Source organism: Lagopus muta, chromosome 9, assembly GCF_023343835.1.
Source record: "Lagopus muta isolate bLagMut1 chromosome 9, bLagMut1 primary, whole genome shotgun sequence".
NCBI classification, from domain to species: Eukaryota; Metazoa; Chordata; class Aves; order Galliformes; family Phasianidae; genus Lagopus; species Lagopus muta.
In genome coordinates, this window is record NC_064441.1 from 13,923,773 (window position 1) to 14,212,130 (window position 288,358).

Consider the following 288,358-nt stretch of genomic DNA (forward strand, 5'->3'; position numbering starts at 1 on the left):
CAAGTTTTCTTTTATCTAGCTGAAGAACTTGTACTTTCAGAATATGTATCTCAACCCATGTAATGGACATTCTTACAGTGAACATTCACAGAATTACATGTGGTTGCTCATACCAGTGCAACTGAAGTGTAATGCAGACCTGTCATGAGCATGAGTAGAATGTGAAATCCTTGCACAAAGAACCTGATAACTGAACAGTTTCTTCTATGGTATTAAAGCTGAAAGAAGGCGCTTCACGCTGTACATACAATGGTAGTGCAGAGTGCGGCAGAGTTTTCATAAAACTTCAAGGCAGTGTTTAAACTATGGACTGGTGTTTAAATTGTTCTGATAACTTGATCAAACTGAGCACAAAGAAGTGTTTATAGTGTGTGGATAGCAATTTGTTCATTTTTTTTAAGGTTCTATATTTTAAAAAAACTGACTTTTGTGTAAAAAAAAAAAAAGCTAATATTTTGTATTAAAATATCATGTGTATTTGATATTTTTTTTACCCCTGTTGTCTCCCTCTAGAATTTGGCTTTCATCGACTTTGAGGTGTTTTCAAATTTGATACAAAGCCATTTGTGTAACTCTGTTTCACTGGGAAAATAAGTTGTTGGTTGCCTGTTTTAAAAGGAAGGAAAAAAAAATAGTGCTTCCAATGGCAATGATTGATGCTGTCATTTGCAGTACAGGCCAAGGATGTAGCTGGCCTGAAAATAAATTGAAACCCTTTTAGGTGACACTTCCTTCCCACTGCTAGGGCAGCTTTTAGTGCACTGGCAGAGTGGTCTGTCTTTAAAGGTACAAGTCATAAGAATGAATTGAAGGGAGTTAGGTTGCGTGGCTGCACTACTTCCTGAGCGGAGGTGTTGTAACTGCAAGTGGAGAACCAGCAGCGGGGTGGGGCAGGATGTTGCATGTTGCCTCTTTTCAGGAACTTCTAAGAGAGAATTTTGCTCAAATCAGCTCTGGATGTGCTCTGATGCCTGCTATGGACTGTAGTCTCGGAAGAACATGTCGTCGGTTTAGGCATGAACTGGTTTCTGTATCTCTGTCTTAGAGCTGAGACTTTTTCTTAATGTGGTAAAATTCAACTCGTTTTGATGAACAATGTATCAGTTACAGAGTTGGATGAGTTTCACACCCTTCAGAATGATTTTACTGCGGCTGTCATCAGTTCATGAGGAAAGTGCCACATGAGCACTGCTTGAGCAGTGGTGTTCTCTTTTTGTAAGGAACATTTCATTAGTGCTGTGTCTGAAATAAAATCAGTAAAATAGTATAGTAAAAAAAAAAAAAAGCCATAGAAAACAGTACAAGAATTAGCTCAAAGCATTACTAAAATTCCCATGCCTGGTGCCAAACTTGATCAGGTGCTACAACTTCACATGCAGACTGCTTGCATAACGTAATTGGTGAGGATCTCCCTTTGAAAGAAACCCTCCACCACATGTCTCTCACTGTTAAGAGCTTTCTTCAGCTACAAACATGGGTGCCTTGGTTGTGATTGTTGACATTCCAAGTGCTTGGGTCACTTGTGGCCAGTTCTCCAGCAGTGACAGGAGGTAGGTATGTCACCTGCAGAGTTCCTGGGCCCTGTCCCACCTTTTCTCAGCAACCTGTCTTCAAATATGTAGTAACAGTTCCCATCCTGTAGGAAAGAAAAAGGTCGTCTAAAGTTGAATTAGCACAGGAAAAGTCAGACTTGCTGATGCACTACAATTAAAAGTTAGGAAGAGGAAAAAGGTCTTAGTGCTAATTGGGCCTTTTCTTTGTAAGGCTTGCCTTTTTTTTTTTTTTTAAATTCTTTTCTAGTTTCTTGAAGGCTTGAGCTACACAACCTCTGTGCTATGCTTACTGAGCTGTAGAGAAAGTTCTTTGTGCGGTGTCATAAGGAACGTGCCTCCAACTTGCTGTTTCTCTCCTAACTCACTTGTAACAGATCTGCTCACCTTAGTGGTTGGCTGTCCCAAGGGTAGAAGTAGTCACCTCCATGCAGTGCTCCACCTGCAGAATGGTAAACTGCACACGTGTTTCAACGCTGTGTATTTATCAACTGGGAAATTAATTTCACAGCTCTACTGTTTGAGCTCAAAGACTTTCAGTGGGCTGATGTAGAATATTCCTTTACAGAAGTGCCATGTCTGTGTCTTCTGATACTGAAATGTGCATGTACTGAGCAGAAATCTTTTGTGGGTGGGTGGTGGAGGAAGAACTGGTTTGGGGTCTTTTCCTTTGCTCTGTGCACTTGGGAGTTCTGAAATCTTGAACTGTAAGTGGAAGAACTAAGCAGTGTGTGTGCATGTATGTGTGAAGCAATGAAGATGGGTCCAGTATTTTCAAAACACTAGGACTAAAAAAAAAGTCCAGATAAGTCCAGTTAGGTCTTGTGGTCGTAGTGTTATAGCAACTTCTGCAAAAAAACTGAAAACATAAAAAAAAAACAACCTGGGGAGAGTTAAAAAGGTGAGAAGGGGAATTCCAACTCCTGTGACGTCTTAATCATCTTACACTTAGAAGGAAATGTCCGTTTTAATTGTAAGTAGCAGGGAAGGCAGGAGGAGGCGACAAGGCGGGATTTCTTATCCCCCCCTTACTTTTTCCCTGCTTTTAATCCTAGCCTGTGGCTTTTGTTGAGTCCTCATTAGAGAGAGCAGATAGGTGGGACTGCGAGTACTCTTTTTTTTTTTTTTTTTTTGAGAATACAAACAGGGAAGGAAGAAGTTCCTATTTCTCCAGGTAAACTTAAACACCATCATCTCATATACTGAAAACTAATAATGAAGCTATTTAAGTAGTTATTTCCCAAAGAGGCACATGAAAGAAAGTTAGATAAGATCGTAAGATTTCATTAGTTGTTGGATGGCACTCCAGGCAGCTATCTGCTTTTAACTGTCCTGAGTGGGATTCCACTGAAATTGGTGAGCTTTTAGGTTCCTGTCCTCATATGTAAAATTACTGCAGTAAGTTAGCAACAAAATTTTTGGCAAATATGTTCCTGTAAATGACACTTAAATTTAGAGGCATTAAATTGGGGAGCTAGGTATTATGGAATCATACTTTGCTATTTTGCAGAAGTCTGTCCTCTAGTTCTGTAGTTCCATTGCTGCTGCTTTATCTCCCACTTCTCCCGTGGCTGTTTCAGCTGGTGGATGAGCTTAAATATCAAAAGGACCCGATGTACCTGGCAGCGAGGATCACCATCGTAGATGCTTAGTGAAGTGAGGCCTGTGTCGTCAGGGAAGACAGGGACCTCAGTGTGCTTTGTGGTCAGTCAGGAAATAAGTTGTAAAAGGAAAAAAAAAAAAAAAGAACACAGATGTTGTTTGGTTCAGGAGGGCCTTGAACATGCTAGATTGAGATATTAGGGTAAATATCTTGTGTTGCTTTACTCTTCCTTTAACCACCATCCATATATTCTATGCTAACTGTAGGCTTGGTCTGACTGCAGCTCCTTTCTCTTTTTTTCCACTCCTTAGGACATATATGCAGAAGGCTCTTAGGCAGGCAGGTAGTGCAAAGCATGGTCTGGGAATAGATCAGGTCACCTATGGGGGAGCACTTTCATTTCCCCACCTCTCCTACCAACCTGGTATTGCAGATCCTTACTTTTTTAAGAGACTTGGTTAAAAAATAAAATTCCAATTGATGGCTTCCTTCCTGAAGTCAGCATTTCCCACAGTCCTATTCTCTGCAGCGTATTTCTCATATAGCAGTATTTAATTTTTGTCTTCATTGGGTGTCTCAGTATGCTTAATTTACTGATGAGTGCTGATGTTACTAATGACTCAGGTGTCACGTGTTTGTTATCTCTTTGGCATACAAAGGAGCAATCATTATTTAGCAATGCTAAAAGCACAAATGCTACTCAGAAAGGGATGGAAGAAGGATGGGAGCAAAGTTATTCAACAGCAAAATTATTCCAGCTTTAGTAACACTGAATTCGGAGACCAAACTTCCAATTTAAGGCCAGCAACATCACCTTCTAATAGAATTGAAATGAGAGCTAAAGGGATTGGCTAGCTGGAGAGCAGCTCTACTGAAAAGGGTTGAATTTAGGTCAGCAGCACGAGCTGGCAGCAAAGAAAGGCAATAGCATCCTGTGCTGCACTCACAGGAGTGCAGCTGCTGGACTGAGAGAAGGGATTATCCCCCTCTGCTCCTGGGACCGGAGGTACTGTGCAGCCTCCATCCCTGGGCTTTTAAAGACCCAACTGGACAAACCTGTTTTACTAAAACATGTTGCGGTTTCAAAATTAGCGGACTGTATTTAGAGCTTAAAATCAAAACTGCATGCGTGCGTTTAACCAAAAATCAGAAAGAAGTTGGTACTCATCAGAAATAGTCTCCCTCTGTTTCATGCTGCAACAAAATCCTATCAATTTACGTTCAATAGAATGAATGTACGTGCAGAGAGAAGCTTTCTAATTTTTCCAACAGAATGAAGGGAAGTGACTAAGGTCTCTGCAGCTGCAAACTGTGAGTCATTTTCAGCTTTATAAGACTCTGCTTCAACAAACAGTAAATTACAGGTCTTAATTGATTGTAAGAGTAGTAAAAGGAAGTTAAAAGGATTTAACTTCCAGAAGTTTATTCTGGCATCTTAGTTGTCTTCAGTATTTAGCCGTACACTCCTGAACACACCAGTGTTTTGGTGTCATTTTGGCTCAGAGTTTCTCTGTAACAGCAGGTAGTTGTCACCTCCAACTCCTTCCAGAATAAGTAGTTAAGATGATTTCACAGCAATTATGGAGATTCCATACACAGGGTTTTCTAGAAAGAACAGACTTCATAGGCATTGACTGAAAATAATGTTTGGAACTTCACTGAAAACCAAAAGATTAGGTAAAATTAGGAATGTGCAATGCAAAAGACTAGAAAAGTTCTGTTCCTTGTATGTAATTCGAATAGGTCAACGTTAACAGTAATGCTTTATGCCCATGGTGGTGTTCCAAGTATCTCTTACCATGTTATATAATTAATCTCCTGCTTTATTGTGTTACTAACTTTAGCAATATCCACCTGTAAAATACATCTAGTGAAAGTTCATCATGCAGTTAATAGAGTTTTAGCTGTGATCCTGTGGGAAAAGAGATTCAGATCACGTTTGAAATCAGATGCACGTTTTTCTGAAGGCATTACATTACTGTTAGCAGCTGGAGCTGAGAAGAACATGTAAGATTTCCCTCTGTATTGATAGATGGTTGCATCTTCATTAATGCTTGTTCATAGAAGAATATTTGTAATGAGAATGACAGTGGGGGGAAAAAACTCCAAAAACAATTAATGGTAGAACAACGGCTTTTTACAGTAAGAACACGTATGCTTCATGACATAACAAAAGTGGCCCTTCAGATAGCTCCTGCCTTAGGTACAGTCACTGACAGCACTGATCTCTTAACATACAACGTTTACTTTCGAGAACATGACTGGGTAACGTACAATAGAAATTACTAAGCAGAACAGACAGCGTTGCAATCAATCCTTCAACTTGAATGTGGAAGCACCACTACTAGAATAAACATAATAAAAACACTACCAATTTCATATAGCTATGTTTCTTGTCTTCTGTTAGCATTGCTATCATTGCAACATTCATTTTGTTACGGCTACTGTCCAATTTTTGGTTTTCAATTCACGTTCTTTCACAGCTTTTTATTTTTGTAAGCAATCTTGCACACAAACACATTCAATTGCAGCCTTCGTTCCACTGGTTTACTTGTTTTATTTTTCTGCACTGGAGAAGACTATTCCTGACCAAATGTCAGTCTGTGTGTAACACCACTTATGTCCAGATGTTTAATACCCCTAAGTCCAAAGTAATGCTTTTAATCATGCTTCTGGACACTTTATTTATTCTAATACGACAATCCTACAATCCTTCCTGGCCTCAAAAACAAATTCTCTCATTCATAATGGATCTAAATACGCTGATGTTTTCTGCTTAGCAGGCTTCTCTGATCTGCATACATTTTTCAATGGACATACAGCCTTTATGTAATTGGTATTTTTGTTTAGCTTCATTTTCCTAACTGGCAAAGACAATTTATTCACAATTGTTTTTTCACAATTAGAGGATTGATATGCAACTCATTTTTAGCCAATGGCTTTGCTTGTGTCAACCATCTCTTTTTTGCATGTATATTTCTTATCTCTTTTCTCCATACACAAGGTTCTTATCTTTCTATATTCCAAAAAAGGAACTTCTGCTCTTCATCTTGCAGCTGTACATATCCTCAAGTTACCTCAGCCACCTTCAAATTTAACTTTAAAAACCTGTATCACACCCAAAAAAAGGTGATGGTCAATGACAACTGCTGTCTATGCTAACGGTTTGTTATGGTGATTCATACTGTCTGTGTGCTTTGCTGTCCTGTATATCTGTAATGCCTGGCTTTGCCCTTTCCTGTGTGATGCAAAGCAAATAACATTATTATTGATTACAACAAATTATTGATTTCTTTTTATCTTGTAAGACTTTATGAACATACTATGAAGTGTAGAAAACAGCACTGTCCAATGGCACACAGTACTGTGTAGTATTCTGATTTTCACTGATAAAGGTGTGAAAAGGTCCATTCTTGTGTTTAAGAGTCAAACAGGTGGGCCTCCCAGAAATAACAGCAGGAAGAGCCAAAGTATCTTTAGTAAGAATATTTATACTGGCAACAATTAAGTAACTGAAATTGCCTTATTCCATCTGAGTTCTTGAAAAGCTAAAATTATTAGATAACGAACAATATTTAATGGATTTAAGAAAATCTTTTCTCACAAAAAGTTAAAAATTCCCAGCAGATGATAAATCTTTGGCTTCTGAGATGCTGTCCACAGAAAGGACAAAAATCTCCCCACTAGAAAACAGGTGCAAGCTGAGGAGAGGTGAGGAAAATGTCAGCTGCAGCTTGCCCAAAACACCAGGCAGAGAATCATTAAGGTTGGAAAAGATCATCCAGTCCTACCAGGCACTGCTGGGAAAGCGTTAATGCTGTAACTCTCATCAGAATAGCTCCTATACTGGTAAGGAGCAACCTAACTAAACCAGGAGGTTTTAAAAGAAGGCATCAGCATTTGAAGAAAAGATCACTGTAATGGGGGACACTTAAAGCACGTAACTTCCCCTTGGGAAATCAGAGATTCTTGTTCTTCACTAAATATTTAAACAGAACAGACAGATGAGGGGGGAAAAAACACCCTGCAAAATCTCCTTCAAGCCACCAGAGGATGAGTACTCCTACATCAAAATAAGTCGTTAAGCTGGAATGTAGCTTAGCTTATTAGTGTCTTAGATGCTAGAATTTGAATTGTATTATGTCTAATAAGTGTAAATGAAGCAGACAGCTTGAATCCTTGCTGAATATTTCAATTAGCAATTTGTTTGTGGAGGGCTGACTAATATTATTTAAACTATGTGCATTGGAACATTAAAATGCATAAAAAGGCACAGCATCTTAGAAAAATCATTAGATAATTAGCTAAGCATAATATTTTCTGTTGTATAGTTAAATATTTATTTATGAAAGCGACATTCATAATGCAAACATTGGTTGTATATTCTGTAAAAAGAGGGCCACGCAGGTGATACAGATACACCACGATTTGTCAGATGTGTCGACTAGTTTAGCTTTTCAGTTGTTCTCTTCTGCAAATACTGTACTCCTGTATCAACAAAACTCAGTAGTCCGGTCTTGCTGTCAGTCTTGAAACTATTTTTTCCAACGCTTACTTAATATATGGCCTTATACTTAATATGCTTAAGACATAGGTTGGAGCTCCATCAGAATTAGTGAACCCTTTGAGGGTACAAAGAAGAGAGGCTCAGATGTCCTGCCCTTCACAAAGGTCATCCAGAGGAAGAGCTTGAGCCAAGAGAAAGAGATGAGGTTAGAGAGTAGAACACCTTTCCAGCTTGCGCTGCTGGTTTGCTCTATGAGATGCTCAGAGAACACTATGAAAGTTGCTGTTAACAACTATTTTTGAAAGGCTGTGTGGGAGGGTGAAGTCCTGGGAGACTGAGAAAGGGCCAACGTTTTTTGACTGAACAGGAGGACACAGAATTACAGTGCAGCTGCTTTAAAATCCAATGCTACAGAATTACAGGCTGCGTGTAGCAGCCATTTCAGAGCACTGAGAAGGTGATGAGGAGCAGCCTCTGCAGACTTCTCAGGAATAAATCATGTCAAACCATGTTATTTTCATGTAGAACAAGGCAGTCGATTTTGTGGATGGAATGGAACAAACAATTGCTATAACTTGGCACGGCTGTGGCCTTTGGCATCGATTACCATCACACTGCTGGAACAAGCTTAGCAGATCAGGATTTCCTTTTTCTTACTGTGCAAGATGATAGCAAAAATTGTTTGGAAAAAATACTTAAAAACAATCAGTAGTGGTTCAGTTCCAAATTGGAAGAATGTCTTCCAGTTCCTTTTTTTCCCTTTTGTTTCTGGGGTATGACAGTGATCACTAAGGAAGATGAGTTGTGCTGGTAAGTACAGCAGTTTTCCTGGGCCAACAAACAAGGAGCTCCAATAAACATTGTTAGAAAAAAGTAACCTTAAGGAGGAGATAGCCGTAATATAAAGAAGCAACTTAATTCGAGTTCACCTATTGCCTCGCTTTATTTATTTGTATCACCGCAGTGCCTGCAGGTGAACACAGCACCGACCCGCCGTCATCTGGGACCGACGGGAGCCCGATGGGCTCCATCTGAACGGCCCAGTGAGTTCGGAGCGAGGCGAGCGGAGCCAGCAGGGGGAGCCGGCGTGGCACAGATCTGCGGCTGAAAGGTACCCGGAGTAACCCAGGCAGCAAGGCGGCTCCTCAGGTAACCGAGCAGCAACGAGAGTTCACCTCTGCCTGGCTGCAGGCATTCAGGCGGCGCCGGCTCCATCGGCGCTGCCCGTCATTTCTGGCACTGATGCGCCTTCAGCCGTTACTTGTGCGAGAGGTGCTGAGCTTTATACAGGCTGTGCCCCAGTGCTGCCGCCAACGTTAGCTGCTACGGGTTTTCATACTTCTGCCGAAGCAGCTGCCCGGAAGGTCGGGAAATGCAGCTAACCTTCACGCTGCCCGTTATCTGCTTCATGGAGAAAAAGTAGAAGTTCACTTTCTAAAGCTTTTTATTTCCCCGTTCTTAATTTTTAAACCCCGTGGATTAATGCTATCTTCCTCTCCTTCGGCCTTTACCTAGCTCTAGTAGCGGCAGATGACACGTGTGAGCGAAGCAACAACCAAAAAGCGAACGCGAAGTTCTGCACCAGGATTTGATTTACAAGGACGTGCGCTGAACCCAGGGCCGCTCTCCCCCCCACTCCGTGCCGCCGCCGCCGCAGCAGCAGCAGGAGGACCGGACGCGCGCTCGGCTCCCGCTGCCCCGCGTCCGCGCGCCCCGCCCCGCGCCGTTGCAGTCCGGGTCCGGGCGGCGCTGAGGGCGGGCGGCTGCCCCCTGCCGGGCGCGGCGGCCGGCTCCTCCCCGCCCAGTCCCCGCCCGCACGTTGCCCGGGGAACGGGGGGTAGGGAGCAGCCGGGCGGCCGCCGCCTCCATCCATCCATCCCTTCGTCCGTCCCCTCCTTTTCTGCCCGCCGGTGCCCGCAGCGGAGCGGCACCCACCCCGGCCGCCATGCCCCGAGCCGCCTCGCCGCCGCTGCTGCTACTGCTGCTGCTCGCCCTGGCCCAGCGCCGCGCCTGCCTCCCCGCGCCTGCCACGGCCGCGCCCCCCGGGTCGGACCCGTGTCTCAGCCGGCCTTGCCGCAACAACGGCACCTGCTTCCCCGCCGCGCCCCGCCGCCTCTCGTCCGCGGCCGCCTACCGCTGCGCCTGCCCGCCGGGGGTCAGCGGCGCCTCCTGCCAGGTAAGGGCGGCCTCCGCGCCGCGTCCTCGCTCCCGCTCCTGCCCTTGGGCGTCCCCGCGCCGGCTGCGGACGGCTCCGTCCCGTCCTCGGGCCGCCGCGCCCTGGCCGGGGGCGCCTCCCTGTCCGCGCCGGCCTTGCTGGGGGCGTGCTGCCGGCGGGGGTCGGCTGGGGGGGGCCCTGGAGCGCCGTCCGAGGGCGGTCACCCCGGCACGGCCGGCTCTCTCCCTCGGTTCGGTATCGGTCGTTTCACGGTGAGAAGAACCGTCCTCGAAAGCTGCGACGAACGCTGACGCTTCGCCACGTCTCGGTGCATTGGGTGGCGCGGCCCGGGCTGCTGGCGGGTCCGAGAGCCCGGGGCAGTGCTGATGGCGTCAAACTGCCGGCGGTGCCTTCCCGCCACGCGCGGTCACAGCGGCGTGCAGGATAATCTAAAATCGCACTGTCACGTGAAGGCATCTTTTTTGTCTCTAGCGCTAAGGATGAAATGCTTTTGTTATCGCGTTCAGCAGTTTAGAATAACTTATTTTTCTGGGGAGAAGCGGGCGCGGGCACAGTGAGCTTCAGGCCCTGAGCGTGTGAGGGGCTGCGCTGTGTGTGACGGCAGCGCCGGACGGAGCGCGCGGGGCGGCTGCAGTGCATGGGGGAACGCTGCGTGCCCCGAGCGGCTCCAGTGTGGGAGCCCATAATTCAAGGAAACAGTCTTTTTTTTAATTTTTTTTTTTTTTTTTTTTGGGGGGGGGGGGGTATGGGGGGAAGTTGTTCCTTGGTTACGGCGTACCTAAATCGTACAGTTGATATATGGGAGAACACGCTTAGCGAAGGCTCGCCGTGCAGGTGAATTCGAAGTCAGAGAGCAGGAGGAGCGCTGCGCTCCCGGTGCGGCACCTGTCTGGAGGCGGCTCGGTTGGGTCCGTGTAGCAACGAAAGTGAAAATATTAACGTTAATGAGATTCTGTAAAATCAGAGATTACCGTGGATTAAGTAGAGTTCTCTTCGGCTAATTTTAGCTGCCGGTCTCCTAAGAGTTTAGCGTGCTTCTGTCACTACAAAGAGACAGAGAGCGCTGCGCGTTTGCTCTGCTCGCCGCTGTTAGGCTCCGGCGTCCACATCCATGACTAAAAGATTAATGACCTTTCTAAAGACTTTGTAAAATGGAACTCTTGCTGGCATCCCACCTCCTGCGAAGCGTCGCGTCTGGGGAGCCGGCTTTAATTGTTTCTTCAATACAGAGCGAGGCAATATTTTCACAGCGGCTTTATTAACTGATGAGGGGAGGCTCACAGCGCCGTGCGTTTTGTTTCTTTTTATGAAGTACTGAGCAGTGACTCTTGTAAAAGAAACCGATAAACAAATGGATGCCACTGCTGGCTATTGTGTCAGCAGCTGAAGCGTGGGCATCAACTCTGAGCAGTTGATAGGGTTTTGAAATGTTACCTCAATTAACTAGAGAGCGGGCAGGTTGTTATTTAATATGTAAAGGGATAATGTAAGCATGCTGCTGTTATCCACAGTTGAGGTTTTGCTCATTTTATCAAAATTGAAAATGAATAAATACTGCACGGATGCATTAATTCTTGTGTTTTGCTGTTGTTCAGACGGAAACAGTCACGTTCACCGATTCAACACTAACAAATAAAAGAATTTTTAACTCTTAAGTGATATGAAGAAAGCTGTGGGTTAGACCAAGTGGGTCAGTGGGATATATTTAGAGAGGTTACTTCTGAGGTGGTTGTTGGACAGTTGGACTTGAAGAAGGCAAAAAGAACAGTAATGGTTACCTGGATCAAATACCTGGATCATAGGAGGTAAGTTTGTTGAAAGTGGAGTTCTTTGGAGCCACAACTGCCAAAAGACATAATTACTTTTGTGTACTTCTTGTAGGGAAGGCAACATCTCTCTCCTCCTTCCCACATGCATTAAGGCATAGAATGGAAGAAAAATGTTCTAAATGTGCCTACAAATCAACTGGGTGCAATGAAATTATTAAGATAGAGAGACTGATAACAAAGTTTGAGGTTGCCAAAAGATTTTGTCATTGAAGATTTTCCTGTGACTGATGGTGATGCACTTGATGATGCTGATGCTGGCATTGGGAGAGAGGCAAAGAACAAAAGTGTCATCAGGTGCGTGAGATACTTCTAAAGGTCGAGATAGAGCTTCCCTATTGCCAAGTGAAGTATTTAACTTGGCCTTCATCCAATCCTATGACCTTATGTTACAGTTGCTTTGTTACTCATAATTTATATAACAAAAGTGATCTTAGTATATCCACGCCATGCATTATTCATGTCTGTATGTATCAAGTTACTTAGGGTTTGAATATACTTTGTTTGGCGAACTTCAAGATTGTTTTGTTATGGATTGTTTGGCTTCAAATCAATGGTGACAGGTGGATGGTTGGACTGGATGATCTCGGAGGTCTTTTCCCACCTTGGTGATTCTATGATGCTGTGTTGTGGGACCTTGCTGTATTTTAACTGCGCTTCTTTTCATGGATGTGATTTTTTCCCCCACTCCTCTGTGCTGTATGTCTCGTCTGTGTGAAGAATAAATAGAATCAGTGTGTTGAGGAATCTTAATCTTTGGGCTGAGCAGAGAAATCACACGTGTTCCCTATGAAACTGAACAAAAATTGCACCGAATTCAGGTTCCTTTCTACAGGAGTTGTGCAATTCTCAGTTTAAACTGAGAAAATTTGATTAAATAAAATGAAATAACTTTAATAGCTGTCAAGTGGTTTGTGCTGACATAGCCCCTAAACCTTTACATGTGTTTTTCTTTGAGAATTGATCTTTAACCTTCATTTCTAGCCACTAGTCTAATGACTTTTGCTGTTTCTAATCACATGTGTAATCCAGTACAATTATTTTTTTTCTCAATCAGGAGAGTTCTAGGTAAAAACTGATTTGTGTTAGTAGCTTTTGGAGTAATTTTAGAGGCATGAGGTGCAATCTAAATAGAAAATGGTAGACTTGGTTATGTGCTTGAAAATGAAAAATCTGAACATAGTTAATTGCATTACATTGCATTATGGTTATTTGGTTCAATACTAGTTTCACTAAAAGATTTGTGAAAGGAAACATTAGTTCACCAATTTTTAAATACTATCATGCATGCTTGTTACTTCTTCCCCCACCCTTCTCTCCTCTGATTGACAATTTTCCTGCCTCTTTTTCTTCAATGCTTCATAATTTCACAGTTTGTGGCAGTAAGAGGAGCTAGGACAGGAGCAGTGTCTGAGCTGTGCACAGCCTGCCCTGTGCTCTGCCTGCAGCTCTGTGCTCTGCACTCCAAAGGCTGCGGAGGACCCTTCTCTACTTCTGAGAGCAGCTCAGTACAGGCTGCTGCTGTAACTGCTGTAACTGTTTAGTGTTGAAATAAGTACTGTAGTAGCAAAAAGAGAAGGATTGTTATTTCTTGACTCAGTGGTCTTCTGAAAAAATAGCATGAAATTTCATTGGCTGGGTTATTTCAGGTTTCACTAGGCAGTGCTATGCAAAGGGACATCCTTTAATCTAACTGCTCAGTCACCTTTGTGTCACTATCCTGATTAATTCTTCATGAGCTCCTGTTTTCTATTAAGTGCTGACATCGCTAATGAAAGGTCTCTAAATCCTTCACAATGAGTTCTCTAACATATTTAAGAAGCTATTATTTTCTGTTCTCATTAATGAAGGGCATATTCTTAGATGATGTGTCTATTGTGATGCAAGTGTTTTTGCTATGTGGCCACTCTGTTCTCTCTTCTGTCTTTAGCAAGAGTAAATTATGCAGTTAGTGTAAGCCCTGGAGCCTTGCTTTATCTGAGCACAGTTGGACTTGAGTTCTGAGCTACCTGGTCACCTCCTGCTGACTGACTGTGAACTCTCACAGTGCTTTAGAGTTGAAGAATTTAAATATTTGCACTGGTGCGTGTACCGTGCATGAAAAGTGGCTGCATGAGCTCAGTTTGCTTTTCATGGAGAGCAGGAAGCCAGGTGCCATCTTCAGCTTCATAATGGGTGGCCACAGAGGAGGATGGAACAAGTCTGTTCTGAGGTGCAGTCAGTACAAGGACGAGAAGTGGCAGACACGCACATTGGAGCAGGGGAAGTTCTGGTTAAATTGGAGAAAACATTTCTTGCAATGGTGGAGGCCAAGCGCTGGAACAGGTGCTTGGAATGGTTGTAGGATCTTCTTCCTTGGAGATTCATGGCCTTGATGGACCAATGCCCCAGCTGCCTGAGTGTTTGATTCTCAGTTGAGTTAGAGAATCCCTCGTGCCCCTTTCTGCCTACAGCCTTTCCTGTGAGTTTTTGTGCTATCCAGATACCTCATAAACTGTGATGTCTGCTGCCAGGCAAACTAAGGAATTTCTAGAACCTGGCTATTGAGTGTCAGATATGGGGAATGGTAACACAAAAAACTGAACATGAAAAATAATTTATCCCACATTTTATTTAAGCTATTATAATAGCTTTTTTTTCTTTTTTTTTCTTTTTTTTTTCCCCTACAACAGTAGTAAAAATGTGTTTTCAGTCAAATTCTAGCTTTTCAGGTCAGCATATTGTTTGAAAATTTGTGAGTAAGTGAAGTATAATTCAGCAATTTCCAAAGCAGTTGTTCAGGAATTGTGCTGTAATTCTTGTCATGGGATCTAAACAAATTATTCTGAATGTCTGTAGAATAAAACTGGAGTGATTTAATAACCTCAGTTATGCCAGTGGTTGTTGTTTGGGTATTTTTACCCGTAGTTACTGTTGTGAATCTACGGTTTGTTTCAGTCTGCTGAAATGCTCTCAAAATTAAATATCTGTTCAAAATAGTTCTTTATAAGTGTTAGTCAAGCCAGTTAAGAACCAAATGAACAGTGCTCTGTAAAACTCCATCCTACAAGAAAAACATTCAAGTGTTGGTTTTACTTTCTTTTTTTTTTTTTTTTAATTTTGGTGGTAATTAAAGATTTTAAAGAAATGGATCAAATGTGAAGTAGTCAAATAACAGTAGAAGATATGCTGAATAAACTTTTTCATATGTTGTTTTTCATCATATTTTTTATTTGCTTTGATCTGAGAGAATTACTTTGCAATGTTATCTGCTTAAAACCTACAATTATTTTACTTTCCTTTGAAATACTTAACTTGATATTGCTATTTGTTTGTCTGTAACTTTGAAAATGCTTTTTAATGGAGCAGACTCACGATATGCTAGGAAAATAACAGGAGAATGCCTTATCTTGAATACAAGGTAAGAAACAGAATATAGGTGGTGAAACAAAGAAAGGAGAAATATTGGTCAAACAGTGGACCTGTATGACTTGATTCAGTATTGCAGGAGGCACTTCCCCTCTCTTTGAGGACTCTCATAGGATTTTTTACATATTGCCCTTAGTGGAAATACTACTTTGAGATTATTAAATCCAGAGGTGGCATTTAGCAGGATTTCAGCTTCGTTATGTGATCAGGCCGGGTGTTTTCATAGAATCATAGAATCATAGAATCACTAAGGTTGGAAAAGACCTAAAAGATCACCCAGTCCAACCGTTCACCTATTCCCAATAGCTCCTACTATACCATGTCCCTCAACGCAACATCCAGTCTTTCCTTGAACACCCCCAGGCTCGGTGATTCCACCACCTCCCTGGGCAGTCCATTCCAGTGCCTGACCACCCTTTCTGAAAAGTAATACTTCCTCATGTCCAGCCTGAATTTCCCCTGGCGTAGCTTGAAACCATTCCCCCTGGTCCTATCCCTAATGACACGAGAGAAGAGGCCGACCCCCAGCTCACTACAACCTCCCTTCAGGAAGTTATAGAGAGCAATAAGGTCTCCCCTGAGCCTCCTCTTCTCCAGGCTGAACATTCCCAGCTCCTTCAGCCTCTCCTCATATGGCCTGTGTTCCAGACCCCTCACCAGCTTCGTTGCCCTTCTTTGAACACGTTCCAGGGCCTCAATATCTTTCTTGCAGTGAGGGGCCCAAAACTGGACACAGTACTCGAGGTGCGGCCTCACGAGTGCTGAATATAGGGGAACAATCACCTCTCTGCTCCTGCTTGCAACACTGTTTCTGATGCAAGCCAGGATGCCATTGGCCTTCTTGGCCACCTGGGCACACTGTCGGCTCATGTTCAGCCGAGCATCAATCAATACCCCCAGGTCCATTTCCTCTACGAGGAAGTTTTAGAAGATGATGTGACAAATTTCATTTAAATAGGCAAACATGGGCCTGTGGAAAACAGTGTCCACACAGCCCTAAAGAGAGCTGAAGAATTAATTGGCATGGAAGGTTCTCTCATATGTTGTGCACTTACTAAACATCAAGTCTTCCATTTATTCCTGCTACTGTTTTTGGCTGTCATACTTTCATGTTCCAATGCATCCCACAGATTAATTGCATGGAAAAAATCATTTTATTAGCTTTTACTTTCTGTCTTTCAATTTAATTGAATTCCCTTGTGTGTGTTTTTTTTTTGTTTGTTTGTTTGTTGGTTTGGTTTTTTTTAATGTTAAAAGTGAGTTATTCCATTCTTCTCTCTCTCTGCCTGAATATTGTTTTTCTTTCCTACAGTGTCCTTCCTGAGCTGAATGGATTGAGCTGATAACAAATTTCTGTTGATTGCCACTTAATCTAAATATAGTCTGTTGCATCCAATAATGCTGAACCCCATTCTTTATGTATGCTGAGAGGTTACCTGTTTTCTGACTACTGTATTTGAGAGCAGTCTTCAGTAGTATTCCCCTTCCTTTTCTGTTGTTGTTAATGGAGGTGAACTGAGCTCAAGTTCAGTTCACCTCACGTGGGTGTGATTGTGGAGTGATGTTTCCAAAATGAAGACATCCATATTTGAAGTGCATCCATACCAACTGAGAGCACTCTGTTTGTCATGAGTAGGAAGAACTTCATTAAAAATGTCCTAGTGGCATTTAGATCAAAATCTGGAGGTAAAAGCACTTCAGTATGGGCATTGCACAGCATCATTTATTGTTTTAAATTAACTCTCGACTTTATAACAAGTTTTGTCCAACTTTCTGATATATTTTTACTATTTATAACATACAGAAATAACGTCAATACTAAAATAAATACCTCCTGCTCAGAACTTTCTAACTCATCAATATGAGCTGCACAAAACATAATTTCTAATTGGATTGTTGGGGAAAAAAAATTCTTCAACAGCAATACAATTGTTGCAGCTTTCCAGCAGTTTTGAACAGTGGAAATGCACTTGGAGATAGAAATTAAGAAAAGTAATGCTTGCTGGATAGGAAAATTAATTAAGTTGTTTTGTTGGTAAAGTGTAATCTTTTACAGGGAAGCACTCTGGCTTTCAAAGCTGGTTTGTAGCCCGCATGTAAGCAGTTATGCATGTTACTGCCCCATATTGTTTTTCAACTTTGCATTGCTTTGTTTTACGTTTTGCAGCCTGTACTAAGTGCAGCCATTGCACTGCATTACTCAGCATTCCGTTCTGCTGTAACCCTGACTAAAGTGTACAGCTATGGAAGTGGTGTGACTGGGACTTGGAGTACCAGGGCTTGTGCTTGGGCTTCTCACTGCAAAACTTCTGCATTCTGAACTGGGGGTCTAAAAGGTTGATTTATGCATCGTATTTAAATGCTAACCTGAATTACGTGTCAGTGGCCTATCAGAATATATTTAAGTTGCATGGAAGCAAAACCTTACTGAAAACAAACTTTCAACCCTTTCGAGTACTTTGTTCCACAAAGCATTGGAGCTGGCACTCTACTGATTGATTTCCCTTTGTAATGTTCCATTGCTCTGGAAACAGACGTGTTAGATCAGTGATCAGTATTACAGAGACTTCTGTAGCAAAGGTCATTGAGAAAAAGAAGTTCTTGAAGGGGTAAGAATGGGATTCTATTTGAGCATGGAAATAGGGCTGCTGTGCTGAGGTGAGGTTACTGAATATTAATGATTTGGGGAGCTTTGTTGCACTTGATTACATTGCATTAGTTACAACAGCAGCCACATTGTCACTTAGAGAGCACTCTGAGCACATCCAGAAGTGGGAGCTGTAAAGAGTAACAAGAAACGGTTCCTTTTATTTACAACAAGCCTCACTTTCAGTCCAGGTTGCCCTTATGTGATCCTTCATACTGGACCTACTAAAACTGAAAGTTGACAAACGCATGAGAGAGAGAATGGTCCCTACAGAAGCTGTGATTACCAGCTGGGAAACCCGTGTGCTGAGGTGGAGGAATGCTGTCTAATCCTCACTGAGCATTAGTGCTCAACATGCAAATCATTTAAAGCTGTGCAGATAATGCCAAAATGGAGCAGAAGCTTTTAGAACGCTGTGCTCTTCTATAAATGAGTGGTACTTAATCCCTTGGAATCAGCTTCTGGTAGCTTCATGTACAAGGTAATCGGGGCAGAAATAGATAGGAGTCCAGCAGAGAGGGGCAGCAGTAGTGATTAGAAGATGTGGAAGGATTAGGATAACCTGGAAGAAACAACTGGTTGACTTTTTTGTATACAGAAAGCCAAGAAGAGTCTGAATAAAAAATAATCTTGTAGCAAGGCCAGTGCTTTAAAAATCGGACAAGGCAAATGAGAAGTTCTGAAGGGCTGCAGGTGGGCATCATGTAACGTGGCTAAAGAGAGTAGGTGGACAATTTTCTGTAATTTTCCAGACCTGTCATGTTACTATGATCTCCTTTTCAAGTACTTGGTAGTGACTTTTGTCACTAAATACAGTAACTGTAATTGTGAATCACTGTGGCAATTTTCATGCTGCTTATTCTGTCCTAATGCTTAAAATTCAACAAATCTATAAAACTTAATGCAAATTCTGTTTGTATTTCTGTTGCTAAACCTCCAGCCTTTGTAATAGTTATGATATGTGGCTTCTTCCATAGAAAACTTAGGCAAATTATTAAACACTTTTAATCAAAATTAAATTTAAGAATCAATTACAGTACTGCCAAACCAAAATTATGGCTGATGTCTCATGGAGACTAAGCAGCTTGTTAATAGCTTCTGATTCTCTATAATGCACACCTGCTTCTATTGTTATCTATTTTTCAGGCAAGTTTAAATTAACATAATTCAAAAAAACAGAGGTGAAGTCTAATAATTAGTGAGCTAAGTACCTCCTGTGTTGAGAGTCCTAACTCCATTGTCTGTGATGAGAGAGATGTTTTCTGGCATCTACTGTCATTATGGAGCATTAAAATTGTGTTCTTGTGTGTGGGTCTGAGAAACATTCTCATCTGAGTATGGATGGCTTGGAACTTCTGTGAGCAGTTACATGAGGATTCCTGATGTAGGTACTTGTGTTCATCTTTAAGGCTACAGAACACTTCATGATGATGTCATGTGTAATAAATGAAGAAAATGGTGTTGAGTCCTCTGGGAAATTAACATGTTTAATTGAGGGAGGGACAAATTAAGATTTAATTTATATAACTGTAATAGGACCCTAACATTAAAATTTGGCTGGTTATTGCGTCTTAAAAGTAGTGGAAGGGTACTGGGTTAAAGTGATGGATGTGCTTGATGATTTTCTGAGGATGCAGGAGAACGTGGCTGGTGAAGAATATGCTGAAGCATGGAGTGTCTTGTTTAAAGGGCTGCTTGAGGCTCCATGATGATGGCTCTTAAAGGTGACGTAAACTCAAAGTCATTACGTTTACTTCTTTAAAGATTAAGATAGAGCTAGTTATCTCAGTAACCAGTTGTGCTTGGTTTTCTCAGTGCTCCTGCAATGAGCCTACAAACTTCTGTAAGGCGAATGAATTCTAGAGCTGTGCTGTTTGCTTCCAAAATCCCTTCTACTCCAGCAACACATCATTCTTTGGAACAATTGTAAAGTTTTTGCAGGCAAATGAGAAATCATAGATCAGTAGTTATTTTGCCTTTTCACAAGCCTTTTGGATGGGTGATGGATTTATCAGATGTGGGTAAACACTGTGATTATGAAGTTCTGCTATCAGCGAGATGGAGCAGACCTCTGTAGGGGCCAAAAATCTCTCTATATTTAATTTAGGAATATAGAAAGTTTTCTGTTAGTGAAATGTAGTAGGTAGTGATTTGGCCCTACTTAATATTTATATGAGGAAGAATCCATTGAAATACACTCTGAAATGACACCTATGCTAGTAGGTCTTACTGTGGAAATGACATACAGTGTATGTAAGTGCAGCATCTTTGTTGCTTTCTGCACTATGTAAATGCTTTTCACTTTGTAATCAGTACTGCAGCAAGTTCCAGCCAGGGCTTTCTTGGTCTGAGGATACTTTTCTTTTCCAGAGTACACTTACATCCAGTTCCATTTTGTATTCTCAGATGCTCTAAGCTCCTTGCCTAGAGTATGAAAGTAATCCCTGTTTGGGCCCTTTACTGCAAGCAGCTGCTGGCTGGTAGAAGCTCTTCCAAGCTCCTTATAGGGTACTGTGTAACAGGTCTTTGAGCAGAATGTGAGCGAGGGAGGCTTCACCGGAAAGCTTCCAGCTTGAGCAGGTCTGTGACTTGGCCTCCTCAAATCAGAGGTGTCAGCACAAAACTCTTTCTACTCAACAAACTGGTGTTTTCTGATAAACAGCATGTTCAGTCAGAAGCTTCTAACTCTAAGAAGCACAGTTCAGTGATGACAAGGGAGAAAATTTTCTCTAATATTTCACTGTGTACTTACAGATTGCATCATCTAATCTAATTTTGGAGATGATCGTAAAACTAGAGTATCGCTTGCTGATCTTCAGAGCTTATTTTTCTCTAACACTTTGAAGTAGATGTTTTCTTTGTGTTTTTTGAGGGAACTGCAAAGGTTTTATGGTGATTTTTGGAAAAAAAGGAATAAATGCATTCACAAAAGCAAGACAGAAAAAAACTGGGTGTTAAATTATTACTCATATTATTGTGTTCACATTATTAATTCTATTAACGCTCATGCTAAAAGCTGGACATGCACCCCAAGAAGGCTAGCTTCATCCTGGGATGCATCACAAGGGGTGGCAGCAGGACATGGGAGGTGATTGCCCCCCTCTGCTCTGCCCCTGTGAGGCCCCATCTGCAGCACTGTGCCCAGGTCCAGGCCCTCCCACACAAGAAGGATGTGGATGTGTTGGAGCAGGTCCAGAGGAGGGCCGTGAAGATGAGCAGAGGGCAGGAGCACCTCTTGTATGAAGAGAGCTCGATGATCTTTGATGTCCTTTCCAACCAAAGTTATTCTGCAATTCTGTGTTGCTCTAAGCAAGTTCATTTGAGAAGGCTTATGTTTGCTTGTTGCATAGTACCACTACGCATATACGCACAGACAGATGTCTTAAAGTGGCTTACACTCTGCAAGTTTATCTGCTGCTTTATCCTGCAGTAACTTGCTTGTGTGCCTGTACATTTATGGAAATACATGTCAATGAAACTAATTCTTAAAATCTAAAAATGCTGCCAGTTGGAAGTGGGATGAACAACAAATCATCTTTTTGACAGAGCTGAGATGATGTAGGTGTTGTGTATTCTGAAGTTAAAAATCTGTGGTTTGCTTTCTTTAATAAAACATTTAGTTATCTTTTCTGTACTTGCTTTTTCATTGCTCCAAATTCTGTTCTGTCCTATAAATCTCAAGCTATCTCAGTCTAGCTGGTTTTCAGTTACTGACCTTCATCTGTCTCTAGCTCTCTCTGTTTTCCCAGGATTCTAACAAAAAAAAAAAAAAAAAAAAAAATCCCACATGGGAAAATTGCTGATGGGGCTTGTATCTCTTATTTTGAGATAATCTGCTTTCTTTCGTTCTAAAAGCAATAGTGTCAATACCAAAGGAATTAAAAGTGAGATAGGGATGTTTCAGTGCAGAAACTGATCTGGTTTCCATCGCTGAATTGTGGGATGAGTAGAATATCAAGTCATTCATAGTCTCTTTAGAGCTCATGAAGTAAATGTGATCAAGGGAAATATGGAGTATGACTCTGTGTGCTTGCATTTATTTTTTTAATATGGGCAACCTCAGGAAGAAAGGACGAAGTTTAAACATCATTGGGTGAATCTGGAGCTTGCATAACAGAAAAGCTGAAGCATTTGGTATAGACAGTCAGAATAGAATGAGGAAATCAATAAATTCAGGCTTAATCACACAGCACTTGTGGCTGTGTTCTGAAATGTGGCAGTTAAAGAGGCTTTGATTTAATGTACTAAATATACTCTGAGCAATGGAAGAGTGCACTGCTCTGTTTGCTAATGTGCAAGCGAAGAACAAGGTCCTGCTCTGTCATCCTCATGTACAGCAGAGCTCCAGAACCACCAGGCTGCCCTTGCTTTGACCTCCTCAATGTTTGGAATGATGTAGAAGATACTATAGCTAGACGAGTCAGTAGTTACTTGTGACTATGAAAAGGCGGCGTATTTGAAATTATTTCTACACACGGTTTTTCTGGTTTGATTCTACATTTATAAGAATGACAACTGTTCAGTGCCTGGTTCTTGCAAGGCTCCTGAAGCTGAAGAAACCTGATGGCTTCTTTTCATGCTCAAATTGCATTTCGGTGGCATTGTGGGATTTTTGATTTCAGTACTGACAATTCTTTGGCTAAAAGCAAAAGTGATAGTGAATTCACATACTGCATCTGAGAGAATTTGACTGCGACCTTATCTTCTGCACCTGCTTGTATTCCACGTCTGAAAAAAATGCATTAATGATGCTGCACAGTGTTCCAGGTGTTCCTTTATCTTTCTCAGAACTGTGGGTATAAAAGCACTGTGAATTTCTGTGTTCCTATTATATGTTATGTACCACTGTTCAAGTGCATTCAGCAACCCAAATTATTTTTACAGCTGTCTGTATGGATTTCTAAATTTTACACCTTCTTAAAACAGCCTGGGGCTATAATGCAGATATTTAGACATCTGCCATAGGATGACACAAGAATAGTAATAATATAGATAAAACAGTAAACGTATATTAAATGTTGCCTGGAACATGAACTGGAATATGCAAGGATTAGATTTGTGACCAGGATGATGTCACTTATTAATTTGTAGCATAAGATATGAGCTGAGCGTATTCATTTGGTGGGCTATTTGAATTTTCTCTAATTACATGAGTTAAAGGCAGAATCAGTCTCTAGAACTGTTTTTGAGGTTGTAAAGTTAGATGCAAAATATATTATTTAAATTTTGCTCTTATTTTAGAGAAAAAAGTGATTTTTTCATTGCTGATGGCTTTCCAAGTGAAACAATACTTTATTCTCTCTTTTCTGTAACAGATGTGATTTGCATTTCTGTAGTGAATGGTAGAGAACTCACTGGAATGATCCAGTTAGTTTTCATTGAGTTTTGTTGTACAAATCATGCTCCTTCCATAGGTAAAATGTTATCACTCAGCATTAGTAATTACAGCAGAGAGTTAACAATATTAGAAATATTTTCCAGCTTTACAGAACTGAATAATTTAGTGAAACTTGGGAAGCATTTGACAAATTTATAAAATTTCCTGAAGATTGTCTAACATCATAACCATGTTTAGTTTTAAGTAGTGCTATTGTTTATTTTTACTTGGAGAAACAGAACCTAGACCTTATTTCCACTTTAGGCAATAGTGAACATGGAAGTTGCATGCTAAGGACATAACGCAGAGTTGTCTGCAACAATCTGGAGGTGGATTGCATCTTTTCTTACTCCAGATCAAAGGAGATGACTCTTCAGGAAGGGAAGTTTCTCTAGAGTACAGTTTTGTGAAATTTGCCAGGTTCATTTTGTATCATTTTTCACCACCACTAAGTTTTGCTTTTATTGATCAGATTGAGTTTTAGGGACTAATGTCTGAAATGAGTTTTTCCAGATGCAGTTGTAGCTTGATTGTTATTTTACAGTTTCAATTTTCCTCTGGAAAAGTGCTTCTGGAGGAGGCAGATGGCTCCACTTGCTAATTTAGCTGAGGAGGATGGCCTGCAGAGGAGAGAGTGAATGGTGTCTGCAACTCCTGTGAACCACTGAGGTAGCACTGAGAATACATTTTTTTTCCCCAATATTTTACCATTAAGGGGAAAATTCTTTGAGGAAAATTAAATGACCAAAATACTATTGGTTCTCTTACCATGCAGTGATTCAGCTTCTTGCTGTCTTCTAGCTAAATACACAGCACAGTATCTTAACTCAATGCACCTTTGTATACTTTCTGGAAAAGATTTTGAGTGACCTGCTGTTGAAGCTGTGCAGCAGTAACTTCTGTCAAGCAATATTTTAAATAACTATCTATAATGATGCATTTGAGATTAACAGTTATACAAGACTCCCACCGATAATGTATGTGTATATATATAAATACACTAAAAATGATGGGCCAGGTGTATTTAATATTTTGATAGTGGGTACTGGTACTGTTGACCTTCTTAAAGAAAATTCTTTTATCAGTTATCAATCAACCAAGCATAGATTGCTCAGTTTCTCTGAAACAACTTCATTTTTTTTCCCCAGCAATCATGGGTTTTGGCCCTAAGTTTAGTTGCAGCAAGGTCTTCGCTTAGTCCTCCTTTGTGAATCGTTCATTTGGTTTGTCTTAATTTCTGTGGGTTAGTTCTGTGTCACTGGAAACGTTTCCCTGTGTAGTCAATAAACTTCTGAAATGCCCAATAAACTCTCCTCATTATCACAAAACATTTTCCTCTGCAGTTGCAGGCACATCAAAGACGCACTTCACTTTTGCTTATATCACTGGTTTTATTTACACAACTGTGACAATGCAGAGAGTCTTCTATCTTCTACAGGTTAATTTGCTCAACCTCCTAATCTGCTTCTGTGTGTTTTCAGAAGTGTATTTCAGAAGGGTATGGTAAAACTGTAGGGACAGCTTTGGCAAAAATCTTTTTTTCTGCTTGTATTCTACTTTCCGTTCCCTTTGTTATTGGGGAAATAGCACTCCGTGTGGAAAAAGATCTCAGGGTACTGTTGAGGGTCAGGTGGAGTCACCGACATTTGTCTATGTAGAGCCGAGCTTTATTTAGAATGGCTAATGCTGATCAGGAGCTAACAGAGCTCCTGACTCCCTGCCAATTCCATGCACAATTACTCTGGTCCCTGGAGTGTGGTGCTGAGGCACTGCAGCTGACTGGTAATGCAGCATCATGCCAGAATTAACCCTGCTGAGCCAGCTCCAATGTTTTCCCTTTCCACAATCTGGTTAATTTCCACCCTGAAAAATCTGCTAGCAAGCAAAAATCAAACAGAGTCATAAAACTGTCCACATGAAATTCCTCTCATTATGTATTGGATATGGTCTAGTTCTAATTTTGTGTCCTAGGAGCATGCTCCTTACTAATTACAGTAACTTGCAGCTGCAGAAATCTTCTTCTGTTTGTTGCTGCCTGGCTGCCCAGTCCTTTCACTGCCGAGTTTGATGCACATCCAGCTTTCTCCCAGCTGAATGCCTACAGATTACAAAAGTCAGTATATTAACGTCAGCAAATCTCCTCCTTGGGATGTGTTTGAAGTCAATAAACCTGCCTTGGCTGCTGGGTTTTGCAAATAATTTTTTGAAGGAGGAACAATTTTTGAGGAATGTAGATTTGTCTGTTTCTCTTTGCCCTGGATCTCACACCAATACACCAACTGTAAATCAGTTGCTGCATAGAATGACCTTTCTCTGGGTGAATGTCCTTACAGTTTGCATGTGCATTCCCTGAGAAGAGGCCAGTCTTGGTATGCAGTTGCTCAAACAGCCTCGCTGTGGGTAGACGAGAGCCACAGTGAAGGTGGACAAAGTAGATTTTGTTCAATCCACTGTTAGGTACAATAAGTTTAGTTGCCAACCCAGAGAATCTAGGTTGGCTGACGTGTCACAGAACACAAGTGCTTATAATGAACTTTGAAAGCTCTCGTGCACATTTGTTTATTAATAACAAATTTGTTTATTAATAAATAGCATTTGTTTATTAATTAGCAAATTAGAAATACCTCACCATTTTTAAACAAATTATGCAACTTTTAGGAATGAGAACATAATATATGTGTATGATGCAGTTAATTAGACAAGCAGCTTTGTATAGGTACATCTTGATAGAGTCTCTGTTGATATCAAACAGTTTTGAACTTGAGGTAAGAACTAAAAAATTATTCTTAATGGTCAACTCTTTCTGAAAGTTCTCTATTCTGTAGGAAAACAGATTCAAACTGGAAGTAGATTAAAGCTAAAAAAAAATCAGTTTCTTAATTTTGGGTTCAGCAACTGATGTGTTTTGATTTAGAATGTCTGTGCATCAGTCAGTGTCCTGGCAATACATCTGGGACATCTTTGACAGGACTTCCTACTTCTGTGTCAGTTCAGCCCTTTGTCCAGCTGGTAAGACCAATAAAAGTGTCCATTAGTATCAGGTTTGAAGATGGTACCCCAACAGACTTCTGGTGTCTATCCAGGGGAGTCACAAAATAACCTTTTCATTTCCATAACTGTAGGTATCTCTGAGACTGTGCTAAAGTACATTCTACTCATTGAAGTAGTCTTTGGCTCTTTAAAATTGCCCTAAGCAATTCAAGATTCATTCTGAATATGAGTGGCTAATTATTTACAAGTGCTTCTGTTTTTCTGGCTTCTAAAATTTTAAGTAAGAGTATAAAAATTGTTCTGTGCTATAGTGAAAAACACCAAATGAAAAGCATTTGTAGTTTATCTTGAACTGTAATTAAACTCTCTTTCTTTGAAATTCAAAATCTTATTCCTGTAATAAATGCACTGTTTTATCCATCTATTTTTCCATTTAGTCTGTACATATAATTCTGAAAAACAAAGCTTCTCTTTTGCTGTTAGAAATAGATCCCTGAGGTAATGATAAGTGTCAAAAACAATTAGATTCCTCCAGAGAAAGATTATACAACATTAAAAAATGGACACTGTTTATTCTTGTCTCAAACCAATTTTCTTTGGGGGAACTACTGGTGTTGGCTTAACTGAATGGTTGAAAGCTTAGTTAATTTATTTTATTTTAGGAATGAAATAAACTTTCTCAGAAGTAATTCATCACTTGGGAGAATTACTTACAAACACCAATTATATTGGTGTCCCTGAAGTAACTTTTCTTGTAGACTTAAAGAAGAACTGAAAGCATTCATTTCATTTCAATAGTCCAAAAGTATTAATGTAATGCCTTTCTTATAGGTGTATTTTAAATCCTTTGAGCAAATCAATGTTGAAAACTAAGTTTTACATGTTCTCTTTATTTCAGAAGACAAACTGAATGGTCTTAAATTGCATGAGTCTCATTAAGAATCCTTGTTTTATTTCACTGTTTCCTTAGCTTCTAAAGGAGTGGAAAGTAACAGCACCTCTGGGTCTTAATTGCTCAAGATGTGTATTACTCTATGCACATGCAAAGCAATTAAATGATGGTGTATAGTCTGCACTGCTTGGTTGTAAGTTCCTGAGAAGAAACTAAAATAATAAAATCCGATAATAGAGAACCTGCAATAGGAAGATCTAATAATGTGGAACTATTCTTTGCAAAGCTTTTGTTTCCCAAGCTACACACAGTTCTTTAGATATTCCATAACATAGCTGCTAAATACTTGTTATATATTGTGAGTCTTGTTGTAGACTCACCTTTATTACAAAATTTAGTTAGCTATTTGTCTGGTGTAGCAGAGCACCAGTCCTGCCTGAGCTCTCTGAAACAAAGCTGTTACCAGCTTGCTCAGAGGCACACTTAGTTGAGTCAAGATCAAATTAATTCCCACGTTGGTCAAAGATGATCTATGACAAGAATCCCACCCGTAAGGTTTGGCAAATTGGCTGGCTCTTCCCATGATCAAGAGAAAGTTCTAGAGGAGAGCAATCATCAAGATTGCTGCCCTATTGCATGTGCTGTGCCTGTGGGCTACCTGGCCTGGTCTGTGTCCTTCAGTCTGAGAGAGGCTGCAGGCAAGGCTGCTCGCAGCTCTGCAACTGTGCTGAGCTTCCGCAGGCTCAGCTGCTGCTGCATGGCCACCAGCCTGGGAGTGGGAGGTGGCAGGGCTGAGAGCACCTCACTGCTTGTAAGGATGCAGACATCAGCAAAATGTTTCAGTCTCGGGCATGCTGTCACCTCCTGACACAAATTTTCGTTGTACTGCAATGCTGTCTGCAACCTTTCTTTCCAGTCTCCTGAAATACCTTTGTTACATTATTTGTAGTTCGAGATGTGCTCTGCTAGTAAAACAAATGTAGTGACCTTTTATGTTAAAATAAATAGAAAAAGATTTTAAAAATTAGGGAAGTGAAAGGTAAAGTCTGAAGGTTCTCTAACTTGTTTGTGAGCAGGAGAAAACGTGTTTTTTGCCAAGTTTCTTTGATCATCATTGTAAAAACTACGTAAAAATGGCAATGATAGGTCATTCTGATATTGCTGCATGCAAGAACAGAAAACAAATCATTTCCTTTTATAAATTAACAGATGATTGAGATTTCAAACATTTAATCATTTAATCTACGATGTGCTGATTTCAGTGAGTTTTTGACACGTGCTTGATTGTGCACATGAAGGGCTTGCTTTACATGCTGGGAAGTCAAGTTGGGGAGAAGGGAAGTTTTGTTACTTTTATATAGGTCATTCTGAATGTAATTCTTCCTATTTGTTTCCAGATACAAAGAGCACAATAACATTGTTGAATAGAACAAATTCTCAGCTACACAGCACTGTTTTTCAACAGTCACCACTTTAGCTGTGCATTTTCACTAGGGATGAACAAGAGCCTGCATGGTGTGCTTGTAACATTCTGTGTGTCCATCTGGGTCATGGCCTGTCTTTCACATTGCTGTTGCCATTGCTGTAACACACCACCCACCATGTCACTGCACTAACGCCCACTGTTTGGCCTCCATCAATGTTTGGCAAATGTTGATGAATGTCTTTTGGTGCAATTTTTTCCTCACAGAGGAATTCAGTGGCAGTCCTTTGCTTCAAATGCTTTTCTGTGTCAGACACCATTCTGTCAGACTGCCCCTCTGCTGCCATCTCTCACATGGTGACAAAATGTAATGGGATATTGATGGGAAGGTTCAACTTTTGCTGCCATCCCACCACGCTGATGTTGTCAGCCAAGGCCATAAAATAGGAGGCATTACTTTCAGAGCAGCCCTCATACTTAACAGCTTTCAGATGCTATAATCAAAGTGTATTGTAAATGCCTCTCGATTAATGGAATGGATGCTGGCAGTCGAGCTAAACTATGAAGACACTGTGATTATGAAGTTATGTTGATGGTTAAAACTCAAATCATTGATTTGTTTCTGAAAAAGCAGCGTGTATCTACATGTATGTTCAAAAACTGTTTATGATTTATATTCAAATTTACATTTATTAAATGAAACAAACAGCTCTGGCAAATGGTCACTGGATTCTGCTTTGGGCTAGAATGCTAACTTAGCTGTCCTTGTGTTATACGACTTCTTTGTTGCCACTAGGAATGTGAGATATTGGGTTGGACTGCACAATTTGAGATAGTGCTAGTCAATGAGTGCCATTGACCATGCCAGATTCTAATGTCCTTTATCAGTAAAATAACTGTTTTAGCTTGCACATCTTTCACTTGGATTGCTTTTGACCCAACACCTGCAGTATATTTCCTATGCATACATATATATATGTACACATATATATGAAAAGATTTTTCTGAGTGAAAACTGGTCTTTCTGATTTCAAAACCCAGTGTTAATGTTTTCTGAGCTCTTAAGTGTGCTTTTCTGTCTTGATGTCTAATTAAAGACTAAACTTTTGCATAATTAGCAAAATATTTGCTAATATTATGCTAATATTTGCTAATTATTACATTATTAATATGCAAATATTTGCAAATATTTGCATAATTGGCAAACTATTGCTTACTTCTTGACCCCCACCAAAAGCACACGTATTACTGCACTCTTTACACGTTATCTTCATTAAATCTTTAAGCAATTTACATCTTGCATGTCTTCTGATGCTGCCACATTGAGGTAGTAAAGCTCTCAGTTTTATTGCAGTTCTGGCTGACTCTCGCAATCTTAATTGCTTCAGGTTTCTGGTAACAATGTGCTGTTCTTCTGTTTATCTATTTTCTTTCTGCTTTTGAGTGGGTATGCACAGTGCTCAATTTTAACATTCTCTAATAGTGCATCAAGTTTGACAGGCACAGTAGGTAATTAGATTGTAGCAAATGTTTTTCATAACTTCATAACAGTATATTTGCATATGAGTTGAGATCTTGCCAGCTATGTTAGACCCAATTGTTATACCATATTTCTAATTAAAAATTATAAAAAAAGAAATTCAATGAAGGTGTCTTTGTATATTGAGGAACATTTTCGGCTGTTTTGTTTTGGTTTCATTAAAAAATAAATGGACCTACACAGAATATTCAGTAGACAATGAATTCTCAATTATGCAGAGTAAGATGAATAGACACAGGGAAATCTGGCATTATATTTATGTAGAAACTGAATCCAAATGTATGTCTGTCACCACTAGCATGTACTTTGCTTATTAAATTCTATATAGTTACCCTTAATTATTTGTAGTTAAAGAAAAAAATAAATCTCTCTACTTCTTGCCAATGTGCTGGACAGCTTGATATTGAAAAGAAACTGTTTTAACTGAATAATGCTCTGTAGGTGATTTCTGCTTCTTGTGCAGTACTTTAGTAGAGGGGAGTGTTGTTTCACATTGATCTCTGGATAGTTTCAATGGCACACAGTTTTTTCGTACTGTTAAAAAAGAATGACCGTTATTTTGCATGTTATAACAGCAGCTGAAATGAAAAAGTTGTGAGAATCTGTAGAGAAAAAGTCTTTTATTGGTGTAATGCAAATGAGAGAATTTTGATTCACGAAATTAAAAGTGGAGTTGATGTGGGATAGGACTGAAAACACCGCCAGAATTTACCTGTAAGATAAAATCTGCACAGGAAAATAACTATCAGTTTTCCAAAATCTTGACGTATCTTAATGTATTTATTTTCATTTTTACTGGTTCCGAAGGTGCATGCACATGTTAATATTTTTGAAATTGAATATAATTGCATCTTGTATAACATAGAGTGTTTTCTGAAACACTAAGTTCTTCTGTCTGGGAGGAGTTAACAGGCAATTTTGGAAGCAGCTAAGCTCGTGGCCAGAGGCAGTTAAGTGCAGTGTTGCCTTGTTCTTGCTCACGGAGCATGCAGATTCTATTAGGAAAAGTGGGTCTTCAGTTACCTCTTCTATCATAGTATCAGGATTTGATTTCTCCCAGAAGTATTGGTTCATATATCAGGATCAACTAATTAATTGAATGCTGGAAAGGCAAACTCAGAGTGATATTTACCAACCTTGGGTAATGGTGAGTATAGTTGTGGTTCTTATTGCAAATAGTTGAAGAGCAGTAAGGGAGAAGTTATTTTTCAGCCCTAGGAACGCTGAAATATAGGCCTTTTTATAGAAAGAACTAAATGTGACAGCAAAACCTTTCAACTTTTTTCCCCAACTTGCATTAGTATTCGTCTCTGTTGTGCTTTCCATCAGCTAGCTGTCCATTCTGGACTGAATAGTTAAACACTTCTAAATGCAAATACAGAATTTATTTTAATCAGGTAAATTATATTGGCTGTGTAGAAAAAGGTGTTTTTAACGTTTAGTTACTTTTCCACTTCATGTAGGCCGTATGAATGTCGTGCTTCAGACAATGCCCTTTTTTCCCTGCAGATATTTCATAGGTTATCTGAGGTAATTCTTTAGACATTCAGGCTCCAAATATAGAATGGCCACAATAGAATTCCAAATGAATGCTCTGAGTCTGTTCCTCCATGTTTTATTTAACAGCTTCTCAATTTAGCATCACGTTTTGGATTCCAGCTAGTTAAATTTTTATCAGACTTTAAGAACAATATCACGTACTAAGCTCTTACGTTTAGACTTTCTTATGAAAGATATTCTCCTGCACAATTGCTGAAAAGTGAAGTGTAATTTTTCTGAAGGTACCTCAGAAAAAACTTCTGAGCTATTGAACTGCTTCTCTTGGATGCAAATTCCCATCTAGGTAATGATAATAAGCTAAGGAAAGTTCATCGTTCTTGGGGCATGTAATATGAAGCAGACTGTGTAAAGGATTCTCTGAAACACTTGTACTTGTGTTAAGAGCCGTTCAAGCTGGTTTATCTTGCGGAGAGGTGGAGTTTGCTTATCAGACTTGAGTCATTTAAGCTCACTGCAATAATCTGCCAAACAATCATCTGAATTTACAATGCTGGCATCAACCAAAACCATCATTTTGCTAATACTTCTCCAGCTTATAGAAATTCATGTGTTATAGCATCTAGAAAATAGGCCACAAATGAGGATCCTGCCGTGCTTGTAGAAAGAACGATTCCTGTGTGAGAACTATTCCAGTCTGTCAAAGAGAAAATGGGTGGTTTGACATGGAGATCTATCAGAGCTTGCTCCATCACTAGTTTATCGTCAGAATGTAAAAAAAAAAAACAGTTAAAAGCTTGGTTCATATGACATGGGCACAAGATATTTTGGACTGTGTGCGGAATGTATTGGGAAGCTGCCTGTCTCAGGGCCAACAGCTTCGTTGCCCTACACGCCCACTCTCTTGGCTTCGCCCAGCAATACCAGCAGAGGATTTTGAAGGTGAAAGCCGTCTGTTCTAGGTTTGTACAAAATTCCCATACAATAAGAATGACACATCTTTACAGTCATAATTTAACTTGAAATAACTATTTGAAAAACTGTTATAGAAGAATCCTTGGACACAGAATGTAGCAAAACCAATTTCTGCAACTTGGCATGACTTCTGAGTGTGGCCATTAACCAGACTCCATGGGAACTGCACGTGTTCTGGTAAGCTGATGCCAATGGCTCATGGTTTCTGTAGAAGTGCTGTTTTCTGGTTCCTGTACTCTTACTTCTCAAATTCTCAGGGCTGAAGTTACTATTTTTGCTGTTGCCAGAACACCAAGAGAATCGTACCTTTATTCCTCTCTGTCTGACATGTTCTTACATGGCCAGATGGAGTAGCCTTTTGCAGGTGCTTTCTCTGTGCTTTTTACCTCCCTACTTAAGAAAAACAAGACCTGGTTCCTAGATTTGTCACACACATTAATTCAAGAAATACATTGATACATTTCAGGCTTGCTAAGTAATTTTTTTCCTGACAAAGAATTAAAAGATGCAGGGTTCCAATCTACCTGCTTACTCTGCACTTTTCCTAAGCATAGCAGTCTGGTTGGTGGCTTATTACTAACATGCAAGGGTAAAAGTGAGGGTGTGTGTTAGAAGGAGGGTGTAACAGAGGCTTTCCACTGTCAGTCAGCATTATTTCCTGCTTGTTTTCTTTGTTGGAGAGGTTTGTCAAGAGATATTTTTTTAATAGACCAGCTCGTTAATATTTTATAAAGAAAAAAAAAGAAAAAGAAAAAAAAAGAGAGAGAGAAGTAAAATCTAATTTGATATATTTTTTGTGAGGCACAAAAGCTTTGTTTTCAATATTCTGTGATGGCATGTAGGTAGATGACATTCATATTATGATATAAAGCTACGAAGCAAAATACATGTCATGTTCTGGCTGAAGTTTGATGTTTTTAGGTTGTTGCTGTCACTGCTGTTTTGTTCTGAAACAGTGAACATATTCACCTATCCTGAAGTTATTTTTACTTTTAACTCCAATTATTGTCTTAGATATATTATTTAGAAGAAGTGGAAAAAGTATTAAATAAGGAACGGATTTCATATGCTTCTAAAAGCTGGAGATGTGATTCTTTATTACAGGTTAAAAAAAGGTCAGCAATTATAAGTAAGTCAATGTTAGCTAACAACACCACTTGTTTTACCTTTTGACTTACTGATGACCCCAGCTGTTTTGACATGGATGAGCTTTGTGATGGCTTCTGGATGGAAATGCGCGCATACTTGCAGGCTTTGGTGTCAGATGTAGTCAGTTTGTATTGATGCCTGGGTAAGACAGCTTATATATGTAGGCACTTAAAATACTGGTAGGTAAACTGAGAAATTCTAGCAAATTCCTCACTGCTGTAGCTGGTCTGCTGTAGCTACAGTTTGTAATATAAGTAGGTATGGTAACCTACAAAGGGATGTGCAACTCCGTCCTTCCTGTAGGGACATCTGTAGTGCAGTAAAAATTAAATATTCTGCTTCAACAAACTAACACTGAAGGTCCATCCCTCAGTAGGAAAGCCACTCAACTGGATTTTGGTAAACTTAGTTTAAGTGTCTTCTTGATTAGTTTATAATTAGCAATCTAAAAAAAATGTTAACGGTGGAGTGATGGAGACCTATTCCAGAATAACTGTCATGCTCACAGTCAGGACGTTTATGTAGAATACACGAGCTGGATTCCATCTTCAGTCTCAGGCTTTTCCAAGACAGTACATAATGAGATTCTGAGATTTTAAAGCTGCCTAGTTATTCTGCCTCATCCTTCAGAAGCTTGCTGCATCTTCATGGCACGAAGAGAAAAGTGTAAATCCACTTTTTTGCTGTAAATAAACAAATATTTATTCTATTCTTCAGTGTGTCTCAAAACTTGTGGACTGTGAGATTTACTTTTTGTTATTATTTAAACAAAAAAAGTAAGTTGAATATATTTTAAAATGAAATAAATTTTGGGAGCAAATAGACTTATCACTAAGAAAGTGCTGAGCAACTTAAGGCTGCATTTCCTTTAAATGAAAATTAAGGAATGTAAGGTTTATGTTTCAAGAACTGATATGATGAAGTAAAACTGTGCATTTTTTAGTTGTGTACAATGCGACCATTGCATATGGTATAAATTTGTCAGTATTAAGTTGTATGATGAGCTGCAATTGGAGCTGTCTGGTAGGAACATTTCTGAACTTGTTCTTGAGTTACAGAAGCCTTTGCGTGAGAATGACACATCCCCAAATTAATAATAATTACCAAAACACACTCTAAGGTATTCTGTTGATATCAAAGGATTGTGAATGAAGTAAATTCCTGCTTAGTCGAACAAACGCTTTCGTGAAATGTGATGTTTTCCCATTTGATCAAAGTTGGAAGGCAGGTGGAATGCAATAACAGGGCAAAAGATGCTGGAACAAAGAATGGAGCAGGTACAGCAGGAGTCCCACTTGAAACAGTCATCTTTAAGGCACGTCTCAACTTGAGACTTGACCCTCTTGTATGAAGATAAAGCCACACTTCTCGAATGTTCACTGTGTGAATATGAGAGCATTTTACAATGGGGTCTTAAATCACAGAAACTTGGTCCATGCATTATAATCTTAGGCTGGAGTGGTCTTTTTTGAATGCCATCTATAAAGAGAAGATTTCTCTGTGTTGTGTCTAAGTAAAGTTAGTCTTGCCCAAGATTATTTATATATGTAGCTTGTATTTTGAATAGTTCTTTGAATTTTGCTTTTTCTCTTTTTTGAAAATGACCATAATTGTTCTTTTTCAATTTGCTTACTCTTAACACTTTCATTTCTCATGCGCTTTTGTGATGGCTATGCATGCTGGTGCCTGGCTTTTAATCTGTGGTGTAAATACTGATTATAAGAAAAAAATGAAGGGCGATGTTCTGTTCAGCTCAGTATTGCACTTGTTGGGGCAAAGGTTAATGGTTTTAAATTGAAAAAAGTCAGATTTAGATTAGACATTAAGCAGAAGCTCTTTCCTAAGAGTGTGGTGAGGCACAAAGCTGTGGGTGCCCCATTTCTGGAGGCACTCAAGGCCAGGTTGGATGGGGCCCTGGGCAGCCTGAGCTGGTGGGGGCAGCCTGCCCAGGGCAGGGGTTGGGACTGGATGGGCTTTAAGGTTCCTTCCAGCCCAAGCCATTCTGTGGCTGTGAGTCTGTGCTCATTCTGTAATTAATGCAGCAATCAGATAATCTGTACCATTAGCAAAGTAGTATGCGAACTGATAAACTTCAAATGAACACTTCTGTGGTTCTGGGATTTAATAGATGCTTTGACTTTTTTTTTTTTTTTTTTTAACAATTTTGGTGAGTATGTCATTGTAATTATAGAATGTGAAATTTCCTATATCTGGGAGGAGTTTCTTGCACTGTGAGATTATTTATATACTGCTACCTGCTATGGGATGTAACTTATTCTTGGTGCTGTTGCTGTAAGCTTCTATGTGTGTACCAGTTATCTGCCTCTGTTCACAGAGGCAGAGAAGCATTTAGAGTACCATATTAAAAAAAATAAACTAGACAATCTGATAAAATCTGCTGTTTGAACACCATGCTTGTGTATGTATGAATTAATACAATGAATTTAAACAAAATTATAATCCAGAATTTATTATTCTATGATACAGATTCATGGAAGAAAGGCTTTTGTTGCTAAATTGACAGAACTTCTGCTACTTAGTTATGCAGATGCTTGTATGTTAAGAGTGTGTATGTCACGTATTGGCTCTGCTGAAATGGGTCAATCTTTATTTCTTGAAGACTATAGACTCTGCTATCTTATCATATCATTAGTTATCTTACTACTTGCTTAACAAATGGCTTATTCTGTTTTAGTGCTTGGTTGCTTTTTTGTTTGCTTGTTTCTTGTTTATTTTTAAACAAGTACTTAATTAGCAAGCTTAGTTCATTTTTTCATTAATATAAATGCACTTGTTACTACTTGGAATGGAATTTTTAAGCAAAAGTAAAGCATTTGTTAGGTAGACTAATCTAGTTTGAAAATCCAGACAAGCTCATAGGGACATCTAATAGTAATCACTGACATAAGAAATTGCATACTTCTCCTCCAAATAACCTGATGAGCAATATGATAAAGAAAAATATGTGAAGAAAAGGTTGCAGTCTTAATAATAAACAGAACGGGGACTTACAACATCAGGGTAAAAAAAACATTCAGTGCACTGGATTTGCTGACGTGTGGTAACATAGCTTGGCTGTAGGAAGACTGATGAGGATGTAGAATGTGTTACTGGAATGGAAATATAAAAAGGTAATTTTGTTTTGGAAATATTTCTAAAATAAGCAGTACGGCTAAATAGATGGAACAGATTTAACAATATGGTGGACTAATAAGAAAATGAAAAGGGAAGGGGAATAAACCCAACTCCAGTTCTGCAAGGTCATTGCAGTTTGTAATCTAATAAGAATTGATGATGAAGAATAGTAATAAATCAGCAGGCAGAATTTCCTATATTAATGTAAAAGGACAAGAACAGTAGCTGTTGGGTATATCCTAAATTGTGAATATATTCTAATTTCTGCACTCCAGCATGTCTTTAGTTCCAAAGTAATTGTATTATGTGACAAGAAAATATAAGTGGTTTCCAGCATATGGAAAGTTATTTTAAAAGAAACAGGAATTGTTTTAGCAGATGGCTTGTCAAAAACTGCTTTGCTTTGCTTTTATTTTTCTGACTTTTGTCTGGGTGGACAAGAGAAAGGGATCCTGAAGAAATTTAAGATGGGTCACTGCTGTGCTTCAGTCTGCTTGAAATACCAATTTCCAGCCTTTGGACATTTATAGTGAAGTATGCCTTTGTTTTCCATCCTGGGAGATGCCACACTAAGGCATTTTGCAGACACCTGCAGCACTTCTTGCTGTAAGACAACTGGGTTCAGGATAGAGAAGGTTTTGGTGCACAGCTGTGCAGTTAAGATACACAGAATTTCTTTAGCTGCATTTCTGACATAAATAATACTGTCCAACTTCCCCAGATGACTAAAATAATCAGTTTGTGTTGTGGTGTTTTTTCTGTGCAATGAGGGACTATGTAAATAGTTCAGTACATGTTTTTATTAAACAAATCTCACTGTGAGGAAGTCATAAATCAGGCAGTCTGAATTTTTTTTTCCTTTTAAGGTTTTCAGGGGCAACATTCCATGTCTTATCAAGATTCAAATCCTCTTTTAGATCATAAATTAAAATGAAATCACTAATTATTTCTTCCTTACTTGGCATTTTTGTGTGCAAGAAATTATTCCTGAATGTCCTTGTAAAATATGCAGTCTGTTCTAATAAAGGCTAATAAAAAAATAACAGGACTGTGACAAATCAAGCTGGCAGTACGCTGGCAAAGCTGTGTGACAAAGCTTATGCAAGAGCCACCTGCTTTTTTCTTACCTTTCAGTCTCTCACTTTTTCTAAATTCAAATCTGATCTACTAACCTAAAAAGACAAAGATCCCAGATTTTTTTTTCTGCCTTGTAGGCTTCTCTTTACCTTATTCTTTTCAGGGCCAGCATGGCTGGCCAGATCTGAGCTAACATGTAAGCTGACTTACATAGCCACTAAATTCCAGTAAACTGTCTTGGGCACTAGTTCATTCCTGTGAGGCTGTTCCTGAAATCAAACTAGTTTGATGTTCTGGCTAATTGTTATTTATCTTAGCTGATTGAAGCTGCCTTCCTCCTTGTGTTAGGTTTTCCAGTGATCCGTCCCTTTGTTCCATTTGGTATGGCAAAAACTGATAGCGAGCGCAATTTGATCTTGCTGAAAGCAATAATGAACAAAAAGGTTTATCTGATTTCAGTGGAACGTAATGTTTCATTTACCCGTTTTGTTGTTGCTGTCACGTGAAGTCAGTGATGGCAGAGGAGCCCATCTGTAGTCTTGTCTGTCTCCAGCCCTGAACCATTTGACAAATTCAGGCCTATTTCTTCTAAGGATGAATACCATGAAGGTTTAGTATGTGTCTGGGCGTCATAATCTCATAGTATTTTTCTTTTGATTTTATTTTAAAGACCATTAAACATATTTTCTTCCTGTTTTTTTTTAATTTTTCATCTTTTTTTTTTTTCTGTTTACTCCTCTCCCATATGTGGTCCTGGGATTTCAGGAAGTACTGATAGAGCACGTATGTGAATAACAGAAATTGACTTGAATTTCTCATAATCAAATGCAGGAAACTTACGATAATGAATTGGTTACTGCCAAGAAGTACTGATCTTTCCAGATGAGCTCGTAATTAAGCAGCAGATCATTTGAGAAAGAAAATATTACATGAATCTGCTAAACTATCAAAAGCTGTAAAGGGGCTGCTTTTTCTTCAGCCATTTTTGGAGAGGAACATAGGTTTTACAAGCCTAAATAGAATAAGAAGGCTTCAGGACTGTCTGTAACTCAATACACCTCATGTAGTCTATGCAATAAAACAGGAATTTTGCTCACATGCTGCTGTTTCTCAATAAACTGTACTAATTTTCTGTTACATTCATCTTGTGAAAAGAGTGTATGAATTCTTAGTGCCTGAGTGTTAATTGACTTCATTATTGGAGACAAACGATGATTGAAGTTTTGATTGGGTAACAAAAATAAAAGAAAAAAATAGGAGGGCCTAAAAATCTGTAGTCTTCAAGGATATCGTTAGAGTAAGTGTTCCATGATGGCTCTGCAACCGTCACATACTTCAGCTTTTGTAGAGACTGTGTAGACACTGGAACAAGTAGTGATAGCGGAGTGCTGGAGAGTTCCATAAAAAAGCCTTTTGGAAGCCCAGGGACAGGGACTCAATTATTGTAAGGGCATTTCTGTTGTAAACAGGAGATCTCAATAGCTCTAAAAATTCATTCTGCTCTGTGCCCAGCAATAGATGGATTTTTGTATTTCTCCTGCATGTTAACCTTGTAAGTAGAAGCAATAATATATATGCTTTACATGCATAAGTAGCATTTTTGGCTTCAGCTGGTTTAAAATTGAACATTTTCCTCTGCATTAGTGAAGTGTCCATCTTTATTTCTTCAATCTAATGTTTCAGAAAGCAATATTTTTGATATAATTTCTTTCTAGCTTTTTGTTGTTAATGCTAACAGTTCACATTCTGCGAGTATCTTGCAGCTGAATGCTTCAAGGACATGGCTTAAGGTGGAGATTTCTGGTTGAAGATATGGAAAACATTATTTAGTGCCGACTCATTTTTTAATGCTTTCATATTCCTAGGTAAAATCACACAATAACAATTGAATTATTCAATACTAAGAATATTAGCACAAAAATAAAATAAAATAGACATAAAATATTTGTATTTATATTAAAAAAAATTCTTCTGTCATTGCAATTCAAATCTATTTCTTTGCACTAAAAGCTCTAGCACAAGCCATGTTTCTCCTTCTTTATCATCTCTAAGTCTGTCTTGTTGCAATAAAGAACCCTGAACCCATGATTCATCTTTAATGTTAGAAAATCAGACTGATTCTATGACTAGATATTTTGATTAATGTAATACTTCTTTCTTCTGTGTTGTCAAAAAATATCTCTCCTGATCAACTACTCTTTTGTTCTTCTCCTGCAATCATTATTTCTTTCCTGTTTCAGAGTTGTCCCACTTCCACCCTCTGAAATGTCTTTTGAGAAATAAGGAATTACCAGATGAAAGAACTTTTTTTTATCAACATAGTATTTTTAAAAATCTTATATCTCATAAAAATATTTTCAGTGTCTTTAATTCAAAGAGATTTTCTGCAAGGCAAAAGGCAAGTATATTAAAAACAGGAGAAGAGTTTTGCTACGATTATCAGTTAATCACATCATGATTTTCAAATTTTATGACTTTAGTGGAATTCTTGAAAGAACAAGAGCAAATCCAAAACTATTCCTGGGCATAAGGAAACAAAACAGGAGGAAAGAAAAAACTACATTCGTGACTTTTTGGTGGTTTTTTTTTGGCCATGTTTTTATCATCCTTTAAATTACTCATTAAGACTACTTAAAACTATTTTTGAAACAACTAATATTCCCAGATCAGGGGCAAGTGAAAAAGAGCAACCAACAGCCATAATGAGGTTATGCTGTTGTTTGCCATTTTGCAGATACAGCAGTAAGAATCTTTTCCTACCCCAATGTACTTTCTGTCCTCAGAAGGAATAGCTGTTGTGTCTTAAAATATCATGTAACCTGACACAATAAGATACGTAGGATATGGCACAGCAGGGATTTAATGAACCTTTTTTTTTGTCCATTGTCTGAAACCTCTTACATGGCACACCTGTAAGAGAGGTTTAAAATTGCTACATTTCTTTTCCTGTTTTCTCTTTCTTTTTTAAATGTATTTGGTCTTAGTATGCATGTATTTACTGAAGGTCATGGACACAGTACTGTGGCAAGATGTTCATCTGTAGTTTTCAGTATTTTTCAAGAATATTTAGCTTTTTCAAAAGATTCTATCTCATGCTGTGATGTAAATTCACACATTTACAAATGGAATTTTGTTGAGTTTGGTGGGCCTTTGGAGATGCACTATTGTGCAAAATGCCCTATAGTGCTTTGCTATTTGTAGACTCCTTGTTTCCTCTTCACTTGTTTCCTAAATCACCAGCTTTCAATTTGATTACAGTTGGTAATGCAGCATTTTTAATACTGTCACGAAGACATCAGAGCAGAGCCATGGGAGTGACAGTATGCTAGTGCTTCAGTGCATGTGACTGGGAGGCAATAGGCTGGCTGATAACTGCAGGGACAAACTAATTCTTTCATGGCAGCAGGGAACATTCACTTTAATCCTTGTAGCTATTGTCTAAGGAGGCAAAGGCTTCAACCCCTAAGTGCCTGATAATTTGAATAGCCACAAAAGTTTCTCCTTATGTCTGAAATGATATCAAGAGCTGCTGTACATGACTTGCTGTCCATCATCACAAATTGCTTTAGAAGACTATGTTTGGTTTGCCACCAAAACTGAGCATTTTTGCTACAAGTATTAATGAAATCTTGCTAAAAGTACAAGAATAAAACAAAAATCATGGAAAACCTTATTAAAAATGCAAGCAAGCATGCAGGACTGTAATAAAAGACTGTTCAAGCTATCTGCAGGAAATCGAATTCTGGTGCTATTGTCTTTGTAGTAAATATCAAGCTTCCTAGCATGATCACGATAAGATTGTAAATCCTTACTCTCTTAAGCAAAGGAAGATGCGACTATAGTACTTAATATTCTAACGGGGAAGAGCCCTTTCATTTGTGCCCCTTCATCCAGAGGGGGCACAAATCCTTTCCAGCGTTCATTAATATTGTAATGTGTTTGGTAACAGTGACAATCTTTGAGGGCAGATTTAGAATGATAGATGATGAGGTTGTTTGCTGGGCAGTACTTTACTGAAATTCATCCCACCTTTTCTACACGCATTTTTCAGCATGCTGAACAATGAGTATAAACGGCATCCTGGAGACGCCAGTCGGAAGATCTTATGACAAACAACTTTCTGCTTGTTATCTCTGATGCGGCTGAGAGAAAAAAAATCAGTAAGCACACAGAGGAATAATTCTGCTCTTTGTAATGACAGGTTCCCTGCGACTGCGGGAGACGAGATTGGATCTGCTGTTCTAGAAGGGTGGGCTAAATACAAAATTTTAATTCCTTCCACCAGAGATTTTTGAGGTAGTTTCAGTCTCTGTGATAAGAAGATTCAAACTGGAGTCATCTGTGCTAAAGAAATGGAAAGTCCGTATTTATAAAGTAGACACATGAGACTGATCTAGAGGATGAAATTACAAGAATATAATCAAAACTTCTCATTAGAAAGATTGTGTTAGTATTAACTAGAAAGATAAAGCCCTTAACAACAGTAACTCTGTGTGTTACGTAAGTCATCATCAAGTTTACTTCTAATAATAATTTTAGAAGGACTTTGGGATCACAAGATAATTTGATTTTTAAAAATATCCCCAAAAGGATGTTCTACTGGCTTCAGTAGTGACAAAAGGAAAGAGTTTGGGCAAAAGAGCTATTTCAACTGGGGTTAAAGGAAGCACTGCCCCTAGCCACTGTATACAGAGACCTATTTTATGCATCTGAAGATTGTCTTACTCAGAAGGTGCAGGCATATGCTGCTGCTGTCATCTCTTAACAAGTTACTGTGTGTTAGCTGCCAGGAAGCAACTGAGTTCACTCAGCCTGTCACAGAATGTGAGATAAAATGTTGTAGTTCAAACTGCTTTCACAGAGCAAGAATCACAGGGCCAAGAGCGAGTGAGGATGGGGATGGGTGCCAATGTGACTGAGTGATGGTAAGCAAGCACAGAGAGGTGGAAAAATTTTGTGCTCTTACCCCTGCTCCCACTGTCATTCGTATATTGAATCCCATTACTTTTGCAGTAAAATGATACATTTTTCAGGAATCAGGAACTGAATGTTGTCTTGAAACTCTTTGGACATTGTTCTTTATGTGCTGACAGGTGCTTTGGTTATGAGATACAGACACTGACTTTTGTACATTGTCTCTGACCCTATTTAAAAAAACAAAACAGGAGACTACATACCTGTGCTTTACATTTCTGCCAGCATTACCTAACTGAGAGCAGTAACATTGGTTGTAATGCTGTTATTTGAAATGCTCCTCAGGTATATAAACATTTTCTGTTGCCAAATGTCTCAGGTGGTAAAATGTCTTCTTTTTGATGTATTGCAGCTTCAAATTATTATTACTTTTCACACTCCCCAGATTTTGTTTGTTCGTACTCGCTTTGGAAAGTATGGCATCAATGAAATGCTGATCATGTCACACCTCCTTAATTACTCTGCCTACTTATTATCTTTTCTTCTTTCCACAGCCTCTTGTGGGCAAAAGCTAGCAGAGTAGCCCATTGTCACATCCATTGAGTTTTTCAGGATTCTATGTGCTGTGCATTAACTTCACAGCTTTAGTGCATGACTGTTATTGGCTCTTGTTGCTTTTGTGAGAACTGTGTGCCTATTTTTTGCCTTAACTTATCTGTAAATATCTGAAGCCTCAGGTGTCTAAATCAAGAAATGCCTTTAGCATTTGAACTAATGAACTAATACTTAATATGTGTTTGTGTCTTGAGATTGGCTGATGTGTTCTCATTTTTCTGTGGCTTCAACTATAGTTGTTACTGTTGTTCTTTGTAAGGGCACTTTGTCTTGTAGCTCTCTTGCTGTATATTTAAGTGTGAGCATATGCTGCGATCTTTGCAGCAGTTAGGGCACTTAAAAAGACCCGATTTTCCATCTGGTTACTAGTTTATACAATGCCTGTAAATGAAGCTTCGTTATTTTTGAGGTCATAGAATGGCTTTGGTTGGAAGGCTCCTCAGAGATCACCTAGTTCCTACTCCCTTGTTGCAGGCAGGATTGCTGACCTCTAGATCCAGGCACCAGCTCTGGCTGCCCAAGGCTCCATCCGTCCTTGCCCTGAGCACCTCCAGGGATGGGGCACCCACAGCTCTCTGTACGGCCTGTGCCAGTACCTCACCACTCTCTCAGTGAAAAAACTTTCTCCTGATATCTAACCTACTTCTCCCTTCCTTTAGTAAAAAGCCATTCCCCCTTGTCCTATCACTATCTACTATTGTAAACCAAATCTGGCTTGAACTTCTTGCTGGGGTCAGAGCTCTTAGGGAGAGACAAACTGTAGGTTCTGTAAAAGGTTGTGTACCTGTCTGTAAAAGGTTGTAGTATGCTCTTGTTTTTAAAACAGAAAAATATTTAGGATTTCAAGTTCTTTCAGCAGATTGCTCGTGAATTTCTCTTTCATAAAAATATTGGAAGTTTATTACTCCTATGATAGCACCAATCTCATCATAACTGTATTTGTTGCAGAACCTTAAGATATTGAAGTAACATTATTAACCTTGAATTAGGCAATGACCCATATGTTTAACCTCAAAGTTAAGTTAATTTGAATTGGTAAGTATTTTGTATATTTTTTTTTTTAAATCTTTGCATATAGATTGGAATATTAGCTATTTTTTAAATAAAATAGTACATGTGATTTTTCAAGATCAATTAATAAATTCTCCAATCATATAAGGAGTTCATATTTTAGGAATGGCATATAATGAATTTCAGTTACTCATGAGTGAATAACGTATTTGAAACTAACAGAAGGTTCATTTGAGAAGTAAAAATGTTACGAATTTTCTTATCATTGCTTATCATAATTTCTCATCATATTTTGTGCACCCCACTGTTGTTCAAGAAAAAATACTTCTAAAAAGGGAAAACAGTATTATGAATGAAGACACTATTGACAATTCTTTCACTGTGTGATGTTTTCATAATGAAATAACAGCATAAACAGACTAATGTGATGTGTTTCTGTAACGCAGTTAATGCATTCTGTTCAGAACTACCCATCAGTTTTACCACCGGTAATGTGAGAGCCACTGACATCCTGTTTAACAATTATCCTGTAGGTTGCCAACTCCTACTGAGGGTAAAATGAGATGATGCTGAGGCAAAAAACCTCACTGCTAATCTCCACAGATCTATATTTATTTATATAATTTCTGATAGATAGTTGACCTATCTTATTTTCAGGGTGAATATTTTGACTTCATTTTGTTTATAAAAAACGTCTCTGCCAAGTATGGAAATCGAAGAAAAACTGTAAGTTGGTTTAGCTTGTGTGCTGGAAATGTAATATTCAATCTATTCTATCGACACAAATAGCAAACAATTTGAATGGCCTTTCCCAGCAGGATAGAGGAGTATATATATATATACATATACATACATACACATATGTGTATATGTATGTATATGTATACACATATATATATGTATACTTTATATGTATATAAATATTAAAAATAATCTGCTGAGAAGAGCTGAGGAAGAACTACAAGGTGCTTCTCAATAATTATTTATGTGCATGCTCACATCTGGCAATACTCTGTGCTTAGTGGGAAGTAGATATTTTCCTTTTGTTGAGGCAGAGGGAAAGTGATCTCAATTTATTCTGTGGTTATTTGAATATGCCTGAGGACAGGTAAAGCAAAGCAGCTGATGTATGCTAACTTACCATGCAAGGGTAAGTTACCCATTTGCTGGTTCTGTTTTTAAAATCTATCTTGCTGGTTAAAATTTGCCTTGTTATGTTTGCTAGTTTTTCAAATAGATTTAGGCAGCCATGCTTTTGGTGTCAATTAAACAGGCAATCTCTATAGGCATCTTTGCTGCTTCACTGAAGAAAATGTTTTCTACCCATTTATTACATTCTCTGGCAGTTTCATTACTCTGGATATTCAAAACTCATGGAATGAGAATGGCGGCTTGGAAGCAATCCAAAGTGCTTGCAGTTAACAGAGGTTCAAAGAATCATGTTCTAAATTATCCGATAAAGGTTTCTCTTCTTACTGCACTTACTGATGCCTTTCCTGGTGGGTTGGGGCATTGAGTGGAACCACTAAAGGAAAACAGTAAATGTTTACTTCTCGAAAGACGTGACCTGTGTTGTCATTTTGGTGGGGTACAGTTCTTGGCATGAGCCTTCTAGAGCTTGACTCATTTGCCCTCTACGTTGCAGCTTGTTGTTTCTAACGTAGTTGCAATATCTGTGCTTTATGCAATACATAAGTGTTTTTTCTTGCTCAAATTATGTGCAGGATAGGGAATAAAGCCCTGATGGTTGTGGCTTCCAAGGACAGCACTGTCTGTATCTTTGTGGCCTCCCTATTCTCTAAAGGGGAGGATACCCAGGGCTCACCCAGGTGCAATTCATAGCCAATAGCCATTTTCTAGTTAGAAATAACACTGTGTAGACACTTTTTTTTTCTCTAATTTGGCAAACTGTGACATTCTGATTCCTATGTGGACTTGGTGTGTATGATCAGGTGCAAGTGATCACCACACCCTGTGAGGCAGTTTCACCATATCATGGCACTTCAGTTTTCCATGTGTGGCAGAACAGTTACTACATTTTAAGTATCAGTAGTATCCTTAAACATATGTAAAAGGGATTGGAGGTAGATTTTTGGGAATGCTTAAGGTTGAGAAGCCTGTGTACACCAAGATACTGACATTGTTTAGTGTTTACATTCAGAAGAGACAGTCTCATTCATTTTAATTCTCATAATCCTAGTACATCAGTGATTCTTTTATTGCTTTATTTTATTTTTTTTAATTACTGTATTTATTTTTTATTATTTTTTAATTTATTTCTGTTTGGTCACAGTTGGAAAATTAAACTGCTGTTCAACTTGTTTTTCTGGACACTTTGTTTAGATGACATGTAGTATTTATGCATGCAATACCAATAGGATTTTGCAGTCTTTTAAGGATTAGAAAAGAACAGGTAAGTTAGAAATGTTTGCTAACTTTGGAGACTTATAGTTGGGTAATCTTCTGAATGCTGCTATTTGTCTGAGCACAGAAGTGTTCAGAAGAAACCAAACAGAAGAGAAAGAAAGAAAAACAAAGAAACTAACATGAAGTCCATAGGTGACAGGCTTAGCCTTGCTGTACTGAGATTTATTGCATTCTTTTATTTACTTGTATTCATTCCTGCTTGAGAGTTCCTATCTGTGGAGTGTTCCTATCCTTCTGTGCTTCACATTCTGAAAAAAATTGTTCTATCCAGGTAACACAAGTGATGAGAGGAAAGAAATATTATCTCAATTTTACAGTTAGAAAAGAGACAGGGAGCTTTTTTTTATTTAATAAGACAGAGAAAAGGAAAAGAAATCTGACTGTTCTCAGGTTGCGTTGGATGTTTCTGAGAACCAGAAATTGAACCAAAATTTTTACTTGAGTCATATCACAAAAAATATTTCCTTAAAATAAAATACATTTATTTGCTTAATACACTCATTCCAATGCTTCTTCCTTGGACACTCTTCTCTTTGGAGGAGCTGATTTATTTTTTTCCGTTGTCTCAGTTTTCTTATTTTTGTCTTTCATTTCCTAATTCACGTAAATGTTGAATGTGTGATAGAATGGAATTTAAAACTTCAGTGGATTGAAGGTCTGAATCAGTCTACATTTAAATCACAGGGTGAAGATAACTAAGCCATTCTTCTGAAGAGATTACATTGCTAGATAATCTTTATTTTCGTTGCTATGTAGAAGATCTAAATCTGTTTCCATTTCCTTTTCATAAATGGATATGTATGCAAACATTTTATATTTCAGTTGTGCTTTAAAAAAAAACTGTTTCAAAATTTTTCATTTTTATTGTATCTCAAACAAACAGATAATATCTTAAGGCTGTAGATTTTAATTTTTTTCTTTCTATTGTATTCAAAAGTTTGTAACTTTTAATGTACAGTGCGTGGCTTGAACTTGAGGCATCTGATCATTTTTCAGTGCTGGTGATGTAGGATGGAGGTTATACAGGGTGGATCTTCCCATGATCTCTACCTGGTGTTCTGCTTCTGTATTAGGGCATTTCTTCAGCAACAGAGATGCCAGTTTATTCTACTGATATAAATCTCTCCTAAGATGTTTTTTACCTGAATGCGTGCAAACTGAAGCATTTAGTCTAAATCCCAACCAGCTGAATTCAATTTACGTATTTGAAAACTGCAGCTTTCATCCTGTAACTGGAAACTGTCTCAGGAAGTCAAAGCCGGAGGCTTTTGGACTCTGCTGACTTTTAAAATCCTACCATTGTTTTGAAGGCATGAGGTGCTACTGACAAGTGTGAAATGGCAGCCTGTGACATTGCTGTGGCAGCTTGGCTTTGTTAACAGATTAGCAGTCAGTGCATAGAACAGATTTGAACAATTAGCTGAATCCCTAATTAATGGCTGGACTTTGTTTTTTCCATATTTATTGAAGCCAAGCGGGAAGATTGTATAGTGTTGTCTGTGATGGCAGGAAGTGAAATTAAAAAGAGAGTCAAGAATTTTTGTGAAGTTTTGTGCTAACACATCTAAGAGGAGAGTTGCAGGTGGGAGAAAGACTTTGCATAGTGTTCAGCAGCTCATTTTGGCCTTCTTTACCTTGAAACAATTTTTTCTTCAGCAGTCTTAATAGGAAACTGTTGTGAAAATTTCTGCTGCTTGGAAGCGAGAGCAAGCTTAAAATATAGCTGCTGAACTGTACAACAGAACTGGGTTTCATTCCTTCCTGAAATCCTTTTCCCCTTCTTTTCTGTCATATATAGCTATGATTTTGCTGATCGAGAAGGTGTTCTCTAAGAATTTACTTATTCTGTTGATTTGAAGGAGAAAGAAGCTTTAAGGAGATAAGCCAACCTGGTCATAAAAATCCACACTTTGATTCTTGATCTTGTGGCAGCTTGGCCTTGTTAACAGATTAGCAGTCAGTGTGTAAAACAGGTTTGAACAATTAGCTGAATCCCTAATTAATGGCTGGACTTTGCTCTTTCCATATTTTATTGAAGCCAAGCAGGAAGATGGTATTGGTTCTTGATAGGTGAAGTATATATAAATTCAATATACACTTTGTTTTTAAAAGTGAAGAAGAGTCAGAGCTTGTGCCTGATGTCTAGTGTATCACCTAATATGTATGAGATGTGTCCCCATACAAAGTAAATAACATCCATAGCTACAACTGAATGGCAAGATAAATGAGCATACTGTATATTTTAAACAGTATTTAGATATATTAGATATATTTAGATTTTCTTGTGTGGCCTCTAACTCTTCTGCGTCAGTCAGCAAAAAATCTGACATAATTAACTGTTTCCAAAATTGACCAAAATTCCAAAATATCCATAATAATGCTTCCTCTGCTGTTCAAAAGATATTACAGAGGCTAGAATACACAAAAATTCCATTAAAAGGAAAAGTTCCAGCCAAGGTCATGAATAGCACAGTGTTAGAAAAGGAAGAGTTAATATTAGGATTTGGTGCCCCTGGTACCAAGGCTTTGAACAGATGGGAAGGGAAAATTCCAAGTGTAGACCCAGTAATTACTTTGTCCCCAAAGATTCTGAAATTATGGACTTTAAGTGCCTGATATGTTTTGCTAATAGTGAAGTTACTCCTGGTTATTTCTAGAGGGACGGCAATTATAGCATTAAAGATATATACAGCTTATGTAATTCTTATTTATTTAAACATTTGTTAAAACTATCGTTAACTGTGATGCTGTAGTGAGAAATAACATAAGAAGCAGCATTGCTTAATCAGGGAAAGAGTGGAATATTGTGCAGGATATTGGCTAGCTTTGGGAGCTGGGACACTTGGTTGAAATTTGCATGTTGAGACAAATGATGTCCGTTTGCAGTGGTGGATTGATTATCACTGTGAGGACAAATCAAGGGAACTGCCTGTCTGTATTAGTTGCTTAAGTGATGACAGTGAGTCAGCAGTGTGATGTAGCTGTGACTAAGGCAGAAATTTCATAGGTGCTATCGGGAGGCTATTTCCAGGGTAAACAAAAACACTGATGTGTTGGCAAAAAGCAGTGCTAAATGTCAGTGTGCGCTGTGAGGGTGACCACAAATGGAGGGTCTGTCCTGCCCCAATAGGCTGGGCTCATCAGGTGGAACTTGGGAGTGGTCTGTAGATGTGCTCTGTGAGTTGTAGAGGCAAGAACCAGCATGGAGGAGTGAAGAGGCATATAGCCTTCAAGTCAATGATGACCTAAGAAATGGAGTACAAGCTAGCTGTGGATATATCTAAGGCTGGAGTCAGAGCAGAGCAGGCGAGTGTAGAGCAGGATTTTTCTCACATCGCTGAGCTCTGTCTTGTTCTAATCTATTACAAATGCTGCCTTAAAAAGAAGCTTCCCCCCAGTAGTTCCTGTTACAAAGCTTTCAGCACCAGAATGAGTTAGATTCTGAAACTGCTACCCACTAAATGAAGTACAGGCAAAAGGCCCCGCTGTTGTAAAATTGAATTTATGTCCACAAATAGGATTACATGATGTACTTTGCTCTGACAATGCACAGCTACTTCCTGACACGGTGACCTGTGTGAGCTCTGTGTCCTATTCCCACTGCTGTTACTGCTTCACATTTGTAGGTTTTGGTGTTTTCCCTGGTCAGATTACTCCAAAGATTGTTTTGAAAATTACAGATTGTGAGTGGTAGCCATGCTTCTACTTCATGTTTGTCACGTTGCTTGGATGTGTTAACAGTGAGTTTTGCAGGAGTATTCTGAGAGCAGCGATGAATATAGATCAGTTAATATTCTTCTTTAATCCTTTGAATTTGCTTCCTTGAAGTTGTATCAAAGATGAGCTTGGTTCTTATATATGCTTGGAAGGTAAATACAGAAGGGGGAAAGAATCTTGTTTTACAGCGTTTCTAAAGCTCATAAATAAATCCTTTATATGCAGTGATTGACCTACATGATGGTTTTTTTCCTCAGTTCATTTCAGACCCTTGTGCCAGCAACCCCTGTCACCATGGTAACTGCAGCAGCAGTGGGGATGGCTACCTCTGTGCCTGCAGTGATGGCTATGAAGGAGCAAACTGCGAGCACTCCCGTCACAGCCCTCCACTCCCCGAGCAGGCAGAGGCATCATCTCCTCGACAAAGCAGGCCTGTCACCTCCACGCTGGAGCCTGACGTCATTCTGCCTCACTCACGAGCAACGGTGACGCTACCTACGTGGCAGCCAAGGGCGGGACAGAAAGTTGTGGACCTGAAATGGGATGAAATCAAGGTGAGAATATTCTGTTTAAATAAAAGCACAGAGAAAATTGCCTCTAAGTGTTGTCATGGTTGGATTGTCACTTGTGCATGATGTCAGGGCTCTCTGCATTAGTGAGCTGAAGATACGGTTTCTGCCCTGAGTTAATTTGATGGTAAAATTAAGCACACACAAAAAAAGTATTTATTAAAGGTAATGAGATTAAGGGTGGCCTTTCACAAACACTGCATTGGGTATTTCTTCAAAATGAGAATGTTTCATTCCAGTCATATATAAAGTAAATTTAGGGAAATCTATATATAAGTAGTTACAGGGCTGTACCCTGTTTCAGTGAGAGTTCTGGTAGGCAATATCTGGAGAAACAAGCTTTATTTTTTGAAATACCTTTACCCATATCTATTTTACAGTAGAGTATATCTCAGGCACTGATGGTGAAGACTGGAGAGAAAGCACTGAAGCAGGAACAAACAACAATCTGTTTTTATTAGTTTAAATGCAATGTAATCTCTGCTTGGGTGCTTTCAATGCCCTGATCAATTAAGGGCACGTCCTTCCTGGTGCGCCTGCCTTGCCTCGTGTGTGTTCCTCAATCTGTGATCTGGTATTGTATAAACATTTCTGCCTGGTTTGTGTTTCAGGTAGATTCTGTAAGCTTTTCAAACAGATTCTTCACAGTCTGTGAGAACTGGGTGTTTTAATAATTGAAATTCACTTGTCTATGTCTTCTCTTACCTGAGAAATACATACAGCTTATCAATCGCAAATGCATTAGTAATGCTAATAGCCGTTACACAGAAAATTACTTGTGTTTGTATGTTTTTAATTTGTTATAATGGGTCTTGTGTTTTTCACAGTATTTCTCACATAGTATGGTGATCTGTTCTTTGAAAGGGAGAGATACTTCTTCAGAAGAAACATTCCAGTTGCTAATTCAAGACGTTGTCTCTGCTCTTATATTAAACCAAAGGGAGAGCTGGTATGCCCAAGGGCCTGTATTTCAAAGCCTCTTTGGTGGAAGTCTTAAGAGTAAAAAGTTCAGTGTTAAGCAGGAAAATACTACATTTCCTCGTAGCTTTAGAGGCTTTGCCAAGCTCATTCCTTACTTACACTCTCTTATAAGCAAAAATAAAATAAAATGAAATAACTTTAGTTTTTTATTGCAAAAATCTACTCTTTTGATCTTGAGATTAGGAGATGCTATTGCTTTTTGGTGTTTGGTTTTTTTGTTTGTTTGTTTGATTGTCAGCTTTTCAGGTTGGCCTGGTTTTCACTTTTATCTGATACCACAAGTGAACCAGAGCTTGCCAGACTCTTTTGTCTGTCTACTTAGAGAGAAATTTTGCCAGAATCTCATCATATGAATGCTCTCTCGGTCTTCCAAGGATGAATTTTCCATGGAAGCTCTTTCAGGAAGTTTTGGGAACTCCTGAGAGAAATTAATCTAAGAGAGGCATGACGTATATTGGCAGTTGGACATTTTTATTGCTAGGGACATACTTGGCAGTGTATATTTGACCAGATGTTCCCAGTAAGACTTGCACCAGAAGACAACATGCAGATGTCTTTGGATACTGTAACGTTTCTCTCACTGATCTTACTATAACAAATTAGTCTTTTTCTGATAAACAGGCTAAGGTCTATAAACACAGACCATTAAGAGAAAAATATTAGACTGATGATTTCTGAAAAATAACAAGGATTTATCTTTGTGCTCAGGTGTCAAAAGAGAGATCTTTTTTCCTGCTTTGGGCAACTAAATTAATTGTTCCACTTGCAAGGCAGATAAAACTAGCAATCGAAACTTCCCCAGTCCAATGATCTTTTGTATTAAAGTGTAAAAAAGATAGAATAATAGGAAAAAAAAGAATGATCTCATTAATTCTAATCAAATAATAGATTCAACAAAGGTTTCTGCATAAAAATCAACTGTTACAATAGCAGTGCCTTACTCCTATATATTACTTTCTCTTAATAGCTCTCAAATTGTTTTACAAAGGAAATCAGTAGTGTTATTCACATTTTGTACATGGAGATACTGAAGCACAGAGCAGTAGAGTGATTTGCCAGATACATGGCCAGGAATTAGAATGCTAACCACAGGAGTCCTACACTAACCTTTTATTTATACTTTAATGCTATTGCTATGATTCTGGGCTTTGGAACTAGTGATTAGAGCTACAATAAACTTGTAATTCTCTTTGCAATGTGGACAAACCTTGTTTTATATGGGTTTTTAGTCAGTACACTATATGTCTTTTAAATTAGTGTGGCTGGTCCAGGTGGAAGCTTCTAAGAGAGGGTGCTCATGTACTGCAACAGATGGATATGCTTAAGGAATAATTCTCCTTGAAAGGGAGACCTTTGAATCTTGAGTGCATTCCCTGTTGCTAAAAGATCATCCATTTTTTTTGTTGCTGTTGAAATAGCCTATGGGTGCATCATTGTTTTGATGCAAAAATACATGGAGAAGTTCCTCTGACTGACCTGACAGACTATGGCTCAGTTTACATCGTAGCATCCTCTCCAATGACCTGAGCTTGTAATCTTCACTTCAAGATCTGTTGATGTGGATTTTTTTGCTTGATGAGCTTGTTTCCATGATGCTTATCTGTATTATTCAGAACAGCTTCACACACTACGGTGTAAAAATGACCATTCAAGGAAATAATATTGATTGAATGATTTATTGGAAGATTTTATGAATGTGGCCCCTCATTTTGGTGGTCAGCTTGAGACAAGAAGGCATCTGGTTAACATGATTAGCCTGGTCATTTTTCTGAGAGTGTAAGATAACCTACTAAGCTAGATAAGCATCTACCACTTGATGTAATATTAATAGTAGTAACCTGTGGCATGAATAAAAAAATTTATTGGTGTTACTGGAGGATTGCCGTATCAGAATCTTTGGTTAGTAGATCCTGCTGGCAGTGTGACTGCTGACTACTCAAACCACTTTAGGTCGGATGAGCTGAGCTATACTCAAAAAATGCCTCTGATGGAATTTTTTGGATAGATATGCAGACTTCCCTGTGTTAAATTTCAGTGCTACAATAGCTGGCAAGGCTTCTTCATTTGATACTGTTTTTGGGCTCAGTCTGTCAGCCTTCCCTTGGTGCTCTTTAGAGAGGCACTCCTACTTAAACACTTCTGCTTTCCTCTCCCACTGCTGAGATATGTTAGATGTAAGCCTTCATTTTCTTTCTGTTCTGGTTTCCTTTCAAGCATCGTCCCATATGAAACTCTCGAGGGTAGAGGCAAATATACTTGTGGGGTTTAAACTAAATGATACCAGCTTTTTAGAAGCAGTAGTTTTCCATGCAGCTGGATAAGGGGACTGCTTTTCTTTTACAAATCTGTCCTGAATGGGATTTCTGTGCCAGAATGATCATGGCTTATTGATTGGCATTTTGACTAAAAGAAGATAGTAACTGATCTCCCATTTCACATGCTATTGCATTGGGTTTTCTTTTCCTGTGACTTCTCTTTGTAATTCTCTGCAGACAGCAGTTCTGGATCATTTCACAGTCAACATCATACCTGTTTTAAATTCTCTGTAGTATTTTTCTCTTGCATAAAGAAAGCTGACAAATGTTTTATATTTTTCAGAAAATAAAAGATACTTCTCATCACCATTAAAGAAATTAAAGAATCAAAGAAAAGAAGAAATTGTGCAGGCCTTATCTTGATAGAAATTTCATTATATGTTTAGAAAGGGCAAAACTGTAATTTCTGAAACTTACTTTATTGAATTTAAAGTTAATATGCAATCATTTGGAAGAAGATTTCAAAAAGCATTTGCGAGAGCATTCTTCATACCTCATTCATCTCCTCTGTTTCTGTGCTACTGAAGAGGAAAGGCCATCTTTCTTAATGACCATGTGAACTTTCATGGGAGGCCACCCGAGTGCAGTCTTATTTTTCTCAAAGGACCAGTTTTCTTACTCTTTCTTTTAACCTAATGTCTTTTCAAATCTGTTTAAAATGTTAAGCACAGACCTTACCTTTTTTTTCTTTCCTTTTAAGTGCTACTTCTTAGAATGACTTAGGTTGGAAGGGTCCTTAAAGATAATCTAGTTCCAGCCCCCAAAGAGCCTTGACTTTTCTGTAAGATTATATTCATCTCTTTTATTTAGTTTCAGACAAATGGGGGAATAATGTGTGCATTCGTGTATTCTGTTTAATTCCTGACCAATCTTCCCAACTTTGCTTTGGCTTCATGGCTATGCAGATTTCCTTGTTCACGCATTAGGGGAGAAAACTGGAGAAAGGTTTCAGAGACAGAAAAACAGAGAACCATCAGAGATCACAGAGGAGGAAAGTGTAACTTAAAAATATACTAGTGTGTGCATGAGTTTGCTTATTTGAGTAACGTTTGGGTATGTTTCTATTAAAAACAAAATCACTCCTAGTATGTTGGAATGGAGTTCTGTATGTGCTGTGGTGTCACTGAAATGGCAGTGGCAATTACAAGAAAGAGATAGCAACCAACTGCCTTATGAGGTGATTTTTTTTTCTCACAGAATCACAGCCTAGAAGACCTTGCAAGAGAACTCTGGAGATTGTCCAGTCCATCTCTCTTGCTCAAAGCAAGGCAGCTAGAACAGGTTGCTGAGAAGTGTTCAGTCAAGGCTTGAATATCTCCACGGTTAAAGAGTCCTCAGTGTACCAGGCCAAAATGTTCCAGTGTTTGGAAGTGTTTGTTAGTATTCAGAAACATTCATTAATATCTTGTTAGTAGAGTAGTGAAGAATTGCTGAGGCTAATGGGAATTTGGTGATTCCGCTTCCAGACTATTATATCGGAGGAAGGTATGGAGTGTTTTGTAAGAAGTAAAATGTTTTTGCAATCCTTTAAACTTGAAGGGTTATGATATCAAACAAATGGACACATAATGCTGTAGCATTGTGACTGTATTTTGCACTGTTGAGGATTAGCCTGTCAGTGTGCTTAAGGCTTTGTAGAAATACAACTGTCTGTGTGGTCAGCCATCCAAGAAATGTGCAAGGAAACTTCATTTCAACAAATATCTTCAGAGAACTACTTTCAGTAGTGCTAGACAGCATATATGTATTCTAGCATAAATGTAGACTTAGAGTCTCTGTGTTTCTTAGCCTCATCAAGCTGAAGGCTAATATGCTTAATCTACCAAGGTAATAAAAGCACACATGCAAAAATACTTCCCTGGGATCTGTCTGTGTTGCAGGACTTGTAGAATGGTGTGTGTATTTCTTTCTATATATTGGTGTATGTGGCAGAAGAATATCTGCACAATTCACACTGTATAATATTTTCAGAAAAGATCTAATATGGAAAAGCAGAGTCTGTTTAACTCTTCCTAGGTACTGCAGCTGATATTCTTTTCAATCTCATCAACACTGATGTTCTGGCTTGGTTAAGTAATCTTCCAGCCAAGTCACTGTTTTTTTTTCAAATTCCAGCTGGAAGTTGTGGGGACAGATCCTCTTCAGGAGATTTCACTCTTGTTTTCTCAAATGATTCTCTTCTTTTTGTCATAGAAAGACTCAAGATGTTAATGCTGTTAGTATCTTTGAAACAAAAATATTTTATGTATTAAGTTCTCTGTTTAAAAGAAATCCACCAGTAATGTAATTTAGATACAAATTTACAGAATATAATACAAAAAGAGGAATGCTATATTTCATGTCAACAGTTCAAAAATTCCCAAACTCCAAGTAATATGTTGAGGAGCATAAAATCTTCAGAATAGTCTGTGCTGATGTGTGAGATTATCTTTGTAAGCAGCTGCTAAGCATGCCTCAGGCTCTGGCAGGTGCATCAAAATTTTGTTTTCTTTAGCAACTATTTTTAAAATAGCTGCATCATTTGTATTGTATCTGTGGTTTGTTCCCTGAGGAACTTCCTTGCTGGCTTAAAGGTTCTGTGCTACTGAGTGCAGCAGGGGAATTTTGGAAGACTTTGATCTCATTGCCAACATATGATTTTATTTTTTTTCCACAGATTATTTTTAAATGACTTTAAGTGTTTGACACTGTTTGTGTTTTTGACTTTAGCCATTTCACTTTTAAATTTAAAGAGCAATTGGAATAGTAAGGCAGGGTTTATCTTGGACTCTTTGTTTTACATTTTGAAAATAATTTCATTATGTTTTCCTGAGTTCTGTTTTAAATTTCCTACTGGTTTTTTTTTTTTTTTTTCTTAGAGTGAGACCCACAGGTTGTTTTCATCTTCTGACTGCCCTGCATTATTGTAATGTACTTGTCTTCTTTGTCCTCATTTTTCAGTCTTTCAGTTCTTAGGGAGTTCTCTTCAGAAAGGAGAGACACATGCTTAAAAATCTTTATACAAGCTTCCCAGAGCTATGGAAAAGCTATGTGATTTATTTGCTAAATTAGATGTCAGAGCTGTCATTTTTGTCTCTGTAGTATTTGTCTCAAATAGGGTAGTGCTGGCACTGTTTCTGTTCCTCATGGATGCTGCTGTTTCTTCTTGTATGTTTTGTCTGATCCAAGTACCATTTTTTGTAATAGAAAAAAAGTGAAGTTTCAGCTGCTGTGAAATTCTGTTATTTCACATCCTACTGGTTTAGATAAATATTTTAGGAGGTTCTTAGTCCATGAAATCAAGGCCAGTTATAAATGGTGTTCCTTCTTGGAGAAGGAAATCAAACATTACAAATCATCCTATCAGAGGAGTCAAACATGCATTTTGTTTTTCACTTTTCTTGGTTACCAAAGAATATTTCCTACTTGTGTTTTTTATGCTGAACAGTCCTTACTTCTGAATGCTTTGAAAATTTTTTTGAACTATTGCGGATTTTCACAGGGTTAATTGCTCGTTATGCAGCCACTCTTGCTTCATGAGCTTTTTTGTCCTTAAGTTTCCAAGAGTTGTATACTGTTTACTTCCAAGCTTCTAATATAGAATAGTAAGGTAAAGGAGATGCTTAAATTATTTTTGTTTTCCTGCTTGTGATCTAAGGTAGTAGATACAAGACATTCTGAAAATATATTCTAACACTGAATATGTTGTTACATGCACTTGTAAGAGTATGAGAATAAAGACTTTGATACACTGAGACATACAGATTCTCAAAGAAAAAAATATTACGAATGTGGGAAAGTATATAAAAAGAGTGTTAGCCAAACTCATTTTAATTTCATCAAGTTTTGAACATTAGCTTAATAATTTTGACTTCCAGTTTTAATAGATATATTATCTTTTTTCTTTTGATGAGTTTCTTAAAAAAAAAATTGCATTTATTTTTATTTTCATAAGTTACATGTTTATTTTCATAAACTGCATACATATTATATGTGCAAGATAATTCAGCAATGAAGAAATGAGTTGAGTAATCATGCACATTTTTGGGGAGATGTGAATACAGAGAATTTTTCTTGTCTGAGTCAAAGTCAACTCTGAGTCCCTTAACAGTTATTTTTTGTATCATATTCTGGACTTTTGTTTTTTGTATTTTCACAGATATTCCATGGTAGCATTTAACATGTGAATTATAAATAAAATTAGAAGTTCGATTCTGATTTTTCAGTAAAGAATGATTAATTCATGGCAGTGTGTCAGGCATCTGTTTTCACTTTGTCAGTATGGCTAACATGAAAAGGTTGCACACACATTCCAGATGATTGAAGTAATAATGTTGCAAAATCTGCTTAACCTTAATCTTAAGGTGACATTTTTTTTTTTCCACTAGGGTGATATTTCATAGGTAAGCTGTTGGTGAACTACTTAATAAAAACTACAGATAATGTAAGCGATAGGAAAAAAAAATTATGCCATATAAATTATTACTTATATGAAATGAAGAGGTCATTGAAAATAGTAATGGTTTTCAAACTACCTTAATAAATTATTATTCTACAATGATGTGGATCTGTTGGAGAGGGTCCAGAGGAAGCCACCTCTGCTATGAAGACAGACTGAGGGAGCTCGTGTTGTTCAGCCAGGAGATGAGAAAGCTGTGGGGAGACCTCATTGCAGCCTTCAGTACTGAAGGGAGCTTATCAACTGGAGAGACTGACTTCTTATATGACCTGGTATTGATAGGACAAGGGGGAATGGTTTTAAATTAAAGGAGGGGAGACAAGGTTAGATATTACGAAGAAATTCTTTATTCGGAGTGTATGAGGCCATGGTGCAGGCTGCGCAGAGAGGTTATGAAGGCCCCATGCCTGGGGGTGTTCAAGGCCAGGTTGGGTGGGCCCTGGGCAGTCTGATCTGAAGGGAAGCAACCAGCCAACGATGGTGAGGTTGGAACTAGATGATTGCTAAGGTCCCATCCATCCCAAGCCATTCTATGATTCTTTGTTGTATGGCATTCTGTATTGTTTCTTGCTCTAGTTCACAATTTCCATACCAGCTGATTATCAGAGACGAGGCAAATCAGTTCATAGCTCTCAGCTGTGTTTGTCATTTTTCTCCATTGGAAAACATTTCATTAGTTGAAACAACTTGTGCTTGGAAAGAGTAGTTTTAGGCCTTGTTTGAGCAATGCAGAGAATATGTTGAAAAGTAATCTGAGTTTGAAAAAAAAAAAAAAAACACCCAACAGATTTCCATATAGTAAAAAACAATAACAGTGACTGCTGTTATAAATCCTCAAAAATCTCTTGCTAGTGATGCAGCATTTATGGAAGTGGCAAATCTTAGAGCTTTAGTTAGTAACTCACAAGACTAGAAGCCCATCCATCTTTTCAAATTATATGGTCACTTTTAAAGGAAGATACCTTTAGAAGTCCATGCATGACCATGTGCAGGAAAGTTTTGTTAAAATGGAAAGGATGTTTATATGAATTTTCATATTGTTTAATGACAGCATAAACACTTCAGTAAGTGTTTTGATCCATTATTAAAAGATGATTACTGTATTATTAGTGCTATTAAAAAAAATCATCTTTTGTTGTATTTTGTGCTTCAGTATTAAATAAAACTAATTTTATTTTCAGATACTTCCAGATGTGGCTTGTGGAAATGCCAGTTCCAATACCTCTGCTGGAGGCCGTCTTGTCTCCTTTGAAGTTCCACAGAATACATCAATAAAGTAAAAATATTTCTTATGGAATATAAAAGCATTTTTCTTTTAATTTGCCTGGGTATTTTAGAAAACTGCTTTTCAGATACACAGGTTTGTCAAATGGTTAAAAGTACATGAAATAACTTCAGAAAGCCTTCATGTATCTAGCACTGCTGTGACAGCTCTTTGCTTGGTGTAACTTCTCCCACATACTTAATGTTTCAGAAGATGTAAGCATGTAAGCTGACTCTGAATGCACTAGGAATCAGGGCAAATATTCTGAAGATGTCAGTTTTGAAAAGATGTGATGCTTCCTTTCTCCTTCTTGCAGCGAACACTTTTTTTTCCCTTTAGTATAAGATTCACTTGTTGGTGGAAAGTAGTTATTGATTAAATAATTACACTTATTTTATCCTTTATATTTATATTTAATTTCTGGAATATTGCTTTGGGTGTTGTCAGTCAGCTGAAATCTTTGATGTGAATATCTTGCAAACCAATTCCAATTTTAAAAAATTGGAATTTACTCTGTTAAACACATTCAAACTGATAGTTTTTCAATAAAAGGGTTGCTTTGTAACTTTTAATTAACAGAACCTGGCTTCCTAGAAAGATCTGATTCTGTCAGCTGGTATGAGGCATTTCCTATTGAAAACTCGTTTTCACATAAAAATCTGCCAACACAGTTCTCTGGCTCACAGCTTTACTGCAATTTTAGGCTCACATTTTCCCAAAATAGCCTACTTTTCTCATACTGTCATCTTATCTTTCAGAATGCCAGCTTTCAGTTAAAAAAGGCCTTGCTCACTGGAAAAAAACAAACTGCTGCAAGCAGACAAGCTGCAGACAGTTTGAAGCTGTAACTGTTAAACGTGGGAGCTGTCCTATGCTTCCCACGGGACTTTGAATCGATCTCATTCATGAGAAGCTTAAGTAGGGAGCAGATCTGTGAATGTGTGTGTTTTGTTTTTTTAAATCAAGAATAAGCTGACATTTGTAGATTCTATGGCTGTATTTAAGACCTGTGATGGAATGTCCTCATTATAGATGAGCTTGTGGAGTGCACAGTGTTGCTTTTTGTCATTTTCATACTATCTACCTTTAGTAGCTTTTTATTTTGGCTGATTAATGCAAGCTGATATCTATCTTCATTCCATTGTATTTCCTTTGTTGAAGACCTGAATAACATTTCTGGTTCAATGACTGAATACATAAACAACAAAAAAAATTCCGTTCAGTGATTTTCTTTTCTTCTGATATGGGTGACCTAAATGGTTGCTGTCATATTAACAGAAGTTGTTACTGAAAATGAGACATTGAGCTCTGGGAGTAGTGATGGGGTTTTATGTTAAAGTTGACCCAGAATACTGACAAAAATTTACTTATCTGATATGGTCACAGTATTTTATCAACTCATGTCAAATACAATGAGAAAACTTTACATTTCTTGTAAAATAAATAAATAAATGGATGTGTATGTATATAAAATATTTTTATATACATTTATAAAAAAGGGAGACACCACACTGCTTTTGTAGAATTGAGACACTTTTAGCAGAAGAAATTGTGCAACAGAGTGTCTACCCCTTGTATGTGGGGCTTCTTTTCAGTAAGACAGAATTAGCAGTGTTTCAGCAGTAGGATGGTTACGAGTTATGATTGAACTTTGGGAGGATTGGACATACTCAATGGTGATCCGTTTAGGTGAAATTGATGCAAATTTTTTGGGATCTTGCCAGAAACACTATAGATAGGTTTTTATTTTTTCTTTATTGAAATTAGTGGAAAAAAGTATCCTAAGAGGAAAGCAACACCAATATAGATATAGTGCTCCCTAGTGGATCTGACAGTGCATAAGCAGTTGTGTATGCTTATTCAACCCGTCAATATTCAGGAAGGCACCATGAACTCAGTGACCTTGAGAGCATTACACAACTCATTTGATTTACAAGAATAAACAGTTCCAAACCTTCGATCTGGTGTAGCAAATGAAAGAGGATTTCTACCAGCATCCCCTGTATTGAATGGATGTTGAACGTTCTTCAGTAGGTAGGAGGGTTGGATGTGTTTCGGTTGCAGAAAATGATAGCATTCTAGCTGTAGAGCTACTATTTAAAAAGACATAAATACAAATAGTGAACAAGGCTACTGTTGGGTAGCGTTTTACATAAAACTGTTACTGGACTCTAAGTTGCTGTCCTTCAGTATGAGAAATTGAGACTCTGTATGATTAAATCTGCTTAGGTATACCATTATACAGATGTTACTGTTAAAAATATTTTAAATTTGGTGGAAGTGATGAAAATCTTCAGACCTTTTCATGATTCCATGTTCACCAGATTTAAGTATTCCTTCTCTGATAATAAGCTTTTTGTTCTGATGTACTTTAAGACCAATTTCCCCCACTGTATGTAAATATTCTTGTCGTTTATTTTCTTAGAATAAGACAAGATGCTACTGCTTCGCTTATCCTACTATGGAAGGTGACAACTGCTGGATTTAAGCAGTGTTCGCTCATTGATGGCAGAAGTGTCACTCTTCTCCAGGCACTGGGTGGACTTGTACTTTCTGAAGAAATGCTTGCATTAGGAAACAACTACTTTATTGGTGAGTAACAAGATGACTCTGTTTATCACCTTTAGGTGACACTTGGTACCTTACCCAACATTCAGAGAAACAAAGAGGTAATTCTCTTGATTTATGTACTGCTGAAAAATTCAGACTTGATAGACTGATAGACTAGACAGACAAGATAGACTTGACCATGTTTTAGATGTTAATTCATTCTCAGTAGATGTGAGTCGCACTAAATTCCTACACAGGTGGCATGGTTCAGTTTAAATTGAGATGGTGATTTTTGCCTGCCAGTTTCAAATGACGGAAGGTATTTTTGGTGTTCTATTTTAATCATCTATGAAGTTTTAGTAAAAGCTCAAGTAAGTCCAAATGTTCAAGTTAAGTTTCTGTCAAATACTATGTCATGAGGTATGTTGTGAGGAAGCTTAAGCCTATATATACATATAAGCCTATATATACACATATATACATACAATAAGAAATGCAATAGATCTGGTCTTCTGACAGCATTTATTTGCACCACTTTTAGTCTTCAAATTTTGTCTTTGTAAATATGACACCTTAAATATGCTGTATGTTTTCTTGGGCAGTTAAATGTTAAGTATCTTTGTGGAAGTCACAGAATGAAAATAGGCTGGCATGTTGTTTTTTAGTGCATGGCAAACAATACTGATTTAAATGCATTCTTTATGCTAGACGTAATAGATTTAATTAAAGTGAGCTTTCTGGGTTTATAGTTTATTGTACCAATGACATGAAGCCAAAATGATTGCAGTACCAGCCTTCATTGTGATCCTGAACTTCTTTACATCTTAAAATGAACTTATCATGCTGATAAATGTAAAATAAAAAGCATCCTGATGCAGAAATATTGGGCTGAATTTATATCCAATGCAGAGAGAAAACCAAATGTAGAAGTAATGCTATGATTTCTATCTTTTGAGTTGTCTCTTCGCAAAGGTATTACATGAGGGTTGTTAATGTAATCATTTAATTACCATCAGGAGTGGTTTCTTTTAGTGATAGTTATTCCTTCAAATAATTTTCTAGTTCTTTATATTTTTATTGTTACTTCCTTCCTTACAATGTGTTTAATTTTAGTTTTTATGGTTTAGTTTTGAGTTAATTTATATTAAAAATCTCCTTGTTTGTTTTTCTTAGGAAAAAAAATTGCTTTTGCTTTGTAGTAGTTAATATATGGTGAAAATAAGTAAAAGCTTGCTGAAGACAGGATACATCATGAGTTTCCTACACTGGTCATGAAGGTTAATGTCTATCTTGGTCAATAAGCTGGCAGATAGAGGGCCCAAGTTGCTCAGTGAAAGTTCAGCTGGGCTATACACAGTACTTTATTGATGTAAACACCTACACTGAATATTGTCTTATTCTTCCATACAGTTTGCCTTGTCCTACTTTCCCTTGTGTAGGTGTCCTTCTGTCACAAGGGTTTTTACTTTGAGTTGTTAACTGTACGCAAGTTAAAAAGACACCTTTTCCTTGATGGGTATAAAACCAAATTCAGTTCATAAGCAAGAACATCAGTACGTTTTTACCTCAGGCAGTACAAGTTTTCTCAGGCCTCTTATTTTACTTCTACCCACTTTTTGTTATTTCTTAACCTTTGCTTCTGATATTCGTGTAGATTTTTCTAGTCATTGTGATGTTGTTTAACTTACATAAAGAAGATTAATCACGGATGCGTATGCAGAACAGCAGGGAGTCTCTACTGACAGTGATTCGTTCATGAATGGGCACATCTGAGTGTTTAGTAAAGGGCAGATAAACTGCATTTGAATTTTTATAAATCTTATTTAAATTTTTTGCAAATGGATGAATTGCCTATAGTGCTCATGATAGAAAATGAAAATAAAACATTTCATGTGCATGTCTATCTTCTAGTTCTGAAGTGTCTTGACTCTCCTCCATGATACAATCTCACAGTGAGATACGTTGTCAGTTTTCTGGGCTAGATTATTTTATGTGGCCTTAGCCTAGTTATAACTTTCCCCAGAATAATTTCCTTTTATTAAAACACTTCAGCAGAAAAAAAATGGAATACGAAAATGGACCTGAAATCAGATTTTTTAAATTTTCAAAGTATTTGTGACCCATCAGTATTTATTGTAGAAAAGAGAAAATACTATCCTATGGATTTTCTTCATAACTGTATTGAAATATTCGGCTTACGTTCCATCACTAATTCTCATCCAATAAAGTTCTCTTCTTGGATGTAAATCGTACAAAATGGTGATTTTATAAAACAAACATCAGTAATTTAGCATGCACTTAAGTCGATGATACTTAGGAAAGAAAATCAGAAGGGCCTCAAGGTACTGTAGGGTGCTGCAAGCACAGCAGTGCTTCCATGTATTTCCTTTACATACCTTTTTTTCAATCTTTTTTTGTCCAAACAATTTTATTTTTTTTTAGGGACTCATCTGTTAATTGGTAAATTCCGTTCAATTCTCTATGACCTTTTTAAAAAAAAAAGTTAATTAGAACTGTAAGAGAAAAAAGGGCACCGTCTGAGAGAGTAATGTAACATTTTCATCTTCTGCCTACAACTCACCTGAGTCACTTCCTCGTGGGTTGTCTCCAACTTTGTTACCCAGTTTGACACTGCAGATATCTCTTCCAAATCTTCCTGGATATGATGTTTATGTCAAAGATTAAGCATTTTTGGAAATTTTATTTGTTGAGTGTTACTTAAGGTAACTAATTATAAAAACAGTATTAAAGTAGTGTAGACAAGATTGAAAAGAACTTAATGTTGGAAATAATGTACTGATTTTTTGATCTATTTTTTTTTCTTTTTTTTTTAAATTAAAAAATGCTTTGATCAACTAATGTAAAAAACAAAAACCCAACAAACAGTGCAATCTACCGTGACAAAAGTAACCAGTAGTAAAGATCAGGTGGACTGTTGGTCTCTGCCCAACTGTTTGCAAGAAAAATGCTTCATTTGATGATGTGAGAACTAAAAAGTTTTTTTCTCCCAAATTCAGGAACTTAAAGAAAAAAAACAACAACAAAAGCATGTCATTAAAGGCGTTCTATATTCTCTGGATAGCAGGTTTTTTTAATATCTGCAACCCAAATATCTGTTCTGTAAAGTGGAATGCTAGGAATGAGGTTGAAATTTGCAAAAGAAATAGGAAGTGGAAGAAGTGGAAATTGATCATCTTTTTAAATAAGAGGTGTTGACAAAGGGATCAGAGTGTAAGCGTGGTAATTCATGGAAAGTCTGCCTTTCACATCAGTGTAGTTACAACTTCACACTATTTGTCCCAGTGTTCTTTGAGGTTAACGAGCTATTCCTGATAAACTATTATCATATTTACAAAACATCTCATCATTATTGCTTTTAATTCATTCTCTTTGTACTAGAGTATAAGAAAACAGCTAGTTGCAAAACTTCGTCTCATTACAACTGCACACCTATTATTTCTGGTGAATTATTGCAAAAAATAACTTGAAATCAGATTGAATGCATTTTTATGAGTCTGAAAAAGAGAGACGAGTGCTGTGATGCACTGTCAGTCTGCGTATGGGTGTTTCAGACCGAAGTTCTGCTGGTTATGAGTAGGTTACAGTGAACTGTAAGTGCTGCTTGCTGTATATTTGGAAGGAATCTGATACACCCAACATAGTGCTATTTTCTCTTACAGGAAACAATGCCCTACATCTGGGAACACCTACAGGAGCATGTATAATTTCTTTTATTCAAGTTTGTTGCAAGTCCGTAAGATTTACTAATCTGCCAGTATTGTATCTCTCTTGAGAAAATAATGCACTGAAAAAATAGAAAAGCCCTTTTTAAAGGGTATTGAAGGACGTTTTCAGCTTCTACAGCAACTCTGTCACAAATATTCTATAATTTGTTACTTGCATCTTATTTATCCAAACTCACAATCATCCTCCAATTGGAAACATTTATTCTGGAAATGCAATCTGCTATTCAGACTGGGCAAAAGCAAAACCAACATAATAAAAGTATTAACATCTTTGTTCTTTCAATGCTGAGATATTTAGATTTTTTTCAGTCACCATACACATCTGTTTCTTACATACTCTGTTAGTTTACTCTGGCACTGGATTCATTTACCTGCTCATTAAGGGAGTGCTTCTACACTTCATGACCAAAGGCACTGTGAGCCTCACATCCACAGGTGCCTGCTGCAGTTTTGCACAGCTTCCAGTTTATCTTGTAGGCTGCTATAGGTATACTTGCAGTGGCATGCAGTAAGCAAATGTCTGTGTGTTCGTGATTATTACGATATTGCTTTGTCAGTGCTGACTAAGAGTCAGCTTCTCATCAACTTCTGTGATAAAATGTTGAACGGACTGCTTTTCTGCCTAGACATGCCTGGTGCTGAACTGCAGTGATGGGACATGCTTCAGAAAAATAGCAAAGCAAAGTCAGACAGATGGTGTTTGTATTTAGTCTCTGTGTCCCCATAAGTAAAATACCAGAATAGTTTGTGAAACTGTATTGTTTAAATCATTTTTTAAAAAAGCTTGTGAATAACTTGATTTGCTGTGTGACTTCTGTTTTGCTTAGCACTTTAATGATGCAGCATAAAAGCAACTCTCTTTCGCAGGATATTGCTAGGTTAGCTTTTCATTTAATTGTTTATAAAAGGAGGAAGAAGTTTATTAACAAAACTGCTATTTCTCCAATAAAATGTTATGGACAATAAAGCAGAAGATTTAGCTTTTAATATGAACGGAAAGAACATATTTTTATCTGAATTAAAAATAAATTCTCCAGCAAAATCTTTAAATTATAATGCTTATTTTAATCTCTTATTTTCATTGCAGAGAAGAAAATTGGTGTGTAATCTTCTGCAGGGTGCCAAGCCTTTTGGATCAATACAATTTAACCACCTGGCTTGAGCTATTACTATAAAGTGTTTTAAAAATTTGTCCTTGCACAAACACACTTGGAAATGGATCCTTTAGCATCTTTATGTTGTGGTGAAGAACACTGATAGGTTTCAAATAATAGCACCTATCAGACTGCTTGCTTAAATTCAACAGCACTTTTTAAAACCTTTCTTTGAGAGGAAAATTAATGCCTGTATCCTCAAGCAGAAGCGATCTGGCGCATTTTAAAAAGTGTGGGATCCACACATACATATGTGCAGAGGTGACAGTGTTTTGCAATCCAAAAGGCTGTTCTTCCTCTCTTATACAGTAGAGTCCTATCTCTAATACTTCTGCCCTAGCGAAAAGTGAGCCCATTTTACATGGCCATTATGTGCTCTCTTGATGCTCTGTAGTTCATTTTGTCGATCTCCTTGCAACATCTCATCATACATAACAAATGGTCACCACTAAAATAACTGCAGGTATGCCAGATGGCCAGAATGAAATTTAATGTATGAAATAATTTATTAAAATAAATAACCTAAAGGCATATTCTGAAAAAAAGTCTTAAGATTTTCAGGTTTCTGTCTTGCTCTGGAGTTTCGATTTAGGAAGCAAATTTTAATTCTGACCTTATGGATGGAGTGTTTCGTGCTATAGTGCTTAAAACAAGCAGCTCTTTCCATCGAGAGAAAACAGTTTGCTGCATTTATTTACTATGGCAAATTGAAATAGGGCAGATTTATTTCATATTAGGAAATGTGTGAATTGAATGCACAGAAGGCTATGCAGTGACGTGACTTACCTTTTAAAAAGTCACCATGTGTCAGCTGAGCATCTCTGTGAGCTCCTTGCCCAGGGTGTACATGTGCAGTCATTTGACTTAACCCTCCTTCACTCTGAACTAAATTAAATCACTTTGCATTGCCCTGCACATACCTCTGCTGCCTTGTTGACGTCTCTGTGCCACTCAGCACTGTGCAGCAACCTGTGCTGGTTACTTGCGTGCAAGTCAGCCTTTCCAGTGGGGGAATTTGGAGACAACTGCTCCAGTTAATGGGATTTTCATTTTCATGCTTGCTATTTGCCTGGAATGGCCCTATTGCAGGCAGTATTGAGCACTGTGCATAGCTGTGAACGTTTCCCTGAGGGCCTGGGCATAAGAGCTAACCTGACAGAGAATGGCCTTTTGATAAACAAGGGCAGTAGAAGTAATGGGAACAGCGCAAATGGATTGATGATGGCTAATTTCAAAGACTTTTTCAAAGGATGGCCTAATAAGGGAAAATGCTAAGCATCCAGCTGTAATAAAAAAAACCTTCTGGAAAATGCTATTATGCTGTATAAAAAGGATGTTTTTTATAAATGTAACGAAGATCAATATCCTGCCCTGCTCTTCATGATCAAGTTATATGTGCCTTGTCTTGAACTTATGTAGGTACAAACATTTGATTATTCCCCTTTTTTTTTTTTTGATACATTGTTATGTTTTAAATTAACAACTAAATAACTTTTGCTCTTTAGCTCACACCTGCTGTGACCAGTTCACTGTGGAGATATTTACCTTCAGCTGATCACGTGGTTCTTGGCACTGTGAGATCTCAGATGAATTACTTAACCTGATCTGTAAAATGAGGATACTAATGAGTAATTTAAAAGAGAAAGTGAGGCACATTTTAATAAAGCTTGTGACATGCTTTGAGATCTTCAGCTAGTAGTGTAGCATATTGCACAGTGTATTTAAGTATAGAGTAGCTGCTCTACTATTTTTGAGTCAGTCACTACAGATGTTTCCTAGCTAACTTTGCCACCCACATGTTCTACCTCAGCTGCTCTTCCCACAGTCCCAGTGATGCCATTTGCATTCTATTGCTCTTATTGCTTCTGCAAGGTGTGGTGTCAGAAATTCTGGTGGTCTGTGTTTGTGCCCAGAATAGTCCATTGCCAGCTTAGCAGCACTTCAGAGATACTGATAAATAAGCACAGTGGGGAAAATGTGATATAGGAAATCTATGAGTAGATCAGCCTTGTCACCCTTATGCTGTTCTTTCACGATTGTCTTGGACAGTAAACAGCAGAGTCCTTGAAGCTGTGGTAGGTCATACTCTAAGCTACTGTCACATCTCTTTAGTAAGCTGTATGCAAACACTTTCCTAAGTACGCTCTTGCTAGCTAACTATTTCATAATCCCATCATAGGTTTTAGTCCAGTCAGATTATCAATTGTTAACTAATTGTTTAGCAACAGTGACATTTTGAAATTGTTCTTTGTTATAGAGAAGAATCAATCTGCCTAGGGATTTTTGTATGCTAACTATACACAACTAATTTGCTCAGTTAATAAATCTGTTTTGACTGTCAATCCTGCAAACCTCATTTCCAACTTGAAAGTCAGGTTGTGTGTTCCCAAAGTTTTGATAGCAATTTTCTTATACCCCAGTTTTGCTTTGTGTTGTACCTATGTATGCCTATTATGGTAAATCTGCTTCCTATGGCTGTGCAGAAGTGTTACTGAGAATATAACCTGACCAGCACAATGCTTATCTCTGTCACTGTAATGGTTATTGTCTGAGAACAGAGTATATGTTTGATTTTCAGAATCTAGGATGACTTTTCAGTGTTTGTGGTGAAGGAAGAAAGCATTTTCAAACAGAGTGTGACTGTGATATTAATGGGTGTAAAGGGCTGAGGGGGAGCAGTGAGTTTTGCAATCCCTTATTTAAAATTAAAACAAACAAACAAACAAACAAAAACCCCAAAACTTTTAAAATCACTGTTTCATGTGACATTTGCAAAAAAAAAAAAAAAAAAAATCTGAAATGGATCTTTGATTCTTGCTAAAGATTATTTATCACAATAGGAATGAAATATGGTGATATATTCCATTCAAAAGCAGTAGCTGACCGAGGCATTTGTGACAAAACACAGTAAGTGTACTGATTTGTATAGAGGTTGGGAGCTTAGATTAATTGTATCACTTATAAATACCTGTATTTGTGGGCAAAGTGGCAGTTCTGTTATCACAGCTGTATATTTGAGTCTCTTGGTGCTACGTTACCTAGCAGTATTCTTAGAGAATGATCTCAGATGTTCTGTCCAAGCATCCTATGGTACTGATGTCCCAGAAGTACTGCATCAAAGATTATGCACGTCACTATCTACCTGTTTTGCACTTGTTTTCTCCTTCTGCATGAAAACGATCCTAATACAAACCAGGAAAAGACTCCTGACCCATTTTTTTTCAGATTCAGTAGAACAGTTTTAGTGTCAGGCCTCTGAGGGTAATAGTAGGCCTTAATGACCTGACCATGAAAAGATGGAGAAGATGATGAGTGACTGGCTATTTGCAAATCAGAAGCATGCTTCCGTTATTTCAGTGTATAATGGTAAATTTTCACAAATTGTGCTTTGATTATATGCTTGATATACTTCATTTTTGGGGTCTTTGAATGTTGGACACATATTTGAAAGATTGAGCTCTCTGATATTTACTAGATAAATAACTACTATTTGAGTTAGTGATACATGCTATTGTAAGAAAGGGAAATTGGTTTGTATAGTTAAATTATGTTTACTACTGTATGTTTAGATCACAAAAGCACGATGATAAGTAGAGTAGGCGCTTGTGGTTGTCTTCACAGTGTAGAGATAGCACAAGTATAAAGATCACACAAGCCAAGTAGTCACTTCTTACTTTGTTGCTAACTCAATAGTCTGGACTAAATACAGGTGTAAAGAAATCATATGTTGTGACTCGGATAAAGGTTAAAATGGTAATTTGAATGGCACAATGTGATAGTTCTAAAAGCACCTGAATGTAAATATTGTCATCTTTTTTTTTTTTTTAAGCTGTATTCTTTATTTTTAGTTCTCACCTTTTTGATACAAGAGAAGTAGTAGCACATGTGCTTTGCTCTGCTAGGATTAAGTTGGTGAACTAGCAGGATGGAGTGAGTGTAGTATTTTACCCAGCATACTGCCGATGAAATCATTCAGGCATTTCTCAGACTCTCAACTGTGTGTGCACAAAGCTTGAAAATGCCTCCTCTGCAATATAAATGACTTGTCACATCATATCCTGATTTATTAGGTTTTAAAATTGTTTCAGTGTTACTGCTGTAATTAGCTCAACCGCAAATTGTTCAATGCAAAGTACTCTGATGTCATTATGTTTTAACCAGCTTTAGAAAACCGGTAAGATTAAAATGAACAAAATTACCTTTTGCTATAAACAACTTCAATCTTTTTCTTCAGACGTCAGATGAAAGGAGCTGTAAGCATTCTTCTGAAAATATTCTCATACCTAGAAGTTAAAAATAGAAGTTATGCTACTTCAGTCACTGTTACAGGAATTGGAGAAGGAATTAATTAACCTGTGTTACGCAGGGAGTCATATTTAGATGATTAGGCAACTCTCTTCTAGTCTTGGAACTTTAAGATTTCAGAAAGTTTATGCAACTTCTATAGAAGGAAAAATGTATAGCTGTATTTTTACCTTCCTAGTCTTTGGAAGTTAGGTGAGATAATTAGAAATTACAGGAAAACGTGTGGCATTCCAGTGAGAATAATGGCTTCTTCAGTGGTTTGCCTAAGGGATTTAGATACCAAAATAGAACAGCACTCAAAGTAGAAAGAAGGTTGATTTGATATTCCTTTAGGGAACTGTCCTGAAGAATATGTAACAATCTGCTTCAGACAAGAAAATGTGAACCCAAAGACATTTTCTAAATACCTCATTCTTCCAAGCATTCACATATAATTGCATGACTGCCTGTGACAATCACGTTCAATTGTTAAAGGAAATAATTCTGGCTGCATTTTAGAGCAGATGGGCAAAAAGGAGGTATGTATTGAGGCCAGAATAAACTGGCTTTCTTAGAAGAGGTCAGCAGATTACAGTAATTTCCATTGGGTAAAACAGACCATTAGGCATTTATAACTGTCTCTTGGACAGTTTTAATCTGGTCTTGTAGAGTATTTAACTGACTCATGCAAGTTGTATTCAAGTTGATAACAATTGTATTGGGTATGAGATTTTGCTGCTTTGAAGACATGGTTTAGTGTTTCTAGTATAGACAATTTATTGTTCAAAGGAAGCACCATTTTAAAAAGTGAGATCTAAAAATGAAGGACAGTGGAATTTTTCCATATCATTTGCTTTGCAATTTGTATAATTAGTCACACTTGAGACTTTCATATGCAGAATGTAAGTAATGTTCAGCAGCTGTTCTGGAAAGAGAATTTACTTGAATTTCAAGCAGTTTCCTGAGAAACTGGTGTATTACTGTTCCTTATAAGTGCTTACTGATATATATAAATATATATATGTAAAATACTAATACTGTATTATTTTTTGTAGTTGAGAAAATATTGTTCAATTTCCAGTCTGTAGTGCAAGGAGCTTTATTGCATCTTGAAAGTTCCTTTGAAACCTATGCCATAAATGAATTTTAGAATTTAGAACAAAAAATATTAGGAAAAAAGACCATTGTGTCATATGCTTCCTGCATCCATTTGCAGTCATATTTTTTTAAAAATTAAGGATATTTTATTTTACAAATATTTATATTAGAAATATGGGTGATAAGGATGTTGTTGTGCTCCAGTGTGTTTTAGTAGCTTCCAACCAACAATTTCTTTTCTCAGTTCCATAAAATTATAGTACCTAGTATCATCTCATAGAGTGATAGGACATTCAGATATAACTTGTATTGCAAGTACTGAAAGGAATACTGTCAAATGGAGTGCATCATTGCAGAGTCCATCAAAGAGGCAGCGCTGAGATTGTCCATCTTTTACCACTGTAATTCTGCTTAAGATCTGTGTGCTTTCTAGTTCTACTTTAAGTAACTGCTGAAATTTATATAAATGTTTTCCTCCACTGAGATTGATTTTAATACTCCTTGCCATTAAATACTTAGGGAAGTACATAAACGATCAAAAAGATAGCAGACTAAAGTGGTTGATTATTAGAAACCTGAGAAATGAAAGCAGACTAGAGCCCTACAGGTCGATCTGTTTCACCAGCCTTCTCTTCTTTTGTTAATCCTAAGAAGTGCTTACAAACTCTATTCCAATTTTTGTTTACATTTGCATTAAATTTAGGTAAGACTGTATGGAATATGAGAAATCATGATCGATTCAATTGTTTGTCAAGCAGATGAGCATCACTGTGTATTAACATATACCTTTTTTCCCCCATATATTAATGATTTCTTTTTCTTTTTTAAAAGGTTTTTTGAATGACTCAGTTACTAAGTGCATTGTGGCTTTACGGTTGACTGTGATAGTGAAAGTCAGTACCTGCCTGCCTGCGGGAAGCCATTCAGATAAATTCCAGTGTTCAGGGAAAGGAAAATGTATCACGAAACCAGATGAGGTAAGGTGAACTTATCAAGATCTTTGCATAATTTGGAAACTTTCTGCTAATATAAATGCAAGGGAAATTGTTCTTGGTCCTCCTAGTATGTACTACCTTGCTGCTGTGAAATAGACTTCAAAAACCATAGATGTTACTAAATAATGACAGTGTATTTATGAAATAATTTGATAATGTTTGGAAATCTTCATGTGCTCTTTCCTTGAGAGGTTATATTGAGAGATTAGAATGACAGCAGCAATTTCATTGACTGCTTTGATATTTTTGTGCCATCTACTAACAACAACAAAAAAATCATATGTTAACTTTCCATGCTGCATACTGCTTTGACAAAACCAGACTGGCATTCTATGATCAAAAGCCTGTATTCTCTGCTGCCTTCTATACATGTTGACTTTAATAAAGTAATATGCAGCACAAAAATGTGCAGCTAATATTTGGTTTTAATAACATTCATTTGGGAGATAAAAGCAATAGTAACTGTTGAGTAAATATTAACAGCTGCGAGCCTGCTGTGAACACAGAAAATCTGGCATATTTAGGGAATTCACTAATAGTTCATCTGCTACCATTTTGCGATTTAAATTCTCAATAAGCATGTTTGATAGAAAAATGCAGCTTTGACTTGTAACAACAATAATTAAGTTGCTGCAGTAACCTATCTGTGTGTGGCAGTGCTAACATCTGGAATAACATCTTTATTCTTTGAAAATTAAATTTTAAAACGCTTAAGGTAATGTGAACACAATGACTGTTATCCAAATAACTTGTTCACGCAGTATGCTATTTTATGGTCCAGCTTAGTTTTTCTGCATTCCTGTATCTGCCATTTTTCTAGAAATTCAGCATTTTGAATTTGATTTATGTAAATAATATGTTCAGATGTTCTATATATAGTGGCATATGAAAACATCTTTCCTTTTTCAATTTTTTGTCATGTTGAGAGTTAAAGGCTTTGATAAACAGTCAAATGTTATGTTTTCCTGTTGTTAGTCCATTTTTATGTCCTAATTTCTTTATTTTACTGCAAGCTATACGTCACAAAGAGAACATACATTACTTCCTGTATCTATGCAGAAGCATTAATATATTTTTAAGGAAAATGCATAGTTTGTTTTTAATAATCACCCGTGTTTCAAAAATCTCTGATATGTGGAATTTTACTTATTAATAAATTACAGTTATCTTTAAAAAGAAAGGCAAATTGGCTTCATGACAGCAAAGAGGAGCTTGAGAAAAGGGAACTCAGTATGTGTACATCCACACCTTTAATCCTGACTTTGAAAATTGTATCCAGCTTTTAGTGATGAATTAACCTCCCTCTTGAGCATACAGTGTTTTTCCTTCCCTGGAAAATGAATAGGAGAATTTAAAATTACTCCCATCTTTCCACAGTTTTGAGGAACAGTAACAGCACAATGTGTTAAGATAGAGTTTATAACAGAATGTGAATCAGACATTCCTGTAGCTGAAGCTGTGGGGTATCACAATCATGCTAAAGTCCATTTTGAGAGAGGCATCTGCCAGTTAATAGTAGTCAAAGAACTGGAATTAGCAGGATTCTATCTCTTTAATAACATTTTAACTTCAGAAACATGTATTTTTGCTGTCACAAACTGTTACCTTGAACAGATGATGAAGTTTCCCAGTGATCCTCTGCAGTCTCTTCAGACCTATGCCAAGTTGTGCTCCGAAAAGGGGCAACTCAGTAAATCCTCATTGTTTCCAAATGTTTATTTATGACCAGACTCCTACTCCAAGGATAATAAAAATGTTATTTTGTCTATTCAGCCATAGTGATTTTTCAAATCTGACAGTTTTCCTTACCCATTAGTGTATTAGTTGCATAATAGAATTTCAGCTGGGAAACTGAATCAGGCCCAGCGTGAGCAACATAGTTAAAAATAGAAGGTGTATATTTCATTAAACAGGATGTTTTCGCCATTGTTTAAGTTGTCTTAGGGGAGATGTATCATAAAATGTCTTTATGGTTTCCCTAATGATGAAGCAAACAACAGCCAAAATTATATGCCTGCCATGTACCAACCAACTGCTGAGTTGCTTCCCACAAGACCTTCTACATTTCTTTATCCAGAACAGAAACTTTAATTTTCTTTAGGTTTGCAACATGCCCTTTGTGATTTGTTTTTACCTCTAATTCATTCAGTTTGCACATTCTAGTCTTGCAGGATGCAAAGCAACTTCTTAGTGGAATTCATAAAAGGCCTAATGTGGTGAATATGCTCAGAGCTGTGCTGGCTGTAGTCATTTTGCTTCCAGTGATGAGAAGATTGATTGCCTTTGTTTTTTCATGTACTTCATAGTTTTATAACAAATCTAGTAGTAACACATTTGCATAATGGAAACTTTAAATGTAATTAACAATCTGCAGTAATATAAGTGCAGTGGCATACTATCATCTGTGAGGTGCATAAAACTATAAACAAATGAATTTTGGTCTAACCTGGAAGTCTTGGCTGGTTTTTAGTTATTTCTTGCTTATAAATAAGTAGCTTACCTTCTACTGAGCTGGGTGTTATAGAATGTGGACATAAAATTGTAAGCTCATAATGACAGTTTCTTTTTCAATTGTTGTTGATGCTGAACATAAAATTCACAACTTTGAACAAACTTCTTTGAAGTGAAGTGATGCTGTGTTAAAGTGATGCCTTTTCTTTGCTCTGTCTGAGCTTAGTACCTCTGTTTTGCTGTTGTGCTTGCCATTCTTCCACAACGGAAAAGTGAATGTTCAGAAACATGATACTGGTCTTGGTATTATCACCAAATAAATACCAAATTGACATTTATTGACTCTCACCAGAATGAGTTGTCCTCAGACAAATTGGCTATGAATTGAAGAGAAAAATCCTATTATAATCCAGAGAGAAGTTTGTTAGGAATTTCTGATTCTGTGTAGGATTTTAAAGTGAGCTATAGACATCCATTAGATTTGAGAGCTACCATTCTGGTTCTATGGAGACAGAATACAGTATACTCCTAAATACAAAATAAGTATTTATTACACAGAAGTGTTGTGCTCAAATGACTCTCTGTAAGGATTGCCATGAATGCTCAGTCCTTTTTTGTCAAGACAAAGCAGACCCAAAGCATTATTTTGGTAGGGAGGGATACTTCCATAATTCAGACCAGACCATTTTTTTTTCTGTAGGATAAAAAGTAAAATTATTTTATGCCTCCAGTGAGTTTGTAATCAGTGACAAAACATGAAAACAGTGCATCAACCAGAAATTTTCTTTAATGATATTAAAAAAAACCCATAAAATGTTAATTTTTCAGAGAAATATGTAAACTTCTTAAAATCAGCGTGTAATTTAATTCTTCTCTACTTCTCTGATTACTTTGACGTAGCATTGATGATAAGGAATGGCACACAGTGTTCATGGTATGGGCTATGCAATTTATTAATGCCTTTGTCTATGAATCTATATTGGGATTGTGTTTATTGTACAACTTTATTGTACATAAATGTTGTACAGTTTTTACTTATGGATGCCTAGTGTCAGTATTATAGTCCATGGGCATAATGTACACCAGCACTGAAAACCATGGCACTTTTGAAACTATTTCTATATCCTCTGTCAGCAGAGCAGCCACTGCATTGGTCTCCAAGTGCTTCATAAGAGAGGGAGGAAAGGAAAAGAAAGCAAGATTTAGCATGCATGTAGTTATGTAGCACCATTTTGTCTGCTCTGATATTGTAAATTTTTGTATTTAAAATATGGGGAACTGTTCTGGAAATACAGCCCAGTATCCTGTTCTGGAATAACAGCAAAACTGCCATGATGAGTGATGCAGTTTTTCATCTGTTTGCCTATTTTTTCCTTCCTATTGAACTACATCCTACTCTGGAAACATCTCATTGCTGGTGTGAAATATATGCAGAGCAGTTCTGTGAGCAGGCTTCTATCACTCGTGATAAATAACATGCACATTGCTGAGTTTTGGAGATGTACAATATATATTTCCTTGGATATAAGCAAAATGTTTTTATCATTTTTTACAATAAGGGTGTTGAGGCACTGGCACAGGTTGCCCAGAGATGTGGTGGAAGCCCCGTCCCTGGTGATATTCAAGGCCAGGCTGCACCCGGCTCTGAGCACCTGATGGTGCTGCAGGTATTCCTGTTCACTGCAGGGAGTAGGACTAGATGGCCTGTAAGAGCCTCTTCCAAATCAAATGATCCTATGATTCTATTATAACATTAATTGTTATTTAGACTCTGTCAATGCAGTATTTTTAAGGAAAAAAGTACTGCATTTTACTGACTATCATCTCTTTATTTGTATGAAGTTCATTGTCTTTTTTTTTTTGTTTTCTTCCTAATACACAGCTTTTTATTTGCATGAAGCAAACAGAAGTAAAAATAGAAAATAAAATACTGACCTGGCCTTTTTGTTTCTGATTCCATGCACGTTTTGTGCTTTGCATTGCAACATCTGTGCCTGGGACAGCTGTGTGCATGGAGGCCGAGTGATGGGGCTGGGAAATGCAGGAGTGAGTGCGGCTGCCACCTAGTGCTTAATGAACAGAGGAAGGGGGCATTTGACTTAAATGGATATATCAGATGAGAGCTTTCTTTGCTTCCCTCCTTTAACGCATCCTTGGCAATTTAAATATTTTTAAAAATTAATTAAGTTTTATTATTTAAAAAAATACTGAATATCACGCTGTACCTATGACAGTTATTTCTTTAACAGGACTAGAGCTCTTAATCTTTCATTATGCAGCAAAAGCAGCAAGTTTTGGAAAAGATGTTAAATACATTCAGGAGGATACGTGTTTTAGCAGAACCAGAGTGGCTTGTGTCTCCTGAAGTGAGCCCAGCACTGCTCATCCCATAGGGGGTGCTCCTTTGTAGCAGGGTTTTGTGTGGTAAATCTATACATTACAAATCTTGGTAATCAAACTGCTATAAAAATACAATTTCTGGAATGGAAGAAAAAAATTATACTGATTTAGGCATCGTGGATCTGATCCATGTCTAGGTGGAGATTCCCTGGCTTGATTAAAAATCTGACCTGAAGAACTGGTGCAGGTTTAGTATTTCAAATGGTAACTTCATGCATTTGATGTATTTATGTCAGCTACTTGTGTTTCGAATGGAATAGCAGCAGAAACATTCTTGTTCGTAGAGCAGTCAATGAAAATATAACCTTTGAAGATTCATTGTGGAGTGCAAATTTTGCTTGTTTTTAGGCAACGTTTTTCTGTGAGTGCGAGGATGAATACTGGGGCCCCCTGTGTGAGGAATTTGATGCTTGTCAAAGCCAGCCCTGCCAGAACAACGCAACCTGCACCGACCTAGCACAGAAACACAACGGGAACAATTTCACCTGCAGCTGCCTGCCTGGTGGGTATCGTATTGTGCTCTGAATAATGCATTTTTGTTTTAACATTCGGAGCATATCTTTTGCAGAGCAGCAAACTGTGCATCTTCAGACCGTAGGAAAGAGGGAAAATAAAACAACATAAGGTCAGCTTTAAAGGGCTGGAAAATTCTTCAGCTGTGAATATTGGCACAAGAGGCACAGTACCGTACAGCCAAACCAAAACCATTGTGAAGGAATTATTCATATAGAATCATGAAATCACTTGGGTTGGAGGACACCTCGAAGATTTTGGAGCTCCAGCCCCTAGCTGGCTGCCCCCCACTGGATGAGGCTGCCCAGGGCCCCATACAGCCTGGCCATGAGTATTTCCAGGGATGGGGCATCCGCAGCTTCTCAATCTGTTTCAGTGCCTCACCACTCTGAATATTTTTTTTCCTAACATCTAACCTAAATCTCCCCACTTCTAATTTAAAACCATTCCTATTGTTATAACACTATCAGACCTTGTAAAAAGTCATTCCCCTCCTGCTGAAATGTTCTTTTCAAGTACTGGAAGGCCACAGTGAAGTCTGTCTGGAGCCTTCTCTTCTCCAAGCTAAACAATCCCAACTACCTCCACCTACCTTCATAAGAGAGATGCTCCAGCCCTCTGTACATCTTTGTGGTCCTCCTCTAGACTCAATCCAACAGCTCTGCATCCTTCTTGTCCTGCAGGACCTAATAGAACTTTACCTAGTGAGATGACCAAAATTATTTAGTTTGCTGTCTAAAATCAACTTTTATTTGTTTTTTCCCCCAGTATAGATTTTAAGTATACAACATATCAAACCTTTCAATAAATGTTCCTTCACTGTCACTAGTAAATTCTTTTCTTCACTCACAGAGTGACATAGAAAAGCCCTTAACATAAACTACACTTGTTGAATTGTTCCTCAGAATTAACTTAAACTTTGAAAACTTTTAAAAAATGCATAAACTAAATTTAGTAATTTGTAGATTTGATTAATCATCAAATGTCTGAGTTCTCTGAAGTTATTTCAAGAACATTTGCCATTGAAATTTAATCAAATGAGAATAGCAATTTAATTGAAATTAAAATTAAACTAAATATGACAGTAATAGTTAAAAGCTGGAATGTAAATTAATGTCACATCCTGATGGAAGAAAAGAACCTTACAAAGTGACTGTTACAGGAAACTCAATGCTATCTTAAATCTTACATTTCAAAGACAAGCTCAGTTATAATAGCCCAATTACTTTATTTTTAACTAACATAAGAAAGTTAGTAAAGTAACAATAAAACTATTAGACTTAAATAAATATTGGGTAATTTATTTTGTTTCCTACACATATTTTATTTTTTATTTTTATAGAAAAAGCGAGCAATTTACTGGCTGATAAGTTATGAGATCACTTACTGGACAGTTGACATTTCAGGGATCTTATCTGGAAAAAAAAAAACCCAGAAATGGAAGGTACTTCTGGAATAGGTCCTCAGCCTCCCAGTATAGAAATTCCTTAAAATGCAGATGGACAAATGGATATTTTGGTCAGGCTTCCAACGGTTGTCTCTAAATAAACTTTAAAGCTGGGTGTGTGGATTAAAATTATGTAAACAAACAACACTTTGTTTTGATTTATGCCTTTATTTCATTTATGCCTCTCTGATTTTCTCTTTTTCTCTCTTTGCTTAAGAGTTGCTGTAGTGAACGGGCAGCAGAAAAATGATTTATATTTGTATTTTTACATGGACATGGATTTATACTGCTCCAAAAATTAGATATGAAGTTATTATGCACATATAATCTATTCTAATTTTGTAAATACGTGAATGGATCAACTGTTACTTTAACAACATACGTAAACATAGCTGAATAATAATTTAAATTCAAGAGGGAAAAGATCAGAGTAAAACAAGTTAGAAATATTTAAACAGTCCATACAATTAATGTCACATTGACTGTGACTGATTCAGAATTCTCTGGGATTTTGACAAGTAGTTTTTAATTAGAAAAAATAATTAACATGCAGGATATGTACAATTTATGTATTTATTGAGATTACTGTCTCGGAAGTTGTTCTGCATTAGGTATTCCTGTCCTGGCTAAATTTCTCTTTTTACATTTCCTACCTTAGGAGAAATGGAATTGGCCTCTTCTGTGTAACTGGTGATAGAACTAGAGAGAATGGCCTCAAGTAGCACGAGGGGAGGTTTGGGTTGGATATGAGGACAAATTTCTTCTCTGAAGGAGTGGTCAGGCACTGGAATGGGCTGCCCAGGGAAATGATGGAGTCTCTTTCCCTGGAGATGTCCAAGATACATTTGGATGTTGTGCTGAGGGAATGGTTTAGTGGGGAAATAATGGTGATAGGTGGACAATTGGACTAGCTGATCTTAGAGGTCTTTTTCAACCTCGGTGATTCTTTGATTCTAAATCCAGGCATAATCCTAGGAAGCCTACCTGCAGTTCATAAAATCAGAGTTTTTGCTAGATTATTACCTTCTGATCTTCATATAAAATATTTTAAAAACACTTTGAAATTCTTGGCTTTGGTTGCATAAAAAAAAGCTTTAGGTGGAATATTTATGAGAATTCTGATGTGCCTACCTGAAAGCCCAAGAATGTTTCCAGTAGGAAAACTTAATGTTTTGATGTTTTATGGCTAAGCTTCGTGCAGTAACATAAATATGCTTTCCACTTAGCTACAAGATTCCAAAGATGATTATTGCTTCCGTTATTATATTTAAGTCTGCAATATTTCCTGCTTCTATTGTGAAGTTACAAATTACAGTGCCTTGATGCAGCAAATGTTACTTTATTTCTGTAACCATGTAAAAACCCAAGATATTGCTGTTGTTGTTACGATCCCAGGTACCTGCATCAAGTGCTTGCTTTATTTTTTACCATTTGACGTCTTCACTTTTCAAAGGCTTCCCATGAATTAAAGAAGTCTCTGTCAGGGACAAGTATTTGAATTACTTGTCTGAGAAAGTGTTAACACTGTAGAAAAAACATTGTGTTGACACTGTGAGATGCATTGTAGAAAGGAAACAGTGACTGAGAACACAACAGTTTCTTGAACAAACTATATTTCTGTTACATATTTTGGATATATTTTGAATTTTCTTTGACATCTTTATTTCTTTAAACTCTTTTAATCCTTTCCATTTAAAATTTTTCTCTAAAATTTAGTTTTTTGCCTTTTTAACTACATAACTATTTGTTCTCCTTGTCTCTGCAAAAAATGTTAGCTCCTATGGAAAAAAAAAAGTCTAAATACTTCCTTCTACAAAATCCCTCCTGTTTATCATGGTAGAACACAATCTTATAGTCTATGGAATTAAGCTATTTAGCTTCTATATATAAAGACTTCCCTTCTGAATAACAGCATGATCAAGTCTCTATGTAGATAATTGAAAAGACGAATATAGTTAACTCCATTTATTACATTCTGGATCTTGCAAGATTTGCTTTATGACCTCAAATCATTATATTTAAGTTATAATTTTGAATTTTATTTATTTATTTATTTTTGTTGATAGTAAATGTAAAATATTATTCAGATGGCTTAACTAATATTAACTTGTGTTCCTACTGGTAAAAAAAATTGCATATGGAAAATTATGAAAGGCAGAAGAAGTAAGAATTTAATTATTGTACTAAGAGTTTAAATATTGCCTCCATTTGCAAATTTCAGAGCCATTCACGTGTGAATGGTATAATTTCCCAGATTTTGTTAGACAAAAATGTTGTGAAGATCTATGACAGCACAAAATGAATAGATGTAATGATTCTTACAGTATATCTGACCAGCAAAGTGTTTTGTTTTTTTCTTATGGTGGTTGCTTAGCTCTTCTAACTTCATAGCTTTTGCTAGGAAATCCCCAAATCATATTCTCTTGTAGATAGACAAAACATCCCATATCGATCATATTAAGATGGAGCATATTTATTTTCATAAAACTGACAAAATATTATCTCTGATGAATTTTGTCTCAAGCTATAGTAACATTTACAGGAAGTCAGCAAGCTTCAGAGCAACACAATCATTCACGCTTTTCTGTGCCAACATTCCTTTGGATGCACACTGAATTTCAGGATAATTTTTAGCTTTCACAAGCTCCAAAGCAGTTTGATGACTGAAAAAATGCTTAAATGAGTTAAATACACCCAGTTCTGTATTGTAATTCATAAAATAATCAGCTGAATGTCAGAACTTGGAAATATGAAACCTATAGATGAAACAAATCAGTTGATGTAGTCTTATATAGTATTTCTTTTGTTGTTATAAATTTTATGCTAATATAAAACCAATTAGAATTACAGAAAATTGCTGGCTGTGAAAAGTATGGCTTAGGTCTGTCCGTGTGCCTTCATCCAGCCCAGAGGAGCTGCCTCACAAGAGCACAGTTCTGGTTTTAGATGTCCTTACTCCTCTCAAGTTTATCTGACTTACAGCTGACAATCTAGATACAAGTTTCTTTCTTAAAGTATCACACTGCAGAAAATAGGATCAGAATGTAGATCATTGTGGCATACAAAAGCAGTAAGGTAGACAAAGAGAAATGCCTTAGACATCCTTCTTTATAGTACTACTCTAGAAACTCAAAGTATAACAATCTATTTTGAGATCTACTTTATGGCAACACTGACTGATTTGAAAAGATGTAACTATTAGCCTGTCTGAAAGATTTCTAAAGTGTTGACTTTGATTGCATGAATAAAAATTATTTAATCAAAACATGCATTTTCTTTTTACTTTTTTCTTCTTTTCCTTCTTTGTCTCCTACGTAAGTGAAATTGTATTCCAAGCACGTCCTATATCTCACCTCAGATCTTTCTCTTAGGCGCCTGCCCTTAGCTGTGTATTAACAGCATCAGCTTGCTGACCCTTAACACCAGCCATGGTGCTATTACAGAGGAGGCTTATAACTTTATGTAGGGTTCCTTTTCAAAAACAAAGTATCTATGTGTATTGTGTGTTCTTTCTTCTTCTGTCATGCATCCAAGATAGTTTTTTGGAAGTAAAGAAAAATAGGAATGAGGAATGTGTGGTATTCATTAAGGAATTTAAATTTGGAGTGTTTAATCTTTTAGTTTGTATTTTGTATCTTTGTTCATTTTTTTTTGGATGTATTATAGACTTCAAACATATGGAACAAAGCAATCTACGGTCAAATAGTACAGTACACACAATCTGTAGCTTGTGAACTTGTAGGAGCTTATTTGGAAGAGATTGCAACTGTACTTCACAACTCCCACTTAAAATAAACACCCTCTCTAGAGCCCAGAAGTAGGAACAAATGGCAGTCATTCAGCATATGCACAGCTAATTCAGATGACAAGTCCTGTTTAAAGTCTTCCTGAAGATTTTTCACTTGAGATTCAAGATGCATTTGAAAACCATTCATAAAGAACTTCTTTTTTTTGATTACGTGAGTCCTTATGAGAACCCACCACCAACCTTCATTATGCTAGTCAGAATATTGCTGATAGTAAAATACATTTGATATAATCTCTAGATTTCCACTACTTATTTATTTCTCCTGTGAAGGATAAGTTCTTATTAAAAAACCCCATTTTACAAGAAATTAGAAGACTGTTCTATTTTGATTCATTACTTTGGTTAATTTTGTTCAAGAAAGCTATCAGGACTGTTTGAAGTTACCATTTAGTGATAAGATCTCGTTTTCCCTATGCTTTCTGAATATTGTGTGCTGTTTTGTAGGTTACACTGGAGAGCTGTGCCAGTCAGAGATTGATCACTGCATCCAGCAGCCATGCCAAAATGGAGGCACTTGTTCATCCAACATCCATGGATTCACCTGTCAGTGCCCAGAAGGTAAACAATGACTTATTTGATGTCTTGTACAAATTGATATTTCATGGTGTACTCAGTCTGAATTTTTAGTTTTATGAAAATATATTCAAAATTGTACTTTACACCATATTAATAAGCAGAAAAAAATCCAGATGAGATATCCTATGTCATTTGTGTTGTGTGAAGTATGGTAAGAGCTTAGTGTTATAGAGTGTATGCTGCATTGAGCATTTTTATCCATTTGCTGGCACCTCTACAGTAGAAGTCAGGCTCCAGCACTGTGAGAAAGATAAGAGAATCTGAGGAAACTCAGAATTCATTCTGATTTTTGTGTTGTCCGGTAAATGAGTGAGAAGAGCTGCCTTGCATCCAGTATTTGCATGTTTCTGCTTATGAATCAATTGGAGAAAAAACAGTGCTTTAAATCCCACAAAGTTTTACTTCATTCTCCTTTCTGTTTGGACTTGTTTTTTTCTCTGCATGATAAGCCTTTCAGTGATTCTCATTGGTAAACACCATGTTTGAAACTGTGTGAAACGAGGACATTGCAAAGGCAAAGTATGTGCTTTTATAGCACTTTGCTGTGTGGAATGGCAGATGCTTGAGTCGCTCATAAAAAAATTATCAGAAGTGAAAGCTCTCAATTATGAAATCTTCTATTAGTTATTTATAATTAGGATTGGAACTTGGAACTAATTATATTTCTGATCTCTATGGATGTTTTTATTCTGCCAGCAACTCGCATTTGCTCTAAGGGTACAAGTCTTTGAGAACTATTCTGGTAATGTATACTTGGTTAATAATGAAAGATTATTTGTAATTTCTTCAGAATGATTCCTTGCTTTTCTGGAGTTATGCTTTAATGATCGACCCATTTAACAACTGTTTTGAAACACAGACATTCACATTTTGGCTGCAGAGGGTATCTTGCATTTGGAAGAATTTTGAAAACTAGCTTATAACTAGTAACAAAATTCAGAAAAGAAAATTTCAGTATTAGACTTAGTAATTCGTTTGTGTTTTTCATAGGAAAACTGCTCACTGTCTTTAAAAATGCCTTGTAGGAAAATATTTTGCCATTACAAAATACATGGAAAAAATTATACTAGGACTTTTGGATATTTTAAAGCTGCCACATTGTTTGTGTGTGCGACAGGGCCTCCTTGCTTGTTCCTGTTGGCCCTTTCATCAATGTGCCAACCAGCTCTCAACTTCTCTTACTGCTCTTTGAGGCTGAGACCATGATGACAGGATTGTATGTGCATTTGGGTCCCAAGATGGACTGCCCTCTGCTGATGTGCCACTGCTTGATGTGCAGTGTTCTTGATTATGGCAGGCTTTCTTCTGCAGGAGAACCAAATTACTTTTGCTTCTCTCTTAGTCTTACTTGTCTTCAGCTATATCTCTGTTATGCTGCTTGGTCCTACAGTCTTGTTGACTGCTTTGTGTCTTCAGTATTTATCTTCTGCTTCCTTTCTTTGTCACTGATCCAGATCCATGTTTGATCAGTTTCCAGATCAGTTCTCTTCTATGCTGTGCTTCAAGTAGCAAATCTTGGAATCTTGGCACTGTTGCTCCATTATCTTAGTATATATGCTGAAGGCTGTTGCTGTTTTACCTTAGGACAGCACTGGTACCATTTTCTCAGGTTTCTGCTATTTTATTTTATTTTTTTTTTACTCTTCTGTACTTATTACATTTTACATACCTGTGCTCTCCTATTCTTGAGGTCTTGAGATTTTCTAGGATTTCTGGATTTTTCTTAAAGGTACAGTGGGATTTCTGACCCTTCAAGAGGAAAGAAAAAATTACTTGGCAACTTCAAGAAGAAGAAGGTGTCTGCTCATAGAATTCATTGTTATTCAAATGTGCTTTTTGTGTCATCTGTCTGAAACTTTGCATGGAAAATTACCAGTTCTAATCTCCCAGCATTATGTCTGCGTTGCTAAGGGCAGCCACATTAGAGAGCCAGGATGGAATTGGGCAAGGAGCTGTTACTCTGATAACTTATTTGTATGTCTAACATGATTACGTGGTATAAATATTTTCCCTTTCAAAAAATATTGAGGCATCTCAAGAAAACATTTTACATAAATACACTTACAACCCTTGTAAAAATCAAATTTAACATAGAAAAAAAACCTCTGGAGATGATGGAATGTTTCAGGAATCACTTTCTGGACTGGGCAGCACTATTCCCCAGAAGAAGAATAGTGTTGAACACTTCTTATTCTTGGTTCCTTGGAAATGAGCATTTTCTGAGAAAATCATTCTTAGGCTTGCCTGAGCACTTGCCACCTTTTGTGAATAGTTGCTTTTCTAGATTGAGCCTGTGATAGAATCACAGAATGGCTTGGGCTGGCAGGGACTTGAAGCCCTGCCAATTCCAGCTCCCTGCCATTGACTGGTTGCTGCCCACCAAATCAGGTTGCCCAGGGCTCTGTTGATTTTTCTAGATGCTTTTTGATGCATTGTTCTCTCATAGAGGCATATTTTGAGAGCTTCTATCTTGTTTGGAAGGATGTGGTTATTTTTGTAAATAAAGCAAAGTGTAGGTAATTAAAAATTACAGGTGTGGTAATTTGCTATTTTTAGAGTCTTCAGATTTTCCATTAAAAAAACCCCACACACAGAGAAAACCAAAGCCATGAAAGATTTCTAATTTAAGCAAGATCTCCAGCTCTGCTTCTATTCTCCTGCTGTGCGTAATAGCAATTGCTAGTTGAGAAGAGGCCTTTTTTTCTGTACTGCTAATTCAGCACAGTGGGGGAAAGGTAGGCAGAGAGCTTATGCATGTGTAAGAACTAAAACTGGAGATTCTGTGTGGATAGGCAGAAAAAGACAAGAGCAGGTGGGAAGCCCTACAAAGGGAAAAGGGAAAAATGGCAGAAAATGGAATGAAATGGAAACAGAGAGGAATATTCTTGAGACTGCACATTTTTCTTTCATATGAGATCCGTGGCTTGTGAAAGAGGAATGTGAAAGCACACCGAAGGTGAGATATGAGGCACTGAAAAAGAAGCCCAAATCGAATATGAACATTTCATGATTATTCTTTAGACATTGTTATTGTCTTAAGAGTCTTTTAATAAGGAAAAATTCTTTAGGCTTGAAGATTCCATTTTCTATGTGAAGCATCATAGATTTTAATGTGTCAAAAATGCTAGAAAATAAATTGTTATATGAAATGGATGAGTCACCCTTTATTTAAGAGCAAATCAGAATTTATGTTCAAAGCTGTGAATGAATGAATTTGAACGATGCTAAAGACTGAAGAATTTGTTTAAAAGATGTTTGGGATGTCTTACTTACTGGGTGTTTGTCTTTATCATACCTAACATAGTTAGCAAATACTGCCTTCAAATGTCCATGCAAATAAATTTCCAAAAATTCTAACCACACCCCCAAGTAAACATCTGTCAACTCGGATGTGGATGTTTGAAATTTATATTCAAAATGATTCTGTAAATACCCAAATCAATCTGTTAAATACCTGTTTTTATTTTTCTTCTCTTATTGTTATGTATAACTACCACTGCAATGGAAGTAATATTGTTAATTAGGATACTGCTGATCATTTTATAAATTCAGTTACTTCAACATCTTTAAATCAGTGAGAAATTATATGAATTCCCAAGGCACCCTGGAGTTCAGTATACAAATAATAAATAGAAACGTAGACATAAAAACAAGGTTGGAAATAAGCAAAAACATTTACAATAAATACCTAATCAACAGGAAAACTTGTAGTCCTATTAGGGGTTTTTGGGGGTTTACTACTCTCTTTATTTGGAGCTTGCCAGCTTGACTGTAGTGGCAGAAAACTTTTAATTCAAATTAGCGTATTTTTGAAATAATTTTCCAATAATGGATTTCATGACCAGTAGAAAGAAGTAGACAGGAAACTATGTTATGACTGACAGTTTAATGACTACTTGGAATTTAAATTTCCAATTGACTTTATTTTACTATTGCCAATCGACTTGACCAGCTGCAGGGAATTAGAGCTATGTAAAAGACAACAAAAGTTCTCTAAAATACCTGCTGATAACTAGGAAGCAGCAGATTAAAGAATGTTCTTACTGTGGTTTCTGTGGTTTAAAACGTATAGAGCTTGACAACTATAGAAGATGCTAAATTGTGATTCATATATGTTGATTTGCAATAGCAGCTAGAAAGTGCACATTTTCACCATGAAATATGGTGATGAGTAGAAAATAATTTACTTGTCTATATGAAGAATTGTTTTAGTTTTATGTTCTTCACTTTTTCTGGACTTCATCATTCACGTAGAAGATTTTTCTGGATCAGATTTTGGAAATGCAATTCTAATTTCTTCAGGGTTGAATATAATTAACCTATTGTATATTTTAATTCCAGGAAAATAGGATACACAGCTGTTGTGTGTGTAAGATTTCCCAAGGTTACTGGTGATTACAGAATGTGGAGTTCTTCACATTGCCATAAGAGAGTTTAATTTACCTGTAGAATATTGTGTTGTTAATTAAAAATTTTTATGGCTGTTCAGTTTCTGCTAATCTAATGCTTTTATCTGGCATTTTTCCAAATTGCTCCTATTTTTAGTAGATGTCTCTGCAATGCTTTAATGTGTTTGGCCTCTGTTTGCCTTTATCTGCTGAGACTTAGCTAGGTGAATTTCCATCAAAAACTTGCAAGTCCTTTTGAATTGTTTCTTGTTTTCTTATGATGAGTAATTTTTTTTCCTTTACAGAATTTTGATGAAATTCCATCAGACGTCTCACATTTCTTCATGGAACAAATTTCTATGGGGGAAAGTAATGCATTTCTTTCAGATCTAAAGGTTTTTGTAGACTCTAGGCCTAGTAATTCAGAAGTTTAAATTTTCACGTTTGTGTATTTCTTGGAATTGGGTTTAACATAACATTCTGGCAAGCTGGTTGTTCAGCAAGCTGTATAAAGAGCAATTTTGCAACTCTTCAGGAAGCATTTAAGTTGTTTGATTTATTACTTGACTCTTGCTTTCAGTAGCCAAGTAATTAAAATCCCCCAATGATGAGGAATTCGGCTTCTATCCAGAGCTTTTCTAACTCTGGAAATATTTTCTGATCTACTTTCTATTGTTGCTCTGGAGGTCTGCAGCAATATGTAAAGAATACCACCTGACAGCTAACTTTTATTCTCTTTGACATCTAACCAAACAATCTGTTTCATGCAAGCACAAATAGTGCTTTGTGTCTTTGAGCAGTATAATTGTTTTCTAATGCTGCTTTTCCCCTTTGCCTTCTGTGTTATTTCTGCATTTTAGTTGTGTCCCTGTTATACCAGTGAACTAGATGCAAGGTTGTGCCTGTGTCAGTTAGCTGAAGAACAATTCAAGGGATAATTTTCTGCGGTTAAATGTAATCCTGTAATAATGCTTTATTCTGCTTTCAATCAATATATATCTGATCCTGATTTTTATTTACATAATTTCAACAATTTTATTGATATGGACTCATATCTACTACCAGAAATGCCAAAATAATGCATCTTTAATTTGGATGCATAACTACTGATGATTCTAGAGTTTTCAGACATTAAACTCATACATAAGATCTGTATTTCCAGAATGAACTAAGCATATTTCACAGTGCAAAAGTAGCACGAAGGCAACATTTCAGCGTATTTTAAGATTTCCTCTGTTCTTGAAGAGCTCTGTCACTCGAAACATTAGCCATCTGCCAGTATGCTTCTCTTTGCAAAGGTTGTAGTGAAGCAATGTAAGTATCATTGTGTGACCTCAGATTTCATTATCTTTTAAAATCTAGCTTCAGAGCTACTGTAGAGATTTACTAAACTCACTGACTGATCTCCTCCTGGTAATAGTTAGAAGTCCTCGCAGATTCCTTTAAATGCATCCAGGATTTTATGATAAAAGCAAAGGCTTTTTCAATTTAATAGCAGACAATTGCTGGAATTAGAAATTTGGTTTTAGGGTTTTCCATTCCATTCACTTTCTGATGGTTACACAGTTATTGCTTGCAGGAAGGACTTCTACTATAGGATTCCCCAGTATTCATTTATAGGCTGTTCCTTTTCAGCATCAGTATGCAGGAGGTACTGATAAAACCCACAAACCAATCTGAGTAACAGGACATCAGAATGGTGAGGGCAGAAGAGCCTTGCCTGTGTTCGTTGCCTATGCCCTGCAAGATCTGCTTTTGTTTCCTGAGATTACGAGTTATTTATAATTAACTGTTAATAGTCAACTATTGGGCAGTTGTGATCTTTCTATCTTTTCATCGTCATAATAATCTGTGTTTTATTAATTTTTGGAATAGTTCTTTCTGGTACACCTTACGGGTTTAATGTAGATTGATCTACTTTCTAATGTGCTTCTTCTCAGAAACACCAATTTCCTGACAACAGTTGAACAAAATTACTACTTAATTCACCCAAATGTGAATTGTGAATTATTAAAAAGCAGAGAAATTAAAAAAGCTCTGAAGTTAACACATCTGTTAAAATTAATTTTAAACTATTTCCTCATTGCTTGAAATGTAGAATGTGTTTAGAAAAAAAATATTTAAACATCCATTAAAAGACAATGAGATGCTATGAAGTATATATTGAAGGTAGCATTTTGACTCACTTTTGGTATTTATCTTAAACTGTATATCATACAGAGGTTCAGTTCCAATTGATCATCTTTTAAATACAACATTGAGACTTTTTAAATATAAGAGCTATAAAATATGGATAACAATCCACTTCATTTCATCAGGGGTAAGATTTACAGATTGAATATTAATTTGTCTTCGTGCTCTGAGTTGGTTTAGAACAGAGCCATCTCCTCCATCTTGATCCTTTCTGTAACCATCAGACACATGCTGTGCATTTTTTTTAAATCTGTTTTTGTCTCTGATTAAAAGCTTTGGTCATTTAATTGATTCTGAAGGATATCTGAAATGTGGCTGATCTCTTTGGTTGCTGTGACAGTGGGGTCTGTTCTCTGCCTTTCACAGTGACAACTGTCATGGTTTATGCTTTAGAGCAGATTTTCTTGCTGGCTTGATCATTCTCAAGTGGGGACTGTCCTGATTTGCTCCTGGTTTGCCATTCTCAATGATTAATTTATTTAAATTTCAAGAGCTGTTCTACCATAGTAGATATTCCAGTGTGTTTTGACCAGGCATACTTCTGTTGCAATGAATGATACTATCTCCATGAGGAAATATTCATTAAAAAAATTACACTTGAATGGAAAAGAGAGTTTGATCTTTAATCTAATGCTAGGAATTGAATATTCTTTTCTGACCTGTGTTAGCTACTATAACTGTGCTTCTTGTAACCATGTGGATGTGATACAAACTGTATAGTTAATATACTGCAGTTCTATCATTTCTTCAAATATCACTCTTCTCTACATTACAAAAAAAAACAAGACAAACACCCACAATCAAATAACAGAACACAAAAAAGCCAAACAACTCCCTTGCAGGGATACTCTTTCCTTCCTACCTGATTTTGTACAGTGTTGCTTTAATGAATAATTAAATAAGAAACATTGTCATCAAAAAAGCCATTCTTTTATGCTATTAAAACACAGTTATACTCCTGTGGTCCTTTAGAGGCTGTTATTCTTAACCAACACATTACCTTTAATAAGAAAAGTGAATTTGGGCTTCTCTTTTTTTTTTTTTTTTTAATGTACCTTTGTATTCTGTTTCTGATCCCTAGAAAAGCACCTCTGCTTTTCTGGCCAGTACAGTTAAGAATGTGGATAAGCGCTGCCAGATTCAATAAATATTTTTTTCACTTCTCTGTCTTAATCACATGATAGTATGATGCTGCCTGAAACTGCTTATATCTTCATGTTAACTGTAAAATTTGAGTTTATATAGGAAGCGTGGACTTTTCTAGTTTTCATTCAATAAAAAAATATGAATGTATGTCAATGGCTTAATTTTAAACTTGTTTAAATTGTTTGGTTACCAAAATGTTTAATTATCAAAAACATTTATTTCTTTTAGGGTTTTTAGGAATCTCCTGTGAAGAAAAAGTAGACCCTTGTGCATCAAATCCCTGCCAGAACAATGGAACTTGTTATGCAGATGGACTTGTCTACTCGTGCAGTTGTAGTTCTGGATTTACAGGACCTACGTGTGCTCAGCTTATTGACTTCTGTGCTCTGAATCCTTGTGCACATGGCATCTGTCGCAGTGTTGGAACCAGTTACAAATGCCTCTGTAGTCCCGGTTTGTACCAAACAGTTACATTACGTATTTTATAAATCATCTGGTATTTTTGTATGTAGATTTCGATGTGTACTTCAAAATTACTTCATTTTTTTCTTTTCAGTACATAAAGCACATTGAGCAGATGTTATATCTGTTTAGAGTAATGCTAGGAATCTACACATTCCATTTGAAAAATCAGAAGTTGCAGGGTAAGCACTGAAAATACCCACTGAGATCCATATGGCTTGGTTGACATTTACTGTTATATTAAAGAATAGTAGTGAGCAGGATAAGTCTTTCTTAGGTGGGATAGCAGTGTCATTGAAGTTGCAAAGTTTGGGGGAAAGACTGGAGAACATAACGGTACTGTTTGGGAAAGGACTGGAAACAGACAAAGTAACTGAATAAGGTACAGTAGGAAAAAAAATGATTGCTAAATAGCAGAGAGTGTGAGCAGGAGAAAAAAAAATTGAAGTTCAAAATAACTACAGAAATCTGTATACAGCAAGGGCAGGTAGAAATATGGGAGCTCCTTGATAGCATCAACCTATTCCTTGACTGGCTAGTTTGTGTTCCGTTAGCTTGTTTAATTTCTGAACTGAAAAGTGCTGTTTTTCTGGCTCTTGAATGGCATAAGCTGTTAGGATATAAGCTGTTAGGACACGGTGAAGCAAAATCTCTGGAGGAAGGCAAAACCATTGAGATGCAGAGCTGGACAACACTGAAAGTGATCAATATATATCAATAGGATTTATCCTTAAGTGATTTCAAATGTATGACTGAAACCATAGTTGACTGAGAAAAAACAACCAAAGAACATTGAGGAGCATTTAAAAAAAAAAAAAAACAACTATGCTAGATATGGTCTGGAAAGTTCTGAAAAGAACTGTAGGAATTCAAACACAAAAGAGATATTTTACCCGTGTATAAGCAATACAAAAAGTCTCCAGGAGCCTCACCTTCCCAATTAGTGTAAAAACTGTCTTTGAAATGCCTAGTATAAAAAGGGATTGGATTTGCAGAGCTGTCCAAGGACCCTCCAGTGACATTCCTGGAAGCAGCACTCAGTGTCTCAGTCTGGGAAAAACAGCAAAGACTCTGACAGCCTGTTGCAATACTTGTGATGTTGGTGAATAAAATTTGTGTGCAGCTTGGTAGCATTATCGAAAGTTAATAATAAATATTCTGAACTACAGAGAGACATTACCATACATTAGTGGGAAAGAAATGATATCTACTTCTTGAGCTTGCAGGCTCTCTGGCTTGCAGGTTCTCAACATGAGTGTGCCTAGCTCCAAGACTTTTTTTGTATGGGAGTCTCTCACTTTCAAATATACCACAAAATACAGGTATGTTACATACAATACAGGTATAGCACATAATACAGGTATGTTAGCAGTAAGTTTACTAAATAATAGTTTAGAACTCCCTTATATATTGGTTATGCATTATATCTGAAACCCACTGTTTAAAAAAGAAAGCAGCAACTTATTTTTTGTGTGATGATGCCATGTTCTTTTTATATGGTATTTGACAGAGGATGTAATTTCTTATTATAAAAGCAAAGTGCTGCAAAATTTTGCTTCTTTTTTCAACTTGAATGCCATCCTTTCTTTATGCAGTTTCTACTAGCAGGTATACAGCGTCATCTGGATTTTCATTTTTGTTACTCTTGCCTCAAAAATTAAACAGGAGAGAATTTTAAACAGTTCCAATTAAATTAAGGTCTGCGAAAGTTCCCTTGCTTAGTCGGCAGTTTGATTTCTAGATTGGTACACTGGCCAAATACACATGATGAATGAGAAGTCGTGGTTACTATGCTTGTATATCTTGCATATCACGTTTTGCAGAATGCTCACAACCAGGCATTCGCTACTGATTTTTGTGCGTGTGTTGACTCTCATGAGCATAGTCATGCATAACCTACACCATGTAATAGCTTGTACAGAAACGCTAATTTGTATAAATTAACTTGGAAAGCTGACTGATGCCTTTGAATAATCTCATTTCCAAATTGGGAAAGAAAAATAGTCAGCGTTTCTGAGGTTTTAAATGAACAGATTTATTTCTTGATCACATAATATACAACTAGGTTAGTGAGGAGCTGTGTATGAACTGATGTTCCTTGTGAATTAGAGTTCTCTTTTGCTTTTTATCCCATTAGGCCTTCCCAATAAAAATGGGTTTTGTCCTGCTGTCTTGATTTGCTAAAGTGTTAAGTGTGGATAAGCACAGGAATCACTGCCAAGGAGGCAGTGTGTGAGAGACCTTCAAAAGCTTTCAACCTTGTTCTTTATCGACTTACAAAGAGAGAGGAAGCATCTCTCTCCCTTTTGTTAACCTGTTAGCACAGATATTCTCAGGAGGTCGGCAGACACTGCTGTATCTTTTGCCCCATCAGCTTGTTCTTGAAGGTTCTGACAAAGCCCATGGCTTCTCATCAGCCTGCTTGATACAGATTTTGTGTTCCCTTTCATGTTCTTTCCCTTTGTAATTTTTAACACAGCCATGTTGAAAAGTGCCTTAGCACAGGTAGTTGTCTGTAGCCCATGCCTCCCTGTTGCTTCACAGGAAGGATTTGGGAATCCAGGTGAGAGTGGCAGCAGATCTGTTACTGCCCTTGTGAAGATGGATAACAAAGGACAGTTGTTTAGAAGGAGAAGAGGTAATGCAGGGACATCTTTATTTTATTTTACCTTTTAGGTTCACTATTCCTTTCCCAGCCTCTGAAGACAGCACATCAAAGTGAAACTGTCAATGGCAGATTCTGCTGATGTGCATGAAACTGAAGGTATATTCACTTTGTAGTGACCTGGAAAAATAATTTAATCTTTTTAGGTGTCCTTTTTAAAGCCACAATGACAAACTTGTTTTCTCTTGTTCAGGACACAGCAGCTAGAGTAGTGTTGTTAATGTACATGGCATTCCTTTCTGAACATGTCCACAGAAATGTTATACACAACATGGTAGGCAAATAGCTGTATTTGGTATTGCTTGTGAGTTTAATCCTTGTGCTACAAAGGAAGCAACTGTGCTGTAATCTGTTATTCTGAATTTATTTCTGAAATATTCTCCCAATTCCATCTCAATTCTTTAATAAAACAAGCCCACAAATAGTTAGCTTGAATGATCTGCTTCTGCATCCAGTACCATGCATGGCTCATACACCAGTGTAATTTAAAAGCAAGTGTGAAGAGAAGCCCTTCTGAAGAGCTGCAGGAGGAGACTCAGTGCCAGCAGGTGCAGTGCTGTGGGTGAGGGCCTGGGGGCCTGCACATGGGGGAGATGCATCTTCTGGCTTTGGAGAAAATGGTTCTGAAATGTGTCTTAGTAAGTCCAGCTTACTAAGTCCTTTCCCCTGGAGTCTTTATTCATGTCCATAACATCTGAATTTATGATATGGTCATTTATCTACTACTTTTATAGTTGTATGTAACAAGTAAATACAGATCTTAAAAACCATATAAAACCTATTACAACACACAGCATTATAGTGTAGATTACAAATAGGTATTCGCTGTATTGCATCACAGTAACAAGAGAAATACTGGCTGCAATGAGGGAAGAGGGTTAAATGTTTAACAGCTGCTTTTGTTGTTAGACTAGAATGCTTATCCTTAGTTTTCCCACAGGTGAGGAAAGAAGAGATGGTGCCATGTTTTCACGATGCCAAATTATTTAAGAAAACGCAAAAGGCAATCATTTGTCTTCATTATCCACTCAACTGAGTTGATTCTAACTTCCTGAGCAGTTTGCAGGCAGGCTGTATGGTTCTGTGGCATGAAATTGGTAGCAGAACATAGTGAGCAGCTGAAGAGAGAGATGTGGTAGAAAATGCAAAATTCTTTTAACTCTTTGTTTGCCGTAATTTCCAGAAAGGATAAACAAACATTATGAAAAACGCATGTATTAGTACAAATCTTTGTACTATTTGTGTTTGTACTTTGAAGAAAGAACATCTTTTGTTTGTACTCTTAAATTCTAAGCCTTCCCTTAAAGGTTATTTGGCTAATTATGAAGCACTCCCTGAACCTCAGATGAGTGGGAAATAACTGCTTAGAAACACTTGAGCAGATTGCCTTTTTCATTGGTCAGACATACCTGTTTACAGGGAGGAAGCAATGTTTATGTTGCATTTAATCACATTATTTATACTTACTGAGAATTGTGACCAGTTTATTTCCTAGAAATATTGTCTAGAAAGACTTTTCAACTACTGTTAAGACTGATCATCATATATATATTTCAAGCAGATTATCTCCCTTTTTTGTATTTTATGGTAAAAGTGAGTGGCCCTTAACAAGCCTCAAAACTATTCTGTGCTCAAATTTTCTTTGTCTGAATAGCCAGACCATAATACCTCCCTACTATACTTGGGAATACCATATAAATAAAGTATCTTAATGCTTATGAATTTTTTTGACTTTGTACAGTGTAAGTTGAAATATATTATCATTCTAATTACCATTTTACAGTTATCACTTCTTTGATGAAAAGTTGCTTTGTGGCAAGGGCTCAGGAAAACTCAAATATGTAGAAAATAGATTATTCCATTTTGTCATCTGAATGCAGTCATTTGCATTGTTCACAGTGGCTTTGGCCAGCTACCTCAGTGCCTGCCACCTCACTGTGCTTTATCACATTGAGACTGGCTGGGTTGTCTCAGATTCCTGGATTATTATATGTATATATATATTTTGTCATTTTACCTTTGGAGCAGATGTCCTTAAATTAATGTCTCAACATGTATCTGCCTGCACAGTGCATTTCAACTAGCACACCCCTGCACACAGCCTATCAAAGCATAATTATTAATTTTGACTGGACAGTGTTTCATGGCTTTATTTCCTTTTTGTGTGATTTAGGTTACCATGGCCTTTACTGTGAGGAAGAATACAATGAATGCCTTTCTACACCCTGCCAGAATGGGGCCACCTGCAGAGACCTTGAAAATGGCTACAAGTGCTTGTGTCTTGCTGAATATGAAGGTAAAATGGCTCTCATCTCTTGTTTTTTGAATGTTCCATGTATTATTTTACTATAGGTTTGGTTAAAAACTGATATTCCGAATCCTCTGTTGAGCAGAAACAAATCCTGCACGTAAAATCAATAGTAGCAAGCTTTGGTGTAGATCCTGATCCCATGGTCTTCATTCACATGAGTAGTTCAGAGTAGTTCAGACATAGCTAGCTTGTGTAGTTACTCATTTGAGAAATGTATGCTCCTGTATGGGGACAAGTGGAATCTGTCTGTTCTTCTGAAGTGTGCTTTTTTCCTACTGTTTTTAAGTTGTGCAGAGGGTTTTCAAAGAAAGAATAATAAAATTCTTTCATCAGCAATTCTTGGGAGCCATTATATGGAGAGCTTTCCAAATCTTACTTTGGATTTTCCTAATGAAGTGGGTTAAAAACACAGTGATAAAATATTAGTATTCAAAGCAGATTAGCACAGAGGAGTAAAAAGGGAAGTTTTTATTTTGGCTGTTCATTTAGAAGACCATAAAGCTCAGTAGCAATAGTTCTGTGACTGCTTTACCACGTTAAGCACATCTGGTCCTGGACATATTTGAATGAAATCTGTCTTCAGTGTTTCACAAATGATTTAAATATAGAGCAGGAAAGTATGTGCTTTACTGTACAAAATCTTTTATCTTGCACTAGATTTTAGCTTTAGACAGTGTAGCACTTTATCATTCTGTGATACATCCATCCCTCTGTGGAGGGCTAAAACACTGCTTTGTTTTGTGTGTTCTGTTTGGAGTTGTGCTGTGAGAATGTTTTGAACTTATGTATTATTTCTATTATATATCTATAAACACGGAATGATTATGTTTTAAGGAACATTACCCCAGCATTTTTTCTTAACTCTTTGTTAAAAGAGTTGCTTAACCCAGCAACTTTTCTTAACTCTTAACACTATAATGCTCTTAAGAGTATCAGCCTTTATCCATGTTGATAAGTAATGCTCATTTAACAGCTTTTTGAGGCTAAATATTCATTCCATGCTGCTGATTGCACTGTTCTTTGTCAATAAAGAATTCATCACTGAAGAGGTGTAGTCAGATGACCCTCAGCTTTTCATAACAGGAGCATTTAAGGAGCACTTAACCATAACATTATGACTTCATCTTTTGCTTTCAACCAGTCTGTACGTGCAAGTGAGAGCTCTGTGCATTCAGCATATTTTGCTTCAAATTAAAGCATTAGACCTGGTCCTCTGAACAGTTTTTGCTGATTACCAAGCTTTCTTCTTTCCACACTTAATGTATGCAGTGTTCTAATGAACAGAGCAGAGGTAACTGGCTCCAGATATTATGTGGGCTATTATGTGGGCTTCAATTTTACTAACCCCTCTCCCTGTCTGCAGTCCCCCTCCATGCCCCTGCCTTCTTCTGGACAGACTCCTGGTAGCTCCCAACATGCAAACGTGGCTCCTGACCCTGCTGGCCTCCTCTGCTTTGCTGCAGAAGTAGACGCTGACTAACTCAAGTGTTTACTTATAGCTATGCATTTGAATAAATTAATTTATCTTCTTAATTGCCTCAGCTGTGCTCCTCCATTTCCTGCGAAGGTCAATGAGAGGCATCAGAATGCTTATGCATATAATTACATTTTTATGTTCAGTTATTACTGAAGATGATTATTGTTTAAATTTTATTGAAGAATAGCTGATCAGATTATGCATCACTATGTCATTGTTTTTTGTAGAAACTCCAGCAGGTCTTGTTAGCAGAAATTGCCCTACCTCCCTCATGGGTCATAAGGGCAGTGGGAAAGCATGTGAATTAAAGCTTCACCACCCCAGAATGTATGGCTGCAGTCATATGGCAGGCTTGGAAGTTGCACATCGTTGCACTCCTCCAGATGAAGTTACCACCTGTTCTGATTCCAGACAGTCAATGTGCATAATGCTAACAGCAGTTACTAATTTTTCCTTTTCAGGAAGTCTCTGTGAATTATACAAAGATCCTTGTGTTAACATCAACTGTCAGAATGGTGGCACTTGTGACAGTGAAGGGCTGAATGCCACATGTATTTGTGCACCTGGATACGCAGGCAAGTAATTTGTGCCTTACACGGGATGTTTAGTTGACAGTGTTTACCATGTCCAAAAAGAAGACAAACACCAAATAAGACAGCATCTCTTGAAGGACACTAATTAATTTGGATAGTGGTGGATTGTAGTCAGTCTAGTGGGAATAAAAATTTATTGATATTTCTTGCAATTCCTTTCAAATTAAAAAGTTTTGTAGTAAAAAAGTATGTTGTTGAAGGGAATTCACTAGGCAAATGTCTGTCTAGTGTACTTTCTGAGATTTCTGCTTGAGACTAGATTGCATTTTAAACATAAAATTTTGAAGAGTTTCAGGTAAGCCAATATACTAATTGGACACTTGAAACTGGAAGATGTTGTAACCTTGACCCATTAATTACTGTGAACTGAAGAAACCACTCATTCTGTTACCTGAATATACAATCTCTAAAAGCCCTGAAGTGCTTGTTACAAATCAGTTTGTACTTTCAGAGTAATGATAAGCAGCCCATTTAATCCTTTGGCCTTATATTTAAACTGATATGATTTGTGTAATCAAAATATCTGCTATAATATATTCTAGAATTTGATGCTCTGTTAGTCATATAAGGTAGCATCCAAGTGATAGTAATAGATGAACCTATTCATAGCCTTTTGTAGATCAAATAGTGCTTTTTTTTCTGTGATAAAGGCCATAAAAAAAAAAAGCTTTCTGTTGCACAGCGGCTGTTTCTTAGAGGCACTTATTATCTACATTATAATAACTCCATAGCAATTTGGGATATAATGGCAATTTGTTATATTGTATTTGCTTTAGAAAGAATTTATATTTAAAGCAAGGAGAGAATACTCTGAGTGAGGTAAGTCAAGTCACTTAGCCATTAAGTTTTGTTCTTACCTGGTTGAACAAGGGTTTTTCCTTTCTAAGGGTTCTGTGTGGCTTCTTGAAGGACTTATGGAATATTTTTGATGTTCTTAGAGTCGTGGAATGGTTTGGGTTGGAAGGAGCTTTAAAGATCACCCAGTTCCAACCTCCCAGTTGTGGTCTGGTTGCCCCACACCAGATCAGACTGCCCATGGCCCCATCCAACCTGGCCTTAAACACTTCCAGGGATGGGTCATCCACAGCTCTCTGGGCCTTGCTGCCCTCTGAGTAAAAAATTACTTCCTAACATCTAAAGTGCCTCTTTTTTAATCTAAAGCCACACCCCCTTCTCCTGTCACTATCAGCCCTTGTAAAAAGGCAGTCCCCCTGCTTATAAGCTCCATTCAAGTACTCAGAGGCCACAAGGTCTTCCCAGAGCTTTCTCTTCTCCAGACTGAACAATCATAGAATCATAGAATGGTTTGGGTTGGAAGGGACCTTTAAGATCACGTAGTTCCAATCCCCTGCAATAGGCAGGGACACCTCCAGCTACACTAGGTTGCTCAAAGCTCTCTCCAGCCTGGCCTTGAATGCCTTCAAGGAGGAGGCATCCAACTCCCTCAGCCTGTCTTTATCAGAGAGGTGCTCCAGCCCTCAGAGCATCATTGTGGCCTTCCTCTTTGTGGCCACTCTGCGAACAAAGATGCTTTTGAGCTATAAGGTATTAAGCAGAGAAAAATCAAATGACATTGATGACATGTCTAATGTGTGATACGGCTGCTGTATAGAAGTTGGTTTTTTGGTTTTTTTTTGTCTCCTGATACAAGGTGAAGAATGTGAAATTGACATTAACGACTGTGACAGCAACCCATGTCACCATGCTGGAACTTGCATAGATCAGCCCGGTGGTTACACTTGTCACTGTCCACATGGGTGGGTTGGTGCAAACTGTGAAATACGTAAGTTTTGTAAGAACTTTAAAAAGTTGTGGTTTCTTTTAAGAAATACGTATATATAAAAGTACTTAATTGTCTTAAAAACTTTTTAAAATGATACTGGTTTATGCTACAGAAATGTACATTTTTCTCTAAATATTTGTCTCTACAAATAATCCAAATCATCTGTAAATTATCAAAATTCTGTTAAATGCATTTTAGAGGAGAATGCTGAACTAGATTTGGACAATACTGATCAAGCATAAGGATGATTGGGATAAAGATAAGGCCACAGCATTTCAAAAGTAGCTGTGAAAGCTGGAAAATTCTGTTTCTGGCACCTTGCCTGGTGATGTGTTGGACCAGATTGTCAAAGACGCTGCCTCACAGTTGGGCACCATGCAGTTTGTCTCTTAATTGCACGTATGCTTCAGAGCATGTTCGTACTCAACTTGTGTAAAGAGCTGTGTACACAGCAGACTGGTACTGACTTCTGAGCACCTGCCGTTCTAGAAATGTTTCCACAGAACTTTTGAACTTGCTTCCCTCAGGCCACCAGGTCTGTGTAATTATGCTGACTGGTGTGCACATGCTGTTACCAACCTTTTTCAGGAATAATTTCCACCAGATTTGTTGGGAAGATAAAGGTCTCTTAGACAGAGTATTTCCTAACATTCAGTAAGATTTAGGGAAGGTCTGGTAAACTCCATTGTGATCCCCCTTAGCACAGAGGAAAGCTTTAGTGCAAACTTGCACTTATTAAGCAGTAGAGAGTATATGAGAAGAAGGAAATATGAAGCCCAACTGTGGAATATTTAATACAGAAATTAGTTTTTATTCCTGCTGCACAGAGGGCTACTTTATATTTCACTGATGTCTCATTCTTGGGCTACAGATTTCTTCTCTACTCAACTTTAGCTGTTCTTGAATGCTCAGATTCCATGGCCATAGATCCCTTCAAGATTTTACACAGATGCACACATTTCTGTGAGGGGATTATTTACACCTCTAGCATTTTACACAGAGAATACACTCAGAAAATTCCTATTGTACATTTATGAGAAAATGTCTACACAAAGGCTGGAATAAAAAATGTTTGCTATGTATCATTTCCACAATGACAATATAAAGCTTCATCTTTTACTAAAACATTGCTTAAATATGTCAACTGCTTTTTAAGTTTATTTCTATTCTCAGTGTTAGTCCTGACTTTAACCCAAAATGTCATCACCCAGCGTGGTGTTGGGAACACAGTGCTGTGTGCTGGCTGTACGCAATATTGCTGGTGCTACGCGGGGATCAGATGAGCTTTTACTGACAGCGCTGCTCGACATGCGTGTCTCAGGAGTCACTGAGTTAATGAGCAAGGAAGTACAATTCTGTCTTCGTTAGCTAAGTAGTGGGCTGACAGATGAGCTCAGTTCTTAGAAAAGCAATCATCGTCCTTTAGATGTGTTTCAGGGAGTGCCTGCATATAGTAACAATTATGTTTCTGTTACGTTATGGAATGAATAACTAAGGGAAAACAGGGAGGGCTGCATGTTTCTGAGTCCTGCAGATGAGCTGTATGAAATCAGGGATGTTTGCTCTGAAGTCCTTTGGCTGTCATGCCCTAGGGTGACTAAGATTTTGGTGCTTTCAACCACAGATACATAGTGTAAATGTGGGAAATGGGGAGAAAGCAGAACAGATGGTGGAAGGAGCCTTTTCAGCCACTCAGCTGCTCAATTATTCCTGCATCTCTCTGTAAGGGACATATACCTCTAATAACTAAAAAGACAGCTGAGGTTCAAGTTTACAACCGTGAGTGGTCAAATAAATTCTTTCTGACCCAATTTGTAAGTCTGCAAGAGAAGGAGTGGAAAAAACTAAACTTGAAACATCATTCTCTTGAGTGAGGAGATTGCCTCTGCTTAGTGCATATTTTTCTACATGTAGCATCTGGTTATACATGAACAGCAGTGGCCTTGTCTGCTGCTCAAGAACTTGGAATTTCTTTTCATTACATGCTTGTAAACGATGTAATTTTAAATGATGGGAAGAAGCAACAGCATGTATTTATTACTGTAGCAAGCCTTTCACTGACTTCACTGATCTGTTCTTCTATCTTGTGACTGTTGTGACTAGAGGCAGGCAATTATCTGAGTGTTAATTGACATTGATAATACTGCAAGCCTGATTTTTAACCAGAAATATTGGTCCTTTCCTTCCCACCTCAATATTTGGGCAGTAAATCATATTGTATTTTTTGTGGCAACTGCTTTCAATTGAAGAGGCTGAAATTATTGTGGATGTATTTTTTTTCCAAACAAATCAGATGCTGGAGTTATATATGTAATAATAGTGTAGAGAAATTAAAAATGCAATCTACCACTAGTTTCTTCGGTAAGCTTATCATCAACAAATGTCAGTTTCCCTTGCTAGTAAAGTTTCTTTTATCCAACATCAAATGAAAATGTTGTTACGGGGCCCTGTGATACTTCACAGCAGCCAGATCTAGGTATGGACATGCAGCTTCTCTAATCAGTACAGTGGCTAATACACAAAGCTGTGGAAGGTTTCCTAAACTCCCTGGATTTTAACAGGTATATAAAGGATTATGCAAATAGAGAGGGACTGAGTTTTGAAGAAATCACTTTGCAGAAGGATTTAAAAGCATTTTGATCTGCAGGTTTTTTTACAGAGCTGTGTATCTGTGGGAAGTTCTTTCTGCTCAGAGCTAAGAGTTGTCTGTCTGATCTGAACTCAGTCTGGTCATGTCTAGAAATAAAAAGTCCATATCCAGCTCCTTTATGAACAGATACAGCACATCTCAGCTTGCTGGAGCTCAATCAATGGTGTATGGAATTTCTATTCAGCTCTAAAGGTTGAATCTTTTGGTATATCTGCTTCTGCTGGTCTCCCTGTAGCCCCTTGTCATATTTATTATATTGCTTCAGCATTTTGTGGATAATAGTGTATTGGAAATTAGATTTACATGCTGTATACTGGCTTCCTCTCTATTGGACCATCCTCTGAACACTGGAAAAAGACAAGATGGATTGCTGTTAGGGAGTCTTTTGACTAAATCCATCACGCTTTATCTTTCGTGACTTTCTGTTACTGGCTGCTATGAAGGAGGCTGACTGTACTTAGCTTATTGAAAAATTCTCCAATTACTGTTAGTTCCCCATTTTATTTTACTAGCTATCTGTTTTACCAGCTTGAATAACTGAAATCACTACTCTACTATCCCATCAGGGTTTCAGAGTTATCCTTTTGTCAGATGGCATTCTTCAGTTTTCAAGCTCTGTATATACAAAAAAAAAAACCAACCAGTGAAGAGAAATGTAATTCACCTAGATGAACTGTGATATTTATTAGAACATGTTATGGTTCTTTACCAATGTTAGCAATTCCAATTAAATAGGATTAAATTGGTCTTAATTATAAGTAAGAGATTTTTCTTTTAAGATGAACTGTATTTGCCTAAAAAGTTAATGGGGCATTCGATGTAAAAATGGTTACGAAATGTCTCTCATGGATTCTCTAATGCCTGCTAGTTATATAGTTAATATCATAACCTTTGCCACTGCTGTAATTATTAATGTATTTATGTTCTTTCTAATCTTTGGAGTATAAGCTGTTAATCTTTGTATTTTTATCTGCTGAAGAAGAAAGGAAGAAATATCTCTCATACCTAGCATGTAGAGATGGAAGACACAGAGTCTAAAGCAGGACTGTCTTGCCATATATTTGCTCACATGAGATCTGATTTTGGCTTAGTCTGACAACCTGACAGAAACCACCATGTGTGATGAATGTGCTGCAGGACAAAAATAGAAACCTATCCCAAACTGCACAGAGCACAGCTGCACTTGCTCCTCATTGTCTGCCCGAGCAAATCGCAGTAACGGCACTATAGAAACATTAAATCCCTGAATGATTCAGGCAGATAGAAACTTTACTGATCTCTTTTTTTAGGAAGATTTTTTAGGAAGATTTAAAAGAACAACACTAACAAGCAGTCCCGTAAATACAGAGCAAATTTGCAAACACAAAGTCTGAGAAAGCACAAGCTTTGGGTGCATCAGGACAGCCCTTTACTATTGTGTAAGAAAAGCATCCATTTCTTCAAAGAGCGCCCAGATGAATCCCATATGCTAATCTTTCAGACTTTCCCTCTACTTTCCTCTAAAATAGACTTTTTTTTTCCTGCACTACCTGTATGTTCCCCTGTATTTCTGTGATAAATGCAGATTCTATCCACAGATGCTACTAAACTTGTCATTGTCGCTCAGGGGTTCAAATCACTTAACCATCATCAACATCCTTGAGAGGTGGCTGCTAAGAATATGCTAACGTTCTCAAAGCACGTCCTTGACAACCCTGTTCCCAGACTGCATTTGTCATTAAGTAAAAGGAGTTTCCCAAACAGTGTAAAGCAGAAGTCCCTTTAAAAAAAGAACAGTCACTTTCTAGAAATAACTTGAGAAGAGTGTCAGATTTCTGTAGTTAGAATGATTCAAGTCCATTCCAGGTCTGAAATAATTTACCGTAGCCTTAAAGGACTGCCAAAAATGAACCCTAGAGGGAAGTGCAGGCTAGTAAGAAATCTAAAGTTAATAAGAAAGAAGTGTGAAGACATAGGCAATTGATAAATAATTTGCTTGGCATTGACAGGCAATAGTTTGGGCATTGAGAATATTTATAGAAAAAAGTTGGGGATATACAAATACAGGAAGCCTCTTCCAGATTAGCTCTACTTTAATTTCTGCTTTGAGACCTTTCAGGGAACTTAGGCATGAGCTCAGTGCTTATGAAGTGCCCTTTTGTCCTTGAAATGCTGGTCCTTCATAGGAATGCGTATGTGCCTTCCTGTGCTTTGCAGGGCGCTATGCATCCCATAAGAGAGGAATGGTTTTTCTTCAGTACAGGCATTTTAAATGGAAGGTTCCAAATATACTCATGTCCAGATATGTTCCAAAACCATAATCTTTCAAGTCTGATCATATGCCATTCTAAGAATGGACCTTAAGCATAAGGTCTTTGGCAGAATGATGGTGGAAGATGTTAGTGCAAAAGATAATAAGCTTCTTGAGCAAAGTGTCATGCCTACATTCAGAGAACTCCTCGACCTGCGCTGTCATCTCTGGAAGAGGCAGTCTTTTTTTCCTCGAGTGACTTCTGCTTTGTCTGTACGTGAGGGGGGATGATTGTTTACCCTGATACAGCTGTCAAAATAATGGGGCTAAGGAAGAAAATGTATGAGACACGGTGCCTGTTTTTTGTACTAATCTGTGCACTGACAGAAAGTCTTATCTACTTAGGCTACAGAATTTTTTTGGTCGGAGAATGTACTCTTGCAAACCAACAAGAATATTGATCTGTACTGGGAGATCACCTAAATCTAATTCCACCTTGCTTGAAGGTGAAAATTATCAAGCTTTTGAGGACTTGAAAAAGACTTTAAAAAGTTTTTTCTTGCTATTTTAAAACATTGTGAATTTGTATAGTAATAACAGATAAAAAAAAATTAAGGCAAGAAAGGTGCATTTGAGGGTTTTTGGGAGAACAGTCTGGTGCTGAAAGTATCTGCATTTTGGTACAGACACAACAAAGCACCGTGTTTGAAAATAAAACCAAACATGTTTAATACGCATTAAATCATATTTTAGTAGAAGCATTCACTAATTTATTGGGAGAAATTGCACAGAAAATCTATAAAGCACTGGAAACTTTCAGATAAAAAACCTCCCTGCCTTCATAGAGCATGCAGTTTAGTAAAGCATAATGTGAGAATAACTAGCTCGCTTTCTATAATTTGGATTAAATAGGAGACCAAACTAGAGAAATGATTTTTTATGATCATTAAAAAGGTACAAAAATGATGATTGAAAGATCAGGTAGTGCTGTTTGAATTTGCTGCACATTAGGCATGCTGAGATATCCATAGCAGAGCCTGGAAAGTTTCAAATTATGTATTCCTGGCTCAAAAGTCTCTAGAAAAATACTGAAAGTGTATATAATAAAATAATTCCATTCAGCAGGAAGGTTATAAAGTACTATTTCATACTATAAAATACTAATTATACTTTCTGTTTCTTATTGGCAGATCTGCAGTGGAAGTCCGGGCACATGGCAGAGAGCCTCACAAACATGCCTCGTCACTCCCTTTACATCATAATTGGGGCTCTCTGTGTAGCATTCGTCCTGATGCTGATTATTCTAATTGTGGGAATATGTCGCATCAGCCGTATCGAATACCAAGGCTCTTCCAGGCCAGCCTACGAAGAGTTTTACAATTGTAGAAGCATCGACAGTGAATTCAGTAATGCAATCGCTTCTATCCGACATGCCAGGTTTGTTCTGGGGATGTTAATTTAAAAGAAATCTGTTGTGATATGCAATTTCAGTCCCTGCGTGTTGCATCTAACTGCTGCTGGCAGAGAATGGGCTGCTTCACTCTGAGAAGACTGGATCAGTGGCATTGCTCCTTGTTCTTTCTGATCCCTGTTCTGTTCTCAGCTCAAGTATGGTAACCCAGCACAACTCCTTGAAGGCAGCAGGAGTTACTCTGACTTTGTTTGGTGTGACTAGTGAAGAGGGACAGATGCAGTCCTTAGCCTGTAAGATCTGTTTAGGGTAAAAATACTCTCTAACTGATGCATGCAAGTGATTTGATGAGACAGCAAAGCCAGTTGTTGATTTTTTGATTAATTTACCATACTATTCAGTTGGATTCTTCAAATGACTCATCTTCTGTGCCTTATTTGCCTCCAACTGAGAATCTTTCTTACTTGCTTTCCTCAAGAGAATAGTCTCTTGATGTTTAATTTTAATGGAGTGATGGCACCCAGGGCATTGAGTGTTGGAATAATACAAAAGCCAGACTGGAAGGGATTCAAGAGCTCAAGAGCAAGCCATTGTATTGATGTAGCATTAATTATACCTAGCTCTCTGCCAATAATTGCCTTAAAAAATCTCCAAAGTAGTTGAATTGAGTTAGAAAGTGCTTTCCTAAAATCCAACCTAGATTTTCTTTGCTATGCATTATACCACTTCTTACTGTTTTTCAGGTCATCATGCACAGTAGTGTATCACCATTCCCTTTACAGTACTTATGTACGTCAGGTCTCCGTCCTTCCCTTCCTCCCTCAGTAGAAGCACAACTATTATTGTCTTCCCTGGAGTAAGCCAACCCGTTCCTTCAGTATTTCCTCCTGGATCATGACAGCCTCTTTACTGGCTCCCTGTGGCACGTTCCAGATTGTTTTTCTCTTTTTTGAAGAGTGGTCCCTCAAAATGGAAATAGTTATCCAGCTGAAGCTTTGCCTGTACCAAAAGAACTGAGCAATCACCTCCTGTATTTTATTTACGTCAGTTCTATTTATACGTTTGAAAGTGAAACCTTTTTCTTTTAATTGGCCTTACACCAGTAACTAATGATTCAATTTTGTGATGTCTTAGTCTCTTCCCTCACCCCCAGCATCCTTTTGCCATATTGCATCCTAGCCAGTATTGTTTTTTTATGTATTTGACATTTCTTAATAGGATAGAACTTCCATTTTTTGTCATTCCTTTTTCCCATTTTTTTTGTCAAGATCACTTTGAATTCCAACAACAATTATATATTACAATTAAACTGCTTTTAAAAGAATGGAAGGAGAGATGTTCCTGTGCATTGACGTGGAGAAATGTGTGCATACTGGGTAGTGATTTTCTGGTAATTCATTTTCTAAATGCTCCAGTTCTGTTTCAGTGCAAATAAAAAAGGTTAATTTGTACCAGCACTGAACTGAACTTCTCCAAGCAATCTGAAATGGATGAGGAGTTCCCACAGTCTCACTTAATCATACTGCAGCCTTGAGCAGTAGCTCTTTAAAGTGTTCCAACTAGATTTACATTAAAACATTTGTTCATTGTCAAATTATATTAACCAGTAAATGTTTTAAAAAGGAAGTTGTATATGGTTTACTTAATATAGTAATCCAAATAATATCAGTACTCTTTTAAGTCTTCCCTTGAAGTCTCTTTTTCCTCTCAGCCATACATTTCTTCTGCTGGGAGCTCAGCATCTCCATAGCACACACATCCTGAGAACTGCTTTTTTCTTTAGTTGCTTTATGGCCCACGAAATGCTTTATAGCTTTTTATTCATTGGCCTTGTGAATCTGCTGTTATGTACTGTACATCTCCTAGGGTGGAGAGCAAGTGCAAAACTGTTAATCTTTCATATCAAACACCTTTTGTCTTATTTGTGCAGCAGTGGTGAATGTGCCATTCCTGTTCATTTACTACTCCTGTTGCTCTTCCCCAAAGACTGGGAATGGTATCCTGAGGAACACTGTGAAACACCTGAGTTTCCTTATTTACTTCTCAAAGCAAATTTGGCAGCTTTCTATCCAAGGGTACCTAAGCAAAGTGTACAGCAAGGCAGGATCTTTTGAATCTGAATTTCCTCTGCTTTTTGGAGTCTCACTGGCTGGTAATGGAAATGTTCATAATGAAAATTTCCTGCATGAAGCCATTTATATCTTGGAAATTGGACAATTTCAGGTCTTTTTACTAATCTCTGGGTTACTCAGAATGAATCTCCACTTATTACAAAAGGTGAAAGTTTAGAAAAACAAATTTGCATCGGGGTTAAATGATATCCAAAGAAGTCTTTAAACTGGGATGTATTCATGATGATTTTTTCAGATCTAAATTAAGCAGTTAAAAATCACATTATTGGAACCTGACAATAAAGGCTTTCCCTATCTTGGGAAAGGTGGTCCTATAAAATGCAAATGAAAATAAGCATATTTATTCCAAATAATTCTTCTCTGGCTCTCATAAAATGGATGCATCATGAAAAAGCCAAGACAGCTGCCAAGTTAGTTAATTAGAGAGATTTGGTGTGAAGGTTATTGTGTCCATTTTGGCTTCAGGAAGATGTAAAATACTGCTTTGATCATGTCAACCCAAGAAGAGGAGCACAACTTTCATTGTTCTTTTTGTATAAGCACACAAATCTGTGTATTTAGAAAACCCAAGTCTGACTTTGACACCGTATTAAAAGACCTGACTTTCAAATAATAGCTTCTCAGCATTTTCTGAAAGTCACTCTCTTTCTCAGTTAGATACCAAAACTTGCTAGTAATTTTGGAAAATGTAGGCCTAAGGAAAAGTGAGCAGATTATTTTCTTTAAATGTAAGGTTTCTGACAGTGTCAGTAGGTGTCCAGGGAGTATGAATGCCTGGTGCATATATTGTAAATTATTTTAAAATTAGTTGTTCAAGTTTCTTAGCAGGTCTTTCTTCTGATCGTCTTTTATAATTTGATCTTTACTAATCAATGTACTTTTGCTGTAAGAGAAAATGAATGTGCTAAAGGGATACTTTTACTAAATGTTCTTAGAATTATCAGACCAGAACTAGATAGTCTTCTAACAAAGTGAAACACTGCTGTTTTTAATATTCATTATGCAGAGACTAAATAAATACTCCATTTATATTCATCTCATTTTTAAAGCTTTTAAATTTTGAGAATGCTGTTATAAAATAATTGACCCCTTGATAATACAGCCGTAAGATTTCATTAAATTGGAACCAGGAACTGCTGTTGAAACTGTATCATTCACTTTAGAAAAGCATCCACACTGACTTCATAAAATATCTGATTACAGCCATGGCACTACTGTAAGATTTTCTCGTGTTTAGATACCATTAGCATTAGACTTCATGCACTGCTTATAGTGTAGTTTAATTCTTCTGTGTGCTGCCTCTTGTTCTGTCTGTGGAAGCTGCAGAGCCTGGTGCATCAGGGTCTGATTAAGTCACCTTGTCACTGCGGGCTCAGCTGCTCCCCACTCCATGCGCTGTGCACATTCTGAGCAGTGAGCACGCTCCTGTGTTTGTCTGCTGTGTCACACTGCAGAACATGAGGCTTCCTGAATCTGATGAGCTTTAGCACAATTTTCTTACCCTCTGCCAGAGACTCAACTTCATGGAAACTATAGGATTACAGTTCAGTAATATTAAGGAACACACAGTGCCACTTGTGAACAAGGTAGAGAAAATTATTTTTCTCATTATTCTCCTCCTGTGGAGAAAAGAGTAATCCCTTCCTCCTGTGGGTATGCATTTTTTTTTCCTTCTGATCTCTCTCTTTTCTTTTCCATGATTAAACTTTATTTGTGGATGCATTGTATGTTTTTGAGCAGAGTAGCAATAGGTGGTTTTTCTTCTGCTTCTAGGCATGCTCCAAACTGCAGTCTGCATCACCGAAGTTAGACATCACCATTTCCTTAGAGATTGGCTATACAGTTTTCTCAAAGTTCTTCTACTTGCATGGAATTTGTGAGGTTAATGATTCTCCATGGCTAGCTCTCTTTTGAAATGTTTTTTAAGGAAGTGGAGAGGCAACCCTTTCCCATGTTGAAGTAGATTTTGCAGACAGATGTGGAGCTGCCATCGCCAAGAATTCCTATGTTGAATATATACTATCCCCCAAATTGTCATGGAGCCCTCTGTCTCTTAGTCAAGTTACACAAGTTGATTTTATTCTGTGTTTCATTACAAAGTGTGCTTTCTAATTCTCAGTATCACTTTTAAACTCTTTCTATGCCACTAGTAAATATCTCTGATAGGTACCTTGGAACAGTATTATTACTCATAAATAGTAATTAATGCTGCACTTAGAGGCCATGAAACTTCACTAGTACTCCTGATATGCTGTCTTTCTATATCTAAGTTCATAATTCTTCTTCTGATGCAGTATGCTACTGTTAAACATCTGTTACATCACTGCAGTCTTTTTCCAGAATCTGTGCATCTCAGGACTGAGATTTTCCCCATCTGCTGTACAATCTTTGTTCCTAGATAAATAATCTTGTATTGGAATCTTTTTCATTTTGCAGTAGCAGTATATTAGTTCATCCACTATTCACTGCGGCAGGAACCTTCTTCTTTTCACTATTCATCGCCAGTTTAATCCTTGCATCTTGTAGACTGTATTGGTAATTGTTTCATGCTTTCTTTTCTCATCAATTAAACAGTAAAACAGCATATGATCCTTGTGCAACCCTACTACGTACACACCCATTAAGTTAGAACTTCCCACTCAGGACCTCTGAGCTGAGCTTTTGGCACTACAAGTAGGGGCTGGCTTCTGGGCCGCCTGATCAAAGCAACGTGGTCACCAGTCAGATGTCTCAGCCAGGCCACAAACAACTAGCATATGTGCTGTGGTCTTTTCTCAGCATTTTCTAATAAGGGGCACATGTCAACCCTGACCTATACAAGAGAACAAATTTTGTGCTGTTCTACCACGTGCACAAAGCCATGTGTTCTCTGTTCTTGTCAAAAAGGCAAAATTTTACTTAAATCCCTGGAGAATTTTCATTACTGTTTGTATCTATGAGAAAGCTCTATTTGCTTTAAGCCTTTGAGAATGATGAAGAAAATGGGTGATTCAGAACTCATTTCTACCTCTGACTTAGTAAGATACAATAACTTGATTCCCTGATTTGATTCCTGGAATTTTATATCATTTACAGAAAATCAGATTTATCTTTTATGAAGCTGATGAGTGAACACTGCCTGTGTATACTACAGTAAACTGTAGAAGAAAGGAAATATTCCTGCATGGAAATGTTATCTAGTGTGGCCTTACTGACATCTGAAATACTTTGCAAGATGAGATTTCCAACGTTATATTGCTTCCAGCAATTTTAGCTTTACCAATAATTCCAGATCACTAAAAACAGCAAAGAATTCAGTTGGAGCAGTCAGGAGGTTGCATAAAAATCTGGGAAGAAAATCAAGTTAATTTTGTTTTGGTCTAAATACTTATTATCCTCAAAATCTGACTTGTCCGAATCTCACCTTCCAATGTGCACAAGTTAATACTGAATTAATACAGTGCATAAGAAGGGAATAAAAAGAATCCTTTGTTTAGATCACTACATAAATAAGTCTCTGTGTTTCTGTGTTAATATTTTGCTCTGCATCAGGTCCACAGGGAAGGCAGACTTGACCCTTTCTTGCCTCCTTTTCATATTATTGTTTAAAATTGTAGTCAGAACACAGAAGATATTTTTCCACATTCAAGTTGCATTCTGTATCTTAATAAATAATCAGAATAGTGACAGATTGTCCATGCAGTGCAAAGGCACCTTGACAAGTTCTGGATAGGTCAGCACGGGAACCTTAATGGTATGGCCACAGGAGTTCTCTGCACTCTGTTGCATGTGATACCTTTGTGAGATCAGTGTGTTTGTGGCATTGCAACAGCTTCCCTGCCATTAGTTTTGTCAGAATTGCTAATAACTGTGCAGGATGCTGATAATTTCACCAAGCTTCTCAATTGGATGTCAGGTGAGCAAAGCCTTTAAATTACAATTTTTAATGCTTTGTCTGTGGCATTTGATTCATTGCACTACTGTTGCATTTCCAAATGCAAATGTAACAAGGTTATCTGTGATTTGAGGGGTTTTTTTGTTTGTTTGTTCTGTTTTGTTTTGGTTAATATGTGTGACCTGACCTTAGCGTAGGTTGTTAGAGAAGGCTATACAATAAAAAAATCTGAAATAAAAATCTGGCCTTGTGAAAATATGTCAGTTTTACTCTCAACTTCTACAGTCTTCTCAGATTCTGGTACTGCTGAACTTGGCTGCTGAATTCCTGCAGAATTCCTTTGATATGGAATCTGTTTATTGCATGATCATTATGATTACTATTACTATTTGTTAATAATTAGAATTAATAACAGTGAGTGGAAGCATGCATTTTTAAAGTTCCAGTTCAGATAGGTAAACATCTGTACTTGTGGCACGTTGCAGTATAATTTAGGATTTACCTGGGCTCTCTGGGCTGTTACTGACAGCATGCCATAGCTCAGAGGGTCGTTGCCATTAATGTGTTCATACTCCCATTTGTCACCAAACCTTTCTTTTATTTCCAGGTTTGGCAAGAAATCCCGACCTGCAATGTATGATGCAACCCCCATTGCTTATGAAGATTACAGCCCTGATGACAAACCTTTGGTTACGCTGATTAAGACAAAAGATTTGTAACCTAGTGAATCTTTTTTGGATTATTTTTCAAAAGGATGGGCTACTAACCTAATTTAAATATTTTTAAGAAGAAAGCATAAGTAATTTAAAACCATTAGATGCTTCAGAATTTTCTGTAGAATATTTAAGAACCAATTTTCTGCAGCTTTTAGTTTGGAAAAATATTTTAAAACAGAATTTGTGAACTTCATGAGTTACATTTTAATGTACCTTGAGCTCTATAAACTATAAGCTTATGATAGTGTGTGCTTTTTTCTTGGTAGACACTATTACTAAACCCAGATTGAGTTTCTTGTGCTTGTTACAGAACAGAAAACAATAATTAATGAGGAGTTCTTTATGACATGTCAGTGCCAGCTTTCTCAGTAGAGGTAGGAAAAATGTGAAGCATAATATGATATATAATATATCCATTAATTAAAAAAGTCTAAAATGTTTGTGTTGTGAAGAAGAAACTAGTAAAAATGATTATTCCTAATTGAATGAATTAGCTTTTGCCTTATTCCATGCATGGATAGATAGCCTATTTCTCCATTATTTCCTGAAAGTTGCTGGAACATACTCTTGAGTTGATGTTTGACATTTTTGTAATAGTATTCAGGCTAGGCCTTGTATAATAATTAAAGTGCCTCTTGAGGCAAAGTAAGGGCACGATCCTTTAAGCATTGAAATCAATGAAAAAACTTCCATTGACTTCAGTGGGCATGGGATTAGATCCTACAATTGGACTGAATCTATATTTTTCTTTAAAGGTTGAAGTTTTTTATATTGTGAGTAACCTAAGCATATGGTTTGAGTTGTTTGTTTCCTAAGGTTGTTGATGTACAGTATTGTTTCATGAAATATTGTGTATTTCTCATAGTGCTTCTAATTTAGGGTCAGTATGGTTTATTTGTGGCTGTATTTGATTGCTTATGGTCTTAAAATTCTCGCTTATTTCAGAAAATGTTGAATAAATGTTATCAAGTGAAGATTGCAGTTGTTTCTTTTGTTTTTCTTCATTTGAAAAGGTTGCCTGTAAATCTGAAAGGACGTGAATGTATCATGCTATAAATAGTGCCTGAGAGGATATTTCAGCTGTTAATATCCGAAAGCTAAAAAAAAACACAGGGGCTTTATTGATGGGTTATTTTGGCAGAGGTTAGCCTGGAAAATGGCAGAAATGAAGAATTATGTGATGTTTCTGGTGAAGTAGTGTGTCTGTTTGAGCTTTCAGCGTAAGGTAAAGAAGAGGAGTGACAAGGCTTCTCTGGCTTAGGTTTAAGGAATAGCAGAAGGAGAAAGTTCATGTTCAAATCTGTATTTGGCTTAGTTTAGGATGACCTAGAATGAAAAGCTCTGTGTTTAGTTCTAAAACTAATACCCATTTTCAGATGGGAAGTGTAGTAAACCTGGAAGTAAGACCTGTAGTAAATGGTTTCAGTAAAACCACTCCATATCATAGAGCACAGCTCAGAGGAGTCTCTTACTGTTGGGAAGGCTGGCTGGTTGTATATGTCAGCGGATACTGACAGCATGCTGTCTGAATTATATAAACGCCAGATGCATTTCTGAAACCCAGAATACTTTTCCCAACAAGCCAACAGACATCTGTTACCTTGAGCTTTCTTGTTGGCAAAAGACAAGACTTACTAGTAGGAGACCTAAAGAAACTGGATTTGAGCCTCCCTAGCACTCTTCAGGCACAGTTTGCTGGGTAAGGGTTGTGGATTTGCATCTGTTGGCTGTTAGGCTCGCTTTTTTCATTCTTTTTCTTTATTCCAAGTATGCAAACTTTTGATTATGGTGACTTCCAAGTGACTTCCATAGACACTTTAAGAAGCCCTGGCAAAATGACACTGTCAGAAAGAAACTACACCCAATGCCATTTTTAATATCTTTTCTTGAACAGAGGTAAATATATTTGAGTTATGATTGATTTGCTAATCATAAAGAAAACAAATACTCGTACTTCAGAGTTTTTGTCCCTTTCAGTGGTGAAATTAATATTGATTTATCTTTGAAGAAAAACTACAAATCTTTGCAAAATATGGAAATAAGCAACTTGGTTGTTCTAAGGAACATATCTACTTATGCACCATATTTTCCAAGAGAGATGTTGCAATGAGCAGTAGCCCTTCTGCATATAAATCATGCCTTTGTAGTGATTCTTGGCTGTTCTGTATTTCTCTCAAGTGACCAACCTGAAAGATAAGTAATTTGTAAGGAACTGTCAGCTTGAAGCCTCTAGCTTCTGTAAATTATCCTGTGTTTCCTGTGAATTGTGCTTTGAAAATTACTTTTCCTCTTTCCAATTTACATTGTTAAACTCTGATGACATGTTCTGCATTCTCTGTGCCTGTATCTTTGCCTTTCAGAGATGTTTGTGAGATGCTGCAGTGCCTGCTAAGATGGAACAGCCCTACAGCCCAGAGGGCATACACCTGTCCTGAGATTTCATCCCAGCTCGGAAGCTGCTAAAACAAGTTGGTTACAGACTGTACGCCACACCATATCTTTCTGAGGATAGACATGCATGGGGACAAGACACTGGTTATTTCATATCCTCTTCCTGAAGCAGAGGATGTTCTTTATTTATTTATTTGTTTCTGTACAGAGAACAAATACATCTGCATAGCAAAAGCCACCTGCTATTAAGATACGACACATTTTATTTATTTTTTCTACAACCCATCCAGATGTAGAAAGGGGTCTCTGTATGTGTTTTCAGTGGGCTGATGGCCTCCAGCTGTCCTGCAGCTAGGGACAAGTCTCAGGGCTTTTCCCCGAGCTTGGCCATTTTTCTTTCTAATCCCTCTGGGAGGAGGAGAACATCCCTGAATATTTAGCAGCAGCAGCATGGACATTTACTTTTGTGTGCCCCTTGGCGTGGTGGGAACTTGCAGCTATAGCTCAGAGCTGTGGCACATCTATCAGGAAAATATCACATAGATTCTGGAGTAAGTCCAAAATGTTGAAGATGGTATCCTTGTCCATGTGACCATGTGCAATGTCCAAAAGAGAACTGTTATGCCAACCAGCTAGAAAATGTATGTTGACTAAATGCATATTCATTTCCATCCTTAAAGCATATCAATGCAACCCTAACTGTAGCTGAAAAAAATTAAAACTTCAGCCTCTCTTTAGGTCTCATCTCCAAAGCATGTGCTTTGGGCATCTGCATGTGCCCTGTGTGAGCTCCAAAGGGGGTGTGTAGCTGTCCCTCGGGTGAGTGTGGCTGGACAAGCCCTGGTATTCAGCCCAGCTTGTGGTGCTACTGGGAAGGCCCTGATGTGTGGTAGGCATTGGGTGCTGAAGGAAGGAGCAGTGACAATCGGAACTGTTGTGCTGGTGAAGTGGATGGAGGGTGAAGGGTGTGAGCACCTTCTGCAAGCCTTCATCAGCTGTATTTGTTCTCAGCTCGTGCTCAGTGAAGAGAACAAGCAGCACGCAGCCAGGAGCTCTAGGGGCACTGATGATTTCCCAGGCACCTGGAGGAGGCCTGAGGCACTCCGTGGGGATGACCACTGTGCTAAAACCCTGCACAAAAGCCACCAGTCTGACCTCACTATATTTCCCTCTACTGCAAGTATAGCTGATAAGTTTGCTGCTGTGAGGAAAATGAGAACTGGAAAGAGCAAAGTCTCATGAGGTGAAGTTTCAATTTGCAGCATTGATGTTTTCATCCTATCTCAGCATCATTTCTTGGCTTTCCTCCAGCTGAGAAATGTCGGAGGAGATAAGACATTCCTGAAAATATATGGTTTCGCTTTTGATAGCAATGGACACCTCATGAGAAACAAATGCAACACCACTGAATATTATTCTGTGTGTGGAAGGCTAAGAGGAATTAAACAGCTCCTCCTCACTTGCGTTGCTGGAGTTATGAGTACAGGAAGCTTTGCCCATTCACATGGCTATCCTTTTCTGCCTCAAATTTCTCTGATTCCTTTCTCACATTGCCCGCTGTTGCAAAGCTTCTGCATGTAGCAGTGGGAAGAGATGTGCCCCTTCCTTGCAGCCAAGCAGATCCAGTGCAGCCTCCCTTTGGCAGCCTCCAGCCCACTTGCTATGAGAGCTTCACCAGCTTTGAGAACCTATTTTCTTTTCACTGCTGCCATGTCTCCAAACTTTGCATGCTACCCATGGTGGTTGGGTTGGGCTGAGGTCTGCTGTTTGTCTGTGCTCTCTTGGTCTTTAAAAGGAGGCAAAAGAAGGAAAGTTTGATCTCTCAAGCTTTTTGCAGCTATTTTAAGTTAAAGGATGTATTACTGAGATCTAATGAGTTCATATATGTTCCTAAGAAATAGGAGCCTTAGGGCAGTCCAGTGTGTGCCCAAGCCCTCTCTGCTAAACTTTTGGCTACTGTGAAAGAGATGGACAGGTCTATGGTGTTCAGACACTTAATCTTTTGCAACAAAATTGTGTGGTGAATTGTTTGTTTGTTTAAAGTACATTTTATCTCTTGGAGCCTATTACTCCTGTGAAGTGCCCTGTACAAGCAGGTAGGTGGTGATAGAAGGGCAAAGCACTTTAGCTCATGCCAAGTGAGAGATATGGAGCCCAAAGACTTGGGCTTTGAACTGCTCTTTTCTCCTTTTTAAAAGTTTGTCCTCCTTTCTGACTTTGGCTGTATATTTGCCAACACTGTGTGACTCTGCAGGGTCAGAAGGAATGGCATGAAGCAGATCTGACTCTGAGCCACCTTTATGTCCATCTTAAGCATCTTATCAGGGAAATGGGACTGGCCCAAGTCCAGAGTCAGAGCAATCTGAATTCTGCTGCTGCCTGAAATAGATGGAGATTGGTGGGCCGAGCACTGTCAGCCCTCTCAAGGTCCTTCTTGTCCTTACACACTGGTCACTGGAGGGGCTCATTCAGAAGCTGTCTTTGTAATTCCTAACTCTTCACTTTTTGCTTTTGCTGGAAGTGACCCCTCTTGTGCAATTTCTGTGCTACAGGGCACCCTTTGTGGGACTCAGCTTCTGAATTCTTTATACTCTCTGTTCTTTCCCCTCATCATTTGGAAGAGCTCCAATTAGGTGAAGGTGATCCCTTCCAATGCAGAGTGGGTCAACCAGTGAAAACAAACAGAACTTCAAAGTGGTTGTGCCACATCCAGCCCCATCTGGGCTTAGTTGGCGTCATTCCTTCTACAGTTCAAAATGGGTAACAAAAATGACCTCTTTGGAAAAGTCAGCTTTCTCAGTTGTTATGAATTCCAGTTCTGAATCCTCCTTTTAAGAAGTTTATGATAAGATGATTATTGTAAATAAGCTTCCCCTCTAGCAAAGAATAAATCATCAAGTAGGCTTTGTTTGGTGAGATCTTCGGCGAAGGAATGTAAATAAATACGGAAACAGAATAAACTTCTTTATCTGATGTGCTGAGCAGAAAAGGCACAAAGTTAATCATTTAGGAAAATAAGCTGGTCTGCTGTGCTTGCTTCAATAACAGGCCAGGAAGAATCTGAGGGAAACAATCTGCTCTAGCTCCCTGACCCCGTGCTTTTTGCTGGAGTCCCACAGATCCAGAGAGATCCTGTTTATCAATCCATACGCAATGCTGTCTCCGGAAAGAGATGCCCATCAGTCCAGATTTTTGTTTTGTTTCTTTTCCCATGTACAAGTCTTGTTCAGTTCAGAGATAGACCCTTGCAGCAGAACAGAGATCTCCTATGAAGCTGGCTGTTACACCTCTTTCACCTCCTGAGTGTGGTACATACATTAACAGTAATCTCAATTTGTAGTATCTTAAATTTTGGACTCCGTTCTTGTTTCCACATGAGAAAATTCATGTACATACATTCATATGATCATACATGGATGTCAGTCCACCATTGCTCAAAGAAATCAGAGCGTGACTGTTCTGATCTTCATCTCAGCTTTTTATTGACTTACACGGATTTGAACCAATTTGAAATACATCTGGTTGGAATATGAGCCAGAAACAAGTTGCACATGTTAACAAAAAATGTGCGTAGCTGTTGTGGAATGAGAAAATAGCTTAATGCAATGATTTTGGCATGCAGAAGCTGCCAACACAATTAGTTTGTCAGCAGAAGACTTGGTTTTCATTCCTCAGTCATAATGGCTTGACGGGTGATCACTGTTGAAAGGTCTTGGCATCCTTTGCATTCTTCTGTTGCTGGTGCTGTATCTTCTGCCTTGTCATTCTAATGCACTGGCATCTTATAGAGAAACTGAAGCTGCCGGTACTACAGATGAAGACAAGAATGGAAATCAGATGCTAAATTATCAATGAAGTGTTCCTAGTTGGAAATTTCTTCGCCAAGGAAGAGCAGGATGAACCTTTGACACACTTTTTCGACTCATCTACCTCTGTACTTTTTTGATCAGATATATCTCCTTCCCTTTTCACAAGCATTTCAGTTGATGCAAAACTGCACCTGGTATTGCATCAGGGCAATAGTATCTCAGAATGACACTGCTCTACTAGAACTGTAGTGTTTAATGCCTGAATGAAACATTAATGGAGATGGTGGTCTGTAGCCTTTGTGACTGCCCTATTCTGTTACAGCTTCTTATTGTTTCCTTCTTTCAAAGTCTCAGCATGTTAACATAGTTGTATTGTTGCCCCTTTAGAGTGTTTGACATACAAAGTCAAGGTTGCTTGGTACACTTCCTCTACAACAGAGATAGCACAAGTTCACATCAAAATATCAGCACAAGATGCTTCTGGTAACAGTCAAATAGTCAAATAGTCAAAGTAACTCACAAGGACAGAGAGTTCTGAGCTTTTCCTTTTCATGTCTTTAGGATTACAACAGGGTAAGCCTTATCCATAGCAATCCCCAAATAGCAGAGTAGGAAGGTGGCCCTCAATTTTACCCACACATAGCCTTAGCCTGGAGCATCTGTATTACTCTTTTGAGGGATAAGACTGATGTACTAAATCGAAACAGAAATGTGGGGTTGATGGAGGGCCTTTTAATTGCATTCCTCCACAGGAGTCATAGGCAATTTCTGCAGCCTCTCCTATCCCTGTACCTGTAAAACTGTGAGGCACTGCAAGTTTGAAATTATTTTCTAAGTATCATGGAGGGGGTTTCTAATTTCTTCCCTTGCGGAATTTGACCAACCTCTCTTAGAAATAAGCCTATGAAACTGTGGGGTCCCTGGTGTACTTAGCTGGCTCGGAGGGTAGAGGTGCCAGGTGACGGTGCTCCATTCTGCTGGGTTTGGTTTAATAGTTTCCTTCCCACACTTCTTGCCTTTGACTGGCTCCCTACCACAGGTGTCCCCAAGGACATGGTGGGTGGCACTGGACTGGCCTTCCTTGTCTGAAAAGGCCAGAAGTGGAGAGTTTGGAGTGCTTTCCAAACAGGCTGGAAGTTTCTCCAAGGTTCCTTCACTATGCCTGTGTGTTGCAAGCCTGTCACAGGGAGACTGAGACTTGGCAGCGGGAAGAGTTGCAGGTCACCTCTAAAACCTTTCAGAAGTCACACATGCTCTGGGAAATGCAACTTCCTGATATGAAAGTGTGTGATCTTAGTCATGGTGAGAGGATTTTCCTATGCAGCCCAGGGTAGGATGGGGCCTTGGTTCTCATGGGCAGCTGTGTGGGATGGAAATTGGAGCACAAGAGCAGCACAGACTTCGGGGATCTCAAATCAGCATTAACTCACTGAAAACCTTGTATTTGTAGATCTCATTGTACTGCACTGATATTTTACAGAGCAGCCTGCCGCTGTTTGGCTCCCTGTATCACATCTGTCATGTGAAGAAGACATCCGGGAAATAACTGCCGTAATGCAGAATAATTTCTTTCAAGGATTTTGTATCTAAGATGTGCTATCCATAATGCCTTATTTGTGGCCTATATGTGATTCCAGTTCTTCCTATTATTTTAATTTGAATGCGTATTTCACTTGCTTTCCCTTTGTATTGCTTGTAATAGAGCCAATCTGTCAAAACAAAAGGGGCAAAATCTCATGTAAACAAGGAATGATCTGCTTTCACATGTGCCTATTATGTCATCCTACTTTCATCTTACCATGAAATTGAAATTGTTGTTGTTATACATATAAAAGGCAATGACCTGGTATTTTTATCTCCTGTACTAAGCACTCTGCTTCCCCTTTTCCCTATACCCTGTGTAACCCAATGCACAATCACAACAAAGCCTGGAGGAGATTTTGAGAGGACTGGTTAGGTGTGGAGTTTATCAGTTTTCATGCATTTCATTTTCACACACAGATTGTCTTAGAATTCCAGGGAGATGCCTTCATTTTTCATAACTTTGAGGAGTTGTTATGTTTTAATACATGTGAGATTTAAAACAGGGAAGAAAGCTAGCAGCACTGGCAGACATGCCAGGTTGAAATCAACATGACTCACATTTGTGATTTACTTGGTGATATATGTTGTGGAATGTGAAAGTTTTCACTTGGAATAATAAGTTACTGAATGGTAAATACGGTGATGCTTTAATGGATTTTTAAAGTTTCATGCCGCACACTACAAAATTTCTGTACAAACTGGTTAATATTTTCTACTTTTGCTCTAGTTTAGGTAACTCTTGTCCGAACAGGAGCACAAAATCTTCCAACAAAGCAATTAGCCTACCTGTAGGGCTGGTCCTGCTCATGTTTTTTCAACTGTTTTTGAAGAAACTCTGATTTTACTTAAACCATGTGTTGTTTTTTTCCCCTCATTTTCCATCTGGCGGTACCTCTTAAGAAGGACGAAACTGTAGGCAGAGAAATAATATCAGGCTTCAAGTTAATAGATAAATGCATTCTTCGTTCAGAAGCAGCTCAGCCATGAAACTTTGGAGGATTCATTATGTCGTTTTTGTTTATGTGTTACCTCTGATTTAGATCCCTCTTCTTCAAACCTCAGTGTCAGGGGTGACTTATGAGTGCAATTTTCTGCCTAACATTCTGCAGCGGTAGTTGGCAAATCCTTTCCCTTGGCATGGGGAAGTGTTTCTTATTGTTGCACACTGAAGAGGCACACAACTCTTAAATCACTTTAAAAAGACAATGTTTAATACATTTTTTGAAAGGAAAATGCAAATTGTATCTCATAATGGATAACAGAATTATCTTACAAGTAGATTTATTGCTTGTGCACAAACTATATTGGCTACATAACATTGGCATTCTAAGCAATGGAGCCAACAAAGCCCTTCAGCCAGCCAGAATGTCTGTTTAACCAATCTCTTGCTTTTAGCTTGAGCCGAGTTCCCAGATGGTGCTAAGTGAAACACAGCCCGGCTGTGTAGCTGTATGGGGGTGGGTTGTGCTGAAATTTAGGCAGGAGCTTAATGAAGGACGGTTGAGATTTGTTGATTTTCTGTTGAAGTATTTTTGCCTCTTCTAGGGTTGAAGAAGTTTTACCTATTTATAGAGTTCATCTTTGAGTTGCAAAACTTTGTATAATCGCATGTGAGATGTTAATGGCATCAGACTTGTACATTTGATGAGGGTTCTTCATTCCCCCTGGTTCCCAAAAACTCAGAAGGAACTCAAGCCCCATTACATTATCAAACACAAGAGGCTGATTCCTCAGCTTCTCTGAATGGTTTGTAAATCTGTATTTACTGCCTTCATAGCTGTTGGCCAGCAAATCAGTTCACATCAGCTCAGCAAGATGTGCTAGAAAACTTCCCACTAATCAGTGCAGTGCCTGAGAAGGAAGTGGTTGGAAATTGTGAAATCTAGGCGACATTGCAAACCATTTTCTTGCTGCAGAAAAGCTCTGCAAACAATTTCTACCACAGATGGTCAAAAGTTTATTTTCTTATTCTGAGGGGATATCCAATGCATATAAGATTGATTCATTATTTATTTATCACCTATGACTCTTCATTCCTTTTTGTAATTGTAATTCCTTTTCAGTACTCTCCCTAAAAACAGCTTCTCTACATACATACAAGTCTTCTCTTATTTATGTTGCTAAAAATCAGAAGAAATTCAAATTAAGTATACAGTGTCTCATCTGTGAAAGTCACAGAAAAATCATGGGCAGGAGCTGTGAGCAAGTCCTGGCCTCAGTTTGGAGTAAGAGTGATGTGGGGTGGCTGTGATCTCACAGTGTATTTCTGGAGGGAATGTAATAAACAAGTAAGTATTTAATAATCATCACAAATAATTCACAAATAAAAGCAGTAAAATCAAAGGTGCACAGAGCTGATGGGCTCTTTGAGGTCTCACTTCAAATTCTTATGGTCCTAGGATGGAACGGAGATGGAAGTGCCTGGCATGTGTCAACCTAAAGATTTTGTCTATCATTTTCTGCTATTTACAAGATTACATGACAAACTGGACTTGAGATTCTTCAGGTAAGTTAAGGCAGAACTGCCTTCTCGGTGGAAATGTCACTGTCCTCACATGGCAGTGTGTGGCTGGCAGCTGTCCCACTGTTGGGTGTGCTCCCTATGGGGATGAGGGCTTTTCCTCCTGTGCCTTCTGCCTGCTTTTCACCATGCCCTCCCTGGGTTTTTTGTCACCACCCCCAAATTGCTCTGTGCTTTGGCTTCCTCAGGCTATGGGCCTCTGTTTTCCCCTTCCTCATCTCTGCTGCCCCTGCTCCTCCACGCAGACTCCTCCAAGCTCTTCCCACCCATGACCCCATGCACTGTGGCTCTGCCTTTCCTGCCACCATTGCTGTAGATTGGTGACCGCCAAAATCACTCTGTGCCCCTGCCCTGCTTTCCCCTATCTCCACATGTGTCCCATGGAACATTTCACACGTGGCCTGCAGCCCCTGAGCCATGGCCATCCCTTGCTGCTCCCTCCAGGCTTTCCTGGCTGCCTGTGGCCCACACTGGTGTGGCCTGAATACCCTGGCACTGGTGTGAGGCCATGGGGCACAGAGCCAGGAGGTAGCTGCCTGACCCTTGCCAATCTTTTGCCCTTCCCCCTCTGCTCAGCCGTTGCCAAAATCCAGGGATTTGGCCTTTTAACACCTTTTGCAGTAAGGTGCACGTGTCGGCTTGCCTTGGTTTGATGGCTTATTGGTGTGCTGGTGTTGTTAGGGCCTGTACAGTCCCACAAAGAGGTGACAGCAAATACCTTCTTCTCTACAGATGAGGCAAAAAGGATTAAAAAAAAAAAGGTACCACAAAACGTGGTCAAATAGATTCCTACATAGGCATTGCACCCAAGCACTTACTTTTATTGATTTGTAAACCCAGACAGCTGTAAAGTTACCCTTCGAGCTGTTCTTGGGTGGAGGGGGGGGACGGGGACTGATGAGTGCTGCAGGAAGGATGGTGCCAGCTGAGGAGGTGAACAGAGATGTGGCACCAGCATGGCCATGAAGACACCTGGTTCCCATGGAAACCCCAGCAAGCGCTTCAGCAACAAATGGTGACTTGGACCTCGTTACATGCCTGGTGAGACAGGTTGGAGGACGTGCTATATCCGAACCTGAAAGATCTCCCTTCCTTCCCTGGAGTACTCACTGCTGCCTCCATTTCACAAATCATTAACACCGTGTGCTTCAGGTTTATAGTATCTCCCTGTGCCGCTTTAAAATACTGGCACAGAGGCTGAAGAGCCACACGCACTGTGAGCAGAAGCAGCCCCAGCTGCACTGCCGCTGGTGGAGCTGCACTCCCGCTCCCACAGTCGTCCCAAAGCTCCTAAATAATCAGAATAAAGATGACTGCTGAAATTGGCGGTGCTGCACTGTTGGGATTATACACAGAGCAAGTATGTAAATAAATTTCTCTTTCAATTTACCAAAGCAAAATACTGAAAGACAACCAAGGACCTTGGAGATATGTGATCTGCATTTTGCCAGCACTGGAGTGAAACATCCTCACTGTTGAATTGCTGCTGAATAGTGGCCATGCTTGAACTCCTAGGTAGGTAATACAGAGCCAGATCCATTGGTGCTGCTGCATCTATTAAAGGGCATATATCTGCCATTTAGATGTCGCTGTAATTTAAGATGCTTCTCAAGAGCCACCAAAGCCTGCAGGTGGCCAAATCTCCTCGAAGCCCAGGTTCCTGCTTTCAGCAGTCTGCTTGTGCCTCATGGATGTGGTGCTGGGGTCCAGCCTGGCCTTGTCCACCCAGAGCAGCACATGCCTGCTGGTTGTCCCATGGCCAGCCTGCAAATACACACAGTGCCACCAGAGCTGGGAATTTCCAGCCTGGTTTTTGCTTTGCTGTCTTTTAGCAGTGAAGTATCAGCATGGGCTGTCCAGAGAGGAGATGAAGTCACTGTCATTGGAGGTGTTCAAGAACTCTGGAGATATGGCACTGAAGGACGTGGTTATAGGCACATTGGGGATGGGCTAACAGTTGGACTAAATGATCTTAGTGGTCTTTTCTAACCTTAAGGATTCTGTGATTCTACACTGTAGACACAAAGCAGAGACAATTCCTTCTTATCTAGCTTTGCTTTCTGCAAAAAATGGAGTTCAACTTAAAAATACATTTATTTTTACTTGAAGTAGGATAAAGCTATAAAAAAAAATCAGTTTCAATTGCATGGGTTGTGTGGGCATAAAACATTTTTTCAGAAAAATATCAGTGGGTTCATATTGATATAGGTTGGTTTATATCCTTCATCTGTGCAACAATGCTGTGTTTGCTGGGAGCAAGTTAACAACGTATCAGAGTGTATTTCGATTTTGGAAGGATGTCATTAGTTGCATTATTTTTGTTTTCAACTGTGTTGCTACACAGCCCTTATATTGGGGCATGGGATAGCCCAAACCAACAGTTACAGTAGCGAGGAGCCATTGAGAGAGAGAAAATGTCCCAGAGTTACTGGAAAGGTTTCAAATTCATTTTGTGAAAGAAAGTGAAATTGGTCTCACTGCATCGAATACCCCTTTGAAATGGGAGACCTTCCCCGGCCAAGGCGTTTCTGCCTGGCGGCCACTGGGACCAATCCGGTAACGCACTGCAGAGAGAGTCGTCTGAATTCATTGCAAGAGGAGAAACTCGAGAATTTGGCACATTAAAAGGAAAATTAATAGAAAAACTATCGGTATCTTCTTACGAACACATTCTGGAACACGGCACATCCTGGAAATATTAATTCCTACTATTTATTTAAGCAAAAGACCGGCTGGGCACAGAGCTGCTCTAATGCAAAACAGCTCAGATACCCCATAAAAATAGTGCTCGGATTAAAATATTAGAAAGTCTGGGTAAGAATGACCTCATCTCGGTGAGGCCGTTACATGAAGTCACCCCAGTTTAATCGATCGTTTCCTGAGCTCGGCCCCAGGGGCTGCACCTCCCAGCACGGCCATTCCCGCGTGGGGCAGCGCGCAGTCTCGAGGGAAACACCGCAGGAGACCGCAGGAGGCCCCCGGAGCTCCGCGCGCGCTCCCTGCTGCCGGCGACGCCCGCACCGCGCGCACCGCTCCACCGCCCGCGGCGCCGCTGCTGCTCGGCTCCGCGCGTGGCGCCCGCCCCCGCGGTGGCCACGCGTGGGAGGAGCGTGGGCGGAGCGGCGGGCGGAGCGCGGAGCGGAGCGGGCCGGCAGAGCCGCGCTCGGCGCCCGCTCGGCAGCGCCTCCCGCCGCCCGGCACCATGTGGCAGCCGGCCACGGAGCGGCTGCAGGTAGGCGCGGGTGGGCGAGACCGCGGGTGGGCGGTGGGGCTGGCGGGGCGTCCCTCTGGTCCCTCTGCCGCCGCACCGGGACTTCGCCACAACTTCTTCCCGGCCCGCCGGGGCCGTGCCGTGCCGTGCCGCGCTGCGCGGGGGCCGCCCCGCTGCCGGCCGTTCCCACAGGGGCTTCGGCCCCCGCCCGGGTCGCCGCGGGCTCGGCGGGTTTGGGCGCGGCCGTGGGCAGTGCCGGGTGGGGCGGGAGCGGAGCGAGGCCGAGGGTGCGGAGCCGCTGCCCCCAGACGTGCGGGGCCGGGCAGCGCGACCCGCCCGGCCGGGCGGCAGCTCTGCCGTCTCTTCTTGACGTCCGCTTTTGTGTGTGTCACCGTATAAATAAAATCGGGGTGAGATGTGAAACAGGCGCAAAGCGAGAAGAAATCAAACTCACTTTGTAGTTCCGCTATGTCGACTTCGTACAGTTTGCAGAGCAAGTGTCTGCTGAGAGACAAGCGGACGTTCCGAGCGAGAGCGAGGTCTGACTTAGCTGTGTGCCGACAGCAGGTCTTCACTGCGTCGGCGAATGGAACGTAGAGTTTGCTCTGATACGTGCAAACAGGGGTTTGCTTTGAGTTGGTTCTAGAGCCAAGCTGAGCAGGTCTGTGAGCTGCAATCCCCACCAGCTGGGAACGAGAGCAGTCGTTTTCCGTGAAAGGCACATTTTTCTCTGAGATGAGGAACTTGATTTTAGCAGATAGGAGCGATGGTTGATGGATTTCAGCACAAGTGTTATGTAAAGGCACTACAAGCAGTTTGTTTCCCTGAGCTGGCCGGAAGCTAATGTGTACCCCACAGAGACAGAGAGGTGACCCAGTGTGGAGTGGGGACCCTGAGCCCGCTGTGGGGCTGCTGCACCTGCTGGGGGGGATGCTGCAGGAGAGGGACCCGAGTTGCACACAGCACTTAGGGTGAGAGAGAAGTGGAGCAGGGCGAAGAAGAAGGGGATTGCTGGGTCCATAGTGACGAGCTGCCTGGGTCGCATGGCCTGGCTTTGTGCCCCTTTGTGCACTCAGGTACTAAAACTGAGGAGATTCAATGTAACAAACAGGTGACACTGCCAACGTGAGCATTGAAGGCTAACAAGAATTGGGTGCTTATGCTATGTAGAATGAAGTTATTGGTGTGATCTTATTCAGCTTCCTGATGTGTGTGTGTTGCGTTACATTATGCCACACCTGTGGGCATGACCACATGCTGTGGGGAACTGGGGCAGCTGGAGGGGGACTGTTCAGGGAATCTCTCAACAGTGGAGGTCCATAGGCAGGGGAGGCTGTGCCCTGGGAGGCCACTACTTTTCAGTGGGCACCCACCTGTGCACCTTGCTGTTGTTTGGCTGTAGCTGAAGGCTCTGGGCAGCCCAAGTCACCCTAAATGCTGAGTGCATGTACGTGCAGTTCTTGTCATTGGGAGCTGCTGGGGAAGCATGTAAAGAGCTGTAGGTGATGTAAAAAAAACAAGGCAGCATGATCCAAACCTGCTGTCTTAAGTGATGTGTTTGGCTTTTGCCAGTTCCTGGAATGGGAAGAAGGGGAAAGTCTTGGAAAGCCACAAGAAGCCAGCCCTTAGGAGTTTTGCACTCAGACAAGAGGTTAAATAGCAACGTGGTGAGCAGTGGGCAAAGTGAGTGCAGTGCGTGCCACCAAGGAGGAACGGTGCTCTGAGTCACTTGCATGCAATCTCATAATTGAAAGTTGGATCCTAAGCCATGTACATATGAGCCAGAGTTGCGTGGGCGATAGACTAATATTCCCAATTTATTTGAATGCCTTTTTCTGTTTCATTTTTAATTTGAAATGCTGTCATTTGAAGTAGCTTGATCTCTGTGTCTGTCTCCAAGAAGACCTGTGTTGTACATCACCAGCCTGGCCAGAGCTGCTGGCAGCACTGCCTGTCCTTCCCATGGGGAGTTGCGCAAGACCATAAATGCGCATTTTTTCCCTTTTTTCCATGTCAACATCTCAATCCAGTTTCAGGTGTCCCATGTTCTTCTCCTTGTCCCAGGCCGCCTATCTCTTACTGCCCACATGATGTGAAACAGATCTCTGTGCCACCGGGTGCTGAGTGGGGCCCCTCCTTCCCTGTCATGATTGGGAAGGGTGCTGGGCATGGGATCTTGACTGCAGCAAGAGATTCTTTGGATATGGTGGTACAGGGTAGAGTTGGTGCCTTGCACTCCGTGTTCACATAATCTACACTTACCATTATGCCAAGTTACAGTTAAGCAGCTGTGTTCAGGGATGACCATAGCAATTCCAGTGCTGTCTTTTGTAAGTTGTTTATCAAACTGATGTATGAGTGCAGGAATTGTGGACAGGGGCCACTTGCTTGATGTTTTCATGTGTTCTATATGATGTAATTGTGACCCAGATGCATCTTCCATCAACCTCCAGCTGTAGCAAAATGCAGGTCTGTTATTAGTCCATGCTATAGTACCTTCCAGTAATCGAAGGGGATTGGACTTTTTACACATTCTCATTGTGAAAGGACAAGGGGGAATGGCTTTAAACTTAAAGAGTGGAGATTTAGGTTAGATGTTAGGAAGAATTTTTTTACTCAGAGGGTGTGAGGCCTTGGCAGTGCTGCCCAGACAGTTGTGGATGTCCCATCTCTGGAGGAGTTTGAGGCTGGGCTGGATGGGGCCCTGGGCAGCCTGAGCTGGTGGGGGCAATCCTGCCCATGGCAGAGGGGCTGGAGCTATACGATCTCTAAAATCCCTTCCAACCTAAGCCATTCTATGATTCTATAGCTCTGTGCTAAAAAAAAATTGCAATGAAAATATTTTCATCTTTCTCCGTATTTCTTTTGGCCTGGTTCAGTACGAGAGTGTCTGAGTTGGCTGTGGAAATGGCTGCCTGGGTCAGCCCTGCCCTGCCTGCTGAGGACAGCCGAGATGGACACCTGCCTTGTTCTGTGTAGGCATGTGTTGTTTGTTGTTGTCTCCTGCCTCTGTCTTACATAGTGTGTAACAGGGCTGCATGCTTCAGGTCTGAGGCTTCTCATGAAAAATATACTCCAAATATACTCACTACTGTCAAGTTTCATAGTTTGTGCTGAACTTTTTGGCTTTGGCTGAGCACGTACAAAAATCTCAGCAGGCTCTCAGTGGAGTACCTAATGGAATTCAATGGACTTGAAGAATAAGCAAGAAAAATGTAAATATCCAGGTTTCTGGAATTTCCTGGAAGATACAGTACCAGTTTTCTTCAGCAATTATTTCCCTTTCCTTTTTTGCCATTCTTTCTCCTATAGCGACATATCAGTCGCAGGTATTTTCTCCAAAGTCCGTGTGACCATTACTTATATGGGACACTGCGGCTATCAGTGGGCTCTAGTGTGGTGCTTAAAAGAGCTGTGATCTTGAAGCAATATAGGCATTGAAATTTCCATGCTCAGTGTAAAAGAGATCATCTTTGTGGCTCTTAGGAAAACTTTTCCTGCTCTAATTTCTGTGGTAGTGTTGCTGGTTTGTGTTCAAGCAAATACTGGGGGAAAGCAGCAGACATATGGGTGCCCCATCTGCCGGAGCCGGCTATGGGATGCAGTGTGCCTGGTAGCGCTGCTCTGCTGACTTGGACTGGCAGGCTCAGCTGTGGGTGCCCTGTGCCATCTGTGTGTGGGCTCACTGCGGTGTTTGTGGCAGAGCACCACGGTGGTCGCAGGCAGGGCTGCCTGATATTTGTCTTAGTGCGTGTGGAGATGTCCTTGGTTGAAATAAAGCTGAAACTCTTTTGAAATCTTTATTTAAAATCACTTTCAAATGTACCCTCCATGCCTGCTTTGGGATGTGGGGGTTGCAGATGGGATTTTGGAACTGCTGGCCGCAGTGCTGCTCCTGTGAGGGCTCAGAAGTGTTTTCTGAAAACAACCGAGGTCTTAGCAGAGTTCCACTGGCCTGTCTGTGAGATGACTGGTATTTGCTTTGAAACCTAAATTTTCCTGGAAGCTTGATGCCAGACATTGTTTCTAGATAATAAATCCCGGGGGGTGCATAGTTTCCGAGTTCAGGCCGTCCGTAAGCCCTGTTTATAAGTCTCTCTGCTTCTCTTAGCACATGTGGGCAGAGGATCACTGTGTCCAAGTACATTTTCTGCAGGAGCCGGAGACACAGCAGTGCTGTAACCCTGGCCATCCCTGTGCAGAGCTGTGCCAAGCCCTCACTGTGGGGATGGCTTTCGCTCTTGTTCTGTGCATGGCACTGCTGGTGGGCTCAGAGCAGTGGCACTGCCTGCTCCCATTCTATACTGTGCTGCTGCTTGTTTCAGATGCTTTACTTGGGTGAGTGGTTGCCTCTGGCTGATCAGTCGCTTGCTTCCTGCCCCATACCACTGGAGGGGCAGCCAGAGAAACTCCTTGTCCCTACGCTCCCACACCATCCAGCAGCTGCTGAGGCTGAGTGGGGTTTGGTGGGTCGTCTTCATCTGTGTGTGCAAACAGCCTGGTGGGGATTCTTCTCCCTGCTCACCTGGAAATTTGATCCTCTAACCAAAGCCTGCAGTTTTGGGCTGTTTCTGGGTAGAGATTTAATAGCACATGGCTGCAGTATATTCTCATGCTATTGGAATTTATTTATTTCATTAAGCATAGTTCCGAATGTTTTCTAATGCACTGTGAAATACAGTGAGAGGTGGTTGCAGGTAGCTGGGTGTGACAAAGCGAGTTGAGTGATGCAAGGCAGGATGCTTCAGGCCCTTCTTTGCTGGGGCATGTTTGACTCCTTGCACTCAAATGCTTAGTTTGGTCATTCTGTAACCTGTGCAGCTCTTGCAAAGTCCTTGGGAAATACGTTTCTGTGGAATTCCTTTCTGACCATTTTTGAGTTTCTGATGTTATTTAACTCGGTATCATTTGGACATAGTGATAAACACTCAGCTATTGATCAAAGTCGTTGTAAAAATGGATGTTGGAGTCTTGCTGTATGCTCTCTGCCCCCTGTGAACACTGCCTTCCCAGGCAGTGTTGCTTGGTTTGTTATGATTCCTCGTGCCCCATAACCATGCATTTTGAATCTGCTGATATATTTACACTCTGGGTTGGCAGACTGTAGCTAAATACATGCAGATTATATGCCTCCACTACTGCCCAGGATACACATCAAACACCTTTCCTGTTTTGGGAACACTGAAACCATTCCCCGAAGAAAAGCCGGCTCTGTACAGAGCTCTGTGTGCGGTGACTTCCAGGTAATTGGGTTGCAGTGTGCGTCTCTGCCACCAGTTTTATGGCAACGTCTCTGCATCTTTTTAGATGCTATTGGTGCTTTCAAATCAACTTCTCATCTTGCTTTTATATTTGCAGTGTTCAGATGCACGTCTTTAAAAAATGCAGGATGCAGTCAGTCGATACTGTTTTTTGAAAGTTTTGCGGCATATGGAATAACTCCTCTTTAAAACAAACACAAACAGATTGTAAGTGTAAAGCACACAAACAGCTGTCTAGACGGAAACTGCTGCAAGACATGTATAGCAGGGCTGATACTACTACTGAACTCTGGTTTTATTAAATATTATGTCAGAAGGAAAAAGTGAAGAGTATTTGAAATTTAAGCTTGAGTCATGTGGATGCAAATGTTCAGGGAGTCTCACAGCCCAGTTTTGGCATCATATGGCTTCGGGAAATCTTTCAAGGCATCAAAGTTTTTATACCAGTTTGCTACTATAACTTTGCAGCAGTCAGAGATCTTTCAAACAAAGCTCAGTGAAATGCAGTAAGCTCATCTGGCACCACTTAGCCTGTGCCTTTTTTCTACGTTGTTTATTCTTTGTAGAAAATGAATGGCTCTGGAAAAATGCTAATTTTGGGAAGCATTCTATGACCAAAAGAAAATCAAAATCAGCAACTGTCTTGAGGAAGGTCCTCTGGGAAATGATCAAGGGTTCATTTATAGTGTACTACTAGTTTCTGTTTATGAAGCTGACAGCCTGTTTGATGACCAAGACAAATAAAAAGAAATTTAAAAAAAAAAAAAAAAAAAAAATCAATGGTTTCCTTGAAGAAAAGCAGTCACAGCCCAAAGCATTCAGTCTAAATAGTTCTGGATTTTAACTGCTTTGTTGTTTTGTTTTGTTTTGTTTCTTTCTGTTCCTTGATGGCGGTCAGTAGGACAGTTAATAGCGGCAGGTCCAGAGCTCTGCCCTTGCCTCCCACATGTGGTCTGCAGCAGGCAGGCCTTCAGTGGGGCTGCAGGGGCTTCGTGCTTGGGTCTGCATGGTGGTGGCTGCTGGGTGAGAGCCCAGCCTGAGAGTATATGGATGTGGAGCTGGAATATCCCTTCTAGCAAGATTTAATACTCTCTTTCTTTTGCACAGTGCTTTCATGTATAATAATTGAACTTATTTGCACTTCAAATAATAGATGGAAAGTAACAGGTGATGTTATTATGCTGGGCTATTCCTGATTAAGTGCATAAAGCACTTTGAGCAAAGATTTTGTATGTGGGAGATTGTAAAGTGTGAAAAGACCAAACTTGGTCTTTCATAATTTATTTTTCTTGCTGAATGTTAAAAATGGAAAATCCTTATGCACAACATCTTTGAGGGATAAAGGAAAAAATAATTAAAATTGTGTATTGTGTGTGGGGAGTCTTTCACTCAGAGGGAGGTGAGGCGCTGGCACTGCTGCCCACAGCCCTGTGGCTGCCCCATCCCTGGAGGTGTTCGTGGCCAGGCTGGATGGGGCCCTGAGCAGCCTGAGCTGCTGCTCCACCTAGTGATCAGCATCCCTGCCCATGGCAGAGGGTTGGCACTAGCTGATCTTTGTGGTCCCTTCCAATCCAAGCCGTTCTATGATTCTATGGTTTTTGATATTTGATATCTCTTTACTTTAATGATGGCATTTCACCAAAATTGCACACAGACTCAGGAGGTTGATTTCAATGTGTTGCTCCTTACTTATCTTAGCAGTTCAGTGCTGGCTTCTGAAGTGTTGGTCTTTGGGAAGAACCTCAATGCTTGTTTTCATTGGCAGCATTTAAAAAGTAACTGTTTTTTTCTGATGAGCCAGTTATTGTTGGTAACAGCTCCAGTGCAAGTTGGGAAACTTAAAAAACTTTGCCATGCCTACGACTGGCCTGTCTTCCCTCACAGCCTCTCCTGCCCTCCTGTGCCAAGCACTTCAGGTGTGGTGCTGAAGCCTGGCTCCGGTCACTGGTCTCCTCTGGTTGTCCCACTCCCCCTCTGGCTGCCTAATGGCTTTCCAGGCTGCCTAAACTGTCACCCACCTCACTGAGGGACAGTTAATGACTGAGCTGTTCTGTGAGTGCAGGCTTCTCAGTGCTGTGGCACTGAAGCTGCCTCGCCCCGCCGTAGTGTTGTGTCTGTGCCTTGCCGGATGGTTTTCAAATGTCTCCTCACGTGAAAGCATTTTCTCCAGAAATATTTGATGAGAGTTGCCAAGAACACTGAAAACAGATAGAAAGTTAATTAAATGTCCTGGAGCTCAAATTGTGGCCGCTTCTTTCTTCCTGCTCCAGGCTCCCTCTGGGTTTGAGAGATGGATATTCCATACATTTTGTTTCAAGTGTTCAAAATTTACCCTGGAGTACGTTTCCAAGTATTCAGAGCCTCTGTCTGAGGCCAGGCTTTTCCAGAGAGCTTTTTACCCAGTGGACTGAGCTCTTTTGAAAATCTGGCCACTTATTCAGTGCTTGGAGAGGAGAAGTCATGTTCAGAACCTGGTCCCGCTGGTGGAGCAGCTTCCCTGATGGTCTTGCATTGGATCTACTCCCAGCTCCACTGGGGTCAGTACCAACATTCATGGGCCTGACTGGGTTTTGGGGTAGCAGTTCTATGAATTGGGCTGTTTCAGGGGATCAAGAAGGCTTATTTTGGGGGTCGAGGCCCAGCACAAGCTTCCTCACACAGCATGTTGGTGGATGGCTGCAGAGGTTTGCTTTCATCTTTCGGAAGATTGTCAGGGAGGAGTCAAAGCCAGGAGGGGAGAACAGATCTTGGTGGTCTGGTGCTTTGCAGCTAGGGACTTTCAGAATGTCCAGGGGGCCGAGTGAAGTTTTCATGGGGTTGTGTGTGAGGGGACTCAGGCACTGTTGCCTCCTGGTACAAATGCAGCCAGGTTGACATGTTTCTCATTTATAGCTATTATAAGGCAGAAGTGAATCCAGACCTGGCAGCACTTGCATACCTGTGTGGAATGTACAGTGAGACGTTTCTGTGATGTTTGCCTGGCTTGCTTATTCCAAAGTATCCATGTTGCTTTCTGTGCATCCAATTCCAGCAGGTTGAATAACAGTAAATCAGTTGTAACCATATACAGTTGTAACTATAACTTAGAACAAAACAAAAAAGTAGAAGCTTGAATCTTGTCTCAGTGTCTTTTAGGAGGAAGCTGTACAGCATAGGTCTGTGCAGGCTTCAGTTTTCACAGCTGGGCTCTGTTGTTTGGGTTAGGATCAGAAGGAAGGATATTCTGAAAATTTACGCTTTCTTCTCTACAGCTTTGCTGAAAGGGGCCATTGAACTTGGTACTGTGTGTTTGGGAAAACCCTGGTAGTAAAGACAGCGTTGGTGCCTCCTGCTAAAAGAAGCCATGGAGTAAGCAGCAAATCTATGGACTACTGCCTAAGCTCAGCTAGCTCTGGGTTCAGCCTGCACCCTGCCCTACTGCTGCTACTGGCTGGTGCCTTGGGTTTCCCTGAATGTCAGCACGGTTTCCTTGCAGCATCATCACTTTCTAGGGAGAAGTGCACTTACTCTGTGGTTGGTCATCTTTGCAGATAGCAAGATGCTTGTCTGTCTCTTGTTTGGCTGAGGTAAACTGGCCAGGGCTGAGGAACTAGGTGAGCACGGATTTAGGAAGGGTAGGGTTTAATCCTTACTTCCAAAGAAATAAAATTCTTTGAGAAAATCACAGGAATAAACCAGCTAGGAAGTTGGCGAGAAGAAGAGGAAAAAAACCTAATATCACATGTGAGATGGGTGTTATTTACAAATCTGTTTTGTAGCAGACTTGATGGTTTGGAACATACAGAATGGTATGGGTGTTCCTGGGCTAAGTGCTACCAGGATTTGATACTTTGCTCATTGGGGTATCAGAGTATCTGTTTATCTTCCACAACTCTAGGTCCAATGAAAATAACATTTCTGTTCAGCTCTGAAGAATGTAACTCTACCAATTTCACTTCGTATGTGTTCTTGGTGTTTTTTTGGAGGACCAAATTCACCCTGCAGAAGACCAGGTGCTGACCGGTCATTCCCCTAGCACCTGGCGTGGGTGTACCCTAAGTGAGGAAGAGCTCAGGTGCAGCAATGCCAGATGAGCATTGGAGCATGGCATTGAGGCCAGCTGATAGCAGCTGCACGCTGATTTGAGATACTTGATTTGGTCTCTCTCAGGTTGATGGAGTGTCAGTGCCTAGGTCTGTGGAATGGATTCTGTTTTCTACAAGGTTGGGCAGTCTGCTTTGATAAATCAGTGCTAAATCACTTAGATATAAGAGTGCAGCCTTATCTCAGCACATAGGGATATGCCTTTGAATCCCATTAACTTTTATCTTGCCATTTGAAATGGCAATATAACTTTTCAGTGGTTTATAACGAATGTTAGGAAATGTTTTCCTGTGAGTGACTGTTTTGTTTTGATTTTGTGCTTAAAGGCACTAAAGAGCCCTGATGTGCAACATTTTCAAAGGGCAGTGTTTTAACCTTATACCTCTAAAATCCCTACTTGATATGGAAGGAAGAATTCCACATTTCTAAAGGTTGCAGGAGACATGTTGGGTCCTCTTGCTGCCTTTTGCTGTCTTCCTCTTTCTGGTTGCTTTGAGGCCGCACGTGGCTCCCTGTGCCTCACCTCTGCAGTCCCACAGCTTCTGGCTTGGGATGCAAATTTGCAAGGAGTCACCCCATTGCAAGGAAGTGGGGTTTTTCTTTTGCTCAACAGCTGCCACAGATAGAGTTCACATCACATCCTGGTGGGTGTCAGAACTGGGTGTGGGAGATGGCTTGATTAGAAACACTGGGATTGTGCAGGGTCTGGAGAGGCAAAAGGCAGGCATTCTGTGAGGCGCAGTGAGCCTTGTGCCAAGGAGCCTGCTTTTCATAATCAAAGGTGAGGTAACTGTTTAACTGTTCTCTCCTCAGCTCCATAAGGAAAGTTGTTTCTGGAGGAATGGTGAGTTCTAAGTGATAGTCGCAGTGTGATACAGAGAAGTCATTGCTTGGAAAGAACGTTCTGGCTGAAGAATTGCACCCCATGGCCAGAAGAGATGCTGATGGGTGTCTCTGAGCCCAGGACGGGGCTGCAGTGGAGTCTTGATTGATGAAGGGGTCTAGGCATTTTTAGCAGCATCAAGAGAGGCTTTGGACCAATGTGAAATGCTTCATGAATATGTGGAGCTGTTGAATGTACAGCAACTGGATGTTCGCTTGTGGAGGAGCCGCCAACTGGGGACCAGTGGGGTCTGGGGACAGCCTAGCCCACAGCCCTGTCGGCAGAAACTTCTCATTGAAGCAACTCAGTTCTGGCTGGCTACAAGAAACACAAATATTGTTAAATGATTTCCAGAGGGCTTTTATGTTGTCTTTTCAATTTAGGATTTTTATTTCTCAACAGCAGAAGTTATTTGTGGCTGCTTACATGATATTAGAAAAATAGCTTCATGCAGGGTGGAGCATTAACCAGGGAGATGTCCGTAACTGGTTTGTGCTGCAGCTTACTACGCCGGCTCTGAAAGTAACAGTCTGACCTTTAGTTTCTCTGTTATGGTTTGAGGGTTTTCTTACGTGTATGTGAAGCTTTCCAAGATAAACGAAGTGAATGTGGTTTGGCATTTAAATCACTGATGTTGTATCAAGCTAGAGAATTTCAGAAGCCATTAGTGTCTAAATATATGTCATTTTGTTCATGTGGGGATAAACTTTGCCCCTGTCTATCTATCTGCAGATCTTTTTTTGGTCCAAATTCAGATCTTGATAATGTCGGTATAAATCTAAATGGCATTGCTAATGTCACAGGAGCTGCTCTGGATTTCTTCTTTGAGAAGGAACTGTGTGTGTATTTCAGAGCGTCCAAATTGTACCTGTTTTTTTTTTTTTTTTATTATTTCTAAGTAGGTACATGTGACTGTGAAAGGGTTCAATGTCTAGGGAAGCCAGACTGAGCGTTTCTGTATTACTCCTTTTGGAACGCGTTATGTTACTGAGGTCATTTGCGACTGAGCCCTGCGCTGTTTGGATAAGGGGCTGTTACGTATCCGACCGGAACGTCTGTGTCATGCTGTGAGCTTGGAGCTGTTTGCTTTGGGGTGGGGGGAACCACTTCACAAAATTTTTGTGGCTGTGTTAATAAACCTGGCACTTGCTCAGCTCCGTGATGGAAGGGGACGTGGTTTGGGGTCTGCGGGTGCCGTGCTGGGTCCCAAGTGCAGGCTGGAGCATCCCTGGCTCCTGGCCCCTGCTGTGCCCACGGCTGCCTCCTGCCCTTCCCTGGGCCATGGACTGCCTTCAGCAGATGTTTTCAGGTTTCACTTGAAAAATGTATTTCTCATGTGTGAATACAGTCTCTCTCTGATGCCTTTTCTTATTTTCATGTTTTCTCATTAAATTTTCATCTGTTTGTTCTTCAAAGAGTTTAAAATGCCAACCCTGGTTCTCCTTACAGAGCTGAAGTCAGTGAGCAGTCTGCCTCAACCTGAGAGAAACGCTCTTCTAATTTTTTCTTATTCTCAAAACTGTATGAAGGATAATAGGAAAGTGCTGGCATATTCTTCCCTAATATTCCAAAATTCATCTGGTTATTTTTTAGGTTAACATTTGTTGCGTGTGTTTTGAGTTTTGAGTCTTTTAATGGGGTTGGTCGTTGTTAATCATTGCAGCTGTGCTGCAGAGCTGTGGACAGCAGAGTTGTTATGGCTGTCTAGTAGTTTCCAGAAAAATCAGAGTAGCATCTTTGTAGCACCCCAGTTAGTAGGTGTCTATAGGCAGTGGTATGGGTTGATTGAAGATAGGGAATCTTTTATTAGAGTCGTGAGCACTGCTCTGTAATTTGCTGCCTGGGCTGGCTGCTCCACGGGGCTTTTTACCTGATCCTGTGTACTAACACAAGGCTTACTCTAGGAAATGTTCAATGCTGTTCTGCATTGTAGGCCTGGAAGTCAACTGAGAGCACAGTTTGTCTCATTCATATTTGTATCTTGCAAACTAATTGTAAGCAAATAAAATAGAGCTAGAAGAGAGCATGTGCAGTCTAAATCAGTTCTCAGCAACATTTGGACCAACTCACCTGGTACCGTGCTGTTTTTCTGATGCAATTTTACTGAACTTCCAAGTGGTGTTGAAATGCTGTGTGTCTATCTGCTGGGACCTGGGACAGACAAAGGCTGCTTGGTCTTCACCATAGAAGCTGCAATTGGAGTGAGGTGATTTCAGGCAGTTCTAGTTTCTAACGTGAATGTTTTGATTAATAACTAGTTAACCCCCCGTTAACCCCTACAGCATGTGGTTAGAAGCATAAACATTTATTCCTGGAATGTAGCTGTAGATACATGTTAGGATTAATGCTAAATTGTTAGTATTTAGTACTCAGTTTAAGTAAAGTCAGTCAGACTACTTGCTTTCATTATATATATACGTTTTAATTGGCAAAAGACGTGTGCACAAACAGGGTTCAGATGGCCAGAGCCTCTGGAATCTCATTATCTTAATTGAAAAATGTCAGCCTTTGACATTAATAAATGATTTAGCTAGCACATGATTCAGTCACCGGGGAGAAATGAAATTGGCTGTTACAGCCATCCTTCGCTTCTAGATGATAATGATAAGCTACAGCCCACAGCTCTTCAGAATTAATAGCTCAGGGCTTAGGACATTATTTTCATATATTAGAACATCTCAATTTCATTACATTTGGTAACATTTTATTCTGGAATATTGTTACACAGAAAAAAAAAAATCTGGAAGGAGCACAGGGGACATCCTTCTGGATGCTCTAATGTTGCTGTTCAGCTTTTTACAGTCAGCAGATGTGTCGCCAGTGCTCAGTTTCGTCTTTTCCTTAAAATCGAGCTGCGTTGTTTCTGTTGCACCGTGAGCAAGGCCACTCTTGGCTTACTGGAGGAACTGAGTTGTGGACGATGTGTGGGGATTAGCTGTGTATCACACTACTGCAGTAAACAAGTAACTAATTCTCATCCAAGTGTACTCTGTGCTCTGTGCGTGGATTTTATGGAGTCTTCTGGAAAAGAAAGTATTTTTCTGTCTAAAAAGCATTTCCTACCCACTGACTAGCTGTAAAAGGAACAGCTTGAAAATATTTCCTGGCTGAAGGGAAAGCTTGGTGCATACTTTCGGTTTGCCATTGTGGTTAACATCAGTATGTGTTTTTCTGGCACTTCTTGTTTTCTCCTGTTTTATGGACCTAGTGTTAATAAACAGAGGTACAGAAATAACCAACCTGCTGATCTTTTCTTTTGGTACCACTGATGCTGAGATTTTGGAAAGGGCAATCTGAAGATGCAGTCTTGGCTCTGATCCAGCCTGATCTCTTGTAAAATACTGACTGCCCTGCTGCTGGAGCAGGGGTCTGAGCCTTGTGGTTTGGCTGGCTAGCTGGCTTTTTGTCCTTTAGGACTAGAGTACTGCAAAATGTAGCGCTGGCATGTAGAAGGAGATATATAGGTGGGGTGAGGGGATGTGTGCCACCTGTTTTGGAGGTCAGCCAGAGCAGACGAGTGACAGACATGTCCTCATATGCACTTGAGTTTTGAGCAGGGGGGTGTGGACAAATTGTGTTCTGCTGTCATTTTGTTGTTGTGCCATCCTGCAAATGGCTACATCATTTCATGCCTGCTTTCCCTGCTGATTCCTGGTGGAGATGTTTGCCTGCTTCTAAGTCATGTGTCGCTTCAGCCTGACCCTCATAGCTGGGAGCTTTATTAGAGCCTTGTTTCTGTGGATGTGTGATTATGTGCAATTTTCTCTTAAACTGTTGGTGTTTTTTACCCGTATCTGTTAGTGTAGCAGGCAATGTCTATAACACCGATTCTGAAACCTGGAGGCAAAGAGGAAGATTCCTAAATGTTCCTGCACTCTTTCAGTTCTGACTATTTCCATACTAACAGCTGTGTGAAACCCATAAATACATGCTGTAAATTTGTTCTCCTGTGTTGCAGAACATCACTTAGCAGCTCGGGCCTGCGAGTTACCCGTGCTCTGTGTGTTGGCATGCAAGTGCGCTGTGGTTAAATTATCACAAATCTGGATCTAAAACAAGCTGCAAATAGAAAAGCCATGCCAATCAGAACAATGAAAGGAGGGGAAATGCTCCTAATAAATGCAGAAGTGTAATAGTAAATATGTGCGCGTTTTTACAGAAAAAGCAGGGCTCTCACTTCTGCACAATTTCAGCCATGTGTGTATTTTTAATGACAATGAATGAGCAGCCACTCGTGCCAATAGGGCTGTGCTGTGAGTGTGAAGTAAGGCCTAATTTCTTGCAGGACAGCATTTGGTTTTTGCTAAATGCTAAATCTTTCAGTGCACATGCATCTCTTCCGGAATTGAAAACATCTTTTATTTATTGGGTTGAGCTGGCAGCCAGCACAGAAAGCAGTCTGCATTATGTTTATCAATCCATGGAGAAATCCAGTTCTGGAGAGCTTACTTTTCTTCTGCCAAGAGCATCAGTGGAAAGTTTAGCCATCTCGCACTATGATTTAAAATTATTAAAATACAGCCAGTGAGGAAGGCGTTTAATTCATTAAATAAGGCAGAGAAGGCACTGGTAAGTTGAGCGGTGTGGGTTCCTTATCCCTGTGCTTTCTCTGTGCTGGGCGGTCCCAGCCCTTGGGCAGCCCCTGCCTCTGGTGAGGCTGCGGCTGGATGGGAAGGCTTCATCACATGTGGAGCTCCTCTGCTGAGCAATTACCTGTAGGCTGTTTGGGAACTCTGATTTAAACCATGCTGCCGCCTATGCAGAGTCTATTCAGTGGAAATAAGCCGGCTAATCCCGACATGTTCGTTAAGCTATACTGTTCATTATAATTAGCCCGATTTAAGCTTTGGTGTATGAGTGTAGAAATAAAACAAAATGGGTCATGATCGTTTCAGGGTTAGGCTGAAAACCTCTGGTACGGAACTGTAAATAAGCCCACAGTGCTGTGTGAATGCTGGAGGGCATTAGATAGAGAGGTCTTTTCAGGCAATTCTTGCCTGTTTGGAGAAGTGGGAATGTGTAAAAGGTTTTCCATGTAGCTGAGGAAGTTCTAAAAGTCTGCAGTACTGTATTTAAATGTTGGAGTTATTAGAGGCCTCACAGGAAGTTCTCTTGCGAAAATTGTGACAACCTGTCTCACTAACTGAATACAAGGTTTATTACTGTATGAACCTGATAATTAGTTTGTAATTTGTGCATAGACATTTCATCCTGGCGGTTTTCTTGCAGCGAATAATTTGCCTTTTGTTTGTTGAGAGTGTTTTTTATTCTTTTTTAATGTGAAAACAGAACTCCCATTCATGATGGGCACAGCAAATGTAGTAAAACATTATCATAGCTAGGATTTGTTGTACACTATGGATTTATGTCAAGAATGTTAATGATTTGTTTATGAATAAGTGAGCCTGTAGTATTGTGAAACAATATCTGGCAAGGCTGCTGAATGGACATTTTGAGAGCAGAGAATTTGAAACTGAATAAGCTGCAGATATTTGTATGTCTCAAGCTAGTCATAAGTAGGCTTATGGATTTTGAACAGAAGTGTTTATTTAATGCATTGTCATCTTCTGCTGTACTCATCTGCCCTATGTAGGGGCCACTTGAAAACATGCAGTGAGGTTGCCAAGTATTTTTTTAAGGGCAGTCAATCAATTTCTTGTGGGTTTTATTTAAAAATATATATTTTTTTCTTTCTGCAAAAAAGAAGCTTGAAACCTTAAGTAGAGCAGTGTGATGCTTGCCAAATTGGTGGGAAATAGGAACGTGCTGTGGATTTTCCATGTCTCACTTGAGTATAGCACCTAGTTTATCAGAAGAACCACCTGAGTTTCCTGATGAAATATGCGGTATGGTCTCTGATGTGTACTTGCTAAGGGTTTGCCACCTTCCTCTGATGCTTATTTTATTGGAAGGATACCTGCTGATGAGTAGGAGAGGTTGTTCATTCCCTGCTCATGCCAGTCCAAAACCAGCATTGCTTGTGTGCTGGGGAGTGCTCGTGAGAAGCAAAGTCATCTCTTAGATGAAAAATCTGGAGGCTGGATTGAGTCTCATCCCAGGTAACAATTCCTTGCTTTACTGGTTGCAATTTGCTTGGTCCCACTGTGTACTCTCACTGCCAGCATGTCAAGTCAACCAGCCAACAGCCCATGTCCAGCAGCACAAAGTGAGAGAAGTGGCCTGCTGTGCTCTGTCACTATTTTGAACTCTGTCCTTAATCAATCTTTTTGCATAGCACATGAGAATATTGTGAAGTTTCAAAAAACTGATTATAATATTTCCTCTCCAGTTGTCTTTCCTGTCATTAATTTTATAGCTGGTGAAATGAGCATGAATGCGTAACCCCAAGAAAGAGTTGTTGTCAAGTGGGATTTGTGCATTTATACAACTAGCTAAGCTGCCTGAAAAACTACAGGTGGAAGATGCCTTGTTGATGGCTGTAGCAGGAAGCGTTGCCACTGATTGTGCACTGTGTGCACCTGAGCCCAAAGCACGGGGACCCTGCTGCTGGATTTGGGGTGTCAGAGGCAGCTGCTGTGCAGCCAGGCTGCTGTGTGGAATGTGATTAAGCTCTGCCTGACAAATGACGGCATTTCTGGAAATGGGGTCTTGTACTTTTTAATGAGCTGGGCTATCAGCTCTGTATTATTGGATGGTTAAAATGGAGCAAGAATTGCTTTAACATTAAAACTGTGCCTGGAGGACTTTTCTGAGAAATTGCTTATGATTATTAAGTGAATATAGTATAGTAAGACAACTTAGCTTCTTTGCTGTGCTTTTTTTTTTTTATTATCAAATGCGGGTTTGAGGGTTGAAACATAGAAAATAATGTTCAAATGGGGATGACTTTGGAAGCCTTGCAGTATTCTTTGAACATAGATAGGGAAGAGAAGTAAGACTATTGAGATGCAGCTTTTTAGAAAAAATCTAATTCCTTCACAGTATGATGTGATTGTGTGCCAAGCGAAAGGTGACAAGTGTGGTGCAGGCACTGAATTGGGAAGTATTCTTCAGACCAAATGTGCTGGGGGTAGAGGAGCCTGGTATTGCTGGCTCCTTCTGCAGTGCACGCACATGCACATGTAAATAAATGAAGCAATAGCCCTTTCTGTGTCAACTGTGGGTGGTGAAGCAGCAATGGTGGGCAGACTGGCTGTGGTGTGACCCGGCGTAGCCGTAACAGCTGGCAGCATTCTGTGCAGCCAGACAGAGCTGTGAGTGCTGCCGCCCCACTGCTATGTGACTGCTGAGTTCTATCCCCGTGTCCTGCGTATGCTGTTCTTTCCGTTGTGCGTTTGTTGGTTCTGCTGCTTTCAGACTGTCTCCTGTTTCTCCCTCAGAATTGCCTGTTCTGAGCTGATCAGTCAGCAAATAAGGAGCCCGCAAGCTGCATTTTGCTCCTGTTCTCTGGTTCAGCAGTATGTGCTCAGGGAGGAAGGCACAGAGGGAAGATGTACTGAAGCCAATGAACTGATTTGTTCTCCATGTGGATGCTTGTGCCCTGTCCTCACTCAGATGCATGCTGCACCATTAAACACTATTAAGTATTGGCAACTTCACAGTAAACTGCGTCTGTGATTTGGTTACTGTGTAAGCAGAAAAGGCAATCCCAAATCTGCTCCAGGAACAGCTTTATTCCATTGAGTTGGGAATATCAGTGACAGCCACCAGAGCCTGTTAATTTCAAGCTGTGCTGGTAATAAATCATGCAAGTGGAAATGCTCATGTCATAGGGCAGGAGTTGAAACTAATCGCTTTTCTACAGATGCTACAGGGAATATAGATGACAGCTGCAGCCCTGTTTCATGTGCTGGTTGAAGCTGGTTCCCTCTTAATCTTATTCTAGGCATGAGTATGGCACTGAATGCTATGGTTTTCAGATGACTTCTAATCTTTATTTTTACAAATAATCATTTGTAAAATTTGGTGTTTAAGTAGATTTGCTTGTTTAGTTTTCTTGCTGTGCAGCAGTTGAAAACTACTGTCATCTTTATGGATAAGTACTGCATATGATAACCTGGCCTGAACAGCAGAAAATTTCATTAGTTTATGTTCCTGTTTCTGCAGGGATATGTTGTAGCTCCTCAGTGTCTGATTTTCCTGTTGTGCTCTTTGTAGTATAGGTGACACTGAGATCTCATGCAACCCAACCAGTGCTTTAGGATGTAAAAAGCAAAACTTGGAACGTTTCCGTTATGGTGGTGGTTGCTGGATTGCACCCAAGACGGAACAGGCATTGTTGGATGATCAAAGGTCCCCTGCTCTCATCAGCTGCTCAGAATGGAGCAGACAGATGTTTATCTATCTGATTGTCTTGTAAAATTGTAGATTTGGCTTGTGCAAATAGCTGTGCACACAAAACGTTACTGATGTTATTTCAGGGGCTTTTCTAATGTCATCTGAGAATCTGTTCCAGACAGAGAACCTGGGATCTAAAATTAAATAAAAATCAAACAGGGATAACTTCTGCTGCTAAAGCCATGTAGTCCTAGAAATATTATAGTTGGATTAAAGGTCGGTATATTGGAGCGGAACTGGTAGCGGTTGACTGATGCAGAGTCCAAGTTCTCTCTCAAAATCTGTGACTGCAGTTAACAGCTCACCCAGACTTTTAACTTCTGAGGTTGTCTGCTTCAAGATTTGCTTCTGGACCAAAGCAACGTCCATCGTAAACATCTGGCTTTGAACTCCTGCTGTCTTTCCCATTGAAAGTCAAAAGCCAAACCTTACTCAGAGCACATTCAGGGCTTTTTGTGCTGCATGTTCTTAAACAGCACGTTGGTAGAGAAGACTTTGCAGTGGGCACTCTTGGGTATCTCAGCAGCTGCAGTGCAAATCTTGATGAAAGTGAGCGGAGATGAGGCAGAGCCTTGTGCAGCCATTGTATGATTCTGTGTTCTGCCTATCTCATCTGATAGAAGCTCTGCACTGAGTTTCCCTTCTGTTGAAGGTGCTCCATCAAGTGAGTTGGTCTTTGTGACTCAAGCTTGTGGGTCAGCCTTTACGTTAATTGCTGTATAGGTTATCTTTCCTTTCCAAAGGTAGGAGATTTCAATGAATGCTGTGAGCTGAACAGTTACTTTTCCTTGTAACAAGGAGTGGCAGATTTGCTTCAGAAGTCGCATGTGGACTCCTCTCACTTTGCAGAGTTGGGGCAGACTCATGCAGAAGTGGTGCTGGAGGTTCATATTGAATCTCTGTGTGCATGCACCCACGTACCCATGTACCGCACGTCTCCAGCCTACCTGCTTACTTCCATATCAGTAAACATTCAGAATCAGGCTTTTTTTTTTCTTTTTTCCCCACATGACTGTCATTGACATCACTTATCAGTTTGGCCCAGAGATTTTTTTGTAGGAACTGTATGTCCATTATACATGCAAATAGCTTAGATAAGTGCAGTTCAGAAATAGGGCTGCAGCATGAAGAGTTCAAAATACAAGAAAAAGCGAATAATTCAATTGATAACCCTTGGGCTTTGTGGTCAGAATGCAAATAACAAAAGCTACAAATCTGAGCAGAGAGACATGCTATAAAAAGCATTATCACAAATTAAGCAATAGAAAGCCCATTTTTGCATGGCAGTTTGCTGGATTTATTTTGGCAATTATTTATTTGTGGCGGTGGTGTTTGTGCAAATGGAATTTTTAGCAGTCTTGTTACAGAGGGCTGAATATATAAAGCTGTTCAAACATTTTGCATTAGAGTTGGGAGTTTTTTCAGCCAAATATACATCTTTTTTGATTAAAATAAATGTCTTTTTTTCTAGATGAATGATTAATTGATATTCAGAAGATGCAAACCTTTAATATTTTATCAGAGGTCCCTAAATTCTTTCCCTCCCTTTTTTTTTTTTTCTTTTTCAGGATAAATAAATAAAAAGACTGCAGATGAATCAAGTTTGATAAAAGGCACCTTGTAAACATCTCTTACACTTCTGTGTTTTGAAGGATGCTGAAATAACTCCATCAGTAATGCTTATAAGTTAAATTGAATGGGGCAAGGGAAGAAGACAGTGGGGAAATGCTGGGCAGGCAGTTCATTTATTTTAATTTTGCTGGTTCTTTCACATTAGTTTAACTAGCTGCCCAACACACCCACATCGGAAACTGTAAGTGTCTTGGGCATTTAGAATATTCTATCGTCTTGCATTACAGGAATGCATGTTAAATCTGTATCTAGGGGAATTTGCAGCTTTAAAAGCTCAAGCCCTTTTCCCTGGTTGACATTCTGTATTCCTTGATTTCTCCTAAGCCTGAAAGCTGTTTTGTTTGTGATAATTTGCGGGGTTTATGCAAGAAACATTTAAAAAACGAACCTCACTCATTTACATTCCTGTGTCTCCCACAACTCCATTGCTCACAGTAGAGCCAGAACTTGCAGATTCAGAATGGAGTGGCTTTTTAAAAAATTGTTTTTTTTTTTATCAATCAATTTGTAAAGGGGCTGATAGTGGATTGGGTTTAAGGTGGTCAGTGGCTTGAACGGAGGAGAAAAAAAAGGGTGGAGATACGCTGAGACAAAGGCTTTGCCTATTCTGTTTGTCTGCTGCTATGCAGGATTGTTTGTTCTGCAGACGTTCTCTGCATGGAAAACTTGCCAGTCACTGCTGTGTCAATCAACATTTGGAGCAGATTGGGCTAAATTAGACTATTATTACCAGAAAAAAAGGAAGTCACCTTTCAAATGTCAGAGGTTGAATGATGATCGTTATACAGGTCTGAAGTCTTAAAATTATCCCAGCCTTGCTGGAAGGGAACATCTGTACAGTTTTGAGCTCTTGTTTAACGTTATTAAACAATTTAATATCTCTGTTCTTCAGTACGCTTCAATCCATTGGTGATGTTGAATTACAAGACTGAAATAGTAATATTTACTGCTACTGTACAAAGCACTAATAATGCTACAGCTATAGGCAAATGCAGCAGCACAAGAAAGGGGACTAGTGCTGTTCCTGCTGAGCTTCATACATGTTTTGCCATGGATCTCTGTGGAAGCAGAGATAGTTGTGTCATGGCATATGGGATTCCTAAAGACTGGGATTTGGTTGTGAATGAGTACGTGTTTCCAGAACGGAATTACTTGAGTTTGTTTAATCAATTGTGGATTCCTCCAGAGTGACGCTGCAGTGCCTGTGTGAGGAGTTAGCTCTGTTTAATTGGTCCCATATGTACTTGCAGATAGTATATTAACCATGCCTTGGGGGGAGAAGGGCTTTTGGTTGAATCTCATAGTGCTTATTTCTTTGCTGAAGAGTTTTTTCTTTCTTTTTCCTGAGAACTATAGACATGTATATACATATAGCAGTTTGAAACGCAATACTCAGTAGAGGGATTTGTTGGGCTTCTGCAAAAATATCTGAACCTTGCTGACAAGTAAAGAAGAAACTGAGATTTTAAAGAGAAATCTCTGAGTATCTCCAGGTTTGGGTGCTTAAACTGTAAAAACTCGGGAGCTTAATCTCCCTTCTCATCAAGCATAAAGGACTCGTCCTTCGAAAATCAGAAAAGTAGAAACATCAGTGAACACTAATTACTTCCAGAAAACCTTGAAAACCCCATGCAGATTGAGCTGTTACACATGGAGCACGTGGTTGGGAGAGCTCTGTCCTGTCCCTGCATGCTGCAGGCTGGCACCAGCCAAGGGCAGTGCTGTCCCAGCCGCTTTGCTTGAGCTGTTCTGCTCTGCAAGAGGCTGGGGAGTTTTGCATTTGACTTTTTTGGCTCAACTTAACCAGTGAGATAGTTGCAGGAGAAACAGAAATGTAAATGAGTTGGTTTGATTTTATTTTGTAAAGGCTTCTTGATGCAAATCCTGTCAATTATGCAACTGTAGAGCTATGCTGAATTAATGAGATATTTTGTAAAAGAGTATTTTTTGATCATTTTCTGTAGGCTCCCCTATTCCTGACATAGACTCTCTGGTGTGCTGCTCTCATTCATGACTATAGGAAGTGAAAATACCTAATATGTGAAATCCCCATGGGGACAGGGGTTATGCATCTGCACTGCAGCAGAACCCAAGTTTTGTCTGTATTCTGCATCGTCATCCCCAAATATTTGAATCACCAGGAATCCTGGTAGAGGTTCCCTATCATTGATAATTTGTTGATGGTAATGAAAGAGGTTTAATACTGAGGAGGAGATGAAAAGCCTGCGAGTAGAAGGGTGGCCAGAGGAGGTTTCTGGGGAATGTGTGGTGGGATTCTGGTGCTGAAGGAGGCTTCCCAAAACAGAGGGTGTTTTGGAAAAAGCAGCTGGAAAAGCAGGTCTGTTCATTTGGAGATGGTGTTTGTCCATTGGAAATAGGAGGACCTGGACTCCAAGATCCTCAAGAATGCCAGGCTTAAATCCCAAGAGTGTTTAGGACCTTCAAAAGTCATTGCTGTAAATTAGCACTGAAGGGCTAACAAGAAGTCACTGTTAAAATGGGCAGCTTTAGAGAAAGGAGTGGATCATCGTTGTCTCATCGCTGTAAATGTAGCAATTCAACAGACTTATTCCGAAAGTTCATTTGTTTTGCATTTAACCAAATCCATAAACATTTTTTGCAAGAATTTGCACTCTTTGTTTCTGTGTGATATTAGAAAAAATGTGAGTATTTAGCAAATAAATCACGGCACGTTCCCTATTTGTAACAGACGCCTCTGTCATTCAGTTCATAGCTCTGTCTCAGAGCATTTCAAAGGCAGGAGGGAGATCACAGAGCTACAGAACTGCCTAAGAAGTTACTGATTTATTGCAAAAAATGAAGGAAAAGAATGAATGTGACTGAAAAGCTTTCTTTTTATTTTTTATTTCTTTCTTTCTTTGGAATGGCTGTGCTGGCGAATGTAGTGGCTGTCTGGCAGGTATTGTACACAATGGGCTCTCCCTGCCAGGCCTGGAGCAAGGAGAAAAAACTTTATAAAGCATCCTGACACAGAAATTATTGGAAAGCCTCCAAGAACAGATTGAAAAAGCAACAGCTGCCTTCATGCTGCAGGATTCCATTGTTTTAATATTGGGCCAACTATACCGAATAACATCTACTGGAAACCCATGTTAGGGGAAAGAGATGTTGGAAAGGAGCTAAGGGGTCAAGCTCAAAATCAAAGTGAATGAACTTGACATATTTATGCTGCTACATGTCCTATTTTGTTCTTTCCTTTCTTGTCAGCCTTTATTTCTTCATTTTTTCCACTCTTTTGTTTTCCTTTTTTTTTTCCTTCTGTTCTCTCTTTAAACCTTTTGTTTTGCCTTCGGCTTATGTTCAGGCTGCCATTTGGCCTGAAAAATGGTGGGACTTGCATGGAGAATTTCTGGCACACTGGTGCTTTTGGGCGTGTAATCTAGTAAAGACTCCAGGCTTGCACACAGTCACAGTGCTTCTGGGGAGGTACTGCTGTTCTGGATACAAGAAGGTGAACAGCAGGTAAAGAGGATGACTTTAATTTCCTTTACTGCTATCCCATGAGTGGATCTGTGCTGCCCGGGTTGGTTTCCTTTGCTGATTTCTGTATGTAGCTTGAAGGCCAACATCATCAGGGAAGGGAAGGAAGCAGAAGGCAGAGTGTTTGGGAAGCAGTTAGTTATGAGTACAGCTCAGTTGATAAAGCAGGATGTGCAGCTCTCGATACTTCCTTATAACTAACGTCATTTTATTGATGCTGAAAGATGTTCTCCTGGTATAGGATATATGCCATGAACATTGGACCATGGAAAGATCCAAACAGTCGTGGTTAGATGCCCATCTTTCATCCACGTGCATAATTTCTACTGAAATAATGGAGTGGGGGCTTGGTTACTGCAATGTTCAAAAAAACAATTGAAAAGCTACTGTAGCACTGTGATTCCTTTTTTTTTTTTTTTTTTAACCACTGATATTTTAAAGATTCATTATTTTTATTTTCATGATTATTAATACCCTGGACTGTTGACTCTTTTCTGTTTTGATGTGAATTTTTACAGTGGTACTTCAGGTTTTGAGCAAGCTGAAGAGAGTGCGTGATCTCTGAATATCCCGTGTATTCAGATTTGCTGAGGTTGGGGGGTTTAGTTTGGTTGTATAAAGATGTTGGGGGATCACTCATGAAATTCTCATCTGGCTCTGAAGTTCCCTGCAGTTCGGAGGGTGTTTGTATCTGGGACTGTGTTTTGTTTGGGCAGCAATCCTGCTGATCGGAATCACATAAGCTTGGCAACAGGATGGAGGAATCCAGCCAGAGCAAACTCAAAGTACACAGGGTCTGAGAACAAAACGTTTCACATGAATTAAATTGTGAGGAAACAGAAATGCTTTAGTTCTTTAAACTTGTAAGAAAATGGGGCATCATCATACATGCAGTTGTGTGATCAGTTGTATTGATAAGGAGTGCACGTTTGTGGGTTGTTTTTTTTTTAAAATGGAATCTTGATAGTTGTGCATTTCTAAGAGATTTGTTTTATCGTAACAGGAAGCAGAATATTCCCTAAAGAGCTGGTATTGTAGTGTGGTGGGGTAACTCTCAGTGTCTACATACATCTACATGCATCTTTGCTTGAAATGTTTTGGCCCTCACCTGTTTTTGGCTTCGATGTGTTCTTGAACTTGCCACCTTAGGAAGGTTCCCCATGTCCTTGTCCTGCTTTTCTATTAACAGTTCAATGTCCCTCTTCCCCTCTCATATCCATTTTTCTATATGCTATGGGTTCCTCAGACCTTTGTCCTAACCTGCTTGTCTTCAGTGCTGATCAGAGAGGTCCAGAAGCAGCTTTTGTGCTGGCAACAGGGAGCAGTGCTGGGAGGATGCTGGTTACCACTCCTGGTATTTTCTTCTCTCCAGTCTCATGCCTTGCTTGTTTTGATAATATCTTCTGCTTGGTGTCTGCTTGCACAGGTGCTATGGCCAGGGTGACATGAGCGGAGAAGTGATGGCTTGCACTCTTTCACTTTCTGATGCATGACCATTCAGCACGTGAAGGTCTCTAATTCTGGCATGATGTTGCCAAGGTGTGTTTCCCCAGACCCTTGGTGAGGGCGTGCTGAGCCACACCATGGACTGCCTGAGCTCCTCTGCTTCCAAAATATGTCCTTTGGGTCCCCGAAGGTGAGTCTGTTGTACCTTCATGCCCACTGCCATTCCCCTGCAGTTTAGACTTGATTCAGACATAATAACCTCTTTCATCTAAGTAGCATTTATTATCTGGAAGAGATTGAATGGATTGGGTTTGATAGGCTGGTGTGAAATCCAGCTCTCTTAAGTTGCCAGAAGGGATACAGTCGTACTAAGTGGATTTCACAAGCCAGGTCTGCCACGGTATAAAGATCTGTGTCAGAATCCTGGGTTTGTGCATGCTGGTCAGTGCTGTGCTGCAAAGCAGGCTGCTGATGGGATGAGTGTATAATCAATGGATATTAAGATGTTATAATCACAAAAAAGAAAGAACAACAGAGTTAGGCAAAGTAGACTAAGATAACAAGGATGGATAACAATAAATGGAGGGCTTACCCGTATGCTAGGCTCACCCACAAAAAAAACACCAGAAGAGGGCATCTCCAGAAGAGATCCTTCCCCACTGGTAGCCAACTCTTCAATAGGTCTAGGAGGGGTGGAGCCTGGCTCCATCCCTTCTGGCAGCACAGGTGAATTGCCTTCAGCTGTGCTCCTCTGACTGACTCATGGCTCGCCTCAGGTGATCAATCAGAGGATCAGGCCGTGACTCAGCAGTTCCCATACAGATGAATTCTGACTTAAGTAAGTGCTTCCATCTCTTATGTGGAAAGTTTTATTTTAATGTTCAGTCTGATCTTTATATGAACTGCTCGTACAAGATAAATATTGGACAGTTAGTTTAACATAGGGAAAGGGAAAAAAATATTTAAAGTGTGTTCACAATATTTGTTTAACAAGAGATGGATCAGATGTAACATTTATCTATACTACATTGCATTGCATTTGCTTTAAATAAAAGCAATGGATAAGTTTTCATATGAAATGTGTCTGAATTATTTTCTTGCTGAAAATCTGGAATTTGGGGTCACAGGGTTACTGTTCTGGTATTGTCAGTGATGGGGTAAACGTAAAAGACTACTGTGTTTTTGTCTCCTTTGACTATGAATAAAACTGCAGTGCAGTCTGTTGTACATATGGGCTGGATAGTTTGATAAGTCACGTTTCACTGTGAGTAGGTAAAAGGGGCTTTTGGGCTCACCAAAATGCTCTTGTGGTTCATCGCACTTGGTTGTGCCCTTGCTCTCCTATGCTGTTGTGTGTTGCTGTGGGATGCTCTTGAACAGTTTGAGTTTGATGCCAGAACTAAATGAATTTCAAAAGTAGAGTATTTGCATGAAGTGGTACTTCATATAGAGAGGTTATTTTTTATTTTTCCCAGTGGCTGATCTGTTCTGATGTGGATTTCATGTGGCAGTTCCTTTGTACGTGCTGTGGAAGGTTGAGTTGCACTGAAGATTGCTTCTGATTTTGGAAAATATCTATTTCAGAGGCTTTTAACTTTCAAAATTACTCTTTTTCATATGTTAACACCTTTGTCTTTGGCAAAAGTAAGTATAGGTATGTGGAAATGTAGTGCTTCCTGGTGAAGCTGAATGTTGGTTATAACAACTGATGTTAGGAGATAATTGGGGACTGACGGGCAAGGGACTGAAAACTTTGTGACTTACTTTCACAATGTCACAACCCTTGTAGTCTGTAAATTATGTCTATTTTGCTCATCCCTTATTGCTGGCTTATCGACTATCATGAATTCCAGGCCGTCTTTTGGGAAATCTTAAAATACATATTCATGTTCAACACATAACTCTTTCTTAGTTCTGTTTATTATATGGGAGTCTATTTTATTCCCACTGCCTGGTAGAAAATAAAAAGGTCCAGCTCCGTCTCAGTACTCAATATTGTGAAGAACAGTGACTGTTTAGTTGTGACCTGAAGATGAAGAGCAGTGAAGAAGTATTAAGCATTATTATTACAGATTGTCAATGCCTGCTTTTCTCCTCAATGACACATTTAACATTTACAGTGTCATAGTTGTTTTCTCCAAGCCATTTGGCCCGAGTTAAGGAAAAGGCTGTATTTTTGTTGACAAATTAAACCAAAATGCTGTGAATTTTTATTTTTAGCAGCAATAAAAATTATGTTTAGATTAAATGCATAGTGCCTAGCATTCAGTTTGCAAATTCTATGTTATCCTAGAGCTAATATATGACTGTTGAGTTGATAAAATGAATGTTGAAAAATGAATCAACGTACTTGATTCTCATGTTGAATTAACTTGTAGCAAGGAGGGTCAGTGATGATGGGCATTTCATGTGAATAGGGAGCACTTCGAAGGTCACCGGTCTGCTTTTCCTCTGCAGGAACTGCCTTGCCTTGCTGAGGGTTTGGTATACCAGTTATACACTATTGTATCCTTCTTCTCTGTGGAAGAAAACACCATTAGGACTGCTAAACTAAGAAAAATGATGGAAGTTGAATCCATGAATAGGCAAAACCATGGTTTTACATGAAGGTAGTTTTCTAGTATTAGCAGGAGCTTTACTTAAATCTTACACTGAATGGTTTCTTGTTCAGCAAGTACAGTGCTAATTACCACTCCGATCCTTTCTTTGTCAAATAAGCTATTTTGTTTGTTCAATGAATTTTAAAGCTTGTTGCCAATTTTTTATTTTTACATTGCTTCTAACATTTCTTTCAAACATAGTCTGTGTTAGTAGCACCATCTGACTGAATGAAGGACAAATAATGTGCAGTTTTGAACGTATGTCTATATGCCAGATAAGATTCTGCTCTCTTAATGATGTTCAGTATAAGGGAACTTAGTGGTTCTGGCAAATGAAATGTGAATGGTATAATGTTCCCTGAAATTCCAGAGTCATACTTTTCAAGAATTTTGTGAACTTAAAACACTTTAAAGAAATATTCTGGGTTCACAATAGTAGAGAACTAAAGCTTTTTTCCTCAAAAAAAAGCAAAACAAAACAAAAAAAACATTGGCTACTGTTATATGTCAGCATTTGCCAACGGTTTCCGGAGGAGATGCCAGTTTGGAGTGGAAACTAAGAAATGGATTGAGCGAAGCACTTTATCCTGTTCTTGGCTTAAAGCACATGAATAATCCCATTGACTACCCACGTGTGCTTTACTGGGACTGCTCACATAGTGAAAGCTAGGCACGTGTTTAAATAACTTGCTTATTTGGGGTTTCACTGCATGATGTCTCCTGGCAGACTCTTGGTTTTCTTATGGCAGCCATCATATGACCTGCGTGCAGGGAGTGCAGCATTGTCTGCACCAGCCACGCAGTCCGTAGCAAAAGGATATTTCTGTGTCCACCCCCAGCCGGCCCTGCACTTCTCTGGCAACCAGTTACTTATCTGCTGCCAATTGTGCTCTAGAGTTTTTGGCACTCAACCACTCCAAATTGCTGCTCATGCAACTATTGAATTGCCTTTGGAAGGTGGAGAGTTGTCTTTTTCTTGTTTAAGACAGTATATGTGGTTGTTAAAACATAAAAAAATGGATTGTCATCATAGCTTTCTGCATTTTGGTCAAAGTGTGGTCTGTATAACATTGTCAGTAGTCCCACTAAACTTGATAGAGATGCCAGCAGAGGAGAGGAATTGTACTGGAGGACCAGCTCAATATTCAGGGCCCAAATGGAGCGTTTTCATCTCTTGAATATTTAATGGAAGCAGTGTTCTTTATTTGAGAACTTCTGTGTACAGTTCACCAATGGAAATTGAGCCTTTTCAGAATGTGGAGAGGGAGAAATTAAATGCTGGGATAGAATCTTTTTCAGTTGGATGTTTCCTAACCATTAACTCTGTTTTGATCCAATATCCCACTTGCAAAATAGTGCAACTGTAGTTCAAACATACATTTTGGTGAGTTTACCACCTCCACCTTTTTGTGCACGCTGCTGAGGATGCCACGGTTTCCCTGTGCTCAGTGTGGAGCTGTGGCTCCCCAGAGGGCTGGTCCCAGGCAAAGGTTACCTTGCCCTGCATAGTTGGTCTCCAGTGCACACTTCTTACTTGTTTTCTCCAGAAAGATAATCTCCTCAGCATGGCAGCAGATCTACAGCCTGTATATAAGAGCCAGACATGCTGTTGGAGGGAGCTGCATTTGCAGCAGACAGCAGTTCATTGATGGGTCCAGCAGGCCCAGCGCTGTGGTTGGTCATCAGCAGGTAATCAACCCTGGATCTCAGGCTCTGAGCTCGCTTTGTGTGTGCTGGGGCTGGCAAGCCGTTGTTTGGCCTTTGCTAACAGCTTCAGCAGAGAAGCCTAGGAAACTCCAAAAAAAAGTTGCTAATGGAAACTGAAAAGTGAAATGAAATAGGTTTTCTCTGTGAGCTCAGTAATCCTGGCTGGCAAAGTGCACTGTTATCTTCAGAAACATGTGTCAAAGAACATTCTTCAATGCATAATCATTTTAAACAGAGCCCTTTTTTGCTTGAGATGTGTTTGGGAGAGTGAATGGGATAACATGTAATACGAGCCAGATGCAAAATAGTATGAGTAGATTTTCACTGGAAGCTTGAATGCTTGCGTAAACTGCACAGGGGCCTGAAGTCATTGTAACAGGCTGTAACTACATGCGTGAGGTAGGAAAGCAAGCTTATTTTCACAGGCTGTTAGTGTTTATACCTTGAATATGCTTACAAGAGTGTTGAAAATGCTGTTGATCCAGGATAATAACAATTATTAGATCCAAACACCGATGAGGTTAGATGTAAACTGTTTCAGAAGCATATTGTTTTAACAGGCTGTCAGTTAGCTAATAAATGTTTATGGATTATGTAGGAGGTATATTTCAAAAAAATTCTCATTAATTCTGAGTGGAAAACTCAAATCCGCAAAAATCTGTATGAAAGCATTGTAAAATCCAAATAGTCGAATTTGTGCCCTGTGTATAAATAAAATATTTAGTAAGCATTCTCCTCACCTAAAGCACTGATTTGAAAAGCAAGGACCCGAGTTTCAAGCTCTGATACAACTTTTTTGTATGGTTCTGGGAAATCGCTTAGCATCTCTCTTTCTACAAACCAGAACCCATACTGTTCCTCTGCCTGGCAGAGGTGAAGGGGAGGCAAAGGAAAGGAGTGATTGCAAAACAATTTAAGAATCTCCTAACAATACTCAGAGCGTACATTTTGGTTTTGATAAATGTAATTTGGAGTCATTGCACATCTAATAACTGCTGATATGTAAAAGTCAAATTATGAAGCTTCAACAAAAACACATTTTTTTAGACAGAGCTGTGGTGTATTTCTAGCTGGAATCTGTCATTGATTTGTTTCATATCTGCATGTTTTACTCCTTAGGTACACTGCAGCAAGTGAACAAGTTCAGTTTCTCAAATCAAAGGCAATTTAAAGATGCATCCAAATAGAATATCCTGCTTTGAAAGGGATTCACAGGGATCGTCATGTCCAACTTCTGGTTTCATGGAGATCCACCCCCAAGAAATCAAACACTGTGTCTGAGAGCATTGTCCAAACTTCCTGAACTCTGGCAGCGTGAGACCATGGCTGCTGCCCAATCTGACCATCCCCTGATGCACTTCTGTGCTGTTCCTTTGGGCCTTATTGCTGGTCACAAGGAAGAAGTGCAAACACCTTTGTACCACACAGTACAAAGATTTGAAGCTAGACTATTTTATTAAAATGTTGGAAAATTTCTCTGACTCTTCTTATTCCACCAAATTGATTTAGAAATCTTTCATGGACTGACCTTCACTCACATGATTGCTGAGAAGCTTTTCATTCAACAGTGTTAATGTTCACTTTATATAGTTTGTCTTTCAAGTCTGGTGTTTTTTTGTTTGTTATGACAAATGGCAAGTTTTTGGTGACATCTATTAGTTGTGTATGAGTAGAGGCATTTGCAGTGGAAACTAGGGGAACAATTGCTTACAAAGATATTTTAAATTGCATAGACTAAAGGAAAACCAATGAGGCACTCAGCTTGATGAGAGTGATACTTCTATTTACATCAATTGGATGAGGTTAAAGTACAGAGGAAAGAAAATGAGAAAGGATTGAACTTGTTCTTTGATCTTCTCTTTGTCCCTCCGTATTGTCATTAATAGTGGGACTGGGCGTATGAGCAATTTTTATAAGGTGCCTGGGAGTGATTAGAGGTTGAATTTAGACCCTTTTTGGGACATGTATGGATGCTAATGATAATTAGGCAAATTTGGAAATGTTTTCTCAGTTCAAAGATCATCTAATATTGTGTGTATATCTTTTTAATTTAAAAATACTCTCCACGCTGCTAATAGTAATAATGGACAGCTTTCCTTAATTTCTTTTTTTAAGTTATGAAACTTCTTAACTCTCCCCATGGAAACTTGCAAGCCACTGAATATTAAATTAAATGCATAGACTGGTTCAACTATTAACTCTCATTTTTCTGCACGAGAACTTGAGATAATTGCTTTTTCTTTTTCTGCTCAGCACTTTCAGACCATGTTAAAGACCAAGCTGAATGTCCTAACTCTTCGGAAAGAGCCTCTCCCGACAGTGATCTTCCATGAACCAGAAGCCATCGAGCTGTGCACCACAACACCCCTCATGAAGACCCGGGCTCACACTGGATGCAAGGTACTTGGGAGTAAAAATTTAAGGAATGAGACCACTGTGAAGTTGTTCCATGTGTATAAGAGGAATAGAAAGAGCCCTATGCAACCAACATGGTCTTTGTTCTGGAAACCCCATTAATGATCACTGTTTGGGTTAATTACCACAGGTTTGTACATAGAAAAAAAGATCTTGGTGGGGAGGTGTTTTGAACAGAAATTCAGGGCTTCTGTTTAAAAAAAAAAAAAAAAAAAAAAAAGTTGAGCACAATGTGGCACAATTATGGAGAATTTCTGACATCCCCTAGGGAACATCATTCCTTGTAAACACAGTAATTGCTTTCTGCAAGTTATGGCATTGATATAGGAAATAAAGGGCCAAGTGTTGCATATTTGTGTATAAAGGGCTCTACTATCAGTATAGGTATAAACTTACTCAAACAGAGTCGCAGGTTAAAAAAGGTTGACTATGTAAAAAAAAGGGGTGTGTGGAGGTAAGTAGTGGTGATGGGGGGAAGTTAGACCTCGATTCAGTTAAGCAACAGGATGAAATTGTCCACTTACATCAAAGCATGGCTTCTGAAGAAGCTCTGCTTCTTTAAAGTTTAACAGCTTAAGAGCTCTCAGTGCTTTCTTCTGTGGAAAAAATCCATATGAAAGTAGCAAACAAATCTACTCCATGTGCATCTTTCACTGGAACTGACTCACTTGATGGCAGACCTTGCCTCACCTTGCAGAGACACAAGCAGCCTGAGCCAGGTCCCAGCTAGGCCTGTGCTGTTGTTCAGGGTTTGGCAGCCAAACTGGCTTTGCCTGTCTCAATTGTTGGTTGTGTGGGGAATCTAAATGCTCTTGGGGGTCTCCAAAAATAGAGCATAAGCCTCCTTTGCTCTGTAAAGCATTAGCTGTGGAAGAGCTTTTTCCTCATTCTATACGTGCTGGATAAGGCCAATGTGCATAATCACCTGTCACGTGTGTGCGCGCATATCCACATGCACCTCTCCTAAGCAGTCTTCTTGTTGGGAGATCTGATGGGATCAGATGAGGTTGGAAAAGGCTGCTCCCCAGTGAGATCTGCAGCTTCTCGTTGCACGCAATGGCTATGGCTTGAGCTGTGGGTATGCTCTGAAGGGCTGTGCTGTGGCACCTCCAGGTCTTAGCAAAGATTCCTGTTGTGAAGTGTCGTTTTTATTTGATGTTTTCCCTGCTAAAATAGCTAAGAAATGAGACCATTGCTAGATATTGAAGCAGTACTGCCCTTTGCTGATGCAGTGGAACACAGGTCAAGTGATCCTAATATACTTTGTATGATAGGTAACTCGTAGCATCTGCTCTTCCTTGGTGATGCCTTTTGTCCTTTATGTTGACATCTAATGAATTTTTAGAGAATATTAGCTATCATAAAACCGTTTCACAAAGTATCTGGCTTTCACCCCTACTGAGAGAGAGTTCAGACATAATAATGCTTTCTGAAATCAGTTTACCTCTGTGAATGTGTGCAGAATTTAAATGAGCCTTTTTATTTATCCTTCAACTAAAAGGCGGATTGCGGAGAGGTGTTGAACCCCCCAGTGAGGAAAGTCTCATTCTATATATAGAGATATTTTTAATGTATTCATTTATTTTTCCTTCAGTATAACATAGTAGTGATGACTAGGGAACATCTGCTACCACAATGCTCCCCTTTTCCTGTCTGTATGGTTTCTCCTTCTCCTCTTCCCCTGAAGCCAATGCACTTCTGTCTATGCCAGAGCCTTACCAAGTGGTTATGGGGACATGGCCAGCCTCCCTTCAGACAATTCAACAGTTGTCATCTCCAGTACTTTCTCTGGGTAAATGATTCTGCATGTATGTCATTCTGTCATTCCTATGGCTAAGAAATCCCCTGTAGTTGTTAACTAAGTGTGCCAATTTTACCTAGTCTCTCTAGCCACAATCTTCCTCATTTTTTTCCTTTTTCTTTTCACTGACTAAATGTATTCTTCTCTAAGGGAACTTTCATCTTCCAGCTGTTTCTAGATAATTAGCCTTTCTCTCCTCTTTCACCTCTGATTATTAGTTCCTTGCTGAGTGATGCGATAGTGGTGTTGCCATAACAAAGCTGACATTTTATAATTCAAGTTTTCGCTCTGTAGGATCTGATCCATCACTGTTATTCCATACATAAGTGGGGAAGATGGTGGGGTGTCCCTGGTACCCTCTAGCCTTCATGACTTGGAGACCTGGGCTTTTCAGGCAAGAGAAACAGTATCCAGTTTTAACTTTCTTTCATGAATCATAGTCTTTTGATCCTTAATCATTTTATTCCTCTTGACTGAAGTTCCTCCAATTTTTCTATGTAATCCCATTAATGAGATAGCATCATTCTTCTGACAGAAGCTCCAGACATCTCATTTTATTGCGCTGCTTTAACATAAGCCTCAGCTGGCACCATCATGTTGTGGGAACTTGACACATGCAATTGCTTTGCAGTTCAGAGGTCTGGACATTGGTTTTCTTATGCAATTGCTCTTTTCCTTGTCCTTTCACCACAAGGCAAGTTTTCTTTTCTATTTCATTCAGTGTTAGCTTCTGAATCCCAAAGAAACAACTTTTTTACTGAGATCCAATCTTATTCTGTAATTGAATGTGAAGGCTTTAAGAATAGCAGAGAAATAGCTTGCTTTAACTAATCCACGTAGAATGCCCACATAATCTGTAAAGTTAAATAACTGAAGAAATTCATAGAGTCTGCTTCTCTTTCATCCACATTTCCAATTCTGATGCAATTTCACTGCCATTGTGTTTCCTGAAATATTTTTTTTCCTAGAGCAGAAGGCTTCAGGCTTGCTCCTCCTGTCACTGCACATCCACACCTGCCTGTCTGGGCTGGCAGCACTATCACTGTTCCCACCCCACCAGACTCATTGGCACAATTTCACCAAACAGAAGAGAGAAGATACTGCTTGCATTGATTTGCAGTGCATGGCTATAGGCACACATGTTTCAGAGCTTGTTGTTCTGGTTGATGTTCAGACAGCAGTTGACTTGAAGGCTGCTGTTCCCGGGGGACATCTTCTTTCTCTCCTTACCACACCAGTTGTGTCTGCAAATGGGGAGTGACAGCCCTACACTCATCAATTGCACCACTTCAGCCCCACTCAGCAGACAGCCTAAAACCAAGCAGGATTTCTGGGTTCAATAACCCTTAGACCCTTGTAGGAGGGTTGTCTGCTTTCGTTAGAGCCATGGTAGGTCTTGTGTCCTGGAGGAGCTGCAGCCAAGCCCCTGTATTCTGCCTGTCTCTTCCCTGCAATGGACATGGGGTTTGTGGCTGCTGGAGCACCAAGCATCATGGGTGGGAGCTGGTCTGAAGAATGAAAAATCCAAACTGGCTTATTGTAAACTTGTAAGTAGCAAGTCTCAGCTTAAGCTAAACCACCTTGTGCTGCAGAAGAACAAAAAGCAGTAGGGACGTCTTTTATTCTTCCCAGCTGGGGCACTTTTTCAATCACAGGCTCCAAATTTGCTCTTATTTTAAAATGCTTGTGTATACAGACGTGAATACTGGTTTGATGCTTATGAATATGTGCCTGTCCTTGTTTAGATTCTAAGGATTTTGACTTGACTGTGATTGTCCAACTTGTAGATCTTTCATGTCAAACGTGATACACTCTTGTGTTGCAGCTGGAAACTTCCTCTTGCGTTATTGCAGCACTAAGTACCTCCAGATGGAAACTGAAAATCTGGAACACCTCCAGAAAATAAGCCACTCTTTGCTCAGAAATGTGTTCTTTCTCTGTGCCTTTTAACAGATTTTGTTTAAGTTCTGTGTGTTGTACTCTTCTTTAATGTAGCATCGGCTTACACTGATTCTAATGTTTCTTGATTTCTGTCCCTTTCAGCAATGGCAGTGGTGTGAAGGGAACTGCCTCAATGACTCCTCCTCTACTGCTGTAGCTTTTCCAGGCACTGCTGCATTAATGCAAAAGGACAGAGGTTAAAAATGTTGCCTCTGATTTTTGAAGTGGTGTCATAGTTTGGGTTTTTTTTTCTAATATTAGAAGGCTCTTCAAAGTGAAATCAGTACTGAATAATCAGTAGCTAGCTGTAACCCACCTGGATTTTATTCCTGCGGTTTCCACCAGTAGATAAGCTTTTCTCAGCAGATGTGAGGCTGATATGAGAAACACAAACAATGCAAATTACATTCTTAAGAAGGTGTTTTATTAAGTGACCAACTGTCTATTCATGATGTGGTGTCTGCAGACATGAGGCTCATTGCTTGCCTGCCTTATAGGATGTGGTTGGAAAGGCTGTTGATCCAGGCTTTGAGGAAGGGATGGTGTATATCTTAGGTTAAGACTGTCTAAAGTCTCGTTAGAGTGATATTGGTGTTTTAAAATCAAATCTTGCAGCTATTGACAGAGTTGGTTTTTTGTTGGTTTGTTTTTTTTTAATGTAAGTATTACTAGAAAAAAATTGAGTTTGGTCTTTGGGAATAGCTTAATCTTTTTGCTCATGAGGCAAAAGAAAAAATGGTTCCTGTGCCCTGTGCTGAGCTTTCTACGGGCTGGTGACTACAGTGGGTTTTATCTGTGCCTCTGCAGCAGGAAGGGGCTGCAGCCTGGGCTGGGTTCCCTGCAGCAGCTGGGGCCAGCAGCTAGCACCAGGGAGCGTCCTGCAGAGTTCCTGGCTGCCATCCTCCCCGCCTGGCTGTCCCTCGTGGGCAGATTTCACTTCCCTTTTGTCTCTCTGCCTTTCTCCCGTTTTTGTTCTTGTCCCTGAAGAAACTTTCACTGTTGGAGACGCTGCGGGCCCTACTAATAAATCTCTGCATGTTAAACTCCCTCAGCATGCGCTGAGCAATAGGATTTACACCACAGTAGCAGGGAGTAGTCTGGCAAGCAGTCTGTGAAGTAAAAATTCATAATGTAGGATGAATAGCAAGCAATATTGATAGCAATCTGATTATATTCCATAAAAATACAGCATTTCTCATTGGGATACTTACTAAGTAAATAAAACTTTGTCTTGAAATTGCCCATCTAGGCCTGTCTCTGATGCCTTGTGTAAGAGAGTAATTTAGGAATAATGTCTGTGTAGATATTGATGCCTATTTTTTGCTTTTCTACCTTATTAATTTTGATTACAAGGGCCTTGCAGCAGAGCTGTCTCTTACCACATTGTAAAATAACCCAGCTCTACTCTACCCTAGATGCTGCTGTATCAAATTTGTTAATACTATTGTTGCTTTTATTAGTCACTACAGTTTTAAAACTTGAATATTTTATTTCATTTAGATCAGACTTTCCCAAGTCATTTTGTGAACATTTCTATTCTATGCTATCTTTGCCACTTCTGTCCTAATCAGCTGAGCCAAATACATCATTGCTTTAAATTTCAGGAGCTAGCTGGTTCAGCATGCTCCTCATTTCCTGGAGTCCCCCTCAGCTTTCAGGAAATCATAGAATCATAGAATTCTATATTCTATTCTAAATCCCCCAACTGAGGAACCACACCCCCAGGTAGCAACCCCAGCCTCATGCATCTTCCTCTTTCTTGCTTCCCAAACTGTAGATTTTTTGCTCTGGCTAGCCAAAGAGCAGGTGGATGGCTCCCCTGTGATGTGCTTCACTGAGAGGAGCTTGTGTTTTGTTTCTTGGTAATGAATCAATTAACAGCAATACAAACAATCTCTCTCATTTCAATACCCATAGTTCTTTGCTGTTTATGTTACCCTACTGGCTCAGAAGGGCTGAAAATGTGCCTCAAGACTTTCTAAGACAGGGAAATCCAGAAGATTTCGATCAATGGCTAACAATCTAGTGTTTTATTTAAATTACTGTGGAGGATTTAAATACCCTGATCCTCTAAAACATTTATTGCTATTTTGGCTACTCAAACCACAGCTTGTTGGAAGCTGCATGTATTCCTAAATCCACCTCCCTTTATCCTAATAAAATTTAATAGAAATGATTCTTTGCAGCTACTGCATGCTCAGGAATTATTGCTTTGAATGTAGCTCTATCCAGTTGTAAATACAAGTCCAGCTAGCTGGCTGGTCTTTCTCACCAGTTTGTAAGCCTGTAATGTTAAGATGGATGTGAACTTTAATAAAGATACAAATTAAACATGAAAAAGAAACTACACTATCACTCTTTAGTCTACTGCTTTCTGCCATATTTAATACGAAAGTGAAGTATAGAGCTTACTGCAGTGCTGCTTCATTAAAGGTCTTCTGCTGTTGTCCTTAAGCATTGCATGTTTTGTACAGTGAGGGGGAGCACTATTCTGTCAGTCTGTCTTGTTTCTTTCTGCTGCTTTCTCCCCTCATTAAATAAGGGAAAAAGATGCATGTGAACTCTTGCATGGGGCAGATGTTAATAGGTTCAGTATATTTAGATACAGTGCTCATTGGTGGGAGATGGAGAGAGCTTTAATGATGTGTTTTCCAAAAGTTGAGTTCATTTAATAAACTAATGCTACAGCAAGTATACCATATGAAGATGAAGTATTTTGTTTATTTTGTCTTCATGTAGTGTTACAGACATGAAAAAAAAGTAAAGCTTAATACTGAAGTTAGGCAAAGTTAAAGTGCTTGCAGGAGCCTTTCACGTGACTGTATCCAAGAGTGCTTCATGAGGATTAGTCCAAGCCCCATTCTAATCTTAAAAATGGAGAGTTGCACGTTATGCTTTCTTTCTCAAGGCATGATCAAATGGCAAAATCCTGTCCTACACCTCTAAAGTTAACAGCAGCTTTGCTGTGGGCTCTGCTGTGACTGTGGTGGGATGCACCCTGAAGTGCAGTCATGCAGGACAACAGCCACTTTCACGTGGCACAATACTGGCTGCTCTCAGTTGAGCTTTAGAGAAGAGCTCTTTTGCATATGATTTAATTTATTTCATGCATGGAAAGCCCATTTGCGTCATTGAGGATTGATGTTTTAAGTTAGAGCAGAAGAACTAATAGAAATATGAAGGGTAGATGCAAGCAGAGAACGTTAAAGTGTCATGATGCTTCATTTCCTGAAGTCCAGGAGTCCTAGGCAGAGAATATAAATGGGCTAAAGCATTTATGAAATCTTAATCTCTGCCTACTTTAAATAGGACCTTCTGCAACATTTAGTTTTGCTATATTGGATGTGTTTTGGCATAATTTTATTTGCTTACTGGTAAAGTAGCATTGTAAGATTAATATATTCTGAGAGCAACCTAAGTTATGTCCTGTTAGATATGGTAGTGGTATTTTTTTTCATAACATTTGCACCAGTGACATTTTTCAAGTCATGGTTCAAGTAAAGGGCATCTTGTTAGTCGGGAAGTTCTCATATGCAATCTGAAAACGGTCTTGTATTTCACGGTCGAGTTTGCGTTTCTGATTTAATAACCTTTGGAGAAAATAGTATGTGGCTGTGTATGATGGACTAATTTTGCTCCAAATATATGTGCACTAATTAAAGGAAAACAGTTTCAACTTTTTTTTGCCTTCTTTTGATTTTTTCATTGAGAATGTAACTCTTGAGACTACTGAGGAGTTCCACAAAATGAAAGTCAGCTCAGGGCAGCGCTGTTGACAGGGAGAGCAGGAGGATTTCAGGGAGTTGTCCTGAGTGCTGGTGGGCAGTGCAGGATTGGAGATGTGGATGTCTGTTTCTCCTTCAAGGAGGGAACTCGAGGCTTTTGCTGGGTGAATTGTGAGGAAAGTTGGGGAGTGAGCTGGGTTTTGTGGAGTTTGATGAACGTGGTTGTGCACATGTACTCCTGGGAGGACAAGGGGGTTTTGTCCACTATGCCTCGGGCGGAGGAAGAAAGCTTCCAGTTGCCATGGGCGGTGCAAATGATGTCCTTACTGTTAGTGTGCTGGGATGTGTGTCCTTGTCAGCCCCTTCTCAGAGCAAGGCTTAGGGTCCTTGGTTTTGCACACAGAGTGACCTATTTGTAGCACTGCTTTGGTCTGCATGAAGAAACAGGAGCAGACATGTTACACCACAGTGAGAGCGCATTCATTCAAAGAGACTAAACAATAAAAAAGCAGGTTGAAAAATGCTTTACTCCTCCTTTTGTGCCTGTAGTGTATTGCTCAACTACTGCATCCATTGCATTTAATTTTACACCCTTAGTTTTGTCCCTGCAGCAGATGCAGTGAGTTCCAGTAAAGAAAATGAGTAACAGTGTATAATGTGCAGCCTGGGAAAAGTGTTGATAACACAAACAGAAATCCTTTTGGCTGGAGCTGAGCACTTCCTCTGCCTTCAAATCTTTGGTGGTGTTAGCTGATTTTAACGAAAGCTTGAATTGGAAATCATCAGCCCTTAATTTTGTCAGCAAATTATATTTATCAGCAGAAGTAGGCTAAATTAAACCTCATAATGCAAAACAAGACACTTAACAGTTTGTATATCAATTTGGTGTGGAAGCAATACAGGCTGATATTCAAAGAGCACAGTGTGAAATGCAGGTATATAGAACATGAAAATACTTCTGTGACTTGCTTGAGAATGAGCACCAGCTATCCTCGAATTTCACCCTCACTTGTGCAGTAACAAGGAGACCAGTCACTGTGCGCTGGTGAATGCTCAGAGCTCTTTAGTATGTATTATTTGTATTTCTGTAGGATTTCTCACCCAGAAAGATCCCAAACCACTTTCTAAAACAGCTCTGTTGTTCCCTGCTGTTCAGCTGCCATTCCCGGCCAGCAGCCTTGTTTGCAGAGGTCAGATCAGCTTTGCAGCACTGGGGAAACTGGAAAAGATGCTGAAAATTAAACTGCATAGTTTTGTCAAATAGTAAGATATTGAAGCAAGGTAATAAAAAGCAATCTATATTAATGAAATTCCTTCAGTGCATAAAATTCCATTAAATACGTTTGTATCTTGAAACCCTAATGTGTTTCTTGTCAGTTCTAGAAATCACAGTTTTTAAGGCACTTAGAGCTGTTATCTAATCATGGCTGTCTTTACAGGAGATAAGTTACCAGAATACTTTTTTCTCAAAGGTCATTTAACTATTTAAATTGGCCTGGATGTTGCTGGAAATCTTTAAATATTGGAATTCTAAATTTCCTACTTCAGGAAATCTTCCATTATGTGGCTCTATAATATCATGCAGTGTGTGTGCCAGTAAACGAGAAAGTTCTGCCTTGTGCAGTCCAGTATGAAGCCAAGATGGCACAACGAAGAACAGGGCAATGGTAAGATCCTAGATAGTTGCAGTTTTGCTAAGAGTATTTGTTTCTTATGCTACAGAAAACATTCTGCTCATCACAATTCCTCAGGCATGACCTTCTTGTCATAGGAGCTAATTGCTTCCGTAATAATTAAGGTTCAAATATCTAAGACCTAATAGTTTTTGACATATAAAAATTAAAATGAGATTGAAATTTATTATAGTGGTTATGCCGAGCAGATGCTGCAGTCACTGTGGATTGTTTTGTTCTAGCCGTCCTTGGGAAACGTTTCTGTGGTGGTTTGGCTGCTCCAGTGGGAGGAAGGAGCTGCGATCTGTGTGCTGCTGCTGCGGTGGCTGGTGAACACAGGGAAGCTGGTGCTTCTCCATAGCGGTCAGGGCATGCTGTGAGCTGGCTTTTGGGAGCAGGCACCCTCCTTCATAGCATGTGAAGCAGTTCTTTAACAAAACTGGTTCAGCGGCTGTTGCTCCCTTGTATCGTTGCAGCGGGCGCCTCCTTGCTCAGCAGCGTGGAATGGGCTGGAAGTGGTGTTGACAGACCTTTCTAGGCAGCACTTTTTCCAACAAAGGCATGTGTACTAGTTCTGTGGTAATATTCTGTGTGGCACTTCCTCCGAAGCTGTGCATATTTTTTACTTATGTCCATTAGAATACTGCAGAATTTGTATTTGGTGCTGGGTACCCACCCACTGCTCACACTCATTTGGGCCAATGTGACCTTTCTCAAGAATTTATAATCTCTCCTTACAGCTGTGCTATGCCCAAAGCCACCCAGTTTCATTTTGGGGCTGATCCTATATGCTCGAAGCTTCCCACTGAATCAAATGACACTGGCAAACAAGGAGGCTGAAATTGGATTACAGAGTGGTTCCTCCCTTGATGAGGTACTGCTGACCTTGTCTGTAGATGCACAGGCTGCAGGAATGTGGATTAATGTTGCAATAAAAAAACAATCGCGTAATCAAAGAAGGGAATGTCCTTTGTGTGCCACTTCTGCTTTTGTTGGGCTTGGGAGTAATTGCATATCCTATTGCAGTATAGCCTGCAGTGCAAAATGATGTGTAAGGATGAAGGCTGCTCCAAAAGTGATGCCTCCTATTTAATTGCATTAGCCCACAATGTCAGAGGCGGACATTGGTGGTATAGCAGTAGAAGTGGAAACTTTCTGCCAGTATTCCATTACTTTTTGTTGCTGTGTGACAGATGGCAGCAGAGGGGCAATCTGACAAAGCGGTGTCTGACATGGAAGGGTTTATGAGGCAAAAGTGTGTAATTTAAGTAAATTCCTCTGTGCGGAAAAAATTACACTCATTGACATTCTTTGATGATTGCTGAACGTTTCTGGAGATGAAACAGCGGATGTTAGCATGGTGAGGTGGTGGGTAATGTCTTTTAGCAGTGGTGACAGCAATGTGAAAGACAAGCCGTGTTCCATATGGCCATGCAGACTGTTATGAGCATAGCATGCAGGTTTTTGGCATCCTGGTGAAAAGGCACAGCTAATGATGGTGGCTATGCTGAGAAATAGTGTTTTGTAGAGAATTTGCTCTATCAAACAGTGTTATTGTGCTCTTTGGTTTTGTTGTATTTTTCATGAAAATAAATATGAGGCATTACTTCTGGAGCAACCTATGTATATTAGCTTGAAAGAGGAAGGAAAATTTTACATTCCTGGGGATGAATGTCAGGGTCTGAGACTAATAACATATATTTTTTTCTCATACAGAATTTGCATATTTAATGAAATGCTTATAAGAATAACCATTTTTACAGGTAATTCTGGGCAGTTTTAAGGCTTGATGAATGTTATCTGTTTCTGATCCTCCACCTTTATTGCAGTCTGATGTTAATATTAGACTGCAGGCTTGTGGTAATTTAGCAAGATTTCTTCTCTGAAATTCAAGCTTCTATAGGAATAGCAAGTGCAACAGAGGCATGATTTCTCCCCCACCCCCTCTTCTTTAAAATATATCAGTCTCCGCTCTAAAAGTCTGCAGCCTGGTTTGGAAAATATGTAAGTAATAGTGTCCATACGCAAACATTTTAAGTAGAGGGAAACTATTTAAAATTAAATAAGCAAATGTGAAATGAGAGTAAGTTGCAAATATTTGCTACTTCATAAAATTAACTGTTTGCCAAGGACTCATTTGGTGCGATTTTTTTTAATTTTCAGGGTCTTGTTTACTTTAGTGTGTTTCATGCTTTTTTTCCCTTCAGCAATTTACTTGTTGGTAGCAGAGAGAAAAAGAGAGGGGAAAAACAAGTTTCAAGTCAGAAGCAGACTTAAATTAGCATCTCTGAGGTCAGAGGAAGATCTGTGTAAAGACTGGTATGGCTGAATATGAAACTGGGAAAGGAGATAAGGAATAAAAAAAAAGAGCTGAAATAACGTAAGATAATATCTGTTCAATGATTATTTTGAGAATGTTCTTGAAGTTGGCTCTAGGTATTCTCTCAGACTGGATGGACAGAAACCAGGTTCTAATTCCTTATAGGGGTTGCTTCTTTGATTAAGTTACCCTAGGAGAAGTTCTAGTCTGCTGATAATTTAACACATACTTGCAAATTGTATAATAATGTACTTTTCTCAGCTATTTCTCACCATGATGGCCAGAATCTAGTGAGAATCACCATGAGATGTGCTTTTGGGGTTGGTTTTGTTGTGGTGTAAATTGGTGTATTTCCTTTGACTTGTTTGCTGTGCTAAGTTATATCAGATAAAATTTGGACTTTAGTTTGACATATGGCTTGGGATTCCAGCCTTGAGAAAAGAAGTCTGAGAGGGGACCTGATCCAGGTCTATAAATATCTAAGGTGTGGGGGGCAGAATGGCGAGGCCAGACTGTTTTCAGTGGTGAGTGGAGACAGGACAAGGGGAAATGGCCAGAAACTGGAGCATAGGAAGTTCCGCACAAACATGCACAAGAACTTCTTTACAGTGAGGTGACGGAGCACTGGAACAGGCTGCCCAGGGAGGTGGTGGAGTCTCCTTCTCTGGAGATGTTCAAGACCTGCCTGGATGCCTACCTGTGCGACCTGCTGTAGGGAACCTGCTTTGGCAGGGGGGTTGGACTCGATGTTCTCTGGAGGTCCCTTCCTACCCCTACAATTCTGTGATCCTGTGATTCTGTAATTGAGTATAGGATATGTGAACCAGTGCTGTTTGTCATTAGTTATTAGCTTCAAGTGTTAAAAATATTAGATAATTCTTGAAATACTTTCTGTTACATGGAGCAACTTGTTTGTGATTTAAGGGGAGGGGTATTTTCACCCCATGGCTTTGCCTGGGGTTGCATTTACATAGAGGCAAACAGATTACGTGATTCTTCATTCCCAGGTGGAAATATCTGATATCTATCTAATAAAAGTATAACACTGAGGTGTTGCACAACTGAATGCTCTTGTGCATGCTTACATAATGATACTAAATAAATGCTAGCAAAGAAAATGCACTGGGAATTCTGTGGCCTTGATTTGCTCAGCAGGTGTAGCTGTGTCAACTTTTCCAGCTTGTGAGTGTGGTAGATGTTACTGGTGAGTGAGCTTGAGCTTAAATAAATAAACAAAGTAGGAATCGAATGAACAGATCCAAATATTGGACTCTCACTTGACTCCCCAGTTTGCTTGGCCAAGACAGGGCTACCCTAGGCCATACAGCAGCTGCAGGAGGGGCTGCCTGAGGATCATGCAGGTCAGCCATTTTATTCTTAGCTTTTCTGCAAGTTTTGTGTGCATGATAGCTTAAATAAGTTATCAGTAGAAACAGCTGTGATGTGCCTCCAGGAAAGTACCAAAAGAGAGTTCTCAGGGGGCTTTGGTGTGGTGGGCAGAGGCTGCAGCAACATACCTTTCCCTTAGGTTCACCCTTGAGGATGGAGCTTTTGAATCACCACAAGTTGAAATCAGATATCAGTAACTTGTGCCCATCTGAAATACTCTCAGAGTTTATGCAATGAGAATTAAATTCCTATCATTTCAGACAAAAAAACTATCAGCTTATAAGTCCTCCTTTGTGAAACCAAAGGACTCATATTGTGAAAGTCTATTGTGAAACCAGAGGAGAGAAGTAATGTAGCCCCTGGACTTTGTAGCAGAAGCCTCGTGAACAATTGTGAGGCGCTCTTGCTGTCTCTTTATATTTGTCAGCCTGCCCTCATTTTCCAGTGGAGTCATCTTTTGTTTCAGTGCTGGGGATGGGAGAAGAGCAACAAGGCAGGAGCAAGCTCGTGCTGGATAGTCAAGCGCATTTCTTGATGGTCACACCATGAAGCAGATGGCCAAGGGAGGTGCACTTTCAATTAAATACTAAAATAATACTTTGTGAATGAAACGTTTCATAAAATTACTTTAATTTTTCTCCTCAATAAAGTAATTATTTTAGTTTGGACTGAGACGCAGATTGTGACTGCAGACATACTTCTGTAATTTTCCCCTCTTTGACTCCTTAGGTTCGGTCTTTGCTCTTCATTATCAATTACTTTTATGTCAGTATGAGTTCAAGAGGTTACAAAAGTGCATGATGTTTCTCACACTGTTGCAGCTTTCTGCATACCAACCCTTTTCCCCCCTCCGACTATGTGGAGAACTATAAATGTGTCACACAGGAAGATTTAAATGAGTACTGCTGAGGTCCCAGATACTCGTTCCGGAGTTGTAATTTCTTAAGAGATGTCTGAGCTTTACCTTACATGCAGCTATCGCAGTGAAGCTGACTGAAATCCTGCTAATTATTTTGGAGGCATTTTTGTGTGACATGTCTTGAGAAAAGAGTCTGAGCATCTGTGAAACAGATGAAGTGAAAATTCTTCTGGCTTCTATCAGCAAACGTAAGCAGGTGGAGCACATCCAAGTTTCTGCAGCAGAGGGAGGGACTTCAGAAAACACAATGGAAAGAAAAATGATTACTTAGAGATGTTAATTTGGCAATGCTATATCTTATAAGGCCAGTCCAGAAACAGCTTCATTTCAAGGGCCATTGTAACTTGACTGTCGGGTTCATATAGGAAATGTACAGAGCAATGTAGACTCTCCAGGATACAAAGACCTGAATCTAGAACTGTACATTGTAAATAGAATTAATTTCTGGGTTTGAAGGGTGTTACAGTGTTAACCCTGTGCAGAGTCAGTAAGGTAATCTTTCAAATGCATTGCTGCATCATTCTACAAAAAGCAGTGTTCCTGAAGATGAAATGGTTTGAATGTTATAAGGCAAAACCCAGGCATTAGAAATGAAAAGTATGCTCTGGTGCTCAGTAAAGGAAATGTGTGGTAACAAGCTGTTTTTGCTGCCTGGGGTGAAAGGCCAGTTGGCATCAATTAGCACTTTATGCATATGCAATATTATAGAAATAATTTTTACTGAGCAGGTCTCAAAGCCTGTCATGATCTCAGAACAACCCTGTGCAGCATTACACTGTTATGCACACAGGCAGAGATTGGGGAGGTCAAGTGACTAATCTGTAGCTGCATGAAGTCAAAGGTAGTTCAGTTCCACTCTGACATATCTGTCTTTGCGAGGCAGTGCTACCTTCACTCAGAAAAGAGAACTAAACACAACATAGAAGTTATGGTAGTGGTTATGTGGTATGTTTTATGACATCTTTCATGAATGCCTTTAAATAGCATATGGAGTAGAAATAAGTTTTGTTACATGAAGGACAACTATAAAGGAGTAACTAATATATGCATTGATTAACTTTTCTACTTCAAGTTCATTGTGCATGGATATTAATTAATTAATTAATAACAATTCCTGTTGTCCTGATTCCCTTACAAGGTGTGAATAATGGTATGATCCCTGACTTGCCCCATGTCCAGTTGCCTTGCACACCTAATGAACAGATTCAGGCAGGAGATGAGTCTGAGAGTTCAGAGAGTTTAGCTTTCTGTTTAGATTTCAGGTGCCCCGAGGATACAGAGCTTGGCCTTACGATACCGCTGGTGTCTGAATTATTTTGTAGAGGTCATATGGAAAATGTAGGAGAGTGGTTATGCAAGATATATGGCAGTACACTTTGGCTTTACACCATGACTCAATTCTTATGGTTTCTGTGAATCAAAATTGATTTACCTGGTTCACTTCAACATGGCGGGGATGCGATATGGTTTTGTCTCAAACAAGTGGTGTCAGCTGGAGATGGTACTTTCACATTTATAACTGTGAAAGTCCTTTAACAAATTCTCCAAAGGAATAGTTTAAACAAATGATTTTCCAATTTATTTTGTTTTTTTTAAAATAGAGGAAATAAATTGTGAGCATTATAAGGATCATCTCACTTTTCTCTTTTGAAGCCCACAGAAATAATACTGTCCTGGGGCTTTTTTGTTCCCCTTTGCAGAGTGCTATGAAAGAAATTGGTTATTGCTTTTTTTTCCTTTCATTTTCTGTAGATTGAATAGGGATTGATTGGCCTTCTGAGATGAGGAAAAAACAGGCTATATCTTTCTGTGATATTCTGTGCCAGCAGCAATGGAGAGCACAGAGCCAGCAGTTAGTGTTGATCTTGAGTGTCAACGAGTATAGATTTAGTTATATCAAATTACTTATATTATTTCCTGCTCATATAGGCAGGAACTGCTCTCTTGCTGTCTTGAAGCTGCTTTTTTTTTTTATCATTGTTTTAGGTACATTTTTCAGTCCTGTTTTGAAATTTATGATGAATCTTCCTTTGATGTTGGTAGTAGTTAGATTTGGTTGAAAAGTTCTATTGCATTTTATGTCTTTTCTTTGTTTTCTTTTTCATCCATTAACTAGCATAACCTTGACAAGCAGCTGCTGAACTCGATACACAGATATTAGAAAAAATAAATTTCTCATTATAGCTGTGAACAGAAACAAAGCAATGAAAGAGAATTTGAAAGTTCACAGTGTTCAGGTAATTCTCTGGGTGACTCGTAATTTTCTGTTTTTTTGCATATTAAAGAGGCCCAACACGCACAGTAAAAGTCATTTACTGACAGAAATACTTGTTAATGCAGTCAAGGTAATTGTATATGAAGGCATGCACAGTTTGCTGTCCTGCCTATCCTGTGTGCTGAGTAGTCTATAGAACAGGAGTTACAAAAACAACTTCTTAGGAATTTGTTTCTAATGGCTTTTCTTGTTTTTATACTTGTTTCTTGGCATTCAGTCCCCCATAAAATCAACATCTACGTTTAAAAAATATTCTTTAAAGAGAGGCTTTCATAAAACACATATGGATATGATTGTATTCATTTGAAATTGTATGCTCCAAAAAAAAACAACCAACAAAGAACAATCAGTGTCACAGAGGTGAAGTTATTTGATAGAGTGCCTATCTCCATGCACCATAATGTAAGTTTACCTAAACAATGTTACACTTTCAGGGATGTTATGAATGAGAGAGGCAGGAAAAGTGAAGGATCATTCACACGCTTGGAAGAGCATTTTTAGTGTTGGGTAATCACTGGCATGAGTTTGTGATCCCTATGGAATTACAAGTGACTCGGCTAATCCAGGCTTGTCTCTCCATTATGTGTTGAGATAGTTGTGTGCCGTCCTCACCTTGCCTATTTGGAGTAAAACAAACAGACTGGGCCATCATCTTGTTCTCTGTTTTGACCTCCAGCAGTGATGCCTGGAAGAGAGGGAAACTGAAAAATAAACAAGAAAAGCATTGCCTGCACCTGGCCAATTTGCTCAGTGTTTAAAAGGGTGTGGGATTAAGTAGCTTATGCCTGATCTCTGTTGGCGATCATCTTATGGATCCTTTTACCCTTCAAGCATGAGATTTGATTACCTCAGGTCTTTTTGTTCATGTTCACATAACTGTGAATACAACACCTGCTGTGTTACCTAACGCTGTGAAATTACCTAACTTTATAACCCTTTAAGGAGGAAAATACACTTGATTAAATGAGGGCCTCTTTCTCTCAGCCAGTAGCTGAGGCCAAACAAGGAAAAAGCCTTTTTCCAGCTGTGACCTCTGCCAAAGCTTGTAGCCTACAGCTGTAGCATCCTGCTTCTCAGGTGGAGATGTGGTACTCTGCCCATGCTGCTCCCAATGCAGGGGCAGGCGTGGTGTTACTGGCATGTCCCAAGTGAAGGAGACTCAAATGCCTGCAGCTCTGGTGGTCCTGCAGGCTGGGGCGAGTCTGAGTTGAGACACGTATTCAGATCAGGCTGAGATACTTGAAATACTTATGAATTCTCCAGGTCAAGCAGAACAATTGGAAGTTTAATGCTGACCCTAGTACTGCTATTGAGCATGTAAACAACAGTAAAAAATCCCGTATGTAAAACCTGATTATCTGTGTTTTTCCTTGATTGCAATATCTACAGGAAATTTTGAAGTACAAGGGCAATTAAAAAGTTTTGCTCAAGTAAGTGAATTATAAATAAAGGACTGGACCATAGGCACAGCTATCCTCACTGCCAGTGCCAGTCCTGAAATGCAGCATAGTTCAATTGTATTCTGCAGTAAATTTATGTAAATGAATTGTCCTTCCTTCTGATGGAAGCTGTTTTCACTCTGGGCAGGATGAAATGACTCTGATGTCTCATCCTGTTTTTTCCTCCCCTTTCTTCCTCCACCCTGATCTTTGGGCGCGTGTTCTCATTGTTTTTTCTTCTTCCCCCTGTGGTTCCTCTCTGTGTTCCAGACAAAGAACCTGTTTTTAATTTTCATGTGTCATGTCTGTCTCATAAAACACACCGGATCATATGACTGTTGTGCAATGTTAGAGCGCTGCTGAAATGAATATCACACAGAAAGACTTGTAAAGTCATCTTGAAATAAAATGTACCAAGTTTCAAATTTGAAAGCAGCAGTAATTCCATACAGATGACAGAAATAAAGATAGGCTGGCCATGGATGAGCACTTAAAACTCATGGTTTTGGCCCCAGCCACTGTCACCAAAGCTGTCATTCACAGCCCAGTGGAATGCAGGCAGTGGGAATCAGTGTGGCACACTGAGCAGGAGGGGGTGGGACCGTGGTCCTGCACTGCCACAGGGCTGCACTTGCACTCAGCACTGCAGTGGCCCCTTTGGGAAAGGAAGGGGAATCTTTCCCAGCATTAACCCAAAGCATCATCTTTGGATCACACTCAGCATCTAATTATGAAAGAGCCTTAGTTACATTGCCCTGCCCTGTCCTAAGGCCGAGGACTAGCAAGATTTATTTCACGTGTAAAGGCACAGCTGTCTGTCCTATGCACAAGTTTGGTAGCTTCAAGGGGTCAGTGAGAACTAGGCAGGGGCAGCAGGTCCTTCATGCAGACTTCAGCAGACGGTTTCTCTGCAAGGCTTGTGATTGAACAGGTCATTGTGCTTATTCATGCATTTTGTAGTCACTCTGATGCATTATTTTTGAGTACGTTGCAGTAGAAATAGTTGCAGGAGTTTTAAAGCAAGTCATCCAGATGAGAACATCATTCTGCTCCTACTCAGGCAATAACACAGTTCCTAACATGAGACTCCAGATGGAGGTTGTACAGGTAGAGATACCCATACTGATTACATGGAAGGTTCCAGGAATTGTAATGATGCATGTTACTGCTGAGTTTTGCTAAGCTGATTTGGAAGGAGCTTGTTTTCCTGGAGCTCCCATGCTGTCTTCATGCTCTTTGCCCTGGAAGAAGGGAATTGCAGCCAATCCAGACTCTCCTCCTCCACCAGCTTCTTCTACTCTCGCTGAATACAGCACAGCAAAGAGTGAGGTGAGGATGACCTGAAGGGGGAAGGAAAAAAGGAAGCTGTAAAGCACATAGGATGTCATAGGAGCAAGTTAAAAGACTTTGCCAAAAAATTAATTCTTTCCACATGAGTATGAACCTATTATGTATGTGCATTAGATGTGATGTAAAATAGGAGTTTTTGAATGCTCACATGGTGAGAAAGGGCTGTGCAGCTATGTGATGGCTGTGACCTTGTCATCATTTTGGGATTATTTTTTTCTCCAGGATAATTTTGTGTTCCTGTCTTACAGAAATGTGAATAGAAACAGGGAGGAGTTGATGGAGAAATCTGTTAACCTGGAGTGCTTATACACAATCTCCTCTTGTTATTGCTGTTATTACCTGTCTTATTTGAGAAAATGTCCTTTGCTTTTCTCTTGTGCACTGTTTCTTTCCTGTTACAGTCAGCTTTTATGAGCAGACTAACAAGAGATGATCAGCAAGAGCATCCATGCTGTCTTGATGCTTCAGTTTTTCTGAATCGTCTTTCTCGGAAGTGGACTGTGGTGAAGCAGGAAGGGCTGGAGCTGAGCTGAATAAGAGCAGAATGCATCCTTTGTGTCTGATGGGTGTGTTGAGTTTTAGTTGCTTCTTGTGCTTTTATGATCTGTTTGTTGGATTAAGATCCCTGCTAGATTTCCAAAGACTACTTGCTCCTTCTCCACTGGAGCTTGTCCCCTCTACTTTGTGTTGCTTTCAAGCTGAGGCATAACTAGGACCAGAGGACCAGAGGTGTAAAAGCATTATGTGCAGGGCTTTCCTGGATGTGCAAACCATCACGCATGGGGAATGCACCCTGCAGTGGCTCTGCTGTTTCTCAGCTGTGGCCAAGGAGCTGAACAAACTGTTCTTTCCCAGTATCTGCCAGATGGAAGCGCTGTGCTTCTGTCCTGCACTCTGCCCCATCCTACAGGTGCTGAGGCAGGCTTCTAAACAGAAAGCAGAGCCAGAAAGGTTTCAGGATCCTATCTCATGGTCTTTCTCTGAAGTCCTGAAAACCTCTGGTTTTTAAACACTTTATTTTTGGTGGCTTTGTAAATAATCTCCTAAAGAAAAAATGTTCAGTGAAAGTATTACTGGGCAGAAAGTGCTGATTAAAATATAGCTTGCTTCCTGGAGCTGCTTCAGTAAGTAGGAGGCAGTCTCCAGTGCCATGGACTGCAAGCGATCGTTTGCCATGAACAGTTTTTCATTGTTGACATGCAGTTTTGTTTTTCAGGAAGACTATAGTTTACTGTACTGGTCTGGTAAAAGCCAAAAGCAGACAGGAAGGTCATGGTCATTGGGGCACATCTCTGCCTGCTCTCTTCTGTCCAGGTTCAGGAGGCAGCAGAAGTGCAGCACACAGGATTCCAGGGATGGCAGTGGCTGCAAATGCTTTGCTTTCAGGCAGAGGGGTAACTTCAAAACTTTTGCAGGCTGATGTTGTGCAAGCTGCAGTTGTTGTGGAGTCACATTTTCCACATGTGATTATTTGGACAAAGCAAAATATTTTTGCTGGGGATTCTTGGACTCCTTTTTGCTATGCTTTTGTTGTACAGAGATTCTCTGAGTTCTTAGGCTTTTTGTGGAGTTCCTCTGTGCTGACTCGGATAAGGGTTTCGCTTATAAGGTGGCAAATTGTCAGCTGACAGGCTGGTGTAAATCTGGAGTCATTCCAGGGCAGTAAGTGAATCAAACTCTGGCAGGGCATTACACTGCTATTTCCAGATACTGGAATTTCCACTGTTCCATTATAAATTGCTTTATTTTGTGCCCCATTGTTTTAATGATGTTGAGGAAAACAAAGCATTTTATTTTTTAATAATGAGCCTATTTTTAGAAAAATTGTGAGTTTGATTGAATATTTTTATATCTGGCTCTGTATTGCGTGTGTGTTTGCTTTCTCCATGTTATTCCTGTGTATATCCATGCCAAATGTATGTGAGCCTTGCTCCTCTTCTTCCAGCTTCTTGTGCTGAGTATTTTTGCTTTGCAGGATAAATGACCATTGTGTACCAAGAGGCTAAGTTTGCATTGAGAGATCTTTGTTTTATTTCCTCAAGATGTGTCTTAATTGTGGCTGTGGAGGAAATGATAGTATTGCTTCATCCCAAGGCACAGGGATGATCCTGCTGAGAATGAATGAATGAACAAACCCCGGTCGGTTTGTTTGTAACTTTGCCTTATGTAAGGAGCAGTTCCCAACAAAATGCTGAGAGTAATTCATGCATTCTCTTTGATCTAAGAAAGCATCAAAAGCATCCACAGATTCAAAACTACTGTAAATAGATCACCAAATCTCTTCACTCTCAGTGCAGGCTGAGATGAACGTTTCTTCCTGAAATGCAGCGGTAGGGTGGGTGGGTGGGTTCCCTCTTTGAGTCTCTCTTTTGCTGGGGTGACAAGTGGAGACAACTGGCTGGTGCTAGCACTGCTCAGCAGGAGGGACCACTGGGCAGAGGTGTCTGCTGGGCAAAAGGAGGATATGACAATTCCTTTTTCATGTTGCATTTCCAAATTAAGAGGAATATAGTTTTTGATATTATAGTGGGTACTGTCGCACATAGCCAAATGGCTTTTTTGCTTACTGCATTAGAAAGGAGCTAGGCTATTTTCCTTCTACCAGAGTCAGAAAAGAGAAAAAAAAATGTAGAAAGGAGCTGAACTGTGGAAGAAGCTTTGATGTCTGTGTTTGTTTCTATATTGCTTTTACTTAAGTTACTGTTTTGCACTTCCAGAAACCTAATTTCTCCTTCAGTAACAATTTTAGGTTTTCCTTCCTATTCTTATGATCGAGAAAGACTGTTTTAATGCTTGATCTCGAGATTGTTGGAGAATGTGTGCCTATGTATTTGTAAGTAAGTATTTTAAACTTGTTTCAATGACATTGATGACAATGACAAAGGGCTGACAACAGCAGGACTAGGGGAAATGGTTTTAAGTTGAAGGAGGGAAGATTTAGGTTGGATGTTAGGGGGAAGTTCTTTACTAGCAGAGTGGTTAGGCCCTGGAACGGGCTGCCCAGGGAGGTTGTGGATGCCCCGTCCTTGGACGTGTTCAAGGCCAGGTTGGACGGGGTCCTGGGCAACCTGATCTGAATGTGTATGTTTGGTGGCCCTGCTAGGCAGGGGGGTTGGAACTACATGATCCTTGGGGTCCCTTCCAACCCGGGTGATTCTGTGATTCTGTGATTCTGTGACATGAAAATACTTTCATGGAATCCTTTCTATTTTCTGTCACCAAGTTTCTTCTGGGTTTGTTTGATCTTCCTCCACCTTTTCCCCTGAAATGTGGAAGTTGTCATATTTGTTATGATAATGTCTTGCACTTTACAACCAGTACATAAAACAATGAATCAGTTTTGATTGAAGGACTGTCCTTTTCAGGGTAGTTCCTTAGTTACAGATTCTACCCTACAAAGAGCTCCTGTTGAAGACAATAGAATTTCTGTGCACAAAACTAAGGGGGACTTGGACTGCAGTAGCCTTGAGGAAAAGTCCTGAATTCTCTAATGATCGTGTTGTAACTATAATGTTTCATAGCTGTCTTTGTGATTTGGCTATTCTTACAGATTTTTTGTTTTCCCCTTGAATCGTTACAATGATTTATACGAAACTCACTGCATTTGCTTTCCTATGTGGTTGTTTCCCATATGGGGTTTTTAATTTCAGCCCAACCTCAACCTAAACGTCTTCATTTTAAATGCTTTTTGTATCAAAGCTATGGCAAACACAAATGTTTTGCTTGGTTTCTAAAGATATTACAAAACCAGTGGAGCACTGTTTAAACCTGGGCCTGAATTCCCCACCCAAGCTGAACTATTACTGATGTTACCTGTTTGCTAAAGTTAGTGCATGAAACAGTGCCGTTTAGGAGATGGAAATAAGGGAATGATGGAGATTTGGGATGTGAAATTCATCAGGGAAATCTTCAAAGCATTCTTGAGTAAACCCTTGGTCCTCTAATCCCTTCTGCCAGTAGAGATCCTTTTGATGCACACTAAATGATGCTTATCAATTGAAATGGAAATCAATTATTTACATTAGGGAGTGATGGCTATCAAATAGGCATCTGTGATGAAAGGCCTGTGCTCCAAGGAGTTATTTCCCAGCAGCTTAGCAGCAAAGCATTGATGGCTTTGTCTCCAGAGCCAGAGGGAAGCAAGGATGTTCCTCAGGGCACCACATCTCTGCCATGCTAACTGCAGTGTAATGTGTCCCTGGATTTTCTGCCTTTGCTGGAGTGAAATCAATTATGCTTTCCATCAGTGCAAATCCAGTGCTATTTGAAGGGCGTTTGGAAGATTTATGAGGTCTTCTGATAATTGCAAGGATAAATTATTTTCCTGCTTAGCTGGGGAATCCTTTAATAATGCTGTGTGAGGCTTTCCATGGCAAGAACACAGCATCAAAGGCAAGCAGAGCTTTGGCTGGCTGCTTGGGATGGACAGCATCAGAAGCAGCAGGGCTCTGCTTTTTTCTCTACCCATACTCATCTCTGTGCACTGCTTGTTGCTATGACTGGAAGTCATAGCAGGCGGTGGGAAGCACATAACTACAGTCACACCAAGCGTGGCTTTAAAATGGTAAAGGATAGTAAAGGAAAATTCTTGATCCCAGCAGATTTCATTGTCAAATCAGCCTTCAGTATTGCAGAGATTAGATATGAAGTGAGCACCAGTACACACAGTCTGGCGATGGTCCTTGCATGCCCACTAGTCCCAGGACCCTGATGCTTTGCTGTCCTGCAGAAAGGGACGCCTGAGGCTCTGCACTACATTTCCTATAGCAGTTCACCAGGCCTGTGAACAAAGAGGCTGGCTGTCCTCTGCTTAAGCCACAGCTCCTGGCAGCACAGATTCCCAAATCTGTGCAGGTCCTTCCAAAGGCATTATCTGCAGCTTTCATTCCAGTTTTATTGCCATTTGCCACCTGGGAATTTACATCCACCCTATTACATGTGGCAGGTGGAACGTTACATGTGGCAGGGATGTGACAACATTGTGACCCTTTGCGGGGGCCCACTGTACTTGCCTTGATTTGTGGACACCCAGGCAGTGCGGGTAGGGTGCTGTGCTGCAGAGCACGTGTTGCAGGGTAGCACAGTGGGTATCTGGTGTGGGAAGCAGGATGCGACGTGCTTGTGGTAGCTTTCTTGGCTGAGCGTCAAAATCTGAGCAGAGCTGGTCAAAGAGCACAAGCCAGGCTTATTTCAAGTAGAGTTTCCTTTGTTATTTGACTGTAATGTATGTTCTACTGAGACATAGCAATGTTGCAATCCAAATTCAGTCACCTACCCGCTTGGAAAATGCCCTAGTGTTGGTTTTACAATTATCTTCGGTTTTTAAATTCTTAGTCATAACTTTCCAGGGAAACCCCCAAGGAGACTCTGCAAGCCTAATTGTGAAATCACATGAGTTTTATTGATTTCCAAAGGACAGATCTCTGATCTGATTTTATGTATTGTATAAAACATCTTCATTTACCTGTGCTGTCAGGGATGCTGGCCAGCAGTGAGATAAGACATTTGTGGAAGTGGAGATTTATTGCTTGAAGTCTGAGAGCATGAGGCACCTGTACTAATTGCTGTGATATGAGCTCCTATGCACTTTTTTTTTTTTTTAGAACTGCTGTGTGTTATTTAGAGAATATATAGAACTTAAGAGCTGGGCTAATAACAAATTTGTACAATAATTAGTTTGGCTTGTATTAAGCCATTGTGAATCAAATAACTTTAGTGACGAAATAAGGATAGGACCAACTTCTGACAGTTAACAGTTGTAATTTAACAGCTTATCCCAAATAAAATCAGATAAAAAACAGATAATAAGCAACTTCATGTTGTGATAGTATCTGGCTTTGTTTTTCCTACCTCCACATCTTGGCATTATCCCACAGGAAGATGTACCTTCTCTCTGACAACCGGTTGGATTTTCCAGCTGCCAAGTCACAGAGCAAGCTTATTTCAGACCTTGAATTTCTGGCTGTGAATCCAAAGTAATTCAGCCAATTTCAAAGAAGCTATTTTGTATGTCTGCATATGTATCTGATGGAAAGATGCAGCCTGTCACACCATGTAAGGAGACCTGTCCATCTCCTTATAATCTGTACGATATGAACTAATCTTGGCTGTGAGAGTTTTATCTGTTTCCATGCAGCCTTAGAAAATGATGACTCCTGTGATTTTTTTATTTTTTAAGTTATCGTTCTCTCTGACTTTCCCTCAGGCATCCAAGTACTATCTCTCTAAAGGAGATTTCAGCAGCAGACATTAGGAATGGGGAGAGAGTAGCGTGATATGAGTCATTAAATAGTGATAAAGAGAAAAGATTACAAACTTGAGCTGTCTCAGAACTGGAACCACCTATTGTGAATTTTCAGGATTTCTGTTTGCTTTTGGTAAATGTCTGCTCCTCTCTAAATTGCAAGCTGAAGGATAAACTGGTGAACGGGCTTTCTGCTGTTTCACAATTAATAAAAGCTTCAGTCATGTCACAGGAATGAGTCTAATGTCCCTGTTTCATTCCTTCCTCATTTTGTCTCATCTTAGGTTTCTTACTTAGTAAAATTCTAATCAGAGTTTGGAGGGAAGGATGGGCTGTAATAGCAGCAATCTGTTCCCCCTGGTTTACCCCTGCAGTGAGAGATGCAGTACAGCTGCATGCTGTGTGCAAGATATGAAGTGTGGTCAGAGCAGCCTTGCAGTAAACACTCCTTGCTACACGTAGGCCTGCAAAATGTAAATATTTAAGGGGTCCTGTTGAAGGGTAAGCTCTTTCAAGAGCCTTCTGTTTATAATCATTCACAAAAGTAAATGTTTCCTGTTATACAAAGAGTGTGTGGTAGGTTCCTGTGCTTAAGCACTTCACTAACAGTAGGAAAAGCACATGGAGCTGGAGAGCTGGGCTTGTGGCTGCTAGGTGCATGCACAGCCCCAGTTCCTGCAGCACTGGGCTCCATGGGGCATGGCTGCTTCCAACTCACCATGTTCCAGCACAGAGCTGGGCAGGCCTCAGCCACTCTAGATGCTATTGTGGTATGTGCCGTGCCACAGGTCTACAGCTCGCTTGTGCTCAGCAAGTTACAGAATCATGAAATCATAGAATGACTGAGGTTGGAAGGGATCACAAAAGTCACTGAGCTCCAACCCCTTGCCATGGACAGGGCTGCCAACCAGTAGATCAGGCTGCCTGGGGCCCCATCCAGCCTGGCCCTGAACAGCTACAGGGCCTTTTGTTCACATTTTCAAGTACTGTGTAACATAGGATGTGACTCCCTGCAGAAATTCAGTGGTTGAACCTTTTTTTTATTAGGATGAAGTAATTTAAAAGTATTTTGAATATATTGCTTTTTATATCTTTGAGGTGTTCTGCTGGCACATCCCCTGGAGTATGATGTGGTTTTGGCACAAATCTTTATTTCTAAGTTCTCTTTATGCAAATCTTGCCACAAAAAGCCTGCTGCTCGCTCACACGCTGCAATCATGGGGAACAGCGAGCTCCCAGACTTCTCACAAAAGCATGTGGTTTTATCTTGTTCCTTTTTCTTTTTCTTCCCCTTTTTTTTTTTTTTCTTCCCCGTTTTCCTTCCCCTCTTCCTTCCAGAAATAGAGTTGTGCTGCAACAGTGCAGATACAACTGTGGTGACCTTACCTCGTATCATCATAAATGCCTCCAGCATCCCAGGCTGCCACTGAAGCCTGAACTTCAGAGTGTTCTGAACCTCAGAGGTTTCCCTGCTCAGGTCCAGGTCTCTCTGCAGAGCATTTTCTGGCTTTTCAGACAGTTTCCTATTCATTTAGACTAATTCCTCTTTTCGGTCATATCAAGGCAGGAGTCTTGCCCCCTGGTATAGATTGATGTAGGATGTGTTTGTGTCTTTTTTAATTAAGGAATTAATTATCTTTTCCTGCCTTGTGTTGTATTTGGCAGTTGTTTAAATGTCTGATATCAAACTGTTGTAAGGTAGTACTGTTTCATCTCTTTAAGCTGCTGTGGATGAGTTACTGAGGAAGGCTGAATATTCAGCTAATTTGATCTGATTAGGATTTATTCAGATAAAAATATTTACCATAAAAGTGTGCTCTGATTAGATTTATTAAATGTTACCATGAGCCATTTACCGTGGAGAGAAAACAAAAGGTAAAAATGTTCTGGGAGACCAGCCAGCAACTTGGAAAGCTCATAATAAAACTATGAATAATAATAATAACAGATCTTTGACATTGATATAATCTCATTTCTGTAGTTAAGGTTCTTCACCCAAGATACTCACTTCTGGCCGCCTTTCACATACATTGTACTACCCAAGAGGAGAAGAAACAGTGCAGCTAACTCAGATGATTGTAAGGGAGTGCTCAACTTTTTGTACTGCTACATCATTTTTTTTGTTATTATTCTTTTATATCTCTCAAATATATAGGCCAGGTATAAACTAAGTTTCTCCATGTTTTCCTTTACCTCCTACCTGCACCATCATGCCTGTGCTGAATATTAGTTCTGCTGCTCTTGCCCGCTCTTCTGTGAAGAAGCAAGAAGGAACAAAGAAATTGCTATTGCATGGTAGTGTCTATGAGGCAGTTGACTAAGAGGAAGCTGAGGTTTTCCGATGATACAGGGTGTGCTTTGCCCTTGACTCTGGCCTGGTTCTGACCTGGTGATGCAAGTTTGCCTCCATCTTGGAGTTAATGAAATTCTACAAGCAAATAAATAGTAACTGAGTGTCCTGTAATGTCGGTGTACAAGTGGTGCCATAGTGAGACCCTCCCAGCATTGCGAGCTGCTAGCTGAATGCCCCATCTCAGTTTCTGTCTTTCTTTGTTTGAAATGGCTTCTTTGGCTTACGTGAATGAACTGGTTGTTTCAGGGGTCTGTTTTTGTTTTTTACTATTTATCTCAACTAAGATCTACAAGATCCAAAGTTATCCACATGTGAAGATGTGTTACAGATCTGTCTCTGTGCTTGATGCACAAGACAATGTGCTTACAGCCCCGCTATGAATCTGCTTTTTTTTCGCTTGAGAGGTGAAAGATTTGACCTCTAGAGTTGGAGGTTCATCAAGAGATTGTTGACTACCAACAGTACCCCATGGTGAGTTTTTGTGAAGGGGCTGTCATTTAAGCAGCTGTAGCATGATTATTCCCAAATCCAGTGTGTTTCAAACCGTAGATTACAAGACTATTTTGGTGGGTTGTGAGTCCACTCAACTGGTTTCAGATAGCTGTCTGCCACAGCAGGTGTGAATGCTTGTACTTGGCCACCAAGCGGCACTCCAGACCAGCAATCTAACAGGGGGAGGGTCTACTTCTGTCACCAGATTGCAAAGATCTAAAATACAACTATTTGCAAGTGTGTAGACAGCACTGAATCAAACTGAATTGTTGAAGGTTAAATTACTATCTTCAGAAATGCACTGTAATATCCAGTTTGACGTTTCATTATTCTGGTACAATATAAATATCAAACTTGATTAGCTGTCAAGTGGTAACAAAAAGAAACAATCATCTTTCCAAACTTTCTCCTCCAGAAAATAGGAGGAATCATAAAAAATAGGTTGTTTTTGAAGGTGGATTAAAGTTTCAAAATATCCATTGTAGAAGATCTTTGGTTAGTTTGCAAGAACATTTGTTTCCTAGAAAATGCCATTATGAAGAAGGTTGGCGTTGGAGGCAGATGTTCAAGCTGCTGCATCCATTGCTGTGTATAACTTATTGCTGTTCTTTCATCCAGCCTTAGTACCGCGTCCAAGATTCTTTTTGACGCTGATATTATGCTGTGTTTACGGGATGTCCAAAATGTCCGAGTACCTTACCCCACTTTTTTTAAGAAGAAAAAAAAGCAAATAAAACATTACATTTAATTGACCTTGTTGGCAAAGCCATCTCAGAGCAATCAACTGTAATTCATAATTTTAAGTTATCACAAGTCAAGCAAAACTCTGATGTGAATCAAATTTGAGTTACTGGATCATACTCAAACTTAGGATGCGCTGGAATTTAGGCAGTGCAATGTTTAAAAGATTATTCAGTGTCATAACGAATCATCCATCATACTCTGCGGATCTAGAATTGTTTATAACCATTTTTATTACAGTGAATGGTTTCTAGCTCATAGCATAATTACTATTCAAACTATGTGACATCAATGTAATTCTTTTTTGCGAGATTAATAGTTAACTCCAGCCTACTGTCTTACGTATGTAGCTGTGAAGGCAGCTGTTGGAAGAGAACCTTTAGCAGTATTTCAGAGTAAATGCACTGGGTAGAGCTCTTGTTGCTAATGAAAATGGGATATCATCACAGAGTCATATAATTTGGGATGGAAGAGACCATTAAGATCATCTAGTTCCAGCCCCCTGATCTAGTCAGGGACACTTCCCACTAGACCAGGTTGCCCATCCAGCCTGGCATTGAGTGCTTCTGGAGGGGGGGGTGCATCTACAACTTTCTGGGCAGCCTGTTCCTGCATCTCAGCACCCTCACAGTAAAGAATTTTTTCCTAACATCTAGTCTAAATCTACCCTCCTTCAGTTTAAAACCATTTCCCCTTGTCCTGTTGCTATGTGCCCTCATAGAAAGTGGAAAGCTCTCCAGCTTTCCTGTAGGCCCTCTTCAAGGCGGGATTTATCTCTGCAGATAAGAAAGAATCGTGGTTCTTCCTGGAGTCTTTCTATCACAGAGCATTGTTAAGTCTAATGGCTGTTTTTAAAAAGAAGGAAAAGTTGGTGCCATTCACTGCAGGTTGGTTCATTGTTTAACACTGTGCCTAGTGTTAATCACCCAGCCCTGTTTGGGGTAAATGATTCTAATTTGTCTGACAGCTGTACATCTACACATTTGGATTGAGCATAGATGCCTTCCTTCTTTCTCTAAGCAGTCTTTCAAATGTCAGCTTCCTGTGGAGGGAGGCCATATCAGACCAGGGCTGAAATTTCAGACTTTTAAACTGCAAATGCTAATCAAACTTTGTGTTTTCAGATGTCTTTGGCTCATTTTGAGTTGCATAACTTCATTTCACAAATGTCTCTGCATTGAATATGGGACCTATGTGGGGATGCTCTCTTGTGATATTAGGTGCTCTTTTGAGGACAAATTTTTAATATGCTTTCTGGTTTGTATTCAAATTGCAAAGAAGATCATTAATTTCTAATATTTTTAATTGAAATAAAGTTAAACTTTTATTGGCTAAAGTTACAGTGTTTTTATACTGGATTTATACTTCATTATGAATGGCATCCTTAAAGACTGATAATTGCAGTAATATTGGAAGTGTGGTCTTTTTTCATAGTAGGAGAACTATAAACAGATTTAACAGCTGTGTAACAGTATATACTTTAAAAACTCTCAATGGGAAGTCATTCTTCATTTTTATCTTAACAAAGAACACTTTGTGTTTTCCTCATAAGTAGCAATGGACTGTCATAGGAAAATGTATGACCAATTTCTCATGAGTTTCTGTTCTTGAACCTGATTTCCAGTGATGATTTAGGGGTTGAAAAGTGGTATTTGGGAAGTTAAGCCAAACATTTAGAATTCCAGTCGTGTGACCTAGTAGACTATTCCACTTCTTTATTGCACAAGTTCCCATTGTTAGTTCAGATTAGTTATACAACAGAAATAGATGTTTATGTTTCAGCATATACTTGTTTTAGGATTTAGCATATGATGGTTAGAAGATACAGAGCTTATATACCTTCATTAGATACCTTCATTGATCACTCTGGGTTTGTTTCAAAAAAGAAAAAAGGGAAAGAAAAAAAAAAGGCTCAGATCCTCAGTTGAGAAGTGCTGAAAGCCTAGTAGCCCTTTAGAAGGAGATGTGGCTTCATTTCACAGCCTGGGCAGTGCTGGGCTCTGCCAGCTGGTGCTGAGATGGGTCACCCTTGTGAGAACCCCATCTCTTGCTCTCTAGGTGAGCTCAATGCCTAGCAAATTGTCTGGGTATGGGTCCACTCTTACTCCGCTCTAGCCTAGCTGAAGATGCAGCAGGGGGATGATGCAGTGCTGGAGAAGGTATGGTTGGCTGAGGTTCCTCTGTGTTTCATCATTCTGTCCTTCTCAGCCAACCAGCCCACAGTGATTAGAAATGTTATGCAGAATGTATTTAGGAGTGGAGATGGAGGTTACACTCATGCTACTGCTACAGTGATGGCAAGCTCTTCATCTGACCTTTTGTGATTTCCAGGCCCCTACTGGTAGCTTCATTTTAGTATACCATGTAGTTTTTCCATTCTTCTCCTCTATCAGCCTAGACAGATCACTTTTGCCTCGCACAATGGCTTTTCTGCAAATTACTCATGAACATGATTAATCCAAGCAAATGTCATCCCTGTATCGCCACAGGATTTTCTTCCTGATAGGTTCGAGCATTTCAGAAGACTTTATTAGCCATGAGAATGGGGTTTTGATCCTTTTTCTGTTTTAGTTTTGGCTCAACACAGCTGTTACAATGGTGTCCAGGCTACACTAGGGAAAAGCAGAGTATTTGTCTTGGCTCTGGTTTCTCGTTCACCATATGGCACTATGGTTTCACTTTCATCTGTTTTGAGAGATGCTTTAGTAGTCCCATGTTTCTACATGTGTCATTGATGTACTTCCACACTATGCATAAACCTGAGGTATCAGACATTCAGTTGTATATACTAAACAGCTTACCATATTGAGAAAATCTTTCATTAAGCCTTTATATTTTTGTCAGTTCTCTATGAGCTTTATGGATCTGTACATCAGTACAATTTCTTTAATGCAAGTGACTACAGGATGCACAGCTGAAAAAGAGGTGAAGGAACAGATATCTAACTGACTGATTGTTAAAAAACAGGGGATTGATGCAAACAACAGACAGCAGTGTACCAGAGCTGGGCTGGCCATCACATTTCTGCCTGCTGTGCTCTGTGCCAGAGGTTAGGATTGTATTTGTTTCTTTCACTTCACAAATGCTGGTAATCCTCTACAGAATGGGTCAAAGCCCAAACAACCTTCCTATTAGGCAATGTCTAGGGCTGACTTAAGGACAGTATGAAATACTTCAGATAGATGTTTGACAACAGTATTGCATGAACCAGAACCAGGGCTTTGCTGTTGCTTCAAGTTGTTATACTGGCCTGTTTATCTTGGTAATCATAGATCAAACAATATCATAGAACTTATAAAGCTTCTGGAAAAGTATTACTAATGTTGTTGCTTGTTTTCTCTTTATGGTTAGCTAGCAAGGAACACCTTGAATGTTTCTGGGAACTCCAATTCTTCCTCAATGTTCTCCCTGGCCAGCTATCCTGACCAGCTTTTATGCCTTTTCTTGTTCAAGGACGTCACAGTCACATTTTGCTTTCAGCTGTTGCTCTTCTTCATGAAGTCAGTGTAAGGGGAGTGCAAACTGAAAAACACTGCTCTATTCCCTGCTGCTGAAACACGAAATAATTCCACATGGGCTGACATTGAAGACCTGAAAGCCCAAGGTAATTTTTGCTCTATGACCTTGGTGATTTCCTTCTGTCTTTTCATTTGCTGTCAAAGATTTGGCACTTTTTAATAAGAAAGAAATACAGTCATATCTTAGTAACTTCAAACTGATATCTGTTGGAAAAGAGATTGGCAATAGCTTCCTTTAACCAGGAATTTAGTAAATCTTCAGAATGAATGGTGTTTTGCTTTTCTTCTTCTGTAGTATTATATACATTACAACATCCGTCAGGTGTTTTCTTTGGCTGAGAATCACCTGTTGCGGAGTGCATATAAAATTGAAGAAACTTGGATTAGGAGAGTATTATTCCCTAACAGGTTATATCGTGAAAAAAAAAGAGTAGTTATACACTTACCTAAGTCAGAGCCTTCTTTGAGCATTATCCATCTACATGGAAGGAATTGCATTCATCCTCTGTTGACCATTACAGAGATCTTCCAAGCCTAAGATAATGGTTATACCAGCTGACAAAACCCAGGGATATACATCCTTTTCCACACTTGTAGTACACCCTTGGATACAAATTTCTGTTCTCTTAGCAGGTGGGTGTGTCGTGTGCATAGTGTGTCTTTCCTTTGTTTTCATTAAAAAAAGAAAAAATGCTTCAAGAATGTGGCAGCTTGGTTACTGGGACAGAGGAAGAATACGTGTAAGTTAAACCTATTCTTGCCATTGCATCCTTGATTTAATTAGTTCAAATACAATATCTTGTCTATAGCTGACTTTGTGTTGTGTACAAAAGAGTCTGATTGTTACTCAGAAAGTGTGAAGAACGTTATTCCCTGTGCCTAAAGCATAAAGTGAGAAGGCTGTTTTCCTTTTAAAAAGAAGCCCTCCAGAGCAATTTGGTTTACATCAAAGAGAAACATTTGCTTTTATGATTTCTTTCTGATAGTTTGTAGTACAAGTCCAAACCCAATCTGTAAGAAGTAGCCAAAGTGATTTTTGCCTTAAGTTCTTACTTGCTAAACCTAATTGTGCCAGTTATGTGTTTTTCCAAAGTACAGCAACCTTGTGTAACAGAGTGGATTTTGCTTTGGTATGTGGTCCTGTGCTGTCATCCTCCTGGATCGCCTCCAGGAGAGCACAGGTGGCAGTTCTGCTGGGATCTCACAGCTTCTCTGTTTTTATTAGCCTTTTCTGGCTGGTATCCTCTATGGTAATGACCCACCCGTGGGATGCACTTCCTTTGGATGACTTCATGGAATTTCTTCTGTTCACGTTCTAAAATTTCTGCCCAGTGTCTTAAATTAAACAAGTCTGGATAAACTGTTCAGTATTCATTCTAATCATTGATTTATGATCAAATTATCTACATTTGAGGTAGCGTTCTTATGAATGATCCAGGGATGACTGTGAACTATCCAATGAAGAGTGTGCTGTGGTTTGTATTTATCTACCCTGGGAATGGTTCAGCAAGAGCTTTTTGGAATCTACATTATCTGTTACATGACTTAGTTTTTCAGGTAGGGACTAACTTGTATTTCAGCTTTTTCTCCTTGGGAAAAAAAGAAGATTCTCCAGAAGAGCACTGTGTGCTAGCTGCCTTTGCCTCGAGTGAGAAACAATTTTTCCATTTCTCCTCTTTTAAATTTATATATATATTTATATAGTGTATGTGAGTTTCTTCTTGTAGTAGCAGGATATTTTCCCACACAGGAACAGATTGGCCTGTGTAGATTTAAGTTTTTGCATACGCAACTTAAACTTTAATGCTGTTCTTGGCTTTGCCCTGGTTTCTACCTGGTTTCAGCCCTGCAAGACATATTGGCTTGTTCCTATGAGGAGATACCAGAGGAGAGGAGTGCAAGGCTAGAAGCAGGTAATAGGGCATGAGTAGTGTAGTGTATGCTTTTACTGCAAACATCGAAGTGTCCAACCTACAGTAAATTGTGTTACCCTAAATGCTGTTTTCTCTGTCTCTTAAGCATTTTTTAGGGAGCTGTGAGACACCTTGTTGATGGAAAGCATTCCAGTAACTGTTTCTGTGGAGAACACTATCATCAGACTTCTAGGATTTCTACATCATAGTCATAGCTCGGCAATGTTACTAACTGTTAGCTAATGAGATCTCATTGAGGCTATTGTGCTGCAGAGTGGCGGTTTTGTAGGGAGGGATGCATTTTGCTCAGAGACATCATAGACCACCTGTAATGTCCTTTGCTTGAGGAAGTTGTCTTTTGTTGTCATGCTGAAGAGTGATTTCAGAGTGTCAGTGTTGTTTTCTTCAGTACTGAGACTTTCATCCCTGTTTATACCAAGCAGCAATTGGAGTAAAGGTGCCCAAACTTGAGTGGCAGAGCATTTGCTGGGCTCCCTGCTGTGCAGGGCTTTGCTGTACAGTCCCTGCGACTGCCAGGCTGCAAAGAGGAAGATAAAAAGGGAATAAATGGGGCTGCAGCTGTATTTCTTTTTCTCCTAAAGCAAGGTGGGATACAGAGCACAGATGTGTTGCTCAGCAGCCATTCTGAATTCGTATTGATCCTACTGTTGCGTTTTGGCACTGTATTTTTATATCCTTTCTTTCATAGTATACTAAAAATACAGAGATCCTCTGCAAATACAAATTAGAGCAATGTTTTTAAAATCCAGACGGTTGTTTTGGTTGGCTTAGAACTGCAAGATTGGGACTTTTATGTAATGTTATTGATTATTATGTTTTTAACTGAGGTATTTATTTTTCATGAGGACAGTGAGTCACAAGAAAAACAGTAGAAGTCTGATCTATTTCCATCAGAAGTAGTTTCTTTTATTCCAGATATCACCAAAACTTGCAAACCAGGTTGTTGTTTGTCAAACAGAGCAGCAGTAGGGCTGTTTACTACAGGTAGTGTCACTAAATCTATGCAAAATCAACTTCAGGGCCAGTGAAACTATGAAAATCAGTTTTTGCCCTTTGTAAGAGTGATGACCTCTGTAATATCAGAGAAATGAGCTACGGGTATGAAGGGAGCTCTTAGGAGTTTGCTGCCTGTACAGCTGGTGTGAATAGTGATTGCTCTGACCTACTGCCTTCTGAATTATACCGCAGGAAAGCTGCTATAGTAGATACCTAAATTGAAGTAATGATAACCAGAGCTGCCTGCAGAGAGGACCTTTGCCCCTCTCCCCATCTCTCTTTCAGACAGTCCTCCACTTCGGAGTGCTGCCTTCCAGTCTCTCCAAACCAGATGTCTTCCTTTCATTTCGCCTGAACTTGGCACTGTAGAACTCTTCCCATCCTGCTTTTTTTTTTTGCTCCAGGTTATTCTGGATGGTGCTTTTTGGCTGCTGTGTAGACTTATCATCTTAGAGCTGAAATACATGCTGGGAGAGTGGGTTGGGGATAACACAGCTTGTTTGGAGAGGTATGCAGGTGATGCAGGGATTAAATTAGCTAGACTAGGAGGGGGGGTTCCACACCAAGTCACTGTAAAGGACTTTGTGTTGCCTGGAGAGATTCCTAGGAGATGAAGCTCTCTGGGACCAGGCACCCTGCATCACTACCCAATTCACTGGTTCCTTATGTAGGCTGAGGATTGCTTTTGGCTCTTTCTGTACTGGTTGGAAACAGATTACCCACCTGAGCCAAATGGAAAGTGACTGCAATGAAGGCACAGGCCAACACTAAATCCGTTGTGAAAACAGAACGTTGGAGACACTGTGAACCATGGCTTTTGAAATGAATTTAATTTGGTATGGCATCATGATCTTCTAGGCCTATACTTACTCTATGGGACGTGTTTGTTTTTTTAAATCTTTGTTTAGTCTGCTAACATAACGCTGCATTGTTAAGTGGGACATTGCTGGTTAGATGGTAACATGATGTCTTAAACCACTTAGAGGCAGTGATGTTGTATTCTTTTTGTCTTTACACAGCCTGGGTTGTTATGCCCCCAGAATGGAATTTGATCAAACAAATATAAATGAATCAGGTGTATTTATCTGAAGACTCACTTAGCAATAAAAAGAGCCATTTAACTGTATTATCTTTTAATAACATATTTAGTGCTTATTATTCTGTTGAAATATGCAAAGTCTGCTTCTCGTTGTTTCAGTGTAAGGGCTGCAGCCCAGTGTAGGCTGTACAGTGTAGTGTATTACTTTGGCAGCTTTGGAATAAAACTTTTCCTGAAGATGCTGTAAATTTTGAGCGCTAGAAAAAAATCTCTTTGTTAAGTCATGAAGCTCATTTCGCATAGTGATACATGGAGGAGATGTAAAACTAATAATTGTGTTCTTTTATAGGAGACTTTGAAGATGTGGGTATAGTTGTGTTTATATGGCAGTTAATATTTCCGTGGTCTCCTTTTTTCTTGGGGGGAATGCATTTACAGTATGGGGAGGACAGCAGAAGGAACAAGAGCTGCCATTTCTGGGACTCTTTTGTGTCTTTGTGGTTTGTTTTGTGATTACTGTGCTTAGGTTTTGATTTTGTTTTTTGCTTTTTTCCTGATTTTACTGGTCTTGCAACACTCAGTGGGAGGAAGAGCTGAAATGGTTTAGTTTTCATCCTTTTAATTTATTTTTTAATCCCTGTTTCTCCTTCAATATAGGCCTAACACTTCTTGAAATACAAAAACAATCTGTAATCATCTTTAGCTGGCTCCTTTCCCTTTTCCTCTTAATTTCAGGTGTTGTTAAGCTGTGCCAAAAAGCAAGCACAGTTGAGCTATTTGGTCTCAAGAAATCAATATCTTAGTAACATGGGTTTTGCTCATTTTTATTACTTGGCATCTTCTTTTGAAAGGAAGAACTAAAGGGGAAATACAAAGATCTCATGGGTAATGCTCAAAGAATGGAACCCTAAGAACAAATCTCTTAACCATAAAAGATCCTGAAAAACATGCACTTCTCCTGGCTTTCTGGGAGTACTTCAGTATCCAAAGTGTTGGAGAGTATATAAAGTGAACATGCCTTAGTGGAAGCAGTGGCCCACATTATACAGCCGTTCCTGTACTCATCCTTTGCATGCTCCATTAAATACAACTGGAGGTTTTCGTAGGACTGATGCCAACATGAGCTTTCAGTGAGCTGGAAAGGGAAAAAAATGAAAGCAACCAGCTCGTTCCCCCTGTACCCATGTGCTCCTTCCCTCTGTTACAAGATAACAGCTGTGAGGAAGCTAGGACCGAAAAGCTTTCTGAAACATGATGAGTTGCTTAATCTGATTTCCATCCTTGATAAATATTATAAATAATGTGTAAGAAAAGATGTAATGATGTAATTTAAGCATGAAAATAAATGAGGTCCTGTATTAGGGGAGATTATTCTCATACAAACTTACGCCACGTTCTCCTAGCAGAAGAGTCTTCTCAAAGTAACTTTTGAAATGAGAAGGGATAGTTTTGGAAGGATTTTGTCTGAAGGGTTGTCCAAGTAATTGTCAGTAGTAACTGGAGTGTGGGTTGGTTTTCTTCTTGCTTCCCTGGCTGCTTCCTCATCACTTCTCCTCACCCTGAGAAGTCTCCTGAAGACAGCAGGAAAAGACCTGGGGTATCCAAGAAAGGATTTCTACCCAATAGTGACTGAGCATAGATAAGGGAAGTTATGTGAGGCAAGGAGAGGAGTCGAAAGAGGAAAGTGATCTAAATATCAAGATGAAAAATAATTCAGAATAAAAGCAGTCATAATCTTGTACATTTGGGTGTCCAGCCATCCTGCTGAGGTTCCTTATGATCTTGTTCATTCATTTATGTCTAGCACTGCAACTATTTTAAATTGCTGTTAGAATTTGTGTGATTCCTTGACTTTTAGATAGTGCGGTATTCACTCACACTGGGACCCAAGTGTCTCTGAGTACAAGCTAATTTCAGCTTGCTAGTTCCACTTGATTTCATTTCAGACTCATCTCCACAAGCCAAACCACAAAAAGAGTTTCCTGTCCAGTGGAAAATGAAATGCAAAAGAATATCCCTTTGTTGTTAATGGGTGGCTGCAGGGAGCGGTGCTGTGGAGGATGCAGAGCTGGCTCTGCCTGAGGTTGTCTTTGGGCTTGGTTAACTGGGTTTTGCCAGTTGGACAGAACGTAATAGTCTGCTCTTACTGAGGACAGTAATTTTATCTCCAGGATAGTTTATAAAGAAACTCACTGAGCAGCAGTCTGGTGTAATACAAGGTGAAAAGATCAGACTGCTGCATTTCTCAGGGTTGTGTGTCCAAAGGAGAGCTCACTTGCTGCCTTCTTTATCCTATACTGGCTATTTGGCTTGTGGAGACAGTTTGCTTTTTGTTATTTGATTCCTCTCAATTGATTCCAATTAAGCTGTAAAAGGTAAATCTTTTCCAGCACATTTATTTACCAAACATGAAATTTATCAACCATCACCATTCCCTCCTTGCCTTCATGCAGTGGTAGGAATTAGGGCTTGAGCCCCATGGGTGCTCGGCTCTTTGGTGCTTGGTGTTCCTGCTGCTCACCCAATATACCACCATGGGAAGCCTGGCTGGCAGCTCCCTCCCCAGAAGAAGGGTGTTTCCTTCTTCTTCTAGAGCTGCATTTTTGTTCCTCAGCAAGATTTGATGTTAGCAAAGGGTGGCAGTTCCTCTCCCTCCTAAACTGAAGGGCAGCCATCAGGCAATGGTTATTTTCCATTAGATGGTTGCCCAGCTCAATCTGCTCTCCCTCTGAACTGCTTCTCTAAAATAAAACGCTTCTTCACACGTATCTGTGAGCCACTGCACTTACGGAGCGTTTCTGTGGAGCCCAGCAGTTCCTACAAAGGCCCCATGTTTGTGCTGTGAAAGCTTTGCCTGGAAGGCCTCTGTGTGGGCAAAGCAGCCGCGTCAGGCAGAGGAAACTGTGCAGCCTTTTTTCTCCCCTTAACTGAGTTAGCTTTTTGGGTCTTGAGCAAACGTTGCTTGAATGCAGATCACAATATTTGCTTAGTGACCCAGTGGAATGTCTGGGATATTTTTATTTTTTCTCCAGAGCCAAAAAGTGCTCTTTGGCTCTACATCCCTGCACTGCTGGCCTGAAGCAGTCGCTGCCCACGCGCAAGCAGGGCTGGGCCAGGCCAGGCCAGGCCATGGGACGTCGGCTGGCAGCGAGTGCTCTAGCGCTGCGCTGGTGGTGGTTGATGAAGGTACTGTGAAAGCACAGGGAGAGCACTGGGTGCTTGCTGCATGCTCCCACTGCAGCAATGCCTTGTCTCCTGGCTGGCCTTCCTGATGCTGTACTGTGTCCCTGTCACTATAGCTCTGGCAGACATCATGGTCAGTCCTGCCAGGCTGCACCAGGACTGTGGGAGAATAGAGAGAATCCAGAGATATCTGAGCATCCAGAGATGATGATAGGAAGGATAGAGAGCCATATGGTGGGGGAGAGAGTCACCAGCGCTGAGATCAATTAAGATTCCAGCTTCTTCAGGGCTGTTGTAGTATCCCAGCTGGCTTTCCTTTTCCTCTCCCAGGGCCAGCCACTGCCTCTGTGGGATCAGCCACTCAGGATCATTAACCTTCTCTCTGCTGCTGTTGCACTCTGTGATGGTGCTGTTTCGGTAACAAATACTGTACTTCATATCAGAGCCTGGACTTTGGTGATTGCAGATACGCAGGGTAAATAACTGATGGCTCAAGTCGAGTGCTTCATTTCATTATTTTTTTTTTTCATTTTCTTTGTTAACTGTGTTAACAAGGCGCTTGTTGTCTGATGTCAAGGAAATAAGATATATTAAATAATCAAGTAGTTCATTTTCTGTATGACTTTTTGATCACAGTCTTGAATGAGAGCTCCTGGAGTCCTGTGTGCCTCCATGTTCCCATGCCAGACTCCTGTGTCAAGAGAGCATCTGCCCCTGCGTAATGTAATAATTATACCTCTTTACAGCTTGGATCCACTTTCCTGGAACAATCTTAATTGACAGACTGGGGATGGGGGACAGAGGGAGAAAAGGAAATTGGGCTACTTGACTTTTGAGCTCAGGTGAAGAAAAATTTATGGCAGAACCGACTTATAATGTGGAGCTTTTTGTGCCCAGTGGGCCATCAGCTGCATGGTGCTATGGAGCTGTGCTTGGTATGTATAGGAGCTGAGCTGTTCTTTTCTCAGACGAGCTGAAGATAAACAATATGTGCTCAATTATGAAGAAAGGAACTGTGTCTGAAAATTGAAAAGTCCTTATTACATTTGACATCAGACTGTGATAGTAGTGAAGATTTCTGTCAGCTGCTCCTTTGGTCTTTTTAGAGTTTGTAATTAGGCTTTGTCAAGCCTAGTTATTAAAGCATATTTTGACTATATTTTACTGGACTGAAGACATTTAAAACAACATCAAAATTCTCCATGGTTTTATGTGTCCATCATAGGGAATGGAAGACACATCATGTATGTTGACATGAAGCATCTTTATGTGTCTGTGGCTGTTATGAAAGGCCAAGGCATGGTGTTATTCCACTGAGGACAGTTTTCTCAGATACTGACATCAGTGTTGGCAAGTCTCTAGGGCAAAAATAAGGAGCTCTTCAGAGCATCTTGGCTTTTCCTCAAGGTTTGAATGTTTGCAAGCTCAGAAGTGCTGAAACCACAAGTATTCGGTGTTGTGTTGGGTGGCAGTGGATTGCCTGCAAGAGAAAGATCTGATGGAAAGTGCCAGTTTTCGCAGAGGGGATGGAAAGAATATAGATAATTTTTAACATGCACAGGGCATCCACAGGGAATTGGATCTTCCAGGAATCCCTTGGAAAAATGAGATGCACAAACCGAGGACTGCAAGAACCATAAGGAAATATATTTCTTCCCCTGGAGGAAGATACAATATGAGATACTTGTGTTCCTTGAGGTTAACACAGTGGCACTGATAGGCTCTTCCATTCCCTTCCTTCCTTTTCCTTTTTCCTTTTTTTTAACTTTGTGAATGCCTCATCATATTGTCTAAGCATAAGTATTTATGAATGTGTCCTCAGAGGAAAATGATTGTATATAATGATGATGCAATGCGTTGTGTAAGGAAGCAACTTTCCAAATGCTGCTACACCATTATGCCATGGCACACTGGGGACAGTAAGACTGTTAGGTCCATTTTGGTAAGTGAGCCATCACCCCATCCTTCTCACTAGCTGCTTTGCCCCTAGTGTGTGCATCCAGAGTAATTCACCACTTTTCTTCATCTAATAACTTTATTTAAGGAATTACTTTTTAACACCAGAGCTGGGCAGCCCACATGGGAGTTGGTAGCTGTCAGGGTGCAGTTGGCAGCAGGGGGAGGAGCAGCCTCTGCTGCTGGTGGTGCCCTGAGCATTGCCTGGGTATCACTGCCAGCATGCTGCGGTATCTGCCTCTTGATGCAGCCCTTCTCTGCTGGGCCTCAGGTTTTGGGTTCAACTCTGAGGTGTTCCTGTCTGCATACTCCAAGCAATCCTGGTCTTCTCTAGGGCACAGACGTTGCAGCAGTGGCAGCACCTCTCCTTCAGCCATGCATTCAGAGCAGCGTTTGGGCAGTGACAGAGTGCGTGAACAGGAGGCTAATTCTCCTTTCCTCAGGGTTTAAGGGCTTTGTGCAAATCTCCTTGAAGTCTGTGAAGGAATTCTATTGCTGCAGTGGGCTTTGAATCTGACCCCAGATGCACAATTAACTTGCAGCACGTGTTAGTCTTTTGCTATCTTGCTTGCAAATATGAAGTGGTACTGAGCAAACCTTTGGAGGATACGCTGAGTACCTGTGAACATGCAAAGCTGCACATTGATCTCCATCTTTTCAAAGGAGCATGACTGTGGATGTATGTCAGATTACCCCACAGTATGTTGCAGCTACATACTCTTTGGTCTTTTATGTGCTCTTTGTACACGTTCAGTTGGCATTACAAGCTCTGAGGTTTTCTCTTATGTTACTGTACAGTACTTCAGGGAACTCATCTCTCATCACTAATAAAATAAAACAAAACAAAACTCTGGTAGGTCTTGCCTTGCTAACTGCTCTAGCTGGTGTGGTTCCCACTGTGCCAAAAATTATAAAGCCATACAAGATTTAAAATATTCCCAATGCAGAGGAACAATATTTATAGACAAAGAATAAGACTTCTTATTTTGAAATGTCAGTGCTATGAAATTGCTTTTTTGGCAGGAGTGTTTAAGCCACATGGACTTGCAGTACTGTTTTGTAAGCTTATTCCTTAATTATGACTTAATTTAGGTCTCTGAGCTTAAGAAAACGAATGAAACTAGCAGCAAAATATTTTTTTTGTGTGTGGAAAATCTTGTTTGTGTGGGACACAAAATTTGTATTCCTTGTGGATTTTTGGTGTTTTCAAACTTGTATTTCTTTCTTTTAATCTTTTTAAAGCATGTAAAAAATAAAATACTGATGCTGTGTACTTAATACAATGTTTTGAAGAAATAAGCTTGGAAAGCACGTGTGATTACTTTTTCTCCAATCACCTTGAGTAAAATGCACATGATATTATAAGGCATCATGAAATGCACCATATTCTACCTCAAACAGTAACTGCTGCAAGAGATAATTTAGAACTAATTCTGCTTTCATATATTTGTTCATAAATGCAGCATTCTAACAATAGCAATAAGGAGAATAATCTGTGTAATTGTATTTTTATAGCATTACTCTTTTTCTGGAGGAAATCTCTTTTCCCAGATTAAGTAGTCTTCCATTCAGCTGTGAGTGGAATAATGCTTCTTTAGCAGCTGAGGAGAGTTAAGGGAATTTTTTTTTCTACAGACTTAATATGGCATTTTGATAGGGACTACTCAGTGACTTTGACTTTTAGTGAACAAAATAGGGCACAGGCATGAAAACTGCTGCTTTTTTTGTGTAGATTAGATAAAAGGAGAAGTAAGCAAAATAGCTGTACAGAAATCTAGCTTAATCACATCTTCTTGCCTTTACTGTTAGATTATTATTATTCTTTCTTAACAACTTATTTTCTTAAATCAGTGTAGGCAATGTCTTAGCCCTGTAGCTCAGCCCTTTTCAAAGACAGAGTCTTGAACAGTTTTGAGCTATTCCTGGCTTAATACTGAAGTAGAAATAGTGGAAGCAGTAAAGAAAACAAACATTTAAATAGTTTTAATTAAGTCTTCTGCTGTGACGGTGTTCTTTTGATCTCTACTATTAGTGTCTGAAAATGATATGAATAAATAATCTGAAAATAGTATAAAATAATAATAATAAAAAAAGGTGGTTAGCATCCCAGCTACCTGAGGCCTGCTCCTGCTAATACAAGCTTAGGGGCATGGGCTTTCAACCTGAGCTTTTACAGGTGACCTGAAGAGAGTGCAATCCCTTGAAACTTGGGAGATTGAACACTTTTAATGTTGGAATTTGAATGGTGAAATCATTTGAAGAAACAAATGCCTGGCAACCAGTTTGAAGTTTTTTAATGAAGCGATGAGGTTACAGGGAAGTTTGGGAAGTGAGTTGCTTTTATTTTCCAGGCAAAAGAAAGTTCCCCAGGGTAGCAGGAAGCAACACTGGAATCTAGTGCCTGTGTTTCACCTATCTTTGCTCTTCTCTGCAGGTTACATATTTGGGTAAAGTTTCCACAACAGGGATGCAATTTTTGTCAGGCTGCACAGAGAAACCAGTCATTGAATTATGGAAGAAGCACACACTTGCCAGGGAGGATATTTACCCAGCTAATGCTCTTCTGGAAATTCGCCCTTTCCAAGTCTGGCTGCATCATCTAGACCTCAAAGGCGAGGCAACAGTCCACATGGATACCTTTCAGGTAGCACGTATCGCCTACTGCACTGCTGACCACAACATCAGCCCAAACATCTTTGCTTGGGTCTATAGGGAGATCAACGATGACTTGTCCTACCAGATGGACTGCCATGCTGTAGAGTGTGAGAGCAAGCTGGAGGCCAAGAAGTTGGCTCACGCCATGATGGAGGCCTTTAAGAAGACTTTTCACAGCATGAAAAGTGATGGCCGGATCCACAGGAATAGTTCATCAGAGGAAGTGTCTCATGGATTTGAATCTGATGATGGCTGACTGAACTCATTCGTGATTCAGCAAAGGCAGAAACGGCCTAGGGAATCAGAGCTGATAGATGAATAAGCAACAGTTGAAACTGGGGAACAGAAAGACTGCCAAACCCTTGGCTGACTAGCTTTTTAAATCAAGAGAGTAATTTGGTACCTAAAGATATGCATCATTAAAGTAATTACGTTACATTGAAATCTGCTGCTGTTGTAAACATGAGAAAAAAGCTTCCCCCTCTTTTGCCCCAGATGTCTTGCACCCACTCATTGCTGCCTCTTTCTCATCTCTATAGTTCAGGTGCACACTGCGAAGTAGAGTCATTCCTGTTTATCTTAAAAGACTGGACAGGCAATATTATTGGCTGCTCCTCTGGTGTTCCTAGCTGGGGGATGATGATGCAGAAGACCAAGTAGACCTGGAAAGCCCTAATGGCTCCTAAAGAATCTCTCTCTGTGATGCATCACAAAAATAATTTCATCATACATAGGCTAAGACAGCCATACATAGCCTTTTAGACTAGTGGCCTAGCATTCTGCAGTTAGTTCACATTTCACAGATTAAAGAATGAAAAAAGATGCTTGTATGTACACATTATATCATATGCTATCCTTTATTTTATTCATTGTACCTATTTTCTTAATATACCTGCTGCCACCTCTTTCATCAGCATCAGTAGTTGCAGACTGCAGGATACCAAAAAGGGTGGGCCAAACTCCCACAGTGGCTAGGAGTACAGCAAGCCAGCACCCTTATCCAGGCATTTTCAAGCCCTTATTTGCTGCCCAAGTGAGTGGCCCACTGTTAAAGAGTTGAGGGACTCTTGGGTCTGTTGTCAGTGTTTGAACTGTGACTTCTCATCAACCTCAGGTCTGAAGTGGTATGAAGATGGTAGCCTCAACTCTGTGTTCTGTTGGCCCTGGCTGGATGGAGCTGGTGCTTCCTAGTCAGGAAGTCAGGGCTGCATTACCATAAAAATCAAAGGAAACGGTCCAGTAGGAGCCAGATTTGAATAACTGTTCTGGTTGAGAAGCTCATTTTAAGATTCTCATACCTTTCCTTGTTCACAGATATAAAGAGTCATGCCTTTCTTAAATGCAGATGTTTAATAAAACTCAGATAAAAGGAAAAACTTGTTTCACTTAATATTTTTTAAGGCCAAGAGCAGATCAATACTTTGCAAGTAATGCTGCTCCTTTATACAATGCTATTTGTAATTTTGGTACTGTTAGGGGCACTGGGGCACCTTACAGAAGCCTTAAAAGAAAGCAAATTGAAGCAGATAGCTCACTGTGTTTTGTGGGTTTATATGTTTGTATGTGAGTGCGTATGTGCAAGTCCAGTGTTAAAGCATGTAGACTGAGCATGGAGACATACTGAGGAGGGCCTTGAAAATACGCTTACTGCTTTACAATGTATGTAAACTATTCTGCAGCATAAATGCATTCATACTTTAATAAAAAAAAAGTTTGAGTTAAGATGTGGGAATCTTAAGCTGTCTTTCCAAAGCAAATGATATGGTTTTGTTTCATCCATGTGGGTTTTCTGTTCAGTTGCTCATGGGGAGTGAAAATGTCTGTTTATTTCCATTTAACATTACAAGTCTTCATGAGTATTATCCTCAATATTTTTTTTAATGTTTCATGTAAATTATTACTAATGAATTTACTCTCATTAAAAAAAAAACAACAAGCTACACTATATAGACAGGATTTATAGTTTTGGCTTTGAAGAAGCCTTCAGAGATACCCCCCATCAAACCATCAGGCCAGTTTAAATTAACTCTGCTTACAGAAACTGCAGAATAGCTAACAGCTGAGGTGTGTGCAACACTGTAATTCTATAACGCGATGGAAAGTACAGCAGTAGTAGCAGGGTGGCACAATCCCAGGCTGCAGCAATTAATAACAAGCCCAAACGCAGCAGCTGTAGGGCAAAGAAAAACTGCTTACCTTTAGAGGGCCTCCAGCAGGCAGGGATCTCCAGAGAGATCCTCTTGCTTCCACTGCCAACCCTTAAATGAGCTCTGGGAGGGGTGGCTCCTGGCTCCTCCCCTTCCAATCACTGGTACATTGCGTGCACCTGAGCTCCCCTGGGTTGGCCCTGCCTGCCCACCAGGTGCTCAATCACTGGTTCAGGCCATGACTCGGCATTTCTGCTGCAGTGTGGCATCAGACTATGGGCTGGGGAACAAAACACCAGGCCAGCAGGTTCCAGGGCTGTTTGTTTCTGTATCTTTGGATGATCCTCTGTTTCCAGATACGGCTTTAACTTTTTTAATTCCTACAATGCTCATTTGGAAGCTGAGGGCTGTGTGTAGGCTGTATGTTGGTCAAAATAAAATCTGAGGCCTGTCACACATGTATCTTTGTTTTTACCAAAGACAAAATGAGGCAACACTTCAACTTTTGACAAATGATTTACACAGAGATGTTGCCATGTTTTCGCATCTTTACTTGTTTGAATGTTCTGCCACCAAAGCTGCTGCCCTGGTTCCATCATCTCAGTCTGGTGAGGGCCCTACAGTTCTGCACGTAGCCCATGGCACAGCGGCTGCCGCATGCACGGCCCCCAGCGGCCTCGCACTGCCAGGAGAAGCTGGGGCAGTTCTCGCAGAGGCAGCTCCTGCAGTACCCAGCACCGTGGTGCCTGCAGTATTCCTCAGCATCCAGAGACTGAGGGTTGCGGGGCAATTTTGAATGACAAAAATGAAGTACAAAGCAGAAAATTCTAATCCCCGTGATCAGAAATTCAGACCGTTTGAAAAACGAACCAGATATTTTCTAAGGCTGCAAGCATGCAGGAGGATGTGAGGGAACGTGAGCTCCAGTTCATCTTAGAAAATATGAGATTTGAAAAATAATCAGTTTCATGAGTTTGGATCCTTAGATTACTTTGAATTCTGGCCAAATCCCTCCACATTATCAACACCAAATGTGTGATGCTATTTGCATGAAGGAGAAAAGCTTTGACTCCACAATATCCAGAGTATGAGTTATGGCTGAATATTAGTTGCCAGTAGATACGGAATGAAACAATACATTAAACTCTTCCCTCAATTAATCTGCTGGAAAAGGAAAATCATAACGTTTCCATCAGAAGTCCCTTCCAATTGGCTAAAGACTTTTCTTTTCCACTACAAAGAGCTCAGTTTTGGATCTCACCATATCCCTTTGTGGGCTGACAAGTTCCTTCAGCGTCAGCCAGGAGAACTCCGAAGGGCTTTCTTTTTGTTTGTAGGGGCCATAGAGAAGAGTTAAATATCTAAGTAAGTGTGCTATTAGAAATGGAAGAAGAGTGGAGAGCCTTGAGGTCATTAGATCTCAACATCAGTGCAGAGCACCATTAGGTTCTCTGTGTACACTTATATATATATATATATATATACATATGCATGTGTACATATGCATACACATCTTTAAATTTGATGCTTGCTAATAAGTTTTTCATGCGTTGTGGGTACATGAAATCAGAGGTGTGTTTGTGAAGGCACATCTCCATGACACTGGTCAGATAAATGGCTGACTTTTTTTTTTTTTTAAATTTTAGTGGGAAGCCAGTTACCTTGTCTATCTACATATAGCATTTGATATCCTATATTTATTATTTACCATTTACCACCAGAGCCAGCTCATTCCATGCCCAATTAGCTGCTATAAGAATGATGTATGATTGGGTTCATTTTTCCCCGTGGCAGTGGAGCTCTGAATCGAGATCTCTTAAATTATTAATTTGTGTGTAATTGGGAAGTGATAGTTTAAATGTATGGTTGTTATCCTGTTGTCTAGTGTTAAGTCTGCTAAGAATTTATAGAGAATGCATCCTGTGTAGAAAATAGGGCATTCATTATAACTTTTTTCTTATGTGATTTTAAACAGATATGGGGTATTTTTCAAAGGTTCTTCTTTTGTGAAGGTCAATCACAGAGTTTATTTCCTTTTGTGTACAATTTATGGTGACTGGCTGCCCTTATCCACTGCACCAGGAGTGTGTAAATGGGCTTTTTATCTCCAGAGCACCATCTTCCTGCACGCTGCCCTGGGGCCAGGCTGGGGGCAGATACATTGCTTTAATGAAAATGAGTGTATGTCTGGAGAGATGCTATTCTGTCTTGGGCAGTGTGCTGTCTGAAAAGAGTTTTACAATATGTGGGCAGGACAGCCCCAGTGCATGTGCTGCCAGTGGGATCACGGCTGCGAGAGCTGCTTGGGTGCAGCAGCTGCTCTTGGGCAGGACAGATACAAACCTGGTTTACCCTGCTGGAAGAGGAGCATCAGATCATGCATTTCAGCAAGAGAAGTGACTGTAGCAAGCTCTTCTGAGAAGAACTGAGTTGAGGAAGTAGACTTGTAATGCACACCTGAGGCAGCATTAAAAATACGTGGAGTAACAATCTCTACCTCCCAAGCGCATCCTGGCAGTACTTTGGAAGATAATCCTAATGCTGTTCGAATGACCTAAGGCGGTGGAGCTTGAGCACGAGCCTTGCATCTTGTACTAGCAGGTCATGTAGGCAGAGATGTGATTTCCAATTACTGCTAGGCAGGAGGGGAGCATCTGAGAGTGCTTGTTTTGTTTTGGAATGTCTCCAGTGGAAGGCGTATATGAAAAGTCTTCTAATGTCTCCTCATCAGGAGGATGTATCATGTATCAGCAGAGAGACTGGGTACTTCCATGGACAAGGTGAGAACATCCAATGAAAAGGCCACAATAGCAGCCCAGCAATCATGGTAAAAAAGTGTTTTTTATTACTGTGCATATTATGGTACAAAACCTGACCATGCCTTCCCAAGGGAGAATTACTATGCTGACTGTGGTGCCTCTTTTCTTTCCCAGCTTTCACCACCAGAAGAGTGGAAAGATGTTACCAGATAAGTTGTCTGTTGTGCTTTGATTTGTGTTCTGCATTACATTCTCTGTTATTTTCCTGTAAATTGTATTGCTGTCAGAAAGAGAGGAAACATTATAATCCTATGAATAATGCATAATGTGGATGGTTTTTTTTGCTTTTTCGTGAGCAGCATAGAATTTCTGGGAACAATGGACAGGAGAGGATTGCTGGTGTTGCCTTACAGATTTCATTCTGGGAAAGAAGTAATGTTTGAAGGTTGGTATCAGTCATGTGCATGTAGAAAAAGTAAGCCATCGCTATGTCCAATTAGTTACCTCTTGTTTAGAGAGAGTGGAAAGAGTTTCAGACATAATTACTGTGGATGTTATTAATGAAGGTTTTCTTGCACAGTTGGGTTAGATTCTTGTGGCCTTGCTCCTGAGTGTTTGGTGCCATGCCACTGCTCCCTGGCTCAGGCTCCTCTTTAATGGATCCCAGACCAGGCAGTTTCAAGTAACAGCAGATATTCCAAATCCTGGGAAAATAATGAAATATGCAGAGGAATGTCAAAGGAAACTCCTCTGGAAAGGAAAAATAAGGTTAAATGATGACATAGTTGCCAGTGGCATATTTTCATAGCCATAACAGATTTCGGGCTTATCCAAATGCAGAAACAGGTGAAAATGGAATTGTGCTCCACCACAGAGGTGCTCCGGGCTGAAACACAGTGCTTCGTGCTCACCTGGGCTCTCCTAAGGAGTTTGTTCCTGATATTCTATGGTGGTTTCTCCAGGTGATTTCTTTGTGTTTGTTCTTGTCAGCTCTCCTCAAACAATTAAAAGGCACTTGTGTCTCTCTTTCCTGTTTCTAATCACCGTTTCTGTTCAGCTGTGAAGGGAAGAGTGCCATGAGGAGCTGGAGCCAGACACACTGTGCCAGGAGCTGCGAGATCTCTGCTTTACTGCCGTGGCGCTCCTGCTTTGCCTGCATCCTTAGGATGTCACCATCACCTCCAATAAGCTTTGTTCTGCTTTGTGGGTGCTTTGTCTTTTGTAGATCCTGTGCCCCAATGACATTTGTGACCTGCCAGAAAAAATATATCTATTTCCCCAAGTGTTCTGGAACTGTTTATGTGATAAAGCATTGGTCTGCGGGGAGCTGAAGGGAAAATGCCAGGATGACCTTCCTACTGTTGGCAGGAGGATGACCAGCAGCAAGTGCCTGGCAGTCTCTAATTGACTCATTAGAGGTCTCTGTGGGTGCGCTCACAGGAGAGTAGGCACGTCTGTACTGCCTCCGCTGGTGAGAAGCACGGATGTCAGGATGGCAGTGTGGACAGGACTGGGGTCCCAGGTGGTGTGGGCCAGCCCAGGCATCACTGGATGTGGGGTGCTTCCACAGCTCAGACAGGCTGTGGCTCTGTGAGAGCTGGAGAAAACATGCCAGGTCAGGACATTCCTGCAGTGACTCTGCAGGAATCAAAGTGCTTCATCTGCCAGCATCAAGGTGATGCTAAGTTGTGCTGACCTGCCCTAGGCCAGCCCACTCCAGTGCAGCAGGTTGCCACGTTCCCTGTGCCTTGCTTACAGAAATCTTAATACATGCTATTAGAAATTGTAAGAACAAAGAGTTTGAGCACAGTTTATATTTTGCTTGAGCACTGCAGTGGGTCTCAGCTAATTCATCAGCAGTGGTTCGTTCTGCTCGAAATCCTAGGGAATGGCTCCTCTCCTGGGGCATTTCTTCCAACTTAATTGCCAAGTTATAGTGAAATACGAGGTTCGTTGTTGTCTGCTGGAGCACTGGGATTCTGTTTTGTTGGCACATTTTTCATGACCCCATGTCAGCAGCATAACTAGGCTATGAGATAATTTGTATGCTGTAGACGAGCAGCTGAATGCATCTTCTCCAGAGAGAAAAATAAGTTTGATCAGTCCTGCAGCGTTAATTAGGTAAAACTGAGAAATAATTTTAATTTTGTAGATTAAATGATGTCAGACCATGTAAGACGTTAGTAACTGCTATGCAGGTGGAAATTGAAATGGTCAAAACTGGCAAAGTAAGACAATAAAAATGAGAAAAACAGTACCTGTGTTTGGAAAAAAAGAATACTACAGCTCAAAAGGCCGTATAAAAACCAAAAGGAAAGAGTGGTGTGCTCTTATTTCCCTGCTTCAGTGCTTTAGTTTTACAATAGCTTTCCTCTCATTTCCTAATTAAGCAGTTTTGAAGTTGTGAGAAAGGACAACTGCCCTGTTAGCCCAGCTCCTCCTCCTGGTACCGTTGCAGGTGTCCCGGTGTTGCATGATTTTGGATGCGGTAGGTTTCATTGAAGTATTGTTGGCAGCAGGGATGAGTATTAAATGGCATAGGAAATACAAAAGAAGCAGATTTGTAATGATGTCTGCTAGTCCCGAACTATCTCTCTGTGATGTATGTTGCTCTAAGGGGCGATGAAGGATGGATTCTGTGCCAGCTTTTGCCCTGCACAAATCTCTCTGTGCAGAAGGTAACTGCGTACAGTAAAAATCTTTTTATTGGGAAGTGCAGCAGTGACCAGCCTGGCAATGCAATTCTCTGGCTTCCTGGAAAAGAAGCGTTTCCATGGGAGTATTAGAAATCCTCCCCAGGAGCTGAAGCTGCCAAGGCTCATTGTGCCTGATCCCAGCAGCCTGGTCGAGGAGGGACATCAGCTCCTGCTGGTCACCACAGAGCTGCAGCTGGGGAAACAGCTCACAGACAAGGTCCAGTCTTTGTTTTGTTTTCAAAGCATTTTGCCTTTTGTTTCTTATTTCTGTGGTCCCTGCCATGTCAGCCAGGATCCTCTGTGGCCAGAGGTCCTGCCCTGCTCACTGTTGGAGGCCGTTTCCTTCACCAGCTGCACAGCACAACTGTTTGCGCAGCTGAGCCATGGTGCACCTAAACTTAAACGTGAAACTCACAGCATCACAGAATCATAGAATCATCAAGGTTGGAAAAGACCACCGAGATCATCTACTGCAACTGTCAGCCCATTCCCACCATGCTCTCTCAAGCATGCACCTCAGTGCCACATTTAACCTTATCTTGCAAACCTCCAGGGACACTGACTCCACCACCTCCACGGCAGCCTGTGCCTCTGCCTAAGCACTCTTTCTGAGAAGAAATTTTTCCGGATATAAAATGGTGGGAGAGTTGCTGAAAACTCTACTTTGGTGCCTACGAAGAGGAGCTTCGTCTTCATACCTCAATGTCCTACATTGGCATGAGGTACCTAGTGCCGCTGGCTGAAGGTCTTTGGGCCACCATTCTGTGGCACATTCACCCAAAAGGAAAAGAAAGGCGATCGTGGCATTAGCATGTAGCAAAACCTGAGAGGGAATTTACCCAGGATTGTTTCCTATGACATTTTAAACCAAGGAAGGTTGGTAAGATTTTGTCCAGTGGAGTAATACATGTTCAACAGCAGGAAGAGGAGGAAAGCAGTGAAGGTAATAGGCTTCATTTTTCAGAGCTTCCTGACCCCATTCTCATTTGTTGGGACCTGGTTTGAAGTTCGAAGAGACCCACAGTGAAGACACGAGATCTCACAATGCAAACAAGAGAAAATGAGTTTAACGAGTACTGCATGCGCTACATCCCATAATTTTACCACTAAGCTCTCAGAATTCTCGAAACTACTCTGAAATTGGCAGCCTAGACTTAATATTTTCTACCATTTTGCCATCACATGCAATTTTAGTTCTCAAGTGACTCCAATTTTAAACTTTCAGTGATTTAAACAGCTGCACTGCGCACAGATTCAAGTGAGGACATGCTTTTGTAATCAAGCAGCCCAACTCCAAATTTTATGGTTTGATGGTTACTGTGCCATTCAAACTATGCCCCATTACACAGAAGTGCATTCCTTTGATTTTACCAAAGAGACCATAAATATGACAAAAAGCATAGCTGGAAAACATGATTTCATGCCTGGATTTTTCAGCTCCTTTTTAATACAAAGAATAAATAAAGTGATCTCTGAAAGGGGCATCTCTTTGCACCAAATTATGTTCGGATTGTTTGCATGGCTAGCAGAGCTCATTGTTAGTCTTTCTAGAAAACAGCTGTGTGTAACAATGTTTAGGAAAAGAGTTTTCAAATCCAAAGAATGAGAGTAAGAGCGTAACTTCCCATTTCAGTAGTTTAACATTGTGGAAGCTCAGAGCACGGGGGGAGGAAGCTGATCTGCTTGATATAAAACATGTAGATGATGTTCCATACATGCATAAATAAAACTAATTGTCAGCAGTTGTATACTTGGCTAACTTGGCTTATTGCTTGCAAATTTCTTACTGTATCCTTTCCTTTTTCCCCCAAGGTGATGCAATGTTTTCATCTCTGAAAACCTGGTTTCGAGAAAAGATTTGACTCCAAAATGGAAATCTGCTTTTGATTCAACATTAGGTACTAGCAGACAGAACTTTTCAGTCCTATTTCTTCGATTACTGCAGCCTTTCTTCACGAAAAGTCCCAGTGCACATTGCCCAGTGCATGTGCAGTGTCTGGTAAAGGTTACCCAGGTCCCAGCATTCATTCACCACCAGTAGAAAACAGAATCAATTCAATCAAAATTCGTAAATAAAAATGAATAGCTATGCCATCTGGTGCTAGTGATGCAAAACATACAATAGTATGCACAGGTACAATAATTGAGAATTTAATTTGGGTAATTAAGTTTAATACATAATAAAATTTTATAGTAAACATTTAAAATGCTCCTAAAAAATGTAAGTGCTTATTTTCTCAACGTTTTACAGAAAGGTACTCATTACAAACACATCTATTGGGTAATTTTGTACTGTGAGTTTTTAGGTAAAGTATTGAGTCACATCAAAGCCTGAGCACACTGTTGGCAAGTGACTTAAGCTGGTGTTGGATTAAGGCCAGGAGGCCAAAAGGTAAGCTTTACAAATGTAATTATGCTTCTGAAAAACTCAAGTACTTTTTCTTGCTGACATTTGTGATTTTTTTAATGAAAGAAAAGAAAGGAAAAGGAAAAGGAAAAGGGAAAAGGAAAGGGAAAAGGAAAAGGGAAAAGGGAAAGGGAAAAGGAAAAGGAAAAGGGAAAAGGAAAAGGGAAAGGGAAAGGGAAAGGGAAAGGGAAAGGAAAAGGAAAAGGAAAAGGAAAAGGAAAAGGAAAAGGAAAAGGAAAAGGAAAAGGAAAAGGAAAAGGAAAAGGAAAAGGAAAAGGAAAAGGAAAAGACTGTATTTCCCCTCCCTTCTCTCTACTTTCCACCCTTAGCTTGCTTGGTGCTTCCTCAAATGGTGAACCTGGTATCTGGGAACATTCCAGCAGCATTCCCAACAGCCAAAGGCAAACTGGCCCCAGGCTGGATTCCTTAACCCGCCAGCACTACTGTCCTGGGCGGCAGCATGCTGCCATCCCAGCACTGTCTGTCTGGGGCAGGTTGGGTGCTGTGAGTGCCAGAAAGAAGATGAGGGGTGGAGTGGAGGGACAATTAAAGGCTCAATGCAGTTCTCCATCTCTGCTTTCCACAACTCCTTAAGATGGGCTGGTGGCAGTGCCAGTATCAAAGGACATTTGCTGAGAAGGTCAAGAGAAAGGCTACGGTAAATCAGTCCCACCAGTGACTTGTAGCACTGCTGGGGGGGGGAGGGCTGAAAGCCCATGGGAGCCCACTGAGAGCATGTGAGTAGATGGGCTTGACGGTACTGAAATTTGGGTGTTGTTGCAAGATTATTAAAAGATAATGTAATAATAAAGTTTGGCTGCAGATTAATGCCTTTAGAAGTTCAAGATACTAGTAGTAATTTGCTAAACTGTTTATTGGTTAAGCAGAGCTTCAAGGCTCAGTGTGCACTGTTTCACCATCAGCTCACTCTAGAGCATCAGGAATTCTTGTCTGGAAGCAGCTGAGAGGCGCCTGGTGCAAACAGGATAATGCCAGAGCAAAACCCAAGGCAAATTGTGCAATTTTACATTGATGTGGGTAAGCAGCCAAAAATTCTTGTGTGTACTTCAAGCATAGCAAATACTATTTTTTTCACAGACAGAAATGTTAAGAAGACGCAGTAAAATGTAATATGAATCCCTTCTATAATCTGTTTCATGCATTATAAGGTCTTTGATAGTGGCCTGAACTCCAGGCATCAGATGATGTCTCTACAATGCTAGAACCTGCCCACTGGAGGACTTTTTTTCTGCAATCTCACGAGTCTGCCCTGAAATATGAGTGTTTATATCTTTTAAAATGTATTTACCTCATCCTGGGCCATCTGATATTCTCGTTTTCTATGGATATGCCTAATTTGTCTGTGAATCCTATTAAGCTATTTGATTGCAATGATAACATGTGGCAATGAGTTAATAGGTTGTGCACATGCTGTGCAACTCTTTTTTTGGAAATCAGTAGTAAATCTTTAATGATGTTAAGATCTGTTTGTTCCTTCATGCAGAATTCCTTGTTCTGATCCAGGGAGAAGGGGTAAAGCTCATCCCATTCTTTTCTTGTCTGCCATTATTTATGCAGCTGAATGTGCCCTTGTGTTTGTGCCTGCCCCAAATTACAAACTTAGCATGTCACCACTGAGTTTTATTTTCTTGTTGGAGGTCTCCAAGTTCTGCTCTATACTGTCTGCAACAGCAATCAACCACTCAGTCTGGGTTGCAATAAAACTCTCAATATTTCTCTTATATGGGTGCTTCCATTCTAGAAATATCCTCTGGCACAGTGCTGGAAAAACTGCCAGACTTACACCAGTGGAAAAGTTTGAAGTTATGCAGAGCATTTTCAGACTCGGTGGTTTGCAAGCAATTTCTCATGCTTGGTGAGCATCAGTAGAAGAAACATAGCACAGTTTCTGCACTGACTGGATTCCCACAAGCCCTGGACACTGATGGGCAGCGCATTTTGGGGCAATGCTTGTTCCTGAGTTTGGCCAGGAATACTTTGTAAAAACCTCTCCTGGGTGACAAATATTCTTGCTCTTCAAGCTCTTTTTCACCGAGAAGAAATTACTTTAGAAAATCAAGCACTCCGAAGTTCAGAAATGTCAAACATAAAGCTATTTGGACATCATGAATTCAGCTCTATTTTGTCAGTGAGTGGCAGGCACATTGATTACACACATCTGTTTGGTGAGTGCATGGTATTACAGCACTCAGGAAGTGCTGAAGGCATTGCATGAAGGCTGTTCTTGTCACTGTAAGCCCTGCTAGCAGCCAAAGACACGTAGGTAACAAATGAGGAAGCTGAGATGTGACCAGGAAGGAGAGCCCAGACTGATGGCAGAGACTTTTGAATGCCAGACAAAAATATAATGCAAAAGTAGACCCTGAAAGGGCTGGTGTCAGGAGCAGGAAACCCTGAAATTGAAATAATGTAGTAAGGAATTGAGCTGGGGTAGATGTACACATCTTTGTGGAAAGCTACTTTTTGTTGACACCATTACTTGACCTATTGACTCCTTAATGGTTTTCATCACTTGAGTTTGCAATGCTGCAGCACTGGGGGATGGCATTTTTCACTGCTTCCTTGAGCACTGCTGATGTGTTTGAACATCATCTTACGCCTCAGGAGAACACTCCTCCTTAATAGTTCTCTGACCGTGGGAAATCAGGAAGACTTATCTGCTGTGCTCATGTGCCAGTTTCTGAGAGACAGGGCACTACAGCTAAGAGTTGAAGCCTTACAGTGTACCAGTTTTGAGATGGAGTCATCTGCTCCCATGAACATAATATGGAGACAGTGCAGGTAGACAGTTGTGAGTTATAGTGGAAATAGGGCTTTTTGTTTGGCTTTATTTTTATTTTTATTTTTTTTAAGAAAAGGTTTTTATAGGAGAAACCAGGAACATCCAGACTCCTGATTTGTCCAGTCTTGGTGCTCTGTTCTACAGCTGGATCCTTTCAACTGGGTATGACTTATCTTTGGCTTTCATCCAACTGCATGAAACCCTATCAAAGCCATAAATATCACCTCAGCCCTTGAACTGGACCTCAAGGAGATGAAAAATCCCTCCATCCTCTGAAAGGCCTCTGAAAGGTATGATATGCAAACAGTTCTTTCCTTTGACTGTGGAAAATAACTGTTTTACCAACAACAGATCCATGTACAACTAAATACAAATCCCAAATCTGTTGTTCGAACCCTGCTCTTAGCTGACCGAAATAATGAGTCTGCTGTATAATGGTAAGTCTTATCTGTGGTGTGGTAAATCAGTCCAAAATTCTGTAGGAGTTCCCCTGTGGTGTGTTATCTTGGCAATAAGTCATCTCAAGCCATAGGAACAGAATAAATTAATGAAGTTGCTGTAACCATACTGGAGAGATGAAACTACATGATCTCTAACACCAATTCATTTATTTACATGCTTATGCATATTATTTATATATATACATGTATATGTTAAACATACAAATATATGTATACACATATATATATATAAAGGTATAAAACATGTCAGATATACAGGTTTATGTGCAGAATGCTACTTCTTTACCACATTACAAAAATGTTTCACAGTACTTTGTTGCTCTTATCAAGTCTGCTTTTGTTCATAACCTTGAATATTCATGTTTTCAACTGGAATGTTTTATAGCAAGCAGTAGTCTTCTCAATCATAAATATCAGTAGGTTTGAAATAACTATGAAAAAAAGTTTTCATCTGTAGCCATTGATAGTGGGTGTGTCTTTTTTTATATTAATGGGCAAGAGAGAAGTCAGTCTGGCATAAATTAATATCAATTCATTTGGCAACTTTTTAATTTTGTACCCTGCTGGAACAGTTGAGTGTACATATTTGAAAAGTACTATAGACACAAAAGCTCTGCCAGTTTATCCAACAAAAGTATGCTCCCTGTTTTAGTCTTCAGTTACACTATTGGCATTAAATGGCTAATCTTGATAAAAACAAGTACAGAAAATCCCTACTTTCTCCAATACCAAGCAATATAACATCTCCTGGTGCATCCTCCTGCAGCCCAGGGCCAGATGCTCTCTGTATTGGCCCCACTGTGCTCGGTGCATAAATACATTTCTCAGTGCCATACAGCCAAGCGAACCCTTTACAGCTGCTGCATATTCCGGCAAAAGCATTTCCTATGGAGCTCTATTAATTACAAATTGAAGGCATCCACACATTCAGGATAACTGCAGCATTTTCCTCTGGAATGCAGGAGATATTTGGCATTACCAGCTTCAAAGAGGGGGAGAGGAGGAGGAGGAATTTAATTCTGCGTATGTATGAGGTAATGTCAATTCCTTGCAGTCAGGAGACTGAAGCTTAATTGATATCATATGGCTAACAAACGTACTCCAAAACCAGCCTCATTTGATCGCTTTTTAATAACTAATAACTCTCAGTGGGAGTCCAAAATATGTACATCTATAAAAGCCTGCTGGAGCTGCCTCCCTCGCCTGCCAAGATCGCTGTTACTGAAACAAATGTGTACCTTCAGCAGTCCTTGAGCAGACACCAGCCCTGGCTGGACACGTACGCTGTCCTCCCGCTGCGGCCGGGAGTGTCTGGAGGAGCCGCATGCGGTGCAGGATGCATCCCGCTGGCCGCCATGACCTGCCCGCCTGGGGCTGGCGTTGGGCCGGGCCCGCGGCCTGCCGTGTCCCTCCTGCCCTGACTGCTTGGGGCAAACGAACGCGTCTGCCTTGGCTGCAGAGCTCAGGGCAGCCAGTGAGCTGTCTGGACGTGCTCTGCCGAGAATCGCTTTTCCCACGTGTGAGCCACAAGGACTCCTCCACAGTTACAGGTGGGAGATCAGCAAGGGCTCTGCTCCCAGCCCTGGGCACCATGCTCCTCAAGAACATCCCTGCCTGGCCTCCGGCCCAGCGCAGCGTCAGAGCTGTGCTGGGCACCGCTGTATACCTGTGTTTGTTTGCCCTACGTGTGTGTCTCCACATCCTTCTGTGTGCCCCAGCCCCAGCAGCTGCTTAAACAAACACTTCCTCTGGCACAACCAGAGCTGTGCATGGCAGTGTGCACGCACAAATGGCACATACTGATCACAGCTGGCAAAATCACCTTTTTTAAGGCAGATTTCAGGCTTCACTTTGTGTTTTAAATGACGGGCAACGGAGAAAGGAGGGCTGGTATCACATTCTGTTTCATGAAGTGCCCTATGGGCAAGTTGGGGCACTGACAGTATTTTCTGCCTTACACAGTACTATGTGCTCAGGCAGTGCTCAGTGCCACCCAAGTTAGGAAAAAGCAGGATGAAATTTCCAACAACTTAACCTTCTCTTTGTGTGGTGCCTTTTTCTGTAACCTGTTAAGCTGAATATTGCACTGGGACAGAAGAAAAGCAAATGCCATGTTTTGCACAGGCAATGCAGCCAAGCCAAGAACATGCCTGGAAGTGTCAAAGATGGGGGCAGGACATTTCCTCTGCAATTCAGCAGATGGGCAGTGTTGGGGCACTTGGTGTGTGGACTTAAATTTGTAAGACATTCATTATTGGAAAATTGCTTACAGCAGCATGACTTATCTTGGTAAATTTTAAGGCAGATATTTCTGAATGCTGTCTTGGACACCCACTTTTGTGTGGCTCTGACTGTGAAACAACACAGCTCCTGCCTTAGATCTTCCTATGGCCAGGCTTTGGATGGGTCTGTTTGGTGTCGGCAGGGATTCAGGCAGCCTGTTTGTAACCAGAGCTAGAATTGTGCTTGCAATAATCAGTAGATGTTGGACTTCTGACACTTAACAAAGGAATGCAGAAGCAGCATTAATTCAAATCAGAGTTTGCAGGAAGGTATCAACATCCATACACTGAAAACAATTACTGAGACTTCTCTTGAGATTAGAGTCTGCCAGAAAGATAGCAAAAATGTGTGGACAACTTGATGCAGGATAGAGAAAGAAAAACTAAACACAGGGCGGGATAATTAATGATGAAAACAAAATTGGGAATTTGTTGGGAAGAAAATAAACACACAGAATCCAGTGATGCTTCTGCAAGTGAGGAATGGTGAGCGGAGCATTTCTATTGTTTTGATGAAGCAGAGGCATTGCTTTAAAATTAGTAGAAAAATGATTAACTGTCAAATTTTTGTTGTAAAAAAAAAAAAAGACAACAACAACAACAAAACAACACAGAATGTCACTGCTAGAAAAAGCAGTATTTTTGTTGCCAAAGTAAAGCAGAGTGGCTGCAGTGCCTGTTGCCTTCCCTCTCCCCCTTCTGCAAAGCAGCAGAGGCAGCAGGCACATTGCAGCACGTCCTCCCTTCTCAATTCTCCCTAGAGACAGAGAAGGTGGCCAATTTGTGAACATAATTCCTGGAAGGAGTGCCAGTAGAGGCTGTGGCCTGTTACCATCAAAACACCTGGTGACTTCATTTTGTATGTATGCTCACTGATACTTCTTCACCTCCGTAAAGCTGCCTTTGATTAACTGTATTAGGACTCGCACCGAGTTGCACAACACTGACACAGTTACATGTGCACAGATCCTTCCCTGGGCCCCTGGTTTGCCTGCTTCTCCCCAAACACTGCAGCACACACTGGCCAGCTCAGTGACTGTTTTTTGTTTTAGAGAATTAGATAATCAGAAGGCATTGTTGTTTCATAAAAGTCCATGAAAAAAGAAAACACACACACAAAATCAACAAACCAAGGAAAAGATATTGCAATAGAATATTAACATGTTCGGAAACAGTTTAGTTTTGTACTTCAATAACTACCATTATTCAAAACACTGTAGAAATTGCTTACTGCTCTTCAAAACACTCATGACTTTATGGAAGTTAGTACTGAAGCAAAAATGGTTGGTTATTCTAACAGATGGCTTCAAAAAGCATCTAGGTGAGAGCTGAAATGTACTGTATGGAACAACAGATAACCCAGTGTCAGTGCCCTACTGCAGGCATAGTGCTGCTGTAGGGAAGAATGAGAAGAGGAGTTAATCCTCAGGCCTTTGCCACAAAGTTTGGGTCTTGCTGCAGATAGGAACCGCTCAGCAAGCACCAGTATACTGAGTTCATCTCACTGTTTGTAATGAACACCTCCTAGGCTCTCCTGCACCTGCAGTGGTGGCTGTGGGCAGGAAAAGCTGCTGCCACCTCCAGCACCAGCTGTGCCTGGCTCCCAGCACAGTGTCAGTCCTGCAGGCCATCTCCTGCCACAGCCCTATCCTTGCTGAGAGCTCAGACGTAGCACTGTGCACTTAATTGTTTCCATCTCTACAATAAAACGATGCAAAAATTCCTGCAACTGAGCATACAAAGGCACTCGTAAAAAAAGTCTATTAATTTTTATGCCTCATAAATGTAAGCCACAATTCACTTTAAGCTTGCTATAAAAACATTTCTCTTAAAATTTAAGTTTATAGGACACAGAACAAATAGGATTTCAGAAAAAAAATGTGGTTTCTATTCTCATGAGAACTCTATTATTGTTAATTAATAATTCTGTTTTGCCTTTCTTTGTTTTCAAGGGGAATACTGCCAAAGAGCTGCTGGTTTAATGCTTTTCTTTGATAAATATTTTATCAAATAGTAATCACCATCTTGTAATGCAATTGTAGAGTTTACAGCTGTTACACACTGAAATCTAATGCAACTGAAAGAAGCAAACGCAGAATGAGAAATTATCAAGCCTTTACATTTTCAGAGGGGTTTGAGGAGTGCATGATATTAATTTCCACAGTAGCCAAGCAGCGTGGTGCTGCTGCTGCCAGCTATTTCGCTGAGTGGCAGGATCGGGCTTCTGGTGTTTGACCCCACTTTTAATTATTTTTTGGGAATGTGACCATACGACACGGCAGTGCTCATGAAGGTGCAGTGCTCTCTGGCTGTCAACAGAGCCCTGCCAGGAGGGAATGGGCCCTGGCATCCCTGTTGCTTGCCCACAGTTCCACGAAAGCCATGGGGCTGCCCCCATCACCAGCTCAGCACACAGCGCCCAGCCCAGTGCAGAATGGCTCTGAGGGTGGTAGGACTGGGAGCACGCAGGGTGTAGTTACAGGCTGTCAGAATGCGGGCCTTAGGGCTGTGTATTAATGCAACAATTCTACCTACAACAAAACAATCATTTTTCAGAAGTGCTGAACTCCCACAGCTTTCAATAGCCTTAATTTTTGTTTGGCACTCTAAATATCAGAACGCTTTCCTTTCACTGCCTCAGTCATGTGTCAAAGAGCCTTCAGCCTAACTGCTTCAGGATGGGTTCTTTTGTTCTGGTGAAGCTTGCAAGCTATGTGGCTTTGTTTTTCCCTTCACTATTCAGAAGAATGGCACTGTTAGCATACAGCACTCCCTGTACACACATTGCCCCAGGGCAGGCCCTGCATCATGCTTCAGCTCACTGCAATGGTCATGCCTTGCTCCACCTTGGCCATGGTAGAAGCCTCCAAGCTTTCCTGGTCCTATCTGGTCCTGGGCTGCCAATATACTGTTCAGCAGAAAATTGAGGGCCTAAGAATGATGCTTGCTGCGGAAAGAAGGGTCAAAAGAAAGTGAGCAGGACTTGCCCCTGTGCAGACAGCAAGAGCAGTGGGTTTTATATACATATGAAGCAAACAGAGCCGCTATAACAGTTCACAGGACCAAATCCTGTTCCAGGATAAAATAACTTCCAAAACCTTTGGCCCAAGTTTATGCATTTTGGGGTGGAATTCAGGAAAAAAAAAAAAAAAAAAGAAAAAGAAAATACTGATCAGAACAAGTGAACACACTACTGAGCTGACAGAGGGTTTATCATTCCCTCATTTTATGGTTCTTTTGCCGAAGGGAACCTTTTATCATAACTGTACCAGTACTACTTCCTTCCCTAAAGGCTACGAAAAGGTAGATTACATTGCCCATCACCCAGCACTTCATTCTGCTGAGTTTCCAAACACCTTGGGACCATCAGGTGCAGGACAGCCCCAAGCTCCTATAGTGCTGTCCCAGCAGCAGAAAGCAAAGCCTGTGCCAGCTCCATGCTGCTCTCAGGGGGCTTGAATAAGATGCAGATGACTGAAGAATTTTACTATTGCTTCATTCAAATGCTGAACTCCCAAGCCATGACAACCAGCTCCTGCCCACTGTGGGTGTCTGCGACTGGCAGCTGGGGAGGATGTGGGTGGAAGAAACCTTGCAGAGCAGATAGGCTCAGAATGAAACAGTTTCTGAGATAATCTTTAATCGCCTCCGTGTCCTCAGGGTGATAAGGAACCAGCCACTTTGCATTGCTAAATATTATGCATCCAGCATTGCTACACCCTGCAGCTGAAGCCAGATTTTAGAAGTGTTTATATACCTAATTCCCTCTAAAATCAATACTTGCTAGTTAACACGTGTATTTATCTTCACACACATTTAGAAACTGTGTACTACTGAAGCACTGCACAAACACATTCCTTGGTCTCCAGATGTTATTTATAAAGGCAGAGGGGTTGGAGAAGATCCTACAGCTGGATCTGTGCACCAGAATCCTGCCTGTGGGTGCTGGTGCTGGAGGTGCAGACACAGCTTCGGCCCTTCTGCAGGTGGGCAAGTGACCTGTGTCCTTCCCCCCTTCAGTTTAACCTTCTCAGTGTTGAGGGTAGGTTTATAGGTCTGGGGAGCTTGACAATACTTTTTCCCCTTACATGCTTTTGTTAATTCTGTGCTGTGTAAGGGGAAATGGTGGCCAAGACAGCAATTGGGCTTCAGTGTTCCACCCACCTCCTGAATATTTCCAAGGGAAGTGTCAGTCAGCCTGATGTTGAATGGTTTTTCCATTCTCAATAGCAAAGAACAGAGAATGAAGTTCTCTCCCAGCTGAAAGGAGATGACCTGGGTGTAGCTAAACATCAACATATAATGCCTTGAATTATGCGTTAAACTGAACGACAAAGCCTGAAAGCGGGTGGTGATTGCTTATAGTGCAGAGTGGAAACAAACACAAAATGAGCAAAATGTTCTTGTGGGTGTTAGCAAGGGAGGGCTTCTCACTGCATACTTCTGTCAGAGATATTCATTTGCTATTTCATGCCTGGGGATGATTTTGCCCTAACGATTCCTCACAGCTGAACTACAGGGGGCAGTGGCAGAATTCTGCAGGTGCTGGCTGCAGGCACAGAGGTGGCTGTTCTGCTTGAGGAATTGACAAGCAGCACCTGGTGCTGCTCCTCTGCTCAGCTGTGGCTCTGATGGTTGCTGCTGGCAGAGAGGATGCTCTAGCCTTTGCTTAATAATAATTAATATAGAACGTAATGAAAAACAAGCTCTCCTTTCCTCCCTCAGGTACACGCTATCAACCTTTTTTATGGTGTGACAACAAAATTATAGCAAGACATAAAATTCAAGCTTTGACTACTGCTTGTGCCATTCTGCTACTGAACAGATTCCAAGAGCAACGGGCATCCAGGTTTAAGAACAAGACCTCCTTTGCCTGCCCTCCCTGAGTGGGCTACAGGGACTTTGCACATCCCGGCTTGCAGCAATGCCCTGGCATGAGGCCTTGCTTCCCCCCACAGCACAAGCGCAGGCAGATTGATGCCGAGGAGTTGGAAGGAGAGCCACAAATCTTGCCTCAATTACAGCCAGGACACTCAATCTGCTGCCTTGCCTTCCTATTGATAATATCTGGGCAGTAAATTATCATATCAAAGGAAAAAAAATCAAAGCGGCAAAGTGATAATCATCTCCAATTCCTAGTGAATAAGCAACTAATGAGAGATTTAATGTACTGCAAATGCAGGAGGTACAAAAAAATAATTACAGACCTCTGAGAAAAATGGCAAACTGTCACAGACTTCTAGGAAAAAGGAGGAGAAAGTTTTTCGAGTAGTGCTTGTTATATGGAAAACCATGGAGCCACCACCCCTAACAACATAGATGCATTAGGAAAATTATACTCAAGCACATGCACTTGGTGTGTTTCCTTCTTCTGTGTGTTCTTTAAATCACGTTTCAGCAGGACACCGTCATCTCTTTTTCTTGTAGTAAAGATCATTTCCCTGGTTGCAGGAAAAGTCAAATTTCTCTGCTGATGTTTTGGAATGGATAACAGTGCAGGCAGGCACGGAGCCTTCCAGCCTAAAGGGCTGTTTGAAAATATCTGCTGTGAGAAATTCAGCCAACCTGGAGGCAGTAATAGGGAAAATCAAGTGTCTGTCTGTGAACCGGCAATGTGTCTGCCTGGAGCTGGGAGTCGGTGAGCGATAAAGCTGTGATAGACTGCGGCTCTGCCAAGGGGATCTGCTGTGTTTGTAACCCATGGGTGGGTGACATGGTGATCCATGGTGCAGTGTCTGAAAGGAGATGAGCAATGAGACTGAGTCTGTAAGTCAAAGCTGTACTGCATGGGAGATGTGTTGTTGGTGAGGTTTTTATGGATGAATGTGTAAGAACATTGCACCTTACACGTACCATGCAGCAGGAATCTGTAAGACCAAGCCAGACTCTGGACCTAAAGGGGGGAAGATGATGCTCAGGTGCTAGATCTGGCTGTGGGGCTGGGCTGCTTGCAGTGGGGACCAAGGTGGGTAAGAGGAAAGGTTTAGGCAGGGTGTGGGAAGTAGACTTGGACTTGCACAGAGTGGTGCTCGAATTAGAAGAAGGCATGATGAACAAATTAATTGGGATGCAAACATGACGGCTCAGCGGCAGCGGAAAGGCAGCTAGGAGCTGTGCTGTAGGAGGGGATGAGGGGCCTTGTGGTGCTTGTGACAGCTTGAGAAGAACAAACTGCTCCCTGGGGAGAGGAAAGCAGCATTTCAGATGTCTGCAAAACCAGCATTTGTCGTTCTGGTGAGAGCGGGTGTGAGGGCCTGTCTGCAGAATCTGGCCCTTTTCCAAGCACTGAAAAATATCATCCTTCTTCCAAAAAGCTTATGGTCAAAACCAAAGGAAGACAAAGACAAGTTCAAAAGAAACAAGATAAATTTAAGAGCATACAATCTTCGTAATATCATGAATAGCAAATAATGATTTGCCTGACCTTGGCACTGCTCCCAGGAAGTCACACCAGGATCAAGAATGCAACATGATGACGCATTACTCACAGAGATTGTGTCAAGCACCACCTGGTTCCTGTTAGCAGAACGCCTTGCTGACATGGCTCATTCGTTCTTCACTTGACTGAAAACTTATGAATTCATTGCCCGGATGGGGCTTGATGGAACCACTTGTAAACCCAAACCATTTTAAAATGTTTAATAAATTAAAGAAGGGAGAAAAACAGAACTCAATAAAATCCATAAAAACGTGGCTTTTCCTTAACATTTTGTAAATTAAATATGTTAAATTATGCTTGCCAAACTCATTTTTTTTCTTTTTTGTTTTTCCATCTGCGTATGGGATGTCTATGGAAACTATTGTTAGGTATATGCAAATACTGTCAGCGCTCCTTTGCTTTTCCTCAAGGACCTTGATACTGGTTGTGAAGGTGGGTTTCTATGAAACCTGTAAGTAAATCACAATAACTGGTTTTTGGAACCAGAGCTTTACTGTCCAGCATATGGGGAGCTAGAACATTTGCAGAGCACCAGATATCCGTGTTCTTGGAGGAGTATGCACTGAACGTTTTTTCATTCCTCTAAACAAATGTACAGAAGCATTTTAAATGCTGGCGTTCATCCTGCAGCCTCACTATCCCCTCTGATTTGCCTGCTATTGCTGCAAGATGAAATTTTAACCTTGTGGATGAGCAACATTGAGGTGAGCACAGGGAAGATGCCTGAGTGGCAGCTTCATCCACAGAAACCTCTTTCCCCTTTGAAAAGCAGTGTTCATTTTGTAATTAACAATGGGATGATGGTTACTCTCGTTATTGTTTTTCTCTATGAGAAGGCACTTTGGACTGCTACCAAAGGAATGTGTGTGTATGTGTGGTGTGTGGTGTGCTCACGTAAGTAAGTCATATATGTGTGACCTTTTCTGTCTACACATCTTCCTGCTGATACTCCCAGATTGTTTTGATTGCTACACATGCATGGTTTCAGCAATGCTAAAATGCAGCTTGAACCAACTATGGATGGCTGTAGAGCCCACTGATAATAATTTGTGTCTCCTGAGGAGTCATTCCATGCTCCTGAGCTGACCCCTGAGCAGAAAAGCTCTACTCTAAGTGGCACATATTTTGGTGGAACTCCACTGATTCCAGCTTGTTGTCTTTTGTTGTGCAAAGGTAACTGTTGTAGGTATTTAAGATTGAGATCAATACATCCAATGAACCTCTGCTCATTTGAACTTGTACCGAAAAGCTTCTCCATGTGACAAGTGAATGAGAGCAACATGGTTCATCAAGTATCTCCACCCACACTATTTCCAGATGATATAAATACATCTCACCAAGTTACTTTTTCAAGAGAAAATACAATACTCTCTAGCCATCAGCAAGCAATTGTGAAATCAACTGTTTCTTCTATCCTTTAAAAATGCAATTTGGAGCTAATTATTCAAATCAGAAATATGAAGAGGACCACATAATTCCTTCCAAGGCTTGAGGCATTTTGCTGTAAGCTCAAAACTAAAGAAAACCTAGCAAAATTAAAACAATCCTAAATAATGTCAGCTGAGGTCTTCTGAAAGGCTGCATTTCTGCAGGAAATTGTAGTTTTCTATCTTCCAAGACACAACATATTACTAATAACAGAAACAACAAAGTGCTGCAAATGTTTACAATATCATCCGTAAGATGATAAACAACAGGAACATCATCAGGAACGTTGCCAAGATATGTCTCAGGCAGGCAATTAAACAGGGACTGCAATGCTCTTTCTTTATCTCACTGTCTGTTTATTTGTTGGTTTTAAGCGGGGATTACAATTTGCAGATTGATGTACTGTATAGAAAATAAAAAAATTCTGCTGGAACACTTCTTTTTTTTTTGCTTAAAACGCTATTTTTGACAGAAGTATTACTCTAAAAGGTGTGACTTTCAAATATTCTCAGTAATTAAAGCAGTTTCTTAGGGAACCAAAACAGCTATTCTAACCACTGAAGAAAAGCACCCACAGGTGACAGGAACTCTCCCCTGAACATCTGCAGCCAAAGTTCTCTTTCTGTCAGCAACTGCAGTCCTTTGAATCAGGACAAGCATGACAACGGCAGTAGGTATTTAGAAATGTAAAAACCATAAAAACAACCAACCTTTCCCCTAAATTACTATTTCAGACTCCTAAGCTAGATTCACCTTTTACTACTGAAACTCTGCTGTTCTACAAGAGATAAAGGGACAGTGCATGATTCAGGTAGATTTTGTCCAGTTCTTCAAATGCACAGATTTTTCACCATCACTCTGTGTCTTAGTGAAGGTAGTCTAACCTGCCAGAGGAGCTGGACCTTGTAAAGAAAGGGTCGGCAAGCATGTTGCTGACAGCCCTGCATCTCTAGGGAGGCTGACAGAGGGCTGGGGATGTGGCAGGGCGAGGGCTGCTCACAGCATGGGGCAGCAGCACCCTGCTCAGATGGCTTCTGTTTCATTTCTGCGTGCTGCAAGCAGCTGCTTTGCCAAAGAGAACAGAACTGCTTCTGGACAGGAAGCTTCTCTGGCTGCAGTAGCCTCACTGGATGCCACTGCAAGAGGAAATCAGAGACGGTCAGCATCATGCTGAGTGCCTCTGATATCTCTGCTTTCTCCTAAACCCTGGGGATTGTCAGCGCTTAACAGAGACGTGGACTGAAGGAGGTCTGGGCTGGCAAATGATCTGATTCCAAACACAAATTTTCATCTGAAAATCAGAGGTAGTAAATGGGTTCCTACAAAGCTCTTTCTAAAGCCAAGAAGAACCCTATTTTAAAACAACACTAGCCTTGGAAGTAACTTATTACACTTATTTATAAGATGCTTATGAATAATTTACAGTACATTAACTTGTAAATGTGATAGCTTTTGAAATCATTAAGCCCCAGTAGCATGCTTTGAAAATCCATTGGCTGAGTCTCATTATTAAAAACTAATTAGCTCATTCAACTGGAACATATTTTGCAAAATAGCTACACTATTCTTCTTCTTTATATTCCAACACGTTATATTACTTCTTAAAATATTCCCACAATGGCATAATGGAAATATTCAATAATGAGAATATAAAATTCTGTGCAGGGAATTCTGTTACATCTTTTAACAGTTTTTCCAAAGCCTGGTGAGGTATTATGGTTGTTTTTAAGAGCATGTGATATTATCAATCTGTGACATATACCTTACTTATTTAAGTAATAAACATCATAGCTTATACTTAGGAAGAATATTTCCAAACTGTTAACTTGGCTGCACGAGAAGTTTGGGTGTTTTGGATAACAACGCTTTTCTTGTCTCTAGGAAGTATATACTATGTAAAATATCCAAACATTCTTTTTTTATTATTTTTTCAATATATTAAGTTTACTATTATTCTTGCCTTCATATTTAAACAGTTTTAAACTTTGGTCCGTTCAAATCCCTATTAACCATCTTTTAAAGCGATTAGGGTAAATGGCTTTTGTTCTGCAGTCACAGTACTACTGCTTTCAGATACATCTTCTTGGACTTCCTGTTCAGATGAAAAAAAGGAGGAATTTAAGTAATTCACAGCAAAACTACAACGTCTGCTGCTGCACTGATGAATGTTTCCCTTTAGGAAAAGCAGTTCTCTTATTAATATAACATCTGGCTTTCATCTTGAGTAAATACAACAACAAAAAAAAGAAAAGAAGTAGAAAAATGTGCATTTTCCAGCATATCAAGCAGACAAAAAGGCCTAATTGACACAAATAATGTTTTGGCAAGCAAAGCTGCCTAAGAAACTGCTACAAATGACTTTTGGGGACACAGCATTTAAGAGAGCACTTTGTCACTGGTGAGCCCAGAGGAGGGAAAGCAGCACAGATGGTGACCCTGCACAGCCAGAGTGGCTACAGTCAGCAGCCCCCAGGATTCCTCAGGCATGCAAACCACAGCACCAGAACGGCATGGGCTCAGTACTGCCCTGTATCTGCTCTGCCTGAACTTTTGCAGCCTACATCTCCCTTTGGAGGGAGGCTCCGCTGTGTGGCACTATGTGCCACTAAATCCCATGGGTACTGATGTGGTGACATGGCAGCATCATAGTTCTGTGGCATGGTGGAACAGCAGCATGGTGACATGGTGGCATGGTGACATGGTAGCATGATGACATGGTGGCATAGCAGCACAGTGTCATGGGCAGTGTGAGAAGTGCTGCAGCTGGAGCACTGTCATGGTGGCAGTGGCTGCTGGTGGGAGCTGAGCCTGTCTGACCTAATTGTGTAGCTTTTCGATTTGAAAGCTCTCCTAATTCAGAACTCTTACATTTATGACTTTGAGAACGATCTAATCTCACATTTAATTTTACTAAGATGTGTCTCTATTTTGAATGCCCTCTGGGCACATTTACAAAACGTCCTATGAAGGCAGAGCCCTGCGACACGCACCTGATGCCTGGCTGCCTGAAGGGCTGCATACATTCCCCCTTTATTAGGTCTGCTCCTGTCAGCCTTAAAACTCTGTGGCTTCACAGCATGCCCCTATAAGGTAAAATTCAATTCCTCTGTTCAACAGAAGGGAAAAGTGGTGCACAGACCAGATAAATTACCTGCCTGAGGACAGAGCATGGCTGGAGAGCAGCAGCATGCCACTGAAACCTGTCTGACCCATCTTGATAAGCCAGACAGCAGCTCTTGGGAGGAAGGTAGCTCTGGCTGTCTGCAGCAACAGAACAGTGCCTTTGTTTAAAACTATTTCCTGGTGCCAGTGAGCACCAGAGCTGGCCCCCAGCTGCTGCAGCAATGTTAAATATCTCAAAAGATGGCGAAAGCAGCAGATGTGAGGAATTAGCCCACTCAAGGGACTTACGTTTATTGTTTGGTCATTTCACTTGCAATCCCCCCACATTAGCTGTCTTTCCTTACAGGTAGGAGGCACCATCCAGCTGCCCCTGAAAGCGCTGGCAGAGGGCTGCAGAAGTGGATGGAACAAGACCAGGCCTTGATGGATTTTTCCTTGTACATAAAACCTCATATTGAATTCTTTTCCTCTCATATATAACCATCTAGTAATCTGAAAGCATTTCTTTCTGTTACCATCCTTCTAGACAATAAATCATTTTTCCCTTTGATGGTGAGAGAATTGATGTTCGCAGTCTATAGATTTGCTGTTCTTTTTGGAAAAATGAAGTCTCAAAGGCACTTTTCTAAGTGCACACAGCCTTTCATAGAATCACAGAATCATTAAGTTTGGAAAAGACCTTTAAGATCATCTAGTCCAACCGTTCACCTACCACCAAAACTGCCCACATTTCCAGATGCTGAGCAGCTCTTTGAAGGCCACCTGCACTCAGGTTCTGCTCACTGCAGAGTGGCCCATCTCTGTTTCCAGGTGGTCATTAAAAGCCAGCTCAGCATTTGGGAGCAGGTTGGCTTAAACCTGCCTGCTGTGAAACAGTGGGGTTTGCTTGTTTCACATGATTCTGAGCTTTGGAATAACTGGATTTTAAAGTGATATATAAACCCAGATCTTCTCATAGCGTATTACCCAAAAGAATCCCCTCTGGCAATCTGGTGTGATGCACTATGCAAGGATGTAACAGCAGCTTACTATCACCAAGCATTCAAAGACAAACCCTATGTAATGCCCTGAACTCCAGTCCTTTCTGCTCATGCAGTATAGGTTTTGTGAACATCAGTTCATTCTTATCAACACCTTCCCTATTCTGAAAGCTTCCTGCAAAATGATTCACTAGTCCATAGAAATCAAAGGGCCTGCATGTCTTTGCAGGGCAGAACCCATTCCCCTTGGTGCAGAGGTTCCATGCTCTGCCTCCCCATAGGCTTGCTGGCATTCTGCTTCCCATTCTAATGCAACAGTGTTGAATGAGGTGGGCTCTGACAGAGGAATTTCCATGCATTTATTCTTATCCCATCATGAATGACAGAAAAATCTCATGGGGAGGGATGAAGCAAGGGGAAGGGGAAGATAACTGAATAATTCTGGTTGGTAATATTCTATTTTCTTACATAAATATTAATAATTTCCCTAGGAATTGCAACTGAGTGCAAACACGGAGTTTATTGGATTTTTTTAAAGCTTATTAGCAGAAGCACAAGCAGGGGAATCTCCGTGACAACTGTGACCAACAGAAAATTAATTAGGATTCTGACTCTAGTGCTGGTGTATTTGGGCTCTTTGCCTCTTTGGATTAAATTGCATTAAACTCTTTATTAAAGAGCAGGCAGCTTGGCACTGGAATCAAGCTCACATCTGCACCTGGATTTTCCTATTAAAAGTGGATAGAGTAAAAAGAATGTTAAATCCTTTTATCTATGATTCAAGACACACCAGATAGAAATAGAAAGTATATTTCCCTTTTTAAGGCTTATAATTGTGGATATTTACCTACACTGAGTTTGCAGCGGTGTTGTTTCCATCCCTTTGTGCTGTTGCCTCCCCCTTAAAGCTGTGTTTCCTGATTCTGTGTGCACCTTTGGAAAGCACTATTTCTGTATCAAAATATTCTACTGGCTTTTCTTTTAAAACGTTATTAGCAAAGTAGCATTTCTGAGACTGAGGCTTGAGAAGCAGTTATGTGGTAGTTGCAAAAATTTGGATGTCAAAATGTTTGTTGGAAAACCATATTCATTCTTCTGCTCAAGGAGATGGATTAACGTCCTGCTTTCTCACTGAACAACTATGCATCCTGCAGTTAGACAGAAAGGGGAAGAGCACTGGCGAGCTCTGGGTGTGCTGAAGCCCTGCAGCTGCTTTCGATTGCTGTGCCTCAGCTGCAGCCCCAGCACCCAGACAGTGCAGGAGCCCACGTGTAAGAGCAGGGAGGTGAGGTTGCCATGCTCCTGCAGTGCTCAGTGGTGGACTTTTCCTCTTCAGACAAATATATCCTAAGCACCGCCTCGTAGGGCTGTGCCAAGGAGCTGTGTGGTACTGGGTACATCAAGCCCTGCTGAGCAGACTACTAAATACCAAGGGGGATAATATCTGGTTTTGTTGGATTTGAGGAATCACGTAGCCTATTTTGTGTATAATGGTTACACAGAGGCTTCCAAGCCTTGTAAAATCATTTGAGTCCGTGTAGGGACAAATGCCCCAAAATGTATCTACGCAGCTGAAGAACTGAGAAGAGGCATCTCAGGGTGCCAGGTGTGATGCTCGTGCCAGTGCATGCAGTGCCCTCCTGTGGGACTCCAGCTGGTTTTAGAAATTCTCTTATGCTCAGAAAACATCAACAGCATCGTATCTCCCCAGCTAGCTCTGCTTTCTAGTAGGAGCCAGGCTTTTATTTGCAATACAGAGAAAAGGCATAAGTTAGGACAGGTGCTCCCAGCTGCTTCTGGTTTCCTCCGCACAACCTTTTGGCTGCTGTTTGGCCTTACTAATAGGGGGTATGTGCTCAGCACATGCCATGGGTTTATGGGGCCTGATTCTGCCCCGCATGCAGCAGAGGCTGCAATTGGAAATCAGCCCTGGTGTGAGCCTTATCAGCAAACAAAGCACTGGCAGGGCAGTGCTGTGCTGAGTGTGCACCTTGTGCTTGCAGACGGAGAAGGTGAAGCCATACAAACCATTCAAATTCAGGTTTATGCTGTAGCTCCCCTGAAAACACTTCCCAAAAGTGTAAGGAACTCCATTAGCATAAGGTAGTGGAAAGCCAGGGTTAAGACTTAAACCTCGCCAAGCTGAACATATAAGCAATAAATTAAAGCCCAAAACCATGCTGTGCTTTTAATCAAATGTGAACTTGCCAAGGAAAGCTTTGATTCTTCCTCCATGGCTTCCTCTGCATTTTGTTTAAATATGCTCTGGCCGCAGTCTGCTGCTGGTTGCTACAGTGTGATGAACACTCTGGAAAGACTTCTGATGCTTTTTGGAGGCATTCATACATTTCTACTTCTAGTTCTACAATTCAGTAAGTATTTCAGTTCCTGATTCACTTAGGTCTGGCTTTAACCCAACTTGAAATTCTCTAGGCCTCGGGAATGACATTTAATTTTGAAAGAATACCAGTGTTGGTAAGAAAAATGCAGCCCTCATTAAACATAGGAAGGTAACATGTCATTTGGTTTGTAGTTTAACATTATTCTTTCCTAACAGCTTGTCAGAGGTTTTGCTCTTGTACAACAAAAAAGCATTCCTGATCCTTGGTAAAGCTTTGTGTGAGTGAAGCAAGAAATTTCACTGACTGTTACTGAAGTCCCCAGAACGTATACAGAAAGTATGTGCATAATTTGCTGAAATGATATGAATTCGTCAAGGTGATCAAAGAACTTTGCTCACTTTTTGCACTCTCACCAGTCCACTGTGGCATGGAAAAGCAGAAAGACAAAATGAAAGAAAAAATAGAAATGAAACAGTCTGAAAGGTAAGAGGAAGGTTACTATGAAGCAAGGTGGAAATCAAACACTACTTTAATTCTCCTGGAATACTATTCCAGCTCTGTGCCTGATTTGTTGGTACCTGGCCCAAAACTGCCTGCATTCATCATCAGTACCCTTTGGCCAGACATAGAAATTGTTGCTTTTCCTTCCTCCCTTCACCTCCTGCTACTTGTTACCTGATTTAAAATGGTCACTTATGAACAGTTCCCTCTTTTTAAAGATAAAATACCATGATTCTAAATGCTATAAATAGGATAACAAGCACTTATGTCATTTTATGTCTTTAAGTAATACCATTCCACATCAAGCAGAGTAACTACCTAGCACACACAGCGTTAAGTTCTTCTGTGAGACTGTTCCATGATTAAATGAAATATCAGTACAGTACTCTGGGAATCTGTTCACTTGTAGATGGTGATGTGGAAAACAGGGCGTGATTAAGACAACCAATGGGTGGAGGTTTCTTTAACTCATTTTCTCATTGCAAGCAAGGTAATGAATGGAAGAATATTGCATACGTGCTATGAGCACCCATCCAAAAGTTAGTTGACAGAGAGTTTTCTTCCAAGACGAGAGAAGGACATACTGTTAAAATATTTTGAGATGCTTGAACAGACAGAGGCCCTAAGGGGTTTTCAAAGCCCCTCCTGAGAGTGAATCACAGTCAGAAACCTGCTTCCCTCGATGCATTGTCTTAGTTCGGCTGCTGTTCTGAGTTCCAGTGCAGTGCTGTGGTTGACACCAATCTGTCCTACCTGAATCTGTCTTCCCCCAGCCAACAAACCCACCTCGAAAAGAGCTCATTACTTGCCGGCTTAGAAAAATCTAAGGCTGTTACATACAAAGAGATTTATATCATTATTACACAGTATGTCACTGAGCCTAACCAGAAACATGATTTCATGGCCTTTATACTACAAAGCAGCTGATGTAAGTATTACCAAAAAAGTGATACTGAAAAGCTTTCAGGGTGGGAGTCTGTGGGTTTCTACAGGCACCAGAGAGCCCAGGAATCTTGGCTGACTGCTCTGCTGGAGAGAGAGGAGCCTGTGCAGCAGTGAGTGACTGCCATGTATGGGCCTCTGCTTGGTCCTATTTGCGAACAGTGCTGATGCTGAGCAGCACTTTGGGGCTCACAGAGGGTATTTCACAAATATTCTGTGGAGGCCTCCATAAGCAACTGCAGTGATGTCTGACATTACGCCGTGGTACAGAGTAATTGGCATTAGGTCCCGCTTTCCCTGTGCCCTCATTCACCTCAACTGCAATTTGTCATATTAAGCCCTTCTGCTCAAGGCTGTGCTTGCTGTCTTGATGACAAATTGGTGTTTCTGTATATTTACTCCATTTTCCTAAGTCTTCTTGCTGACACCGACAAGCTGTGGATCTCTCCGAAAACAATTCTAACAATGCTCCTTAATGCTATTTGCTCCGCCAATTGTCTTCAGGTGATTTCTATTGTTCAGATATGTGTGCCTTAATGAATGACAGCAGACAATTCCACATTGCCGCTGGTACCACAGCAGTCACCTGCGAATTCCATGTATCCTTCAGCTGCTGATGCACTACTGAAATGTGCACAAAGGAATCAGACCACTGCAGCTCAACCTATTGTCATAAAACTCAGCATTTCCAATCCGTTTCTAGAAAACAGCCAATCTTCTGCAAACATTGCATAGAAAACAATAAAACATAGCAAGCTCCTGACATTTTGTTCTCTATTAGTAGTTATTATTTATTGCAAATATTGCCAGTTTTCATTCATTTGGCTGAATACTTCTGATGCCAATACTCTCCAGTTCCCTGGTGGTTTCAAACCAATCCCACTGAGCAACCTATTAGGGTAGGACTGAGCAGCACTGCCAGGTGGTTTCCCTTCCCTCTTCCCTTTTCCTTTTCCTTTCTTTTCTCTTCAGTATTGGTAAGGCACCTTCACATCTGATGTACCATGGAGGGAGACGGTGCACCTTTGCATTACAACAGATCAGTGACACCAACAACACCACCAACAAGGGTGTTCATGGACCAGGATTTAAGCATTCACACCAGTGAGATGGGTGACTTCTGTGTCAGAAAACTGCCAGCTTCGTATCTGACCACAGGACCATCATTTCTGTAGCTCAGCTGTGTGTCTAAAACAGATTGCTGCTGTCTAAAATTCTTATTCAAAAACATTTTTCTAAAAAACCAAACCAAAACAAAAAAGTAAAAACAAAAAACCCCAAAAAACTAAGGAAGAAAGATGTGCAAATAAGCAGTATTTATGATGCACATATATGCCTGAGTAGAACACCTTATTTTCTGGATGCCTTTGTGAAGGTTAAAAAGAAAGTTGTTAAATAGATTAAAGCTTAACAGATAAATATTTCTATGCAAGTGAAAAAATGAAGTGACATTTAGTTACCTAAGAAATTCCTAAGGACAGATTGTGATACAAACAAGAAACTAGTGTTGGCATTATTAGTAGTGCTATTTGTTATTTGCTGATGGACATTAACACTGGCAGAACACTTCAGACTTTACACACTGAATTCAACACCACAGAAGACAAATATCCAAAGAGCTAAGAGGTTTAATCAGGATTGTATCTGCAGCATGTATTTGCTTTTTAAAAAGGATCAAGTTCCTTTTAATGTAAGCAAACAAACGAACTTGAATCCCAGTTCATTAAAGGTAACATCTCAGAAATATCCTCAGAGAGGGCTCGTTTTCCCTCCTGAAGACAGCTCAAACCAAATAGAGGATCAACAAGAACAGAAAACACAAACTACTGACAGCAAAAGAATCACCAGACATTTGATGAGGCTACAGTTTCACCTTGGGGATTCAAATCAGATCTTGTTTTCTCCTAATTAGTTTGACATTTGTGGCTGAGATGACCTAGAGCGGGATGAAAATCGCCTGGGGACAGGATGCAAGCACATGCTTTCCTTCTCTACTATGGGCTAGCTGCCTGCTGAAGGCTGGAGCAGTGTGCATGTGCCCATGAGGCCAGTGGGTGTCCCCAGCACGCACCCTGCACATCTCTTCTTTGAAGGCCACTTCTTTGCAAGCCTGTAGTGACTCTGTGTTAAACTCCATCACAATTATTAATGCACTTCCTCCTCTCTCAGACCACCTGTGTCCTGTGTGATAAATAGGAGCCATTAAACCCCAAGTTAGGAGTTGAGCAGCTCCGCCACTGCTGTCAGTGATACCTAATATATCAATGGTCTGTTCCTGTAGGATTTCTTGTCCTGTGGTATTTTTGCCCTCTTCTACTCATTTTTTTTTTTTCCTATTTCATCTTTGGCTCCAGTTCAGTTTTTCATCTTGCTCAATGAATGACCAACTTAACACATGGATCACCCATCTTTCACAGCATCTCCTTTTGTACCATCACAACGTACAAAACTGCCCTCACCACACGGTCTGTCTGCAAGTCTGAAATAAGTTTTGTGAGCAAATATTACTTTGATTACAGTATATTTCGCATTTTAATTGTCCTTTATTAACATGCATTACTCAGGATGGGAAAATGTCTTTGTTATTCACGTGTCTGCTTTTTCCTACGGCAGTGTTGGAGCTACCTTTCAGTAATCATTTCAGAACAGGCATGGGCTCAGGAGAGTTACTTTTTTTTTTCATCTCAGCTCATAATTTCTTGTGGAAACCAGCTGGCATTTGCAGCCCGCCTATCAGTTGTGCCTTCATTAAACCCCGCAGCCTCTCTGGCGAGTCTTGAATGTGCAATCCGTTTTTCACAGAATAACACAGATAATCAATATAAATTAGGCACATAGATAATTTAAGAACTTATAAAAGATGTGATCTGATTTGTAAAAAAAAAATAATAATAATAAAGAAAATAGCAGAATAACATCTGCAGACTCTGTGAAACTAAGATACCAACTCCGGATTTTTCCAAGAACTATTTGTCCCAAATGAGTAGCATTTTCCCATCTTTAAGCAGAGAAGTTCCTTCAGAAATATCTCCTGGCTCCCTCTCCAAGTATTTATCCTTTAAGCATTTAAATCCTTCTGTTTAGCACCTTTACTCAAAATGCCTTACCCCTGAACATGTAGTTGTGCTCCTGCTTAAATGCTTGGGCTCAGCTTTTGTATGCTGTGTTTGAGTATTCTGCTCTTAGTGTTTGTCCAAATGGACACCCCACAACAGAAGCAGAAAATTCCTTAATTCCTTCATCACTGTAGGCAGTGTGAAGTAAAAGGGAAGAAAGAATACAACTATTTTCTGCAAATGTTGTAGAATCATCTATGCTAAATCAGTGTTTATTGCTCTATATCTATGTCCAGGTAACCAGCAAATGCTGAGTTTTGCAACAAGTGGACAGCGATGGAGGTGGAATGATTTTAATTAACTCATTCAAATGAATGCAGAAGTTTTATTCTCATCCTATGCCTTCATTTCCATAATCAAGGATGTGATTTTGTATGCTGAAGACTCTGTATCAAATCTGCGATGGAAACAGTTGTACATCAAAAGGAAATCTTCACTGATCTCCAAAGGCAAAATAAAGTGCTCTGTGCTCACCAGCCTGGAGCCCTCTCTTTAGAACCTTTGTAAGAAACAAACCAGCCAGTGTTTCCGCTGTTGGCCCAAATCGGGACATTAACAAGTAAACTGCTGATTAATACCTCAGCTGTAACAGCATCAGAGGTTTCAAAGCAACAGTAAAGTTATTTGAAGAGTAAAATAGAAAACCATCAAGAAACCCGAAAGGAAGACAGTTACTTGGAACTTTGCATTCCTCTCTACCCCTAGCTGCATTTTCTTTGGAGTTTCGTTCTCATCAGTCCTGAATTGAATGGATGATTATGTGATTACTGCCGCCTGCCAAAAGCAGCACAGGGCAAACATACAGAGATGAGTTAGTGGCATTTTTCACTTGGTTCTGTTAAGTTCACGGTGGCTTCAGGTGGCCGTGCTGTTGATATTTAAAAGAAGAACTGGCACGTGTCCAGCGGCTGCTGCTGTCCTGCATTCCAAAGTAGCAACTGTTTGGCGTTGGAAAGTTCCCAAGAAACACTGTTTTGAGGGAATACAATAAGAGAAATACTCTAATACACACATACTGCCATTCTGTTAACTTCAAAGGGAGGTGAAAGCAGAGTTCAGCCATGCACCCTGCTATCCTTCTACATCACGCCTTAAAATACACGACAAGGTACCACGCCAAGGGGAGTGCATGCCTTTAGAGACAGCATGAAGAAGGAATGGAAGCCAGAATGTGATTATGAGAAAGTTGTATGGGGCTGGCAGGGCCATAACTGCATTGAGTTGCGACTTTTCCAAGTCCAAGAATCTCTGAGGGTTGATCAAACTGGGATGTAGAGAAAAAAAAGCCTGTGATTCATCCACTGTTAGCTAATTTATTTCTTGAAACTAATTACGGAACACTTTAAAAGTATTCAGTAACATTACCATGGGCTTCTATTCAAGCAAAAGGAGTTTAAACAGTCTGGTGAATGATGCAGTATAGTTCTGCACCGCGTTTCTCAACTCTGAGCAAAGTATGGTTGGCAATTGTCCATACACCTATACTGCTTCTAATGACAAGGCACTTTTCAGACTTATTCTGTAAACTCACTCAAGTAGTTTCATACAAGAAGGATTCCACTTACAAAAGGGTCTTATTCTTCTATTTTGACAATTTCCTATTCAAAATGCGGTTCTTACGTTTTATTTTTAGTGGCTGCTTGCTCTGGCCATTTCAATTCAGGTTTGTCTGAAGTAAGACAATGTTACTCCAGCATCTGTAGCACTTCCTAATAAATACCCATCTATTTCAATCTCTTCTCAAACATATATACTTTACACACTGTAGACTTAAATTCACTTTCCTTTCCTAAAGTCTTTTTCAATGAGCAGAGAAATGAGCAATGATAGTGTGTTGAATGCAGCTCAGCATTTTTCTGGCTTTCTCCTAGACTTCCTCCAGAAACAGCCAGTACTGTGTGTTACCTTGCTGTAGACAGCTGTTCTCATCTGCCTTAAATCAGTGAGGGCTCAGTGAACTGGTAGAAGTTACTTAATGGTCCTTGATATCAGCCTATGCCAAGGAGGTCATTATTTTCAGCCCAAATCTGTCTCTTATTCTTTGATATAGCACAGATATGTGGCAGTTAATACAGAGATTTTTATCTCTGCTGAAGGCCTCTTAAAAAGAACACAGTTATCTGTTATTCATCAAGGAGTGCCAGAAGCCAGATCCAAAGTGAGTGGATTCCTAGAGTCTGCTTCTTTCCATCCAGAAGTAATCCAAGGCTTGAGGACATTCCAGACAATATGTCAGTACTTTTTTTTTCAAAGTGTACATTTTTATATGTACACAAATATACATAAAATGCAAACCCAGTGTATTTATTATATAGTTGCTACGTTAACAAGTTGGAAAATCACAGATATGAAAGCTTTTCTGCTTTACTGATATAAACATGTCGTTCTACAATTCTATGCATTTGTTTTTATCAGTGTATCAAAGCGTGCTTTTATTTCACTGTACATTTCTTTCTCCTAATAATGGAAGCAGTTTTTTTTTATTTGTCCAGCCACTGCCTGGCACAGAAATATGACTCATCCCCAAAATCCCAGCATATAATGTACATCTTCTGCAATCCACATTTCCAGCCATTCATTCCGTCTCAAAGAGAGCTAAACATTTTCTCCAGAAGAAAGCAAGTATTTTACCTTGCAAATGTCTTCACTGGCCATTGAATACCTTTCCTGTCCTCTTTTGAAAGAATACAACTAAATACATAAATAGATCTGTCAGTGTAGTCAGGAGAGTAGGATAAGAACAGCAGTGCAGAAATACCCTTGTATAGAAGCAAATGGCTAATTTACTCTGAGCTTCCATCAAACACCATGCTGTTAAAACAACCAATCTAGATAAATGCTGAATTACATTTGACATATTCTCTAATTAATGGTATTCTACTTTTCTTCCCAAAAGGAAAACAAGTGTGCTTTCCAGCAGGTCGCATAGTTGAGATAATTCCCTGTGTGCTGCCTTTGGCTAGAGCAGTTCAAGGAACAGAGCTTGCTGGCCAGGACCAGTACTCACTACTGGCTTTTCCCTGCCTACCACCCAGTCATGAGCCCCTTACATACCCTTAAACAGTGCTCTTGACTGCCCAGTGACTGTTGTGTGAAATCCCATCTGTGGCTGCAGATACCAGTGAACTTTACTCATTTCTTTCTCCCTGGACCAACGACAACACTAAGTCAAACTCAATCAATTGGATACCACCAGTAGTTATCCACAGAGAGGCCTGGGAAGGAACTAGGGCTGTAGGCACTGGTGGTAGCAACCAGCAGTGCTCCCAGTGTCAGCTAGTGTGGAGTGTCTCCATAAGGAAAAAGACCTCAAGGAGCCTTTTAATTCCTGTTACACTTTATTCTCTTCAATAATAAAACTAACAGACTGCTTTGGAATATTGAGGCCCTACATGTATCTGTTAGAAAATATGCACCCATTTTCATTCAGGTCAGGGTGGAAAACACAGACTTCACTGTAAATCTCCTATTGAAATCCTGTGTATTAAATTACTCCAATTCAATATTAAGGCTGTAACTACATGTCTAAAGATGGGCTAAAATCCACCATTATTGTCAGAAGAAAATATAAAATCACTTTCAAGAGTTCTTCCCTCCTCCTCATATTGCAATGGCATCCACATCAACCACAACCCAAATTAAGGACAAAGGTACACACAAGGTTAAATTCTCCTTTTTGCTGCAGAAGACAACAAACGAATCTTATCAATCACATTGTTTAGGTTATGTAGTTTGTTTTTGTTGTTTGTTTGTTTGCCTTTAGAGACAGTGACAGATAACAGCTAGGAAGCTATTGAAATACACAGTCACGGTACAGCAATCTTGTCAATACAAATTCATTGTGCTGGGCCTGTAGATAAAAACTGACTTTGCTAAATAAGGAACTGAAGCAATAATAGCCTGTCTGTTCTGCTAGAGTCAGTAACACACAGACTTTCTTCCCAAGAAACATTGTAGGTCATCTCAGGCAAGTGGCTATCGATTTTCTGGTGAACATAAAAGAAGAAGGGTGATTAAATCTGCCTAGCAGAGGTACGGAATGGCATTCTAAGTGGTTTGGAACTTGTAGCAAATCTTTACTAGTACTTGATGATAACTGTAATTATAAATAACTGTAAGAATTTACAGTATTATTTCTTCATTTGTTTTGAATGTCGTGTCTGCCTTTAATATCTTTGTTAACTGTCAGCTTTAGCTGTTGCAGGGTGGTTTACACATGCACAGGAACAATTATTTCACCAGTACATATGCCATATTTGTGTAATGGCACAGAATTATAAATTTGGTTACAGCTGTACAACATATATGGCACTCACACAACCCATAGGGCAAAGGACACTGATTCAGAGCCTTACATGTTTAGCTCACTCACAGTTTTGTACCTGATATTCTCTATGTGAATGCAGATATAAGGCTGCTGTAAGTCAGTGAAGAACAGTTGGGTAGTAACTGCAGTCTTAGGGGAAGAACAATTTCAGAAGTGCTTAATTGTGACCTCTGTGAAATGAAAACAAAAAACTTTATTGCTTATTTCAAAGTTTGGTCATCATGAAATACTCCTTCCTCCTCTTTTTCCTCCAGCCACTACTGAGGAGCACATCAGGCCTTTCATCACAGTGGTGAAGAGATATTAATGAATATCTTTATTTTCTATCCTTACTGCTTATTTACATTTAACTATACTAGAGGTGTATTTGCAGTGTGAGGCATGGAGGTGGAACTGGCCCATAGCAGTGCACTCTTAAAAAGTGCTGATCATCAGAAAAGCTTGTTAAGCACTCTTAAGACAAATATGCAGACACTAAACAGATTACTGCATTTTCCTTGGACAAATATTGCAGCTGTTTGGAAACACACAACAGCTGTATCTGATCCTTGAGAAACAGAAGTGCAGGATGCCTTTTCCTTTGACTTTTCAGCACACTTAAGGCAGGTTGTGTTAAAGTGCCCACTTTGTTCTGCTGTCACTACACAGAGGTTAATAACTTTCTCCCTGTCCAAAAACATTTGGAGAATTTCTTAACAATAAAGCCAATAGTCTTCATTCATCTTGGATCCTGCAACATCTGCAAGTGCCCAAGTCTTAAGTAACATCCTAATCTTTCTTACTGTATTGCTACATTAATAAAGAGCTGATCACTGCTTAAATTTCATGTATAGACTCAAACCCTCTTTCTTTCTGGTTATTTTTATGTTTCTGATATCAAAGGCAAACTATGTCCTATCTCTGGTTTAGAAAATGAATCATAGTGGGTTCTGATAATAGTTTATTATTTTGGGGAGACAAATATGTAACATCATCAGCTTAAGATAATTCAGGGGATAAGGAAATTAGCATAATGCCTTAAGAGGTAAATTAAATGTACCCAATGGAAATGATTTTTATTTCTATTACAGGTGAACAGGAGGAACAAGAGTATTTCTGATTTGATATTAGTCATAAGTTGAATGCCAAGGTCTGATAATTGAATGGGACTTCCTTTCCTAACTAGACAAGAGACTTAGAATTTCATTAAATAGGATTAGTGGGTCATGACATCCACTGCACTGTGAATAGCACTTGATCAGGAAGAATACAAAGAAATAACATTCAGACAAGGTTGTCAACACACAAAGACACATTAAATGAAAACAACTTGAGTATGAAGCGAATCCAACAGCCTTCAGGAAAAAATTCACCCATTTGTAAAGGAAAGATGCCAAACCACAGATTTGCATATCAGGTTTGGAACACAAAATAGGCTTCAAATTTTTAAACATCAAATAGAGGACTCCACATGGGCTCAATACAGAGAATAGCATGGAGGTGGCATCTGCCTGCTAGGCTGATTAACCATATCACTTTGATTACTAACTCTCAATGAGATTTTATTTTTAAGGAAGTCATCGCTTACATTTGCTCTCTTCTCTTCCAAATCAGGGGTTTACACTCCCCACTCTACAGATCATCATCACACTAAACACAAGAAAGTCATTAAAAGGAAGAATAATTCCATGAAAAAAAAAAAAACCAACAAAAAAACAAACGTAATTTTCCCTGCTTTGTTAGAATGAACTACTTTTCTTCTTCTCTGAAGCTTGGAAGGACGCAGGTAAGCATCAGAGAATGAGTTCTTAAGTGTTAAGAGGAAACTTAAGATGAAAGCCATTTGGTAGAAAATCACAATTTCAATTTTAAGTGGTAAACTGCAGTGGGTGCTCACATGACAGTCACATAATCCAAGCCACTACTTAATCCAAATGTATTAGGACTCTTGACTGCTCCTAAGGAACTGGTGCACAGTGCTGGCTCACTGCTCCCATCTTGTAAACAGCTCGAATAGAGTTCACAAAACACAAGAGCAATTCCTGTTTGCTTCTATCATGCTTTATGAATGACAGCAACTTCTGACACAGCTAGGATACTTTGACTGCTCCTTTCTCTTGTCTGACTTCTACAAATGTGGAAGTCTAAATAGCAGAGACCAGAGAAGAGTTATCACCATTTCAGCTGAAGTCCTGGCAGATCACTACAGACAACGTAACCATGTCTCAGTACAAGCAATCTAGGGTTGGGTGAAGCCATAACAATGTAGGCATATCGCTATCACTAAGACAAGTGGTCAGCACACGCACAACTTTTCATTACCTGATATATTACCTAATGCAACATGCAAACTTTGCTATCACTTCAGTTTTAGAAAAATGGATTGTTAGAAAGGTGGCAGTGCTGGAGGGAAGGTCATGCTTCAGAGAAAATTGCAACATGAATTGTGAGAAAAGATTAGGCAATGCAATCTAATCATCTTCCAGAAATTGTGTGCTGTAGACTCTGGCTGATTTTATTGGATGGAAGTGCCCAGGGTGTTTCAGCAATGTGTGTCACTGATGGGCTTGGGAAACAAAAGTTCACAGGAAGTTATAAGCATGGGTGAGGAGAAATATTTTATAACAGTGTGAAAAGGACAGGAATGAGGTGACGGGTATGGAAAATAGATGACACAAATCAAAGATTTTTTTGAAATCATTTCTGTGATAAAGTGCCCCATTTAACGGTCCTTCTCAGACACAAAAGAGAGGAGAATTAAGTGTGTGTAAGGAAAAGGGAAGTGAGTCAACTGGATAAAACACTGAAGTGACCCCAAGGCACCATTTGGTTATGCAGAGTTCCTCATGCAATGCTTTTAATGGCACAGTGCTCAGAGAGCAGGTTACCTTCCCTCCCTATGGTACAGTTCTGTGTGACTTGGAAGACAATGAGCATAATGTTGAACTCACTTTTATCACAGTAGAAAAAGGAAACACTTCATTAGTACTGTTGTGATTGTGTGAATGTAAGCTGGAAATAGTTTTGTTTTTTTTTGTGTTTATTTTAAAAATGGTATCAATTCATCCAAAGGTTCTTGAAAGTTAAACAAAATAAAACCAAATGCTAACCAAACAGAGCAGTCAAGTGAAGTGAATGTTCAGTGAGCCTGGACTGTTTTCATTTGAGTTCAGGCATTTGGCCCCCAGCTTAGAAGCAAATATTGAGAGAAAAATATTAACTAGCATATCTATTTCTATCTAGGAACTAGGTGCACCTTTTACTTTTTATCCATGCAGACTCTGAGGAGACTGAGAAAAAGTGTATCAGACAAGGATGTTGGAGCTCTTAAAGAAGTGAAATCATGACCCTGCTTATTCCATGGAAATTCCCAGGCACTGAGAAGGAAACTCTTTAGAAAGTGGAAGCATAGCGTCAAACACAGCTGTTCCCTGTCACTTTTTAATGTTCAGTACCAGTCTCAATTTGGCATGAGTACAGTTATTTCACCGGTAACTCAGAAGGTAACACAGCCCTTTCAAAGCAGAGCCTATAGAATGAAAACATTTTCAGTTCTCTGCAAGCCAGAAGGCATCACAGAGTGAGTGAAGCCCTCCGTGTGACATCTGTCCTCCTCCATTGTGCCTTGGAATATCTGAACCCATTTCTGTAGGGAATCTGTCACTGAATCTTTTTTTTAAATTCATTGGAGGAAAATGCAAATGGCTGCTAATGTGCAGGAACAAAAAGATAAAAGACCAATTCATTTTTATAAGACACAGTGATGGATCATGGTGTGACACGCTATTGGGACTGCAAAGGAATAAGCTCTTCTTACTTAGCATGGACTCGGTGATTATTTACAACCATTAACATCCATCACCAAAAGGGCAGAACAGTGGTTTGGGTACTGCGTCATTACTATGCCTCTCAGAAATGCATAAGAATTGAGAGGAGAGCTGCCTGAAAGCAGATTAACACGCTGACTTTTTGGACTAAGTCTTCTTTCATAGCCTGTAAAAGCATTGCATAAGAAAATGACTTCATTACTTCAAACTTTTAGAGAGAGAGCTGCAATCTCTGAGAAACAGATCTACTTCCCTTTATAGCATGTACTAGGAAATACTGACACAAAGAGAATACTCCACATAACCTACATTTCTTCCCCTGTATGTCACCCAGCTCCTTTTCCAAAGCACACACACTGTACAAGGGCCATGCCAGCACTGGCAAGGATTGTGCCATGCCATGCTGCACCCTTTCAGCAGCCCTGTCAGCCCATCACCTCTTCTTGCCAGCTGCCCCCCTTCTCTCCACACGCCACTGCTGCAAGCAGTGTCTCAGTGTGTCTCCTCTCACCAGCACTGTGAGATATAAGAGGTCTCACACCCACCCAGGAGCCTCTGGATCTCCCCAGAGACCATGGGAGGAGCCCATCCTGCTGCATGCCAGAGACCTTGTCTGTTAATGTAGGACAGGTTTTGCACAGAAAGTTTCATTGTAACATTGCTGAGGAACTAACACTAATTTTTCAAGATGATGAGTCTCATATAAAATGTTTATTAAGTTCAGCTGTGTACAAACCCTTGAAGGTTGCCATTCTTTCTGTTAACACTGACACTACAAGTGTTGTTACGCAGTATAAAGTGAGACTGATCATCTGTTGATCCTGAAAAAACCCATAAGATTTAGGAAAACAACTTTATAACGGATGACTGGGCTGTATCACACCGTGAGGTTAGGAGGTAGGAAGCAAAACTAGAATAATTGTTGGCCAATTATAAACACTTGTAAATGTCAGCACCGCAGCCTACAGGGCTACAGGTACATGACTGTGGCTATGAAGCCTCAGCATGCATCATTCAGTATAATTGTAGGGAAGTCCTTATTAGTTTACTGTGGTTGAAACTACAAGAAAAATACTCAGTAAAAGAAAAAAAATCCAGCACCAACAAAACCAAATTAGAAGACTCATCATCAGCATGGAAAAAAACTCATAGCCTTTTACATCAAAATAACACCCTTCTTCAGCAAGAGGAGATTATCCATCCTTTCTGGTATCATTTGTCTTGCTGTGTGCTCCCTGTCACTTGGGACCAGAAAACAGCAAGTTGAAGGATACTCAGCAAGAATGACTCAACCAGTGCTCATTTGTAAACTGACAACTGTACATTAGAAAACATAAAGAGGAATCCAAGTTTGCTTTGTAAACAGTGGGAAATATCAGCAATATCTAATGCAACTCTTACATAACTCCTGAGTGAGACACTGTGACTCCTGGGCGGTGCCTGCAACAGTGTAAAAGAAATACTGAAAAATGGAATGTCAAACAGAAAAGACAACATGAGTAAGAGGAAAAAAAAACCAACAAGAAAAACCCTAAACAGCTTCAAAACGTAGAGCCTTCTATGACAAATCACCAAAGAATTATGCCTAGGTATCAAACCCAAGAAGTGCAAGCATTAGGAATCAAGGTGCACATTTCTCCATCTGTTCAGCTCCTTTATATAGGAGCTTTGGTTGACTCTTTGGCACAGGCAAACTACTAGATCAGCCTGAAGCCTGCCTTCCTCCTCACATGACCTGGGGCAGGAACATAAGGAACTGCCTTGGCCAGTCTCCCTAACTTTACCACTCAGCAATTCCGTGTCTTTGAGGTGTATGAGATGCTGTTACCTGTGAGTTAGGTCCCTGTAGGGACTGCACAGGCCTTTTAAATACGCTAGCTATTTAAAAATAAACAAACACACAACTAACTATACTTAAAAAGGGAAGGAACTAACATTTATATAACAGGGTAGTATAAGTTAGTCCAAGGGATTACTTGGGAAGATTTGGGCTTGGATGATTGCGAGCATGGGGATGCTTGTTTCCTGCTGGGATAGCTCTACATAACAGGACTGGTGTTACCTGCTCATTGCTTTCTTTTGCATATGATATGAAAGTAGAGGAATGAGCAGAGATGTTGTTGGGTGAACGTGAGCAACAAGAATTGATATGATGAATCCTTCATTTCAGTACTTCCTAGTTGATCCAACTCTGGCCTCAAAATATGAAATCTGTGTCAGAAACCCTTTATGGATATGCTATTCTCATATGCCATACAGAAGGTAAAATAAATCAAAGGTTTGGTCTCATACTGTGGTGTGTTCTTGATTCAGTTTTATTCTGAAGTTTACTTCTTTTTTTCCCCTCACTATTTAATCATATGCTACAGTTAACCAGGCAGCTAAGCTACCGCAGCAGTAGAAATCAGGCAATGGTACATCCAAAATATCCTCACTAAGAGAAAGAAAACACTTAGATCTGCACAACGTTAACGGTGTCAGTGAAAACGAGCCTGCATCTGATGCAGATACAATGAGTGGCCTTTTCTGGTTTGCTTCTGAAGTGGAATGAGACTCTACTTCTGTTGGCCTCAAAAATCCATATCCTTAAGCAAGGCAGAGTGACTTGCTGCCGAATTGCTGATGAGTCCATGGTTCAGCAAAACAAATAAACAACGTTAACACAGTAGTATTATCTGAAAGGAGAAGAGAGGCTTTAAAAAACTCTCAGTTTTTGTTTCCTTTGATCATCTTTCTGAATTTAGGGCCTAAATGTCATAATGTGAAAGGCATTCCAAGTGAAGGCAGAGCTTTGGGGATAATTAAAATGTTTAAGAAGAAGAATCCAGACAGAACCTCTGTTGGACCCCTACAATAGTGAAGCAGTTGTCCCTCTAGCCACACAGTCTCCTGGCTGATGTTAACTGCAGCCAAAGTCTTGAAACTGAATTTTTATTAATAATAGAGTCATTTTCATACATCTAAACTGCTAGGGAATCACTATGTGGTCACACTAGTTTTTTAAAGTGCAGGCTTTGAATTGAGAGTCTTTCTACAAATAACAAAAACTTCCCCCAAAAAACACTCATTGCTTTGGCTTTTCTACCTCTTGCCAATAAGAACTCCCTTACAATACTCTCAGCATATGGTTGATCCCAATACTTCCTCACAGACTTTACGGAACAACCTTTTCTAGACAACACTTCCCAAAGTAATTGTCAGCTGTAAGTCAAATTATATTTGAGCAGCATTTTTTGTCTGAATCAGAACTAAGTGTCACAGCACTGATTTAGACTGATTTTCTACAACTTAATCCAACTACCAAATCACAACACAGACTCCATTCTTAAAGAAATTGATGGTACTGATTTCTTAAGATGAAAATTGTAGCACACAGTAACAGATGCTTAAACTGCTCTCTGTAAGGATCTGCACATGCAGATTAAGCGCTGAAAATTTGTATCTGTTTCATTTACTCATCTTTCAAGGCCAGACTGGATGGGGCCCTGGGCAGCCAGGTCTAGTATTAAATGGAGAGGTTGGTGGCCCTGCATGTGGCAGGGGGTTGGAGATTCATGATCCCTGAGGTTCCTTTCAACCCCGGCCATTCTGTGATCCTGTGTCTCCCAGTTGCCTTAAATGTTTAGAAGAATTTTCAGAGCTGATCCTTCAATGACTATGCATACACCATAATCGAGCAGCATTAAGCTATTGCTTTCATCAACATTGCTGTGGTTCCTGATTAGTCACAGAATAAACAGCTTCAGTCTTGCAATTACTCTGGGTAGACAGAGAGGGAGAGTCATGGCTAAAATCTATTTTTTGTGGCTTTGCAGGTCATTCTTAATGGACTGGTAGCCTTTCCAAGTTGATGACTTCAAAACAATGGCACTGAATGGCATGCTATGAATCTTGTGCAAGCTTCCTCTGACTCATGCCGTTCCATAAATACTTAACAGACATTTGATTCAGAAAGAAAGAGGAAGCTCACAGAATACAATTAAAGTAGAAACAAATGACATTTGGTGCCTATTTTATAAGACATACTCTCTTGATAAAGACAAATAGGAAAGCGATTTATTTTTTCCTGATAATCAGCATTCTACTGTTAGATTTTGATGATCACTGATTTGTTAAATAGCTGCTATGGCCACTGAGCTAGAGTGGCTTTGATTCTCTCCTATGCCATTTCTGTATTTCAGAGGCCGTTAATGGCCAAATTTAAGGTTTGATGCCACTTTCCCTAAACCCAATGGTAATAGGTTAATCTATTCTGTTTTACAGCTAATCAGACCCAAAGGCTGGAAGCCCAAAGGACTTGAAGGGGACAGATGAGCAGAAGAGCTGTGGGTGCAAAGGGGCCACTTATTCCAATGGCCTGTGTGTGTCCTGGAGCAGGAGCCAGGCATGGGAGTTGTTGTTGCACCTCAAATTGCTCCCTGATGGGCTGCACATTCAGTATGTCAAGGTTTGCTCAGCCCCTAAGTGTACTCATTCGTAGATCCATTCAATATTGCTGCACTCAAGGACATTATGTGACACAAGTAATTCATTAACAGAACCCTTTAAGCTCATTGAAATTCATTACAAAAATTAGTAAGTATTAACTGTGAAGATTAAAAACTCTGCTCCTAGCTGTTCCTCCTTCTGTCTTTGTCCTTCTCACCTCCTTCCCAGCTTTGCTATAATGCTCACTCTATTACACAGTCTGAAGGGCACGTGAGACTTGGCCTCTCTCTGAGAAATTCCCATATGGGATTGTTTCATTTGCTGCTTTTATCACTTTCCATAGGTTATTAAGGAAATTCTAAAACCATAAAAACTCTCGCCAACGCTGTTTATTGATGAAAGGTAATGCAAATTACTATGAGAGCTGTCTGATGCTGGGCCTGCCATTGCATACATTCTCTGTACACTGGGTGGTTCCCACATGGCATGTCGGGACTGTCACAGCACACAGCTTTGTGCTTTCTGTGACAGTGACAATGCAGTGCAGCTGCAGAGGCTCACTCCTGGGCCTCTCTTATGCTGCCAATTGTGTCAGACGATGTATCATGGTTTCATGCTGTGGATTCCCCTAACTGCCAAGGACCATGGTGAGACCACCAAACTTGTTACACTTCTAGTTATTTCAAAATTAAAAACCTAATATCTAGTCCACTCAGTTCTGATTAAATTTTTTCCCCTTTGGTCATTCCTTATCACTTGGGCTGCTCTGCAGAGTCAGTTCAAGGAAAACTTTGAGCTTTTCTCCCTGGCATACACAGATTTTACTGGGGAGTTTTCTTCAACACAGCTTTTCACATTGGGTTGGATTGCTGTTGCTATAATGGTTTTACAGCCTGTATCAATTTTGTCTTTTGGATATGATTCTGAAAAGTATTGGACAGCCTCAACACCTACTCCCATGAGTGACCAGAATTAGAACTACTCGACATGCCAAGCATTAGTACTATAGGTACTCAGTCAAAGAAAATATTTGGAGAAGAAAATGAAGAATGAATCAAAAGAAAGAGCAAGGGAAACTGGTGCCAGATAAATGAAGACAGAATTATGACTGCTAGACAGAAGTGTTTCCAGTTTCTAAATTTTATCTAGACTGTGGTGATAAAAACAGACTATCACTATATATGCCAAACTAGCTGTCCTCCTTTAAAGCAGGAGTTTATACTGGATGGATCCTGAAGGTGTCTGACGCTTATGCTTAGAAATAGTTGTTCAACAGACATCAAGTGCTCAAGAAACAAAAGACAAAAGATCCTACCAACAGGTATTTGTTTGGTGGTTTGGTCCTCCCTTGTAAACAAAAGACTCAAGCCTTCTGGGACTCTTGTTAGCCAACAGTTTCAAAACTGCAATGAAAGAAGGATTTCAAAACTATTTCACAATCACGTTTGGATAAAACATGTGTTTACTGTATGTAAATGAACGAGACATTCTGTTCTTTTAGTATTCATCAGATCCTCACTGTCTTAGATGGTTTGGCATACACAGGAAAGTGGTCTTCTTCAGAAGATGCTGGACAAACAAATAGCTGATTTTCACTGGATGTTTCCAGACTATACAAAAAAGATGTACTCAAGTGCAATTTTTTTTGGCTAAACTTGACTCTCACTTATTTTGTTAGCTACAAATAATGACAGAATAAGTTCCTTAATGACACAGATACGGAGTCAGAGTTTCCTATGACAATAAATCTCTGTTGCACTGTGCAACTATCAAGCTGTGTGTACTCAAAATGTGATGAGTCCAAACAGCTTGAGGCTGTTGATTTCTCTGTATGAGAGTTTCGTCTAATAGATTAGGTGCCCACATGCAGTTGGTACATGACATGGCATGTGTGCCTACAAGCCTCTTCCCAATCAACTAAGTGAAAACCCAGAATCTGCTGCAGATCTGATAAGTTGCTCCTTTACTGAGCTGCCTGTTTAGTTAACACAGGACTGTAAATCTGCTTGGGCCAAAAGCTCCTGATTTTTTGTGCATTTTGCTGCAAATGATAAATTCCTTCAGATCAGATGCTGGGACATTCTGGCTTAAGGGTAAAATAAAGGGCATTTTGTTGTTCTTCAGTCTCTGTCTTGCTTTCTGACCACTTCTGCAGTTCTTAGAAAAATCCCAGCTTGTATGCACTTCAGCTGGGGCAGAGGCCAGGCCTCATGGAAACTGCTGATAGGTCTGTTTTGTCAGGCTAGCAATGACTTAGGACAGTGCTGAGGAACAAATGTAGAGCTGGGTATTGTTTTATCACTCCCAGGCCAACAAGCAACAACTGCTGTGTGCTGAGGCAGCTGACACTGGGTTATGACCCACATAGCTCCTCTTTTTGGGCTGGACTTTGGTTCCAACCACTGCCACATGCAGACATGCTGGTCTGGCTGGTCTATGCTTGACTGAAGGGCACTGGGAGCAGTGAGGGGTAATGGCAGAAGTCATCCACTGCCTGACTGCAGAGGGGCCTACTCGTAATACCACTGTTGGTTTAGTGAATAACTGCAATTATTAGTCTCCTCCATTTTTGTGGCAAAAATATTATAACTTATAACAATTTAAAGATGACAGAATAATGCTTGTCAGGAATTTTTGCTCTATGTTGTGAAATCAGTATTTTTCTGACTGTATATGGGAAAATTTTACTATCCAATTGCACGGACTTCTTCCATCTACAATCCCACACCAATAGTCTAAGTAAGGGAAAAAAAGGCAAAGTTTGCTTTTCCTCTTGCAGTTGTATTTCTTGGATGCAAGCAGAGTTTGTAGCAGCAGCATGGCTGTCTTTCTGATCCCTCTACACAAATTCACCAAAATACCGCACAATCACCAGTCCTGCAGTGCTTTTTGTAGCAACTTTCCATCTAAATGTTGGATACAAACGTGTACTGATTCCCCAGCACAGTCTGCTGTTACCATTTATGAAATGTTAAGAGTATTAAGGTACTGCATTATTTTCTCCCCAGGCATAGCAACTAGTTTAGGGAGGTACTGAGTATTGATTCCTGATGGAGCCAGTGGGAGATGGGTCCTCAGAACCACAAAGATTTAGGAGCAAAGATTAAGGGATGGGTTTGCTATATATAAATGCAAACCAGAAAGTTGTTTTGAGTTTGAAACGTCTGAAAATCTCAAATTTACCATAAGGATAACTTCTTGGCAACACTAGATGAATCTACAAGAATACTTCGTCTGGTATCAAAAGTGCTTTTGAAGTAGGCTTTGTGACCCCCCCGACCTCCTGTGTGCTGGTTCTCCCAGCCCTCTGGTCCTGGATTGCTTCTACATACCACTCAAGCAGCAAGCTGCTCTAGGAGGGCACCTTACATGCTCTGGAAACTAATGAGCATTCAGTCTGCAGGATCAGGATGCAGTTAATTTTAAAACTCCTGAGATGCATAAAGCACGACGTTATGTCCTCACTACTAATTGCTTTGCCCTGTGCATCCATAGCTATTTCTTCCCACTAGTGCTAATGCAGTTATCACCAGCTTGAGTTTCAGAGACACAGAGTAATCTTATTTGTCATTGAAATCAACAGGGAAGCACAGTATCTTCATAAAAATAAACAGTAGGCCCACATTTCAGAAAATCATATATCCTATGAGATGTGTCCAGATTTTAAAGCTGCATAAAAATTCATTTCTCTTTGAGTTAATAGCAGAACAAAATATAAAAGATAAATATTCAGCAGCTTCCCTCTATGCCACATGGAAGATACATATTTTTGTTTGACGAGCTGCGATACTTTGAAGTCTGCAGGTTATTCCAGACTTTCTTTTCAAACTTACTTTGCTCCCTACTTACTTGCCAATCTATAAATCCAACATAGTAGTGAAAATCTTTTTGCATTACAAACATAACTAAATACACAATGAACATGCAATTAGGAACAGTCAAATAAACCCCATTCTAAACGATCACAATGTCAGCTTTTTACGTTCATAGAATAATTCAGGACAGAGATTACCAAAGATGGTACAATTATTTTTAGATAACATGTGAATGCTTATTTAGCCATGTACCAGGAAGATGCTATGAGCCTCTATACAAAACTGATGCAGATATCAAGATTTCCTTTGACTTTGCGATGCACGGATTATACCACTAGGTCTACACAGATATTTTCAACATCCTCCGGTGTTTGAGTAGCTCTGCTTTTGAGCAGACAGTGTCCATTTTTTAGAACAAGCTCCTCCTGGTTTTGGTACGGTTTTATTGATCTGTACTTTGTGCTAGTTCCCTTCATCTTCCCTCCATCTCTCCACTCCTGTCAGTCAGTTTCTTTCTCTGTACATTAAATTCATGCTAACATACAGAATTGCCAGCATCTGGCTGCTCCCAGACGTTTCTTGTTCTTCTGCCACCTATTCTGTTCCTTTACAAATTCTGGATGTTGGGCAATCTTTTATCCACAAAATACATGAGGCAGATTTGGGGATCTTCTTCCCATACCTTGCTCCTGGCCTGCTTTGTGCAAGTGGAGGATGGGGCCGGCAGCTTTCACGCAGCCTGAAGGATCACTGCAGGAATGCTGGCACGGCACCTCCATCGTGGTCCAAACCACTCGAATAAATAAATGAAATTGTTTTTAATTAAATGTTCAGCATAAACAATAGCGCAGTTCTTACACTGGCTAGCAGAGGTTATACCACAGAAGTTCTAAAATTAGCTTTACAGTGGATACACTTTTTAAATACCCTTGCTGGATTGAATTTCTCAGAAGGCAGAATTGTGAGAGGCTGTTGTTTGAGAGGCAATGCATCCCCATAAGCACAGCTTCTCAGCTCATCCAGCTCACTCCCCTTGCTGGATCCCCACCACAGTGGCAGGGTTGCAAGGCATTGACTACAGTCTGGTGTAGCTGATAATATTTTAATAGTTTTAGCAGGAAAGTCTATATCAAATGTATTCTATTACTCCTTCTATTCATAGGACATAAGCACCAAAATACAGCATCTGAACAGATGTTTACAAGGTTCTGGAAGAGGCTCATTGCATCTGTTATCAGGGCAATGCTAACTCAAGCAACCAGTTTGGGTGTCATGTACAATCCATTCTGATAGGCACAGATAGGACACATGGCACCTTAGCAGTCTGCTGGAATGCAATAGTTGGCAATTAATGCAGACAGTGTCTGTTAGAGGAGTGTAGGACCAGCTTAAAGCACCTGCTGGTGGCTCTAGGGCAGGGGTGGGCTGCTGACATCCTAGTCAAAATTCAGTGTCAACATGTGGCCATGATGTAGCCTTACACTTAGCATCATAGAATTTCTCAGGTTGGAAAAGTCCTTAAAGATCCATCGAGTCCATCAACCACAACCTAACCATACTACCCTAACTAACAACCCTCTGCTAAATCATGTTCCTGAGCACCATATCTAAATGGATTTTAAACACATCCAGGGATGGTGACTCAATCACCTCCCTGGGGAGCCCATTCCAGTGCTTAACAACCCTTTCAGCAAAGAAGTTTTTCCTGATATCCAACCTAAACTCACCCTGGCGCAACTTGAGGCCATTTCCCCTCGTCCTGTAACCAGTGAGAAGAGACCAACCCCGCTCTCGCTGTAAGCACCTTTCAGATATTGGAAGAGAGCAATAAGGTCTCCCCTCAACTTCCTTTTCCCCAGACTAACCAGCCCTAGTTCTTTCAGTTGCTCCTCATAGGGCATATTCTCCAAGCCCTTCACAAGCCTTGCTGTCCTTCTTTAAACCTGCCCCAGCACCTCACTATCCTTTCTATACTGAGGTGCCCAAACCCGAACACAGTACTCAAGGTGAGGCCTCACCAATGCTGAGTACAGGAGCAGGATGACTTCCCTAGTCCTGCTCACCACACCATTGCTGATACAAGCCAGGATACCATTGGCCTTCTTGGCCACCTGGGCATGATGCTGGCCCATATTCACCCGACTGTCCATCAGTACATCTATACACATATACATACTGCACATAATTTTACAACTTTGTCAAACATAATAAGGAGCGGGGTAAGCTGCTGGCAGATATGAGGAAGAGACAAAGGGAAAAGTGTTAGGATAGTTTACGCTGTCTGCACCAGAGGATGTGAAAGGGGAACAGGGGAATTTGCTCCAGTGTAGGCGAGACCGCATTTGCCAAAAGGGTACTACGAAATTCTGCTGAGCCTGCTTTTCTGGAAAAGCCCAAAAAAGTCAGTGTCTCATCACCCTGAATCAGTCATAATTCCGAGCCAGTGAACCTGAACCTGCTAATTGTCATGCAGGTTTGGATGTTAAATCTATCAGGATTTCAATCTGAGTATATCTGTGACAGCAACCATGAAAAGACAAATTTATAAAAGTTACTAAATGAGGACTACATGATTGTTCCAGTTTTCTTCCACTAAAAATCAGCTCAGTAGTTTTCCAGTACGCACACAACCTGGCCAAAGAACTAACTAAACCCAGCATATCAAGTGAACACTCAAGTACTGAAAGACTGGATATGTTTTAAGTGAGAAATCCACTTACTCTGCTCTAGTTGGCAATTAGAGGAAATCACAGTGTGACTTTTTAGCTTTTAGTTTTTTCATTATCTATTTTACAATTATTCTTATGCAGCTGATAGTTTTTAATCTGTGCCTTTCTTACATTTTTGAATTTGTTCCAAGTCCACCACCTCTACAGTTAAGCAAAATAGCTAAGAAGAGAACCGATGTAAAAGCAAGCAGTTTAGAAATATCAGCAACTGTAGCCTACAACAGACAAAAGTATATGCACTTCCATCAGTCAGCCACTTTAATTGATAGTTGCTAGCCCATATTTCAAGCATTCAGTGAAATGAATAACATACAGCTAATGTGACCTTGCAAACAAATAGCAATGCCCTGAAGACATGTTAAGAACATATAAGGAAGGAGAACTCTTTTCTCTGTTTCAAACAACATTTCATTCAGTGGAAAAAAAGCCAAGACATACATTTTTTCTAGATGATTTAAGATGTAGTATGCTGATACTTGTCTTCCAATAGCAACAATTAAAATAGCTTGCTTGTGTAGCCAAAGTGAGACGTTATTTTCAGTATTAAGCTATTCTTCTTTAAACAGTATCAGTTGCTAAAACCTGGAGTTCATTTTGAACACAAAAGCATTTTTTTATTAATATTTGTGTGGGGACTCTTTTCCACTTTCAAAAACCCATACCAGGATAGTAATTGGAACCCTAAGTCCGCAGAAGAAAGTTCAGCTCACAACTTCATATCTGTCCCTCCAAACTTAAACCGCTTTCACTTTGAAGTCTTCTCAAAACATTTTAAGGAAACACGGCCTGACAAGCCTTCAGACAGGGCTTTCATAAAGCTCAGAAACGTCCTCATGTCTGTATCTGCAGTTTGTATCCCACTGTAGCACTGCTTAAAAACAATTGTTTGAAGAATCATTTAAAAACTGCAGTTTAAACACAAATTTGGATCTTAGTTTAGGAGGGCTTTGTAACTTTTTTTTTTTAATCATATCAGTTTCATTCTACCAGTTAAATGCCTAAAGAAATACATAAGAATCTGAAAAATTGTAAACCTCTTCTACAATACAAAGAAAACAATGGTATTTAGTGCACGAGGCTGCATTCATGCTCAAAGAATGAACGCTTGAGTGAATAAATGAATAAACAGATGGAAGTCATTGCAGCCATGCTCCATTAGAAATAGTAGAGGTGCTCACTTGTCAAATTAGAAAATGCACAAATAAGAAAAATAATACATTTTTTCAGCATTTTGGTTTTCAGTTGAAAGATTTTGAACAGAACCTTTTAGAATGATGACAGAAACCTCTGTGGAAATGGACTGCGCCTTTGCTGATCAGGGAAGCTGCCCTAAACAGTAGCGACAGCAGCCATGTTCTTGTCCCACTGTGGCAAAAGTGGATGTGAGAAAAACAGCCCAGAGTGTGTTGGAACTGGGGGTGGGTGGCCTTTACTGAAAAGCCATTATTTGCCAACATCTACCACTCAGTTTTTTATGATATGTTAGCCTGCATCTTCATCCAGCTTCATCGTGTGGTTAATACTAGTTAATACTCTTCTCTTCAGTTTTTCTTGGCTGCTTACAGCTTCTGGAGGACCATGGAGTGGCAGGACCGTCCTGGAGCTGTTCTACATTGCACCAGTAACAAACTGCTCAGCCTTAGAGGGTCAGAAATGCAAACATTATATTAAGGAAACTTTTCTTCCCTTTCCTAGTGTAAGCATGGTGGTCCCATGGGTCTGAGCCAATATTTCTCAAGGTCTCAGCTTCATACTAATGATTACATGTCCACCCATAGTTCTGCAGACTCACAGCTCTATGTGAAATCAACTCCAACTTAATCCATTGCCCCTCAAATGAATTAGGCCTCTTGGACTTCTCTGATTTGCTTGGCAGCTCCGTGTAAGGAATGCACTTTAGACTGGATTATATAAATCTTTCTGAGAATTTTATCATATTATATTTTATTTATTTTTCGACCAATTCCTCAGTCAGAAAGGTAGAACAGTTAATGCATCTCCCATTAAGAAATGCTGCACCGCCTTTTCATTTTGTCAGAAAGAATTATTAAGGAGAGCAAAGGTCACGTGCATTGCAAATGTGCTTCTGCTAAAGCAGCTTATTCCTGGAGGAATAAACACAGACAGTACTGAATTACTTTGTCATCATTAGAAATTGTCAGAGCCCCACAGTGCCTGGGAGAGCAGACAGGTTGGCAACTGCACAGCACCAGGAAAAAGATGTTTGCACTGAAAAATGTGATGAACTCTCCAGTCTAGTGCACATAGCGATCTTCAGCTGATAGCAATGACTAAGATGAGTTGCTGGAAGGAGTACAATTACAGCTGCTTCAGCAGCTGATGTGGGAGAAGGCTGCTGGCTGAAAGTCTCTTGCTGGTGTTGCACCTTCATGACATGCCCAAAGCTATTATTTTTTGGGAAAGACATGATTAAGTATTTTCCCAGAAAATAGAAAAATTGTCTCGTAAGTATTAACAACTCCTTTAAATGGTACAAAATACAAGTTTCTATGTCTCTCTCTCTCTTTTTTTTTTTTTAAGGTGAAATTGGGACATTGTATGACAGTGATTTTTTAAAGGAGACAAGAAAAGTGATTCGCTTGGCACATGCTTGTTGAAGAAATGCTACTGCAGTCTGGTTGCTGCTTCTTTCCCATCTATGAATTTGTTAGTTATAAAAACCAGTTTGAAACATTTCCTTTGCTCACGCAAGATTCATAACCAAAAGATTTTCCTCAGTCACCAAATTACTCCGGAATGATGGTCACTAATGCTCTGTAAAAGCCTGGCAGTGCTGAGACAGAGATGCTTAGTGAGAAACATCTGCACTAACATCTGCACATCTGTCTCATGGCTTCTATTCCCATCTGAAAAATGGTAAATGTGATAGCCACATGCTGCAATTAGTAGCATAGGTAGAAAGTTCTAATGGGCAACTTACAAATTCAAAAAATTCAAAGGCAATTTCAAAAAATCTTTTCCAGATTTTGGGCAGAAAAAACTTTCTGACAAATTTGTAGTGATGTCTAGGAGTAATACAGAGAAGATAAAGAATTTACTTATAACGAGTGTCTCACAACATAGATGCTTGCAAGCGTGACTGCCTACAGCCTTCCTCTGCCACTCGCACACAGTTCCTCAGCCTCCTCTCACTAGCTTCATTATTCTGCATCAGTCCTCAGTCGCTGCCAGAGTGAAGCCTTCATATGCCCAATGCCTCTTTGAAAGATGCTCAAAGCACTCGCCTTTTCTTTCAAGAAACGCATTTCTTTGCCCTTTCCTGTCTAAATACCATTATCTGGATGGAAGGCTTGGACTGTTCAGATCATGTGAGCTATAGTTCCTTGGTCCTTTCTGGTCCCTGTATGGATAACATTTCACTGTCTTCAAGACAACTGAATTTTAATTTGCCAGTGCCCACAGTGGTAGATCATGTTAGAAAGACACATACTAAGTCTGTGTCTTCAGGTCCTTCCTAATAATCACTGGCACAAAGAGATCTTTTTCTCAAAGCTACCATAAGCCATTGCAAATGCTTATGAACCATAAAGGTTTGACTGATCAGCCAGTATGATATCCAGTTTCTCATATAATTCATTCAGTACACACATTCAGACATTTATTTTAATAAAGCCAACACTATCATTTATATTTTTGGAATATATCTATAGGGGAAAGAAAGATGCAGGAACACTATATAAAAGTCAAGGAGTCTTCACAAACTTCACAAACTGATAGCAATCACACAATGGCATCGTTTTTGAAAGAGGCTCAGGGAGATATCTATTCACCATTAATATTAAAATATATAAATTAAATTAATATTTAATATTAATATTTTGATAGTTACTGGGAAGCTTATGGAGATATGGCATGCAAGGACTAGATGTGGTCAGCTAATTGGATTGTCTTTATCCAAGAACTGAGAAGATGTCATGATCCTGTATGGTACAAGAGCACCACCATGAAGAAAAATATTGGTAGACTTGAGCCCATCCTTGGCAACTGCTTGGATCAGAATAAGAAACTGGAGTCACATGAGCATTTAATGGGGTAGAATATAATGCAAGGGGAAAAAAAAAAAAGAAAAAAAAAAGGAGAGAATAATAGAACTACTATTATGGAAAACTCCGAAATTTGATAGTTTCTGAAACTTTCTTTGCCCTAGAATCTGACAGAACTTTCTTGAGTTCTGCACTGATTCACTATGACAAAAAACGCTGCATTTAAAGTGTTTGGCTCATAGGAAATAGCTTGTTAGAACACGAGGCAGCTTTCTGGTATGCTTTTTTCATGTTCTCCTACAAGAAGATCAAAACATTGTGAAGGATGTGTATTCAGCTGAGAAATGTTAAAAATGCCACTTCTAGCTTAAGACGCTTTTGATATTACATCTATTGCACATCTAAAACTGTCAGGCTACAATGAAATTTGTCACAGATATTTTACACTTGTATTATGTGAGAACATGAGAATTGACCTCTAGTAACACTATATGTGACAATTCTTGTACATGTAACTGTTCCTAAAATGATTTTATAAGCCAAGGCTGTCAAATGCATCCTGTTGTAATCTTTTGTGAGACAGAACGGTACACTGTATTTTTAAATCCATTTTTACAGTTGTAAGATACTCTCTCAGGTCATATTAAATCATTTGCAATGAATTATTTTGTTAGGCAGAAGAGTTTGTCAATGCTGAAACTGAGAACAGCTCTGTCAAGTTAGAGGTACAAAAAAATCTAATCTGTAATTGAATCCATGCACTCTTCACAATGAAGTAGCTGATCTAAAAGAAAGCAAATTGAAATGTTTAGAAGAACAAGAGACAAGTGAAATCCCTTCTGTCTAGCTTCTATCTTAAAAGTCACAACAGCATGTTTCAGACTTGTGTGGGAAATTTTGCAATTCTGTTTTTCTCTATGTTTTGTATCACTGCACAGCCCGTGCTTAGCATCACCTGAGCCACATCAATGTTTGCTTAACTTGGTTTTGATATCCAAGTTTAATCCTCTGTTTAAAATTGGGCATATGTCAGAGAGAAGAGCTTAGCTGAGGATTTCACATGCATACTTTACGTCAGGACACACTACAGATACTGAAAACAGTGATTTGGATAGTGGTGTCGATTCCCAGTTCTTTTAGGAAGGCATGGCATGATTTCCAAATCAAATGCAAGTTGACCAAAATCCTGTTACGTTCCCTCAAAATAAGACTCATGAGGAAAAGAGAACTACTTTTGCTATAATGACGTAAACTTTGGATGATATCAATAATAATCACACATAGTACATTTTCCTTAGACCTTCTTCTCAAAAAAATAATGTTTATTAACTCAAGTAGGAAAGCAAATGAATGAAGGAGAGGTGGGAATGCGAACCCCAGCAAGTGCAGGTTGCCATCAATGGAAAGGGACCTGCAGGGTTGCATTAGACATGGCCAGTACTACATAGAATCATTAAGGTTGGAAGACATCTTATAAGATCATCGAGTCCAACTGTCAACCCAACATCACTACTCACACTAACCATGTTGCTCAGTGCCACATCTACACAGTTCTTGAAAACCTGCAGGCATGGTGACTCCACCACCTCCCTGGGCAGCCTGTTCCAATGCATCACTACCTCTGAGACAAAATTTTTCCTAATATCCAACCTGAACCTCCCCTGGTGCAACTGAAAGCCATTACTTCCAGTTCTATCACTGTTACCTGGGAGAAGAGGCCAACATTCACCTCTCCACAACCTCTCTTCAGGGGACTGTAGAGAGTGATAAGATCCCTTTCGAACCTCCTCTTCTCCTGACTGAACAATCCCAGCTCCCTCCACTGCTCCCCATAAGACTTTTGTTCCAAATCCTTCATGGCTTTGGATGTACTCCAGAACCTCCATGTCTTCTGTGCAGTGAGAGAGAGAGGGAGGCAGCAGAGTGAGACGAGCAACCAGCATGCAGCATTTCCCTCTGTCTCTCACCTGTTCACTTTTATTTTACACAATCTTCATCTTGAATGGGAGCTCTGTACTTTAATCACTGCATAACACTGCATAATGAACTGGAGAAATAGGTGTAACTTCAGCTTAAGCCTTTTAGAACTCCCGCATTTCCCCATTATTTTTTTCTCCTATGAAATACATCATCTGCCAGCAGTGCATAAGGACAGTCTGAATCAGCCTTTTGAACCTGCAGTTCAATGCTTTGAGGCTGCTCGTTAGAAAGCTTCTTCTGACAGTCGCTAATTGCAAGTAACATGCCTGAAAAAGCAACAAAACAGCTCCCACTAGCTCTTCGAGATGATTCTGTTAATGACCCAGGCTCTTTGCTGTGCCGCTCCAGGCCATGCCCAGCCATGGGGAAACTCCCAGCCCTGCTCTGACACCAGCCGTGCTGCACTTGGCCCAGGGAGCCCTGCTGTGCCCAGACCTTCCTGCATGCCCCCATCTCTCATTAGATTAGTTGTGAAGCTACTCTCTCCACAGTATCTTTTCAGAACTTTAATTGGAAACAGAAATGCCTTCATCTTCCTTCATTTTCACAGTTTTCCTGTGAAATAGGGCAGTCTGCTCTATAAAACAGGCTCACCTGTTTTATACCAGTCAAACTTCGTAACTTGAATGACATTTCTGCCTGGCATCAGTGTGCTTCCCAGACCTACACTCGGCTGAAGACAGCTCATTAGCAGTACTTTTTGGACTCTCCAAATTCCTCTCCATATTGATGCTAAGTTTTGGAAAGGGTACTGTGATCCTTTCCGTTCAGATCTCACACAAGGCACGGCAATCTGTCATCCTGAAATCTCCTGCTGCACAGATCTGACCACTGCATTATCTCCTCACTTTTACACAAAATACCTAGATGAGCCGTGCACCTACTGCACTGGGCTGATGGATGATTCTCTCTGTGTTAGCTCAGAAGTAAATGTATCTTGGTGTTTTTCTCTAAGCTGCTTTGATGCTGACATCTGTATTTTTTTTTCCCCCTTTCCATATGTACTATAAATGTTCACTATATCTTTACTTCCTGTTTTAAAGTGATTAGAAGTTCCATGTAGTTTGATAACATGAAACGGGACTGCTGGGTTGTATTGAAATTGTGCTTGATTTGAGGAATGTTCTCTATTAATCTTCATTCTGTGTGTTTTGGAGACATCTGCTAGGTTTATTTAATTACATCTATTTAAGTTGCTCATAATATATACTTTGATACTTCATTCACATCCACACAAATTCAGAATAACTACTGCAAAACCTATGAAACTGTTTCTTAGAGTCAGTTCTAAGAAGAGTAACTGCAGCTTTGAGGTTGAGTCTTTAATCACATTCGCATCCAGGGGATTTGGCTTTTATATCAACTACTGCATTTCATTGATGGATATGTATAACATAGCAATGTAAGCAGGTGCACAGAACAGATTGCATATAGTAGTTATAGAATTAAAAATAAATCCTCTTGTAGCAAGAATATTTTACTTCACAATCAAACATTCACATGGTTTTGCTCAGATTTCTTCTAACAAAACTATACTTATATGCAAATGCTGGAATATGGACAAGATTAATTTCCAAGTCTAAAAAAATCCCAAAACATTATTATAATGTAACAGGGTTGAGGACACTTACAAAGTTATATCAAACATATTTGGAGTGTTACTTATTAAGAAATGTGAATTTCAGACCTTTAGTGATGTATTCTCCTCTGGCACACGAATGATCTTTTTGACTTACTGGTACATACAAGTGGCCTCATTTCTGATGCAAGTGTCCACAGTTGGCATTTGGACCTGCTGCATGTTTGCTACTTAATAAATGGGTTCTCTGTCCAAACAACTTGCTTATATTATTGGGATGCTCATGCTCTGCACTTTTGTACAAGGTTGAGAGAGCTGTTACTGGAATGCTTAAAAGAGGAAATAGCAATATGGGGAATCTATGTCCTGAAGGCATACAGTGCTCTGAGAGCCTACTGAAAATAAATAAGTTTAAATAAAAAAAAATACAGCTCACAGGAACTGCGCAGAGCACATATAAATACAGTTTATCCATCAGATAGCATTCATCAACAGTGGCAGAGTCAGCAAGCCATTAATTTAAGTACATTTATTGAACACAGACCCCAAAGTTGCTTAACTCTAGTAAAAGGTCATCCATTCAACTCTGAAGCATGCACAACTTTTTTTGGCAGCAGACAACTTGTTGTTGTGCACCAATGAAGAAAAGCTAGAAACTTGAAAGAGATATCATGTCTAATGGGCAAATGTTTCCAGCAAATAGTATTTTACTGCCAGGAGAAGGCGGCAGTCCTTTGACTACGTACATGTGCAGTGTACTCTGTCAGCTCTCCAGAGTTCTCTTTTCTTCAGGAACTTCCTTCCTTCCAGAGCAGATGTGCAGATCACTTGCATTCTCGCATATGCTTTGCCACAAACACAGTATCTCAAATTTGTACCTCAAGGGATGCTGTCCTGTCACACTAGTTAACTAAAGCTGTAAACTTCTCTTTGCCCAAGACAGAATTAATCCCTCTGGCAATGCTAAAAAATTTCTTTTCAGCATTATCAGAATGAAAGAGAGAGGAGATCTGAGGTGAACATATATACTGGAATATTATCTTGTCCTTGCCAGAGGAGCTAAAACATAATATTACTGGGCACTACTAGTAGTTGAGGTGAACTGAATTTATGGCTGAAAGCCACTTGCTCATTTTGGAAGTGTATCTGAACTCATACATACTGAAATAGAGTCCAGGATGCCAGTTGTTGCATTTAAATCACATAATGAATAGCAAGTTGAAGATATTATTGAATACTTTGAATTGCATTATCAGATTCGTGATTCACAGTTGATGACACCATATTGGAAGCTTTCAGAGTGATGCCTTGAGGAAAAAAAAAAATTGAATATTTTCCTTAGGGTTATTAAGCGGATTAAGGAATGATCAGTTCTATCTGTAGGTACTCAGAATACACCTTTGAGGAACCATAGTCTAAGAGGAGGAAAGTAATGGAACTAACATAGTACAGGCAAATTAAAGAAGTCTTTGAGATATCTTCATAGTGTTTTTTGCCAATTTCTGCTATACCCAGTGCTATCAAAAGCAGAGCTGAGATTCAAACAGTGGCAAAAACCCATTACCTCCATAGGAATGATTCACAGCTCTCTCTAAGGACTACTCCATACAGAACCTATCAGCAGCACTGGAAGTTGAATGCTGTAAAAAATACAATCTCTGAAGGGTACGAATAGAAGGAATCATACACGATCTCTTTCTTGAGAAGTTTGTCTACAGATGCTGACAGACACAAAGCCAAACAAGTGGCTTTGCTGCAAGAAGGCTGCTGACAGTAAGAGAAATGATCTTTACGTTACTACTTGGATAACATTAAGCAGAAGACAACGTGCTTCTAAACCACCTTATATGATTCACATAGTGAACAGTGCCACCCACAACTAATTGGTGTTTGGCTGAACTGCCAAAACATTACAAACTGTAAAGAAAGCAGCCCACTGAATTTAGAGCAGTTGTCTGGCTTTGAAAGAGCACCTTCTGAGGACAAACACTGCAGGCTGGGGGAAGCCTAGGATGACTCAGAGTCTGGAGTGGCTGGTTGTGATAGAAGATAAATCACTTCCTCATTGCTGATTGCTCCTTGGAGGCTCAAATACTAAAGGGTACATCTTAAAGTGCACAAAACTAGTATCTGTCGCAGCAAAAACACACAAGCTGGGAAATTTTCCACTTCATAATCTACTGTTTCAACAGTAAATCTGTTCTTTCAAGATGCAACAGGGCTGGGTCCAGCAAGGCTCTAAAGAACCTGATGGATGGGTGCGTTCTGATTGCTTAGCTGTTAGTTTTTCTCACAAGTGTCCTTGCTCATTCCTTCTATGCAGCCACTGGTGCTCAGTGAAACTATACAGCACCAACATCTTCCATATCATTCTTAAATCTTTGCTTTCCCTACCAGAGATTTGGTGGCAGTAAAGCTTGCCATTCACTAGGACCACTTCGATCACTTGGCTCACAGTTTAAATGTGACTCCCCAGCTGCATAGAACCATGTGCAACCTCCAAAATTGTAAATGCAGGAGGGCAGAATCTCCCTTTGAGTTCACAGACAAGAAAACCAAACCATTATTCAGGAAATGGCTCCCAGGCATAGCATTAATAAAACAAGTGCTCACATAGTGACATTAAGACCATATTAAGATGCCCTGGAAAATCTGAGAGAAGAATGAAATAACCAGCAGTCAATATTTACCCTGAGAGATAAATATTTAGTGCAAACAAACACAAGTAAATTTTGCCTGTGCTTCAATCTGGTAGGAATCTTTCCAGGTTGGACACAATAGATAATTAAGATACATTTTTTAGTTTCTAATTTTTTAATGCCATGGACTGTATTTTTCATTTATTTCCAATGTATTGTAAACACCTCTCTCATGCTCAGGAAACACATGTTGAGAGCCATGGGCATGTTACAAGCCATGGGCATGTTACAAGCCATGGGCATGTTACAAGCCATGGGCATGTTACAATTTTAGTGTAGAAGAAGGAACTTTAATCCCACCATCTCACAAAATGTCCTCCCTATCCAGCTTGGATGAAACCAGGTAAAATCCAAACAAGTGGTGCTATGTGTTCAGAGCCTTCTCAGCTGCAAAGCAGTGTTCATTCTGAGGCAGATACAACAGATGGGACTGGTGACATGCTGATCAGTATGCACATAATGAAACCTGGGCATTTGTCAGGAGAGAAATTTCATGGTTTTGTACAATCATTTTATATTTATACCTATTTAAACCTTTGTTTTGAGCTCTTGTCTAGGAACAAGTACTAGTAACAGTACTTAATTACTGTGTGTTACTATGGGCCTGAGATTGTTCCATAAAAAACTCTCTCTCTTTACATCAGGAGTAACAATGAATCTTCCAGTCCTAAAATAAATTGCCAGTCAACCTCATTTTACTCAAACTTCTTTACTCAAATCCACCTAACAGCAAGCCTACTTAGATTTCATGTTGCCTCCGGCACAACAGTAATTAAAACAAGCACACACTCACACACACAAAATCCAACAACTCTCCCTTAGTTTTTGTTCAGCTCATTCCAAGAAATAAAAAGATCAAGTTTATTTTCATAGAATCACTGAATGGGTTGGGCTGGAAGGAACCTCAAAGCCCACCCAGTTCCAACCCCCTTGCTGTGGGCTGGCTGCCCCAGGCCTCACTCATCTCTAGGGATGGAGCATCCACAGCAATCTGGGCAGCAGTGCCAGGGCCTCAATGCCCTCTGAGTAAAGAATTTCCTCCTAACTTCTAACCAAAATCTCCCCTATTTTCCCTAGTTTTTCTATGAGAAGAGGTAAAATAAGAGCACCTAAAACCCATAGTGTCACTAGATCACTAAAGGAAATAAAGAATATTCTCTGCTCGACATGAAGGGCAGCCTGAAGACCAACTCTAATAGCGAGGTGATCCTGACATATCTGACATAGAAACAGCAGTAGTTTTTCTCTGCTGCTTTTTCCATCAGTTGGAGTTGCCACCATCAGTATGCAAAATAACCTTTTCAACATTCTTTCATTCTGAAGAGATTAAAACTGCCCTGTAGCATTTTAATTACCCTCACACCAGTATTGTGCATGCGTCACTCCTCTTGTTAAGATATACAGTAAGAAAAAGTAATGCAAAAGAGAAGCACAAGAACAGTGTTTTATTCCCACAGACTCCGCAGTTTTTCTGTCATCCCAGCTGTCCCCCAGAGAGCCTCAGAGAACACGATGCATCTATTGCTTTTGCTCTTTTGACCTCCAGCGCTCATCTGTTGCTCAATAAAACATCTCTCAAAGGACAGTATGGTGTCACAGCTGGTTTAGAACCTGAGGAAACCAGTTCTTTGCATAAACAGGCTCCATGGTTCCTTTTTCCTTTTAAGAAATGTACCCAATGATTTTTACTCTATAATCTGCTACCCAGTGCCCTCCACTTAGTGCGAAGCAGAATACAGTCATTAACAAAACGTAAAGATGTCACATAACATGGTACCCTCTGCTAAGCCACCTATTATTACATGCCTTTGTACTTGACTGAGTAGATTAAGTGAAGCACAAAAACTTATAGAAAAAAATTATGAAGAAAGCAAAGTACAAAGAAACTTACTTTCTTCTATAGCTTCTCTGTTTGTCATTAATCTGTTCCCCCCTACTACAGTGGAAAAGATACATTAAAATTAATATTCTAAGCTGGGATTTTCAAAGCAGACTATTGCAGTGGAGTATCCAAATGCCAGTGACATTCAGTAGGAGCTAAGTCCTTAACCCCTTTGAAAATTCTTAGCTAAAATCCATTAATGCATACTTCAAAGAGACAGATATTCACAGTTCTAGGAATCATTTTCCTAACAGCCTTTTATTCTCTTTTCTAACAAACCCTTCTTCCCCATTTGCTAACCTCCTGTTGGAGTACAAAACTGAATTCCATGTCCTTTATAATTCATAACTTATCTCTTGCTCTGACTTTTTTGAGGCATTTGTCATTATATTTAATGATATGCAAAGATCTGTGTCTAAAAAAGACAAAGTGGAACTAATTAATATTGATTTTACATCTTTGCCTTGTCTCACCAGTCATTACATTTCTTATAACCGGACACATGCACCAGTTCATACAGATATTTTGCCACCTTTCTGTGCAGAGTTAATCTATTTGCATGTAGTATCATTTGCTTATGATCACATCTCACGTTTTACAAAAATTAATTCACCTTCACCAGTTTATCATCCCATTTGGTCAGCCATTCCTCCCAAAACACAGTGCAACAGTGTTTGTGGTCTGAAGTTTGTGACTCAAAAATGATACTGATTAAATAAATCAGGTACAGAAAACATGACCTGACCTGAATTTTTGCAATTAGCTATTCAAGTAACACACTAGAAGGCGCAGTGTTAATTGTGTTAACAGTTGATGCCGTGGTAGCAAATCCTTACTAGAAATCTGCTACGCTACATTGACACCTTGTGGTTGCTCTAACACAATGCAAAACACTCATTCAAACTAGAGCAAATAAAAGGAATTTAAAAAAAAACAACATACGAACAACTGTAGGGAAAAATATTTGCTTTTTAAGAAATAACAGTAGATGAGTGTCTAATTCAATTTTAGTTTTCAGTCCTGGTCCAAACGCAAGTACATGTTCTCAGTGCTGAACATAAAGCAAAGACCCATACGTCTCCCAGCTTAACTGCAATTCAGATCCCAGCAGGATCTAGCTTTGAAGTCTGCACCCTGAGCTTACCTCAGCCTGGCAGATATGCCATACATCAATCTCCACTCTAAATGTAGTGGGACAAAGAAGGGTCAGCTTTTGTTGTACAGTAGCCACTACCAAAATGGAATCAGATACAAATTTGCAGAAGGAAATATGAACTCTGAATTATGATGAATGGAAAAATGCTCTGAAAAGGTCAAATGGAACAAGGATGCTACATGTGAGCAATCATCTTTACTGCCTACCCAATGAAGAGAAAACAGCACGATGCAGGATGCCGATTTAAAACAGGCAGATGGGCTGTGACATAAACCCAAGACATCTCATCTACTAAATATGCAATCACTGTGTTTCAAACCATTTCCATACAATCATCCTGAGTAACACAATTCTACCACAGATTTACAAAGGAAAGGAGATGCTGAAATGTTAATAGGGGAAAGGATTTCAAAAGGGCTTAGATAAACGTGTTACTAGAGCTGCTGTGGCTGACAGCCAGTGAATGACTAACCAGCGTAGCACAATTTACTTTTATTATCCAACTCTCAAAGACAACTAACACTGCTAAACCTTGTAAATAAGCTTCACTTCTCCAAAGACCACTGAACTTGCTTTTGCTCATTTCTTTGCAAGTCTTGAGACCCTCTGTATCAGCCCAATGGCATTGCAGAAAACTCTGAGGAAAGGTACTTCAGTTGGCTTAATGTGGGCAAACGCAATCTCACAAATTTTGATTTAGTTACCTAGCTTTTGGGATTTAGGGAACTCGGAGTTTCTCCCATTCATTCTCAGTTTAGAATAACAGGAGGCTTTCTGGGGAACTGCTGCTGCCCAGACAGATGAAGCAGTGTGCATCACTCCTGGAGTTCGCCTTCCCATCAGCTCAGGATGATGCTTTGTTGGCCAAGGAGACCTAGAGTGAAACTCAAGTGCCTGGGGGCAGGAATGAGTAGGTTGCCAAAGGAGAGGAGATACAGGGATTTTTTTTTGCCTGTATACAAAGAGGCCTCTCAAATTCAGAAGTGGAAATCTGGCAGTGTCTCCTCACTTGTATAACACTCCTTCTTAGCCCTGCTTCAAGAGAAAGCAACAGGAAAGATATGGACAAAGAAGACAGAAGGGATGTGCCTAAAGTGGTTTTGCAGCCACTTCTATCAGTAGCACCATAGCTGTTCTGAGGTTTAGATAACTTAAATTACATTAATTTTCTGTGTTTAATTTTATTTATTGAGAATAAGATATGATCCCTGATAGCCTGGTGGCTATGTGGGAGTCTCCAGTGATGCACCTGCCACTGTGGATGTGGGTAGGAATTGAGTGGAGTGGGCTTTTCCTGTGTGAGAGCTTCTACCAAATGGCTGCTACTCTTCCAGCAATCCTTTAATTTGCTGGATAAACCCTGCTCTTCACAATGGACATCAGCCTAGCAACCTCAGGTTGATGCCAGTCTTAAATATTAATCCTTTCAGTATCATCTCTGTATCATTTCAGTAGTGCAAGGTCTGGTAGAGAGAAATGATTCTTTGAAAAGGATTAGAAGAATCTATTTATTGTTATAAAAAAGGTATACCATTAAAAAATATTCCTCTAAAAAAACAAAGAACTGTTTGGTTTTTTTTAAATTGTTGTTTTAAAGATTGTTCATCTAAGTGAACAATTTACAGACCATGAGACAGTAGCTTAATTCACCAAGCATCCCCAGTATCGCAAGAAGATGAAGTCGGTACTCCAAATATGCTTTTGTATGTCTCTCTTCACACTCAGAATATATATATCTGAAGTACTTGTACAGGCTGACAAATTAATAATCCAAATCTTATGCTCAGTGTAATAATACACAGCTATGTGCTGCATATAACTCTGCTTTATAATTTATAAAATATCAGTTGTAGGTGATCTATACAACATATTCAACAGTCTGCTTAATGACGATACTTTGTACAGATATCAACTGCAGAAAGAGTGAGTCTATACGTACAGGAAAATCTGCAAGCACCTCTGAATTGACTATCAACTATTATTCAGTTTTGAGAAGATGTTTCAGGTCTTTTCAAGCTTCAAACTGAAACATAGGAAAGTATCAAAATCATTATACATGTGGCTGATTTGGGGATCTGAAAAACCTCAGAATAACCCCTCATCTGTGTATTGCTGTGCAGTAACATCTCCCAGTTTCTGAACTTCCTGCAAGTATTCTATGGCATATTTTCATGAAACATTTTTCACTATAAAGTACTGGTTGCAACAAATCGCAGAATTTTGGTGAGCAGGCCTCAGGTATGGCAATCATCTCCTAAGTACAGGCTGATGGCCTGAAGTACCCGATAACAGAGCAAATCGAGATCAATTATTTTTTCCTACTGTCTTTAATTATTAAAACCAAATAAAGTAGCTATTTCAGGGTAGGTAGGCAGAACCCATCCACTCTACTGATGGCTAAGGGGACTGAGTGGAGATTTGGGACTGAGAAACCTGCTCCAGTCCAGGCCATCGTGTCCACAGTGTAGCAGTTGAAACCGATGTCAAAGTCACACTCTAAACACAAACCAGCTTTCTTTTTTCTTTATTCTTGCTTTCCTCTTTCAGTCTAATAACAACCCATGAAATCTCTTCCTACACTTTTAAATCCCTGCCTTTCCATCCGTTTGGACCCAACTCAAACTCCTTCCTGCGCAGCACACATATCCTCACATCCCCTCTCCTCTACTCTTCAGAAAACTACAGGAGTGAGCACAGCAGCTGCTGGATGACTGCCATCAACCCGGCTCTCTCAGCTCCGCGGTCTACATAGGACTTGCAATGAATACATATTGGCTCATGGAAATGATAACAGACATGAAAAAAATTAAAGCTTCACCACCTGTTGCTAATGTAATGGATTTAATTACTGGAAGACAATTTGAGTTATTTCAGAATCTGCTACAAAAGGAAGGTGTTTTTTTTTCCCCATGTGGAAGCCTCCTGGTTTCAGAAAGGCAAATAGCTATAGGCAAGATCCTGTGCAGACTCCACAGCTTCCTCAAAGACTGCTCCCTGTCAGGAATTTCCCCTTGCACCATTCTCTGATGCATTCATTATTTCTTTACCCCAATATACCGGATGAACTGTTCTCAAACTTGGTTAAAAACTAGTATATTTGAACTAGATTGTATCCTTAGTACCTGCTTCATACTGAGAGGCTATAAAATAATATTCTTATTTATAGCACAATGTCTGCTGAAGCCACTGAGTTAAGAATTAAATGGAGCTTCTTGATTCAATACTGGCCAGGTGGTATCCAGACAAAGAATGTAGTGGACAGGCAGAACCTTGTGTGATCCTCTATTCCCTGACAGGAGAATTTGAACACTTTTCTACTGAAAATTTTGATTGTGTTCTTGGCAATTTGCATCAGATGAAGAAATGAGGATTTACCTACAGCAAAGAGGCATTTTCCTTGTTTGTGTGCCTCTCTGGTTAAAAAACAAACAAACAAAAAAAACATCTAACCCACAAGAAAGCTCCACTTCCTTCACTGACATGAACGAAAGGTTCAAGGAAGCATCTAGAGAAAGCAAAGGGCAGACAACACGAGACCAGTAACAGGAGGTACATTTATCACACCATGAAATACAACCACGGAACTAACAGTTCCAACACACAAACAGGGATACTATTAATTTAAACATATTTGCTCAGGTAAATGGGAATGGTTAGAAGCAACAGTCAATGGCAGAAAGCTGTGTCCCTGTAGAGAATAAACAAACAAATCAGGGAACCAGGAAAAAAAGCAGCACTAAGGGCCTTGAGCAACTAAAGCAGGCGCCACACCTCTCTGCATTGGATGGGATAACTCACGTATTGAACAACTACACATATCCTGCTGAAACGTTGCCATTTAAAAGAGCTAAAAGGACAGAACATAAAACCAAATGGAAGGAAAGGAACAGGAAGGCAGAGCATACAAAGTACATAATCTTCCTCCCACTTTTCTCTCAGTCTTTCTCTCCAGCCTGAATTGTCCGCAGTTCATTTTCACTGCTATTATTTTTAGCTATGTTGGAAGGTCATTCACCCTGTAATTATCAGCATAGCCTTACTGACTGCAGCTTGCAAAGCAGCCTTTGCTGGGCTTTTTCCTACTGAGCTCTTCCCAGTTTTTCTTGTGACAGGGCTGTCATTATCTGTATCCTGTAGCTAAGAGAAGACAAAAAGGCTTCTTAAAATCAGCTGTCTGCATTAGGAAGCTGATGAGTCCTCCTGAAATAAATATTGGGGTTTCTTAGGAATAGAAACATGGCATCCTGCCTGTCATGTGACACTTCTCAGATTATTCCCTAGATAAGTGCAACTGCAGGGATGTCTCTTTCATAGCTAAAGCTCCCATGCAACATATGGGTTAGCATAAAGAGAACTGTTAGGCTTCAGCTATTGCTCTGCCTTTCTTTTATGGGGAATTAAAAACCAACAACGTGTAGTACTGCTTTACCTGGCATTACTTCCAGCTAATTATTTTTAGTACTGTTAAGGCATATTTTAAAAATGCCTGACTGCTGTCCAAACATAAGGATTCCATTAACAATCAGAACATAAAGGTTTTGCTAACAATAAGGAACCAAAGGTACTACTCCGTAGAAAAAAGACTTAGGTTATTAGAAGACCTATTTTCCCATTGCAAAAGCATAAAAAAAATCAAAGCAGGAGGACCAGCACAAGCTCCTGAGCACATACATGTGGGTGTGTAGAAATTTTTATAATGAACATTTTATTTTAAGTTGTGCCTGCACATCACTTTATTGGGACTATATCTGCTGCTGTCAGATTTCTTTGTCACAGAGCTGTTATTGCTCAGCCCTGCACTTCTTCCCGTGGCCACGCAGTGGCACAGGAGACCAGAACGTCCACGCAACGCTCAGTGCTCTCGTGTGAGCTGGGGATGAATGGACACTCATCTTGATGCTAGGACAAAGGCATCCTTCTGCAATTTCCTGTGCTGCCTACCTGCTGCTCTCCCTCCTTTCCTTCTCCCTCTCTCCTTTCCTTTTTTTCCTCTACACATAACCAAGAAGCAGCATATTTAAGATACAACTTCTGTATGGCTTCTATATGAATACTTCATGCCCAGCTGCTGGTACCAAGCCCAAAGCAGCTGCTCCCACAGGTGTGCCTTTATGCCTTGCTGGGCTGAGTGCTTCTCCAAATGTGTTTCCTGCTGGTTTAGTGGCACACTGAAATCATTCTGGCAGGCTTCAAGGCCTAACACCCACCCGGGGAAACAGCAGTGATTTCTTTGACCAGGAACAGATCAAAGTGCACTGTGCAGTACATTTACAACTTTCTTGGTAGTTGCTCTACTAATCAGGCTCCTGAATGCCAAATATGTCTACAGAGCACCTCTGGGGTGCTCAGTGATACTGTGTCACGTGTCACAGGAATGGGAAAAGGTGTTCTATTCTGGTGGGAGGGCAGTATGACAAACTGTGTCCCTTGCAGACAACCTGCTGAGATCCCTGTAAATACATAATTGTAAAGTCACTGCGTTGTATGTAGTCCATGCTGTTGCACTCCAAGGAATATTTCAGCTCATATTCGGATAATTTCCTACACCAGGAACCATTTCTGCCCATAGCCATTCCTTAGTGGATGGGATTAGGGGAAGAGCTGTCTGCCTGAGTGACATATGGAATGGCTTTGGCTGAACATTAAGTTTCTACAATCCTCAGGGTGAATAAGATAGGTCCAATTTTAGAACTAATTTTTCATTTTGAAATTGAAATTTCTTCCCATCTCCCTAAAATCTTAAGCTAAATTTAAAGTTAAATTTATTATTTTTTTTTAATAAAAAATAAAAAGTACTGAATCCTGACCCCTTCCACTGCCAACACCATTGTTCCTCATTGCTCCTACCTCTTCTTCCATTACTCAAGTTGTTATTTATTCTGGTCCAACCCCAGAAACCTCTTGCCTCTGTGATTAAAGACGACTTTTCCCTGGGGAAGGAGATGCAGCCTGGGACGACACCTGCAGAATGCATGTACAGAACATACTTATCCTCCAGATGGCGATACATCCTTATTTGTTTGCCTTTCTCCCTCTGAATTTGAAAGAAAAGCTGCTGTTTTAGGTTCTGGACAGCTAGAGCTTGTAATTTAAAACTTATATGTAAATATTGCCTTTCCTTGCAGTATTTATTTATAGTGACAACGATTCAGTGTATATCTATCTATGTATATATAGTTAAAAGCATATGTCTTTATATATACACACATATAGATACCTACACCTACGTCTCCGTTGTCATGCATGTCTGCATTCTGCTCTGTTCTGCCCAGTAGGACTTCTCTGAAAATGAATTAAAAAGACGTCCCTGATGGGAAGGAAAAAAGACTGATGACAGCACTCTAATTCCTAATTAATTAATCTGCCATCATTAATCTTAATTGGAGGTGTTACACTTATTCTCCATTACGTGTCTAATGCAAAGACCAGCACAGTTTGTATCACAGGGTAGGACTGGTTTGGAGTTGGTGAAGATGGGGCATTTTGGATGCTCCTGGTTGTGCCCAGGGCAGCTGTCTGGGGTGCCACTGCCCACACTGCAAGCTTCCTAGATCTGAACCTAACCCAAGTGTATTAATTTCTAGAAACCTCAGAATTAGGCGTATCTTATATGCTAAGCAAACTCCCAGCCTGTCACTGCACTGCTTCATAGCAGCCACTGGCTTCACACCTCTGCAACTGTTTCAGTCTACCAAGTATCAGCCCTGCTAGCTCCAAACCTGATTTTTTTCTTTCCTTTAAGAAAATACATGTTCTTCTAACTTAAATTTAGATAGAGATCTAAGAAAGATATTTAATGCCATCCCTAAATTAGTTTCTGTGGATTCTGCTGCTTGATCGCCAAGCTTCAGATCAAAAGAAATGACCGTTTCCATCCTCAGAACTAAACTTCAGTTAGGCAATGCCTATGCTAACTATGGTCAAAGAGTTATTTCTGCACCCGACATTAGCCATAATTCACAACCAATTTCCACCTCTAGTAATGATGATGCTCTCAAAAAAATGCCTATTTCAGCTTCCCTTGGAGGCAGACCGAAGGCATTCAAGACTCAGAAATTGGGATCCATCTGTTAGGAGCATGCAGAAGATGAAAGAAGGCACAAAATATTTGGGGCAAACATCATCTTGGATAAAAATTATTAAAAAGTCAGATTTGTCTGGTATACTACACTGGAATTCAGCCATTTCTAGCCAGCTCTGGAGTAGCAGGACAGAGGTCATGCTGAAAGGAAATCAAGTTGTGATAACAAATTAAAAAAGGCTCCTCCTTGTCAATTACTGCTTGTAAAACACAGAAGAGTGAGCTGAAAACCCAGGTAGCACTATCTGGCTCAAGCAAATGTAAGTCATTTCTCAATAGAGAATATTTCTCAATAGTTTCTCTTGGCAGTACCCACAGTGAAGACAACTGAGAATTTACATGATGCATTCCAGACTGTTTGACAATGCAAGATGCCCCAGCTGAAATTCAGCCTAGGAAGAATGAATACTGACAAAGCACAAGTTCTACGTGCTTACTATTCAGTATAAACTGAAGTGGCACAGTTAGCAGAATGCATATTTGCCTTAGGATGCCTCAGATGTGCCCTCTGGCAGACTGTCACCATACTGCACTGGGGTTCACAGCTGTTTTCCTGGATCTTATCCATCTGCAATCCCCTTGGAATTGTTCCAACTCATTGACCCCATGGCTCTCGCCAGTCAGGGAGAAGCCAATACAACACAGAACAACTTTGGGAGAATATGGGGTTTACTTCAATGAATTCATGAATTATACAGCTGACCTAATATCTCTGAATGCTAAAATTAGAATTTGAGCTTGCACATGAAATGTGAATCAATGTGAAAAAATGATCCAAAATAGCAACACAGAAACAAGATTAAATGAGTTTATGTATAATTCAAGCAGCATAGCTAGAAGCAACATTGCTATTTTAATACCATGACTATTTCTAAATCAAAACCAGGTTCTGATGTCTGACTTTTTTGCCTTTGAGCCTATCTTTTATTGTTGGAGTTATGAACAGCAATTAAAAGCAATAGTGAATTGTAAAGCTATTAAGTGCCGAGATTTAAAAAAACAAACAAACAGAGGTATTGTGATTTACGATACTGAGATCCTAAGGCAAACTCATGAAGAAACTCACGCTATTTCTGTCAGCCATTTTGTTCAATACAAATCTCATTTGTTGAACACAGCTTTCAAGTTCCAGTAAACACTCAGTTAAAAAATGCAGTTTGTGGTTCAGGTCAAAGTTATTAACTTTTGAGAGCCACATTATTGGTGGCCTCAGATGAAGAATCAGGCTAGAGTTTTTCTGCTGGTCAGGGCTGGATCCTGCTGCAGTAAGGGCTGAGTGTTTTGGATGGGCCTGTTGGAGTCAGAGGTTGTATTTATGAGAAATAGCACAGCCCATCTCTGCAGCACCTCTCGGGAGCTGAATAGTGCTGACTGATATTTTCTTGATGGTTATGAAATAAACATGCATACTGACACTGCTCCTAGGGCAGCAGGGCATTCTCTGCTCACCCTCCCTTGTCCTTCCTTAGGGGAGTGTTACTATAGCATGTATATCACATATACAGGCATGCCTACACTGAATCACTTCTGCTTAGCAAGTTCCTTGATCTGGCTTAGTTTGAGGTCCAGGATAGATGACTTATTTTTGGGTATCTAAATGTTCATTTACTTATGGTTAAGAATTAGGTCAGGATCAGGTTGCAGCTTTAAGGCTTTAACATCACACAAACAGCATGATAGCAGCTTTGAAATGCTCTAAGATTTTGACTCCAGTCCTGCACACAGAGTTTGGCCACTAGCATCTAGCAACTGTCTCCTATTTATATTTAATTTTGTGGGTTGGGTTTTTTTTTTTCCTATTTTTTGCTTTTTCTTTTTTTTCCTTTTTAATATGGAAAGAACTATAATTACTCAGCTATTAAAATACAGCTGAGATTCTTGTGCTTTCTCTCAAAAAGCAATGACATTGGTGAACAAGCTAGAAATGATGGCTTAGGGATCCCTTTTGAATAGATTTTTTATATCTGCTGTCTTAATATCATCATATATATCAGTTACAATGAATGCTTTGCATATAAAATACATTCATGAACAGAACTGAAAAGATGAGTAATTAAATAACTAATGACTACTGCATAACTGTTTGAAACTTTGCCATGTTTCTGTCTTCCCACCTAAACCACCAGGGAAAAAGCCCCGGACTTAGTGTGAATTTCTTCAGGATCTAAAGGAACTTTAGAGATGAAGCTCCTACAGAGTTCAGTTATTCTAATTGATGTAACTATTGTAAGAAATACTATCAGCCCACTGTCTGCTATATATTTATAAAAAAAAAAAATAATCAGGCACTGTGAGTTCTTTCTCCATGAGGAAGACTGATGTGAATTACTCAGCAGCACAGAGATTAGAATAATTACTGAATAGCATCCCACTTCAGTAGACAATCAGATCATTTTCTGAATATTGGTACACTGGATATTTTCTCCTTTGAAATTTCAAGATAGAGGAAGAAAGGATATACAAGGGCTGCTTTGAAAGTAATGCCTCCTATTTTATGATGTTGGCCCATGAAGTCAGAGGCAGATGTCAGTGGTATGGCAGTGGAGGTTGAATCTTCCCACCTTTATCTCGTTCCATTTTGTTGCCATGTGAATGATGGCAGCAGAGGGGCAGAGTGGCATCTGATATGGAAGCACATATGAAGCAAAGGTGTGAAACTGAATTCCTCCATGCAGAAAGAAATGGCACCCAATGACATTCACTGACACTTTCTGACTGTTTATGGGGACCAAACAGTGGATGAGAGCACAGTGAGGCAGCAGGAGGTGTGTTTTAGCAGGGGTGACAATGGATCATCTCCACCGGTGCAATTATTATGAGCACAGCATGCAGGCTCTCGTTCATCGCTGGTGAAAATGTATAGCTAACAGAGATGACTATGAGGAAAAATAGTGCTTTGTAGCTGAAAATTCAATCTATCACTGTTATTTTGCTTTGTTGTATTTTCCAGGGAAAGAAATAAGAGGTATTGTTTTCATACCACTGTTACCCGCTGACGCAGACAGACTGTAGGCATGAAGAAGGGGCCAATGTTCAACTTGCATTAAAATGAACTAAAAATGGGAGCAGAAACCCCTGCTGCATTATCTACAACATTTCCCCTTATCTACAGCAGTAGCAACAGCCTCAAAATCTAGGTAAACAGATGTGGATTGTGAACTATCACCAGCACAGTCACTTTGTTCTCTTTCCTTCTTCATATTTTAAAACCATAATCAGGTCAATCAGCATCCAGCTGGATAACTACTGGAGATAACAGGATGTAGATAAGGGGACAGCTTCAAAGAGAACAGGATGCATACCAGAGCTAATGTTGCTAGTATTGGAACTGATAATACTGTATTGCAAGGATGTATTTACAATCTCTTTCTTGATGGAGGAGGTGTTTTATTTCAGAGTGCTGTATAGTTAAAATATTGAAGTTTCCACATAGAAAGGATCTAGAGACAATAGATGCTAGAAAGTCAGACCATCCCTTTGTGTGGAAGAGAAAGAGCTGAAGCACAGCACCCAGATTGGATTAAAATCAACCTAGGTAAAAAGCGGGTAAAAAAAAACAAAACAAAAACAGGATCAGAGCAAAATAAGGATGAAGACCATGGCTTTCAGCATATATCCAGCAACTCACTTGTCATTCAGATTCTCACCAGACACCTTTTGAAGGGGAAATAGGCCTTGTTGACATAGGAGCAGCTGGAGTTGGCAATACAAAGTAGTATTTGTTGTAAAGCACCGCTTCTCTCAAAAAAGCCCTTTAACAAAGCAGTGAACATTGCTTATGACATGAGAAATAACCTTCCTATCACCTAGTACTCTGCTTGCCTATTTACTGTACTTGTCTGCCACCAGGTGTTTCACATACAAGCAGTTTAAAGACATCTTTGCTAGTTTTGATTTTTTGATCTTTGCTAGTTTCAGACTGCAAGGATCCCAGCGTTGTTAGGCTTAGATACACAAAAGAGAATGTAAATGCAATAAAAGAAATAAAGAACACAGCAGTGCAGCCACAAAATGTTGAAGACAAATATAAGAGTCTGGATGCTCCCTACGTCTTTCCTGCTTGTGCTGCTCCTGACTGCACTTACCTCAGTGAGATGGCTGCTATATGTGGGAACAAGTCATCTACTGGCAGCACGTCAGAATGCTCCTCTTACATAAACCCAATGTAGAAAAACAGCATATACATTTTGATTTTATTTTCCGTAATTAAGCCAGAGTCCTAGAGATCACTGCAGTCCAAGTGTTGGGTTAAAATCCCACTACAGGACTTCCCTAGATCTATCCTTATGTACAACATCTTCACAGATTCATTATGTTTGGAAAAGAACACTAAGATCGTTCAGTCCAATCGTCAACCTATAGTCACCATGCCCACTGAGCTGTGACCTCAGGGCCTCATCTACGTGTTTCTTGAACACCTTCAGGGATGGTGAGTCCATCATCTCCCAGGGTTGCCTGTGCCAATGCGTCAGCACTCCTTCTGAGAAGAAATTCTTCCTAATAGCCAACATGAACCTCCCCTGGTGAAATTTAAGGCCATTACCTCTTGCCCTATTGCTAGTTAACTTATTCACTTTGCCATAACCCCAGTTGCATATGCGGAGCTGAGTGTATTTCTGCTGACAAATTGGAGTTGTAGCTAGAACTTGGGACCAAGGAAATTAAAAAATAAAATCTTCAGAGGTCTGAAGCCTACACCAACCTTGATGCTGCATATTGTTATTTTTATTGTTATTTCTAATAATATTACTAGAAAAGTAAATAAGCTAAGATGATACTAATGTGAAATTATAGCAGGGGTTGCGGGTCCAGAAGGTAGTGCTGTCACACAGGATCTATGCTGCACATTGAAAAGGCATCAGAACTTTTTCCCAAAGCATTGATTTGATTACGGTCTCACGTTGTTCACGATACCATACCTTTGTGTATTTCTTTGGTTTTTTTAAACACTTAGTTTCCTCTGGTTAATTCCCCTCTTTTTCCTGTCCTCAGGTCTGTTTATTGACAGCATTTGCACTAATCTAATTTGACTCTAAGCTGTTCAGTGTCCAGTCATATCCTCGATTACCTTGCACGACCTGTCTGCCTTAAGAAGCATCTTTTGTACAACAGTATACTTCCACTATGCTTTCTTTGCCTATCACTGCTGTTTTTTAGCTCCTGCTTAGAGCACCAGTTCTCTTCGTAAGCAAATCGTGACGGACGTGTTGAGCAGAGAGCTGAGAGCTTTGGAGGCAAAACTTAAGTTTTCTTGTTCTGTCCCTTAGTGTCACAGCAGAACAAAATTATAGAGATGAAGGATTATGTATTTCTTAAAAATTATTCTTGAAGAATTAAAAATAAGGAAGGATGTTCCCATTTATTATGCTTCAGTTATACATTTTAGATTGACTTTGTGAGCTTTGACTTCCTGCTCAAGAGACTACACTGTTGTAAGTAACTTCCAGCAGTAACAAACTGCCATTCTGCTTCCAGGGACACTTTGAGACTATTGGAATGAGGCTGCTGGATGCACAGAAATCCTCTTGAAATGCTGACCACACTGCAAGTCTCTCTAAATCACAAATGCATTAGATCTGACATAACCTGAATGCAATGTATTGCCAATCCAGGCATGAGGCTGCACGAACAGCTCCTGTACAGGTGGTTTCATAGCTTACTTTCTTTAAAATAAATGTTAATTGTCAGGGAATGGGGATATTCTTCATTGTAACAACAGTTTTGACATTCTGAAGAAGCAACTCTGCTATAAATTATTTGATGTAAGGGCAACTTCCACGGGTAGGTATTCTGATTCTACCATCTGTATTCAAATGAATCTTTCAAGCTAGTGAGGTATCATATTCTGTAAAACAAACCCAGATGAGGAAGTACAAAAAAAAAGGTTAAGCAGCCCCAGTATGCAGGCTTCTTCATAAACTTGAGCATTCTACTTAAAAAGCTATAGTCATCTGGAGTTCCTCAGCTGTCATCTATTTTTGCAGATACACTTGCCTAATATCTAAAGGTAGCCAAAGATGACTTGATGGTATTTATGTCACCAAATAAATCACTTCTAAAAGTAAAGTTGGATAATCTAGTTATAAATAGTTAAGAGTAACCCAAATACAGTTAATGGTCATTCTGTTGTGTTAAAAATTATTGTTAAAGTAACATGCACATCATCAATAGCTAAGTCAGAAAAATGAGAGGGGGGGGGGGGGGAGAAGGGATGGAAATGATCACAAAACAACACAGACATAGAAGTAGAATAATTCTCAACATACTAGCCAAATATGTGGTACTCATTACCACCACTTAACTCATTTGTTCACAGTGTTCACAAATCATTAACCCAATAGACATTACAGTACTTATGTTGAGAAACTCTTATTTTAAAAAATGTCCTTAGGCTCTGCCTTGAAAAGGTTCTATTTCAGACCTGGTAGAGTACTGTCTTATTTAAACAGAGTAAGTTATGTTAAAAGTTACAGTCCTGATTTTTTTTGTTTTCTCAGTTACAGCACAGACTGTGAAATATAGCTCTACTCAAGTGATTATCAAGAAAGAACAGTTGGCCTTAACAGATTTGTCATAGTAGATGGTAGTGCAACTTATGTAAAGATCAAGTAATTGGTGAAGACATGTATGTATAAAGGAAAATTGCCTTTGGCTTCAGTTGGGTTACTTAAGAGAGATGAGGCTGATGGAACAGAGCCCATCTGTTAATTCTTGCTAACTAGAAACCCCTTCTGGAAGGGAAGTCATACTTTGGTTATTTTATAATGCTGAACAGGAGCCTCCCCAGTACAGCTTTGTTGCTGGCATTAAATGGAAGCAAGTCTGAAGCTGCCTGTTGCTCAGGATCTCAGGTTACAGAGAGCCATGGAGAAACAACTGCCCCATCAGCTACTCTGGTGGACCAGTCAAAGCTGTCTCCTGGGTTATAGCTGGTCTATGAGAAAAATTAATAGTATGATGGGAGAAGCCCTGTAGGACCTCAGAGCTTGCTCTGGGAGAACAGAAAAGCAGTGGGGATTGTGGCTCAGGAGAAACTCAACTTCATGCCTGCAGACATATTTGGACATGCATCCAGTGGTGAATGAAACAATGCTTCATTCTGTCCACTTCTCTGAGAACTTCATATATACACACCTTAAATACATTGTTTTTGCAGGAAACAAAGGTATCAGACCAAAAGGTTTACATGAGCACTTCATCTACAGTTGTTGTTACCTTTCTACACCTGTCATCAGCTGATTGTCTCACAAGCACTCTTCTTCACCTGTTTCTGCTCATACCCACCACTCTAACACGGGCGGTCAGGACCACGTACTGAACATCAGTATTTCAGAAGGGCTTCGAGAGAAGCACGATCAGTCTGCATTGCTGGGTCCCCATCCCCATGACACGCTTAGAAACACTCACAGGTAAAGCTCAGCCATGGGGAGGACGTGAAGATAAGCTGCCTGTGTCAGCATCTCAACTGCCAGCAGTCTCACCTCTTACAGACTAGTATTTCTGCAGCAACCTCAAGGATTTTGAAAGGACCCCAACCTGCCATAAATTTAACTTTAACAGCATGACTTAAAAAATGCAAAACTAAATCCTACCCTAATTATATATTTAAAATGCTTCACTATATATTTTAAAATTCACTTCTCATCATACAACAGCACATAACAGTGACTGAAAAGTAAAAGCATGATTTAATTAAAGAAATTTTTAAAACTGGCATTGCTGTCAGGAAAGTTACTGCTCCATGGCAGCAGGTACTGCTTCTTCCCCTAGAATGTATTCTAAAATGCCCTTTGTTTTGGTTCTGGAACTTCTCCTTCAGTTAGCTGCTCTATCTGTGAAACACCATGAAATATACACACCGTACAAAATGGCTGTTGCTATGGAGATTTCATATATATAACTGGAGAAGAAATAGCTGAATAAGCCCTCATTTACAAGCCCACAATACATGCTTTGGCAGTTTCAACTCAAGGAATGAATTCTTCTATCTTTTTCCATGCCTTTTAATTCCTATTTTAGTTTTGGTTTATATTCACAAGACAAACCATTCCATTTATTTTTCTCTCTAGTTCTATCTGCATTTAACAGGAAAGGTTTGTAGGAAATCCAAAATGAAGACTTCCAGTTGAGCTAGGAATGATGGCGTTTCTGTAAGCCTCTTTACAATAGCACTAATAACTGAATGGGCTTCATTTTGTGCTTTATGCAGAGAGAGAGAGAGATTGGTACCCTGAGCACACAAAGCAGGCTTACCACTGCAGCAGAACATACTACTACTCAGCTATGTCCAATTATTCTCACTTACACATTGATGCCCTGCAGTCTCTAGGACTTGATCTGATAAATTTGGGTTGAGGGAAGATCTGTCTTTTAAAGAAGCCTAGCAGTTATTTCTCACAAAAGAGATAGGTAAGCTGAAGTTAAATGGACTTCTTCAATTAGCTCCAGCTTACCTGTCTGAGAGAAAGAGAAGACTGTGCACACCTAATTTTTGCCATAGCACTTATGCAGACCGACCAGAACCATCAGCTATGCTCACACTTTGAAAAGCTTCAATTTTTTTTAAAAACTGAGATAGTTCAATCCCCCATTTGTATTGCTTCCTTTCAGAATACATCAAACATAATCCCTAAGTAACCTCAAGAAAACAAAACGTTACTTGCACAGGCTTCACAAGAATTTCCTGACAACCCCTACACCTTAGGCCACATTGAAGTCTGCTTCTGGTGTATTTATCACAGATATATCACTTGTGATATATTTGTGATCATAAACCTGAAGTCCTCAGAAAATGAATAGTGCTCTAACAAGATGGCTGCACTCTGTGAAGGATGCTAGCAATGATTAAGAATATCACCAAAGCTACTGAGATCAACACCTCTCATGAGATGCAGGAAACTAGATTAGCTAAGGAATGTAAGGTAGAGTCGTGACAAAGGAACATGGAATGTGCCCAGGCAAAACTTAGCTTCAGGGAGACTTCTTACATTCCAAGACTTCTTGGTCACAGAAAATGTTCTTTCAAAATGGAACAATGCGCTTCTGATTTTTTTTTGTTTGTCTGTTTTAAGTATTTCAAGACCTGTATATATTCAATGTAGATATATTCAATGTAGATACAGGGGCATCAATGTGCTGAGAACTGAATTAGTGTCTACTGTATTCCCTCTGAATGAATAATAAAAGGAACTTATGCTTCCTATCCTACCACCAAGGGAACTGTTGATGTGCATAGGAAGAACACTGGAATCAAGTATGACTAAAATAAACAAACTGTGATTTGAATAAAAAGCGTGCATCAGCATGCAACAGGCTCCTTGAGTGTTTCCATGAAAGGTCCACAATTGTGTTTGTCAATGCCTAAGATGCTTAAACCACTCTGTGAAAACACTGGAGATGCACAGCTTGGTTCTCCATTTCCTAGGCAGAAATGCTCAAAAACAGGCTATGAAAAAATAAGAACTTAAAACTAAGTGTGAATTCTCAGAATTGTTTCAGGCAGACTTAGAGGAAAAAGGCATCTTGATGGAGTAATAAGAAAATAATAAATAAGAAAAATAAATGCAGTAAGCCTATTCAACTGTTATGATATCTCCTTCTACAAATATTCAATTTTTTTCATATAAGAGTCATGCTTGTTGACTTTCTAACTTGTCCATTATAAGGGTGCTGAGGGACACAAAAGAAGTAACATTTGGATCATTCACCCTCTGAACGTAATCTGCAATTTTGTAGAAAAAAAGTAATAAGACCATATGTTCCTCCAACTGGATTTCCTCTCTGTAGCCAGTGGCTCTTCACTTTTATCTTTCCCCTGGGCTCTATGCAGCTGAAACTGGCAGGCAGGTGCTGAGCTGGCATTTCTCTACCCAAAGATTTGCAATTTTGAAACATGCATAGCAAAGCCGGTACCAACAGCAACTACCAGGAAAAAAATAATCTCAGTTCCAAAGGAGTGTAATTTCCAGTTAAGGAAAATTCTAATGCCACAGAAGACAGATTTAAAGGAATGCAGTTACAGATCTATTTCCAGACTCCTTTTTAAAGCCCCACCTTCAGATGTTAAGTACTTTGCTTTATTTCA

General features: G+C 39.9%; 2 protein-coding genes across 3 annotated transcripts; both read left to right on the forward strand.

The window, feature by feature from the left end:
* The first annotated feature begins 9,489 nt into the window (after positions 1-9,489).
* On the forward strand, positions 9,490-117,350 carry DNER (delta/notch like EGF repeat containing). The gene is made up of 13 exons (XM_048955160.1): positions 9,490-9,836; positions 50,715-51,011; positions 59,942-60,036; positions 62,450-62,616; positions 73,688-73,833; positions 79,051-79,204; positions 84,915-85,028; positions 93,002-93,226; positions 98,074-98,196; positions 100,150-100,263; positions 101,933-102,064; positions 108,135-108,381; positions 114,969-117,350. Exons 1-13 carry the CDS (start codon positions 9,606-9,608, stop codon positions 115,078-115,080), a joined length of 2,157 nt encoding a protein of 718 aa, XP_048811117.1. The 5' UTR covers positions 9,490-9,605; the 3' UTR covers positions 115,081-117,350.
* Positions 117,351-128,508: 11,158 nt separating this feature from the next.
* PID1 (phosphotyrosine interaction domain containing 1) lies at positions 128,509-206,543 on the forward strand. Of its 2 annotated transcripts, none has more exons than XM_048954411.1 (3): positions 128,509-128,614; positions 160,258-160,404; positions 204,142-206,543. In XM_048954411.1, exons 1-3 carry the CDS (start codon positions 128,585-128,587, stop codon positions 204,616-204,618), a joined length of 654 nt encoding a protein of 217 aa, XP_048810368.1. In that variant the 5' UTR covers positions 128,509-128,584; the 3' UTR covers positions 204,619-206,543. The 2 variants fall into 2 exon arrangements, with proteins under 2 accessions (XP_048810368.1, XP_048810369.1); XM_048954412.1 differs by lacking the exon at positions 128,509-128,614 and adding an exon at positions 153,380-153,887.
* Positions 206,544-288,358: the final 81,815 nt, after the last annotated feature.

Coding starts and splice junctions, on each gene's coding strand:
- PID1 (XM_048954411.1), top strand. CDS start 128,585: ATGTGGCAGCCGGCCACGGAGCGGCTGCAG. Junction 128,615..160,257: donor CGGCCACGGAGCGGCTGCAG/GTAGGCGCGGGT, acceptor TTTTCTGCTCAG/CACTTTCAGACCATGTTAAA. Junction 160,405..204,141: donor GGGCTCACACTGGATGCAAG/GTACTTGGGAGT, acceptor TCTTCTCTGCAG/GTTACATATTTGGGTAAAGT.
- DNER (XM_048955160.1), top strand. CDS start 9,606: ATGCCCCGAGCCGCCTCGCCGCCGCTGCTGCTACTGCTGCTGCTCGCC. Junction 62,617..73,687: donor AGGAAACAACTACTTTATTG/GTGAGTAACAAG, acceptor CTTTTTTAAAAG/GTTTTTTGAATGACTCAGTT. Junction 73,834..79,050: donor GTATCACGAAACCAGATGAG/GTAAGGTGAACT, acceptor GCTTGTTTTTAG/GCAACGTTTTTCTGTGAGTG.